Source organism: Lepeophtheirus salmonis, chromosome 2 (assembly GCF_016086655.4).
Source record: "Lepeophtheirus salmonis chromosome 2, UVic_Lsal_1.4, whole genome shotgun sequence".
NCBI lineage: Eukaryota > Metazoa > Arthropoda > Copepoda > Siphonostomatoida > Caligidae > Lepeophtheirus > Lepeophtheirus salmonis.
Genome location: NC_052132.2, coordinates 17,981,673 through 18,270,030, shown reverse-complemented (window position 1 = coordinate 18,270,030; position 288,358 = coordinate 17,981,673). Strand labels below are relative to the sequence as shown.

Below are 288,358 nucleotides of genomic sequence, written 5' to 3'. Positions count from 1 at the left end.
AGCTCTCTTAATATTTAATGTAGCCACCCTTAGCGGATAATAATGACAACCAGGAGCCGATGGAAGGCCTGACACTTGCAGCGGATGTAGTCCTCTGCCATAGCGTACCTGTAGTGGGGTAAACATTGTGGCCTTGAGGGTCTTAATGTTTGGATGACAGACTCTGGAGGCCTTCCCCTGGACATGCAATCAAAATATGTAGTCTATGACGTTGGCCTCAGGGCTATAGAGGGGCCAAAAGAGTTCAAAATAACTAGAAAGACTAATTCAAATCTCATTTTGAGGAGGAGGACTTTAATTTTCAAAATATAAATTTAACCCTGCGGGCACCCCTTTCGGATCTTATTTTCTACGACTCAATGTATGAATTATATATATTATGTTTTGTTTTGGAATTAAATGGATATTAATCACAACATTTAAGTCATGTTAAAATAAAGAAACTAAAAATCAACATTGTAACCCAGATAATGTGAAGATTGCTTTAGAGGAGAGTGGCTTCGCTGTCATGACGTTCCATTTGATCAGTTACAAGCGGCTGAGAGGAGGGGACATGGAAATGTCAACGACATAGGCAAAAATTACTCCTATGTATGTAATCTTGTACAAAAAAAATATTTTTTATTCCTTGTTGTATTTTCTACGAAACAAGGCTTCACTAAAGGCTACAAGGGGGTGACTATGTAGATTTGGGAATTGAACTTGAGTCCTTGCTCGAGAAAAATCAGAGGAAGTCTCTTCCATTTAGATGAAATTGCTGCACAGACGATGACAAATGGAGGCTTACACGTTTTGTTATTATTTTCTATTTTATTAAACCTTAGATATACCTTTGGCTAGGATTCTATGTACTTGATCATTTTTAGTAGTCTCCAGAGTGAAAAGCATTTCGTCACATAAAAAAAAAAAAAAGCCTACATCGCGTGACTTTTTTAATGAGGTTTGGAACTCCTTCTCTTCTGGAATCGTCAGAAAGTTGATGTCAGTGTCTGGGTTTGTAGCAATTCATCTTAGGATCCTTCAGCAAAATTTTCACATACTTTTATAAATAATTCACATTGAATGAATACAGTTTCGATAAATTCTCATTCTTACGGATTTAACAACTTGAGGGGACATTACAAGACAAATTTTCTTTTTATAAGGCTTTGGTTGAGCACTTCCAGTGCCCCAAAAACCCTCTTTATGCATTTAAGTCTCTCTAAGATCCAAAAAAATTTAGATAGCTTATTTCTTTCTTGGAAAGGAAATGACAGTTTCCCTTTTATGACCAATTAAAATTGACAAAGTACACTTAACGATCATTTTTTTGGAATTTAAAGTTTTGGCGCCCACTGAAGATTTACCATCTATTTAAAACAGTTTAAAATAGTTTAATTTCTAAAAAAATGTGTTAACATTATTTTTTATAAAAAAACTTAAAATAATATCATGTAAAAAAATGTGAAATATTAAAAAAAAGAATTAGTCTAAGGAGAATGGCTTTATCAAAATTTTAAATTGGCTAATAGAGGGGTAAAACAGTTAAGAACCACTGATATACAGGGTAGGACCGCAAAACGTGAAATGTTTATTTTCTCATAACTATGAAAAGGTTTAATGATTAAGCAAAAAGTCAGCGTATCTCGGACATCTTAGATGCTGGAGTTGATGTAATAAGATTATGGGCATTGTTAAATGCTCTATGAACCTGGTTTTTAAGTTGGTCAAGATAAAAAAAAAAGACCTCTCCAGGATGTCAGGAAGTGGAGAGCATAATTGAAAGAGGGATACAAAGTTCTTGTTAAGTTTGGAGAAAGATATAAGGGAGGATCCAACTAATTCAATGAATCGCCTCGCCAACTACTTATTTGTGGCTCTTAGAATCATCAGGAGGGCTATGAAATACAACTTGAGATTAGTTTCTTTAACAAGGATCCCACACCAGGTTCTGACGGAGGACATGAAAGCCAGGAGGCTCGAGAGGTGCAAGAAAATCCTAACAAATGGGTCAATTTTGAAAAATTTCTTCAACAAGAAGATTTTCACAGTTGATCTATTCCACAACCACTGCCTTACGAAAAAAGAACAAGTTACAAGGGGTTTTCCACATCAAATATCCAGCCCAAACAATGATCCTCGGTGATGTGGCCTCCGATGGAAAGCAGATGCTTCCATTATTTTTCAATGCTGGACAGAAAATCGGCCAGGAGGCCAACTGTAAGGTGCTTAGGGAGACTATCTTGCCATGGCCGAACATCACCTACCCGTAGGGTTACTACATGTGTACTCAGGACAGCACCTCCTCTCACACGTCTGCCAAGTGACAAAAGTTATGTACAGATTAGATGGCTCGATTCTGGTTCAAAGATGAATGCCCCATTTCTCACAAGGTTTGAACCCACTGGACTTTTTTATATGGGACACTTTGGAGAAGGAACCCACCAGAGCTCACACCAAAATATGGACTCAGAATAACAATGAAAAGTCCCTGGCTTGACAAATAGATGACAAATTACTTTTTCCCAAACCTATCATTTGCTGTTTCTATTTGTGCCATATAAAATGTTACTTTCTTACCTTAAATATACGTAAAAAAATTTCATTTTCAATATATCAGGATGGTTTTTTCCCCATACAAAAAGCAAAATGATCCTGGGAGACAATCTCTAATCCAGCTATTAATATGGATGGTTATTAGTACTATTTGTGAAAATCGTTTTGTTTGAGTCATGTAACAAAACTAAATAGTAAGTTTGGAGTTTTATTCACCCAAAGGTAAGAAAATATCGTTTGTTAAAGTGTTGGTAATATATAAAAACAAAGTCATTAATCAAATCTTATCATCATTATTGAATAAAAAGTAACATGTATAACAACATACTATAAGCTTTTTGTAGTTGCTACCTGAATATATATATTTTTTGATTTTCTAAAGCTATTCTCATTATTATTTCATACTTGAGGAAAGAACATACAGGGTGGTTCAAGTGAATCCGGACCAACTTTAGCTGATCAATAAAGGAAGTAAGTAGACGTTTGAATTTTTATATACAAGTTCTAATAATAAAAGGAAAAAAAATCATTCAACGTTCGATACGAGGCCTAAAATACCTTCCAGGCCGTTACCCCCTCTGCAGAGGATACTTTTCCCTAGGAGGAGTCAATGCTGTTGTGTGAATTGATAGATACCTTCTTCTCTAACTCTCTCTAAAAGAAGAAATCCATGGGATTCATATCAGGGGTAGTTGGAGGTCAGATCTGAGGGTACCATTCTTTTATTTTAACAAGTTTTCGACTTTCAAGCCTAGTGAAATAGGGACGAGTCTTGTTAAAACAGTAGGTTGTCACCATTGGTCTCAGCTTTCAACCAAGGTATTACTTGGTCAGACAGGAGTTCACAGTACCTGTCGGCTCACAACCTATCTTTTGGCTCAAAGAAAATTGGGTACATGACACTACCGTTGCTTCCAATGAACTCAAGGATCATGATGGTGGCCGGAAACTTGACTTTAATAACGTGGGAAATACTAGCTATCTCTGTGGCTAAACATTTGACGTTCTTGATGTTGAGGAATCTGTCAACAGTCTATTGTTTCTCATCCGAATAAAAGATGATTCGATTACCATAGGACTTCAAATTGTTCAGCAATTTTCTTACGTGGGCAGCTTGGATGGCTTGCCTTTTGCCATGAGGGCATATGTCTTATCTAGAGGCGGTATGACTTCATCCCCAGGTCAGTGTTTATAGTCCTGGTGACTGCTGCACGGCTTACTGGGTGCTTTTTAGGAAAGAACGTTAATCGGAGTCCCAAAAGGTGACTTCACCGACCTTTTCAGACCTACGAAGAATATTTTTTATGACTCTGGGGTTTGTTTGTGGGCTTTTCTCCTATATGCTCCCTCCTCCATCATCAGCTGTAGACGTCGTAGACTGTCCTCTACGGATACCCTGAATCTTCTTGTGTACCGGACTGTAGGAGGAAGCCAATTCCATGAAGTTGTTGTTACGGGTCTTCTCCATTATAAATATATTTTTTAAATTAAAATCTGTGCAGCTAACTCAAAGTAACTCTCAACCTCTCCCTTTGAAATTGAAATAACTGATTTTTTATGTTTTCCTTTTTGTTAACGATGTTGAGCAAGATGGTTCACATTTTCGAGGAGTACCTATGACACTCTCAAGGAGAAGGCACAAAACCTTCTGTCCGTCAACCCCCTGAAGTTGGTTTTCAAGAAAAAAAACAGATTCCTCAATTGCTGACATGGCCAGAAAAATGAAAATGTCCCCATCAGTGGGGTCCAGGACTCTAAAAAAAAAAAAAGCAGGAGGTAAGTCTCTGTTGTGTATTTCGTGACCTCTGTTGACAGAACAGCAGAGAAAAGTGGAGCGTGCAAAAAAGTTCCTGAACTACCTCAACGGAACTTGTGCACTACTTGTTATCCCTTCTAATGAGAAGACCTGTCGACCCTTTCTTCAAAAGGTAGAACGATGGAGTAGTAACATTTGGGGACGTAGCAGAGGAGGAACGTTATGTATCCACCACCAAACACGCTGCTTCAGTGATGATGTTAGACCTGGTTGCATCTAATGGGAGGGACATTAATCATGTGTGATTCCCTTTAGGATACAAGGTTAAGGCGAATAAGTTTATCAAAACTCCGTACATCAAAGTTCTTCATGGATCAAATCGATCGTTGGCAAATCTCCATAGGTGTTCCAGCAAGATGAAGCATCTGCCCGCACTGCAAGGTAAACCCAAAAGTGGTTTCAGGCCAACATTCACTCCCGGAAAAAAACACTTATGGCCACTGCAGAGCTCAGACCTCAACCCCTTAGACTATTCCATCTAGGTGCACGTGGAGTCCAAGGTCTGCAGGAGACGCCACATACGTCCCCTGACTACCTCTGTCTACAAGGCCAGGAGTAGTCCATGACTGCTGAGTACATTCAGAGGGTTTGCCTGGATCTCACCTTCAATTCTGAGGGCGGATACATTGATTAAAACATGTACTTTGTGTTTCAATTAATAATTAATAGTTTATCAACTTGTTTCATGATTCACCCATAATCCTGCCATGGAATTCAATACTTTGTTTATTAAAATGGATAAATGATGACGGTTGGCTGTGTATATCATGTAAATGTTAGTACATCTAGGAGGAAGAATTGATGAAATGCTCTTGGTACATGGCTAATACAACTTATTTTGGTCAATAAACCATCATTGTGTGGATCAAAATTCCAAGGACTGAAAGTCCTAAGGACTGCACTAAGAATGGCATGGACAGAATAAATAAGGTGTGAGACAACTCTACTTGAGAGGCAGCAAACTTTGCTAAAGTCACCTATTTGATTATCCTCATCAGAAAAGGTATTTTGTAGAGGGGAGTAAAATATCCACCCGAAGACGGGACTGTCTAACGTACATTGAATGAACGAACAATATATTTTTGGAAGACTTGTAAGGACAAAAAAAAAAGAAAGGCTTTTATAACACAAAAGAAAACATGTTATGTTTAAAAAGGAAACAAATAAACACACAAATAGTCATACAAAAGTATAAATATTGTATTTATTTGTGTCCCTTAATTTGCAGAAAATATAAGATAAAAACATATCACATGTTCACAAAATAAAGTAATAACTGCTATTATTCATTTTCTTATGGTGTAAAAGCTAAAAAGTCACATATTGCATTTTTTGACAAAAAAGGGTGATTATTTTTTTGTACGATAGCTTGTTTAAACTTGTACTAGTTGGAAAATAATGGATCAATTGACGAATTCGTGGGTCGAAATATTTCGAAAAGGCACAGACTTTTCCTTGGAGTCTACACCAGGATTCACAATATAATAAGACTGAATTTGGCTGAAGATTGAGGGAATTTGAGGCCTGTAATGGGGATTTTAATGCCAAAACAATAAAGGCTTCAACGGTTGAAGTTGCTTTGTCTGTACGCCGGAATTCGTGGCCCGAATTCAACAAGTGACCCTGGAAAGTTGATTAGGGCAACTGCTCAAGAAGTTGGCTGGTCATTGTCATTGATCCCACTCTGCATTCCCGAAAACCTTTGTTATAACTCATATTATATGAAAAAGGGTCATATCTTGTTAACAAAGACCAAGGAATAGGGCTCCAAGCTCAAATGGCTTCAACAATTTTGACAACTTCATCTCTTCGTAGTTTTGGCCTCCAAACTCGCCAGATCTGAATCCGATGGATTAATTTAAGTGTCGTGCGATCCAAAAACAAACCAACCGAAACCCATACAACACCTAATACGTACTTTAGAAGGAAATTCCTTGATTTGTCAAGTGGGACAGGCCTGCTTGTGGTTTCGCCTCGCAGAAAGACTGTAGTTGAGGCTGGGAGTAATTTTATTTAATAAAATAAATCAAAATCCATTAAGCTTTCAGAATATGTGTTCATTTTTTATATCTGATGACTGATCACAGAGAAAATTGCATTAAAAAAATCATTTTCGCGTTACAGGTAGCTTGTACACTCTGTAGATACAATGGTATATGTAAGAATATTTGCATGAATTTATTGATAGATATTTTACATTGTTGTTAAATAAAAACATAGGAATGAAAGCAATTTTTAAGTAGGATTTCAAGATTGTAGTCTATGACAGAGGAACTGGGGACATTTGTAAGTTGCTACACGCAGCAAGAATACATTTTTTCCAATATCAAACAAACTAAGGCTATAAAATTTACATCACAATCTAAATTATTAAAAAAGGGATATATGTTATGCCATATAGGAAATAAAAAATAAGTTAATGATGTTGAATGAAAATAAATCATGTTCATCTTTTTGATCTAAGATGAATGAAATATCACAGGCGTTTTGCACTCACCATTGAGCTTGTATACAGAGTGCACTATATATAGTGTACCCTGGTGTATATCATATACAAGGTGTGTTCAATCTCTAAGGTGATTTTGTATTTTTAGGAAAAAAGTTTATTTATTCATGAATATTTATGTTGTCCCCTTGAAAGCACTTCTCATATATACTTTTGAGCTCTTCCACTGATGCAGTCCTTATTTCCTCAATCGTTTCAAATCACCGTCTCTCCAGTTATGGGAACAAGAAAAGTCAAATTGGGGCAAATCCGGTGAATATGATGGCTGAGGCATGATTGTAGTGTGGTTTTTGGCTCAAAACTAAGCAGTTTCGGAACAAACAATGCGGACACTCTTCTTATGGTCAAAACATTCAAATTCTTTTTTTGGCACAAGGCAACCGATATGTTAATATCCTCATTTCTTCACTACTTCAATGTTTTCATCTGTTGTTGACGGGCTTGGGCGTCTAGAGCTAGGCTTGTCAATGGCATCTTCCCGGCCATCTTGGAATTTTTTTTTGTACCAATTGTAAACATTTCTTTTTGACTCAGACCAGTTTCACCGTATGCCACTGTCAATATTTGTAATGTTTTCGAAAACTAAATGTCATTTTTTACGCAAACTTTGATGCAAATTCTTTGATCCACGTTTTTTGATATCAAAAGATTGCCAAACACACAAAATATTTATAACTTTTATGTTTCTCAAAAACAAAATAAACACATAATATAGCTGAAACAGTGCTTATATGTTACTGGCAAGTGTAATAATATAAACAAATAAAAAAATTGAGCATACCGAATATATGTTTCCCGTGAAATTTGAAAAGTCAACTTACTTTTTGAGCATACTTGGTGCATATTTTCGGTATAATAAATAACAATGTTGTCTTATTAATGACATATTGCAAGAGTTTTGCGTGTAACATTGAGCTTGTACACGGGGTGCACTGTATATAGTGTTCCCTGATGTATATTACATACACATTTTGGATATAATAAATAACAATGTAGTCATATTTGTGAAATTTGGCAGGCATTTTGCACATAACATCGAGTGTGGTAAGCTAAGGGTTGGCCAGGTAGAGAAATATAGTTTAAAGTACTCCTTAGGCCATCAGTAACAACGTCTTCATATTATTCTCATGTTAAGACATCATTATTGTTCTTTCATTATTGAGAAAAAAGCATATATCCTCTTTGTATTAAGTAACTATGCGTGTATGTACACATAAATACCGCAAAGTTACACCGATGCTTTCTGGGATCTTCTATATTTTTAAGCCTAGTTTTGTCTGTTCAGAGGCGTCTTATAACTGGGAGAAATTCTTGTTATTACAACAAGTATATGATATAAGTATTAAGTAACTACATATGAGTGTGTTCATGAATAATAGAGAGTACCACAAACGATTGATTGGGTAGTATTCTTCGATATTGTTAAAACACAATTTGTATATTTTAGCTTGTGCGTTTTTTTGGAGCAGGCAATCTGAAGAATGAATTTTCTTTTCCTCAACTTTTGTCAATAATATTTAATTTCAGAAGAGCAAACGCCCTTCTCTACTACATTCATATATGTTCAAAACCTGGTTGAATATTCGTATGTGCTCATAAAAGACAGAGAGTAACCCTGAGGATTTCTTGCAGAGTTTTAGTTGTAATTCCTTGTTAAGCTCCAAATAGAATTGAGATTCTACAATGTCACCTTATTTTAAACTATTTTAATCTACATGTGCTAATTCTATACTCCAATTAGAATATTAAGAAAAAAACAAAAAAAAACAACATTCGTATTTACAATTGGGGGCGGGTGGGGGGGGGATTCCGAGAGCAACGATTAAGGTTAAAAGAAAAAGGATATCCGACTTACTCGAGCCCATACCAAGGTGGCAGAAATTGTCAGGATCGTCAGCTTCTTCGAGAGGCTCGTCTTCAAGGTGGAGAAGCTGAAAAAGGATGGTCTAATCCTTGCACAGAGTCTTGACAGCGGTAGTCTCAACAAATTTTGATCTGCAGCCTTTTTGGAGTCGGTGAAGGAGACTAAAGACAAGAGTCCGATGAAGAGTATGAGAAAGATGGGCAATTTTTGATATTAAAAAATTAAAAATTACAATCCTGTGGATGCCCTTGAAGGGATTCTTGTCAAAAGATTTTTGATCAGCATCAAGCCCAGACCTACACCCCAGACTATATGGTGTGGGGCACCATTAAGTGGAAGGTTTGTGCGAGCTTTCAACCCAATGTGGAGTCCCTCAAGGCTGCAGTGGACAAGAAGTGGGAGGACATGAACAATGACTTTTTGAGGAAGACGTGCTTGGTCTTCTGCCTCAGGACCAAGGCCATACGGGTGGCCAAAGGAAGACCATTTTTAGAAATGTTATAGCTAACAACATCCCCATTAGCCACTAAAAATTTCAATTCCCTGTCTCATTTATTTTCGAAAATCTGGGAAAAATTGTACAAGGGAATCAATTACTGCACAATTCGCTGCCGCAAACGGTATATTGGAGAAATTTCTACCATTGTCCCTGTTTATTTCCTGCTCGCCCTCCTCTGTCTATGTTAATTTTGGTTTCCTTTTTTTTAGCATGGCCAAAATGCTACGGATTAAAATCACTAGTTATAATTGTAACTCCTTATTCGACTGAGAGTACAATTGAGGATCGATTTCGTAGAAATGTTTACCAGTGTCCATGTTTATTTCCTTCTTCTCCCTTGTCACAGCTGATTATAGCTGATCTAATGAAACGTCATAATCTGCAATCTTCCAAAACATACTTAAAATCTTCAGTGCGTCCATGTTGATTTTCGGTTTCTTTTTTTTTTTTTTACATGCACAAAATACAGACGATTTTTATTCCTATTTCTATAACTCCTTCATATCTTTCTCTCTCTACGGTCTTTCTGTGTCCTTGTTCTATTCAAGACAAAACCAAATAAATAGTTAATTCCCTTTTGCCCATTACGCCACTCAAACACATGCTCATACTTTGTGGCGAAAGTCATTCAATTGTAATACAATTGTATGCATTTAAGTCTAGGACATTAAAACAAATTATATTATAAATATATTATTACAATAGTATGTAAGTAATAAAATACAATTGTTATCACAAATAACAGTAGCAGTGAACATAAATAATGATAGCTTAAAATTATGTTGTAGCATAGATCTACTTTGTGCTAAAAAATATACTTTACCAATAGGATTAAAATGAAAACAACAAAAATTTAATGTGATTATTCATAGTAAGTCTCCTTATAAATTGCAGGGAGCAGGGATCAAATTGTCGCCTAATTTAAACCCCGATAACTTGAAGACAAAATTATCAAATAAAAAACCGGTTACCAAATAGGAAAGTACTTCTCGTCAGCTAACGATACGTAGTTCAGTTAGCATCATGGCGTCATCATATGAGGAGATAGAGAGCTATAAGTGGAACGAAGAGCTTTCGAGGTCCGCCGTAGTCATGGCATTGGTTAATAATGGAGGTGAAATCTCCAATTCAACGATTGCTTCAACCTTAGGAGTGAATTTACGGACTGTTCAGTGTATCCGTAAGAATCTAGAGGACACCTGGGATGTTGAGGTCACCATAAAGAGGGCACATAAAGAGGAGGGCGCCGACAGGAAGGTCAGGGACACCGACTTTGTCGACAAGATGCGGAAGATGGTTGAGGATGACCCTACCAGGTCCATGAAGGCCGGAGACAGGCCCTGGGTGTGGCAACAGGACTCAGCACCCTACCATGTGTCCAAAATCTCCATGCAGTGGTTAACCGAGAACTGTTATGACGTCATAACTAAGGATTTGTGGCCTCCTAACTCTCCTGACCTTAATCCTTTGGACTATTTTGTCTGGGGATGTCTATGTCGAGAGACATACCAACAGACATCCCCATATCACCAAGGCCAGCCTGATGGACTCCATCAAGGGGGTATTTGGCAACATGGACAATGAGATGGTCAGAAGAGCCTGCGGCCGGTTCAGAGGCCGTATTGAGGCTGTTATTTATGACAACAGTGATTATATCGAATGAATGGCTACTCTATACCTATATGCTCGTCATAGTTTTGATTTTCAATAAAAAAGTTAAAAAATGTATATTTTGTGTTGTTTTTTGTAGATAAATATTTTGGCGACAATTTGATCCCCCTCCCTTTATGTTTGTAATGTACATTATCAGACGGAGCCTGTTCTTGATTAATAAAAGATACCAAGTGCTCCATTACATCCTGAACACTTTATTTTGTAAACTTGAACAAGTTATAATTTATACATTAACAATAGAACTCTTAATCATTTATGTAGCCGCCCCTAGCGGCATTGACGTATTCCAGGCGGTGGAAGGCAGGGCACACCCAGCGGATGTATTTCTCTGTCATAGCGTCCCAGTGACGGTTGACAATGGTTTTGAGAACCTCGGTGTTTGGATGACAGACACTGCAGGCCTTCCCTACAATATGCTTACAAAAGTTGTAGTCAAAGGGTTAGTATCAGGGCTGTTAGGGGCCCAAAAGTGTAAAAAAAAATCAAATGAGCTTTCATTGCTGGTATCAAAAGTGACCTCTCAGCCCTCACTAGGACCTCCCCCCCCCCTTTTTGATAGCTCTCTGGACCGACTGCTATGAAACCCCGAGATTTCTTTCATAGACCCTCATGGATTTAGGTAGATTCGCCTGGGCTGTTTTCTTTAACTCCTCTGGTTCCAGCTTGTCCTTTTTGAGAGAGCCCTTCTTCCTCTCCAACGTTTCGGACTTGGTGACGGTGGTCCTGGAGATGCCTCACTGCTTGGAGTGCACGATCACGTTCAAGTGTCATTTTCTTGACTTATACGTTCGCTAGAAGGCTTAGGTTCGTTTCGTTTTGTAACTAATTGTTTATACTTTACTATATCGAAAAATGAATTCCTTTCAATCTCTCAAACTTGTAAGCGTTCAGATTTCAATGGACGACCCGCTATAGTAAACAGAAACCCATTATTTTTGCAATAGATGGACTTAGTAATCGGTATCTTGTGTTGTATAAGTTCGATAGGTTGACGTTGGATGGTATTAGAAAGATAAGATTTCCGTTTAATTTTTTAAAAAAGACCTTTGTACTTGTTAGAGTCAGTATTGAATGATCCGTCGTCAAAAAACTAACTCCATTTGAAGGAAAAGTAACATATTTCACAGTGAAAAAAAAATCAAATTAGGTGAAAACATAAGCCAGGCATCTAAAAATGTGAATAGTGCTTATGGGCCTGATGCTTTACCTGCCGATCCAGCTGTCTTTTGATTTCGTCGATTCCGTTCCAATCTTTTTTATGTCAAATATTTATCATGCTTTGGAAGGGCAATTTGTGGAAAATGTAGATAAAATCATGGGAATCATCGGGACCGACCGTCATCGAAGCACTGTTTTCATTACCAAAAAAAAAAACATTCATGGGAAAAACAATGAAAATTTGTGAAAAAATCTCAAAAATCTATCGTTAAAAATAATGCATTTCTTTTTACTATAACATATGTTTTGTACTTTCCCTGTAGGAAGACTTTTTCTGCTGGTTATAATCAAAAAACTGACTTTGTCAAAGTTTGAAGCCTATCCGGCCATTTTTGTTGTGAAAAAATTGTTATTTTGTACCTTGTTTTAATAATTTAAGGGGTCGTGCTCAATTAATTTTGGATCCCCTATTTTATGAAAGATGATGCTCCTCCTTTGCGTTCAACAACTATCACTTCAAGTAAAGTTAAGTTTTGATATGTTTGATTTGGTAAAACAGGGAAACTTTCCAGTCAGTTTTTTTTATTGTTCGAAACATCAAAGGCTTATTTGTGCACTTGAAAAAATATTAACCCCAAAAAGAAGACAGTATAATACGTTATACACGAAAATTTTATAAATGGATACTTTTTTTTAATGTTCCTTTAATTTATCCGATGGAAATGCACCAATTAGATATAAGTAGTACTATATGGCTTAAAAGTCAAAAATACTAAAGCCCTATCAGTACGATGCTCATAAAATTTGTCAGTCCTAGGGTCGGTCTTTATGTTTCCTATAGCAATTACATCATCTAAAAGGACGCAGTTTCTAACTATGTCCCTTCAGCTGTTCAACCGGCACTCCCAAAGGGTATGGGCTCTTGCGCCTGAGATAAAAATTCGCCCCTTGTCAAATATTTATTAAGATACAAAAATAAAAGTTCTTTCAAGAGACAATATGTCTGAATTTTAAAGTAGTAGGTGTTTGGCTACAACTAATTATTACACATTCTAGCTATCATTTATTATTTTCATGGTTTTAATGTAATTTAATCATAGCTATGAATGAAGAATAGGCATAAATAAAGTTAAGACTTAAGGACTGAGGTATCAGTCCTTAAGACCGTTGGATGGTGAAAAAGAATGTACCAATAAAGACTGATTAGGCATTCAGATCCAACACTAAGAAAAAGTAAACATCATAGTATTACAAACTGTCAAGTTTCCAGAATCCATTTTTATTTTTTTAAATCTGATAAACGTGTTGGAAAGAAAATTGCTTTTGAAAAAAAAAATAATAGCATTTTGCGGTACAGACAGCTTTTGCATCGTATATACCCTTCTCTGGGAGTGACTGTGAAAGAAACATTGGGTTGAACAGAATCTACACTGAGCTACGTCACTCAATTACATTTTAATCGCCTATTCAAGGATTAACTCATTAAATATAACAAAACAAAATTAACGTACCCTATTGGTTGAATAATAGTTGCTCTAGGAAAAAAAAATAAGAGAAACATTTCTTTTTTGATATAATAGATAATTATCATATCCTTCAACACATCTTAGATCCCGTAAATGACTAAAACGCTATATTTTATCCTCATCAATCTTTTACGAAAAAATAAAAAAAAGTAACATTTTGGACCCATATCATCTCGTATTTGTGACGGGGGTATAAAAGGTCTGAAAATGTCCCATTTATATAGAAATAAGTACATTGTATAGGTTTGCCCCCACTTTATATTTTCTATCTCTATCTCGAAATCATAGATAGTGACAGCAGATATTTGAAATTCAATTATCGTAACTTTTTAATAAATAGGAAAATACTTGCAAAAGGAAAAATTTATGTCTGGATTAGAAGGAGAGTAATATAGACTTAAACAATCCCAATTGCTTAAATAGTTTTCAATGTAGAATGAGACAGTTGTTGGAGTTTGTAGGGTAAATTTATAGTAATTTTCTGTTTCAAGAATTAATGGATTTGATGACATAGAAGTTCCTCTACCTATTACGTTCATCCTGTTGCTATAATGTAATGGTTCATGTTAGATATAAGAAACAGTCGTAACTACATTAATTCTTAGGATGTGATCTCCTGGCTCATCCCTCAGTCCACGGATCAACTCCAAGTCCCCCTCCCCCTAATACTTCATAAGAGACAAACTCACAATCTCTTCTACATAATGAGACCTTCCATTTATTTTAATTATCACCTAAAGTGCTAATTATTCGAATCTCTCAAAAAAAGCCTCTTTTCCTAATCCAAAAATATATTCTTTACTAAGGGAAGTTATTTTTTATTAATATTAAAAGATTGCCAAATTCGAATTTAAGATATCCTCGGTTTCTGTCCCCATTTTGGAGATTGAAAGATAAAGTAGGACGTAGGGGCAAATTTATACAATGCACCCCCCAAAAATCCAATTGTTCCTGTACCATAGCAAAAATGAGATGAAAAGCTTCAAACTTTGACCAAGTCCTTTTTTTGATTGTCCACTGTAGAAAACAATCTATGAGCAGAATGAAAAAAATATCAACTCGACCACGGAGCAGTCTAATATATGTTGGGCAATGTATGCATATAATATTAACTATTAAAAAACAACAGTATAAAGAGGTAATCATCTTTGTCTTATGCTCTAGATAAATATTCTCTATTTATTCTAAAAAGTCTTGCAGGATAATTTATTATAATTATTCATCCTTAACTCCATTAGTAAAGTGCACAAATATTAAAAACAGAATAATGACTTATTTGGAATGCAAAGGAAGACATTATAAGAAAATTGAGGCCCATAAATCAATTTACTTTAATTTCAAGATCTTTTTAATAACAACGGAGCAATGTCAGCGACACCTTTTGAAACAATAAATAATTAGATCTATATTAGGGTGGAGCTCATTTTAGTCCATAGATATCATTGGCTAACATTGAAGTATTTTGAAGAATATTTAGAGGTCACTCAACGAACATAAATATATGGGTTTTTTTTGAAAAAGATGTGTCTTTGTAATGATAGCATCTATAAAAGAGTTTGGGGGTAACCTTTTTAAGCATTACCCAAAATAATTTGTAGTAAAATTAATTTGAAAAAAAAAATCAAAATACATTTTTTGTGGGAAAAAAATTGAGAAATCCACATTTGTTTACAAAAAATCAAACTTTTAGGATTTCTAATCCCCTTCACCCCAAAGTTTACAAAATTATCCAATTTGGTGTAATTTAACCCCGTTCCCTGACCATTGATCTATAGAATACACATTACAGCTTTCTGTTTAAAATAATAATTTTAGATAAACAAACATTATATTAACAATAATTCATAATTTCTTATAAAAATTCCGTTAAGTATAGAATGTATATATTTACTATATATATACGACTTCTCTGGTCAAGTAAGGCCGAGAGTAAAGACGAGTTAAATATTTTATATAATTTTACTATTACTCACTACAAAAATGCAAGGGAGATACATACAAAATATTTAATAATCAAAGCAACTGTTGGGAGTGTGTTTGTTCCAAATATCGATGGTTTATTAAGCCAAATAAGATATATGAAATATTGTATTAAGATTATTGTACACATATTTTGCACAAAATATTATTTTCTTTCATTGTAATATAACATAATACGAACATAATATATTATTACTAAGTTATATAATTTATTCTTTTTTTTAATGGAATAATTTAAAAATAGAAGAACACCCTCATTGACGTCACGAGGAATCGATTTTCCTTCTTTAAGGACCAATAAGTGTGATTGGATGGGACCAGACTGGACTGGAATGCGGTCCTTGATACTAAATTAGGAACAAAGATGATTGACATACATGTTTCACAATGGGACCATGTTCTATCAAAAATGCATTCCATATCATTATGAAAATAAATGAATCCATTCTACTTTCTTATACATATTTAAATACATACATACCGGTAGTTGCATAAATACGCGGACTAATTTTTCAACTCTTATATCTCGAGGTTCCGTGAGCAGAAATAAAAAATTCCAGCAAAAGTAACTCGGTAAATCTTTTGGCTTTGTTTTTGTTTTTGTTACTCGCATCAAACAAAGTCGTTTGCGATGAATGACGAGGCCAAACGTCATATGGTTGCCACTCTCCTCCACGCCGGTAGGTCTGTCAAGGAGATAATCAAGGACACTGGACTATCCAGGACTACTGTGTTCAAGGTCCAGAAGTTTGTCAAGGAGGGAAAAGATCTGAAAGACCTGCCCATACTTCTGGAATGACTCAGGATTGGCTCGCTTCCAACATGCCATTTTGGAACAAAAACATTTTGCCACCTCAATCACCTGATTTGAATCCCCTTGACTACAGTGTGTGGTGGCAAATTGAGAAGAAGGCCTGTGCTACCCACCACCCGAATTTGGACTCATTGAAGGCCAGCGACAATGAGCAATGGGCAGCTATAGAAGACCATTAATACATCAATATGTGCAAGGCCTTCCGCGGGCGCTTGGAGGGTGCTATAGCAGCTGATGGCGGTTATATTCAGTAATTATATTAAATTTAATAGCAGAATAAATTCTCTAGTATATAATTCTCAAAAAAATACATCATACGAATTTTATTACACATTTAATTATTTGCCACAAATAGTCCGCGTATTTATGCAACTACCGGTATATCCAAAGCATAATGAAAAATGAAGCACATTATGAGGCATATATATTCAAGCCCTATGCATGGTTTAACTCTTTATATAAACGCAAATGATTGTTGAAGGCTTTTCCAGGAGTTGTGTTGCTTCTTCCATTTATATTAATGTGGTAAATATAATAATGTAGATAAGTAGTCTACATTATATACTTAGAATACTTTCAAACAATGATAAATGACATCAAAACTACATCTTGGTTAGGTATGGGTACAGTGTAGGGAGTACATAATTTTTGGATGATTAAATCACTATTAAAAGAAGATATAAAGTTGAGTGACGTCATCAAGGACTGAACTTTATAAGTTTTAAGTCTGATATGCAGGACCAGACAGGGCGGCTACATTAATGATTCAGAGAATTCTTACACACATCTATTTACTGTATTTATTTTTTGTGGAAATTTTATTTTGAATGAATAAATTATATCTTTTTGAAGTTTAAAATTCATAGTGTTCAGATTTTACAGGACGACTCCGCATAGTTTACTCTAGAACTGCATAAAATGAAGTCCATTGAGTCACGTTAATAAATTAGAAACAAAAAAAAATATATAAAAAACTCATTCCAAATTATAATGGATTATATAATCACTTACTGCAATCGCTACAATACTTAAAACTGTTGATGAGTTTTAGTATTAAAAACCTTTAGTTTCCTGCAGAACTGTGTTGACTTAAGTTAATTGAATCAAGTTAATAAATTATAAAATAAAAAAAGAAGGAAAAATGTTGAAATCCTCATCGGAAACTATTAGAAAATAACTTTGTCCAAGAGCCACAAAACTAAAACCGTTGATGAGGTTTAGTAATAAAAGTGAAGCCGACTCGATAAAATGTGAAGTAGGACCTTTTTTTCCATTTTAAAAATGTACTCACTATTTGAATTGAATCACACAGAATCGATAATTAGAGTGTACACAACTCTAGTTTCCTCCTTGATAATTCTTTCACCAAGAGTACCTCTGTTTTTTAGCTATAACATAATGATAAAGTAAATTTAAATCCTTGGACAGCATCATAAGTGTTGAATAATTGCTTTCTAAGGAAATTAATCGTTATTCGATGGCTTATTATGTATTATACATTATACGAAACATTGTAATACTTTCACGCTACAGATATATCCAACCTCCAAAAAATGGTTTAAAACATAACACAACACATTGCCATTAAAACCTATCCTAACTAGTAAAGTGTTCGCTATTTTTTAGAGTTGACAGAATTCAAAATTATCATGGATCATGAGATGTGCTTAGGTGTTGGTAGGTGTGGCTATGTTCCCCCATGATGAAAGCTAGCAACAGCCCTGAGTATAACTTAAAAGCTTTTTGGGAATAACTTACTTGTATGCCTAAAAACATAGATAAAACATGCCTACTTAGACTTAGAATGTAAAAAAATACATTGTTGATACAATTGCTACTCGATTTTCTTAATTGAGTACTTACGTTAAGTGAGTGAAAATGAGATAATTAATCATATATAGTTTATGTATATACAAAATCTTTATTTATGATTCATACCTAGTGTAAATATATCTATAAATCTTATGGACGTCTGTATCCAACTAGCACTACATACATATCACCATGTGAATAATAACAAAGCTAATCATAGTTTTATCTCCCATAGTTTTTAAAGACCGATTGGTTAGGGATGTTGTCCCCTTCCTATAAAAACTTAAGCAAAATCGAATTAATCATTTCAAAAGTCCTACTTTCCATCCATATGTTGAAATAAGCACATGAATCCTACAGCAGGATTTGATAAGCTGTTATTTATGTTTAAACGTATGTCAATTTAAAAGTGTTGAAGTAAATTATAATTGATTGAAATACAAAAAAAAAAAAAAATATTACGAGATACGACAATGATACTCCTTTTTCAAAAGGACAGGAAGACAATTTTTTGTTGATCCCTTGGCATATAAATATATATACTAGAGAAGGTTATCCGGAGTTGCTCGGGCGTGCGTTAGGGTATTTTGACAAACATTATATATAGCAGGATTATATTATGCAAAATGTATTATTATGACTTTGGAGAAAAAAATAAAAGGTTTTATATACCTCTAATATCATACCAACATATATTCTTTAAAAAAAATGTTTGGATGGGAAGATCAACTTTTATTTTTCTCAAAAAAATTTCAGATCGAAATGTGGCAGAAGAAAATTGCAAAAAACTGTTTGATACTAATTTAAGTATATCATATTTTATTTGCATTATAAAGAGAAACACTAACCTACCAGAGTTTTTTTTCATTAAAATAAAACAAAACTCCAATTTTTATAGATTTCTTTTTTTTTGCAATTTTTTTTTTTTTTTTGATTTTTGAATAAATTTAGAAACCATTCTTATTCATATAATTGGTTTTTTTTAGATCTCTGTCATTTTTTAATTTATATATTTACCCCCTAACTAGTCTCCTTGAGCTATTTCGATATCATTCACAAATACAAACTACAGATACGCTTTTAACAAATATTTATAAACAATATTAATATACACTATCGAATAAAATTCTATGAAGAATTTTAATAATATGAAATATATATCTATATATATATGTAATTCATTGTGTATAAATAATATGCTAACTATAGTTTGCATGTACACAAGAGATAAATATTAGTTGGTATGATTGACGTATATGACTAACTACCATATGATCTTGGGCTTTTTTTGTTTCTTTTAAGAGGAAAGGTCGCGTTATACAATAAAGGTATCTATTTGTCTAGGGTATTTATATTAACATAAACTCTTGCTTCCGTCAGTCTAGAACAATGTTCTAAAAAGTGAAATATAGATATAAGTAATAGAGTAATATTCAAATATACTTAATGTCTCAAGAGTCCATTGAAACTACCACTAATTGCCGAATGGTCCATTGAAATCTAAACACTTAAAAATTCAATGTTTATTGAAGGTTGGGGGATTGAAGTTAATGGATATTTCGATATATTAAAGCATTAGTTACAAAAAAAAAAACCTGAGTTCTCTAGCTTAAGTACAAGTTGAATAAAATGACACTTCAACGTGATTGACTAATATCCATTAGTGCAGTTCAAGCAGTTGGATGTCTCCAGAACCTCCATCTACGCCGTCAGCATTACCGAAGGGTTGAAAAGGAAGAAGGGCTCCGTCAAAAAGGACAAACTGGACCTAGAGGAGTTCAAGAAAACAGCCCAGCCAATCCCTCAAGTTCCTTGATAGCCCATGGAAGAGATCTCGGGGTTTCATACTAGACTGTCCTGAGAGCTATCAAAAAAGTGGGTGGAAAGAGATTTGTGAGGATGGAAAGGCCATTTTTGACACCAGCAATGAAAAAAAAAACCATCTCCTCAGTTGCAAGACTCTTTGAATGAGTCTTTTGAGTTCGTTTGATCTCTTTTTTAACACTTTTTCCCCCTCCCCTACTGGCCTACCTCCTCGACTATTCTATTTGGGTGCATATAAAGGGAAGGCCTGCAGTATCCTTCATCCTAGCACTGAGGCCCTTAAACCTACTGGCAAGCAGAACTGGGACGCCATGACCGATAATTACATCCCCAGCAGATTCCAGGCCTTCTACTGTCACCTGGAAACCATCATTGGCGTTAAAAGCGACTACATTAATTATTAAGAGAGCTCAGACAAGCATCTATTAATTGTGTTAATTTTGTAGGAATTCTATTGTTAATTAATAAATTATATCTTGTTGAAGTCTAAAATTCAAATTGTTCAGATTTTAGTGGACCACTCGGTAACTCCAGATAATCCTGGTACTATAACTAATAAATAAATAAACTTAATTATATCCCATTTTATCAACATATACAGATTATTTGATAATAGTATTGATGAAAGTTATTATTTAGGAGGTATAAACATCCATACGGCCCTTTTGGGGGGCGGTTAAGGGCAATCCATGTTAGTCCACATTAGAAGAAGGGTCAGAATTATAGGGGAAAAGAACCATTCAGTTTATAAATGTCTCTTGAAAGGCAATTTAAAGTCAATCTCCCGTTTAACATAATGATTAGTGAGTATTGTATAAATTATCCTTCAAGATAGCCTAGTCAAATAATTAACAAATGCATTATACTAAAAATTTATTGATTTGATTTTAGCTTAATAAATTATTTTTTTTGTAGAATTAACTTTAGTGTACATTTAGATTGTTTTAGATTTATATCATAATAAAGTATTTTAGATACATTTTTATCATTATATGAAACACTATAATAGAAATGTGATGAAATAAATCCTTAAATAAATGAACATTTAAACCATGAATAGTTATATAATCAATTATAATGTAACAAATCTGATATATACATTAATAAGATTTTGGAATTGAAATAAAATCAATTTGATATGTTTTGTTCTCGTGATGAGGCTGAAGTCATTATATATTTGAACTACTAGGAAACATATAACTTCACTTGGGGGTATCAAGGGTGATCTACGGCCCTGTTTGTATCTAATGTCATTTCCTGGGCCCGAAGTTTCGAGCGATCTCCCTTGTTTTAAGTGCCTGTTACCAAATTGAGCATTTATTAAAATAAAATAAAAACGAGAGCGAAGATCGAACCCGTTGAGTTGAAATGAAAGAACCGATACCGGGACCGATACAACCGCTGAACCGGGCACAACCTTGCTATTAAATACCTTAGCTTGGATGCCTTTAATTATCGTACTTCAGCTTAAAATGATATCATAACTATTATTACTTCAATACATTTCCTAGATCCTAGGATATAAGTACACACAATCAAAGCATTTTCTTTAAGTCATGTAACTTCTCAGTTGGTATTTGAGAGCTACAATTTCAAGAATAATTATTTATTACTTTTTTAAAGGTCAATAAGACCACTTTTATTTATAATTCTGACAAATACAAACATTCTAACTTAAAATAATACAATCCCTAAACACCAACCAACTTTTTGTCTTTTGAAATTTCAATTTTAACTGGTGAATAAGTGGGGATGTGAAAATTGTCCAAATCCTTGTTAGCAAGCATTTAAAAAAAAAACCTATGCGGGTAATCTGCAAGATATTAGTTATTTTATTAATTATTTATCCCAATAATATCTAAGTAAGAGAGAATGAGAAACGCTGCAAAACCTCCTACCTACAATCTACTTCATCGCATGAAAAAGGAAGATATAAAATGATTTAGTACTTTTTTTGTCAAAACAGTTTGTGTGATAAACTTTAGTCATCAAATTAAATACTTCTAAGACATTTAAGATGGTTTGTATGGATCTTTTTCGTAGAACATCCGGATATATGGATTTGATTCAACTCATAGTTCCATTGAACTCATACGTGTATATAACATTGAGATATCCATCATGGTTAGGGATCTCATCTCTTTAGCAAAGAGTCCTGCGCCTTACTCGATGAATATCTTCATATTTAATGGAAGTATCAGTCATTGTGCCAATGTCCTTTAGCGTCCAAATCTGTTACTTCATTATCCATTGGTTCAAATACACATCCGTTCCTCTATATTTTGTATGGAAGCATTGTATACTTCTATAAAAACGAATGATATATTGGAAAATATGAACTTTGTTTAACATATTTTAAAAGTTAGTAATTCGGGAGTCATTTTCTGAATTACTAAATCCCTTGTCATTATATTTAATTTTATTTAAATACCACTTGAGCGTGAGGATTTAGGATCTCTTAATCAATATTCAATAAATAAATTACAGATTACTATAAATGCTTAGGATGGAACAAAGCTGTATATAAGAACGATTATTTCATTATACATTGTCACTAAATAATAGATTATGTTCCTTGACAGTTGTAAAGCCTATTAAATTGACATTAATAAATTAAAATTATTTTCTTATTTATCAATGGTAAATAATTGTGTATTGCAGATATGTATTTATTTATGTCTTTCATCGATTTAAGTTAACATTTTTAATCTGTCTTAATTATTTAGCATTATAATATATTTGATAATGCATTAATTATCTATGATTTATGCTTATTACAATTATATACAACAAAAAATTCTTAAATTTTGATGGACAACCCTTTAACATTTTTATATACTGTCTAGTGTCTATGGAGCTAATACAGACATCTGTGAAATTTAATTAAAATACATGAATTTCAAGTATTTAACTTGAGCACAAAGGCGATTAAATCTCGGAAAAATTCAAAAAATAACAACTATACGATAAACTTTTTTGAGTTTTTAAATAAGTTTTATAATATTTTTTTTTTTGGCTTAATATGTATTATATATGTTAGATTAAAAGTAGAAGGATTACAAAAAATATATATATATTTTTGTCGAAAAATTATCCCTTTATCCAATAATTGTAATAGTATTTACTTCCGGGCCGTCCGACATTATTTACCCATCTCTATTATACAAATTTTGAGAGGTTAAGAGTATTTTTTTTTATAAATTTTCTATGATCAATGTTGTGGAACACATAATTAGCTGACGATTGCTAAGAAAAACATTGTCCTAGTCGCCACCATGAGCACACAGTACGAGAAGAAGATTGAGATAGCAGAACGTCTCCGCTCGGGATTTCCCCTAAAGGTAATCGTGGAGTAGACCGGGACATCGAATAAGACGATTTAAAATGTCAAAATTCATAGAAGACATTGTAAATCCCCTATGAAGGAAAGGGGGGGGGGGTATCCATATTTACTTCAATGGCTGTTGGCAATACAGAGCTCCAAGATTAAATATCTACCCTCTCTTGTGTTACAAAAAACAACAAGAAATCTGTAGTTTTTTATATTTTATTTCATATCAAAGTCTTTGTAGATCTTATATCTTGAAGATTACTTGATATAATTGCCCTTAGTCTTTATCACAGCCTCGATACGGCTTCTGAAGATGGAGCAGACCTTGATGACAAGGTTCCTGGACATGGAGGCAAAGTGCTCATTGATGGAGGCCACCCGACTTCCCATTGTTTTGTGGAATGTCTGTTAATATGTGCCTCAAGAGGCCCCAGACCAAAATAATTAATTGGATTAAGTTCGTCTGTTCTTGATCACAAGGTCGTAAAAGTTATCCTTAATCTAGGCAAGATACTTGTTGGACTCAGGGCTTGGTGCAGAGTCCTGCATCCTGCAAATTCCTTTCTAATTGAGACCAAGGATTCCTTCGGGCACCGGTGATTGATGGTGCATACCTTACCGACGAACTCCGCGTCCTTGACCTTCCTGGAGTCGTCCTGTGACCTCCACGACCTCGAAATAGTCCCTGTGGTTTTACAGAGGTCACGTACATGAGGGTACCTCTGGACAGTGCCGTATGTCAGGAAGATTTTTCGGTCCGCTTTACAAGGGTGAACGGTTGATTTTCAGTGGTGAACGGGGGATATTTAAACAGGGCAAATGCTACAGCATAGATTAAATCTTGCAAGAATATCGTCCAACTTCAGGCAAACATTGGGAAAAATAAAATGAAAAGGAAAAACTCTAGACAGAAAGTCAATGCCGACCTATTCATAAAGGAAGGAGTATAAAATGCACGGTGCAAAAATGAGAGAAAATTTTTGAACTATATAATTAAGTCAAACAATTTAAACCTCCTTAAATATTTTTAAAATAATAACGGATGAAGATAATGAACGAGATTATAATATACCATGAAACGGTTACATCGACAGAAAATAAATTATGTTCACAAGTCTTGATGTTCTTAACTCGCATGTATACGAGGTGATGTGTTTGAAAAAAATGAAGAAAAAAATGCATGTGTTCTTTATCATGATTAGAAGAAGAAGTTTTTCCTCTCTTTCCTTGACGCAAAGGTGTCAATCAAACTGTCCATGTCTTCATGGAGCACCTTGCCCACCATCACCCTGTCCATGTTCAAGAGGGTGAGGGAGGAGAGCCTCTCCTGGTCCATGGTGGTCCTCATGTGGTTCTTGAGCCTTCTGAGACAGGAGAATGACCGCTCCGCCTCACAGCTGCTGATGGGCATTGAGGCCAGGATAAAGATCACCTTGTATAGCTCCGGCATCAGGCGGAACACTCCCGAGCTTATTAACTCCGCAGCAATTTGTGACGAAACCATGTCTTCTGTGTCAATATCTGCCTAGAGAAACATAAATTTTAAACATATAATGCAAAATGAAACATTATAATATTAACCTTGAATTGCTGGAAGATTGTATGGTCTGACTGGACCTGCTCGAGTTCAAGTCTGTAGTGCTTGGCGACACGCACAATGACAAAGGTCTCCACTTCACTGTCATTGACGATTGCAATTAGATCCATTGTGATGTTTGTATTATCGGTGGCAAATCTGCTCTCAAACTCTAATACAATCTTATTGATTGCAACATCAAAATGTGTTTCACGGAAGTAGGATTCAGTTGTTCCTTTCCAGTTTATTCTCCTTGGAATCTTCGCTTCCTTGAATTCCAAATCAATTGAGTCCTCCTGGTCAAATACTGATTTCATCTCAGACGACTTCAACTTAGCAAGTTTCCAGATTGATTCAAAGATTTTCTCATTCTTAAGATCTTCAAGAGTCCTAATCACTAGGTTGACGTGTTTCCGGGCCTTTGTTAGGTCAACCTTTCTGCCTTGAAGTTCATCTGACAAGCTAGATGTGTGTCTGAGGAGTGTCTTCAACAGTTCAATGCCGAAAACAAATTCGTGACTAAAGATGCTGTTGAGCAGAGAAGTTGCTGTTGAACTCGACAATGTATCTTTATCTTTTCTCATTATTATGAGGGTTTTCATGATTCTGACCATCCCTAGAGATACAGCGTGTGCAGCATCGTAGCGGAGACTCCAGCGGGTAGCAGACTGGTTCTTCAGGGTCATCACCTTGGCATGGTTCTCATCTTTACTTGTTATCTTCACCGACTTCTATATTGCTGACCTCTTTGGTGACCCTTCAATGAAGTTGTATAAAATTTGTACTGTCCCCATTGTATTTCTCAACAGGGTTATATCTGAGAGAAGATCCTTGACTACAAGATTGAGGACATGGGCGTAGCAGTGGGCACACATAAGGCTGCTTCCTTCCACCTGGTGGCAAGACCCTTCTTGATGCCGGATATGTTGGAGGCACTGTCCGCAGCCAGGGAGACAGTGCGGGCGGGGTTAAGGCCAAGATCCTTGACAGCCTCGTGAAGCTTCTCAAACAAATATTTGCCGTCAGTATGGGTAACTTTTACAAACTTGAGGAAGCTCTCTTTCTTGATGCCTTCACTCGTTAGATATCCCAGTGACAGACTGAACTGCTCCGTGTCTCATCAACAATCACAGAGAACATTTAGTCATCATCTCCGGCACAAGTCTTGACATCTTCAATTATATTTTCCGTCACTTTGGATGCTATAATCTCTATCAGCTCATTTTGGATGTTAGGTGAAGTCCATTTGGCAAAACCTGCCCCAGCTGAACCAAATTTTTTGACTTCGGCCTCCAGTTTATCTTTGAGAATATGATTGTCGTGTGAACGCAGGGACAAAAGCTCCAAGAAGTTTCCTCGATTGTTTTCATTAGATTCCGTCAACTTTTCTCTTGTTTCGGAATCCCCCTAAAAGCCAATCCTTGCTTTGCGAGGAACCCAACAGTTTGGAAAAGATACCTCAAATAAGCTCGCCACTTCACGACTTCCTCAGCATGTTGAGACTGAACATGGCCGAGAACCAAGGTATTCTTTCTCTTTGATGTGAGGAAATTGATCTACTTTTCCATCGACAGTTTGTGTTTTTTGTTGTTAGAATGAACTTTCAGCGAGGAACTTTTTTCCATGTTTTGAACTCAAATTTCCCAAGGTTGGAAATGGAAAATTTGGAACAGGCGAAACACTTGGCTGACTTTTCAACCTCGTCATATTCTAGCCACGGGAACTTACGGAACCAATCATATGGAAAGTCTCTGGAGTATTTGTCATCTATCTGAGGACTGTATGTTTGTAACTTGGGCTGTAGAGGATGATCTCTCTCGACTTTAGGCACAGTTTCCCGCTCAGTCTCCACTCTGGTTCTGGTCTGGATGTCATTCCGCTTTGGCTCCCGCCCGGTAAATATCGGGGCACTCAGCTGGCACGTGAAGACGACAGGGTACTCTGGGCCTCCGTCCACAAACTCCATCTCCTCAGTCATGCTCTTCTCACCTCCCTGGACAATTATAATCCTGAATCCAATTATAATTTTGATAATTAATAAATTAGTGTAACAATCCACTCTAAAAAGTACATAACTATTATTTATGTCCCTTTTAAGCAGTAATAATTTAATTTATCTTGTATTCAATGAAACAAATTCTCACGCTCTTAAATATTTCAAGAATACTCCATACGAAAAATGTTGTGTGCGTCTTTTTTTTTTTTTTTTGGCTGTAAAGTACTTCACATTTGCAACCAGTAACGTTAAACGTAATATCTAACTCAAATATCCACTCAATGTGAAGTACTTTAAATCCATACGAAAAATGTTGTGTGCGTCTTGGTTTTTTATTTTTGGCTGTAAAGTACTCTTGAAATAATTGCAGTAATTTATTAATTATCAGAAATGTATCACGGGAAGTAGAAACCGCGTTTTATATTCAAAGGTTCAATCATTTATATTTATAAAATGACAGGCAATATTTGAAAAAGATATTACGGTAAATTACAGGATTTGAATTCAAATTTCTGCGATGAATTGAGATACCCAAGAGTGTTAACTGTAGTTTAAAACCTCCATTTTATCTATCTGACTTAATTTGGCCCCAATATTGTCTTAGAGATATAATTTATTAATTTACTAATTCTATAAATGTGCCGGTGAATTTTGGCTACTTTAAGTACAATTTGTGGTGCCTCCAAAGGATAAATAAGAATCATTTTTTCATTTAAATGAACTATGAATTGTTGGAAAATGTATACCACGCTCAATTTTGAGAAAAATGATCTAGCTTCCTTTTGGGTGGACGTGCTACAAATATGTAATTTTATTATAATGACTCAGTACTATTATGAGTTGGTCATAAGTTACATATATATAATATATTTTAATAATTAGTTATGACTTAGTTCATCTATATTTACATACCTATATGATTGCTGGACGGTTGAGTAAGGTTTTTTTTTTTTTTTTGGTCCGCTGAAGCGAACAAAGCGCAATACTGACGTACGGCCCTGCCTCTGGATCCTTAAATCCAACCACCCGATTCCTCCAATACATCAAAGAACCCCTTTTAATACCAAAAAATAAATTAAGCCCTCGGATTGCAAATTGAAATTTGTTATTTAACCATACTTGAAGAGGCCCTGAGCTATATATATTTCAATATCTAATACAATATATTTAGATATTTGTCATAAATAAAATTAAGTGAGTCTAAAATGCACTATTATTCATTTTGTTTTTTGATCAAAATACAGGCAGTTTTCGACCGTTCAATTTTTCTAACTGACAAATTTACTCCATTGCAATTTTCGTCAGGGCAATTTTCTATTGGCAATTTTCCACATGGCGGTTTTTCTTGCATGATTTAAAGTATGAGTAGGTTAAAGTTCTTACCGAAAATAGGGGAAATAAATTTTGAGGCTTGGAAGTCATTTCTTATGTTTTTGAATAGTATTTTTTTTTTGTAAATATGTCATTTTCTTATAAATCATGAGTTAAAACTCTTACCCTTAAAAGTGTTTTTATGTAAAAAAAAAAAAAAAAAAGAAAAAGAAATCCGTTTAGTCTTAATGAAGTTATGGCTTGCTGAGACTTGTAGGTCATTCAAAGGGAGGGGGAAACTCTGAGGGACTCCCAAAATGGCCCTCCACTAGTCTAAAATTTCACTCATGGACTTTCTTTGTTAGTATAAACACTCTGACTAAAATTTATCAACATCGGTGATTCCCAAGTCAAAAATTTCCCAAAAGTGTGTACTCTTGACCCGTACATCATAAAATTTACAGAACCAATAAATGTTAAACTTATATGTATATGAACAAAGTCAGGTTGCCTCACTCTCATCTTAATATATATATATGGGTGTATACATTATAATACTTAAATTGATAACTAGAGTCATTAACTGACGAAAATTCAATAAACATAACAATTTATTTAATTCACTCCTCTTGTTATGTTGTATCTTAACTCAATAACAAGATGAGAAAATAATAAAACTTTGTTTACGTGATGAAGTTTAATTCAATGTTTATTGGGCTTAAGTGATTGAAAGTCATTCAGGGGAAAAAAAAGTATACATGATAACTCATCATATATATATATATAAGGAAAAGAGAAGCTTTTCAGTTGGTATGTCAGAAAATTTCGCGACTTACTTCTAAATTATAAATAATCTTTGGTATTTTTATATTCTTGTAATGGATAAATGGTTTTTTTTTGTAAGAGCACAAGGAAAAAGCAGGAGCAAGACATATGCATCACTTCAAATTAAACCCTTGTAAATCTCAGCTGTCTGATTTATGATTTTGGAAGAAGAAAATGAATTACAGCTATAAATAGAAGAATATATTATATTTAAAATATATAATATATTCATTTTTCTTATGCATTTTAAAATCAATTTACATCAAAGATTGAAGATCATTCCTCTTTTAGAGAAAGATGTTTACTCCTCCCTCCCAAGACGTATTAAATAATAAACAATAAAGAAGAAAAAGCGCACACATTTACCATTTTTCCTTTTCTAATCTCAAATCATTTATTTATCGAAACGTGATGCCCAGATTTAATTATTTTACAACCTAGACTGGCATTATCAGTTAATAGGATATAATGATTAATAATTATATGATTATGTTTGATTAAACGAATACATAGGTCGAAAATGTATGTGGTAATAGTTCTTATATATCTCTTAATTATTATAATTACTAAGCAGTCCAAACTAACCCTATTTATTAGTTTATAAAACATGATAATTAAAAAAAAAAACATAATAATTAAGTATATAAAAAAACATGAATATAAAATAACAGACAAAAAACTTACTTGATTATTTCACTTTTTAGTTTTACTGTCCTCCCATACACAATTCCTTAGTAATAGGTTATTACTGTATTCTTTACTACCACAAAACTGAGCTAGCATCATCAAAATAAAGCTTATTGTTATTATCACATGTCTTTTATATAATTTTTGTGGTAGTAAAGGAATTAATGCCATAAAAATGAGAATTTTCTACATTTAAAATAGTATTAGTGCATCGAAAATATTATAATTATATTTAAATTCATATATAGTTATTTTATTTTCAATTTTTCAAACAATTTACACCAAGCTTACTTAAGAGTGAACAATTAACACTACGACGAAGGATTAAATAACTAACAAGAAAGAAGAAGGATCAAACGCAACAACCGTTTTTCATTTTCTAATCCCAAAACTTAGTTTCTTCTTTTCCCATTTTCCTTCTTTGATCGTGAGTGGATATTGTAGTTGTATAAGAGCACGAGTAAAAGGCAAGAGCGAGACCATTTGTATTCCTGAATTAAGATCATAGTTAATATCAGCTACCTACTGTATGATTTTTACCCAAAATTGTTAAAATTTTATTTCAAGTTGGTCTTCCAGAGAGTTTAAAACTAAGTTTGAATATGTTTTTTTTCAGCAATGACCATAGGTTTATCTTGATTACTAAATTATTTTTTAGTCACGAAAAGTATTTGTAACATTTAGTTTCTAAGTGGAGCTTACTTTCAAAAGGAATGTTAATCCCAAACATAGTTTCCATACCATAGCCAAGGAGTTTTATATTTCATTCATTTAAATGTATTGATAGATCAGTAAAAAATATTAATTTACTACGCCAGACATCCTCATTTTACTTGTAAAATACATTAATGTTTTTTATGAATAGAAACATCTGTATTTCTTTTAATCATTTGATAAATTAGTTTACAATCTATTATTATAGGTTAATTCTACTTCGATTAGCAGTAAGCTAAATTTACGTGTGTGCAATGATAATGCACATAAACAAATTCACTAACGATTGATGACACATAATTGCGTTCTTTTAAACCAACTTCAGCACAGGGCACTTTTTGGTGTGAGTGTAAGGAAACAGTGACAAATAATTGTCCAACTAATTATGTGAAAAACTTTAAAAATTCAATATTACGGTCAATCATATTTGAAACACCATTTGTTGTTAACAATAAAATTTTAGATATATCTACATATGTTTCTTTCATTTGGCATATTGACGAGAGTATTCCATATATTTTTCCTTGTTGTATTTGAACACAAAGTTTCTGAATGAAGCAATCATTAATACAATGAAGGACGACGAGATTTTCTGGCAAATATTCCAATAGCCTAACAGACTATTTGATATCAGTAGTTCCATCAAGAAAAATTGAATATAAATTAATACCAGACAAGTCTTTTCCTAATTTACTTACTAAATTAGGTAATTAGTAAATGTTTATTTTCATATTTTGTAGCTTAAATAACGATATTATATGTGGGTTTCAAAAGGGCATAATTGTTTTTTGTTGCATATTATACCTTACTTTTATCTCTGCCCATGCAAATGGTACCACGTCAATAACAAAAATTATCAGCTTTCATACGATGTTTTGTTTCTTACGATACGTCAACAAATAACGACAATAGAGGTAAAAAAGCAACGGATTACAGGTTTTCTTCACGCCACTTACTTAGCAAGGAGGTTGCCTACATCATGAATTATTCGGTGTAACTTGTCAGTAATGTAAGAAGGCTTCATAACAACGGCAAGAGCCTCTCAAAGAAGACAGCAAGTAGAGGATATAACAAGGTTGTCACTAAACACTTTTTGACTGGTGTGGGCTTCCGATTGAGTACAAGGATTACAATGAGGTGATGAAAGATGTTGTGAAGCTCTGATTAAATGCCCAGGGGATTACTGTGTGCAAGAGGACTCAGTTTTTATGGTCATAATGCCATAACAACTCAAGCATAGTGCGAGGAAAACCTCACCAATTTCTGACCTCCGAACTTGTGGTTCCCTTCATTACTGAACTTATCGCAACTGGACTATGGAATATGGGTGTAAGTGGAGAAAACAGCTAGAAAAGTCCCCCATCACAACGTTGATTCCCTACAGGATTCCATTGAGAAGGAATCAGATGGTGTGTCCAATGAAAACATATAAAAAATCAACTCAATTCAGATTTGGCATGTTTGGAGGCCAAAAGTACGGCAAGATGTAGTCGTCAAAATTGTCTTGGAGCCATTTGAGACATTTCTACGGGGTATAACAAGGAAGGCAAGTCATCCTGCTATATGTAAAGCCTCCTATTGGAAACCAAGTCGATCCAGGGCTTCACTTTGGTCTCTAGCACGCCCATGTAGATATCAATGTTGACACTTAGAACTTGGGGGAACACATGAGGAGGAATGACATGGCCTTCCACCTCAGTCCGCATCAAAATGATCATTAGAGCCTCTAATTCATTCTTAATATTGCCAATTATCGTCTCACTTATTTCCTGAGTTCGAGCAATGGTTTTGTTTTAGCTTCTGGTGCGGATTCCAAGGAGGACTTTCTGCCTTTTCTAAATATTTGGGACAAGGGATTTGTCAATCGATTCCATTTTTTACAACAACACAAAAAAGTACCAACATTTACTTAACAGGTCGTGCCAAAGTGATGGCCTATAAATCTGGCACCGTTACACATTTTGCTCTGGATAAAGTTGATTTAAAACTTACTATCAAAAACGGTATGATATACTTATGCACTCTGTATAATTAGTCAATCCTTAGAATCAAGAAATACATAAATCAATCCTTTACCATGTATGCACTATTAATCTGAATTAGCTCCACCAACATATCGCATATTTTGACGTCAACCTACATACCACACATCAAACTTTTATTTTATAGAACAATATGTATGTCTACTGACAAAAAGTATGCCAAACTAATATTTCAAAAATATTCTCGTCAGAAAATATACAATGTCTGTAAATTTTAAATGCAATAACATGATCAATGAATAAAGTTGAAAAAAAAAAATACTTTACCATTATATAAAGAATCTAAAAAAAGCAACAACATGGATTTGAAGAATAACAGTTTTGATGCTATAATGTTATATTAGATTAGTATCGAGAAGATAATATAGACAGGAAATAGACATGAACCCCGCCCCGTATCTAGTAAAGACATACAGTGTGCAAGCTGTCTATGCTGCCACTTTTGAACAGTCTCTTAGGAATCTGTTTTTTGTTTGTTAGATAGCTTGTTAAAACCTGCACCAGTTGGAGACAAATGGAATCAATTGACGAATTCGCTGTTCCTAGTGTTTCGAAAAGGTAGAGAGCCCTCCTTGGAATCCGGCCCGTGAGCAAAAAACATAACAATTGCTCGAATTCTGGGACTCAATTAAGGACTCGTTTGCAAGATCAGGAGGCATAAAATGTGTTAGTACGACTCTACTCCCTGATACACCTAAAAAAATGTATCACATGGCTCCAAGACAATTTTGACGACTTCAAACTCGCTGGATCTGAATCCAATGATTTTTTTATGTGGTGCATGATTGAACGACAAATCAACCGACCCCCTGCAACCCCTAGGAAAGAATTCTAGGATTTGCCTAGGGACTTTAAGGAGAAGGCCCTTTTGGTATTACAAAGACTGTAATTGAGGCCTGAGGTGGGTTTATTCAATAAGATAAATTAGAGTCCATCAAGCTTTCCAATCTGATTTTTTTTTTTAATCTGATAATCAGTTGGAAACAAATTTAAATTTAAAAAATAAAAATCATTTTCGCAGAAGTGATTGCTTGCATTCTAGGAAAGAATGACTACAATGGCGATCCTCGTTTCTACTCCCAGTTCAACAAAGACTTACATTTTAAAGCATGGAACTTTAGATACCTGGAATAAAGACAACATTTCTCCTTTTCCAATATAAGTATTTTTTTTTCCAATATATTAGAGTAAAATAAGAATCAAATGTACTCTTTTTAACATTTCAAGAAATATCAAACTGCCAATTTCAACAACGTGGTGTCTTTTTTAAACTTTTTTTAATTTCAAATTTTAACCTTAGCAATTATTTTTGAGAAAAATATTAATTTATCATTTCTAAAATTTTCAATAAAAATCTCATTACTGACCACTGTTATTGTTGTATTTGGTTATAGCCAAAGAATTACCAACGAAAAATGATGGACTATCAGGGTATAACGTATTTATTATAATTAGATTTGTAAAGGGAAAAAAAGAGTGGGAAGATAAAACAGGAGCAAGACAAAAGGTACAGCTGGATTAAGACCTTTGTTATATGATTGTTTTTTTTTGTTTGGGGTAGGGGTTGTAGAAAATGAACAACTGCCATGAAAAGGAGGACACTCTATATTTAAATAGCAATAGTGGGGGAAAATATTATAATTGTATACATATTCATTTGATTATACAGTTTTAAAACAATTGACACCAAAGGTATGCAAGAATGCTTACTTCAGAGAGAGAAGTTAACACCACAACGACCGATTAAATCATGAACAAAAAAGAAAAAAGAGCACACGCAAAAACCCCTCATTTTTTTCTATTTTTGAAATGTATTTTTTTCATTATTCACTACTAAACTCTAATTATAAAAAGAAAGATCTATGGTGCATTTGGAAAAAAGGGGAAACAAAAGGACTTTGATAGACTTCCATGCATCTGGAACTCCATTTTCTTTTCTTAAATCCTCAATGTTGTCTTTCTTAAGGACACGCAAATATGATTACTTTATAATACGAGAGTGGTCTAAAAAGTTTTCGACCTCGACGTGAAGTAAATCAAAGCAATATAGAACCGAGTTGACAGTTACTCATCAAAATTTCCGCCATTTTGGACGCGCAGTTATTTTATAATAGTCGATTGAGTGAGTAGATGTGAGTGTTGTTCTGAAAATGGAAGAAATCCAGATTCGAGCTGTCAGTAATTTGTTTTTAAAAGTGTAGTCATTCAATAGATTAAAACAATAGCAAACATGTAATGTTTTGTTTTGTTAAAATTTGAAGCGTCTGAATTATTCCAACTCGTAGTATTGAAGACAAAAATAAAAAGTGTCTCTTGAACAGTTATTGGCAATCACAAAAAAAAAAAAAAAAATTTACAGGTCTATCAATGGGGGGTACAAGCAAACTTTAAAACTGGAGCCACTGTACGTAGCTCAAGTAATAAACAAATAAGCATATAAGCTACGTATATAAACAAAAAACCCTTTTTATTGTTATGTTTTTTGTTTCAAACTCTTAGCTCTAAGACTGCGCCACTATTTTTGGCTATTTAGCAAACAACTATTAATAATCCAACACTCATGTTAATTTGGAAGACAAATATGCACACACATTTCATGTCGCAAAGTAATTTCTTCAAGCATGCATACCTCCCTGAATATTCAACATAACCCGAAGAACTAATTATTTCCTTTGTGCTAATTAGGAATTAAATACAGAATACAAAAGTAATTATGAATAATGATAGCAAAGGAATTAATAATCCCGATTCACATGATTATTTACCTATTATAACGAACGTACTACTTAGTTTGGTATTATGACTTGGTAGGATACTAGTTTTTCCCAGGCCAGAAATAAGGGTGTTTTTCTATTTAGACTAATTTATACACCTACCCCTGGATGCACGATTACCCTTCGTCTTTCATTTCCCTCCCTGACTCATCTAACTCCTGACTCTTGTATCCCCATTCTTTTTATTATCATTATTGAGAAGGACAGCTAGTACATGGTTGAGGGCCAAAGTCTTGAATAAACCTTAGGGTTGTTAGGAACGGCTTGAATCCTTGTGTCTTGGGGGATCACTCTTTTATGAAGGTATCTGCAAATATAAATAGTGGGTATTTGTACCCAATTAAATCATCAACGGCCAATGTTTATGATGAGTGCAATCAAATCTTCACTAACTATTAGCTGATAATTTATAAAAAGTGAAATAATATTTGGATAGCTTTCAGGATAGCCTAAAAATCTCCGAGTTACAGTAACATCCCCGGATACGAGTTTTTCCGTGCTAAAATAGATTTAAAAAAAAAAACTTTTGAAGAAAATTTATTGCTTATAGCAGGAACGGGATTAGAGGCCTTCTGGATTCCAGATAAAATAATAATAACGTTTGAATATATTGCAATGACGAGTGATGACGGTACGAGAAGTCATATATATTATTAATATCTACGTCATTAAGTTTAAGGAATAACTACGTCTGTATGGTTGTTAGAGGAATGAAAGTTTGGTTGTAAGGATCCATATTTATTGTCATATAATGCTGGAAGTTAGACAGTTCAGGGGGCGAACAGCTGAGTAAATGATGGAGAGAGAGGGGATCAGGGATCTATAACCAATTCATGGTTTTCAAATTTTGGACTGAGTTTTTTGGTCTTACTGCACAGGGTTGCCTAAATAAATCCAGACAAAATTCAATTGATAATAATACTAGCATCCTTGTACTGAGATCACATCTGACTATCTCAATAAAGAGTTTGCAGTTTAGTGTATAGTATCATCTGTTGACTGAGAAACAGAAGGAGGTAAGGTGGCCCACTGCAAGACTCTATACTCTAGGCTCAAGACGTCCAATTCAAGTCACTCTATCATTTTCTCCGATGATAAAATATTCACTATTGAACGCAAAAGAAACTCTCCCAATGACAAATGACTCTCCACGTCCAGGGACAATGCCCCCTATGTGTACAAGTCCAAGAACTCCATCTCCTCGGGCGTCATCACCAGCACAGGGAAGGTCATGGCACCATTTTTCTTCAAGAAGGGAGAAAAGGTCAATTCTATTGTGTATCTGGAGTGATTGAGGTTTAATATGCTTCCATGGGTGCAGGCAAACGGCCCTCACCCATACGTGTGGCAAAAGGACTCTGCCCCCTAGCTCACGTCCAAGATCAGCCAAGAGTTCATCAGGACCAACTTCTACGAGATTTTTCGCAAAAAGACATGGCCCACCAACTCTCCCGAATGCACTCCCTTGGAGAGGGAGGTCTGCTCAAAGCACCACAACAGCGTGGATAGCCTGAAGGTAACCATGAAAAAGGAGTGGGCATATAACATCAAAATATATTTCTTCACATATATCTTTATATTAATTTTATATCCGACCGTAAATAAATAATTAAATATAACACGGCGTTTCCTTGCTAACAAAAATACATTATGTCAATTCACTCGTATCACTTGATACGTCATGGCTATTTCATAGTTTATTATGTTTGATAAACAAACGAAGTAATCAGTTATATTATAATTATGCTCCGTTTCCAAAAAGGTCATGGATACATTTTCTTGTAGATCCCTCGTCGTTAATAAATATATTTATATATATATTTTGGCCATCTTATTATTCAAATAATTTTTTTTGGCTAATACATATAAATAAAAATGTATTTATGTATATTTTTAATTTGACATTATTATGTAACATTATAATACGATATAGGATTTTAGTATTATGTACCTATGTAAATTAAGTTCAATGTGTGTGTGTGGGTCTTTTATTGTGAGGTTAAGAAGGGGGTGGGGATTTTCAGGGAATCATATAAGCGGGGGAGGGGGGGAGGAGGCTTACTCTATACCCAAAAATAAAAATGTTTTTTTGTGACCTCAAGGAAAAATTACAGGGAGTTGAGTTAACCATCAAAAAAGTGACTTGCGTCTTAAAAATAATTATATAAGAAGGAACATTTTTTAAATTTATTCAAAATCAAAAAAGTTATAGGCTAAATAAGATGGAAAAAACTGATGGAATATTGGATTGATAGATGAATAAAGTTTGTTAAACCATAACAATTATGGTTTTTTCAAGTATGATTTTTTTTTGTTAGGTTTGTGTAATTTCTGCAATGTCGATCCCAATTCTACTCTGAGTCTAATGAGGACTTACAATTATAAGTCCGCTACAAATCCTCCGGTTTATATTCCACCTTTGATAATCCCACACAAACATCAAATCGGGTTTTAAATATCATTGAATCTATTTAGGAAAGGAATTAAATAATAATGAAAACTGCTAAGGAAAAGAAAATTCATTCCTCAGATTAAAAATTAAAAAACAAAACAAAAAAACCACGGAGCAGCTAAAAACAACATTGGATTTACAAAATAATACTAGCCTTACATTGTAATACATTTAAAAATCCCCTAACTCTCGCCGCCTGAGTAACGCCGGGTAACCTTTTACTAGTTAAATATATTTATGTGATTCATTGTCAAAATTTTGTTATCAAATATATTACAAAAAAATGAAAAATAGATATTTAAATAATATCAGTGTTCATTTTTGTAGTTGAATATTTGATATTAAATTTCTTTATGTATTTTAAATACATTTTGTTAAATATAATTTTTCATCATATCCATGACCAAATCTGGAACAATTGAAATACATATTATTTAAGGGAATACTAAAGAGTTACTTTTAAAGATTTAACTTCTTTCAAATGTTAAAACTTGAATGTGAATGATTTAGCTTAATATGTTATTTTTTTTAGATAACTTGAAGTTTCAAAAATATGAATTTGTACATGTTTATAATGATTAATATTGTTTTAGAAATAGAAAAAAAAATTATTACCAAGTAGAATTTATACACGTCGTATAAAAAGCATATTGAGTTGTGGGAATCTATAAAATGAGTTTTTAAATATTGAACATTCCTTGACTCTTTATATCCATGATAGATTCATTGCCAAAATGACAAATCTGTATTTCATCAAATAATTAAGGACGTGAATTTTAAATCCGGAATAAGTTTACACCTCAATATCTTGGCAATCCTGAGACCCATGTTAAGGAAAGTGTCTTTATCAGGTTTAGCTAAAAGCAACTGTATAAGAAAAAAATACAAAAATCATTGAGACGTACTCCAAATACGAACGTCATGCAGCCATTTGTGTGTGCTTGTGTTGCAAATGTTGTTTAATTGCGACATATAACCGTGTTATAAAAATTAAAAACTACTGCAAGTTTTGGTTCCCAACTTTGTATTCGGAGCGTAAATATTAGTGCTAAAAGCCACCCAGTCGCTATCCTCAGAAATTGACCCCTTACATGTGGTTATAACAATTATAGGTGCAGTGTGTCTCTGATATTCTACGCCTGGCTTACATATCTGATAATTATCCCTCAAAGTAATATAAAAGTAAACAAATTTTAGCAAGGATAATTAATAGTAATAATTATTTATTAACTCAAAAGTACTATGCTGAGTATTGCTCCCGACCTTACAAAATGCCCATCACTACTGATAATATGATGAATGATTTATATAAGTATTTTTGTGTTTTATTTATAATCTGGCATTTTTATGAAAGCAGCAAGACAGAGAAAGGATCATTATTTGCTGACGGTAATTTAAATAATTGTTTATATTACTAGCTAATCTACATTTTACTGCATTTAAAACATCAAAAAATTATGATATTTCAAATTATACTTAAAATATTTTTATCAGAAGAAAATTGAAGAATATTTTAGTACAATGATAATATTGTAATTTATCTTTAGGAAAATTTGATTTTGAATAGAATTTTTTCCCTCTAATAAATTTATAACACATGGGTTCATATATACAAAAAAAAAGATTCTTAACATTAACCATTAAATCTATATATAATGTGGTGATTTTTAGTCTTTAACAAGCCTAAGAACTCAATATATTGGTAACCACAGGATATATGTTAAGTAAACTGTGCTCATCAGATTCAGTTGATAACACTTTCAAAGGAAAAAATGCAAAATCTTTGAGATGTCTTCTGAATACAAACACTTTGTGGTCAATATTGTATACTTCCTAGCCGGATGCAAGCACAAAGACGCAATTAACTCCATTGATAATCATGATAGAAAGCTTACATTGATGTTAACAGATCCAGTATAGTGCTAGAATTTGATATTGGTGCAATTTGTCCCAATCGGGTAATTGAAACCGGATTTATTTTGGAAACGCCAACATTTTTAAGACCTTTATATTTCGGGCAAAGGAAATGTGGCTTCTAGTTCGGCGGATCTGAACCTCTTTGACTAGTCTGAGTCCTAACATGTAAGAGCAAAATATTACTGAATTCCTGAATTAGTTTTGGTAAATATATTATTATATACATTGTCCTTATATTTTCCAGATATGAGAATCCCCACCCTTTAGATACTAAGTAAAAAATAAATGAAGTTAAATTATCATTTAAAAGATCAGCAACAGATCGGTAAAGAGGTTTAATAGATATAAAATCGTATAGAAAATTATCACTACACTTATCCTCCGTGCGGCAAAAACAACACTTGCGATAATCATTGGAATTTTAATTTTTTTTCAGATGATTAAGTGTGGTGGAGAGTAAGCAATATTTGAACTTTTTTTTTTTGGAGAAGGACCCTATAACTTTTTTATAGCTTAAATAATATAAGCTGTTGGAAAGATTCAAGTTTCTACAGTTTAAATAATTGATGAAAGGATGCAATGTTGGATTTAGGATAGCTTTCTCAAGACCCAAGTCAAAATTGCTGCCAATAACATTCAAAAGGGAGTTATATTCCTTCTAACAAGCTTATATTGTCCAAAAATACTTTTGCAATACACAAAAACCATCTTGTTAATGAAAAACATTAAATGAACAGTTTTAGAAACAAAATATAATCCAATTGTTTGAAATTTTGGTAACCCAATAGAATTGTTGGTAGAAAATTCCCAAATCAAGGTCTTTTCGAAACGTTGAATAATGTTAAACAAATAGCCATAATAGGATCTTATAAAATAATTGCTGTATTATATTCAATAAGCAAAGAATATTGTAAGATGGTCAATTAAATTGTCGATGCTTTTGCTGAATTTTCATTTTTGTTTCTAATAAGGGAATTGGTCACAGGGAACTTAAAAAGACGGATAAACACCTCACTATCCCATAACTAGGCTATAATTTTTGGGGGCCGTCAAAAAGTAAGATTTTATCTTTGATAAAAGCAAAAATAATCAGGTTAGGCATTCAGAATTCCAAGTCTTACATTGCAAAAAGTTGATATTAAATGAACCAATGGATATTATACAGTTAAGAGGTATAATTCAGTGACTGCTTAAGGATATAGTGTATTCCATTTGAAAATTCCTAAGGACGTTCGATATGGCGGTGAAAATTATTCGGTATATTCCAGAGAACTCTATATGGTACATCAACATAGAAATCGTATTATCAGGGTCTTCCATAAGAATTAAAATAACCCAAAATCCTAGGTGCCCGCTTGTATATTTCTGATTTTTTGGATGTTTATTTTTTATTAGTCTTATGGACAGATTATTTTTAATTGGGGAGTTATTTTTAATGGGTGAGTTATTTTTAATGTTTATTTATTGCATAGTGTACTTTTGTAAACAAAAGGGGTTTTTGTCTTTGGGGACTAATTTTAACAATTATTCTTATTTATATTTCATATAAAATGTGATTACCCAAATTATTATAGTTTATCGCTATTTTTACATATTATTAAATAAATAACTTTATTTTATAATATAACAGGTAGCTTTTTTAAACGTTCGCAACTTTCTCTAGACTCATCCCATCTTCCTTGAAACTGGTTTTAATATAAACACACTACTAATAGAAAGTAAGTCTGGTACAAGTGTCATGCTACCACGTCAATTGCTCATTATGCTTATTTACGACAACATATTCCCGCCTTCTTTTAATCAAGAACAAAAGAGTAGTGTAGTTTCCTATATTTTATACAAATTAAATGGTAAAATAGTCATCGCATTTTTGGATAAAGCGGTTCGGTGAAGTGCTCAACTCGTCCAAATATTCAGGATATGTGACAAACAGGATAGACCAACTATCTATGATCTCTCGGAAGCATTGTGACCTTGAATCACTCAAAACCGTCGAAAGTCCTACTTTGTTGAAGAAAACAAACAAAAATTGAGAAAAATCCAGAACAATCGATGAAGGCAATCTCTGACAACATCAACATAGCTTATGGCTGAAATAATTATTCTTACATGCAATCAACTTTTATAAGAAATAAAAAAAATCAATTGCTTGTCAGAATAATTATTGCAACCATAAGCTATGCTCGTCAAATCTAAAATAAATTCTAATTATTAGTTTTAAGCCAGCCATCAGAGTTATACTAATACTAGCAGAGGTCTAAGATTTCTAAAAAAACTTTTGCCCATAAACTTATGTACAACTGTCAATCGTATCATCAATGAAATCTTACTGTACCACAGCTGTACACGTTGCCATCAAGGACATTTGAAATTGTATTTAATGATACCAATATTATTTTGTATAACAGATCATTTAATAAATTTCTGAATTTGTTTTGATAAGATATGATCAATCTTCTGATCATATCAAAATCTTAAGATCCAAAGACATAAGTCTTCAGTCGATGGAATAATTCGGTTAGATTTAGAGAAACAATTACTTTTACAATTCTGTTTGCATTAATTGAGAGGGTCACTGGGTCTAAAATATCTAGAATATCTCAAGGATTTATTGTTTTAAAATCAAGATACAGTTCGTTCATTTTAAGTACTAATTATCTTATCAAACATTTGTGGATGTTACTAAACGTAGCAAAGATTATATTAAATATACGTTGATTAACACATATCACTATTTGATAAATTTAGAGAAAAACAACTCTCGTATGACAATGCCACCAAAAACTAATTTGGTAAACCCTTTAAAATGATCAAATAAACAGATTCATAACACCATCCTACATATCTTTTATATTGCAGGCTGAAACCCACCTTTATTATTGTTATTTAAGCCGTAGAACAAGAAAGTGACTTGTGAACTTTCAACCTTTGCATATTTGGCCTTTTTAAAAAAAATCAAGTTTTTAGGGTATAATTACAATTCAGTGTCATAGTTCGACAAGAGAGAACTATAAAAATGAAAATCAAAGTAAATAACGATTTTATACAAACTTTTCAGCATTTGAAAATGAATTATTTATTATTTTATCTAGATGACACTAAATACAAAAATTAACCACCAAAAAAATGAAATGAAGTAATTTACTTGGATGCTAATATCTTTTTTATTTTTCTTCAAAGGCTTTATATACTACTTAAAGTTATAGACTAGACCTCATATTTCAATTTAAAAAAAAATTATTCGTATAAAGGCCGATTTTGATTAATTTTTGATCACTTTAGTTTTGAATAATTATTAAAAAATTTAATAAAATAAGCCGGTTAGATTGCATACATATATATTACAATAATATTTTCGGGGAAATTGAATCTCTCATGATTTTATAACTATCAATTAATTCAAATATGAACCATCTATGTATAAACTTATTTTAATCACCTTACATCTTAATTATTAATTATTTATTAGTAGTTTTAAATACATATTATTGACGTACGTATTTAATTAATTCAATATTTTGAAATGTTCACAGGTTGAAAATAATATGATTTCATCAATAATTAATAAACAAAATTGGTGTTTAACAACCGATCATAACTTTTTTTTTTTTTTTTTTTTTGTGCCACAGGTCTTGGTCCACATTTAATCTAATTTTTCTATGTATCCAATTAGGTCAAACTTGATAAAAGAACAGTATTGGTTCTAGTATTTTCAGACCGAAATCTTACGCTACTACTTTTGTTCAATCTCGAGAGTCTTGTTATTGGAAAAAAAAATATTCTTGGAATGTACTTATGTAAGAATAAAAAGGGCCTCTTTTTTTTTTTTTTTTTTTTTTGCTAATATGCATGCACAAATTGAATGATACATGTTATGATGGCAACGTCATATGTTGATTGATTTAATATTTGGCTATTATTTTTTGCAAGATTATACAAAAGGTTATCTTTGAGTGTAATCAAGGGATCAAATTTGCATTTTATATATTTATATGTACTCCTATAAATCTTCTCATTTCATGCACTAGTTTTCAAAATGAAAATACAATGATATTCAGGCCAAGGAGATATTCATTGTATCAGTAGAGAAATTAATACAAAGAGAGGACAAAGGGAGTTCGAATGGGAGTTAGATATAGGTAGGCTGTAATAGATATAATTCTTTAGCATACTACAATTAATATCAAATTTGGTCAAAGGATACAGAGATACAATTAAGTCATGAGGTACGAGTGTTGGCTACGAAACGCAAAGGTCGCTTCAAGGCAGATTATTTCTTTCGAATCAATTAACACAAATTCCCGCGAAATGGAGGCCTTCAAAATTAGGATGAAGTGTCGTACAAGCTCTGCTCTTGACAACGCTCCAAAAATAATAATCCAGAAGATTTAATTCTGGTGGTTATGGAGCCAATTTCTCCTTATCCCAAAATCTGTTTTTTTCAAAAAACTTCCAAACAGTAACTCTAGGTAGTATTACATTATTAATTATTTTCGGGAGATGTCTTCTGAAATTGAATTATTGTCTCATGTACTCCAAGTTCTCGGTACAGTGCCCGTATGGGAACTGTTGAATCAAAATCTACTCATTTTGCGTTAATTTAATCTATATCATCCCTGGTATGGCCTCGATTTCCCAAACGAGCACGTTAAATAAGTATATACTCCCCTTTTCCAGCCTTCAAATCCCGTTTGTTACGAAAAATTGTTCTTTCCGGGAAGGTGTCTCCTTCATTGTCTTAAAATTGGCATCCACGCAGAGTAAATCAAGGACTCTTTGTCCATGATGTAGTTGTTTGGGCTACTTTACACCCATTGAAGCGTGTCACACCTCTATGGAAAGCTTTATAAAATACACTTTGATTACTGTGATCTTTTTTTTTGTATGTGTGAACAATAAATAATCTATAATTAATTTTATAAATTTACTGTCATCTTATGAGCCACACCCAGCAATATTTCAACGTCATTTAAAGGAAATAAGCTTATTGCTTAACTTTTTAAGATCCTTTTAGTTAGTCAGAGTTAAAAATTATTTCTTTAGTTGAAATTTCAGATAATTTGGCAAATGATCCTTTGTTCGACCTGAAGTCTTTGTATTTATTTATCGATGACTACACCCCTCTATCCTTTTCTTCAAAAAGAAAAAGATACAATATCTATATGTTAGATAGTACTTAGAGATATTAACTGATTAGTAACTGATGCTCATTTACTACCATGAGTAATTTGACTTCCTTCAATTAGTTGTTGTTAAGCCACTAATTAGGTGAAAGACCATTAAAGAAAGGAAAACAACTATATAAAATAAATAATATCTTTTTACATTAAAAAGGTACATTTATAGGAAATATTTATTTAATCAATAAGACAACTTAAGTCCCTAGTTTAATGTATCAAAACATACGACAAAAGTAAATCTATTTTGGTATTGCATATCTTTATTTGTACATTAATGTACATGGTTTGCAAAATCCCTCATCCTGTCGTCCTGGAAAAATTTGCTTTTTCAACGAGCTACTAAAGCTTTACTCACCCTTACCCACAGCAACCTAAAAATACACCCGATATCTTGACTGACTAAGAATGAAAGGAGGCGGCATTGTCCTTCTGTGTGTTACGTACGCATCAATGTACTCCCTCTCCTGCTCCCTCACTATTTTGTTCTGAGATTACAATTAATCATCTGGAATATTTTTTGCATGTTCACAACAAAAATAAAAACAACAACTGTAGATCAATGTGAACACCCTTATGTTGCTTTAAATGGTTAGATGGAGTAGTACTGATTGAGTATAAGTAAACATTATAGTATTACATATACTCTATTGGATCTAGGAATCTTCTTTGAAGTCCATATACATGACGTATATTTCTTTCTTTAGGAATCACCTGGGCATGAGCATACACATTGTATTCAAGAGAATAACTTCTCCCGAGCGCCTTCCATAAGATAATTTGGAGAATGCTTCGAAGAGAACAGTAGATATACTACAAGCAGCTGTAACGAGGGGGAGAAGAAAATAAAAAAGGACATAGACAAGAAATACTCTGATCTCGGTTCTCAATTCCACTCTGTGTCCAGCAAGGACTTGCAATTATAATTCTGCAACCAATTCTCTCGGTAGTAAGTCTTTTATGAGCACAAACAAATGTTTAATCAAGCTCTGATTACATATGTGATATGTTTTCTGCAGGAGAAAGGAAGTGTACTACTCAGGAGTTCAATAATAATGACACCAGCTTAGAAAAAGAAAAAAAATTGTCAAAAAAAAAAAAAAACAATAAAAACAGATGAGCTACAAATGCACCCCATTTGTATCACTAAATATTGTTCACAAAAAGGAAAAGCAGAGAGGACGAGACTATGACACAAGAATATGCGAAATGTCGGAAGATGCTGAGACGGTCTGCCAGAATTTGCCAGAATAAGCAATTATCGTGTGATTGTTCTAAGTTAATAAAAGGTCCAAAAATATTAATAAGAAGGTTAATTGTAATGTTGTGTCATTCGGGTCATAGGGCCTGTCTTATCAGTCCATGGCACGGGTCCTTAAGACTGGATCTAGACTGAACTGGACCGGACGAAACTCTTGAATCGTAAATAACGATCAAAATAACAACAATTAGTTTATCAATCACTTTCATTAAAACATTAAGAACAAAAATGGGTCAACTCATTTCATTTAGGCGTACCAAAACCTGAAAAGTGTGAGTCTGAAGAGTTACAAGGGATATGGAGATTTTGTGGGTACTGATATAGGTTGGCGATGAGTGGATATTCTAATCTGTCATTGCATTTAAAAAATGTTCAACTCTGAGAAGAGGGATTCTACTTTACCCTATAACATTCCATAGTTTCATCTGTGTTCAGTATTTAGTGATTTCTTGAAATTAAAATCTTTGTTTACTTATAATTAGAAAAAGGATATGTTTATTTGAAAATTGGTATAAGCCAATGGTTTATGAGTTGATGGTTAAAAACTGAAAACTTTTTTATTTCATCTAACTAAGTGACTAATTTTGCTTACTTTTATAAAAGAAAAATATATATCTGCTGTACTTGGCATTGCCCAGAGTTATTTGGGGCCGAGTACATACAAATTTTGCTATAATAGAATGAAAGATAACTCCTCAACAAATCCTTCGTGTTAGTCTTCGTTTTCATGTGCACACTTCCGCGTAGCTACTCCCTGAATACTTATATGTTCTCTCCTCAAGAATAAAAAAAGAATAATATCAGCTTAATAAATAAAATTTAATATGAATTGATGAACAAGGGAGCACTTTAGTTATTTTATAAACCTCATCTAAAGTATGCTTTAAAAAAATTATATAAAGTGCTATAATATACTCCCTTTTTTTTCTTCTTTTTAATGAATTAGTATATGATATACATCAGGGTGCACCCTGTCCCTATCTTCATATATAAGTATATAAGTACGAAGATTATACGTATATAGTCACAATAAGAGGCCATTAAATTTTGAGAGATCAAGGTCTTAGGTCAAACATTCATTTTGGAACACAATGAGTTACATAACATAGTTTAATTTTAGACGGAGGTTTTGCATTCTACCGAGAGTCCCTTCTAGTTACAATTGTATCCATGGATTCTCAAGTCCATAAATATAAAAGTCAATTCCCGAATATGATTAGTATGGCGTTACATTGATAAAGTAAATTTTGATCTTTATTTTGATGAAATTTATTTTGAAAAAATGGTTACGTATATTTCTCTTTATTTCAATGACTATCAATGGCTGATAAAAAGTTTTACACTAGTACGATATAAGCCAAGTATGCCCCATTCCCTTCAATAACTTGTTGCCAATGAGAACCAAACTTCAAAAATTCCCTTTACGTAGAAGCCCTTGTCCCTATTGGCAAAAAACTCGGACCACCAATTTTCACAGACCTTTATTGTCGACAAATTCATAGCCACAAGCACATTGACCATAGACAGAAAAAGTTGGTAGTCACTTGGTTCCAAGTCCGGACTACTAGGACAATGCATAAGAACTTTCCATCCAAGCTCCAGAAGATTCTGGTGTGTCACCGAAGATGCGTGCAGCCTGGCGTTGTCTTGATGAAACCCAATTCCTCCCGAGTTTCTTTTTGTATCCAGACTTCTGTAAATAATTAAAATGTTTATATGATCGATGTTCAGCTCCTGGGAGATGCTGCGACTGCTAACAATTACGGTCCATATTAATATTTTTGCATGATTTTAAACTTTCGAGAACAGGCCTGCTAGTGCGTGACGCATCATCAACTCCATTACACCGGAACAAAATTTCTTGAACCACAGTTGTACAATACGAACCAAAAGAGTATAGGCCTCGTATAGATTACAAATTTCCTTGGTCGTTTTCGACGCGTTATTCTTTATCTACAGTGTCTGGATGACATGGACTCGAAGGAATTGGCCTGAACTGTTTTTTTAAACTCCTCCGGGGCTAGTTTGGCCTTATTAACAGAGGCTTACTTCCTCTCCAATGTTTTGGACTTGCTGACGGCGTAGACAGTAGTTCTGAAGATGCCAAACGGAAGTTTGTAGATCACGTTTAATTTCCATTTTCTCGACTTGAGGGTATGCTAGAGAACATAGGTTTGTTTTGCTTTATAACAAATTGTTTATGCTTTAATACTGCGAAATATGAATTAATTTTATTAACTCAACCTTCATTAATTATTAAATTAGTGAGTGTTTATTATTTCAATGGACCTCCCGGTTTTATAATGCGGTTGTAAAATTAATATAATAAATTATAAATACAAGATCTAAAAGGAAAATCTATCAAAAATACAGGGGTTCAAAGGTGAAGCTATAATCGCATTTATTGCATTTCGTTGAGTTTAATTTATAGGGTGGTCGTGGGAAAGAATAAATCATAACAGTCTATATTTAATTCAAAATATATTACATCATATTTCATATTTGTTAAAAAAAAATATATTATGATACATTTAAGACATCACCAAATTCCTTGTATTTTTTGTCAGTTTACCATTTTCTTCTTGTCTTACCTCTCCTAAAAAATCAAGAATATATTGTCTTTATTTCGATGTCTTAAAGACTTTATATTGTCTTGGTCTCGATCCAAGAAATTATTGGGTTTGTCTCGGTCTTGGTGTCAAGATCAAAACCAATGCAACTAGATTAAAAAATTTATTTTCTGAAAAGACAAAGAATAACTTTTTTAATACTTTGGATCCCTAAAAGCCTTGATATCGTCTTGATCTCAATCCCTTAAGGTCTTGGTATTGACCAACGTAATATCTCCATAATTAACTCCAATTAGCTATTGTTATGCTGGGAATAATGATATCCCATTAAATGAAGAATAATTAAATAGTTGAATTTTTTTTTTCAAAGTTTTATCTATTAATTTTTGGGCCTTTACCCTCTTTCCTTTTTTGAAATAGAGGCTGTGAGCTACAATAACGACGTATTAAGCTCACGATCTGTCTCATTAATTGCATATTATTTGAAAAAGAACGGTAAAAAAATATTAATAATAGACGTATCTTTGCTGAATGGATATACTTTGGATTTGAGCTGTTTTAAAAGTTTATGCAAGGATTGATGAGATTTTTCCAAATAACTTGCAATGACATTTTTTGAAATAATGGTCATAACTTTTAATATTTTTTTTTGCAATATATTATATTAAAAAAGATCAGTCTGTAATTTCAACATTTTGAACAAGAAATGTTTTTTCCAAGAATATGATCAAAGGCCAAAATGTATCTAAAGAAATACTGCTTTTTCCCTGTACAAAAGACGACTTCCGCAGGAAAGGAGACGAATCTCCTTCCTCAACTTGATTGTCTAAACTCCATTAATCCTCCTCAACGACTTCCTGGTTAATTTTAGAATGAAACTCTTTTAAAATAGGGAAATATCTGCTCCACTTGAACGACAAGTTGTAGATCTGTCATGCAGAGCATTCTCGGAAGACTCTGATGTATTAATATTTAATAATTCATCTTACTACAGGATATTATTTATCCCTCCAGTAACTCAGCTCTAGTTATATATTTATGAATACACGAATATATTCCAGTTTGTTGCTAGTAGCAACAGTTGATTTTTTCGTAAAGGTAGAAGTAATAGCCAAATACTCTCTCCAAATACTCTCTCCAGTGGAAAAAAAGTAAATTTTGACCAAGTCATTTTTCAGCTGTAGTGACTTTTTGCCAAAGTCTGTAAATTGTTGGGGTTTCCAGAATAAATCCAATTCCAAAAGCCGATTTGGACATATCTAGAATCCTTAGTTTAGTTTTTATAACTATTTCGTGAAAACATATTTTGGCATTATTTATTCGGACGGGAAACGCACGTTCCTCATTACTTCGTCACACGATAGTGACTGTCTGTATTAACAATAAAACATTAAAATTTCACAATTAGATTGATTTTTTTTTCGGAAATTGATAAATTGTTTTTGATAAAAAGTTGATAGGTCCTATTGAAAAAGATTATGCTAAATTTCATTTCGGGAAATTTAATTTTGCTAAAATGTTGACTTTTTTTATATCAGAAAATAGTTGAAACATAAAGATATATTTTTATGAATGATTACAAATCATATTCATAATTAGACTTCATTAGAATATTATTGATTTGAGTAACAAATAGAATCGAGAGCAATAAAGGTTATTTGTCCGAATTGACCCAAGAACGAATATTTTTTGACTTCATATGATCTAGTAATACCAGTATTTGTTTCGACAAGAAGCATTTGAGTGTTTTTTCAACAACAGTTACTACACCCAGTGCTAGTTTTAAGGGAGGTATTGGTTAATTTACAGACCCAGAAGAGATACTTTACCATTTGGGAACATTTATAGAAACACTCTGGAAGAGAGACATTGTTTTACTGTTAAGTTGAAAAAGAGGTACCCCAGAAAAATTATAATACAAGAATAAAAAATTATGAAAGTTAAGAAGCCTGGCTTCTTTAGGAATCTTGACGCTCTAAAGAATTTAGAGGAAGGAGCCCTGGAAAGAAATATTTTTACCTTCATGACGTAAAGGCGCAACCCCTCTCTTGTAATCGTAGTTATCACTTCCCTTTCAAAAAAGAGCAACAAAAAAATTTCATTGTTCCTATACCCTGGCATCTTAAAATACCTTTTATTAATCCAACAGACCAAGCCCAATATATCTGTGACTACTATTTAATTTTGTTAGGACTTCGAGAAAATCGGAGAAAAAGAATTTTATCTTCCCTTATGTATCTTTTGTATGGTAGAAAATTTACTGCTCAATTTCAGATCTCTGCTAATTACTGCATGCTTTGGGGGATTGCAGGGCTGTCAAAATTCTTCAAAGCTTCGACGTCATCAACCTCAAGGGATTGGAAGTTGAACCTTTGAATGTAATCTAAGCTTCTATTCTCTTTGGATTATTTTAAAGGAAGAAACAGTCTCCAGAGAAGTCTTAAGCTTTGCTTTATTAAATTGTAAGGCATTAATTGCTAGAAAGCTTACATCCTATGAGCCAATATATCTTTACAAACTTAGATGGCAAAAGAAGTGAAATTATATCCATCAGTATCATTCAAAAATAAAAAGGTACTAAAGTCAATCTTCAGAAGTTTTAATATTTATTTTGGTTTCAATTATTTGTGTTTTATTAATGATGTTTTTTATTATTATTATTGATGCATTTTTTATTTGTCTTCTTTGATAGTAATTTTTGAAAGCACTTATATGAAGCAATATCTTTCAACTATAGTGTTAATTTATGGAGATTCATTTACGTAATTGCTTTGTACATATAAAAGAACGGCGAATAACAAATATATATTGTATAATTAAAAAAGATTACGAAGAATAAAGTTGTACCTAGGTACGAAAGGCCAGAAATTGTTTATCAAATTAAGGTTTTGTAATGGGTGCTTCAGTCACATCTACTTTGGTCCAGTCAAGAATTTGATAATATTGACTACAATTAAAATTTAACATAGGTATTTTAAACAAGCCATGGGAGAATTGTGAAGGACAAATTCGTCCATTATCTCTCATTCATTTTTTCAAATCTCACTTTATTCTTCACAAATTATTTTGAGGAGAATATTTTTATGTTGAAAAATATAGGGATGTTCTTCTATAACTGGTAGAATAGTTTTTATTGTTTTAATATTCATATAATTCGTCAGATGGAGTAGCACTGATTAATTAAAAGGAAACATTAGAGTATTACAATTATTCCATCTCGGATAGGAATTGTCTTTGAAATACATTACCAGTAGGTATAATTTCTTCTCAAAGAACGACTCAGATTCCAACCTACAAACATTGTGTCCAAGAGAATAATTGCGCCCGTGCGCATTATCCATTGAGCTATGTCGTAGGTACACCAATTTTTTGAACTATATTTTTTTCCTATTCCAAAATGTATACTTGGAATATATACTTTGATACATCTTTTACATATGAAATCTACTTTATAGTGAAGCACATAAGGATATAGACGCACACTACCAAATTTAACAACGAAATAGTGTATAATCGGTCTAAAAAACTGAAAAGATTGCAAACCTATCAGTCCGGTCCGGTAAAATTTGCCAGTCACAGTTTCAGTCCTTGACTGTCTTTTATGATAACCACAAGAGCTGAAATGACGTAACTATGAGTGAAGAATAATTATAACGACATCTAGGACTGAAGGACCGAGTCATTGGTCCTTAGAACTGTTTTTAAAAATATCGGACCCATAAAAAAATGAGTAAAATGGTGGAGAAAAGACTGATTAGGCAATCGGTCTTGGAAGTGATCCTAGACCCATAGAGTTATTGAAAAGGATTTACTTCAAAAACAAATGACGTAATGTTTTATAGGCAGTAATAAGGAATCTGACATGATTTATACATTCTGAATTTTTAAAAGCAAATAGCATAATGAATTTGATACAAATATTGAAGGTTTGTGGTCAATTATTTATTTATACTTTCCTCGGAAATTTACAATATATATTCATTTTACTTGATCTGTACCTGGGTATACTTGGAGGGATATACCTATTTATAAATAGACTATAACTCTAAGTATATCAAATATATTTAAAGGCAACATAAGAATATAAAATAATTTATAAGTGAAGTTAGTATAGTCTTATTTCAACTATACTTTTTCTCTCTTTCTTTATTTTTGGGTTTATAAAAATACCACAAAACAAGTTATTCTCAAATGGGAGTACGTGTAAATTACCTGGGCGTAGGTAAAATTTACTAAATATATATTTATTTACGTGTACGGAAAATTGCCCTCGAGAAAATTGTCCGTAAAAATCATTGCCATTGCAAAAATTTCCTGTCATTTTTTCCAAAATCAGAAAACCACGCCCAAAAACTTGTAAAGCCCAATGGAAGGGCCAACAAGCAGATTAACAGCAACTACCACTGCTTGAAGGCATTCAGGCCCCTCTTAATTAATTAATTAATCCATGGGTCATGTGTTGGTTAAGGTTTAGGGTAAAAATACCTAGCAGGTTAAAAAACAACACCACCGCTTCACTAAGCATATAGGCCCCTTCCAAATCCTCAAAAATGAACCCCCATTTAACTACAAAGTTAACAAAGAAAAAAACTTCTTTATGTATCATGGTATTTTTAAATGCGACAGTCATGGTAAAAACAGGACGTTTGGTCAACCTACCATAAACCATATCAAAATTAACACATCTATAATATTAGTGGGCCCATAATCTTATTAGCTGTACTTTGAGGTGGAGTATATGCATCGTGAAGTGGCGGCAGTGGTTTTTAATATTTTTAGTGTCCTTACCGTAGCATCAATCAACCCTTGGATCCAGGATTTATTTTGGAGGATTCGAAAGGATATGGTTAGGTAAGGGGTGGTTTTGGGGTTTAACCTGTTTTTTGTCTTTGACGTAGCCTCAATTGATCCATGGGGCAAGGTTTCATTTAAAATTATTTGGAGGAAGCCTATATACTTTGTGTAGCGGTAGCAGTGGTTGTTAACATGTTTGCTGGGCCTGCTATTGCATAAAACTAGTTTGGTCCGAGATATTGTGATTTTGTTAGTAAATGACGGGAAATTTTCCCAATGGTATTTTTTACAAGGGCAGTTTTCCTCAATGGCAATTTTCCATTGGTAATTTTCTGCAAACAAAAAAATTTCTAGAATTTTTTATTGACTATCAAAAATATTTTGCACTATGTAGGGAATATGTGGCTGAAAATATATATATTAAAGGGGTTATGTCAATGAAAAAGGAATACCAAGAGAAACGAATGTCCAAGAAAAAAAAGTACCAAGGCAACGACAAAAAAGAGTGAATATTTATTCACTCTCAAAGTCAATCTTTATGAATTATAATGCAATGTTAACAAAATAATATAAGATATTAATATTTAAAATCCCTGTCCCCAGTTAGAAACATTGTCCTATCCATCGGATATACGGTATGTATGACTATTTTTACCATTAACATTCAAATGTAACTCTATTTTCAAACTTTTGGGCTTTTGGGCCCCTCTAGTGCCCATTAAAATCTTCAACAAATTTAGCCTTTAGAGTTTATTTTTTAAAATAACGTTTTTATAGTACAAATACGGTTCAGATAAATATTTTCATATGAAAAATGAAAACTTTCAGTTAATATCAATTGATAAAAACATTAAAAGATTTTTGATTTATTAGGTTATCATAATTACAATTTGTAAAAAATGTTTTTCATCATAAAAAGATCAACTAAAACAATGGATATTATTTGGATACTTCGAACACCACCAACAGACGGAAGTAACGGACCGGAGTAAAGCCAATAAGAAGACCTTTTGATTGGGGGTACACTCATACTAAAAGATGTCATGAGCTAAAAGTATATAAAAAGCAATACATAACAGATACTAATATTTTTTTCATTTCCTTTATTATAGCTAAAACCAAATAATAAACCTTATATTTCAACTTTAAAAGATTGGCTGTCATAAAAAGGTTGATTTTATCGATTATTTCAATTTAATTTTGTATGGACTATTTAGAAGATAGGTATTGCAAGATTGCAGGCAAGGTATTTAGAAATTTTGAAAAATGAAATCGATTATTTGTATATAGAAATTAATATATTAGAGGAAAAAGATTCCCTTTAATTTAAATATGTGTAATACCCATAATATTCGATTAGTATATATAATAGATTTAGTCATGCATTAAATGATCTGTTTATATATATAATTTTTGAACTTTTTCAGCTGAACATGCCCATTCTACAGTGGATTTTCATCCCTTTTGATGCACTTTACTTTTTTTATTGTCTAATTAATTTTATGTTATATGTATGTTATACACACGAGTGCTAGCTTTATTGTGTGTTTTTTTTTTCAAGTATTTTACTTTAAAGTTAAAAATGTAATGATGTATTAAATTAATATCATGTTTCCACTTTTAAATAAATGAAAATGGTTCTATTTTTACTTTATAATTGATATTTTATAAAAATGGATTTGTATCAAGTTACTGTAATAATTAAATAAATTGTAGTCAATAATAATAATAAAAAAAAATTTAGAAAAAAAATTTAAATCGACCTTTTTTACGCTGAAATATTTCTTTGCATCGAATTTATTCTCTAAAAAAGAGATTTTTATTAAAAAACTTGGGTTTATTGAATGTTTTAAGGGTTATTTTCATGTTTTACGGAATAAATAAGACCACAATTTGAACAAATTTTTTTGGAGAGGGTAGCTTAGTAGTCATGACGTTTCATTAAATCAGCTGAAAGCAGCTATGAGATGAAGCAAAGAAACACAAAGGCTACTCTATATCTAGCAATATTATGTGCAGGAACTACTTCAATGTTTATCGTCCATTCTACTCCGAGTCCAAGAAGAACTTAGACTTAAAACTCCTTGGTGTTACTCTCTGTCATTCTGTTGTCTCTATAATTCTTACAAATTATCAAAATGCTCTTGGGGAATCCCTTTAGAAACTGATAAAAAATTAAAAAACGTTTCAAAGAGATTGAAGTTCAATCGACAAGTTTTAGGGATCACTAATTTAACTATGTGCTACCTTTTTAACCTCACAAGGACAAATGTATGTGCATTAAATCTTATTCATTTGCAAACATTTGCTCTGATCGTTTAATTAGTGGAGTACTCCTGCAAGTAATTTCCCGAAACGACAAGAGGTTCAGGCTAATGACCAAAAAACCTAACTCCTTTGAAGAAGGTAGAATATTTATAATCTACCATGAATCTTCACAGAATGACACATCTTTCGCTGTTATATTGTCCAACAAAAAAACACACACATAGGGTAAGACATACGTTTTTTGATAAAATAGAGCCTAAATCAGAAAATAAATGCACCATATGTTTCAAAAGAGGACATTCAATTTTTAGTCTCACCCAAACCTACAAATGAAGTATCAATACGAGTGAAAGCAACAAACCTCAGATAATAAAATGGAGTGCTAATACTAGAACAGTTTAAATCGTAATGGGTTAGGACACTTAAAAAGATTCTGGCAAAGTAAATAAATTTTAACTTCATTTCCACAAATTGAACCCTTACATCCTACAATTCTCAAAGTTGTAAAATAGTCTCTCTATAGATGGATAATTTGAGTTCAAAGATCAACAATTTGTTACTCATCCTTCTGAAATTAGAAAAATATTTAAGATCCTCCACTTCAGTTATCAAAGTATAGTAAAAAAACGTGGAGCTCATGAATCAGTCTGTTGGCCAGGATGTAACAATGATATTTGTGAAACTGTTTTGTCCTGTCCTGAATGCGCCTCTTGGGACTTTTCAAAGATTCTGAGCCAGTCATACTCCAGTCATCAAGGTCAAAATATTTTTATAAGAGTGACTTATTAATTGCATTAATTAATCGTAGTTCAGTAACACATGTCAACGCTTAAACAAATGTAAAATCGATCCTCCGTGTCGTAAATGAGAGTCTAGTTTTCTTTTTAATTATTCCGTATTATAATTTATCATCTAATAAATAATTTACCTAATTCATTATAAAAAGTGTCCGTGCCATAACGATTATAATGCAAACATGAATATTTTTGCAAGATATATGCAGTGTCCTGAATAAATACAGGGATTGAAGACAAAATTGGTGCAAAATTTAATCTGGATTATCTCCTTCAATAGTAAAATACGTAATAAAAATATTGTTAATATTAGATTTTTAACAGGATAACGATATTTTGTACCTGGTATATAAATGACTAACATAATTTGAGTTCTATCAATAAGAAAACATATCCCCGGTCATGATTTGGAGAACGCAAGGCAAAGTATTCAACAACGACATAACAAATTGTCCATTAAAATTTGAAAACTTTGAGTTTTAAACTTCAACAAGATATAGTTTATAGGCTAAGTAGAGAATTTCAACAAAATTATTACTGCAAATAGATGTGTGTCTGAGCTCGCATAATCATTAACGGAGCCACTCATTTCGGCAATGATGGTTTCCTGACGGCGGCATTAGGCCTGGTACCCACTACGGATGTAGGCCTCCGAGATAGTGTCCCAGTGCTGTCTGACAGTGGCTATGAGGGCCTCAGTGTTTAGATGACAGACACTTCAGGCCTTCCCTCGACACCTAATCAAAAGATGTAGTTGAGGCTGTTGGCATCAGGGCTGAGGGGGGACCAAAAGTGTCAAAAAAAGAGTTCAAAAGAACTCAAAATACTCATTTAGTAGAGTCTTGCAACAGAGGAGATGGGGTTCTTTCATTGCTTGTGTCAAAAGTAGCCTCTGCACCCTCACAAGGTACTTTCACCCCACGTTTTTCATAGCTCTCTGGACAGTCTAGTGTAAAACCCCAAGATCTCTTGCATGGACCCTCATTGACTTGAGGGGATTAGCCTTGGCTGTTTTCTTTAACTCTTACAGATTCAGTTTAGCCTTTTCTGACAAAGTCATCCTTCCTCTTCAACGTTTTGGACTTTCTGACGGCGTAGACGGTTGTCTTGGATAAGTCAGGCGTCAAGGAGTACACGAATGCAAATTCGTCAATCACGTTCAAGTGATCAGGTTTCTTTTGCTTTTAACAAATTTTTTATGCTTAAATATATCGTTATAGGAATTAATTTCACTTACTCAATCTTTATTAATTATATAATTTGTTAGTGTTTCTTTTCCATAGACGACCTGATATCTGAGGTAACATATGTACCCTTGAGTACCGCATAGAAACTGAGAAAGACGTTGGAGGTCATAAAAGATTCTCCTTAAGGCGTAATCAATAGAGAGGCAAAGTTAAGGAGGGTAAAGAGATATGAACACAAAGTAGTTCTGATCTTAATCATAGAGACTATTTTTTTGTGAGGATATCTTGAATTATATACGAATAAACGTACTCATAACTCAAAAGTATCTTTTGTAAGCCCCTTCTATGAGGAGATAGAGAGGAGCCTCATGAAGTAGGCCTGTATTTACTTCAGAAGCAGGATTGAGAAGTTTATGGGGCAGAAGAAAATAATATTAACTGAGTGGAGACAGGACATCATTGGCTGACTATTATTTTGTTTTTTTGGTACAAAAATAACGGCTCTAATTTTTGATTTTTGTCGCATGGTTTTTCTCACCAATTTCGTAGCTTCTTTAAAGAACCGATAGAACCAGTCTTATAACACTCATTTTCCTCTTAAAAATCCTTCTGCTTTTTAATGAGCAAGGAGAAATATGCTGACCGAAATCAAACTTAATTGGATTTGCAATTTTTTTTTGTTATGTTATCATTATATTATGTTTTTAATTAAAAACACATCTCAGTACTACTAATTGACAAAATCTTAATAAATATATCAATGTATTTTGCAACCGAGAATAATCGTTTTTCGTATTAATTAATACCATAATCTCCACTCAATAAACAAACCCTTAGCAATGTATTTGAGCCTTTTAACAGAAATCAATATGCGTATGAATAGACAAGTTGTTTTTTATAGCATTATTTATTATTGAAGCAATTTATCTTAATGACATTATCCCGGGTTTTTTCAACAAATAATATTAAAATGCATTTGAAAAGTACATAAATCGTTATCATTATTTTATGTATGCAAAGGCCAGGGGTAAATTGATTACATGCTTATCTTACAGCAAAATGCTCTCCAAAGAAATATATATATAGATAGCTACCTCGATAGATGGCTTTTTGTAATAAAACTTTTTTACTTACATTTTGAATAGGAAAAACAAACATATTGTTTAAAATATAGCATTAAGAAATATATATTTTTATACCTATAGACAGTGGGATCAATAGCACATTTGGGGGGGGTATGGGGTATATTTTTTTTCGCAAAAATTTAACCTTGTCCCCACCACCTAGCCGTAGCCCCCTTGTGGGAGAGCTTTAACCCCCTTCCCCCTCCCAAAGAATTTTTTTTTTGCCATATCTTTTAAAGAGTGGGTCACCTAAAAGATTACAAGCCCAGAAAAAAAAGTAAAACGCTTTTCTGACTTTATTTCTGAACCAATTTAATATACATTTTCACATAAATTTGGCGTTCAATAAATAAAATATATTTTAACTCAGACCACACGTTAACAACGTCGACGAAAACATCCCACATCCTTCTTTACCGTCCAACTGGGTAAAGTCAGAATACCCTCCTTATTCCGTCTCTCAGGGATCTTGCTGTCCTAGCGGACTTTCGTAACCTGTTCAACGTTACTCCGGACAAAATAGTCTAAAGACTTCACTTCTGACGAGGCAGAAGGCCATGAACTTGGCGAGACGTAGAACACTTTCTCAGAATCAAGAAATTCGAACGTTCCTTTGCTGGTGTGACAGGGTGACCTGTCCTCCTACCAGTTCAAAGATCCGTCTTTTATGATGCTGTTGATCCAGAAAAAGGTTTTGGTGTGCAGAACACAGATGAAGATCTAGGTGTTGACCTTCATACCCTACTTGAAGATGATAGGTACCATAACGTGACCTTCTCTGGTAACAACTCCAATAACTCTAACATGCTTGAGTTATTTGGCCTTAAATTAGATGGGAGGAGCTAGTGCATGAAGGAAATAAACATAAATCCACTTCCGTATTTTGCAATGATATAGGGAGGATTTACAGCAATATCGATCCTCAATTCTACTCCGAGTCCAACAAGAATAACATTTATCTATAATTTATATATCAATCATGGAAAAATTATCTAAATACACGTGAGTATAAATATAAGAAAAAGTACATGTTGGCAAATTTAATAAACTATACATCTACTGAAAAATATCACTTAATAAAGTATAAGGATGCTTACTCGCTAATATGTTTGAATTTTCAAAATAGAGAGAAGTAATTAATAAGAGCATTAATATCCAGTATAGAATGGGAAATTTAAATAAAAAGAAACCGAAAATCAACATGGTAACCCTAACAATTTAAAAATTGTATTGGAGGAGAGAAAGAAAAAGCTGAAACATAAATGAATCATTTTTGTTTTATGTCAAGCCTCTAAGTATAAAACTGTCGGAGCATCAGCAAAAAAGACAACACATCTGCAATCTCATCTGTGTCAGTGTCGAGAAGGCGGAAAAGACCGTTGGCATCTACATCCAAACTGCTAAATCATTAAGAAGTTCATTATATAAAATTATACTGCAACAATATGGCTGACCTATGTCTTCATGTTACCCTTCTCAAGTCCTCTGGACTTTGTAGTTTAGGGTGTCTTGAAGAGTAATGCCCATTGATCTTCTCATACTAATATTGAATTCAATCTGAGCTGCCATAATTACAGCGCAATACGCCCTGGAAAAGGTCTTCATCGTCCAGGGGTATAAATCTGTTTGCCGGCATGTCCAGGTTCTTTTGAAAGTGGACGTATTCAATAAAAAATATAGCTAAATATAGTATTAAAACATATGGTTTTGAGTTGTATTTACTTGATTCTTCTACAAATAAATATTCAACGATTAAGAGATGATGTATTATTTCAGAAAGTTAATATAACTTATTGGAATCTTATTATTAATTAATAGAAAAAGTTTTTTTCTTCAATCAATTTAAGTATGAATATGTAAAAAATAAATGCTACTTTTTTTACAAATAATTAATAGGCATTCATATTAATAAGCGATAGTGCCATTAAAATTGTATGAGTTATAACCCGACTACATTAAAATATTAATGTTTTAATTATATAAATTGTTGAATTAAGCTTATGACTACGATTCAAATAAGTTATGCAAAGTTTTAAATTACTCTGTTGTACATAAGTTAGAAAGAAAATAATTAGATGACAGGTTTTCAATAATTCTTTTGAGAACATGATTTTTTGAGTGACGTGTTTGTTAGCGAGCAAAAAGTGTTGTGATGAGTAGCGAGTATAGCTTGCAATTCATCGAGTATTTTTTTCTTAGAAACTCAAAAATATACAAGCAGCGAAATTCAACTCTCGGTACATCACTATTTATTACAGAGTTATATAATTTATATATAGTTACATTTGTTAATAAAATATGACATTTATAAATACAATAGACTTATAAAATTTCTATTATTTAATGATATAAACAGCCCATATATCGGATAATAAGGAAAACATACAAAAATCTCAAACTAAGGTGGTTTGAAAAGCTTCTAACCTCAACGTAAAGATGCTCTCGTAAGTAAACGCTAGTCACATCTATCTAGCATCTCTTGACAGTTACTCACCAAAGTTTTAGCAATTTTGGTCGCGCAGTAGTTATGTAACAGTAATCTGAGTAAGTTGATTTGAGTGTTTTTGTGAAAATGAAACTAATTTTGGACCTTTTCTTCTTCTTCTCGGATGAGAGGTTGCAAGGTACAACTAGGTAACGTCGTGTCCAATTTTATTCTAACTAAAATTCAAAAAATAACTAATAACTAAATTATAGTAGTATAATATTGGGTTATTTCTTGTTTCGACATCAGTAATCACTAAATTTATATTTGTGTAAAATTCGAACCAAGCATCCATCTATTTTTGTGTTTTTTGAAATGCAAATAATGTTATTTGCATGTAATGTAGTATTGGAGGAGTTCATTGGATGTATTGGCGGTAGTTTTTAGCAATCCAATACTACCCCCAGGTATATCCGAGGGCAGAGGGTATTCAACCATATTTTAAGAAACCTAAGCTATTTATCCCCCTCTCCTTACAAATCCTCTTGATCAATTTCTTAGAAGATTGGATTGAATAAAAAATATTGCAAGGAAATTGTATTGCAATAATATTACTCACACTTGAAGGTTCTCCCTTTGGGATGGAACAAACCAATTTTTTTTAGATATTTGACATAAATTAAACGAAGCGAATTTATATTGTGTTATTATTCGTCATGAAGTTTGAACAAAATACGGGCAATATTCTCCCACACAATTTTCCCCTGGCCAGTTTTCCTAGTACTTTATCTTCTTATCAGTTCTGGTAGCAAATTAGGCACAGTAAATTTTTATAAGTAGATCGCGGCACCTGGTTTAAAAAAAAAATTATATTCCTCATTGCTTTTTTCAACAGAAGGTGGCCATAATGTTTATCGTATATTAACTCCCTCTACAAGACCCATCTTTTTTCTTCTTCTTCTTTTTTCATCAGTATCAAGTGAGCGTCAAAATGTATTGCTTTAAGTCTTCCTTTGTTTTTAAAAATTATATTTTGAGCGTCGTTTTTATGTTTTTAAAAGGCCTTATATATTCATTTTCACATTTTTCTACAAATTTTTGATATATAGTTTGTCACATTGAATCAATAGTTCAATTAAGGAATTAATATTTGATTTAATACTTTAATTCTATCTATTAGGTTAAATTTTTATTATCCGTTTTTGAAGAGCATTTCTCATTTTTTATCAAGATTGTATGAATCAGTAAATGTTTAAATTAAAGGAAAATGATCCAGTCCTGGATCACTTGTATTCTAAAATGGGAATGTTCTCAATAAGTTCATGGAAATAGTTGACGATATGGGCGCTTGCTATTTCAATATTAAATTTCCATGTCCTCTAAATATTGAACTCATATTAACTTCTTCATAACAAAATTGTTTTTCCTAAGAATCGTATTCACTATTATGTAGGGCGTCAAAGAACAATTACATCGTCATCATCAAGATTCCGAAAAAAAAACCAAATTGTTTTAATGTATAATTGTGATGGATATTACCGATGTTTAATTAAAAATTAAATAAGAATGATGTGCAATTTAAAAATAAGAACTTATGTAAATTTTAAAGCTGTAGTTTTCCTTAATGCAAGATAAAATAAAATTAATATTTCCATTTGTATAAAATGTAATGCGTATATTATAGGTTGTTTAATTTTTTTAAGTGTATACTTTGCAAATAACAAGAAGAAATAAATATAACAATTATACTTTACTTTTTTAAGATTAAATTTCATTATATAATTGAATAACAAAAATTATTTATTGTAATTCCTTTTTTGCCGATAATGAAGGAAAAAAAGTCTAGGTTTATTGGAAGGCTTCCAGATTTTTGTCATGTGGCCTTTCTGGTTTTGGGATCATAAGCCTTTAGAAAATTTGAATTTCAATAGTATAAGAAAAGCTGTATTCACGATCATAAGTTGAATTTTTATTCAAAAAATAAAAATTGAATAAAGCCCTGATGTTTTTAATTTTATGTCGGATATGAAGAAGATGCATGTTTCCTTGAATGATCTCACTCCATATTGATAGTCATTCAAATCTTGTAACAATGATGGAACTTTGTACTGGTCATAGCATTCTTTTTCACAACGCAATTACAATGTAAATATATTACCAAAGGAAAGTACTGTTGTCAAAGATTAAGAAAGAGCTTTTAGCAAATGAAAATCTTCCTGCCTTAGACGAAACTACGATCCATGACTGTTGATAGGTTGCCCATATTTAATAACTGGGATAAATGTTCAGAAGCATGACGATAGAACAATTACAAGCATTGAAGTCAAAAGTATTAACAACGTTTTAGGTTCCAATTTCATTGGCGACAAACCAAAAAGTTTTCATTATCGATAGTAAAGCTTATTTTTGATAAAGGCCGTCATAAACATTATTAAATATTTACAATGATGTTCCATGTCACACTTTGTCCTTATGACTTCAAAAGTACAACAACTTTTATCCCCAAATATTATATTTTTTTAAATTCTAATGATCGAAAACGATTGAACTGTACGCCAAGAACTTCAACTTAGTTTTAATGGTATGTATGAAAACAGTGATGCAAATCTATAAATCAACATTGATAATTTTATCCATTCATGACATATGAGACATTTGATTGTGGGAAATTTGTCCACATAACTTAAATGTGTACTGTTGAATGAGGCCGCTACACATTTTTATATTATAAAATTGTCATCAATCATAATTACATAGTACATTCATTATAAAAAACCAATTATTATGATATTATTCTTGTATCTGCGTTTATTCATAATTCTCATTAATTATTTTGTATCTTGATTATAGATCCTCTTCATATTTCATAAATAATTACTCTTTCTCAATAATGAACCAAAGAGTAAAGATCCATTAAATCCAATAGTCAGTCCACTTTTTCAGTGTTTAGGTCAAGTCCGGAACCTCATCCTTTCCCACAAGTTCTTTGTTAATCTTTGACAAAACTACTTTACTTTAGGATTAATTGGCTTTGTGAGAATAAAAAATAATAATGATGACAGCTTTGGTAAACAAAAACATATATACAGACAAGGAGCAGTCTCCTTCATACAGTTGACAACTGAAAAAAGTCGATTTCACTTTTATGATAGCATTTTTTGCATCTCTGTCTGATACACAAAGGAACAAATAGAGATGGAAATTTTGTACAAATGAATTCAAACGATTAATCGATTTTATCTTTGTGTGGAAAATCCAAAGCAAATACTTGTTTTTCTCTCATTGGTCAGAAGTCTTGTAATAATGAGATACAATTCCCTCAAACGGCATACTTGGTATAACATTGAGTAGGGGGCATTCCAGCTTGTGACGGTGCAATCAAATTGCAAATGAAGCATCACTCTCGGGCCTTCTTTACGTCGACTGTGATGTTGGTGGTAAAAAACTATAATAGCAGTATGGGCCATCATCCTTGACGTCACACTGAAGCTCAAAGTGTAGGGTAGATAGAGCCTTACTTCTCAATACTTGCAGGATGATGATTCTGTTGTTGTACAATGTACATTATCCCGCCCTGCAATACGTCCAGGCATTCAATATATTGCTAAAATGCTCGTAGGTTCTCTATCAGTTCCCTTTTGATAGTAGGCTTGTTGTCTATGAGCGTGCCCTTGAGGTCTAACAATATTTTGTCAGATTTTGTAGCTTCTATTAAGTCTTCTGAAGTAATGTTCTCCAACTCTGGGTCATTTTTCATCATCAAAAACATGGATTCGTTCTTCTCCACTTCAATCTTGCCAAGAGACGTTCAGGTCGGGTTCTGAGATACGGCATCTACAGCTGAGTGGTTTTTACGATGTAAATAATCGATTTTAAACTTCCAAAGGAGTGTCCTCTGTTTAAGGAGGAAAAGTTGCATATTTGGCACCTCCTCCAAGGTACGATCGCTAAGAAGTCTGACAAGTGGTTTATGATAATTGCGTATGACTAGATCATCGCAGCCTTGAGTGAAGTACCTCATTTTCTCCAGAGCCCATGCTACACCAAGTATTTTATACTGCACGTGTGCGTAACGGCTATCTACTTGTGATAAAAATCTTGAACTGACGAGTGTAGCCCACCCGGCCTCACAACAATCCAGTAGATGGGATGTCCATTTACAATATTTTTGATTGAGGTAGTATCCAATCCCTGCTTTGGACCAATCGCTTCTTTTTTCGGTCTCGAATATTTGTTCTCCATCTTTGATACTATCTATGATGAGTTCCTTTGAATTTATGAACCGAGATTCTAACTCGTCGTTCTAATAACATTATTTGGACTGAGCATTGGTTTTAAATGAGCCATCATGTCTCCTAGTTGGTCGTATTGTGCTACCTGATTTACGAGGCCAAACCATGATCTTATGTCCGTTACCGATTTGAGGATAAAAAGCGACCTTATGGTCTCCAAGTATTTAGGCAAGGATTCCACTTTTAACGTCGATATTTTGAATTCAGCGAAATCCGTGACCCTTTCATATAATTGACCCCTGATTTGCCCATAAGCTCCAGGAAGTCTACGGCCCTGCACCAGTGATCTTCCCTTGATTTGTCCTAGATAAGAGTTTCATCGAAGCTCCGCATACACCTTTGGATATCAGACATTATCTCGTCCAGGTGCATGTTGTAGTCGTCACTGCTAAACAACAATCCCTGAGGTGCCCTTGTATATTTTTACTTTCCAAGAGCCGTGATGAAGTTTATCATTTTTCTGTCTTCTATGGCTATAGGTATCACGAAAGTAGACCACCCTCACAGACTCCCCGTGGGACTGCCTCATTGTAAATAGATCCGTTTCTTTGACACATGGCATTTCTGGAATGACAGCCAATGTCTTAATGTCTTGATCTCCACCAAAAGGTGCTCATCACTTTTACCAAGGACTCTTGATTCGAGTGTTAGGACGTTGTTTCAGAGCTCTATTTCGCAGTATTTAAAAAAATTGTTCGGTTTGTTTGAGACTGCGATATTTGCAACCCACTTGAATCATTCCCATCGAGTAATGAAGCTTCCCCGTTCCTCTTCAGTTCTCTCAAAATCGATCCTAGACCTCTCATAGGGCGGATACCTGTGAACAGTTCTTCCACAGGATGAACCTTGTTCGACTTTCGTTGATATAGCTTGTGGGTGCGACACACTATGGATTTTGAAGAGGGCTAAGGGCATTTCTTCGGACTCGTGCTCGTTGACAGTTTGGCATTCCGGGAAGTTGTTACCTATCAGGGTACTCATTTTGAGCCCCATGCTAATTAATATTATCATGGATAAAAACCCTCTTATATTGAAGATTATAATATTCTATAAAGATAAACACAATGAAATTTGACAATTTTATTTATACATATAAACATTAATTAATTTGCTTACAATTACACGCCGAAGGCTCTGTCATCTCGTCTCAGTATAAACTAATATAAGCAACACCACACGTCATTCCCCCCTCCCACAACACAAGGGGCGTGGGGTTTTTGGAGAATCCTCTTGAGAGACTAATATCGTTCAGTGACATTTTTTACCCTTAAGACAATAAACAAATTAAAAGTAAGATTAAAAAAACTTATGTAAAGTGTTTTTTATGATTATAAATGTGTTGTTATCGATATTGTATCTTGTACTGAACTTGATATATTTCCTTTTTTATGGTGAAAATGATGAAAAACGACACTTTTCTTTAGATTCTTATAAATTACTCCTGATTCATGCTGATAAGTAATATCATAATTTATGTTATATAAAAATATTCAATTTTTTATTTAAAACAGATATATTTAAAAAGATTTTTATAATTTTAAGAAATCTTATTTTTTTATGATGTCATAACATCATCAGTTTAATATATTGTTAATTATATTTCCAATATTAAAATTATCTACTCATCGTGAATGAATCTCTTTATTGATTTGATCCTGGTATGCAGGGTGTTCACGATAAATTGGAACTACTTTAAACTTCATCCAGATCCATAATGTGGATATTAGGGGTTAAATCATACTAATATAAAAGATTGCGTTAACAATACACTATAACTTCCACCACGATTGTTTTGACAACAAACAATAGTCATCATGGAACAAGCAAGGAGAGACGCCATCCTCGAATTGACTCGCGCAGGACACAAGCCCTCTGTTATCTACAAGCTTCTTAACTACCCCAAGAGCACGGTGTACCGGGTTTTCAATGCCTGGGAGGTTGAGGGGAAGGTCTGCTGCAAGGTCCACAACATGAGAAGTGACCGAATCCGCACTCCCCGATTCCTTGAAGGCCTCCGGAAGTCCATCAAGGCTTCGCCAGGGACTTCCTTGTCCAGGTTGGCCAAGAACCATGGAGTGAGCAAGCAGCTGGTCTCCAAGGCTGTGAATGAGGATCTCGGGTACAGGTCATACCGAATGGCAAAACAAAACATCCTCACGGCATCCATGAAGGCCACCAGGCCCACCAACGGTAAGCGTGTCCTCAATGACCTGAAGAGCCATGGAGGAAGAATCATTTTCTTCTCCGACGAGAAGAACTGGACTGTCGACAGAAGCTACAACGTCCAGAATGACAGGTGGCTTGCCAAGAAGAGAGAAGAGGTCCCTGCAGTCTTCACCACAAAGTTCCCGGCCTCCATTGCGAGGGAGTGGAATGCTGTCGATTCCGCGGAAGTAATCAGGGCATGCAAATCCTTTAGGGGCAGGATGGAGAAGACGGTGGCTGCTGAGGGAGGACATGTTGAATAAATTTATTGTTTAATATCATGTTTAACTTTTTCATATTAACAAAACACTCCCCATTCCATTTTTATCAAGCAGGTTGAATTTTAAGATAGTTCCAATTTATCGTAGACAACCCTGTATCATGCCCACAGAAAAAATCCATTCAACTACCTTTTGAAATTTGGTTGTTTTCCTTACATAAATGTTCGTCCAATCGTCCTTTGTGGGATTCGGAATCCGAATTTGATCATCTCTAGAGATGGATGATCTACTTAGAAATATTTGCCTTTGATTCCGTCAATGATCCTTCGGTCCTAACTCTTGGGGAACATAAAAGTCCACATCTTTCCGTCTTAATGATTGAAGAATAATTTGACATCTTAGCAACTTTCAAATTAAAAGCACATCCAAATAACTTATTTGTTTATCTTTGAATGATTGAATTGTTGAAATATGTCGTATTTTATAAATTTTCGTTTTATTTGAATAACTTCAAATTATTGTAGTATTTATTTGGTATCAACATATCTTATTTTTATCTATCTTATTTTTACTTACATAACCTGAGCATTTTATCTTACTCTTAGTCTCTATTTATAATGCTTCCAGATCTCAACCTCTACTACTTTTACCAAAGAGGTCATACGAGAGCAAAAGTAGAAGAAGCTGAAGGAAGTCTCAATTTAAAGGCCCACAAAAATGGCATGCCTGCTACATAAGAATATATTTGGCCTTGTTGATTGTTGATAAAGTAGCCAAGCTAAAATAATAATTTTTTTTTTTTTGCATTGCTCTATAAATTTTTAGGCTATTATAATTTAATAATTTCATGGTTTTTGGAATTTTTTTGAAAAAAATCCACAACTTCAAATTTTTTAAAAAGTAAGTTCAAAAATATATAGCTATTCACAAGAAATTTCAAAAATTAAATTTCATGAAAATAAGTTTAATTTTTGAAATTAAAAATATTAAATTTTTTGACAAAAAATGATAATTTACAGGTGTTTACATTTGATATTTATAAAATTAAATTTATAAAAAAATTTAAATATTTGAATTTGTAGAAAAAAATTACAAAAAGCTTATAAACAAAAAATTAAATTTTTGGTTCACAAATTTCAAATATTTTTTTTTCCGGAAAAATTTAAAAATTCAAAGCTATTTACACAAGGGTTAAATTTCTTTAAAAAAAAATTCAAATGTTTGATTAATAAAAAAAAATCTTTCAAATAACTATATTTATTCAAATAGAATTAAATTTTTCTGGAAAAAAAATTAATATTTGAAATTTATAACATTTCATTTACAAATAAAATTCAAATATTTTAATTTGTAGAAAAAAATTTCAAAAGGCTTATTACCAAAAAATTAAACTCTTGGGATAAAAATTTCAAATATTTTTGTTTTTCAAAAAAATTTAAAGTTTCATGGCTATTTACAAGAGGTTAAATTTCTTTAAAAAAGTTCAAATATTTAGATAATTAAAAAAACCTTTCAAAAAAACTATTGCTATTAAAATAAAATTTAACATTTTATATTTATAAAATTAAATTTCTAAAAATAATTCAAATATTTTTTTTATCCGAAAAAATGTAAAAATTCATAGCTATTTACTATAGGTTAAATTGAAAAAAAAAATTCAAAAAAACTAGAGTTATTCAAATAAAATTAAATGTTTTGGAAAAAAAAATCAAAAATCCACGACTGCTCACAAAAAATTTCAAATATAATTTTTTTTTATTGCCCCTATAATTTGCATGAATGAACTTTGATTTATTTAAAATTAAATCTTTAAAAAAAATGTATTCCTTGTTGTGTAAATTTTTTTCACCCTGACCAAAATTTTTTTTTGTAATGAGCAAGCAATCCTTTATTTTTTTAAATTTATTTGGAGGAGTTAGGGGGGGGCTACAACCCTTCTGGCCCATCCCTTACTTACTTTTTTAAACTCATCAGTACCCTGGTACCGAACAACACCAATATTTTATTATAATCCAGCGAGAGTATATTTTATTAATTAATTATCTGTAACAATAATATGCATTTAATTAAGTCAACAAGCTTGAAGCAAAAGTGTCTCCTTTGCTTCAGTATATATATTATTACATATATAAATATAGTTTACGAATGACGTCAATGTAGTTTATATTCATTTTTTTTTTTTTGCAAGTCATTGACTAAGTCAATAAAACACGAATAATAATTACAAACCAAAAAAAAAAAAAGTTATAGACAAAAACAAAGTTAAACATAGCAAAAATCGCAATTTTTTAGTTTAGTGTTGGATTGGATTTCAAATTATAGGTGTTCAAGTCAAAATAACGGACCCAAAATTTACTTTAAAGCTGTAATTAAGCCTGGAATACAATTGAATCGATTTTTTTTTTTTGCCTTTCAAATAAATATTGTTGTAGTTTTAGCGTATTTTTATATGATTTTCTTAGAAAATGTATTTGTCTATCTTTTAATTGGTGAGAAGCCATGCTGGGCTGAAGCCTAAGGGATTTAATAATGATTGAAGAATCAAATTGCGAAGAATAATATATAAAAAAAGATTTAATCTAAGTTCAAATGAGTTTGTTTGCTTAAAAAAAACTTTTTTGTGCAAAAATTTTCATCAAATCCATAGCAAATCTGGGTTATGTTTTGTTGTTTATGATGTTAATACCATCATCATCAAGTAAAAAAACATTTATTATTGAATAGAAAAATGTATTAATTATTATATATATATAACATATATAATTGTGTTCTGTTTGTTTAGATACGAAATAATGAAGGTCTACTAATCTAAGATTATGTCGGCATAGCTTCTTGCTTTAACACGTATTTTGCATCGGTCTATCAAGTACCAACTCGAATGGAATCTTTTGGAAATGAGTCCCCTTGAAAGGATTCCTGGCACACTGTTCCCCTCTGAGTGTTTCTTTTCTAATGTAGAATTTCGTAGTGTAGCTTTTAATTATCCTTTTCCAGGGGGTATCTGCAGGATTATATATATATTATTTTTTTTGGAAGGGGGGTGGGGGGGAGGAATCGAAATCTTTCTCTTTTTTTGCATAAAAATCCAAAAATTCGAAAAAAACTTTGAAGCTTAATGTTTTAGAAAAAAAATTTCCAAAATTAAATTTAAAATATTATTCTATTTTAAATTCACAATAAGTAATTTTTTTTTAAATAGTTTAAAAATTAAATTTCAAAATTTTAAATTTTCTAAAAAAAAATTTAAAATATTAAATTTTTCCTCTGCTGTATAATTTGCCTTAATATACTTTTCTTTAAGAAAATATATATTTCAAAACAAAACAAAAACCCTATTTCTGGATAACATTTTTAAAAAAAAATTAAAAAATTTACAGCCATTCTCAAAATATAAAACTTTAAGAAAATTCTTTTAACAAATAAAATTCAAATATTAAATATTTTGAAAAATAAATTCCAAAATTCACAGCTATTCACAAAATATTACCTAAATTGAATTTCAATATTAAATTTTCTAGTAAAAAAGCAAAAACTACTTAATTTGGGAAAAGTTCTGCCCCTCCAGCCCACCCCTTGTAGACGCCCCTGTTTCCTCTTTTTCTACTGGACAAGACATAATTTACACCTATTTTTTGAAGAGAAATATTAATAATGTTGTCTCTAACTATGCTTTTTAATCTATTTTTTCAATGTGGTTATTTGACAATGTAGTGGAAAATGACGAATGTAGTTCCCATCTTTAAGAAGGAAAATCCTCTTGATCCTTCCAATAACATACCTCTATCCCTTACTGGCCATATTAGGAAATGGAGCGGATCGTTAACCGGAAGCTACAATCATCCTTGAGAGTAATAAACTTATTATAGCAGGCAAAATTAATTATGTCCTAGTATGTCGTGTGACTCGAATCTAACTTGTTTCACGAATGCGTTTGGATAAACGTATTTTATCTTGACTGTGTTGTAACATATTATGATTTCAGTAAGGTATTCGATAAAGCCCCTCACAAGGATCTCATTTATACATTTTCAAACATGGGTATAAAGGGTGGGTTGTTACAGTGACTTAGTTCAAGGTTGAAAATAGGATAGAGTGTTAAGTGATCAATTCTACTGCCTCAGAGGATTGGGTTGTCTCTTCATCTATTCTGCAAGGCCCTATTTGACGTTTACCCGTAAGTATTTAGCAGATAATTATTCAGAGGAAATATTTTCATACGTCCATGATTCTTGATTCTTGAAGAGTGTTTTGGAGTAGATCAGCTACAATCAGCTGTGACGAGGGAAGAAGGCGAAAAGGACATAAACAAGGACATTGGAAAAAATTACTCCAATGTCAATCCCAATTCTACTACAAGTCCAAAAAGGACTACAATTATAACTCCCCAAAAATCCTCAATGTTTAGGCTATCTTCATTTAGGGGGCTGTAATTATAATTAGGTGTAGAGGCGATGTTTATTCATTTAGGTATTTAAAGGGGGCACGTCGTTACCTTTATTTTTATCACTCAACCTTTCCTCCAAAGAGAAACAGAAAAACGGCCCCAAATCATATGGTACTTAGCCAAATAAGTAAATCATACCAACTGCCATATATCTCTTATAAATTCCCAGACTATCAATGTCATATTTTTTCTTCACCATACATAAAATAAATTACATATTATTAAAATCTACTTAGTACTTTTTCGATACTATATTATAATATTTTTTAGTAATGTTTTATTGCAGAGTAGTTATTATATTATTTCTAGTAAGAAATAGCCAAAATTTATTCATATAAATAATAAAATGGCCAATATATATATGTATATATTATAAACGACGAGGGATCAACATGAAATTGTATTCCTGTCCTTTTGGAAACGGAACATGAGTATAGAATAAATTATTGCTTGGTTTATTTATCAAAAAAAATAAATTATGACATAGTCATGACGTATCAAGGAAGATGAGGGAATCAACAGCTCACAACAAAATACATAGGGTATTTTTGTGTTAGTGAGGTAACACCGTGGGGAAAAAAAACAACTTCAATCTGTTTAAATCTACAACTATTCACAAAAAATAATTTTTATTGAAAAAAATTTCGTAAATTAAATTTCTAATTTAAAAAAATACAGATTAATTCAGAGAAAGTAAAATTTTTTGTAAAAAATATTTGAAAAATTTAATATTAGTTAATTTTTTTTAATTTTCCTGTAAAATGCAAAAATTCCATAATTTGGGAGGGGCTATTTTTTTCCATTACCTAGAAAAGTATAAAAAAATTAAATACCTGTAATTAATAAGAATCAGAATCGCAAATTAAACATTATTTTCCCGATTTTGATTACCAAAAAACTCCAGATTCTCGATTCCAATTAATTGTCCATCCCTACAAATAATAATATTTTGTTTTTCGTTGTTCTAATTTTCAAACAACACTTATATTTGCATACTTCTTACAAAAGTACAAAGCAAAAGAATTGACCTTTAGTGGCTAAGCTAATAGTATCTATTAATTACCTACATATTTAGAATCTAATGATTATGTGTAATAAAGATTACAAAAGACATAACATAGAAAAACATAGAAACATAGAAAACAAATTAAAAATTAACTCAAAATTGCCCTGTATATTGTATGTTTCGACTAGGGGTGTCTTTATTTTAGATTGAAGACTGTAGTCCCGTTTGATCTCAGCCAGTCCCACTTCTCGGTCCTTAAAGAAGGTAAAATTGGATCCTCGTGACGTCTAATTTTCGAATCGACCTTACCTTACCTTAAAAAACATTTGAAGACACTATCTAACTTTATGAACAGAAAAACAATTTATTTTCGAATAATAAAATTTTCCCTCCAGAGGCCAGGAATATGGTCGGATCAGAATTAAATCTAGCGTTTAGTACCTATCTCAAAATTCTAAACAACTTTTATTTTATGAATAAAGCCCGTATTTGTCTCTGTTTTTGAAATAAATGCATTTTTTCTAAGCTGGGCGTTCATCACCCATACACACATAAATTATTTTAATACAATGTAAGATTGTATTATAATGAAAAATCAATATTTCTTACAAGATATTTACAATAAGCCCTGTCCCAATGACTGATAGTTCTTAAGACAAGTCCTAGGCCTTAATTAAGAGTGACACAGAACTAATTGCAACTAAGTTTAAAGCAACCAACTTAAATCACGCTGCCTCCCATGGTAAAAAACATCATTTTTGATGATAAATTCCTTTTGGAAAACTAATATGACCCTTGGAACAGATAAAAAACTATATTAATAGTTGCAGTTGTAGTTTTATATCAATATCACGTGCTACTTTTATCAACTTTTCTATTACGAGACATATTTGTCTCAGTCCAAAACTGTTCTTCAACAAAAAATAATAAACTCATGGATTATTCATAAATATAAATCAGAGTAGATATTTGTTGAAGGATTTAGTACAATAAATATTCATAATTCATTGATTATTTCAACTGATGAATTTGCCCTTCGAAAAACAATGTATCAACAACATCAGTTGGTGTTTCGACAAGATTATTAATAAAGTAAGTTACATAAAAATATTTAACTAATATGAAATATTAATATTGAAAGATTAAATTTTGTTACTATGTATATGTTCACAGGATTATATTTTTGGGGTGCTTGTAATTTTTTTTTTTAGAATTTCAAAAATCCATAATTATTGACAAAAAAAAATAATTTATTGGCAAAAAATTTAAGAAATTAAACTTTCAGGGAAAAATTTCAAAAATTCTTAGCTATTCACCAAAATTAATTTTTTGCACAAAAATCAAATTTCAAATATCAAATTTTTTGCCCAAATTAAATGTTAAAATCAAAATCAAAAGTTAAATTTGTTGGAAAACAATTTGAAAAATGCATTGTTATTCAAAGAAAATTAAATTTTAGTAAAATAATTTAATTGGGAAAATTGCAATTATAAATTATTTTTGAAAAAAATTTAAAAAATTCATTTTTACTAACAGAAAATTAAATTTTTAGAAAAAAAAATTTCATTATTGAATTTTTTTCGAAATTTTGTTTAGAAAATGTTTCTTAAAAAAATAAATTACCCCTATTTTGCATTAAAAAAACTTATACGGAAATGTTGGCCATATTTTTAGTGAGTATTTCCATTTTTTGGTTTATATCTATGTACAAAAGAATGTCTTAGAAATTGGATTGCGAGGAATAATTGTTTTAAAATTGATTAAAAAAATATCATTTCCACCAAATAAAGGCCCTATAATTATTTTTGATAGCTACTTTACTAGCATTTCTGTAATTGAATGACTATCATCTAAAGGATATTTAGCAACAGGCACATGTAGGGACAACCGTTCACAAAAATGTCCTTCAGCAAGAAAAGACTACATAAAAAAAAGGAAATAGGGACACATGATTTTTGTTAATAACATTTTGTTCATTTGTTGGAAAGACAACAAAGAGTTGAATGTTGCAAAAAATTTCGATGAGTTGTCCATAAAGAAATACCGAAAGAAAAAAATCTTTACCAGAATGTATCAAAAATTATAAACAGCATATGGGTATATTGATATAATGGATCCCGCAGTAGGAACATATCAAGTAAGAATCCGTAAAAAAAAAATGTAGCATCTACCATCAAAACAGACTGGCCTTTTAATATTTGACAGAAAATATCACTGGATAAGTAATAGAGCGAAAGCAAAACTTGGCAAAGAATGCAATTTCAGAGCTCCCTTTATGTGTGATAAATGTGAAGTTGGTCTGTGTCCAAAATGCTTTAAAAAATATCACATTCAATAGAAAAATTAAATAATATAACTTAAACTAATTATTCTTTATATTTGGTAAATTTAGTTAATGTATCTTTATTGGAATATAAAAGTTTAAACATTTTTTCTTTTAGAAGTGGGATTTTTTTTATGTCTTTACGGCCAATGCGTAGATAGACCTACAGTGCAATATTCAATTTCCCCCAAAATTTAGCATGAAATTCTTATAATCATTTAAAACAGTTTGTAAAATATTTGTTCATTTCAGACCATTTCTTAACTTACGGCCTTAATGGGTTCATTACGAATAACGTATGGTCAGATGATGTTATAATTTTATATTTATTGTGAAATTCTGAAAGGTGAACTTCTTATTTTAGGGATTAATAACTTAATTTGAATTCTTAGAGTCTGATTTGTGTAGTTTTTACAAGTTGGGCTTATAATATTAGAGATTCTGGCTTGGAGGACGGGGGTGGGGGGTCGGGATGATAGAAGGTGATTCTCTTCTTTCAGTCTCCCTTTCAATTGTTATCTGAATGATAGTCCAAATTGAAACTATATATAGGTAGACGAAAACCCGGGTATTTGCATTTTCAAAGAATAATACGGTTTTGTGTACAAACCACCTATAAAATACGGGGTATTGGCGAGTACGTATGTGGTTAATTGATAAATCTCCAGTGTGGTCATGAAATAAATTTTAAATTGATTTTTATTTGTGGAGTTATAGATTGACTTATAGTAGAATTAAAGTGAATTGACAACGGAGTAATTTTTGTATATGTCCTCACAAGATACGGAGTGGTATTTGTGTTTATTCTCGTCTTCTAATATGTACCAGCGGCCAAACATTTGACACCTAGGCTATTCTTACATCAAACATCAAATTAGTATGCCATTTTTGAGTTTTCTTTACTTCTGTATACCTGCAGGTCATATTTTAAACAACAACTTTATTGAAGAACCGTCTTGAATTAATTAATTATTAAATTTGTGCTCAAAATTATTTACTATTTCTAGCATTAGTATATTTTTGACAGCTAGTCTATTAAAAATGCAAGAAGTAGGAGCTTATATTTGTAGTGATAATAACAAATCATACTATACTTGGATGTACGTATATTATATATTGTATGATGCACATACTTAGATTACTCAAAGAAACTTGCAAATCCAAGGACGGACAAAGAAATACCTACTATAATATACTCTGGTTATGTGTGGTATGACAAAATGGTTGTAGAGAACATAGAACAAATTGTCATAAAACAATACAAATTAACGATTGACTTTTCAAATTTGTACCCCTTTTTTTGTTATTTCTAGCGGGCTTCAAGAAAAAACCATTCGTAAACCATTCTACGTCATCTCAGATTCGTCTATTGTATCAGTCAAAGTAAATCGTCTACTCTTTTTTTCAGTTATTCTAGGCTATTATTTGTCCCACGATACACGAGAGTAATATTTGTTAAATGGATGTAGTCCCTCTTCCCTACCAAAAGTATAATCCTGCAAACGCCCCTGGGTTGAGAGAGGGAAATATATCAAAAGGATAGAATAAGCTGAGAAATCAACAGCAATTGAAGGAGGGTTGAGGAGTGGCAAAACTTAAGAGGCCATATCCAGAGAGGTTGATATTGATCCATCACGAAAAATGCTTTTTTGAAACCACAAAACTTCAGTACATATTTTAAGGGGGAGGGGGGTAGACGCTGCCAAAATCAAATTTTGTAAAATAATCCCACGTACCTCAGTATTTTATATAGCTTTAGTGTAGGGAAAATTATGTAAATATTTTTTAACATATATTTATTAATTTTATTATGCTCTTTTAGAACAAGTTACAACAAAGATAGGCAATAATTCTATTTTAGAGGGAGATGTTAATACTAGTGATGATAAATGATCTAGCTTTTTGGGATTCCCGGAATAAATAATATTTTTAATAATTTAGAAAATTATCTTGAGTTATTGCAAGAATTATAGAAACAAATAAATGTTATATTTCAGTTTTTATATACTGAAAATTTACATTTGTACGTAATAATAGCAATATATGAAAGGTGGCATGTCCTTTTTGATTGCAAACCTTAGTAGAACGAATTGCAAGACTTGAAAAACTGCGTTTTGGTTCGATAGAAGTTGAGGGAATAGTTAAAAATCATCTTTTAAATGTGCAAGGACTTTATCTTCATTCAAATACCAAGTTTAGTCATACAAAGCAGTAGTTCTTGTATCTAGTTTATCATTGCAAAATGAATTATGATTTAGTTTAGCAACAGTTTTTTATTTACGAATTCCTTTAGTTAGTTCGATAAGCTACCACCTTTTGAAGTTGACGTTTGTTCTTGAACAAAAACAGTTTCAATTACTTTGAGATTACGAGACTTATTTTCACTTGAAAAAAATCTTCTCACCAACTCGATTACAAGACTGACAACTTTTGTTATATTAATGTAAGATCAAAATTATCCTTTTTCTTCGTGAAATATTCAAAATCACGAAAATACTTAAAGAGATGTATTAGTTCAGACCGACGTCTCTCAAGGGCTTTTCAAGAAAAGCATATCTCGATTTATGGATGATTGGCGTTTCTTGTTTAAAAATTTTCTTTGTACTATGAACAATCACCTGCTAAAATGTAAAGAGATTGGAATCTCTTTCAGAAAATTTTAACATAACTTCTTCCAATGGAACCAATGCTTCCTAAAGTTTTTTTATTTTTTTATTGGGCATTTATCAAAATTTAATACACCAATATGAAGATTGAAATAATAATAAAATACACCACGAGGGATTGCGATAAAATAAATCATAATAGCTAAAAATTAACCCCCTAGATCAAAGCCCAATCCTTCAGTATCAATAACTTATGTTTTTGACAGACTATATAAAAATATACTTACGTCTACCACAACAAAATATGAAAATGATAAAACTAAAACAGACAAACAAACACACCTATGTCTTCGATCTTCTTTTCCTCATCTTCAGATATCTTCTTACTAAACGATTAAGAGTTGAGTAGAACTTACATGCCCATTGTGGGGTAAATCGAACAATGCCTGCAGTGTAATTACATTCTCTATCCTCGTAACGGAGGATCCTTAAGGAAAAGGCTGCGTATCTTGCTGCAGATGCAATGAAAACTTTCCTCGGAGAGTAAAAGCTTATTGGACATCTGCAAGGATTTTCTTCAATTCCAGTAAGCGCCTCTTCATTGCCAAAGATGAATTTCGACATTTTTTTTTTGGAAAATAAAAATAAAATCTTGAGCTCCATTCCATTATTCAAAACTATTTGATTTTGTAAATTTTTTACTGGGCATTGGGGACAAGTTTGCAAATTTTTCTATTTTCATTCAAAACTGCCTTAGCATCTGATCGAAATTCAGTAATATCGGCGCATTTAAATTATGTTTTCGGTCTCAATATTTAACCGTTCATTCCCATCATCTTCTCCTTCATCCTTTTCATCCTCACAATCATATTTATTTCTTTTTTCATAATCTTTGGAAACCCCATCTTCTTAATTAGAATAACCAAGAAAAGGTTTGCATTTTTTTTTTTTTTTTTTTTTTTTTCAAAAAGGACTTTTGTAAAAGCCAAATGAGTTCCAAATCCTAGCAATTTTTTCAAGAATAACTTTTTTAGGGCTTTTTATTTGGTTGAAATATTTTTTAGTAACTTTTGTTTTCTTCTGATATTTTTGGTCTTCTTCTTTATTTATTTCATGTTTTCTCCTCACATGTCCACAAAGCTCAGTTTTATTTAACCCTATGGCCAATAAAATTTTGCCACAATAATTACCTCTATCCTGCTGGGCTTTTTCATTTAAGATAAAATGATCCCAATCTTTGTTACAATGGGTATTGCACCCATCCACAAAGCCCAACATTTTGTTCAGAAATTCAGCTACATCAACTTACTCTCATCATTTCATAAATAAAAAACTGGTAGTAGTTTTTGTCATTTGTGACATATATAATGGAACTTTCTATGTATATATCCTAATATTTATAAAATGACTCATAAACTCATGCCATTTTTAACCGTGTCGTTCATGCCAATAATAGACAACACTTCATGGACTATTTGTGCGAATTCATAAGGATCTTTCAACATTATCAGATATTAGACAATGGCCTAATGGCAGTATAACAATCAAGAAATTATCAGAAGATTAGCAAAAGCCAAATTTTTCTTCGATAAAGTCGAAAACGCTAGCCAGGCGGCTGCAAATCTAAATAGTTTCTATGGTCTTTATACTATAACACCAAATCTAGTGTATTTTCAGTTTTCTCAACTTATAGATGCACCACGGCCTGGAAGGCCTAATTGTCGCAAATGTAGAGAAAATAATGGAAACTGTCAAATCCAACTGTCATGTAAGTATTTATAAGTAATATGTAAGTATTTATTCGGTCTAGGCTTAGGACCAGTCCTATCAGTTTTTGGACTGCTACTTAAGACGGTCAGTCCTAGAACTGATTAAAAAAAGAAGGAATTAAGTTGAGTGACATTTTTATGGACCAAACTTTTTAAGATTTTAGGACTGGTATGCAGGACTGGATCGAAAGTCAACTGGACGTTACTTCAGTCCTAAATAAGCACTGACACAACACTACTTGTGTTCACTGTTTCGATAAGCTAAGGAGATACATATTAATGGAGAAAAAAAACTATTTGAATTGAATTATCAAAGTTAATAGATTTTTTTCCTGGATTGTGTAACTAATTGTAGGTAGGATTTATTGAATCAGTCCTTCAAATATGTTTGTGTACCTACCAAAATATTCTCCTTAAATATATCTATTTCTTCCTAAATGACCCTTTATCAAAAATCCAATAGTTATAGTCAATTATAGCAAATTAATTTTATTAGACTATCAAGCCATCAATAAAAGAAATTTATGACGTTTTTCATATTAATTCCCCAACATATTTAAGAGGTATCTTGAATGCATATGACATGGAATTTTGGATGATCAATTAATGTATAACTGATGGTATATACATTATCTTGTAATATATGTACAATATAATGACATATTATTAGGAGTGGGCGTAGAAGACTAGAACTACAATAAATTAAACATTTTGGAGTATACTTCATATGTTAAATTTGTTGGGAAAAAATGTATATATTAAATTTTTGGAAAATTTTTTTAATATTTAATTTTGTGAAGAAAAATTTCAAAAAACCATAGTTACTAACAGGAAATTAAATTTTTGGAAAAAAATTTGAAGAATTAAATTAAATTATAAATATATAATTTTCTAGTATAAAGAAAAAATTCCTTAATTTGGGGTACTACAATCAAATCCAGTCCACCTCTTGTAGACACTCCTGGTAAGACAGTGCCTGATGGACTCAGCATAATAATATTAACTCTCTTAAGTGATCCGATATCTCAGCAGCCAGGAATCTTGATCCCACGGAGTCAGCTAGTGCATGTTCCTCTTCAGGGGGCATTTGGAAAAAAAAAACTAGATAAATGTGTCTTGCCTAAATTCTATAATAAAATATAAATAACTTTTCTTCAAAAATAATAATATTAAATTTATAAGTTATTCTCTGAGGCTACATTAATGATTAATAAAGCTGAGACACTCACCTATTTATAGTATTTATTTTGTTAAGATGATATGGTTAATTAATAAATAATACTTCGATAAAGCTAAAAATACATGGTGTTAAGATTAATTTACCACTCGGTATACTTGTATACTTTTATTTTAGATTAACTCAATGACTCCTATGTTTAGAACAAAAATTAAGTTAAAGCTAGTTTTTTTACCTCCTAATGTGTATTTCAAAGACAATAACAAGTCAATTAATCATTCAGACAGGCTCTGAATATTAAAGTATTTCGTAATTGCGTCATTTCCATATTGTTACAGAAAAGGTGGAGACCCTTCCTTGCCGCTAACGCAATTTTCTTCCTTCCATCAACTATAATTATTTATCTAAAATCATTTTATGATAATATCGAATACATCAAGTGTTGGACATTAACCTATGGATTTTCTTATACCTGGAAGGAATATGTTTTTTTCATTGTTAATAGCAAAGTTTATAAATCTATCTGGATAAACAACAGTCACGGGCACACTGTATATAACTCTCCCTGACGGATAGCATATACATATTTTTGAAGTAATGCAGGCGTGTGTGTATAACATCGAATATATAGCATTGTTTCTGTTTATTTTTGCTCTCTTATGCATCTCATGATTCATATGCATTTCCAGTATCTGTTAAGATTTTCATAAAACATATATGCGGGTACGTAAAAATCAATAAACTGTCACAGGGATTTTGTATTAAGCTTACGGGTATCACTGTTCAATTTGTTTTTGTTAGTGAGTGTTCTTGAGCTTAAAGTACACATCAGTTATTCCCTCATATTTTTATTTTTTATCAAACTCTGATTATTATTTTTTCACTTTTTAGGAATGAAGGAATAGACAGCTCTGATTGGATAAAATTATTGAGTAATTACGGTTGAGTGGGCTCATGAAAAACAAAAAGTAACCATGAAGATTTGCTGTGGAATTATCTTATATATTATTACAGCAATTTTATCTTTTAGCTAGTGCCTTATTACTTCGGGCAATGGCGGGTATTACCGCGCTAGTATACAATAATATATCAGAGTAGAATAGGCTCTTAATGTGTTTAAATGTTAAACTACAAATTTCAACAAAGATTGGTCTTCCCCACATTTCTTTTATTACAAATTTTAATCTTAACAATCATTTTTGACAAAAAATTTAATTTCATAATTTAAGATAAAAAAAACTCAATATTTAACACGGATATCGTTGTAAAGAGTGGCCCACGAAACTTCTTCTCTTTGATATCGCTATAAAAAAAGACGTATGGATATTTCTCAATAATTTTTTTATATTTGAAGGCATCAACATTCCAGTAAATAATGGAACACCACTTTATTCATATGGCCGCCGTCGCTGGCCTTACAGTAGCCGATTCTGTATTTTTCAATACATTTTCGATTGTGTGAGCTTCAATAGCTGCAATGGCGACTCCAATTTCGTGTTTTAAACCGTCAATCGTCTCTGGATGGTTGGCGTAACATTTATCCTTGACGGTTCCCCACAAAAAATAGTCAAATCGCAGCTACGAGGTGGCCAGTTGACGTTGCCGTTTCGGCTTATGATGCGATTGTCGAAGACAGTGTGCAAAAGATCCACTGTAACGTTGGTTGTGTGGCACGTAGCGCCATCCTGTTTGAACCAAATGTCGTCGATGTCTTCCTTTTCCATTTGGGGAAACAAAAAATCCAAAGAATTACATACAAGAAATGTATAACGATACACATTATTCACTAAGAACAGTCAGAATATAAAGTCATGAAATACATGCAGCTATTAAGGTCAAATTTGTACCCCCCGGCGCGTTGACTTCCACAGTAAGGACTTCCACATGCAGCTAAGCTTGTTATTCTTTTTCTATTCATGAAGGATGGAGTAAAAATTAGGTTATCCCATTGGTGCCTTTTTTCAACCAATCATTCCTTTTATATTATCAATCATTTATGATGATTGATAATTTTATGTGTCTAGAGTTCCATGATAATATATATAACAGATTGGGAAAAAAGTATTTTGTATTTTTTGCTTGATTTCAATGGATTATAAGACGTGCTACAATAATTCGATTTATGCCAAGTATGTACCGTTCTGTTCGTTAACTTTTTGCCAAACAAGAATCCAACTTAATAATGCTCTTCTCCTAAAACCACTTGCCCTTATTGGCAAAAAAAAACTCGGACAACCAATTGTCACAGTCCTCTATTAATGTCAAATTTGTACCCCAAGCGCGTTGACTTCCACAGAAACAGGTGGTCGTCACTTTGTGTGAGGTACTTAATGTAGGGTTGATGCATCAGTATGATCCGATATGAACAATGATGAACCAGATATACTTAGTTTAAAAAAACGTGGGAATGTGAGAAATTATTTTTTTCCAAACCTAATATGCTACGGGCAATATGGAAAATTGGACATTTTGAACATTATCCCGGCATTATGGAAATTGCTGGAAGAGCGGACATCTCTGTATACTCGTTGAGGAAACATTCTAAATCTTCAAAATAAAATCCTGCATGAAATGATCAGGTCAACCACTCCCATATGTAAACACGTTAAAATGTCATTATAAATATCCAAAAATATCCCCTGAACCATGAACATTTCAGATATTGAGAAGGGTGTTTCGAACTTTTGAAATACAAAATATGTTTTTTGTTTTGTTTTTTTGTGCTTTATAACAAACAAAAAAAAGTGTACGGTAGGTACTTTGATCATGTTGGACGCCCCGCAGTTGGATTAATAACCTGTGGATTTGGTTGAATATGTTGCAAATTGTTTTTGATATTTTTTATCAAATTAAATTAAAAACTGTAACCGAATGGCAACAGTAATCCTCTGACTGTGAGACAACTGGTAAATACTGGGTGTTGGAGTTGTATTTCTTAATATGCAAATAAAATCGGCTTTGTATCTATTGTTAGTATTTAAAAGAGTATCAAAGTTTAAAACGTCTGTTTATGACAGACAATATAACTTAAAATATATTTCATTAGATGTCTAAATATCGCTAGAAGCAAATGCATGATTATAACTTGTCATTATTCTTATTAAAGCTTCAAGTAGTTACCTCTGTTGTATTTTGTAGCCTTTATTAAAACAAACACGAAAAAAAAGCACAAAATCAGTCAATAATCAGTCAGTTCTTTCCAAATATGAAGCAATTATTCAATAAATTGATTGTTAGAAAGTTCATAGTGTGACAAGAGACAATTCACATTCAACCAATCAACCTTCACTAATCTGGAGGTAAAATGTCGAAAAATGAACATTTGATAACTTAATGCAATTTAAATTTGTAAGTTAGTGAGATAAAAAAGTCGTTTAATTAAAGTATTTGTTATTATTATTCAATTTTTTATTATTATCTGTAAAAAAAATAATGCGTTTTTCTTCCTTAAGAAATAAATAGAAATAGACACCATTAGTATAAACTCAACATGGGGCGTCCTGATGGGGTGGGTTAGAAGGGCTGTAGACAACCAAAATTAGGAATTTTTGCTTAATACTAAATACTTTATTACCAGATTTTTTTGGTCATTTGGTTTTTTGATTTTTTTTTGTAACAAAATTCAATTTTCGGTGAATACTTATGAATTTATGAATTTTATTTTACAAAAATAATATTTGAGGTTTTGGTTAACGGTTGATATTTTTGAAATTTTCGTTTAAAAAAGATCTAATATTTGATTTTTCCCCAAAAAATCAATATATTTCAAATTAATTTTTTGAAATGTTTTTTATAAGCTATGGATTTTAGAGGTTTTTTTTTCTAAATTTCAAAAACCAAACCCTCACAAAAAAAAAAAATCGTATTTGGGCTTCCTTCAAAAAGCCAAAATGCAAAAATCGAGTAATAGAACATGCTATTACAAGTTGCAAAAGCTTGATTGCAAAAAAATTATCCAGTGAAGAGCCCATCAAAGCAGAAAATCTTAAAGCAACAATGATTGCTGCTGCTCCTTCGTCGACACTTCGAAACTTTAGAAAGCTTAAAAATGAATCGATTTCAAATACTTTGTTTGTTGTTGTTTGTTTTTGATTATGTTCGATAAATTAGCTTTTAGTGGCTTAAATTAATTTTCACAATGTTATTCATTTTGTGCATTTGAAATCATCTTTTTTAAATGATTTCAAAAAGTTTGGTGCCGTATATATATTTTACTCAAATTGTTTTATTAATATGTCTCAAATATCAAAATTGTTTTAATGGTGATAACTTTTTTTTTTCTGGAGACCTAATTGTAAACTAAAATATTTATTTATATATGAAATGTATGTAATTTCTCTAGAATTCATAAAGTTTAAAAAAAAAAAAAACATCTTGCGGACGCCCTTTTCAATATTACCGATAAATATTATATATATCTTATATAGAGAGAAGTCCTTTCTTAATCTAGTGAGGAGAAGGCGGAAGCCAGTTAAATATTGAATCTGAATTAAGACCCTTTTTAAAATCAGCTGTATTTTGTGATTTTGGGGCGAGAAAATTAATTACTACTAAACAGAGGAGAATATTCTCGATCTAAAATAGATTTAGTGTAGGCAAAATATTATAATTGTATTTAAATTTATATATATATTTATTTTGTGAAGCATTTTAAAATTATTTACACCGAATATAGGCGAGAATTCTTCTTTTAGTGAGAGATGTTAACACACACACACGATTATTAAATAATGAATAAAAAAGAAAGAGGACACGCATCAACCGTTTTACCTTTTCTAATCTCTACAATTAGCATTTTCTTTACACACATCCCTTCTTTATTTATATAATAAATAGAGTCCTTGAAATGATCTTTGTCCTTCGACCGCACGATTAACACTGCTTATATTTCAACTGGTAAGTATATTTCATCACAATAGTTCGATTTTCCCCCATAGTCCGAATTGTTTTTGTGTATTTTGTGGAGTATGATTTCATTCGTCTACTTTACCTGTTTGTCCAATAGTACAATAAATTCGATCCAAAGGATCAACGACATACAATACAAGCAATTGGAAAGAGCCCATAAGGCAATGAGGCATAGTTCTAGTTTGCCCACTGCTCCATCAAAAATGGACCTATAATCTATCAATCTTTTCTCCAGAAAGACAAAGAAAAAGGCTTGAAATTAACTTGTAGTTAACTGATTCTTCATTTAATAGTAGATCAATTTCCCACTCTTGACAATAGTTAATCCAATTTGAACCAATCAACGTTCTAACAATAACAAGCAGAAATAATGTTGACTTTTTACAGCTGATAAAAAAATTCCATAGAGTGAATGATGTATATGTGGGTTCTTGATAATTTTGCTGCCTAATTTTTGCCGCTGGTAATCTTCCCTAGAGGTTATTTTGCGGCATAATGCATTTGCTTTTTATGTTTTTCGATACTATCGGTTCGAACTTTACTGTTGCACCTCGAACATATTAATTGTATAGCTAGAAAAATAAAAAAAAAGGAAAATAATATTAATATCCATGTTACATTGATGAATGAATTTTATAATCCGCTTCATTTTGAATTGTTTATTATGTAGTCAATCTATCATTTTTTGGGATTTCAAATATTCCCCCTAAATGGAAGAGTTGCTTAAAATACCCCGGGATATTGATATAAGATTACAACTACGACAAATATTATATCTTTATCATTGTACTTAGTTAAAATTCTCATCAGAAATGATGTTTTTCACATCTACCGGTTGATTGATTGGAGCTTGTGATTATCCAGAATACAGAGTGCTATTTTAATAAGATATATAAATATATAGTCATAAGTGGAACATGCCGACTTTTGTAGCTTATTATTTTACCTTAAGAGTGGTACCTTTTTGCAAAATACCAGGACAATTCTTGCATAAATTGTATAGATTGTCACCCCCTGTAAGAAACGATTCAAGAAGCTGTAATGAAATTAAGAAGGAGAGTAAAGAATGGCCTAACAAGGAAAATGCATGTTTTTTTAGCTTATGTATTTAATATTCGGACTAATATATTATTTAGGTATATCAGGAATCTGAATATTTGTATCTTAGATAAAGATGATGTTTGATACTTTTTTGAATAATCCTTATTCAGCATCATTGATTTGGGTTATAGTCTTATAAAAATAGTAGACATGGACAAAGTCAACTGTATTTTAATATCATAGTTTACCAAAGTGTCTAAATAATATTTCATTTGGGAAAAGAGGATTCAAGGGAACAAACTTTGGAACATAGGTACATACCAATAAAATGTTTTCGTCAAATATTTCTTCGTTTGTTTTATAACTTTAACTATTTCGTCAAATCATCACTCTTTATATTTTATGCATATAATTAGAGCTCATTGAATCCTTCTTTTTTATTAATATTTCATCATTATTTTTCTAATATCTTCTTCTTCTTTTAACAATATATTTAATCTGATCAAGATACAACACTAAAGTGAAATCCAATAGCCATAAAAACATAAAAAGACAATAAAATCTCTGATACCGATCACGGTATTTGGGGATATCATTGTGTAGCAGATAGTTGAATATCAACAGGGTAGGGCAGCAATACGTGGACTCGAGAAAAAGGATTTAGAAATACAACAATAATTATATATTTTCAATAATAAGCAAAAAAAATAATGTTTATAAAACATATAGACAAAGTTTTTCTAAACTTTTTTTACTCAATATGACCACTATCAATCAAAGCCTTTGCACGTCGCCTGAAGGTCATGCAGGACTTGATGACAAACTCCTCTGATGCACTGTCCCATGCAGCCACTATGGAGGACTTCAGTGAGCCCACATTTGAGTGTGGCGTCCTGTTGGTTCCCTTGTCCAAAGTCCCACATATAGAAAAGTACAATGGGTTCAAATCTGGTGAAGAAGGGGGCCACATCTCTTTAGACCAGAATTGAGCCTTGTTATATGTGCAGAACTTTTGGCAACAGATGGATGTGTGAGGGGTGTGCCGTCCTAAGTACACACGTTATTATCCTCAGGGTAGTTTGTCTTCAGCTATGGTGAGATGGTATAATTAAACATCTTATTGTAGGCATCCTAGATGATTTTCTGTTCAGCCTTGGAAAAGAGCAGAGGTGTTTTCTTTCCATCAGAGGCCACAAATCCGAGGACCATTTTTTGGCCTGGATATTTGGTGTGGTATACCCCTTGGACCTTTTCTTTTGTTTCTGAAAGCCAGTGGTCATTCTGGTAGTTGTGGAATTGATCAACTGTGAAAATTTCGTTTTCCGACAAAATTTTCACAATTGACCCATTAGCTAATATTTATGTAAGGATTTTCTTGCACCTCTCATGCCTCCAGGCTTCCATGCCCTCTGTCATAAAATGGTGTAAGGTCCTTGTGAAAGAAGCTAATCCTAATTTGTGTTTTATAGTTCTCCTGAAGGTTCTAGGAGCCACAAAGAAGTCGTTGGCCATGCGATTCATAGACTTAGTGTGATCCTCCCTTATATTTTTTTCTCCAAACTTAACAAGAAATTCAAATCCCTTTTTAAATTACGCTCTCCACTTCCATCCTGAATATTCTTCTCCATTTTTTTTTCCATCTTGTTCAACTTAAAAAGTTTTGTTAACAACTTTAAAACCATGTTGCCTTCAGTTGAATCCCTTGAGAGGCCCCCTATATCAGAAAGAAGTTCGTGATAAAGCCTTAATCTTGTACTCCTTTTCATTCATGCTAAAGTTTACTCTATTTGTTCGTTATCAAAAAGTGCAATCCATGTTCATCCATTTTTGAGATACTTTCATGCTTATCTGGAGTGCTTTCATACCCCAAATATGCAATCTATAACCCTTTTTAATCCATAAATGACTCTCTTTCCAGCTCAGGTCCCCTTTCACTTCAGGAATGAGTATCTTTAACCCTTTCATTTCAAAATAGTAGGAAAGATACAACCTTTCACTATTCATAGCTACATGATGCGCAGCTATCTATACCGCCACTTTGGCGCACTCTCATTTAGTTAGCCGGTTCTTTTTTGCCTTTAGATAGTTTGTTCAAACCTGCACCAGTTAAAAAAATGGACTCAATTGACGAACTTGTTGTCTCAAATATTTGGAAGATGCACGGATCCTTCCTTGTAATCGGCGACAGGAGCCACAGTATCAAAATTGCTCCAACTTTGGGACTCAGTGAGACGTTCAACTCCAAGGTTTGGAGGGAATTTGAGGCCTTAAAGGTTATTGTGAGGCAAAATAAATGCAAAAACAAAATCTCAAAAGTCTTTTGACGACTCATCTTGTCGGAATTTTGGTATTCAAACTGAACGGATCTGAATCAGATACTGTTTTTTTTTGTATGTGTGTGTGGTACGATCAAACAAAAACCAAACGAATCCCCTGCAACAACAAAGACAAACTTACCAGTGGAATTCAAAAAGAACTCTAAGCTTTTCTAAGGGACTAAGTGGCAAAGGCCTGCTCACGCTGTCGGTCTCTTATAGAAATTGTAATTGAGGCTGTAGGTATTTTATGGAATAAAATAAATCAGGATCGATTAAGCTTTCACAATCGGGTTTTATTTTTTTAATTTGATAACTGGTTGCAGGGAAAATTGCGTTTAAATTTTTTTGTGTACTTTCATCAGGATATTACTTCTTTAACTCCAGGATTACAGAAGTTTCAATCCTTTTACTAAAGAGAATAATAAGGCTTTAACCCTTTCCTTCAGGAGAGTAATGCAACTTCTACAATACCTCAAGAACTTCGTACAATAACAAAATCCTTGACCCACCACCTTGTAAAGTAGTTTAAGTCTTGTCCTAAATAGGGTCAAAATGGAATATATTTGCAAGGTGGGGACAATATACGTGCGAATGCATATTTTTTTTTTGATTGGATGTAATAGTTTTACAATATGAATACTATGTACGTTGTAAATTTGTAGCATTGAAAGCCTAGTAACTAAAAAACATTTTAAATATTATTTTTGATAAAAGGATAAGTAGATACTATTGTATTTTTTTATCTAAAAAGGCCAATATGTTTAAAAAATAATGCACCAATTAAATTATATGTTGAACAATATTAAGTGCATAATATTAAGTAATCTACTTGAAAGAACTTGGCCAGAAACCATCAAACTAATATATTAACAATTTAATTTATCACTTATTTTAAATTTAATCACAGGAGCTGCATTTTAATTTCATTATTTAACTAACAGAACTTAAAGCAGGTAATGTTTTTCCAAAAGATTTTTTGCCTTGTAATATCAGATATACCTATCATATATATTATTATTAAGGCTAGTGCGGGGGTACGTTTTTTTCCTTGGTTCAGTAGGTATAAATGTATATATATAATCACATATTATAGTTGTATGGCCGCTGATAAAAAGCATAGGGTATTTTTTACCAAAAACAGTGATAAATACACACTATAATAATAAAAAAGTTGTTCATAATTCTGAGGTACCGGGCCGTGCAGAATTATTTACCGATTTTTGTTCAGAACATATCGCAGAACATAATGACATTTGAATGACTTGAGAAACAATTTATTCATACATTTTTAGAATAATAAAATAGTTTGTGATCAAATTTAATCAATGTAGCCACCATTTGACTCAATGACACTGGTCAGGCGACGTCTGAAGCTGCCACAGAATTGCTGGATGTAATCGGCGTGCCTGGAGGCCCAGGCCTTGTTGACAGCAACCTTTAAGGCATTTACGTTCTTGTGTCGTTTTTTGCAGGCCTTGGTCTCCACGTGCACCTAGATAGAGAAGTCTAGTGGGTTCAGATCTGGGCTCTGAGGGGCCCAGTAGTCCTTGGCCAAAAGTTGATGGTGTTCTTGAGCCACTCCTGAGCTTTCTTGGACTATGGATTTGATCCACGGAAGAACCTTGGACGCCAGAATCTTCACATAATCCTCCGCTGTTAGTCTGAGCCAGTGGGGAACCATATCGGCTTCATGGCCTTCCTGTTGGATCTCCAAATATCTCCAAAGCTCACAACACGGTCATTTTACCTTTTGAAAACAGGATCGACAGTAAAAGTTTTATCATCTGAAAAAATGTCCAGATGAGCTCTTGATATCATTCAAGATTTTCTTGGCACGCTCAAGTCTGACTTCTCGCTGACGTTCAGTTAGCAGAGGGCGTTCAGTACGCCTCAGGGACTTTCCTCCAGACCTTTTCAATGCCCTTGAAACAGTTGATCTCGATGTTCCCATCTTTCTGGCCATGTCGGCAATGTACCTATTAGGAGTCCTATTGAACACTGCCTTTACTTGCCTTGTAGAGACAGTGGGTTTCCTGCCAGCCCCAGGGGAATGCTTGAGATCACCCCCAGCCTCCAAGCGTTTGGAAACGTTGTAAATTGTCTTCAACGAGGCCCCAACCTGTTCCTTAATGTTGTTATGAGGCACTCCCGCTCGGAGGAGGGCTGCAATTTCGATCCTTTTTGTTTCCTGATTGGACATGGTCTCACGTGTGGAAGTTGTTATGCTCTCACAGGAAGGATTTTTGTTTATTTTAACAGTAAAAATACGAAACAATCAGATTGGTTGGCACAAAATCTCTTAAAAAGTATATTTACATCATCGGTAAATAATTTTGCACGGCCCGGTATGTACCTAAAGTCTCTAGAAGGGAAGTTTTTTTTTTCGCTAGTACGATGTTTTTTGTTTTTTTTTCATAAAAAAAAGATCAATTCCCCGTGTCTCCAAGTTTTTTTTAAAGATATGGGTAGTCTATTCGAAAATGCACCGAAAAAAATAAAAATAAAAACAACACGATTTTTTTGATTTTTTTATTGTACAACAGATAAACAATGACCGTACTTTCGTTATTTAAAGCATTAATAAAATAATTCAAATTAAAATATCTAATAAGTATTTTGATGATATAAATTTATGGTTATTTATTAACTTTTTTTAAATGAATAGATTTAGATAGTGAAGTAATATTTTAATATATAAGCATCCTTTTATAAAATAAATAATTGCTATATTTGTTTATAGCAAACAAAAAAAAAAAGATGATGTCTTACAAAATGAGAAAATACATCCAAGTTCACAAAAACCCAGTCGTATAGTGCAGGGAATATTTAAAATAAATTTTCCAATATTTTCAAGGTAACGTCATGAAACGTCACAACTCAAGATATATTTGTATCAAGTGGTATAATTTGTTCGACAGCCGGCCATATTGTGAGTGTTAATTGGTCTTATTTAACCTTTGTTTTTTAAAGAAGTTAAGTACATTGAGGAATAATTTATTTGTACAGAAAATAAATTATTAAAAATAAAATATCGAGAAAAACTTGAAAACTATATTCTTTTATTTAAAAAAAAACCCTCATTTTACTATTATAAAGTACCGACCCTCTACTATGAAGGGTGTAGTGCTGTTCGTAGAGAACCAGGGGTTTACACTTAACAACATTCATGTTTCAGAAAATCCTTAATTTTGTGTTATGTCAACAGTTTGTAATATAGATTCATACACAAATATCGAAGATCTTCTATTCAAATGGTTTTTTTTTGGATTTGATGATTCCAATACATTTATTCTATTCTATTTTTTTATTTATTGACAGTATAACACTTTTTTTCTTCTTATTTTAATATGAGTTGACCTAAACACCTGTGGTAATTTCATTCTTTTTTACGTACCGTTTTTTCATAAGTATATCCAAATACTCTTCTTTCTTTTTAAATCATGCACAGGCTTGTTTATTTGGTTAATTGTTAGAAATAGTATCTACACTCAAAAATGACTTACTTTCAACATGGAATCTTATTTTGCTTTATTAATATAAATTGACTGAGATCCACATCAACACAAAACAACAGCCATATGTACGAGGTTTGATTAAAATCCCCATTATTTCCTCATTTCTAATTAAATTCTCAATAGATTCTCAATTCTATCTTTGTATTATTTTGGAACACATGTCTGCAATGTATGTTAGCAATTAATTTTGCTTTTTTTTCTCTATTAACCTAGAAAAGTTGCATCATACATACATAAATAAACATTTTAGTTTAAAATTAATTTCCGAGAAAAAAAATAAAAACAAAATACTACAATGCATTCCAATACACGCTTTTAAAATGATGACTAACATAAGCCAAGATCAAGATTCTGAAAGTTCACAAGACAACCATAAAATTAACAAAAAATAAATAGAACCATGAAAAAAACAACAACAAGCAAACGGCTATTTCGAACTGATAGATATGATCAATTTAAAATTGCAAATAATCTTATGCAAAACCATCAAGTATCTAGCTGGGAATGAAGAATGAAATTTAATTAGATCTCCAGCAAATATCCAAAGTTGAGATGTTGTCATCTGAAATTTTTATCGTAAAAACAGTATGCGAGCAGCTACAGCAATGATAATCACTCTTAATTCCCCCACGTTTATAGGTTACAAAATTATCAGTTTTTCTCCGCGATGTGAGCTTTCCAATTATTTTTATTTTTTTTCAGACAAAAAAGTGAAAGGTCTTTTGGTTTGCTCCACGATTTTCTACTATTTACAAAAAATGGAAAGAAAAATCAATTGAGGAAAAAAACATTTATAAAGCTTTTGAAACATTATTTATTTTTCTAAAAAAAAACAAGATACTAAAATTTGAAAGAATAAACATTAGGGCTACCTCGTGGCACCTATTTCATAACCGCTGTATAGTTAAAATATAGTAAAATTAGACAAATGGGGTATTGAAGATTCCTCCAACGTTTGCGTCTCCATGGTGGAGTGACTTGTGATGATTAGAGATGATATTTGTCTAAAAGCGCGAGGAGAAGGCGGGAGCGAATCAATTGGTATTCCTGAATTAATACTTTTGTTAATATCAGCTGTCTGTTTTATGATTATTAGGGGGGTGAATTAGTAATTAAAGAAGAGAACTTTCTACATTTAAAATAGTATTAGTACATGGAAAATATTAAAATTTTATTTAAATTGATAAATAATTAGTTTTTTTCCTTACACGGATCCCTTCTTTAGTGATGACATCTCCTCTACAATGGTGCTATTTCAATATTTTATTTTGAGCAAAGTGCAATAATTAGTACTCGTTTTTGACACTCTCATCCATATAATTTATATCATCATTAAGTTTGTAGGATAAATTTTTGTCATTATATTAAACACTCGATAAGTAATGAGTTTATATAAATCCTTAAATAAATAAAAAAAACAATCCTTCACTTTTTTAAAATAGTAGAAAATCATAGAGCACACTAAAAGTGTCGAACTAGGGATAGGATGGTTTTTGGATCCGGATATAAAGTACCCGGTTACGCTATAAGTAAACTTGCATTATCCGAAAAGGTCTGGCTTCATGAACTTTTGACAAATCATAAAAAAGAATGGGTATTGCTTAATACTTCATCTTAGTCATAAAAAAGATAATAACAATAGCGAACATTGCAATTCTATTTATCAAAATGAGTGGAGCAAGATCTACATAGATAGTTGCATCGTGTAGTGATTTTACACAGCTTTACCTCATGCAAAACACAAAAATATACACTTTATTTGGTTGTCAGCTCTTCAAAGTTGTTTTTTTTTATCTTTTTTTGCCGGTCAAAGAAACATTTTTATGACCTGTGTATAATTGCCGATTACTAATTACTGAATCAACTAATTATCCACATATACATACATATAATAAGGTATTTTGCCCATTAAATTGTCCGTCTACTTTATAAAAAATAACAGTCCCTCTTAAACATTTAAATGGAAATAATTGAAGAAACATATAAATTAATAAGTAACCTGGTATTAAAATGCCAAAGTCCAGGTTCTTTGTCTATGGAAACAGGGGGACTTCACCTATATGACATGATTTTTAAAACTGTGTACATTAAAAATTGAATTGTTTACTATTATTATGATGCAAAAATAAAAAGTTTTGATTTACAGAACGAGGTACATTGAAATTTTCCGTATCATATTAACTATTATTTTTTGCGCTACTTAAGGTTTTAGGTGACATCTCAAGCAATATTCCGATACATGTGTTGTTATTCTTGCGCATTGTTTTGATTCGATCAAAATCGGACAAATTTGAATGGCAAAGGGTTTAGGATCATCTCGACGCGGATGTTTATCCAAAAAGAATTTCAGACATTCTGGGAATGACCATGAAGAGAGTCTGGAAAATCAGGAAGGCCAAGGAGAATGGGAAAGGAGTTGAAAGGGAGGCAAGAAGTGGAGGAAATGGTTTGAAGCAAGATGAAATATTTCTGAAGTCCCTGAAGGATAAGATGAAGAAAGATCAAACAGCATCAATGCACCACTTAACTGACGAGTTCAAGGTGGACGAGATCACACAGGAGGGAAGTTAATGATGACCTTGGCCTTAAGGGTTTTGTCAAGACTCCAAGATATCTTCTTACCGACAAGATGTAAACTTTTAGGCTTGAGACACGCAAAAAAGTCCTTAATAACTTGAAGGGTCATCCGTCGACTGTGAAGATCTTCTCAGACAAGAATATCTTCACAGTCGACCAGGTTTTCAACCGCAGAAATAATATATTTATAGCAACATCACCTAAGGAAATCCAGGGCACCTTCAGGACAAAAAATCTAGTCCAAACAATGTTGTTCGGAGTCGTGGCCTCTGATGGGAAGAAAACAGATCCCTTCCTCTACAAGCCCAATGAGATAATCGGGGCTGAAGCCTACAATAAAGTCCTGAGGTGGAAAACCTTGACCTATTTGCTATCCTGAGAACAACTATGTATGGACCCAAGATGTTACCCCAGCCATACGGCCTGGAAGACACAGAACTTCTGCAAGATGGACTTTGCTGACTTCTGGGACAAAACCTTCTGGCCCTCTTCCAGTCCAAATCTCAATCCTCTCGAATTCAGTGCGTGGAGTGTCTCAGAGATCGAAGTTGTGAAAACGTCAGGCAGGAATGTGCAGGAGCTCAATGCCATCATCAAAAAGCAATGGGCTAACATGTCTGCCGATTATATTCTGCCAATTTACAGAAAGTTCCGACCTTATGTGGAGGCTATAATAGAGGCTGGAGCTGTCCATATTGACTAATTATTGACAAGATTGATTGCTAAAAGTTTTTTCATAATACTTTTGTGATAAAAAGTGTCTAAGGTTTGGTTCTTACTTCTTAATAGTGGAAAATTTCCCTGTCTCACTCTGTTTCAAACATGTTTTATTACTTTTAAAAAAAAGGAAGTTATATTGCAGCACCCTGTATTTTTTAACCAAGAATAATACAACAATTAGGGGTGTTACTACCAGTTAATTTCTGTCCTTTATTCTTTCTCTTATTTTGTTGAGAGATACAAAAATAACTTTAGAATTTGGCACTTGGCTTCCCAAAATTTAATGAAATTTCTCCATCGAAAGATCAGAACCGATCCGAGGAAATGTAGTTCCGTCCTATTTTTACGTCTAATCTTTTGATTTGTCGAAAAAAACAATAACTAATAATGCAACTACTAACAATATAAAAAAATAATAAATTTAAGAATTGAATTTGGAATGACAAAATATGGATTTCTTTTTTATCAAAATAGAAGATACATACTTTTGAATTATTTATAATTCAAAAAGGAATTTTTGACAAAAAAAATTAAAAAAACTTTTTTTTTTTTCCGTTGTTTAATCCATGTGATAAGTTAATTCTAACTTATGAATAAGTTTTTCATTGTGTTACTGTTCTCCCAGAAAAAAAGTTTTTGTTGTGTCTCTCTAGGACTTTATTTATGCCTTTTCTTTCGTCTGAGTTAATTAAGATTCCAAACTTAATTTCGGGCTTTTATTTTTTTCCCTTCTACATATGAATTTAATGTCTTCTATTTTATTGTAATGTAATTAGATTGAAGTTAATTAAACATTCAAAGTATGTCGTTCACACAATAATTGAGTCAAAATGTCATGTTTATTTCTTGAGTAAGAGTCTGAAAAATTAGCTATTTTTAGGTGGAATTTGTTTTACTACATACCTAAATTTAGGATACATTCATTTATGAACCCTAACTCTATTATTTCCAAACTTTGGTGTTAGTTAAGCCTTGCGAATATTTGGATTTGGGATTTTTTTATAAACATATTTTTATTGAAATTTTTTAGCCTCAGGTAATTTCACCTCAAACCATTTCACCTTAGAACATTTTTGCCGCAAGAATATTTTCATTAAGATATAAATAAATAATATTGGTTTCTTCGGAATTCTTTAATCAAATTATAAAAATACTTCAATGTTTGTTTTTTGTTGGAAAAATGATGGAATTATATACCAACAAAACCGCACTATGTAAAGGATTCGAACCAGAGACAAAGTAGCTAATAAAATTAGAATAATAAGAAAAGAATATATAAAAACAACGCAACCATTTGAATAAAATAATTTCTCCTCACTTCTACGTTAGTTATAATCATTATACATGATGGATTGTTCATATTAGAAAAGACTCACGGATTGAAAAACAAGTATCATATGAGGTAAGAGCTTAATTCCATCATTATTCCAACAAAATACAAACATCTGATGGATTTATATGTAACCCAAAATAAACAATAACGACGTATAGAACGTATTTATTTATATATTCTTGAAGAATAATGACCTTTAAGCAAACTTTTTAATGGGAAATGTTTTGAAAGCAAGATGGTTGATAATTACCTCCTCCAAAGTAGTATATTTGTTTGTTTTTTAGTCACCTGGATTACGCCTAAAGTTACATGGTAACTAGGTACGAAAGTTATATATGGTCAAAGTAAGAGGCCATTAAATTTTGAGATGTCAAGGTTACACAAAGCGTAAAAGTTCATTATGGACCACAACTTTGGAAGAAATTGAGACAGATAACTCAATTTGTTTTTAGGGGGAGGTTTTGGGCTATTCCGTGTGCCTCTTCCCTTTTTTTCAATTTATTTATGTTGACATCATAACCAAATTAGATCTCAATTTCACCTTTATCATTGTTATAATTACCTTTGGGTTATCAAACTGTGTAATGAAGATACTTCTTAGTGCCTATTTCCGGCTGTATAGTATTGGAATCCAGAGCAGATTCATGTTTTATATAATAGGGCCATTTGATCTCGGGCTTTCTATGAAATTGAAACCGTACCAATGAGCTAAGACTTTCAGTCATTCGTGCTCCAAGTCATTTTGGAATTGCCATCCCTTGGACAAATAATCCTATGAACTGTCGTGTTCTTCAACTGTACTTTATGTATATAATTTTAATACAGTGTTGTGCCTGTCCTAATTTATGCAGTCCAGTCCAGTCATAGGACAGGTCCTGATAATCTTCTATAGAACTATCAGCCTTTGGGATCGGTCCTTGGGACTGGCTCTTCAATTTTTTTAATAGTGGATCCTTCAAATGCGATATATATATTAAAAGCTTTGCCCACGTCTTGCAAAAAAAAAAATATTAATCTTTTTATTATAATGGGAGAAAATAATAAAAAAAATATTTTTTTACTTAGTTTTATAATTTATTTTATTAAATAACGGAAGAATTTAAAAAAGTTCAATGACGTCACGAGGAATCAATTTAACATCCCTTAACAAAAAACTTCAATATTTTCGAAACTAATCACATATGTATGTATACAAAACAATATATTTAACTATTTTCAATGATTGGTGTCACTTAATCTAAGCTATCGATTCTCAAATTTTGTATCTAATCTTACATGGTCGTAATTGAAATTAACGATTTTCCGCATCAAATATAAATTGTTGCTTACTACTTTATTTTATCTTCCTACAGATGGAGTTACCTAGGTTGGACTCTAGTTATTAGACTTTCACTATAATGCAGCTCTGCCTATTAAAACCTTCAGCTAACCTTTAGCCTTCAAAATCTATTACATCTCTCTAATCAAATTACAGAGCAATACATGGTGTGGTCAGGGTGTTAAGACATGTTTCCAATCCCGAGGCAGTGGATAGAGTCCTATTATCGATAAAAAAAGTGGAAAAAAGACAGACTATGAAAAAATAATTCCTCAATCATTCGACTATGGTTAAAAATGAATCTGTCATAAGGAGTAACACCCATTAATTTTCTTTTCTTAATTCTTACGTTATAAGATGGTGTAACACTGTGTTACCAGGTATTGCCTGGCCAAGGAGGGAGCAGAAAATCACATAGACGATGATTAATGTAATTTATTTAATTTTTAGACCCTTTCAATGCAGGAGAACTTCCGCTCTTATGTCATATGCTTTGTACAAACTATTATGAATTAAATCACTAAATACATATATGATGTATCTGGAAAGAGCAATTTAAAAGATTTGACAAAATAATGTATTGGTATGTTTTTTTTGTGGGGAAGTGAGGTTAGACAACTTTTTTGGAAATTGGTAAATGGCTTTTGATAAGGACTGTTGAAAAACAGTGTGGAAAATGTATTCTATCAAAAATATTTTGAGACTCTTGAATGTTTTATTTTTGCTAAAATGCTCACTTTTATTGTCTAAGAAAATACTCTATACAATAACAATTTTTGTTTTATGGGTTATTGCTAAATATTTATCATACTCATAAGTAGATTTTTATTAAATATTATTTATTTTGTAACAAATATAATCAAGGGTGATAAAGGTTTTAAGTCCTAATTAATCGGATAACGAATATTTTTCTTACTTTAATTAGAAATATCCGTATTTGTTTTGAGAATAACGATTTTAGTGTGTTTTCTTACAGATAATTACTATAGCGCATGTTAGTTTACTGGAAATACTTGCCTTAGTTATCTGTTTTTACGTAAAACATAGGGGGCTCACATTTTAATTTTATTTTAGGTCCCAATCACAGTAGTAAAAACAGCACTGAAGATAGCCTTTTTTATGCAAGTCATTCATGTAGACCTAGTTTCCATACTATTTTTGAATATTAGATAGGAATAAGAATAGCTCTGTACTATAAGTGAGACTTTATTTTGAAGTTTCTTTAATTTCAATAACATATTCCGGGAGGGGATTTTAAATTCGGAAAAGTTAAGGATATTGAATATTTCCAAATATTTCTTAAAAATTCATTCATCAATTCAAAAATATTGTGCTCTTAGATTAAAGGGTTCATATTGAAGCCAATCACTCCAACCAACCACCTCTAGTTTTAGCCACTGCCTCCAACCTGGTACATACCTTGATGAGGAGCTCCTTGTCCATGGTGGCCACTGCCCTGAGAATCGAAGCTCCCATGGAGTCAATAATGTTTTGTGCACGTTTATTTGAATATCTTTGTTGAGGCACATGGTAGTCTCACCGAGCTCATAACCCGGCGAGGTATGAGTTCAAATTTTTGGGGATTTTGTATCTGAAACAAGATTATAGTTCAATATATTGGCAATTTTGAGATCCATGTTTATAAAAGTGTGCTTATCAGATTAAGCGAACAAAAAATAAAATATAATATCCGTGAGATGTCTTCTGAATAGGAAGGCCGTTAGGGTATTATTGTGTGCCTCCATGTAGAGGACACGCGTAAGGACGAAAATGACTATATATATAATTATGCTAGATATCTTTTATGTATGTATTATCCGGGATCATTCTAAAATTTTAAATTGGTGCTGGTAATTGAAACCAGATTCTGAAAAAAAAAAGACACACACATTTTTAAGACCTTTAGGCTTTGAAAACATGGTGTCCCAGTTCGCTGTACCTAAGCCCTCAATAATTTTTAAGTAAGAAGATTTTAATTTTAAGTAATATGGCCACAGTAAGAGGCCATTAAATTTTGAGAAGTCAATGTCGAAAGTAACACAAAACTAAAAAAAAAGCATAATCAACCATAACTTAAGAAGAAATTAAGTTACATAACTCAATCTGGTTATAGGCTGAGCTTTTGCCTGTTTGGAAACCATTTAAAAACTAATATTTACGAGGGTTATTTAAAAAGTCCAAGAGATGGCACTACTGACGCGTCCAGAAAAAAAAATATACTCATTTGGTGGATATTTGGTGTTTGTTCTTCCAAGAGATGATACTTACGAAACATGATCTCGATACGCGATAGTAGTTCCATCTCTCAGACTTTTCAAATGGCACTCATATGTTTTTTTTCTCTGATTGGTCAAATGGAGTTGCATTAATTACCTAGTGTGGAAAATTACCATTTGAAAAATTTCACGTTATATAAAAAAAATCAAAATACTTCTTCTCAAAACTACCAAAACACCAAGTAGGCGTCACTTCACAATGCATTTAAGCTTTTACCAAATGCTCCAAAATAAACCCCTATTCCATTGGTTGATTAAAACTACGGAGGGACACCAAGCAGATTATATACCACAACCAATACTTCAAAAATTATGTAGGGCCCTTCCAAATACTGCTACATAAAATCCAGGCCCCTATAAATTGTACAAACGTTAATATTTGTATAGTAGTAGGTTGACGAGACATCCCAGTTATACCTTGACTGCCCAATTTAAAATACCTTACTAAATAAATAATTATTCTTCATTGTTAGTTGGGCATATGTTTGATTCTATTTTTTGTTTTTTTGAACACGTGGGTATTCATTCTGAAATATTCATAGAGGGTATAAATGCTTTGTGAATTGGCGACTGTGGTTTTTAACCAGTTTGGTGGCCTGCCATTGCACAAAAATAGTTGTGGTCCAAGGTATTTTGAGTTTGATAATATATGAAGGGAAATTTTTCCGTTTGTAATTTTCCCTACTGGCAATTTTCCTCTCGGAATTTTCCGTGCACGCCTAGTATAATGTGATACTTTACAGGGCGAGGCTAAAAAATTAGAACAATTTTCGATTTCGATCATTTAATCCAGCTCAGGTCATGGTCCTTAGCGTTGTGGCTTCCGACAGCAGCAAGATGCCTCCCAACTTCTTCTTGGCCAACGAGTAAGTGAACACTGACATCTAATACAAGGTCTTCAGGTGTCATGTTTTGCCATAGTTGAAGAGCATGTTCCCTAGAGATAGCCATGTGTGTACCCAACATTTCACTCCAGTATACACCTTCAAGAAGGTACCGAATTTCTTCTGGCGTGCATACTTTTGGCTTTCGTCTTCTCACGACGTCAACTCCCAGGACACTAGACTTATCATCCGAATGTCGATGCCCTGAAGGCCGTGATCATGTAGGAGCGGAACAACTTGTCTTGGACTTCTAAAGGCGTGCTATGTTTCTGTTCGTCCTGATATTGAAGCCATCAGTCAGAATGGAGGGAGACATAATAAATAAAACGTATCGATAATTGATAAATTATCAACTTTTGATTCAAATGTTTGTCGTAGAAATGTCACAAAATAAAAATATGAAAAAGTCAAAACGGCTTTTAAACTTTTTGAGTCTGCCCCTGCATATCACGATAGGAACGACTTATATGTATGCTCTCTTCTATAACAGGATTATTGTTACAGTTGTATAAAATATGACCTTTCAATATGCTAAAAAAAAAACACTACAAATGACATAGAAACCATTACAATTTAAAAATTATTTTCGAGGAGGGTAGCATAACTTTCGTACAGCTATAAAAGGAATGAAATAAATACAAATCCTACTCAACATTTAGCAAGGACACGGGAAGGAATTACTTTTATGTCACTCCTCAATCCTAAACTGAGTTCAACAAGGACTTACGCTACCCCAAAAATCACCAAAGTTTCTTTTTATTATTCATGAGCACACCCACGATTTATTAATACCACTTAAGGTTTCTTTATTCAAGAATGAAAGATTAATGATTTTTCAACAAATAATAAATAATTAAATATGGGATTTCCAACTCAAATAACTTTCAAACAGTATAAATACAAATCAATCATTTATTTGTAGCCTTTGAAACATTCCTAACAGAAATTTCAACCTTCTTTTTTTTCTTTTTTTTTGTTAGTGCTTAAATTAATTTTACTTTAATGTATTTAAAAAAAAAATCATCTTTTAAATTCTATATATATGTTAAACTTGATTCGTACAACATTATTTTTGTTTAGACTAAATTACAGACTTTTGGAATGAAAACAAGATTCGCAACAAATAATTATTCAGATGTCAAATTGGATTACAAAATTATTTTTTTTTTGGAAGGAATTTATTTTCTAAAGAAGCCAAATTATAGATGAATATGAGAAGACTGACATCCTTTTTTTGGCATCCCTTCATACAGATTATTCAAAGTATCTGGAGAAATTTTTCCGAATAAAATTGTACGTTTTTTTTTACTCATCCTCTGAAATTGCTGGCGCATTTTCATTCAGTTCCCTCTGTACCAAGGCTCACAAATTTTCAATGGGAGACAAATCAGGACTGTTGGCAGGCCATGTGCATTTGCCCAGAAAGAATCCAAGTTGTCTGAACTTGGATTCCATACTTCTGGAAAATGGATCTTGATGTGTCAAACAACATTTTCCTCTTCAAAGGAGGTCCAGTTTCATCAGTACGAGACAATGCAGACATCAAAAACTTGCTGAGGATCTCCATTACGCAGTACTCGACTGTCACAGTTTCGTTTCGTGGAATCAGGTGAACTGTCACTGCCTGGTGGCTGATAACGGCCCAAACCTGAATTTTCAGAGGAAATTTCACAGTTGGAGTGGGTTCCACATCTCCCTTATCTCTTGCCCAAACCCAACCTGTTTGGGGATTGGGGCAACAAATAACTCAAATGGAGTTTTATCACAGAAGAAGATACATTTCCAGTCATCTGCAGTCCAGTGTTTCCACTCACGAAAGATTTGAAGCCGGCCTTCCTTTGGTTTTCTGAAATCTGGGATACAGACGAGGGTTGGTATGGCAAAGCATTCAATGAGTGCCTTAGGTAGATGTGGACAGATTATTTGGATATTGGATAGCCTTTTCAAGTCAATCTTGCTGCAAGTTTCGTTGTGGATTGCTCTTTTTGCTCAAAGATTTTGAAAACCAGTTTGGGAACTTTGCTAATTTTTTCTTCCTTCCACGACCCGTCTGATTTGCAAGGATATGTCCATCCTTCCTTTTCAATTCTCAATGGTCCTGAGATGAATCTGTAACCTTTCAGCAACGTCTCTCTGACTTGATTCACCTTCGACCTCGCCAACAGCCTTGGCCATGATCTCCAAAGAGTGCTCTCTCAACATTTCGGACATTGAATTTCAACTAACATCCTGTCATGCTGTGGTGTTTTCTGAGCCGTTTTATACTGATGTATGATGCAATCATGGAAAACTTATTGTATCAGAAAAATTCAATATTGCCTTATGATTGTATCCACCAAATTTCATCTTATTCCGACCAAAAAAAAAATTTTTTTAATTATAAAACGAATATTTTGAATACCCCCATCAATTTTTGGACATACTGTAATGTATAGTGATGCAAATCGTGTATAAAAGGGGGATGTGAAAGAAATATAAACCAAAAATCCGCACAAGGACAATTAGGAAATAAACGAAAACATTTGCAATAATTACTCCTAATAGGATGCCAATTGTGCTCTGAGTCCACTCTCCGTCTTTTATGTACACATATGAATGTTTAGTCAGGTGTTAAACATAATTGAGTCTATTTAGGAGAAGAAGTTTACAACTAAGGAGTTAAATAATAATGGCAACCCTTGAAGAAAAGAAAATTCATTCTTCAGATTACCAAATCCAAAAAATGTGGCAACTAAAAAATTTATACATTTTATATCACAAACAATGTATGTTTGCAATCTTATAATTTCCTTTTCTAACTCGACTCTAATGCATATAAAAAATTGACTCTCTCCCCTACGTATTACTAGAGGAGCACGCAAAAAATGTGCGCTTTTGCGGAATGAAAATAGTATGAGACTGTAGTTATTAGACATTTCAGTTTTAGACACAGAACAAGATGATAGCACAACACCCTTTCATTTTTTTAAAAGAGTCATGTTTAAACCAATATTACATACATAATTAAAACAAAACCCGATTATTTAAATGTATTATTAGCTATTTAATAATAATTGTACGTGTGAACATGTGTTGGACATTCAAATTGGATTAGACGTTCCTCACTAAAAAAATAAAGACATTTATACGACATTTCATTCCCTCAAAAAATCCTGTAAAAAAATCATCAAGAAGCAAGAACGGATCAAAGGTATGACTGATTAATTTTTAATCATAATTATTAAAAATGTGAAAACGGTTCAAATTATTGTTTCATTATTAAAAAAGTATAATTTTTCATAATCTGCAAGAAATCTGCGTAAAAATGATTCTTTCATCTTTTGAAAATTCAAACGTATTATTGAGCAAAGGGCATATCGTTTGTTTCTAAGATAGGGGATAGGTACAGAGACTTGCGGCTTGATTTCGACTCTTGTCCGCATTTTGAAGATTTACAATTCAACTTGATCACACAATCAAACACTAGAGATTTGACTTGGACTCAAAATGTAAAATTTCGGTCCTTGATTACGTCATTCAACTTTCTTCTTCATTATTTAATAAGTTCTGGTACTGACAGTTCTAAGACTGGACTGAGCTGGACCAAATGAATAAGCACCAACAAAACATCCCTTACGAGGGTGGTATATAAAATTTCCAACCTATGAGAGATAAAAGATATTTTTTCTGATTTTATTTTTTTCAACACAGTCTCCTTATAACTTTATGCGTCTCTGTAATCCGTCCAAGCAGTAATCACCGTTTTTATTCACAATATAATAATTTACGAGTCAATTTTTATTTTTGTCTCAATTACTCCGAATTGGATAGACTTAGACCCGTCAAATATTAACTCAACAAGCCTTTATATATATTTTATTGTATGAATCTATTTATAGGTTCAAAGACAAACATTTAATAACATGTCCATTTTCATAGAACCCCTCACATCAACTCAATAAAACGACTGTTACATCCCAACTGTGCCTCCAAAATGGCAGAAACGTTGGTGAGTAACTCTCAACAAGATAGATATGACTAACTTTTATTTACGAGTGCTGCCATATTAATATTAAGGTCAGAAACATTTCAGACCACCCTCGAAAATTAGCTTTTATTTTCTGAGAAATATTTAATTTATGAAGATATTTAAAGTCCTAGATTTGACTTGAACTTGTGGGCAAGGATTTGAGACTCGAGTTGGACTTGCCGTATAAGGACTTTCCCTACCCCTGGGGATCTCTGTCAGCAAATACATCTTCTCTCAAAGTTGCCGTCATATATTCTTTTTAATTTACACTCATGAAGATTTTGACACTTTTCACATATAATAATTATTATTATGTAATTTGTCAAAATAGGTCAAGCCTTAGAGGAATCAAATCAACATGAGATTATGTTATAATATTTTGTGAAAAAAAACCTTTTTCCTATTCTTTTATGAAGTATTTGGTAACATATCTTACATAAATACTTGTTTAATAAAAGACATTCTGAGTTTTTACCTTACTTATGAACAAATATGTGAACATTATTATATAATAATCTTTTTTCGAATAAGAATATATAAATATGCCAATAGATATATGTGTCCTATGTTACTATTGAAAAGGCCTCTTTAAATATACATTTATAACCCTTCCTTACTACCAACTCAATCAGAGTTTGGTTTCATAGCCAATTATTAACCCATTACATGGAATAATTATTTACGACAGTTACAAATAGTTCGGGCCTATATTTTATCTATTTATGAGTCAATTCAGGGAATTATCTATGGAAAAAAAAAATCGCAACAGATCCCTGGGATCCTTATATGAGCAGGTTGATTAACCTTATTTCCATTTTCAGCAGTATTTAGATATGATAAGAGGTATACTGGGTAGAGACTGGAAATTTCCACACTTTATTATATTTATTTGAGAGGTTCTGGTGAGAAAAATAGACCTGTCTGTTATTGTATAGGTAGCTATGTATCTCAATCACTTTCTACTCTTTGATTATTTAAAATTGGACTAGATATGTTATCGCAGCGAGTTTAAAGGCTTCTTCGTATGGTTCACACTCTGAGAGAGGTGGCCAGGCTGACGAGAATGGCTCGTAAGGCTATCTACAATATTAAGAAGAGGCTACACCACAACGAGACCATAGAGAAAAAGGAGGGGTCCGGAAATAATACGATTTGCCTTCAACAGTATTGCAATGCCACTGATGAGGTTCCTGGAGCTTAGCTGAATGGGCTAACAACATCACACCCGGGACAAGGGAATGTGGTTACTATCCAGTCCGGTATGTCAATACCCTCAACTTTCCTTACTGGCCTCACAACCAAACAAGGGATTCTATCATATTTCACTAGAACATTGAAGCCATGAAGACCTGCGTCCGCCAAAAGTGGGTTACCATGGACTCGAACTACATTGGCATACTTGCAACTTTTTTCGCATGAGGCCTGTCGCTCAATTGGACATTAGCTCCGTATCACAAAATGGTTCATACATATTTATTTAAAATGGTTATTAAAAATTGGCAGGCTGTTTTTTTTCTATCCAAGTGTGTGTAAGTTTTCAAGTTTCCACCCAGTATGATTTGTACACATATTTATTAGTAATTTGTGTATTATGTATTTACATGACCAAAATTGTAAGAAAAATATCATAATTGCTATTATTATTGACAATTATGGAAAAAGGTTAATTTTTTAACCTCCTAATTTAAAATGAAATAAAAGTGTCGAAAATGAATGGAAATGATTAAAAATAGATCTTGAGCAACATCTAGGATCAGAAAAATATTTGTAATTGAAATTTAATATCTACATCTTTTTTATCCTTTTTTTTAAAAATAATATTAAGTACAGTACTCAGGACGACAGATACATAAATTAATTAATAAATGTTGTTTGTAGATTGAAAAAATTCATACTTATATAAATTAATTAACATATAGATTGTAATGGGTTAATGTATAATGTATTAGCGTTGGATTTTAATTTGAAAACTCTTGACTGGTATAAGACTATTATCAATTAAGCTAATTGGGTTCAACTTTGGTATTTGGTTAAAATTGAGTAATTACAAAAAATGGCTGTCTTAGAAAAACAAAATTGTGTAGAAATATTTGTTTTCATTGATATATTGCACGAAAAAATATCCATTACCCCATTTGAATTATAGTTTTTTTTTCAACTTTAAATTTCAATAGTCAGTGAACAATTAAAGAAAATATTTGCATTTTCCTTGTCACAAGTTTTTTAATCAACATAGAACAGAGATTTTTTTTTTTTTTCATAAAAAAAATGTAATAAATATTTCTTTATTTTAAGTGATTTAAAAAAAATAGATTTCCTTGGTTTCGGTCTGGAAATCCCAGACAAGTCTCGTACTAAAATATGGCCCAACGTCATTTTTAAGAAAATAAATTTAAAGGACAATTATGACGTTTTATTTTACATGCAACATATTTTCAAAAAGGAATTATTTTTCTATGAAATAAACTTTATGTTCAGGTTTTAAATATCGGTTTAGAATATATTAAACCATAGTTAATTATTTGCTTAGTGATGAGAGTATTGCAATTAAGAATTGCAAAGTGTAGTGACCTTGTTACCACAGAAGTTTGAGTATTATTTTTTGATATTCAAAAGAGAACCAGACTTTTAATGTATTTTTCTTCCCCATTTTTCAACCCTTTTAAATGGATAGCTACAAAATATTTGAGAATATACATGGCAGGGCAGTCCACAAATACATGAAGTGTGTTTTTAATAGTCCTTGCAGAGCTTAACATATTTATTGCAATCTGTGGAGAGTTGTATCTGGACGGTAAACTTTTTATCACCATTTATCTACCACGGAGAAGACATTATCTTTCTATTCCAACTCATTTATTTTATTCAATTTTAATCATTTTTAACAGCATTTACTGGAGGCTTTTGCGGGTTGTAGTTTACCTTCGTCTGTACTAAACATAGGTATAACTAAAGAAAGGATCTGTGTTAAGAAAAAGCTAAGTATAGTGATTAGAATTGAAAGAATGCTTTATGCATGTTATTTTTCATCTTATTTGATCACTATTTAATATGTCGGGGGGAGGTATTAAAATATACTTTTAGAAGGAAGAATTATCGCCTATCTTTGGTGTAAATTGATAATAGTTATATCTCCCCTGATCTAAATGTATAGAGTATTTATTTCCAAAAACGGAGACATAAAATAAAAGGTGCTCACAATTTACATATGGCAATGTTTCATACTGATCAGATGAAATTTCTGGGGTTTGGGGCCACGTTTTGGTTTTTTCGATAACAGTATCTTTTTTTTTTTTAATAAAACAAGGTCCATTTCCCGCGTCTCAAAGTTTTTTAAGGAATGTGTTGTCAATTCGAAAATGCACCAAAAAAAATAAAATACCAAAAATAAATGATTTTTATAATGGAAAAGAGGGAACTTATATTGCATACAAATTAAAAAAGGGATTGAGTAAGCGGATTAGCAAGTTAGTCTCAGTATTTATCTTAATTATGGTTAAAAAAGTAACATATTTCTAATTATAATAGCCAAAGGTATGAAAGGACTTCAGATGTGGTCTATCAACAAGTTTTACTAAATTCTGTAGTTATTTAAAGCATTAATAATGCTTCGAAATAAAATATATAATATGGATAAGTCCAATAACAGTGGTTCTTATCCTGGGTTTGATCGTGCCCTAGGGGCTCTGTATGTCAGTCTCAGGGATTCATTGGAGGTCAAAGCACACATGATTTGTGATGACACGCTCCACTTGACCAATTAACAAGGGTTTGGTGAATATATGAAACTTTTGGGGTTTAGTACCTCTAACAAGATTAAAAACAAGTGTCCTATTATATTTTCCTTGCAAAAATGCTATTTTAAATTTAGAAGGTTCACCTCTTTACAGTAGTCATTTATTTTCTCCACTCAAATTCGTGTAACAGGGAACTAATACTAACAAGGGTCTTAATTCAGTATTACAAGTGTCTGTACTTATTTATTCAATCCAGTCCAGTACCGGTCTTTGGCACCGGTATTTAGACTGTCGGTCTTTGGCACCGGCTTTTAGACTGTCGGTCTTCCGGACTAATGAAAATGACTAATGACGTTTAGCGTCATCAAGGGCCCAATTTTAATCCTCCGTTATTAAACATACTTTTTTTTGACGTAGTGAATGAGCTTAGGCTCAACTTTAATTTAAAAACTAGACAAACTTTATTTCTTGACACAAATTTGATATAGTAGACTTATAATTACGCTAATAGTAACAACATTAGATTTGGGCATCAACAAGATATCATTTATGATTATTATAGTTAAAATATCGATAATTTCATGATCGATCAAAACTTATATGAAATATTAATTAATTTTAACGAACTTTTGGTACTAAAAATGTACTCTAAAAAAAATAACACTAAAAAGTGAACAAATTAATTAAAAAAATTGCAAAAAATAAGAATAGTTTTAAAAAAAAATACATTTGTGGAACAAACAAAAAAAGTTGCATCTATTCTAGAAGATGTTTTTGAAGCAAAGTGTTTAGATTAATATTTAGAACTAAACTAGATGGGACTGAAGTAATGTTTTAAGGTAAAGTACTTATTAAAGACCACATTCCGGTCCCATCAAGTCCAGTCCGACTTGTCGGTCCTAAAAGAAGATAAACTCGATCCCTTGTAAAAATCATCGAGTGCGTTTTTCCTTGTTTTCTCTTTCATGTTATATAATATAATAAATTATAGAATTAAGTAAAAATAATATATGTTCATAATGAAAAAAAAAATCTTTTTGCAAAATATGTGCAATAACCTTAATACATACTTATCTCATATTTGGCTGGATAAACAATCGATACTTCTAGGAAAAATTCCAAGGACTGATAGTCTTAAGAACCAGTTCTATGATAGACAGCTCTCAGGACTATTCTTAATGGTCCACTTTCGTAAGGTGGCACCAATCTTAAGTACGTATCCTAATAGTCTTAAGTATCGGTTCTAATGACTTAAGGTCTTAAAGACCAGTCCCAAAGCTCGGCAGTGCTAATGGCAAGGCTTGTGAACGGAACACAAAATTGAACAGCGTTCCATAGAACGTGCGTTGTTCTCGCTTTGTTGCTGTCCTAGGTACGAATTAAATAGGCTATACTTCATCTTGACAAGGAATGAGTCAATTTTAGTTAATTGTAGCATATTTGAACGCTAATATTCACCGAATTATTGTTTTAATAAATCTTTTAACCTAGTTCTCAAATGAGGCCTACCTGACACTATCAAAGTGGAAGTCGTGATTTTCAGTTGACCAGTTTATATATATTTATATATTTTATTTTTACCTTATGCTTGGAGCGCAGAATGGAACAGTAATAATGGCTGAACACTGAGAGGGAAAAAAGAAAAAATGAACTGAATGTAAAAATAGCGGAACATTTACAAGCCCGCGAAAGACAAGTAGGAACAGTATTAAGATTGAACTGGACTGGAACGAATAAATAAGAGCCTGCAAAGCACTATTTATGTGATTTTACGCAGCTTTAAATGTTTTTTACGACAAGCATTAGATGACTGCACAGAAAATGAATACATAAAAGCTTGCCTATGTATGAATTTGTTATGGGAAAGTTTGTACAGGGATTAATCCCACTGGAAAAATTCGTATAGGATAAAACTCATCGGCTGGAAGACTTCCCTTCTTTTATCTAATGTAAATAATAATCTCTATTATTTAATGACTAATGTGTTCGAACCAGAGACAAAATAAGTAATATTAATAAATATAAGATTAAAGAAAAATAAACAAACACGACAGCAATTCAAATGGAATTATCTGTTATCAATGAGCATTAGAAAGTTGACATGATTGATTATTCATATAGGAAAAGACTCATGTATGGACGTGCAGTGATGCCTTCTTGTTTATGAACGAGGATGTATCTGTAAAATAATTACTTAAAGCATTCGGAGAGTCACTCAAAGGTCGGGGCGTAGGAGAGAAGGAGGAAATGAGGGATGTAATATAGGAAAACTGTAATGCTCAGTTCATTTGGAGCAACCGAGAATTGGAAAAGAGGGAAGAGTACGATTTTCCTCGTCTCTTCATTAGTTTTCTTTCTTATTTGAAGAGTAAGAAGCAGGCTGCATTATGTACTGACTCAAGGGACTTGAATCCTCGGAGTTAAATATCTAAACCTGGGGATTCATTCTGCAAATGGATCTCAAACCAAGTTATGAGAACCTTAACAGGTTATTTTCATATTATGATAGAATGAAACTTTAATATGTACCTTCTTTCATATTGCACAACAATGTATTTTATATTCATTTGATTCTTATACATATAATACTCTCATTTTCATTCCAAAAATCAAAATTGTATAGTAAATATTTTAGACTATGTCAATGATTTATTTCCTTCTTTTTTCTTTTATTGACAATTTTAATTTCATTTTGTAACTTTTATCTTTCATTTTAGTTGATTCAGATTTTTATAAATATAATTTAATAATACAAAATTGCTTTTTTTATCACTATGTATGTATACTTATAAATATATAAAATCTCCTATTTTGCTCGAGGCACTCAACCTATTAAATTTAAGATTTCTGCATATTGTACATGTTATATGTGACTAGAATTCTCAACTTTAAAGCCTTTTAAAAATTCAAATAGTCACACATACTTACCGATGACTCAACAACTTTGATTCATAATATTAAGTATGTTTGAATAATAATCGTATATTTGGAATATTATGAGGTTCAGTTATTATATTCCATGTTTGACAACATATTACTAGTATAGATTAAAATCATATTATCCACTAGGTTGATAAAAAAACCGAAAATCAGCGTCGTCACCCTGACAATATGTAGAATGTTTAGGAAGAGAGGAGCATAGGTGTGATGACGTTTCATTTAATTTGCTGCAAGTAGCTATAACATCAAGTAAACTAGCATACACCCAAATATTTTAATGACGTTTCAAATAGTTAGCAATTTATTTTCATTTATGTCTTCTTGTCTGAGAAGAGCTTCACTGTCGACGTATAACTCTTAAAGTAATTACGGACTTTTTTCATCTCTCAACCCTTAAGGCCTTTAACCTGTCGATGATTACTCGACCAATATCAAAAGGCTGAGTTCATCATGAACATCCCTCTTGATGGTGATCTTTTCCACTTTGAACTTGTCAACCAAGTGGCGCATTGATGCTGTAGGATCTTCCTTGATCTTTGCTTCCAAGAACTTGAGAAATGTGTCATCTCCCTTCAAACCGTTTCTTTCAGTTCCAGCCCTCTTTTCGACTCCTTTCCCAGTCTCCTTGGCCTCAATGATGTTCCAAAATGACCGCACTGTCACCCCAACAATGTCTGAAATTATTTTTGTATCAACATGCCCGTCGAGAATATCCGAAACCCTTTGCCTTTTTTATTCATATTGACTCTTTTTTTCTCCTATTTTGAACAAATAAGAACAATGTGCAAGAAAAAAAACACATATATCGGAAGATTGTTTGAGATGTCATCTGAAATCTTAATTAGTATTTTTTTTTAAATTCAATGACGTGGAATTTTTTTCTGTAGCACTCTATATAAAATAAACCTACTTATGTTAGAGCGATTGTCTGATATTATGACTACAATACTAATAAGAAAATAATACCTATTTAAATAAGGCATCATAATGTCACTTATCTATTGAGTTCGTATCAGGATTTGTAGAACTTATTTCTAAAAAAGTATTATCAACATAGTATCAGGACAGTTTAAAATACACTGTCGTTAAAAGAAATAATATGTGCCTGAAGTTCGAAAAATTATCAAGAAATGACAATAATATTACGTTAAATAAAAAGTTCAGAGCGTTTTTCGCTAGTTGTGTTTATGAAGATTAATTCTTTGTATCAAAAATAGCATAGAGTATCCTTATCATATAAAAAAGTTCATTTACAGTTTTGTGTTTGGTGAAGCCAATTGTTCGTTACAGCCTTCCAAAATGGAAGTTAAAAAAAAAATCGATATATTCTTCAGTAACACAACGAGCAAGGTGAAAAGGCAAAGCAGGCGAACAATACAATTTGTGCTGTTGATGGACCAAATACAGTATCCAATACAACAGCAAAAGAGCAAAATTCCGTTCTGGAATTTTTGGACCCCCAAAAATGTATCTTATCATTTTTTTTTTAAACTTGTTACATATGTTAAATATCAGAAAGCAAATTGTATCTAAGGTAAACTTTCTACAAGGCAAGTTATCCCAGGGCAAAATTTCAAAATGTGTGATCCCTTTCTCAAGCGTGGTATTTACACTCGGAGCAATTTCGACAATATTTACATCCCTATGTATTCCTTGACTAGGGATGTGAACCTTGGAGATAAAAATTATATATTTCTGATTAGAAAATTAAAAACAGTTGGTAGTCATACTGTTGTTTTTATTGGAGCTTTTGTAGTTTTTTGAATACTTAGATAGTTGCGGTGAGAGCATCTACCTCTACAAGAAGAATTAAACATATGTAGGTTTTCCCTCTTAGACTCAAACTGTATTATTATTGCTTTATTATTTAAAAATTAAAATATATTATTTTTGCACTATGATTATTTTATATAATATGGATATTTATACACTCTAGAGGATTAAATGTGTATTTTTCCTTTTGACGATCGTGTTGGGGGAATGGAAAATATATTTCTAAAAATATGGTGTAATATGTTATTAAGGAGAAATAATCAACTTAATAGGCAAAGTAAATAATACGTGTACCAGGTGGTCCATTGAAATATGAACACTTACCAATTCAATAATTAATTATGGTTAAGTGATTGAAATGAATTCATGTTTCGATATATTAAAGAATAAAGAAATAATTGTAAAATAAAATAAACCTGAGCTTTTAAGCTTAGTACAAGTCGAGAAAATGACACTTGAACATGATGAATAAGTTTCCTTTCCCAAAACTTAAGCAGTTGGGTCTCTCCAGGACGACCAATGTTCACGTTCTCAGCAAGTCGGAAACGTGTGAGACGAAGAAGGGCTGTATAAAAAAAGAACAAAATGGACTCGGAGGAGTCAAAGAAAGTAATTCAAACCAATCCCCTCAAGTCCAAAAGGGCCCACGCAAGAGATCTCTTAGTTTCACACAAGAATTTCTAGGAAGGAAAGAGTCCTGTGAAGGTGAAGAGACCAATAGAAATGAAAGAAACCCATCTCCAACGCTGTAAAACTCTTTTGAATGAATCTTTGGACTCTTTTGGCCCCCCCTATAGCCCTGATGCGAACCCTCTCGCCTATAACTTTTGAGTGCATGTCGAGGGGAACACCTAAAGTGCCCGTCATCCAAAAGCCTAGGCCATGAAAGCCACTGTCAGCATGCACTTGGGCACAATGACAGCGGACCACAATCCGTAGCGGATGCCAGGCATTCTGACGACGCCTGGAAGCCATCACTGCCGCTAAGGGCGGCTATTTCATTATTTAGAGAGCTCAGACACACATCTATTTATAGGTAGATAAGAGTCTCTAAATATTGGAAGAGGAATGTGAAATAATGAAACATGAGAGAATCTTTATCATTTTTTAGCAAGATAAATCAACATTATCTATTTTGGAACTGATAATTTAAGAATTTGGGGATGTGAGAATCAGACAGATAAATCTGTTTATGTTTTGGAACTCTGTACCTTCGATTAGAAGAGTTTATAAGTGTTTTCAAAATTTTCGGATTGGTCATATTAGCACAAGTGCCCCTGAACGTTCTTGACGCCAGTTGAAGTTACAAGCCCGGAAATCAATTATAAAATTTTTAATATGGTTATGGACGATAAATGAGTGAAGTTGCAGGAGATTCCTAGTCATGTAAGCATCTCGAATTGAAACCCTATTTCCATTAATTTTGCTACCACAACAGCTGAGGTCTGAGCTGGGGCATTGTATTGATAGAAATCACTTTTTTGGGGGGGTCAATCGTGTGCATATTTCTTGCAGTTCGGTTTTGAAAAGGTCCAATAACGATGAATCATTTGCACCTGTAATAGTTTTACCCTTTTCCAGATAGTCGATGAAGATTATTCTTTGTGAATTTCAAAATGCAGTTCCCTTAATTTTTCCAGCCGACTCCTCGATTAAAACAAAGGCAAACAGAAATAAATCTACCCATCCGTATGAGAAATTTGGTGTTTGCTCTTCCAAGAGATACTACTAATTAAACATAACCTCGGTACGTCCCAGTAGTACCATCTTTCGGACTTTTCAAACGTCCTTCCCACATATATATGTATTTAAAGTATATCGAACGCCTACAAAAAGATTTACTTATTGATATCTACTTGACGTTGCTAAAAATAGAGCTCAGTAGTTTGAAGGTAAAAAACACCTTTAAAAATTAGAAACTTTCGAAATAAGGGCGATGTGTGTGCTTCTTGTTCTTTTTTTGTTCATAATTTCATCGGTTGGCATTATGTTAATTTCGCCCTCTAATGTATGTATTATTACTAAAGAAGGGATCCGTGTAAAGAAAAAAATAAGTATAGTGATTAGAAAAGAAAAAAAAAGAAGTTGCGTGTGCTCCTTACTCATTTTTTGTATATCATTTAATCGGGCGTGGAGTGGTTACTTTTGCCATCTATAGTATGCATTGTTGCTAAAGAAGGGACCACTGTAAAGAAAAAATTAAGTATAACGATTAGAATAGAAAAAACGATTAATCTGTGTGCTCCTTATTCGTTTTTGTTCATTATTTAATAAGTAGTGGGTTATTAACATCTTCCTTTATAAGAAGAATGATCACCCATCCTTGGTATTGATTTAAAAATGCATTATCTAATAAATATATATGAATTGAAATATAGTTAAAAAAAACAGGTGAAGTAAAAAAATTTGAGCGTAAGAACAAGGGCTTTAATTGAGGGTTACCATATGGTTTGCGCATTGATACGAATCCCACCTTTAATTTTTCCATATTTTATGGGTAAATTGTTTACAAAAATAATAATTCAGATAATTATAAATGAGTTTAAATTTATTTACAATATAAAAAAGGCCCAAAATTAGTTCATAATAATTACACAATTCTTCCCAAATATGAATTCAACAATTCTTGGTAATTGTTAAGAAGGGATAACTCACTTTCAACCAATCAACATACAGAATACTGACGAGGGAACAAGAAATAGAAAGATTGACGACAATATAAAATGTACATTTTTGTGTAGGTGACGTAAGGCAGTGTTGTGAATAAGTAATGTAAAAACAAACATTGGTTTTTGACCTTTTTCTACTTTTTGATGGAGAGGTTACAAGGTATTGTGTACGGCGAAAAAATATGTAGACTTTCAATCTAGAACTTTATAAGGATTTATTTCAGCAACCAGTTGTAATAGGGTATGTCAATAAAATAAAAATAACTTATATGATGTCTTGGCTACACTAATCATCGATATCCCAGTGCGGGTTGACGGTGTCCTTGAGGTTGTTGACAGACTGTGCAGTCCTTGGACTCAACATGTACCCAAAAAGTGAAGTCCAATGGGTTCGCATCTAGTGACTAGGGGGCCCCTTTTTCGGGAGGCAGAAAGGTAAGTTGTTCTACAACCACTTCTGGGCCTTTTTGGACGTGTCTGCAGACTCATCATCCTACTGGAACACTACGTTCATGTTGGAGATCCTCAACTGCTTTGTAATTTTTGTTGGTTTTTTTCCAGCGTCCAACAGTGCTTGGAACAAAGTTAGTTAGTCAAGTTCAGATGGTATTTTCTCGCCTTCTAAGGTAGTTAAAAATATCTTTTTTGTTTATTTTTAGTATTGGACCGGAACAATTTTACCACTTTTATTTATGAAGGAAAAAAGAAGTGAAAACATTTTTCAACCGCACCCGGTACAATAGCGAGAAATGTCGTGTACAAATCCTTCTTTTCAAAAGAAAAAGAAAAAAAAATCTTGTTTGTAAGTGGGGAAAAGCACTTCCAACTGTGGGACTCTCCCTTTGTCAATCAAAAAATAATTGAGTAAGAATCTCAATTAATTCCTTTAAATTGCATGCATGATGTTACATCTGCATGTATATTTAATGTGCATTAAAAGCAAGAACCTTTTTCTTCTGATGTTTAGTTATGTTACTCTTATTTTTATTCATCAAATAAAGGATAGATATTCTTTTAATCTACTTCAGTAAATATTTAAGAGTAAATGAGTATTACAGGGTGGTCTAGAAGGAAAACACTTTAACATTAAAGAATGAAAATATTATGTGTACGGTGTGCAAAGTAAAATTGTGAACTTTTGGATAACGAACAAAAAGGATATACTTTTGCAAAAATGAAAAGCAGTATAAGATGGAGGTTCTATCTCATACTTTTTATTAATATATATTTTTTTGTCTAAATGATTACCTTTGGCTGCAACCCTTACCTCTAAACTGGCCCTAAAGGCGTTGCAGTATTTCTTGATGAAGGCTCGGACATGGGGCCCATTGCAGCTTTTTCTTTGAGGTGTAGCACAACCTCTCTTCTCCACTAGACCACAAATGGCATTGTAGAAGGAAGAAGTCCGGGGAGAAGAGTGGCCAAACCGACCATTAAGCTTGACCAAGTCCATTATTTTGGACCTCTTTTGATCCAGTTGTCCTTGTTTACTGTGGAATACAGTTGCTGATGTTGTCGTACATAGGATGTCTTCCCAAATCCTTCACATACTTGCACACAATCCAATCACTGATATTGAGAGACTCGGCCAGACTTTCCGATGATTGCAGTGTCCACGTCATATATTATCCTGATTTTCCGGCGTTTAATTATGCCAGGGTACCTCTCAAGGATATGATCTGAAGCCTACATGATTTTAATCTTCCAATCGAGAATGCCGGAGCATCCTACGACCATCCATCATCCTCAACACTCACTTTGGGAGCCAAGCAAATCAGACAACCTTTGCCTGTTTGCTTCAATTCTGACAACTGTTAATTTTTTTTAAATGCAGACAAACGACAGCTGAAAAGAAAATTAAGTTGTTTTTATAAGATGTCTCTAAGTGGAAAAATATGGGGGAAATCACAAAAAAAAAAGGCAACGCGTGAGAAATCTCCTCTGTTCGGTGCGAAGAAGGCTGCAGAGAACGTTGGCCTATTCATTCAGACGCCTTGCAGGTAATCACATTTAGTCTGGCCAAGAAGAAACAACACCTCTTAGCAACAATATGGCTGACTTTTGGCCAGACTAAATGTAATTACCTGCAGTCCATCCCATGGACTTTGTTTGAGTGTCTTAGAGAAAGAATGTCTGCTACATCTCTGATTCAAATTTGGATTCACATCATGACAGCGTCCTACGCAATTGACAAGGTCTTCATCTTTAAGAGCTGCTAATGTGTTGTAGCAGTTATTCCAGTAAGAAGATGACATATTCCCTAACAAATATACCTAAATATGCTATTGAAACGTATCACAATTTTGATTTTGAGTTTTCCGTTCTTGATTCCATATAAATTACATTTATTCATGCTGCTACTAGTTTTGGGTTCCGACTCTTACAGTATTATGAAGCACGCTGTGCGACGTTATAGAGTTTCTTTACCATGTAAAGAAATAGGATTAATTATTCATTGAAATGTTAAATCCTTAAAAAAAAACAATGAAAAAACGAGCCTATGTAATATACATTGTAAATGCAGTTTCTCATAAAGACAGGATTAGTTTTTCTCTAAGAGGATATATCTATGTATGTAGTCATAATCTATACGCATGTTGTAAATATCTATGTACTACCTGAAAGGCTGAATTAGTTCGTATCATTAAATAGACTAATCTTCTTTGGATTAACTCTTACATTGTTCATCGTAAGCAGGACATTTTAGACTATTAACTGATCGGCAAGTGCTTGCAATGTGCATAACTGGAATGGAAGAGAGAAGGATAATTAATTAATACACCTCCTAAATCTGTCATATTGTTCCCTTGGAAGGAACATAAACATGCGTTATCACATAATACATATGTAAATCTACTTTTTATAAACTTACAGAAAAATAAAGAACACGGGGAATAATTAAGGGAGGGGGCGGGAATCTTGTAAAAATGAATTGAAAACCATAATTGAATTTATCTTTGAACCCAAAATCCACAACTATCCCTGTTTTTTTGTTTTTTTTTGTCAATCATTGGAGTTCTGAAATATTATATGTATTCGGGACTATTATCGTTCAGAGTCCTTTTTTTATCCTTAAAACAATCCCTAAATGTAATCTAGGACTAATAAAACTTATATAAATGTGTTTTTTGTGCCAAGTGCCACGCCTTCGTCCGCCTCCTGGAAGCCATCATAGTATTAAAATATTTTTATTAAAATAATATATCGATAATTAATCAATTAATTCATGTTGAAGTTTAAAAATCAAAGTGGACTTTACTTTTTCACAAGAAGTGCAATATCCAAAACCCTTACCATCAATGTTACGTGTACTAAAGATTGTAAACACTGATTTAAGAAAATTACTTTATCTAATTATTAGGGATGGCAAAAAAAATAGAGTTTTATGATTAGAAATGAAAGAAAACAGGATCAAAGACATGGGATGATATCAAACTTTGTATTTTGCAATAGTCGACTAAAAAATTTGAAGAATAATTAATTTGTCCCATTCTGTTCTTTTTTGGATTGCATCATGTGAAATATTGGAGCAAATATCTAAATTTGGATTTGCTCCAAACTACCATTATGCCAAAATAGTACGCCATGGAGACTTCCTTTATCGCCAAGAGCTGCCCATCTTTTCACAGGGATGTCGAGGTTGATATTGTTTGAGCATGAGGACATATTTAATCAAAAATAATCAATATAAAGGCTGGTTGATCTAAACTTTTGAAAGGCGAGAAAAATAGTACAAAGCTACTGTAACTAAATTTCTCAACTATTGTATATAAATTTTCACTCATATCAACATAAATTGGACATTCAAACAATAAATTCGCCGTTTACTTTGATCACACGTTCACAACGTCTCCAAAGACGTACAACTGCCTTCTTGATGGTCCTCCACTCAGTAAAGTCCTGAATACCCTCCTTATCCTAACTTTCAGAGATCTTGTGGTGCTGTGGGGATCTTCCTTGGAAATCCGTTCAACCTTGGCCCAGACAAAAAGTCTAAGGATTTAAATTCCGTCAAGTTAGGAGGTCAAGAACTCTGAAGGAAGTACATCACATTCTCATAACTAATATGTACCTTTTCAAGGGACTTAATCCAATAGTTTATGAACGGATTTTTATATTATGCTTGGAAGGACATAGAGTTTGTAAAGCTTCGCCATGATTGAATCATCTAGAAACATAAGAAAGATGGGAAAACTGCATTGAAACGAGAAGGAACCCTCTGCATTTAAAACCCTGCTTTTTCCAATTTGCTAATAGATTTTACATTGAAATGTATAGTCTATATATATTGTATACAGATTACGTAAATGTGTAAGATAAATAACTTTGATTAACATTCTATTTACCCATTAAAGGAGCTTCATTATTCCCTTTAATAAATTGTATTTGCAACAGATGTGTACTAAATCAAAAGATACTTCTTAATCGTCTACTTTTCCCTCTTTCATGATTTACACGAAAGGTACCATATCTCAAACAAATTTATGTTGGTTTTTAAACAGGCATTGTTTCTTGTCTATTGTTGTAGCTGAATATATTTTGCTATGTTCAAACTTCCATAGTGATATATTGAGTTTCATATATATACAAATCCACTTTGATAGTTTCACAGACGCCTCATTCGATAAAAACGACCAATATTTTTAACAGAATAATCTGATGATTATTAGCATTCAAATGGGCTAGGTTATATCATAGGGGATATGGAGGCAAAAAGGCAAAAGTATAGCAATCTTCCCGTAGAATAGCCGATAAACTTCAGGAACGACTGCTACCTCGCCTCCCGGTCGATAAGGTTCAGCCAATCAACCAGACTAAGTTCGCAGACCCTGTAATGGTGCTGGATATTATGGCATCAAACGGGAAGAGTATGATCCCGTATTGGTTCCTGAAAGGCCTGAAAATTGTTTCCAAGGAGTACCAGGACGTCCTCGAAGAGATGACCTTACCCTGGGCCAAAGTTTATGCACCAAAGGCAAACTATGTGTTCTAGCAGGACTCTGCCTCGAGGCACTAGATCAGTACCATGCAGCATTGGATCGGAGATAAATTTTTCGATTTCTGAAAACAAGATTTGTGGCTTCTCTCCTCGACCGATATGAATCTTCTCGAGTATTGGATATACCCCCCCCAGCCCCTTTCTGTATTATTGTCAAAAAATAGGTCTCCTAAGCCTTTGCCTTTGCTTCATCAGTCCTTTAAATCATATCTTAAGAAGTAAAAAAATATAAACACTAATTTCTTGAATTTTTTGGAATTACTATTGGAGCGAGACATTAAAATCTCATTTTTTACATTCAGCATTAAAAATTTCCATGAAACGTTGTTCAATTTTGCTTTCCGTTCACAAGTATGGTGATATATTGAGTACATATATATATTACGGAAATAAATTCAAATAGAGATGAATTCGAGTTAGTTCGAGTCCATATGGTTCCTAGTCTAGAGTATAGATAGGATTGATTCACTTTTTATTCATATCCTGGTTGGTTCTTATATTTAGAGTAAACAATGGAATAACTATTGGGGATCCCAATTTTTGGATCCAGATCTGAAACTAAATTAGACGGATATATGTGTAGAATTTTATGTGCATTTTACCCAATCTTCGGGCATTAATAAAAGTTGATTCAGATCAATTTTATATTTTTACTGATTACTGATACAGAAACAATGAATAAGCCAATGTTATTACTAATACTAAGCCCACTAATTATTATAAAACTTCGACCCCGATAGTTATAATAAGGAGAAATTTATATAGTACGGATCAAACAAAGCTATTGCAACTCAAATTTGTAATAGAATCAATCATTGTATATAGAAACTAGACTGTTGCTTGAATATAATGGATCGCTATCCAAGCATATGTTTGAAAAAAGACGGCATTACATCAAAGGGATTTACAAACGTACTTTTGATGACGTTTGATTGACTTTCCATTACTTTATAAACATTTTCAACAATTGCCCTTCCAGGGCTTGGTGGATAGTTGACATCAAATTTACCAGAACATAATACTCGAGTACAAGTACATCTCGATTGGCCGTTACAATATCAGAACTTTAAATCTTATTGACATTTTCAGCTGCATGGTTTTCCTTTTCTCCTTTATCGAAGAGTAACACGTAAAATATGGCGTATTATCTTTTTGTTGGTGTCCAAAAAAAGTCAAAAACTGTTTTTTTTTAATAAGCAATCTTATCTTTCTAACACCATTTAGCGTTAACTGATTGCATTTATTCAAGGCAAGATACACATTATTAAAGCCATCTGTTGGAAAATGAATGATTTTTTTTACTACATCTAGTTTAAAATTCTATTATATATCTTTAAATATTTGGTTATATTTATTTCCTTTTTACAAATTTCTGTACTAAAAATCAATAATTTTTTGATTATAATATGTTTACTCACTGATTTGAAGATTCTTTCTACCTTGACATGTAACTAAGCTGAAATAAGAGATGCTACATAATTCATTTAATAATATTTTAGAGGCATTTTCTGTCATTTCATCATTCACATACAATATCATCTTCGTATACTCATTTCATCGCCTTAAGGATCAACAAATCTTCTCATAGGTTCTCAGATGGGCAATATTTTGCAAATTCACTTAGTATTTAATGAATATACCAGTCAGTAGTGTTATTTTCCTTCAAAAATGAAATTGAAAACGCCCCCGTAGCTCCTGTAGGCGAAGATGATTGCAACACTTAAAAAATCAAATTTTATTTGGAATTAAAGAAAACATAACGAAATAATATTTCTTAATATAATATATTATCATATTTTTCCATTTTTTAAATAATTACTTTTGATGTTAATAAAAATGTGAATGGGAATGTTTGTAGAACACTTTCTAGAAGAAAATTTTTCTTTATGCAAAAACTTTTTTTTTCTCATTTAAAACTAGTTTGACATATTTTTTATATATTTTTAAACAACTGATATATATACCTCTACCATTATTCAAATCTATATAAAGATTGTCAATCAGAATATATTTATAGATTTGAACAATAGCTGATTTATTAGCTTGGGGAAAAAGTAATTTCGTATTTTTTCCTTAATTTGAATGCTTTATGAGAAGTGTTACAATTGTCCGATTTAAGCCAAGTATGCCCTGTTCTGTTCGATAACTTGTTGCCTACTATAATCCAATCTCATAATGCTCTTCTCGTTGTAGAAATTATCCCTATTGGCAAAAAAATAGGGCAACTAATTTTCATAGGCCTCTATTGAGGTCGTATTTGTACACCCAAGCGCGCTGACCATAAACAGGTACAAAGTAGTAGTCACTTGGACCCAGGTAGTGACTGTTGGGTAGATGCTTAAACTTCCCATCCGAGATCCATGAGCTTCTGGCACGTCATTAAATATGTGTGGGCCCTTGCGTTTTCTTAATGAAACACGACTTATCTCCTACTCACCAATGTAGAACGCCATCTGTACATAAAAAAATATGCTATTAAGAACAGTTTTGAGGCTTTTCATGAGCAAGCTGAATATATTGAATAAGTTAAAAATAATTCTTATTTAAATATATGTAATATACATAAAAATAATAAAATTTTAGAAAATAAAGATTTTCGACCTTTTTTTCAAGTAAATATTTAGTTTTAAATTTTTCTTCCAAAAAAAGTCATACTAAAAACTTTAATTTCCACCTTTTTGAAAAAATTTTGATTTTTTTTTGTCAATAGCTGTAGATTTTTGAACTTTATTTTTTTTAATTTGGAATTTTTTTTTCAAAAAAATTAATTATTTTGTAAATAGTTGTAAATTTTTGAATTTTTTCTAAATTACAAATAATTTTTGAAATTTTTTGTGAATCGCTGTAGATCTTATAAATTTTTCTCCAAAAATGTAATATTTGAAATTCATTTTTCCAATTTTTTGAAAAAATATGTTTTATTGTGAACAACTGTAGACTTTTGAAGGTTTGCATAAATAAAATGCGATTTTTTTTTTTTAATTATAATGTATGAAATTTTTTTCCAAATTTTTTTTTTTTTTTGTGAAAAGCAGTGAATATTTGAATTTTTTTTCTAATATTTAATATTTTGTGAAAAAAATATACTAATTCTTTTTCGAAAAAAAATTTTTTTTGATTTTTTTTCTCAAAAAAATTCTGAAACCTTGATCTCCTCAAAATCCCGAACGCTTATTAGTCAAATACTTAAAATACTAATTAATAACTTTTCTTTTAATAAGAATCAACCATTGGCAAAATGAAAAACATAAAAGGTATGTTTTGTTTTTTTCAAATTTGTCCTACCTTTTGATAGTCATATAGAGGGTGGATAAAAAAGCTAAACATTTGGGAAGCTGTTTTTGTTTGATTGAGATGCAAACTTAAAATTGAGGACAAGATTGGACGGCACTGATATATTTCTTTGCAATGGTTAATGACTGAAATTGCGAAGAATTGTCTTTCGCTGAGCAATCAGTTTGGAACATTCATTAGCGAAATTGTAAATGCATCAATTGTGTTATTTGGATCAATATGGTTCTAAATCTAATCTAAATTGTATCCATTTGACATACAAGGCTATCATATTTTGCCATCATTAAGTCCATGCAACAAAAATAAATGGTTTTTTATGGACATATTATTATGTAAAGGTAGTCGTTGGTCGCTTAACAATGGTTATTCCAATTGATTCCCGACCTTTTCTCCACTGAGATAAAACCACTATTTAAAAAAAATGGGTTTTTTATATATTGTTATGGCTTTATTTTGATTATATAAAGATAATGTTGCAATCTGTCTTATTGGATATTTATGGTTGTAATTTTGCATATCGTTGTGTACTATATTTGACAAAGAGGTAGATCGTAAAAAAGAAGGAATAGAATGTAATATACAACCATTGATTTTTTCAACTAACATATATATAAATAGCAGTTAAATTAAACATTTTTTTGCATAAATTATCTTCCTTTGATTGTATTTCTTTGGGCATAAAATTTAAATAAAGTAAAAATACCCATATATTTAATTATCTTCCATTTTGTAAAATATAATACATCGATATTTTTGAAATTTTCAAAATTCAATTATCTATGGATACTCATTTAGCTTATATTCGTGATAATGCATACTCATAAAATAAATACACTTTAATAATTTTACTGTCTGAATCTAATAATAGTTTAGCTCATTTATCAGTTATCAATCGTTTATAGCGATATAAAATACAAAACGTATAAAAACCAATAAAAAAGTTATTGCTAAATTTAATCAAAGTATCTAATAAAAAACTGCATAAAAATGAGGGTTATACAAATTGCATTGATTAGAAGTTGACGTCATTTCTACACGTCGTTATCTTTATTATATTACGCAATCTTTCATACGAAAAGAAATTAGGAAAAAGGGGCCAAAATCAGGTAATAATTGTTTGCTAATTCTTTTCAACTATGAAATTATCAGATTGGCAGTTCTGTATTCGAAGTACAACCTCCATATCGATACAAAATCATACTATAAAATATAAAAATAATTGTACGGAGATACGGTACCGACTAAAGTGAATTTAAGTCCGTATCAAATACACAACACGAGCAACTTATGTCAGTAGCTATATATAAAGAATAAAAATAGAATTATCGTAGCTCATAGACAATGTGCTCAGGAGAAATTTTCCTCTTGAATTCAATGTGCGTAAGTTCGTGCACAGGGAATTCATACGGAAAGAAATATACTTTATGTAAATAGATTTCACCAAAAGAGTCGTAGGTTAGATGGAGTAAATGTAATCTTATAATGTTTACTTACACTGAATCAGTGCAACTCCATTTAACCAATTGAAGCCACATTTTAAAAAAAATGGGGCATTTACTTATTCTTGCTGAAGAAGTGAATTTTTGGTCTTTCTTGGCTGAACGGACAGTAATTGACTTTTTGATGTTGTAGACAATCCATACAGAGATGCCAGCGGTCCTTGCAGCCTTCTTGACACTGACACTGCCGTGGAGGAGATTGCAAACGTGTTGCCTTTTTGTTGTTCCTTTGAAGTTTTTACACATACAGACGTGGCATAAAATCAAACCTGTTGATTTTTGTTTAAGTATCCGTTTGGTTGCGTAATGAAACATTGTAATCAAAATTAATGTGGATTTAAGCTTAATTTAATTTTTCTATAAGTTTTATGTCCCCACACTATATTCTAATAGTAGAAAAGATGCTCGTTCATAATTTATTGAGTATTTTTACTTGTCTGTTTGAGATTTAGCTTAGATATAGTTATAGGTAATTTCTTTTTTGAAAAGTTTTTACTAAAAAAATATTAACATTATACCATATTTAAAATTTAACTCAAATAAATGAAACAGGAAAAAAAGACAATTCAATCCAGCTTTTCTTTTTTATATTTCTTATATCGCCCAATAATCAGCCTAAGATTACTTTTATACAAAATTAATATCGAGGGAAAATATTTCATTAATTTGGCGGCCTTCTCAGGGTTCTAGCTGGAGTCGAGAACAAGTTAATCCTTAGACTTCTTCTGTCAATTACCCTATAGTTTTTGAGCTGTTGAGCAATAACAGCTTTACAATTCCTGACAGCCACCCCGATTGCTTTTACCTCATTAGACCTCAACTTCCTATTAGAAAGAATACCAAATAGTACAAACACCAACGTCTTGGCTAATAATCGACAATATACTTCAAATTAAAATAATATAATTTAAAATCTTTTATAATCCTCAGAACAGGAGAGCAAACAAAAGTGTGTTTGATTCCGTTATATATTCGTCCAGAGTCTTTAAAATATAGTGAAAAAATTAATCATACTAGTTTGTATCTGAAAATAGGATTTGAACTTCTGGCCATCATGGCTACCTTTCAAATAACACATAATCCTCTTCTCATGTGATTGAGGAAGATCTAAGCTCCTTTATTCATTTAGTGATAAGATTGTAACATTAGATTTCAAATCTTCTGAATTAAATTATGGATACCAAGGAGTGAGAGCAAGATGCTGCCTACGGATCTCTATAGAGAGTAGTAGAACCTTCCAGTATTAAGAATCGATTTGTGATCCATGTCATGAAGGGTAAAAAGCTCTCTCTCGGATGTTTTTGAAGGTTCTTAAAGAATGACTCTTTATTTGCATTTTGGAGAATGACATATATTGTACTATTGGAATTAAAGACAGGGGATTTGCTCCATTTAATTATTTGCACAACTTTCAAGTCCATGAAAGAAAATTGCTACTGCATTGTTGGAATAATCAGTACCGAATTGTGCTTTTGGGTTCTTCGAATCCAAGACAGAAATAAATCATTGGCATACATACTTTTGTAACTGTAAATTCAGGCTAGTTAATTATTTGTATTGATATGCCAACGGTCTCTGCAGCCCTTTTCGGCACTGGCACGGAAGAGTTCGCTCATTCATTGCCTTTTTCGGTGTTGCTACAAAATACTCTTTACTTTTTGCCGCATGGGTTTTTAAAATAAGTGTTTATTTTTGTTTTAGCTGTCGTTACGTTGCGTAATGAAGCCTGCTTACTAAAATAACGATGATAAAAGCGTAATTAAATGCCACTGCAACTTTTGGGTACCCACTCTGTATGGCACGAGGGAAAATAAAGTAGGTAATAATAAAGTAATACTATTTGTCATATCATAAAAAGCAAAATCTTAAGTGGGGATAAAATATTTTTTGTAGACAAGGATTCTAATGAAACTGAGATTATCGTTTAGAGCATTGATTGTTTTTCAGCCTGACCCCCCTGAAAATAGGCCCTGGACGGGGTTCTGAATCATAAGGTACATGTACAAAATATTATCAATGGTCACTTGATTTATAGATTTAAAGGCGATAAGATAAGATATATAAAATCTTACGAAAAGAGTAATTAATAATAGTACTTCTTTTAAGTTATTTTAAGGCATAATAAGTTTAATTTTATTCGTTCGTACTATTTCTATTTACTCATAACCTAGAATGGTTTCTGGTCTTTTAAAGAATAATAGTAGATTGATGAAAAAGTAAGGCGTATTTCCTTCCTTTTTAAAACTAAGTATATCTTGATCATTATTGGTCACATCGGATCATTCGATATAGCGTTGTAAAGTTGTGAGTGTATACTACAAAGTCTTTTCGAGTAGTATCCCACTTATCCGGTTCTGTTGTAAATTATTGTGCGTCGAGTATCGAGGTCTCAGAACGGGCCATACTTGGGTTGAATTAGATTATTTGTAATACTTTTTATAAAGTATTGAAAAGAAGAGGAAAATACGAAATTACTTTTTCCCTAATCTACTATATAGATATAAAGATGTCAAAAAAATATTATGTCTACCTATATTAATAAATTGTACTAAATTATAATTGAACGAATAAAGGAACTTTTTTCCTTTCCTTTAAATATTCAAACGGATCATTCAACCATTTAAATAAATTGGGTAGTATTTTAAATTTGGTTATATATGTACATATGTTGTTGGAATATTTGTAATGAAATTTTACTTTTAACAAAATGGATTTATTTCCTATGTTGTGTAAGAGTTGCAACTTGTATAAGCAAATGTTAAGAGTCATCTTAAACTGTACTATTTAATTAAAACATTGGTACTTCTAATTACCAACTTTACATTAATAATTTTATTTCATTTTGATCTATTCAACTGTATTTATTTATGAGAAATATAACTTTGAACAATGAAAACCTTATTATGAGCCCCAGAATAACTGTATTTCAGTAATTACTATTAAAATAGTCAAAGAAATATCGGTAAAACATGAAATATGCCATTATTGCAGTACCTTCATAGAAAGTACAGTAAAGAATAGTTCATCTAAACGATCGCAAATCGAGAAAAAAAAGTAAACCGCTGCTGCGACTCTATTTCTAAAGAGATTTTTTTTAATTTTCATAAAAATCAACAGTATAACACAAATTTGACAATCAATCAATAAAATCCCTGTTTTCTCTGACCACATATTTACAACGTCTCCCAAAATATACCACTACCTTCTTGACTGTCCAACAGGGTAAAGTACGGAATGATCTCCTTATCCCTGCTCTCAAGGATCATGATGTTCTGTGGAGACCTTTATTGGAAACTTCTATATATAAATAAAAGTCACTTCTCTCCTGTAACAAACCCCAATCAAGGCCCTGAATATAGACAAAATTTTGTGTCTACCATAAGGCCAACACAGGCTTAAACGGGTGCTCCTTATAACTAAATATATTAACTTTTATGTGTATTTATAGCTTTTGAAGGGCACATTACAGTTTTATGTATATGCTCACTGGATAAATTATTCTTTTTTATTATTTGTTATGGGTCTGTAAATGATCCAATGAATGAACAATCACAGTCTCTTACAATTAGCATGCAATATTCCATTAACATAAGTTTTTTTGCCTATAGATTCTAGGTTACATATCTGATTGGGATATTATTATCGCCCCCCCCTTTCCCCTAGTTTGACTACTATTCTTTCCCGTTGTTATATTTTCATTTTTATTCATTAATATAAGAACTTTATTATTCACTTTTTGTTAGGAGGTGAGGCTGTTCTCTTAACGGCTATACTAATGTATAGGCGGAGAAGCACAATTTAGCTGATGATGCTGTATTATTTAGAAAAGTTTCTGCTTGTCTATATTTGATATGATAGGTTACGTAAACAGTTTTTCGCGGGTTTTTTTCTTTATTTTCACAATAAAATTAAAATAGTCAGAATTATTTGATTTAGATGGTTCAAAAATGTCTTCTGGCAATCATCATTTCCAGAGAATTGGAATAAGTACTCAACTCCCGGTCCAACTCGACGATTTCCATTATTTTATCGAAATTTTCGGCGTCCATAATACCAAAATGGAATTGTTGGAACGACTTCTTTGATGTTGCATTCGATTCTGCATAGGATCCATACATAGCACAATTTTTTTTAGCTGATTGCTCCGCCTTTTCACCTTGGTCGTTGTAATATTGTAGAATGCATCGATTTTTGATTTTTTTTTCTATTTTGACACGCTGTAACACACAAGTGGTTTCAGCAAGGACAAACAGTTAAGGAACTTATATATAATTGTACGCTTTATCATTTAAGCTTTTTTTATAATAAAATATATTAATTGTGAGATAACTCATTAACGACACCTATCGAAAAAAACACGAACCAATTTACAAAACATAATAATATAATTTTAATGGGAAATTTACTTTTTTTTAGAAATTAAATTTCCGTCCTTTTATGGATAAAGTGGCCTTCAGAATATATATTTGATAGCTTTAAAAAAGGATTTATTAACCTTCCGTTAGGAAACTGGGATATTATACACCCCGAGATTCATAAAAATGCTTCGTACTCCTTTGAATCTACATTTTATCTTTAATATTTTTGAATGCACTCCTCCAACAATATATTAGAGTATATGCAGTTCTTTATATTTATTGATAATCCCTTGCTTAGGATTTATTAGTATATTTATTAATTCTTTAATCGAGGTTTAGTGATTTTAAGTAACTGTTTTGCTTACAAGTTGTTCCTATGTAATTCGTTTTGATCTCTTGGATTATTTTCTTTTGTTTTATGAAAGGAAATGTAAAATTGTAGCTGGGTCCATTCTATGTCAAATCGACGAGGATATGTCCCCCGACCCTCTCATATTTGGACGATTTTTGGCACACAAGCTCAAATTCATGAATAGATTAAGTTTGCCGAATTTTAGTACATAAATCTGAGTCATTTCTGAGATATAGATACTCATTTCAGACCAAATATTTTCAACGTCACTTTATTGTCAAACTGCTACATTTTCTTGTATATTTTTTTATCCTCAAAAGCTAACCTCTTCAAATTCGGTACTTGAATATTTTGAAGAGTGAGGATTCCAAAAATGAAGTCAAAAACAGAAAATTTAATTTTCTTATGACCTCAATTTTGATTTAAAAAGGAGAAATCTGAAATACACTAGTTATCTCAAAGTAAGTTAAGTTACTTTCCTCCCGAAATTTGGTCAATTTTACTTACCTTTTTATATCTTAAACTTATTTTATGACTTATATAGACCAAAAAAAACTGAACTACAGTAATTCATAATATTGATTAGAAGTTGACAAAAAATAACAAAAAGTAGTTTATAGTATATTAATTGTTTATAAAGTGGACATAACTTATAAATGGTTTATTGATTATTTTTGAGACTTGGAAATGTTATCTTTTCGCTCTTGTTGCAGCTGTTATCACATTGGCGTCGATAGCCCCTTTTTAAGGGTTTCAAGTGTTTCTAATTTAAGATTTAAATAAACAAAATTAAATTATCATGGAATAAAAATTTAACGGTTAAATTTCAAATTTTAAATTTTTTGGAAAAAAATTTCAAAAATCCATGGCTATTCACAAAAAAAATTAGTTTTTTTAAATAAAATTCTTTAAAACCAAAATCTTTTAAAAATATTATATTTTTTAATTTTTCTTACAACAAAAAAAAAAATATATATTAATTTTTTTGGAAAGAAATTTCAAAAATTTACAGCTATTCACAAAAAATTCAAAAATTAAATTTTTTGGAAAACTTTTAGAATAAATTTCAAAAACTAAACTATCTACGACACAATTTTTTTATTTTTTGGAAACAAAACTGAAAATAGTAAAAATTAAATTTCAAATATTTATTTTTTTAAACAAATTCAAATATTAATTATTCTAGTAAAAAGTACAGCCCTCCTGCCCGCCCCTCCTGCCGCCCCTGGGGACGCCCTTGGAATGTGTAATAATTTTATTTCCAAAATTATCATAAACTAATGAATATTTTATGGATATATTCATACTAAGAATAAAATTTAAAGTTTTTACAATAAGAATAACCAATAACCTTTGTTGAACACAAACTCATGTTGTTTAGATAGTTTTAAATTAAATATTAATTTTTATCGATCTCTCATGTTCATACAAGTATTTCTAAATTTTTATTTCATATTCAAAATGGATGGAACATTTAAAAAAGATAGTGAAAAATTATAACGATCGTACAATTGCATTATAATGTAATTAAATACGTTTAATTTTTTATCCACAAACCGCAGTAGTAAAAATAGTAGGATCATTAACAGAGGGTTAATATGATAATGGTTTTTTTTTTTTTTTTTAGTTTTGTTTTGTTAAAGGAGGGAGAAAATTAAGAATTTTTTTTTTTTTTTTTTTTTTTCATTTGCCTTATTTTTTTTTCCGAATTTTGCATTTTCTTTTATATTTGAAGCTCTTTAATAAATTCATCTTAGAGGGGGCACGGACCTTCACTATTGCATATGTCTTAAACCTCTCTAAAAAAAATTAATTTACGTTGAAAGGTAAAATGCAACAGAAGTTGGAATCAAAAATAGTACACATATGTGCACCTGATTGCATTAAAGATATAATTACACTATATTCTTATACATAAACGATATGTTTGTATAGGCCTACATACATATTAGTGATGAAGTTCTGTCATGAAATCATAGATCGGTCTGAGACTGCTCTAATTTTAACTAATTCGGGTTTACTTGGTTCTGTAGCTGTCTTGTTAAAAAATAAGACAATTTTTAGACAATATATTTGAGGAAAAAAAATGAGATTTGTAATTGAGCGACAATTTTTTTAATCCTAACCTGTTTTCGGGGAAAATAATAATACTTGAGTCTTTAGAATGGGAACAAAAAACTTGCAATAGTATGACTAAATTATGAAAAACGTGTTTTTTATTGAATCATGACAATACAACACAAAACCAACATAAATACAATAATAAGCTATATTATTAATTCAACATATCTTCGTTCAGAAGCAATAACTGCCTCGATATGACGGCGAACAGATTAGCTGCTTATGATGATGAAGGCTGTGAACATGGAGTACCACGCTGCCATAAAGGCAGCTCGGAATTAATCCAAATTTGGCTGAGAGTTGCGGCAGACATTTTTCTCGAAGAATCCAGTAAATACAAAGTACAGGAGGTTGAGGTCAGGGCCACATCAAGGCAGGCCATAATGTTATTACTATGTACTTTTTGATGGTGTAGTCCGGGAATGTCAAACCTTTCTACCTTGCAACCAAATCTAAAATGCAACTTGAAATAGTTTAATCCACATTTGAAACTAAATTTTATAAAAATATCTTCATAAAACAAAACTATTAAATACATATTAATTTCTAATTTAGGAACAATCTTATTTTTCAAAAACAAGCTGCATAAAAAAGGCCAATCTGGCAACCCTGTTCAGGAACGTCAGCATAATTTTTATTTTTTTATTTTTTGAAGAAATTAAAAAATTGCTTACACAGTGTAATTTGATCCTTAAAAAAAGTGTTTTCTTCGGTTTCGCAGATCGATAATTTTTCAAAAAAAAATTTTAAGAATTTTTGCTTTCTAATAGAAATTAAATATTTGAAATTTTTTTCGAAAAAATTATACTTTCGGTGAATAACTATAAAATTTGAAAATTTTTCACCAAAAAATGTATGATTAAAAATTTTTTTTAAGAATTTGAATATTTGAAATTTAATATTTCTTACGACAAATTTAGTTTTTTTTTAACAGCTGTTGTTTTTCTAAAACCTATAATATTACAATTTTTTTTGGTTTGTTATATGTAATATTTTAATTTTTTTTCTAAATAGTAGTGAATTTTTCAAATTTTTTTCAGAATTTTTTTAAATTTTTTGAATATTTTTAAAAACCAAGCCCCTCCCCCCCCCAATATAATCCAGCGGACTCCCCCGTGAATGTACATAAAAATTAAGCGGGACGCAGTGCGGCCTGCTGTCCTCGTGTTGGGCATCCTTCATGTAAACAGTCCAGATGGAGATGCAAATGGTCTCAGTAATGACACCGGCACTTACGAGTCATGGTTAATAACAAAGTTTGTTTAAAGTTTAGAGCGAATATTGATCCAGTTCAGTTAAGAAAAATCACTCGAAACCGAACTCCGACAAAGTTTAAACACTAATAAATATATAGATCGCAAAAATAATTCTATTCCTTTTTTTTGTGTCTTTTTCTATTTACATTGTACAAAAAATATACTTCTATGCCCACAACATAAATATTAAAATCACATTAAAAACTCTTAAAAATACTTTGAACTTATTTACAAAAATATAAATAAACATTTTCTTTATAACGAAAGATACCATCATACATATTTCATAACTCTAATTCATACGCACGTAAAAAAAAGCAAAAAAAATACTTTTCATTGTTACAAATATTGTTCTCTCCCTAGAAAAATCTTTTCTATGGTATCTACTCATATCCCCAAAATATACTGATACATACATATCTTAAAAGAAATACATTTTTTTGAATATATGACTTAAATAATAATTCTTTATCAAGCACAATAGGGCAATGGAGATAACGAGGTTGGAAGAAAAAAACAAATGTTAATAATAAGATATAACAATGATTTATAATGTTACTGATGACATTTAAAAAACACTTTTCTTTAACCATGAACCTTTGAAGATTACTTTCTGTTCAAATCAACAAATGGAAATAAAGTTTTTTGTTTTTTTTTTGTTAGAGGATTTAGCTTTCTCATAAAAGCCTTCCGTTAACAGAATTACATTAATACCTAAAAAAAACCTCTGAAACTTTTAAATATCATATAAGTAGTCATTTTGTTTAAATTTCGGTATTTTTGAAATAATAGGTGGTCATTTACATCTGAACACAATAATTAATGAAGGTAGAGTGATATAAATCAATTCATATTTCGCTATATTAAATTAAATGATTCTTTTGATCTCATTTTTGACACTTTTGCCCTCCCTTAAAGGTATGATGCCAACTACTCGACCACAACTTTTAGGTGCATCTCGAGAGGAATACCTGTACACTCCCCCTTCCAAACACCGAGGACCAACGCCACTGTCAGCCAGCACTGGGATCCAATGACGGAAGACTATATCGGTAGCAGATGATAAGACTTCCACCGCATCCTTGAAGCAATCATTGTCGCTAAGGGCAGCTACATTAATGATTTAGAGAGCATAAACACCCATCTAGTTATCGTATTAATTTTTTTGTATTGTTAATTAATTTATTATATCTTGTTGAAGTTTAAAGTTCAAAGTGTTTAGATTTTAATGAACCATTCGGTAATAGGCTTAGTAAAAAGAAATCCGTTATTTTTCCAATAGATGGCTTTAGTAATGTCGTTTTCGTATTGTATTAGTGTGATTCATTTACCGTAGGTAGTGTTAGAAGTAAAATATAAGCCATGCAGCTGAAAAAATGTTCATGGTTTGATGTTGTAACAACCAATCCCGCGCAGTTTTGGTTTTGTCCTTTCTATTCTTGTTATTTTCATGTCACAGAGACAAAGCCAAAGTCGAAAATATGGATAAAATGATGGAACTTCGAACCCCATGTAAGAACTGTTTTGAATGAAAAGACGATTAACATTCATAAATTTTTTAATTCTAAATGCAACAACTGTATTTCTGAATAAGTGATATATCTCTTATTTAAACACATTTTGATCCTCCATTATACAAAAATGTGATTGACTTCTGAATATTAGAAGCTTTGTTCGTTTGATGATATAACATACCCCACAGTTTTAATTTATATAGCTATGATTGAAATATGACGGGTCGTGGAAACCGGAGTACTCAGGTACGGTATGAGTAACCTCGTATAATCCGAAAATATTCGAAAACCGAATTGGCTTTGGATACTAAAACTATTACGAATCTTAAAAACAGATTCAAGGTATTTTTTGGATCTTAAAAAAAATAAAATAGCTCTGAATGATTTCAGAGGCCGAAAAAATATCAGAGGAACAAGATTGGTTATTTTATACGTCTACGAGATAACTTTCAGAGTGATCACTTTTACCATTTCGGATTCCATGGCTGATAACCCCGAAAAATGATTTAAATACAGCTAAAATAAAATAAAAATAAAAACTTCAGAAACCTTAAAAGGGTCTCAATCTCCTAAAAAGGGCACTGATGTTCACCATTTCAATCTCAAGATATGAATGACAGGTTAAAGAAATTACTCATAACAGAAATGGTATTTGGTATAATTTGATTGAAGTAATATGTATATATTAAAATATTTTTCGTGTTTTTTAGACACTCGCATTTGAGAATTATTTTTGTGCAATGTGTATTATCACAAAAGTAGTTACTGTGAGAGAAGAACCTGCCACATTTAGATAGCGTTAGTCCAGGAAAAATATTTCATTTATATTAATTTTATAATGCGTTGTTAAATCAACTTATAATAAGATAGGCGATCATTCTTCTTTTAGGGGAAGATTTTTACACCTCCACGACTAATTAAATAATGATCAAAAATGAAAAATAAACACACTCAATAACCGTTTTTCCTTTTCAACCCGCTATATTTATTTGTTTCTTTAATTATTAATTTATAGAGAATAGTTTTTTTAATCAATTTTTCTTCTTTAAGTTTGAATACATAAATGATACAGGTTAGCCGTTTAAAACGTTTATTTTTCTACATATTATTCATATGCATTCATTTTGATATTCATCAGTGTCATTAAAAATATATTGGTTATAACCCGTCTACAATATAAAAAAATTGATGTGTTGATTATATTAATTGTTAAATGACGCTGATCACTCCGATTCAAATAAGTTAATTATATTTGTAGACTAATCTGCAGAATATTAATTATTAAAAATAATTTTTGAAAGACAAGTTTTCAAAACTTCTTTAAAAAATATGCTTATTTGACTAGGAAGTTTGTTTGTGAGCAAAAGGTGTTTATGAGTAATGAGTATTCAGGTGACTAAGTAGTATAGCTCGTTATTACTCGAGTTATATATATATGTATATAAATTTGAAAATATTTGAGCTTCAAAATTCAGCTCGCGGTACATTAGAACTAAGGATCATAATATATTTACTACTCCTAATCAATCTAGCCAATTGTTTGAAGATCCTGCGGACAATAATATAGCCTTTCTGTGAGTCATTGGAGTCTATTGAATATAAATTTATATATATTAGTTATAAGTAGTAAATAATTGTGCTATGTATAAAGAAAATATTTGGAATAAAAGAGAGTTAAATAGATGAACAGAAAATGAAATAGTTCAAAATCTAACTATTGCTAATAAATTCATAAGTTTTTGAAAATAATTTATGTACTCCTAAACGAGGAACGACAAAACACACAATATCTCACTCCAATGTTACACTGTTCTCTGATCCCATTGACTATTCACAAGTCTAATTAATGAACTAACACGTCTAGTGGCTATGTTCTACTCCACATAATAACTTCGACTTTAAAAAGTGTTGGGGAATTGTGATTGGATGGACTATTAAGCATGTTGGAAATTTGTTAAGCTAACAAAAAAATATACACTCAGGAACTCGTGTTTGAAAGGTTTACTGAATAAAAAGCTCAACAAAATGTTTTTTCCATAAGTGTAAGAATCAAAACCAGAGAGACGTATGTTGACTTTGATTGACGCAGACTTAACCATTTAATTATTTTTACTCCACATATGCAACATACAAAAAAAAACACCTTGTTATATAAAATTCAAAAAAAAAAAATATCTGAATTAGAACCTTTTTTTATATATGAAACAAGCCTGAGGTTGAGTGTCATCTGATATTTGTATAATTATATTATATTATAAAGCATGATTTTCCATTAGCAAACACGCCTAGTATGTAATTATTAATTAGATGAATAAATAATCCAAAAATCTTTTTTTCACCTACCATTACTTCTATGAAATTTTTTTCGCGTGCTAAAATCATTTTCGAAGCAAAGAATCTCATTAGCATTTTTGTAAGTTAAGCATCTCCAATATTGTAAATGATCTGTAGGACCATTTATCGACTAAAAAATATTAATGAAGAAGGAAAACACATCCACCAAAAACCCAGATTCAGCGTAAAGTCAAAAATCGATACTGGAATGCTGAAAAGGGATGTTGGGACTAGTCCAACCCTGTTGATGCTAAAAAATGCAACAAGATGTATCTTTCATAGTCATAAGGTATGTTAAAAAGAAGAGTAGGAAGCCCTTATGAGGCACTTTTGCGCCCTACAATAAAGAATACCCATTTCTGACATTGTCAAGGACTGCTAAAGAACCTCAAGTCATTATCTGATCGAATAGTTAGCCTGTCTGATGATAAGACCTGTACAGTCGACTTAGTCTGACACCAAAGGACTTATAGGTACTTGTCTATGATGAAGGATAAAAATGATCAATTCTGGAAACTCACAACCATCAAAAATCCATGCCCTCCATATAATCTACTTCCCCAAGCTGATTACTTTAAAATTAATGGAGGATGAGGCTAAAAAATATCAGGTTTCGGTCTAAGTCGGGCAACGAGGTGTGGGGATTTGGGTAAGGTTATGGGCCAAAATATGATAATCTATCGAATAAAAGTATTCCAATTTATATTCATGAGAGCTAAATATATTTAAAGCATCACAATGTAATAACTAGTTGCTAAAGTGGAATATCACACAATAGGGCGTGTGCAGGATTATATACATTTTATTTTTCCTTGGGGGGCTGGATGTCAAATCAAAAGTTACTTCATTGATTTGTTGTAAATGAATTATTTTACATTACAAATAAATGTAAGGTTGGAAGGTTCGGCCACAAGCTTATTGTGCTCGATAAAATGAGGTTTGGACTCGAGCCTATACTAAATCCACCTCTATTCAAATTTGAGGATTATAAGGAAAGATTAAAATCGAAATTCCTACGATGGGTGAATCCGATTTTTCAAGATGGAAACAATTTCTTACAATAAAACATGTTTTAGAGAACTTTTATTAATGGCCTCAAGTTTTGGCCATACAAAAGAAATAGCACAGGGCATTTTCACTAATATTTAAATTCATGTCGTGATCGGTTTGGGGTTTGGTTTGCTTTAGGATGGTTTCATAAGACTCAGTCTTTCATAATATATATTTGGTTGAGGAAAAAGAAGTTTAGCATTCCTTTTTTTTTTTACATAGTTTTTTTTTTTTTTTTTTTAACAAGTATATATTATACATTACATTATGGAAAAAAATGAAGATGTTTGAGCTCCCGCAGGCTGAAATCCACATTTTTAATTCTTATTTAAGCCGCAGAACACGAACATGACATTCAGGTATGGAGTTCTCAAAAGAAAAAAAAATCGCAATATTTTTCATTTTTACTCCTTGAAATCGAGAAAAATGTATTATTTGTGATGGAGATTTTGACTGGCAATTAAAAATGGATAACTTACATCAATGTCACAGCGACAGAAATAAAGGTCAAGGGTTGACAAGCGCTCCAGACAGAGGCCTAGCCAGGAATGACTGCCAGGAAGGTGTTGCCCTGTACAGGGTGCCCACGATAAATTGGAACTATTTTAAACTTCATCCAGATCCATAATGTGGATATTTGCGGTTAAATCATACTAATATAAAAGGTTGTGTGAACAATACACTATAACTTCCACCACAATTGTTTTGACAACAAATAATAGTCATCATGGAACAAGCAAGGAGAGACGCCATCCTCGAAATATCTCGCGCGGAACACAAGCCCTTTGCTATCTACAAGCTTCTTAACTACCACAAGACCACAAGATGCCTCGGAGGTTGAGGGGTAGGTCTGCCGTAAGGCCCACAACATGAGAAGTGACTCCCCGCTTCCTTGAAGGCCTCCGGAAGTCCATCAAGGCTTCGACAGGGACTTCCATGTCCAGGTTGGCCAAGAACCGTGGAGTGAGCAAGCAGCTGGTCTCCAAAGCTGTGAATGAGGAGCTCGGGTACAGGTCATACCGAATGGCCAAATAACACATCCTCACGGCATCCATGAAGACCACCAGGCTCATCAACGGTAAGCGTCTCCTCAATGACCTGAAGAACCATGGAGGAAGAATCATCTTCTTCTCCGACGAGAAGAACTGGACTGTCGACAGAAGCTACAACGTCCAGAATGACAGGTGGCACTCCAGGGAGAGAGAAAAGGCCCCTGCGGTCTTCACCACAAAGTTCCCAGCCTCCGTGATGACCCTGGATGTCATCTGGGGCCCCGGTGAGGTAATGTCTCCTTTCTTCTTCAATCCCAAGGAAAGACGTAACGCAATAAGGTACTGCAAAGTCACAGAGGAGTTCGTCATCCCCTGGATGAAGGATACGGCCGCTGGGAGGGAGTTAATATTCCAACAAGACTCAACGCCCGCACACATCGCCATGAGGACCTCTTTAACGCCCACGGCATCACTTTCTGGGATAGCAACACCAGGACCTCCAACTCACCCGACCTCAATCCGTGTGATTACTACTGGTAGGGGAAGTTGTAGAGGGAGGTTTGCAAGGTTAGCCACAAGAGCATCGCGGCTCTGAAGGGCTCCATTACGAGGGAGTGCAATGATGTGATTCTGTGGGAGTCATCAGGGCATGCAATTCCTTTCGGGGCAGGATGGAGAAGATGGTGGCTGCCTAGGAAGGACATGTTGAATAAATTTTTTGTTTAATATCATGTCTAACTTTTTCATATTTACAAATACACTCCAAATTCCATTTTTATGAAGCAGGTTGAATTTTAAGATAGTTCCAATTTATCTTGGACACACTGTATTTGGTAGGATTGGTAGAGAAAATCCTCTTTGAGTTCCTCCCCCTATGGATAAACGCTTGAAGTTTGCAATTGAACAGAAACGGCCAGCATTGGTGAATAAGATATGAATCGTGATTCATCCCAGCTGCGAGCTCAGATGGGATGTTCCTAAGCATCCACCCTTAAGTCCGGCCTTAGCACTAAGTCACTACTACCTGTTCCTGTATATGGCCAACACGTTTGTTGTACAACTTGCTCTCAATAGAGTCCTAAAAATATTGGTTGCCCGATTTTTTTTCCAATAAGGGAAAAAACTTCAACGAGAAGGGTATTATATAGATGGATTATCGTGGCCAACAAGTTACGGAACAGAACAGGGCATAAAATCGAATATTTATAAGACTTCTTATAAATAATTCAAATGAAGCCAAAAGTACGAAATTACTTTTTATCCAGCCTATTATCAGGTCGAACAAAATCGATTGATAGATTGAGACCCTAAAAATTCGTTCCATAAAGTGAGACGGAAAAAGAATCATTCCATATAGTGAGACTGAAGAAGGTTAGGTCCATTAAGTGATACAGAAAAATATCGGTCCTTAAACTGAGGCCGAAAAGTATCAATTCACTATGTAAGACAACCGTCTGGAACGAAAAATCGTTTAAGAAAAAATGATTTAAGTTCAAACTGGAAAAAAAAAATCAATGCTAGACTGGTATTGTTAAGAGCATAATTAAAGCCAATTTAAATTTAACGAATCATCGTTTAAACATTAATAAGAGAAGGAAAAAACAGAAAAATTAATGTTTGACAACCAAATACATATTCTAAAACTACTATCGAAAAAGCGTTTGTAGTATACTTTCATACCTTTACAGCCATTTATCATTTGATCCGATGTGACCAATAATGTACAAGATATACTTAGCTTAAATGAAGGGCTGGAAATAAGAATTTACTTTTTTCCCCAACATAATGTGTAGATATTCAACCAATTTTAATTTCATTATTTTAATCGTAAAACGACATGTCCATTGCCAATTTTACATTTTCTTTAATTACAATAAAACCTTAGTTAATTTAAGATGCATTTGAATGCGAATATTATCTTTTTCTACTTGCTTTTGTCATTTAGTCAAAGAAGAATACATATTATGTAGAACTCAAACAGATAAAGCCTTGAGACCCACATATATTTTTTTCCTCTTTATGTTAAAACATAATTAACTTTTTTTAAACAATATGAGAGCTCAATTGGTTGTGCATATTTTGAGAGTCATCAGTGATGGACTTGGTTTATAATTTCTTTTATTTTCGTTTGTGTTATTATGATCTTGTTCTTGGCCCTAGGAATGTAGGTTATGGTTGTAGGGTGGTTTGCGACAGAAATTTTATACCCTGGGAAGTTTTACTTTCCTATATACATACATTAAGGCAAAAAATATGTCTTCTTATTCATAATTTAAAGCTTAGAGTGGTTCTCCCTCCACTTGAAGTCATTTGTAATACATTTTTGCATTCATTCTCGAATATATATCATTTCTAGCAAAAGGAAAGAACTTCTTATTATTCGACCGTATGCAATTCGATTAGGAGTGTATATTATATTAAATTACAAGCATTAAGTTTGCAATGGAACTTTATAATACTACGCAAGCATATATTATCAGTTTTTTACAATAAGTGCAGTTATAACACACTTAATTTTGCGTTAATTCCATCTGATTCGCAGAAGAAATAAAATTGCATTTTTCTAGTGTTAAAGATAATAAATGAAGCTCTGGAACTGGAATCCTTAGTGAAGGTCCTATCGAATTCATTTAACAAAATTTCCCATGTACAAATATGAATTATTAAGGTCTTAAAGTGAAGGAAGACCCATTTCAAGGGTGAATATACATTTATGTTATAATATATAGATATATATAAAGGCCTAAGTTCCTGGGGTGAATCTTCAGGTCATCTAATTAATTGCTGAGACATTCCCATTTCAAGAAGGGAAGGGCAGTGAAGTTAATTGCCCCAGCCTTGCGCGTGATTATAACAAATCGTAGCTCACAAAGAGTAAATTTGTTTTAGGTGGATTAATCAATATTTTTTTTCAAAAAGTAATTTGAAGACAAAATAAACATAACTACATATTTTTTAACGAGGATTTATAAGGATTTTCTTAGAAAAGAAGGCTAGAAATATAATATAGTAAAAAAAATAATAAACCGAAAAAAAGCTCCTCACATTTACCTTTCCTCCAGGCCTCACTCACCGGTCCTGGACTAAAATGCACATATTGTGAATATGGACAAAAATTTAGTCAAGCCCACATCTGAGAGAGCATAATCGAAATATGATAACTTTAAGAGACTATATACCGGTGTGCCATTGAAATCTGACCACTTATTTATTCAATAATTAATTAAAGTTGATTGATTGAAATTAATTTATATTTGGATATATTAAAGTATACACAATTAGTTACAAAACACATTGGTTCATTGTAACACCCTTGCGGTACAAGGAAAGGCGGAAAATTAAGTGGCTAATCTCCAAAGTGGAAGGTATAATGTTTGCTGCAAAGAACAGGGAACTAACTCCCTTCTGGGCTGCTTAGTGATTACGTCTCTGAATCAGCAATATTAATTCTCTGCTCGCTCTCCATCGAAGGGAAATACAAAGACATAATAAGAAAGGGAAGCTTATTACGGGGTTTCCTTTAATTGTTTACAGAAATAATTGTCAATGAGTCGAGTTAAACAGTTGAATAATATCTGAAGTGATTGAAGAAAAAATGCGTACACTCGTCTAGACCTTGAAATATTGAGAATTCCTCTTCTTTTTTATTCAGCGTTCTTCTTCTCTTCTATTTTTTTTATAATAACTAAATGATCTGCTTTATATAGGGGTAAAAAAGAATGAAAAAAGAAGAGGGGGAAAACCTGAGCTCTCTATGTTACGTACAATTCGAGAAAATGAAATTTAAACATGATTGACAAATTTCTATTCGCGCACTCCAAACATTTGAGCATCTCCAGGACCACAATCTACTCTGTCAGCATGTCCAAAACGTTGGAAAGGAAGAAAAGCTCTGTCAAAAAGACCAAACTGGACCCGGATGCTTTAAAGAAAACAGCCCTGGCCAACTACCCTCAAGTCCTTAAAGGTCCATTCTAGAGCTCTTAGGGTGGTTTCACACACGACTGTTCAAATTGTTGAGTTTTTAATAGACCACTTGGGATCTTCTGACAGAGATTCATATAAACTAGGAATTATCACCATATAGCCCATGGACCAAGTAGACTTGGCCCATTAGTAATTTATTTAATAACAAAATAAAAATGAATACATTTGTCTTTGTTGTTAATCAAATGAAGTATGAAAATTACAGAACTTATAAACAAATACAATAAACAAGTTTATCACAATATTTCTTAAATCCCAAATGGTTATCAAAAATGATACTTTCATTCTTCTAGCGTTTAACTATAGTACTACTAACTCCCTGATATGCTATAATTTTTGAAATATTTAGGAATCATTAATAAGAAAATTCCTATTTAGTGATGAGAGTCCTGAGTATAGTGGGCATGCTTAAAAAAAGAAGTAAAAATCAACATGGTAACCGTGACAATTTGAAGAATGTATTTGAGGATATCATCTACAATTAGCTGTCAAAAAGGGGAGAAGGTTGGGAAGGAAATAAAAAAGAAACAAAGAATTCATAAAAAAAAACAGCCCAGCTAAAAAAATCATACAAGTTACATCACTATTTATGTCCTTCCTCTTAACAACATATTTATGATATATATATATACATATATTTTAAACATTTATGCTTACTAAAATTTAGCTAATATTCACATCCCCAAATATAAACAAACTTTGAATGCTTAGGTAGACAATTAACCTCTGGAATCTATAGTTTAGATGCAGTTTGGGTAGGCCTGTATATTTACACAAGCTCAATTTGAAAAACATTACATCATAGGTAAAAAAAAATTAAGTTTTTTTTATTATGAGGAATTTTTTTCATCAAAATTTTAAATTTCAGATTAATTACATTTAATCAAAAAGTACTTTGGTAGATTTTGAAATAATTAAAGCTTCTATTTTTATGTCAAATTTTCTATACAACAGTCAAAATAGATCAAATATTATGGTCCAAAATTGTAGGACCTGCAGTGTCTTAATAAGACAACTCGTGCAACTTGTATTTTTTTTGTAAGTTTTATGAGCTTAAAAAAAACAATAATGATTATTATTATTTTTTGACAGCTTTAGGTAGGATTAACATTAGTATGTAATTATATAACTTTATTTACAAAGTCATATTGTGCGTGAGAGTATGTTTTACATAATATAATCATCTCTTGACAACAACAAAAATAATATATGTATATGGGTGTATTCAAGATGAAAAGATTGAAGAGAAAATAAGTAAATCTTAGTTAGTATATTTTAAACTTTTTTGTAGCTAAGGGATTTTGTATAAAATATTTATTCTTCAGACCGGAATATGATGATCATTTGAATTTTATTCCAATTTATAATTTAAGCAACAATGTTTTTTTTTATGTTTGTAGACGTAGGCTGATACATCGAATACAAATTGGAAAGTCCATTGATCGAGCAACATATACAATATCTAGAGATGTGTTTTTTTAAGAGCGCAATGAAAAGGCGGGAGCCGGATATATATTACACCTGAACTAAAATCCTTGTTAATATCAGCTGCCAAGAGCACTCCAGAGCCAAGGAATATATAGGCTGAACAGAATCAAGGATAGCTCTCGGTAAGTAATTCAGAATTTTGCACAACTTTTATTTAATATCTGACTCTGTTTTTTGAACTATTCACATTTTAAATAAATGACATAATTTTTATTATAATCAAGAGATAGATTGTAATTTTTTTTATATGCTACTTCAAGTCTCCCATACAAAAAAAATATTTGTTTTTATTCATCATATTGCTGAGTCGTTACAATTTAGAAGTGTCTAAATTATTGTATTCATGTTTGTATAACGTAAAAACATAGTCAGTATGTACTTCAAAAATCATTATTTTTGGTGCTAAATAAGGATTCAATATCGTCAATATTACAGCACTAGACACATACACATTTTTTAAGATAATTTAAATGTAATTATATCAATTTTACACCTTTAAAAAAAGACTTCATCTACAAAATGTAAAATAAAATATATCTGTACAGCCAAACCTAGAAGTGTTATATATTGTCCAACATGTTGAAGATGTTTTGGTGTATATTTACAATGGTATTTTTCATACTGTTAAATTTTAAGAAAATATGGGAACAAATTTATACCACTTGAATTAAACTTGGCTTTTTATAGTAATTGTCTCTAGATTATTAATTGATATATAATTAAAATTTATTTATCATACTTTTAATGCATTTTATGTAATATAGTTTATCTTAAACTTAAAATATATGCGGTGTTTTTAAAGTAGATATTTATTTTTGACCCGCAAGGCTCTATGGTTCTGTATTAGGAAATTAGAACTGTATGTAACTGTAAAGGTAGCCATGTATCTAAAACACCTGCTTCTTTTTGAATTTTTTAAATCAGAAAAGAAATGTCATCGCAGCAGGACTCAAGGCTGAGGATCAACTCTTCTTCGTGCACGTGGCGAGACTTACAACCACGGCCCGTAAGACAAAGAACAATCTTTAAAAGAGGCTAGACCACAACGATACCACGGAAAGAAGGAGGGCTCTGGGAAAAAGCCATTCTTAATGCAGATGCCCTCAAGGACGCCCTGATCTTGTTCCAAGAGGGTTATAGGCTCTAGGCAGGTAAGTACATAGACTTTTTCCTATTCTCCTGGTTCCAGCGAATTTCTCCAACGGTAACGGCGCCTTTTAGCAAATAGGGCGCCCCGCTCACACTCCGAAAATAACTTAAACATTCTTAGCTAACTACTTCGCTTTCTGGGACCAGAGAATGTTGTCACTTTAGAGTATGGATGTCAATCCCATGGACTAGTTTTTCTGACCTTACATCGAGAGAAGGACCTTTAGCATCTCTAACCCGAACGTTGAAACCATGAAGGGCACTGTCAATGGGGAGTGGGCTACCATGCACCCAAACTTCATTTACCATATTTCCAACTCTTTTTTTTGCAAAAGGATTGCCCCCCATCTCTGATACCAATGGCGGTCAAATAGAATAAACCAATTTGACATTGCCTCAGAAAAAGATGAAAAAAGATTTTCGTTAGATGTATAATTAAAGAATGGCAGGCAATTTTCTTTTTTCTTTCAAAGTTTCCACCCAGTATGATAAATGAACTACTATAAATAGCGTTGCATTTAACTTGCAAAATACATAAAATGTTTTCACAATAATGGAGTATTAAACGAACTTATTTTATTTTTATAAAGTTATTAAATTTCCTGGGGTGAGAACCAAACTTTTGTAAATTGAAAATTAACTTTACAGAAAGAAGCTTAGAAGCCCCATCATTTTAATTCCAATCATGATGCTTTTAAAATTAATAAATAAAAATGAATCTGAGGAATTCATTGCAACAGTCTCAATTTCTTTGCTTTGAAGTACTAACATGAAATCTTAGACTTTTAGAATGTAAATTCGTAATTTTGAGTTACGACAATCCAGCTGCCACTCTCAGTTTGTTACATTATACAGGGTTCGGAAGCAAAACTTATACTGTTAATAAATGCTAATTATGTAATTAAAATAGAAAGTTTTTGTGATTTTTTCCTGCATATTCTGAATTTCCTGTCCTTTCTGCATAAGTAAACATTTATCAAATCTTTCATCATGAGGGAGCAAGAAGCAAAAAGGCAGAGGATCTCAGACCGTCTGGATGCCAAAATTGTGTTGGCAGAGAGAATGGACATTGTGAAGTGCTCCAGGAGCCTCATTTTCAGGGTAACCCAGATAAAAAGGATGGAAAATACCTTTCAAGGAAAGAAGGAAGTGGGGGACACAACTTGAAAATTGATTCGGAGTTTCTGGAGGACCTGAAGAAGAAGATCAAGGAGGACCCCAAAAAAACCATGAATCGCCTTTCTAACGAGTTTGACGTGGACGAGGGGACAATCAGGAGGGCTGTGAAGGAGCACTGGGAGTTGTTGTCTTCTTACACAAGAACCCCACGCTAACTGTTGACAGACACTCTGAAGGAAAGGAGACTGCAGAGGTGCAAAAAAGTTCGTGCGTGGATCAAGGGAAATGGATACACAGTATAAAAGTTATCTGACGAAAAGATTTTCATCGTGGACCATGTTTAAAACCGTCGGAACTACCGTTGGCTTTGGGGATCAATAGAGGAGGTAAAGGGGGCATTCAGTACCAAACATCCGGCCCAAACAATGAGGTTCACCATACTGTCATGTAAAAATGTACACTCTATTTGTTTGTTAGCTTTGGAAGTTTTTTCTTCTTTTCCTCTAATCAGTGTTCTTAACTGATTGGTTGGATACAAATTAGTTATTCTTAGCATGTGAACAGTTATCAATTGTTATTCAATAATGATTCAGTAGTTGGAGAATTCACCATCTACCAACTGATTTATCTTTAGTTTATGAGGAGAGGTTGTGAGATACAATAAAGGTAATTGCATTGAATGAAGACCGATACAACACTAATGAAAACCCACACACACATATTGATTAAATATCTTGTTTCAAAATTAAATCTAGTTTATTACTCATAAAAAAAAGACAAATTGGCCATTATATTTAATGGTCATTTTGAAATAATACTTCATTAAATACAAAAAGATTGAAAAATCAGTCAAATAAATATTTTAAAAAGGCAGAGTGTATCAAAATACTATGTAGAACATTTATTCGTTTGATATTAGAAATCTTCAAATAAAATATAAACTGTCAGGCAAATATTTTATTGTTGTTTTTGCTGCATGTAACATTCATGTATGTATGTATATAAACATATCATTCTTGTAAATACCAAAAAAGTATTTCTATATCATCATAAGAAAAAAAGGAGCAAATAATTTGCTAAAATGATATAAGATTTATATCGAATACAATTGTTACTAAATTCAATGGTTTTTTTATTTGTTTAAATACTTCATTTGACATCAACGACTTTTAATTACTCACTCCTTGGAAGAAATGTGTTAGTACATACGAGAGTGTTCTGAAAAGTCTCAGATCAAAGATACCAGGCATATCATACTTGTGACTCTAAACACTTCGATGCTCCCATCCCTGTAACCTGTTCAAATAGTACTCGGCGTTCTTCTCTGCAATATAATTAATCAAGAAACATTTTTTTGTTATTGGTTCAATTACTCCGAGTTGGATAGACTTAGATGCGTAAATTTTAACTCAACAGTCCCTTATATTTCAGCTTTTGTTATGAATCTATTTAAAAGTTACACTCTCAACAAAATATATTCAATGGCAGCTACATACCCAATGTTATCATATTAACCCAAACACTTTTTACTTAAGCCCAGGTATCGGTCCTTGAAAAAAGTTGTAAATGTTAAAGCGATCTCTATTAGACATATTTTTAGTAATATTATAGTTTAGTAACTGAATTCATCAATTGATTTATTATTTGCCAGGATATGCAGTTTGGGAGTGCATTATAAATCAATTAAAAGGGAACGACGTAGCTCAATGGACAACGCACTCAGACGAAATATTCACTATTACTGAATGTGTGTAGGTTCGCACCCCGGCGTTCTTAGTGAAGGAAATATACTTTAAGTATGGATATAGACTTCAAAGAAGATTCTTATGTCAGATGAAGTAAATTTAATACTATAATGTTTACTTATACTTAATCAGAGCAACTTCATCAAACCAATTAAAAAATATACATAAAAAAAAATTAAAGTTATTCATTTTAAGTTAATTGTTCTTGCAACTCAAATAAAATTTCGAATTTAATTTACAAATAATAAATATATTAAATAATGTTATGATTCAGGGAATTGTATAATTTTGATTCTCGAACAGCATGTAAACAAAGTTCCCCACATTAGTTAGGTAAAACTTTAATTATCTTTCATGCATGATAATAGTTTGCTGTTATTCTTAATTGAAGCGTAATTTTAATACAAATCAGTGTAGACTGATTGAAAATGACGTCACTGGCTTGATTACTTAGATCCCCTCATGTAACAAAGATGGTTCCATGGGACGATGTTAATGTTTAGGGAAGGATGCATTGATGAATTTTACAATTTCTTAAAGATAGAAAATATCAGAATGGTAAAAACTTTTTTTGAGAAAAAGTTGAATTTTGGATATATCATTTCTACAAGTAATATGTAAAAAGAGATAAGTGCTTAAACTCTCTCCTATTATCCTTTGAATCCAAATATTAATTAAAATGTATTAGTAGAGGTTTTGTAGGATAAAAATATAAGGCTCTGGGATAAATGTTTTTGATTTTCCGGACCTTTAAAAAAAAAACAAAGTACATCTTGTTAATTATTTGTCACATTGAACATACGATAAGGGTTATAAAGCTGTAAGCATTTACTACAAACTCTGAATGGACAGTACATTGATCGGTTCAGTTGTGAATTATTATCGTGCGTTGGTTATGGAGGTCTCAAAGGAAGCCATTTACCATATTTTCCATTTGTTCCATCTGAAAGGGAAAAAACGTCGAAAGCAATTTAAATTTTTTTGTCTTGTTCGAGGCCTGTAAAATTGTCTGTCCAAGTTTTTATCCAATATGGACAAGGGCTTATACCAAAAAGGTAATATGAAGTTGGATTCTCTTTGGCAACAAATTATCAAATAGAAAAGGACATATTTGGCTTAAATATGATGACTGTAACCGTTTTTATGAAGTATTGAAATAAAGTGAAAATACCAAATTATTTTTTCCACCAACTATTTTATTAGACTCTATAATTTTTTTAAACATACCAAAAGGAGTAAAAAGTACTAACAATGCAGATCCATGTAGAGGAGAAACCCCAAGTGAAGTTTAAGTTTAAGAATACTTTCATTAATTACAGTTCAAATCCTTGCATACTTCCATCCATTAAAATTCAAATCCTTCAAACCTGTCATGGAATACAATTCATGTACTTGAATATTTTTATCGACTCACGTTTGAGTCCTTAGATACCTTTTTGATCTCATTTCAAATTCGTATTTATAATATAGGGTCCACAATAAAATAGTTCTCGAGTCAAAGTCGAGTCACTAGTCTTCAAAATATGAATTCGCGTCCAACTTGAGTCACAGATCACGAGTCCAAGCCCTCAGCTCTTCTTCATAGCCTGTGTTTTTGTTTCGTTTTTTTTTGTGAGCACATTCTAATTAATTTTTTCCCCCATAATCAAACTCCAACAAACAATTAAAAAACAAAGTATTTGAAAATATTATACAAAATGTAAAGATATCACTTGGAATTTTTCATAATTTAAATATTGAGATAAAAAAACAATTGAAATTAAGGTATTTAACAAAAAAAAAATTGAATACTTTTCATTCAATCAAAAATTAACTAAACATTTAATGAAAAATACCTTTCTGGGAAAATATTAAAAAGGTCTTATTATTTTTGTAAATTCATTTATTATCATAGTCGGAAATTTTTATAAATTAAATTAGAAAACACGTCTAAGGAATCTTCAAATAGAGTAGAAGATATTTAGGGGTATAACCAGAATGAAGAGCGAAAATTGCAGTAGTACATCTAAATTATGAAAAACGTTATTTTTATGGAATTAAGAAAAGACATATAATCAAATATTTTATTTTATGTTCAAGATTCTTTATTTGGTTTATATATTATAAAGAACATACATATATAAATAAACCAGAACAATTGCATAAAAAGTAAATAAATAAACATTATAGTTTATACTTAATACTCCGGCGTAGAATTTCAGCTACTATTCTAAAAATCAATCCTTTAAAAAAAAAAAACATAAACATGCAAATTTACAATCACGGTAAATATTTGTTAAAATATCATAATATCCTTTTTAAAATACTTCTATGATTCCGTAAAGTCAATGGAAGGTACAGATAATATTTTGCTATGTTTTTTATTCAATATATCTTCCTTTACAAGCATCAACAGCCTCGACACGCGGGTGAGCAGATTGGCAGCTCTTGAAAGTTAAGGCCTATGTTGTACCACACTGTCATGATGCGAATCCAAGTTTGGATAATAGGTATGTTAAGCATTAGTCCAGAGGGTTGAGGTCAGTGATGTACGAGGTCCATATGAAGGCAGGCTCGAAGTCAGCCATATTTTATCTGTAGAAGTTTTGGCTTTTCTTGGTAGTATGGGGCTTTACTTCTTGATGTTGAGATGCCTACGGTCTCTGCAGCCTTTTGTGCACTTACACCATTGCGGAGGATTTTTTTATTATTGTTGATTGGGCTTATATGCAAGAATAAATGAAGCAAGTATTCATAATAATGTTATATAACATCTTTGTACTTAATTTATCAGTGTTCTCTGACCAATAATCTTTAAGTAATTAAAAAAAAAAACACTTTATTTTCTTGGAGTATTTTATATTTATTGGAAAAAATAGATTATGGATTGATATACTAATCAGAGAAGCGAGATTGAGAACAAATATTTATAATCACGCATATATTTAGATATATATATATACAAGATCAACTCATCCGTTCAGATCTTTTTACTGATTTAAAAAGAAAGGAAAAAAATAGAGAATTGAGTAAATATTGGATTTCCCTTAAGAACAAAAATATAAGTAAATGAATTTGTATTCTTAAAAAAAAGTGACAATAATTTATTATATTACAGTTGGATAGAAAGAAGAGGGTAATTTATGCTTAAAAAGTTCAATTCAATTGCCTTCCCTTTCTTTCTTTCTCCCTCTATACCTTATATCCAGTCTGTTCATGTCATATTATACTTAAATATTATGTCTATATATAAAAATCATTTCAATCGCAATTTTCCACGAAAAATGTATTCAATTTTGCACAATTATTATTAAATATTTTTTAATAGGAAAAAAATGATGGGCTTGTAAGACGCACGCACAAAGTGAACTCTTTCTACATTTTAATCAATTATACTTACCAAGAGAAAGCAAGATAATCATAATGATAAAGGCTATATATCAAAAACAAAGGAAAAACTAACAAAACTATTATAAGAATATTTTTCCTTCAAAAAAAGACTCAAAATTATTGAAAATCCGGAAGATAACATAACAGTGATAATTAATTTTTTTCACAATAATTAACATTATAATTATAGAGTTGCAATGTAATTGTTTTAAGAGTTTTTGATGTACAAGAAAAAAAGCCTGTTTCAACAGACCCCAGTGTCTCCTCCTACACTTTTTGATACCAAATTAAATTTTAAAAATCAAGTATTCTTGTTAAACGAAAGATTTCTTAATCCAGGGGGTGTGGGCTACAGCCCCTCCCCCCGTGTACGGCCCTGAACACTCAGAACTTAATAACCATTTATTAAATTACTTCGCAATTCAATGTCTGACTCTACATACAGGATTTTAAGATAAAATCGGCGCTTGCATACACCGGCAATTAATTACAATGTAGGGGGTCTGAAGGCGTTTTTTTTGGTGGGTGAAACTTTGTTTTACCAACAAAATTTAGTTAAGTTTTGGGCATCATGACGAAAGCTGCTCCAAAAATAAAGAAGATTGAATTTACTAAGGAGGAACGGTATTGAATCGTGACGATGATTTTTGTCCAACACATGAAGAGATTTCAAAACTGGAGGTCTCAAAATCGCTGCCTTGGATCTAGAAAATTGATGGAGATCGGTCTTGGGTCTAGTAGGTAGACTCAGCACATTGTCACGTCTCAGACAGGTCGCTCAAGTGCCTGAGTGAGCACTGATATAACTTCATTGGGAAATAAATATGGTCTCAGCATTTTGTATCTTAATCCGATGGAGTATTTTGTTTAAGTCTTCATTGAATCTAATAAAAATTGAACATTTCATGCCATGAACGACTCTCTGTTTGCCTCCACCAAGAAGACAATGACCCACATACCAAGGAACTACCTTGCCGACGCCTCCTCTACCTTCCAGGCACAGATCCAAGCCGTTATTGATGCTCTAGTCAAATACATCAAATAACTCTTTTTCAACATTTGTAAATATAATTAAGGCAATTTTCAAGTAGATATGCCGAAAAATATGGCCTCAGCGAGAACTTAAAGTTTTTAGAAAAATTAACAGATTTGATTAGAACACCTTTTATATGAGTGATTGGATGATTCAGAAACCGGAGAATACGTTTTTTTAATCGACATCAGAAAAATAATGTTTAATTTGCAATTCCGATTCTTATTTTTTATTGGTATTTCACACTAATTATTACTTCTTTAAGTTATAAAAAAAAAATAGCCTCCCCCCCCAAAAAAAATTAAATAAATTTTGCTTTGTACTAGAAAATTTAATACTTTTTTTTTTATTATTTGATATTTGATTTTTTTTTTTTTTTTGAGAACGGCTGTGGGTTTTGGAAATATTTCCTAAGTAGTAGTGGGTTTTGGAAACTCTTTTCGAAATAATTTGATTCTTAACGAACATATGTGGAGCTTTGCAAAAATTTTCTCAAAAAGTTTAATTTTTTGAAAATAGTTGTGAACTTTTGAAGTAATTTTGTATAAAAAATTGTATATTGGAATTTTTTTTTTTAAAGTTTTAATATTTGAAATTAAATTTTGAATTGTTTTTGTTTGGTAACAACTGTAAAACATGTCCTTTTTATTTGACGCTATTCAAACATAATATCATATCATGATCGTTTTTTTGTTTTTTTGAAAGTAGGATAAAAAAGAAAGGAACTGAGAGATTTTTATCCTTGTTCCCATAGTAACTTTGATCCGTATCAAAATATTAAGATATGACTTTCAAGTAAACATCATGAAGGAAATTAGACTAATTCATCAACATGTAATTGCGAAAATGGAGAATATAACTTCCAACATTTAAATAAATATACAGAGAGGCTTTAATAAACATATTTAGCATGCATAAATTTGTATATATTTGAAAGCTTTTTACTGATGTTGTTCCTATGCATGGGAAGATATATTTTCATAAAATCAAAAGATTTTAATCCAAGGGTTGTAAAATGTGAATAACTTGTCAAATATTTCCAGATATCATAAAAATGATAAAGTTATTTGTATACTTTTTAATTTGAAAAAATAAAGTGGGAGCGCTAAAAAAGAAGGTCATTTTTGGTGACCTTTAGATTTTTTACCAAATGGTCCTTGAAAATCAGAACACTTTGAATTTTAAACTTCAACAAGATTTAATTTATTCGTTAACAAAATTAATACTATAAATATAAAATTATAATTTTTAATAAGTAAATTTATTTAAAAATGAAAAAAAAGGTGGTGGTACTTGATTAAGGAGTAGGACCATAATTAAGGTTATTATTAACTGAAGTATATACCTACAAAAATAATAATAGGGAATGTTAAATGTAGATTGACAGTAACTAACGAGTGGTCTATCCAAATCATAACACTTTGAATTTAAAACTTCTACAACATATAATTTATTCATATACAATAGAATTTCATCAAAATTAATACTTGCCTTCCTTTTTGACATGCACCCAAAAGGTGTTGTCGAGACTTATTCAAAAGAGTAACCCGTGTATACAGGGTGTCCATGATAAATTGGAACTACTTTAAACTTCATCCAGATCCATAATGTGGAAATTTGGGGTTAAATCATACTAATATAAAAGGTTGCAAGAACAATACACCATAACTTCCACCACAATTGTTTTGACAACAAGCAATAGTCATCATGGAACAAGCAAGGAGAGACGCCATCCTCGAATTATCTTGCGCGGGACACAAGCCCTCTGCTATCTACAAGCTTCTTAACTACCTCAAGACCACGGTGTACCGGGTCTTCAATGCCTGGGAGGTTGAGGGGAAGGTCTGCCACAAGGCCCACAACATGAGAAGTGACCGAATCGGCACTCTCCTTGAAAGCCTCCGGAAGTCCATCAAGGCTTCGCCAGGGACTTCCTTGTCCAGGTTGGCCAAGAACTGTGGAGTGAGCAAGTATCTGGTCTCCAAGGCTGTGAATGAGGACCTCGGATACAGGTCATACCGAATGGCCAAACAACGCATCCTCACGGCATCCATGAAGGTCACCAGGCTCACCAACGGTAAGTGTCTCCTCAATGACCTGAAGAGCCATGGAAGAAGAATCATCTTCTTCTCCAAGGAGAAGAACTGGACTGTCGACAGAAGCTAGAACGTCCAGAATGACAGGTGGCTTGCCAAGGAGAGAGAAGAGGTCCCTGCGGTCTTCACCACAAAGTTCCCGGGCTCCATTACGAGGGAGTGGAATGCTGTCGATTCCGTGGAAGTCATCAGGGCATGCAAATCTTTAGGGGCAGGATGGAGAAGATGGTGGCTGTTGAGGGAGGATATGTTGAATAAATTTATTGTTTAATATCATGTCTAACTTTTTCATATTAACAAATACACTCCAAATTCCATTTTTATCAAGCAAGTTGAATTTTAAGATAGTTCAATTTCTCGTGGACACCCTTTACTTAATATGAACCTTTGTTTTTTATTGAAGTTAAGAATTTATTAGCCTTTTAATTTGAGAAAAAATGTATTGTGATATTTAACTTTTACAGATTGTATTATGATGGCCATTAACCCCTGTTAGTGAACTGGGACATTTTAGAGCGCCATATTTGTTCAAATCGACATTTTATCGCTAATACTTTTCATTTTGCTTTTAAAACTAAAAACCTGATTATATTCAATGTTCATTTTATTCAGGTATAGGATTTATATATATATTTTACCATTTTTAATCGAGGTTGAGCGAATTCAATTATCTGTTTTGCTTACAATTTGTTCTTTTTTTCTTTGTTTTTTGTTTTTTTTTTCAATTTTCTTCTGAAAATATTTTTACAATAAGAATAACAAATTATATCTTTTTAAAACTCCAAGTATCTAATATTTTTATATTTCATGCACCTATTCAAAAAGGATGTGTACTAATTTGATTTCACAAATTTGCATAAACTAATGAATATTTCTTTGAAATATTCCTTCTAAGAATAAAAAAATAACGTTGATACTACAGGGTTGTTTTTATAAAATGGTACACATTTTATTATTTCCCATTTTTCAAGAGTAGAATTTAAACAAGAAGCCTTCTGTGAACATTTATCTTACAAAACCATCTGAAAATAATATCAATAGGAAGCCTAGGAACCCTTGCAAACCTTGACTATCTAGTCATACTTGATCTTGGTCCAATCCTTCTCGATGGAAGCCTCTAGAGGCTGGAAATCCTGTGAGGAGTAGTAGGACAAATGATCTCCTCTAGAAGTATCTAGATAAAGTAGTCATAAGTGTTTGCGTCTGGAGAGGAGGGCTTCTACATGCTGAGGTCCCAAAAGTCCGGACAGTTGGCTCTCAGGAAGGCCAGGGTCTTGGGAGGTGATGACACAGAGCTCCGTCTTGACTTGCCTGAATTCTTGTGACCCTTGTCTTTGGTGTTACAGGGGATTGGGTAGGTTTGTCATTCGATTCCTCCCTACACAAAAACAACAACATCAGATTCAGATCTGACGAATTAGGATGCCAAAAGTTCGGCGAGATGAAGTTGTTCAAATTGTCTCGGAGCCATTTAAGACTTTTTTTCGAGGTAAGGCAGTAGAGCTCAGCTCCCTCCCACATCTTTGTAATGCATCCCATTGTCAAACATGTCGATGCTGTGCTTCACCTCACTCCCGGCGCAGATTCCACGGAAGGATCCGTTCCTTTTCCAAGTATTTGGAACAACAAAACTCGTCAATTGATTCCATTTTTATCCATCTGGTATAATTTTGAACAAGTTATCTAATAAAAATAAAATCAGCTGCCTAAGTATCCGTGTTGGCCCAAAAGAGCACGCCAAAGTGGTGGCTTGTGCTCCATTTATATATTCTTTATGTGTTTATGTGTGCTTCAAAAAAATATTACCCACATACATATTACAAGAGTATGTATGTGTTTGAAGTAGATAAATACCCCAGGAAAGTTAAGGAGGGTAAAAAAATAAAAACTGCAAATACTTTTGTTACACACATTTAAAAGAAATATATAACGGCTTATTTTAAAATTTCACTCGTTTCCGAAGATCTGTCCTATTAATTATTATGTAATGGACAATTGTCATTTCTCAAGTTAAAATATATATTATTTATGACTAATATTACAAGGAAAACAAAAAATACATTTGTGTTGTTTAAGCTCTTTTCTTATAAATTATGCTTGACAAATGTTCATGAGTGTATGTATGTTAGAATAGGGTGTAGCTTATTTTGTAAATATTCGAAATATGAAGTCCTTACGATCTCAAAATGTTCCTTTTAGTCTATGAAAATCCTTGGATAAACTTACAGCTTTTGGTGATAAATAACACATTTTGATACACAAATTTTAAATCAATATTATCTTATAAATTAATATGAGAATTCCATATTTAAATAACTAAATTTTATAAGATCCATAAGAAATTTTTGTGAAATCAAAAAGATCAAAAAGAATAATGTAGATAGAAATTTTATCAGTCTATTTTTTTTATTTCTCAAGAAAAGCTGTAATGTGTACCCAATAGATGATATCTGAACAAAAACATATTTTTTTATAAAAAGTTAGAAACGTTTCAAAACTTTAGGCTTGTTGAGCACCCTCTAAATACTTTCTAAAATGATTCAAAGTTGCCCAATGGGATTTAAAGACTTAAAGGGAATATTTTTCCACCCTTAAGAATTGAATATTTTGAACATTACAAAAACAAGCTTCACCCTATTTTTCAATTGTACCTAGTGAAACAAAGGAAGTCGGAAGTACATAATCATAGGACAGCTTACCTTGACAAAATACAGACCAACGTTATGAAATTTTTTTATTTTAGAGGACAAGACATATATACAGGGTGGTGATTTTAAGACCGGAAAATGGAAGGATAATATATTTAGGTGGCTCCCGCCTTTTCATTGCGCTCTTACAAAAACACATCCTCAGATATTGTATATTTTGCCCGACCAATAGACTTTCCAATTTGTGGCTGATGTATCAGCCTACGTCTACAAACATAAAAAAAACATTGTTGCTTAAATTATAAATTGGAATAAAATTCAAATGTTCATCATAATATTTGGCGACAATTTGATCCCCGCTCCCTGTATATTACAAAAAAATCCCAAAATTAATTCAGCAATTAACCAATCTGATACTCTTACATGTAGGGTCATAGTGAAGAAGTACTCAAACTACCTACAACTAATATAGCTACAGCCTCACACCAGGTTCTGAACATGCCACATGCCTTGATGTGTAACTCCTTATCCATGGTGGTCACTACATGCTAGTACGGAAGACTATTATAGGTCAACAGTGCTATGTGTACGTTTATTGGACTCTCTCTCAAATACACGGCAATTAAAGAAGTGCAAGGAATTCAGATCGAGTGAGCTCGGAGCCTACATTTCCTTTGCCAAAAGAATAAAGGTATTAAAATTGTATGTTCTGCTGCAATCAATCCGGTTCCAAACTGCACCAATTTAAAATTCTAGCATGACACCGGATCTGTAAACATCAATTTAAGTTCTCTATTATAATTATCAATGAAAATATGTGTGTCATTGGACGTGCATCCGGCAGGGAAGCACACAATAATGGCCAAACAGCGTTCGCATTGCAGATTATCGGACATTTATATAACGCAGTTCATCGAAAATGTAATTTCTAAAAAAATAAAACGCAAATATTAGGACAAAATTAGTTGCTACTCGTACCACTGAAAAAAATACAATTAGGCTCTCCACAATGATAAAAAGATAGGGAATCACGGATATAATACATCATTCAATTGATTGATTCTACATTATTTCAAGGCTAAGGATCAAAATATATTTGCAACTTCTAATCAATGTATCCAATTGTTTGAGGATCACGTGCAAAAAAAAAAGCCATAGTTATTAATTATTCGTTTTGATTCATATCAGTAATTAGTAATTTTTAAGAATAAAAGCATTTCTTATTATTAATTGGACTTATGTATATTTGACTAACTATCAATATTTGTATAGTTAATTAAACTTCTCATAATATATTTTTAATCTACATACAATTGTATAAGGAATAAAATGTTAATAATTTATGCGAAAATATGTTAATAAATGCAAAAATCTTATTTTAAAATGAAAAAAGTTTCAATTTTTTCAAAAAAAAGGAAGAAGAAGAAACTTTTTATTAAAAGTAATTTATTTTTAATTTAAGGCATAACAACCCATTTCCTTTACTCAGGTGCATTGAGAGTAATTTACTCAATAATAGAATGTTATTTCCAAATGTTTTGAAATTTTTAGATAGACATTGCAAATTATATTAAATAATTTGTTATTAGCAAATATTCACTGTAAGAGGTTGGAGTGTTTAAAATGCTTGGAAACATATACGAGGGTGGTCCTAAAAGTTTAGGACCTCAACGTGAATATGGTAACAGTCGTATATAAAAGTTAGTCCCATCTATCTAACTTCTGATAATCTGATGATCTGATTCTGACTTCATAATATATGGTCATGTAAATCTTGTGTATTTTTTAGCTGACCCTCTTTTTTGGAATTGATAATCTGAAGAATGATTTATTTTTTCTATGCGGAAACATCAGAGTAATTCGTGTCAATGTTCTTGCTTATATCCTTCTCCCCACTCCTCCCTTGTAACAGCTGATCTAATGAAATGATAAAGCTGCTCTTCTTCCCTAAATGTTATTCAAATTGTTAGGGTTTTCATGTAGAATTTAGCTTTCTTTTTTTCATACGCCCAAAATACAGACGATTTTCATCACTAGAACGGTACTCTTTTTTTATTGAAGTTCAAATAATGACGTCATATAAGTAAATTCAATGCTTTAAATTGAAGCTTTAGCAGCTCATATTCTACCCATTTCAAAAAATAAATAAGTTTTTAATAGAAACTTTACCGTTAAACAACTATCATTTCAATAAGTTAGATAATGTACTATGTAGCTTCAGTAGAAAAACATTTTTATTATGAAATACATATATTATTTGCAATTTACACTTGAACACTCCAGACAAAATAGAGCTAATTAATAATTTAATCAACAACAACAAAAATTGTTCGTTAGTTTTTGATCACTTCTCCTTTTTTCATTTGCGTCAAGTTGACTGTTTGCTGGAGAAACCAAAATTTTAGATTAGATGTTGAAGAATTTAATTACATAGACTTTGTGTTTAAAAACACACCAGACCTGAACCCATTCGATTTCTATCTCTGGGAAAGGGTCGAGGGTGAGGCCTGTGCTAAGTATAATTTTTTTTTGTAGAGGCAAGAAGTCCATGGCAAAGTTGCATCTGCACGAGGTCGCCCACGCCTACAAAATCTTCAGGCGCTGTGTTGATGAAGTTATTACACCCCCGCCGAAAAACAAAAACATATTTTAGAGGTAACAATATGCTAGATGCAATGCAGTATAAATCTATTGAGTGTAAGACAATGCTTTGTGATTTTAACAATCTAATCTGCAATGCAGTGTTGCGTTCCTTCAAAGAAATTGTGCTTATTCTATAAGGATTCGTAGCTGCAGTCCTGTGGAATCTATATTATTCGGGTGGGGAAAAAGTAATTTCGTTTTTACTTCCCCCTTTTTTTTTTTAAACTATCCATATCTTGATCTTTATTTTGTCACATAGGAACATATTATTTAGTCTTTTAAGGTTGTAAGTGTATACTACAATATCTTTTCTGGCAGTATTGCATTTGGCCATTTCAGTCGTGAATTATTGTTCAACGAGTATCGAGGTCTCAAAGCTAGAAATTCGCCATATTTTACTAAAAGGGAAATAACGTCGAAAGCGACCCAGAAAATTTTCAATGCATAAAAAAGTAGTAAATTTTTACCATGTCAATTCTTCAATATTTTAATAATAGTTAAGAAATACCATTTTATCTACATGGGCGTCCACAGGCTTATATTTCATTTGGGGGGCTTGGATTTTGGAAAAATATCTTCTATTTGGTAAAAAAGTTCCATAATCTACAGCTGCTAATCCCCAAAAAAAATTTAAAATCCACAGCTGTTCACAAAAAATATAAAATACTACATTTTTTGATAAAAATTATAATAAATTATAATTTAATTTATGTGTATTTATTATTTATAAGTACTTATTTATTTATGTATTGATAAAAAAAAGTTTTCGAACAACTCAATCAAATCTCAGACATGATGATGTGCGTTCGAAGTGTGCGAATTTTGTAATGAATTTAACGTATCTTTGTTCAACTGTACACTGAATAAAGCATAGTATTATGGGAGAAGATGATCTTTGTGCCTGTTTATACAAATAAAATTACTCAGAAATTGCCCTCCATCCTTCCCTGACCCCTTAATTATCTGGTGTAATAAGGCCAGAGTATGTGTTGAACGTTTACTAAATTTGAGTCTCGCCAAAGAACGAATAACTTGGGAAAGTACAAAACTTTAGCAGTAAGCATATATTAGTACATTTATAAGGTGAGGTGTAAGTTCCTAACAGAAAACGTTTAAGAGATACAAATCAAAAAATTTAACTTAATCGAAAGTGTTTCAAAATTAGATGGACACACAGTAATTCTTTGGAAAAAGAATATACAACATTAAAAGTTGTATTTTGACGAAGAACAGTGGATTATTTGTGTAATTTAATTTGTATAGAGTGATTGACTGACAGTAAGAGTTAGGATGATATCAAATTATATATTATTTGAATTAATCATGCTCCACTGATCCTCTTCTCAAAAATGATTAATAAAACTATTTTTCCATGACAGAATATAGTCATTTTTAGGATCCCCCCCCCCTTCATTTTACGTATCACATCTCATAAAAAATAACATTTCAATACTACTGAAACAGGAAAATGTATTTTGTCAATCATATTTATAATTTTGAGAAATCCATCAAAAACATAGTCAGTAATATTTAAAATATATTTGTCTTTGAAACAAGCTACACAATACACATACATACAGGGTGACAACTAATAATGTAAACAGTTTGCATATTATTCTTGACTGCTTTATATACTTAAAAGTTAAACTAGATATCTGTGCCGCAAAAAAAATACTTTTAATGCAGTTTGATAGACACTTAATTATTTTATTCCATAAAATCAACTCCAAGCTCAATTACAGCCTCTATACGAGTCTGAAAGAGCGAGCCGCCCTTCTCCACTTGGTCCTTTTGCAAATCCTGAAATTCCTTCTTCATCCAACTGATAAGTTATAATAATACAATGTAAGGGGTTCGGTTTGTTTGGTGTTCGATCGCACCCTGCACAAAAAAATACATTGGATTCAGTTCTAGCGAGTTTAGAAGCCAAGAGTACGCAAAATTCATTCGCCAAAATTGCCATGGAGATATTTGTTTGAGGAGTGGCAGGGAGCCGAGTCCTCCTGCCACATGACTCATTGGTAGCCACATCGATCCAGGGCTTCATCTTAGTCTTTGCGACGTCCATGTAGAGAGCAGATTTCAAGGAGAGATTCGTGCCTTATGCAAACATTTAGGAGTATGAATTGGTCAATTACTTCCATTATTTTCCAACTGGCAAAGGTTTGAACAAGCTATCTAACAAAAAAATCTGCCTAGGTTGCCACGTTTGGCCAAGAAAGTGTGGCAAAGTAGGGGCATAGATTGCTGACGTACCTTGAATTAGTCTGTTTTTGGTGTTGTCAAACATGTAATTCAAAACGGACGAACAGATCAGTCTGAAATTTAGGAAGTAGATATATAAAGTAAACCAAGAATGTGTGCTATGATATTTTATTGGGCATTCGAGGTCATTAAAAGGGTATTTCTTCTACCCTCATTCTCTGTTGTTATTCCTTTTTATTCAGCCTGTAACACGGATACTCTATGCTAGTAATATACATTATAGAAATATTGTTTTAAACAAAACTTTCAACTCCAAACCTTTAAACTATTGGTCTATTCAATTCTCTCCCCATCTGGTGTTACTATGGCATTAATCGGTAAGAGACCCTGAACGTAGCCCCGGATATGTTTCAATCCAGGCCTGGTTAACAGTTGTCTTTATCGACTCCACAATTTCATGACGTTCTCTACATACAGGCCTTTTATCTTAACATACGGCCAGAAGAAATAATTAAATGGTAAGTATTTTGGCTATAGAGTGTGAGCCGCTTTGACTTCTACCATTTTAGAATGGCTATGTGTACAAGAGCTCTATATTGCTGGTAGTTATTTAATATAATAAAAACAATCTTGCTGGTATTTCCAATTAGCTTTGAAATATCAGGTGGAGTGTAATCAATTTTTGTGATCCACATACTTGAATCCCAATTTTGATGTCTTTTTAGCGTAGTTAAAGAATAATAAATGTTTGCTGACAGCTGAACTGAAGAAATTAGTGACATACAATCACAGAATTTTGATTTATAAATTGTCCTGATGTAACTGTCAATTGTAACTTTCGTCTTAGAACTGTCGATCTATAATTTCAAGAATATACACAGGAGTTTTGAAATGATTGAAAGGAACCAGAAATGAATGGATTCTTTATGGAAGGGTCACTTCCATGACTCTTGTTCCTAAATTCCAACAACAAAAAATCAACAACAAACTTTTCGGTGACAATGCGTTGTAAGAACCGTAATATAGAAGACGAAGAAATCAACCCAATAATAATTCATACCATCCCCTTTACTTCGTGGTCACAGAAGTGGTTTTGCGGTACTTTTTTTGTTTTAATTATTTCTATGATAGCTTGAAGTAACATTACAATAAACTTAAAAACTACGGATAGTTATAACTTCAACTGAATCTATTAACAAATTAAAAATGTTACTAATAAGGGAGTTTTTATAATACGTAAATATTCTATAATCGGTCGCAATTTCATCATACCATTTTATATTATTTGAAACCTACATTTAATGACATTCAATTATTTATCATGAAATACTGCTTTCTGGATAGCCACGACTACACAGCACTGGAAACTTTGGCAGGTCCAGGTGACCTCATCCAGATCCAGCATTGGCATTGCTGGGTTTGCACTTTCAATTTACATTCCCCAGATGGATGGAGTACCCCAAGGAAGTGAGTACAACTTCCAACAAGAGAGTGGACCGGCCCAAAAAAGTCCAGGATGCCTTGGTCAAACAATGTTCTCACTTTTGGAGATGGATTTTTGACCTCTAAAGAGCCAAACTCTGAAACCATGTGATTAAATTATTGCATTATCATAAACACAAATAGACTCTAACTTCTTCATCTCATTTTTAGTTTATAAGTTTTACAAGAAAAGTTGCAACAAAATTAATAAGATGAAGTATTTTAAATGTAGTTGAAAGGTCTTAATATGAAGATATCGACATGATTGAATATTCCTTGGGTAGTCCAAATATCAATGATTTAATTTTTTCAACATTGATTAAAATTACTCATTGATAGGGCATATTATGTGGCACGTTATAAAGTTAAAATACCCATGGGGAAATAAATCGATCATAAATGAGTAGTTTTAATAGATCCAAATGAACTGATTATAGCATGAATTAGTAGTTACTAATCAAGGGACTGGTGTTTAATTAAAGAAGGGATTTTCATACGAAGAAATTGTAACTTATACAATATCCTTTAAGAATAAAATTGTTTTTAAATTGCGACTTGCACAGAGTATTTCCATTATATTTCAACAAATGCCCATGCTTAAATTATGTTAAAAAATATTTAAAAATGACATGTATTCAGTTAGAAAAACACATACAAAAAAATAATTTTAAAATCAGCCAACCGGTTAGCAAGATTTTTAAAATATTAACCACTGGGTTGTGCTCACATATTGAATAACTTTAATCACTGATTTTAGAGGTCATACTTGCAATAGAAGTATGATTTCGATAAAAAATTATCTTTTTTTGGCGTGAGGAGCTTGAATTTGAACGTATAACCAGTGTTAAACAAAACTAAAGCAATGATTTTTTAATGTTCTTATGTTTCGAGCTGAAGGAAGTAACTAACATAAATACTTTTTTTGATTGGAATATGGAACTCTTGAAGAAAATATATATATTTTTTTTTCAAAATTTCGTATAATTCTTCATCCTCAAAATGGGCCCTAGAGATATGCCTCTCAAAACAAAATACAAAAGAAAATCATTTTGGGAAATAAATTTTAAAACTTTAATTATAAATATTAAATTTCCAATATATAATATTTTATTTAAAATTTTTTCAAAACTCCATATCTATTCACAAAAAAAGTAATTTTTTGGGAAAAAAACTCTATGGCTATTCTAAAAAAATTAAACTTTTTGTAAAAGAATTTCCAAAATCTTCACATGTTTACAAAAAATAAAATTCCAAAACTCAAGTAACGAACTCACATGGTTGCTTTATATATCTTGACAGATATATTAATTATTTTTTTTCAAAACTTGAAAAAGTAATAAATAGTTCACCTGTACTTCAATACCTGTAACAAAAAAGATTCGGAATTGGAAGCTAAACATTATTTTCCAATGCCGATTTAAAAAAAACATCCGATTCTCTTATTCCGATTAATTGTCCTATCACTAATTGTTTTTATCTCTCATAATATTTTCTTCCTTGTGCTTTTATCTATTCACAATTTTAGGGGTGGTATTGAAATTTTTATCATAAATAGATATTTAGTATAAAATTTTTGAGGTACTTTCAAAACCTTGAAAGTTATATTTGTATGGTATTTGTAATTTTCCATAGATGTTATCGTCTTTGTGCTCAAAGTAAATATTATATTTCAATGAAATTCCATAAATGTGTTGCATATGAGGATATATGGTCGATTTTTTAAAAACATATTTAGACACAGCTTGGGAATGAACTCTACCCTCATTAAAAAACATATATTATACATACATGTATAACGTCTTGATCTATAAGTTGTATTTGATTTATGGAAATAGTAAAAATATATAGAAATATTAATTGGCATTTAACTCTCAAATCAAGTAATTTGATTTTTATTGAAGTAATTTCACTATATTAATTTATTCATAATTATGTCAAAAACAATTTAAACTCATTTATTAATTAATGAAAGTTGCAAAATCATTCCCTAGTACTAAATGATTAGTACTTAACAATGGTGTGTAAATGAGGCTTTAGTTCAAATTAACTTGACTAATTAATTTTACTTGTAGAGGTACACTAATTAGGCCCAGTCCAAATAGCTGTTTTTCATGTATTCGGATGCAAACATTTCGCTTGCATCCCAGTAATAAATCCGCTTAATCCGTATCTGTTAAGTATATTGATAAATGGTCTATCTGTTGTGAATAAGTTTCAAACAAAAAATTAGATGAATAATTTTTAATGAAGGATTTATAGGACTTGGAATGAGAATATTCCATGGTTTATTTATATATTAATGCTGTAATTTTTTACTATTTTAATAAAAATATTAAAACATAATTATTCTGTGTTACAAAATAAAGTTTAAAAGCTCAAACTTATAATAACTACATATGTAATTTTAATAGATAAAAATTTATTGATAGTTTGAATAAATAATGTTGGTATGATATAATGTATTATCAAGACGAAGAAATTGATAATAGTACAATCTATTTATACAATTTGCAACTGGTACAGACATTTCAACTTTTACATAACATTTTTTATAATAAATAAATTTTGTACATATAGTACAATGTTTGAAATGTATATATATGAAGGGGAATAATTTTGAAGCAACTGCACATTTTCATACGTGAAACTGATTTACTTATGTGGATAGAAAGTAATAATTATAAATGAATAAATTGTAAAATTGGTATTGTTTTTAAATTTTCACTCTGTTTATTATTTACATATAAATATGAGGGAAATATCACTAATCTAAATTGGGCAGCAATGTATGACAAATCATATTTGCATATACAGTATATGTTCCAAAGCTGCCAAACTGTATAGGCTATGAGGAAAATACAAGAGTGATGTAATATAATTAGCCTCAAGATATTTTTCTAGTTTAAATATAATATTATATAGTTCCATATATATGTTCATAAATAGATAAAACGATTTATATTCAAATTTATAAAAAGATGAGTAGAAAGATTTTGGTTTTTTATTATTTTTTTCATTCTCATTAATTCGTTATTTGATTAGAAAATGGGGAGTTAGGCGAGGAAAATGTTTTTATCTTGACAAAAAGTATGATTACCTTACATATTAATAAATTGGAATTCTTTTTTATTTTAGACATTGTACTTTTTTAACACGGTGGGGACACAAATCTTGCAATGTCATTTTATTAAAAGTTTGTGAATATTATTTCTGATTACGCTGTTTCATTGTGCAACGAAACAGAAATTGAAACTAAAGCAAATAAAGCAAGTACTTCCATCTGGATTTCTCATTAGATCAAGAAGTTTGTTACATGCTCATAAAGACAAACAGAACCAAATCTTCTGCAATAACAATAAGGCTGATTTCCAGCCTGCCTGGATGTTGCCTTCCTCCAGTCCTGACCTCAACGTCGTCTAGCTTGCAGGAGCAAGGAAATGGGTGTGCTATCTCCTCCGTACCTATGTCAGTTTGAGAAGACTGAAGCGACCGTTGGTATCGCCATCCATACTGCCTACAACATCAAGAAGTAAAGACGAGAAAAACCAAAATTTCTGCAGTAAAAATATGGCTGACATTTGGTCTGCTTCATGTGGGCCTCCTGTAGTCCTGATATCAACTCCTTATACTTTGAAATTTAGTATGTCTTGGAGAAGAATGTCTTCCGCACCTCTCATCCAAATTTTGATTCCCTCCGATCAGCAATCATGTCAGGGTGGAACGGTATGGGCACGGTCTTCATCGTCTAGAGTTGCCAATCAATTCCCTGGCGTGTCGAGGCTGGTATTGCTTGTGAAGGAGGACATCCAAGATAGAACTAAATATAGTATTTGAACATATATCAAAAATTGTCATGGTGTATCTTTCCTTGATCCATAAGAATCGTGTTTTTGTAATTCATTTAGTTGACCATTTGACATAATAAAATTAGATTGATTTATTTTTGCTTAATAATGTAAGTAACGTAGTATGCACAGATATCGGTGGAATCCGCATTATTGAGCCTCTTCCGATACGTCTAAAAAGACCGATTCTTGCCGATTCCGATGCACCACTAAATATAAAGTCTCCTTTTTTTAACAATTCATAAAATGCAATTTGTTTCTGTTTAAGCACGGATTTTAGGTCAAGAGCCCTGAATAATCTACTAAAACCGGTATTAAAACTAAAGTATTGTTAAAAAGTAAGATAAATAAAGATATTGGTATGACTAAGGTTTCCTTTGCGTGATTTGTTGGAGTTTTGGAGAGGGAAAAACATGGTTTCAAGGAAATATTGCATTCAATCATGTCATAATTTAACCTAAGATTATTTAATGCATTACATGAAAAGTTAGATAATACTTTGTACCCCAGGGGTGTGCATATATGTAACATTGCAAATAATGTGCAACTTACATCAAAATGAAACTATGATGAAAAAATATACATCTACATATATACAATTTATAGATGAAGTAAAAAGTTCCAAGAGTTTTTTGGGTTTGTTTTGACAATCAAATTAACATACTTAAGATTTTCCGATTCGTATGGTTCCAAACGGTTTTCTGGACCATCTACAGTTCCTGGCAAATAGAATAAGTGCTCACATGTCTGTTCAACTCGACAATTTTCATTATTTTATCTATATTTTCGACGTCCATATTTGCAGAACGAAATCGTTGAAACCACCACTTTCCATAAAAAGTACAATTTTTTTGCCCACCTGGTCTGCCTTTTCACCTTGGTTGTAGTAAACTGAAGAATGTATCGACTTTTTTATTGTCTTACTTCCATTTTGGAACGCTGTAAAATACAACTGGCTTCACCACACACAAAACTTTATATGAACTTTTTTTTAAGTATACGCTTAACTTAGTTCAACTTTAAGTTTTTTCTGATGCAATGTATAAATTGTGAGATACAGCTTACTTAAGACATCTAGCGAAAAACGCTCAGAACTTTTTACTTGACCTTAAACATATATGTATGCATATTTAATTATAAGTTAACTATCCAACGAATGCAACATTGATAAATTTTGGATCTTTCACTATAAAAAAATTAGTTAAAGTTTAAAATTTTCTTTTTAAAACATAGAACAAATTAATTAAATTTCATTGTATTCATTATTTATCATCGACCTACGAAATTTTCTTGCTTCATAAATTTATAAAAATTGATTCTCGAAGTTTCTCTGAAGGAGCATTTCTCCAAAAATGATGAACTAAATTGGTGCTATGTCATATATTTTATTAAGACTGATATGTTGTAGTAAATACGAATTGCAAATGTAATCCTATGGCCTTTAGCATATAGGATCCTGAGTGGGTTTGTTCTCATCATTGATATCTAACTTAAAATCCATATTGGTCATAATTACAAAAACACATAATTTGGCCATAAAAATGTACATTAGGATGGAACAATAGAAATAGGTTAGGGAAAAAGTAACTTCCTATATTTTGCTTTATTTCAATGCTCCATTACAAGTCTTATGATCATCCTATTTAATCAAAAATATCTTATGTTTTGTTCCATATCTTGTTGCCAATGAGAATCGAACTTCATATTGGCCTCTTTCTAAAAATCCTTGGCCCTATTTGCTAAATAGTTGGATAACTAATTTTCTCAGGTGATCATTAAGGCCGAATTTTCACCTCCAAGCACATTGCCCATATACATGTTCAAGTGGTATTCAATTGGTGTCAGGTCTAGAGTATTGGGTGGATGCATAAGAACTTCCCATCCGAGCTCCGGGAGCTTCTGGCGCGCCCTTAAAGAGGCGTCCGGCCTGATGTTGCCTTGATAAACACGATTCCTCTCCTATTCACCAATTCTGGCCGCTTCTGTTCGATCGCAGTCAATCCTGGCTACACAAGTTAGCCAACTCATTCCTCAACATTTAATATGTCATGTGATTATTGCCCTGTCTTCCATCAATAAGAAGTTATTCATGCTTAAATGCCCTACATGGGAGAGAGGGCATTCTTCCGAATTATATTTGAGTATGTATTGCAATATGGGCAATCTGCCTAACATTATAATGTAAAATAATTGTAAAATCCAAAAATAATCCAGTTCCACTACAAATTATACGTATATATATTAGGCGTTTTTCCAATTTAAGGGAAAAATATTGTGAGACTACAGTAGGATAATTTTATGGTTTCAACAAGAAAAGTCCCGAAAAAAGGAACCCCAAATGTACAGACTAGGGACCCAAAACTTACAGTAGAATTTAATTAAGATGTTATTCTCATTATTTTTGATTATAAGGCTTCATGAGGAAAGCAAACAAGAGCTGAAACAAAACTCGTAGAGTTTTGTTAATCCCATGTCTCTAAGTTTAAAAAACAAAGAAGACAACGTGCGTGCCTTCTCCACTGTACTGATGTCAGTGCCGAGAAGGCTCTGGAGACTATTGGCTTCTCCACCTGGAATGCCTACAGCATCTAAAGTTCAATTACAGTCTGTTATAGCCAGGAAGAACCAACACATATGTAGCAACAATATGACTGACTTCTGGCTTGCAATTCATGAAGCCCTCCTCCAGTCATTGACTCAACCCCTGTACTTTTCAGTTTGGGGCATCTTGGAAAAGAATGTCTACCATACCTTTTATTCAAATTTTGATTCGATCAGAGCTGGGAACGTAGTATGCCATGGACATAACCTTCATCGTCAAAAGCTGCCAAACTGTTTGCTGGCGTGTTGAGGGCGTTATGAGAAAGAATATATTGAATAAGAAATATAGCTACATATATTATTCAAAGATACCACAAATTGGGTTTGAGTTATCTTTCCGTAACAGAGTCGAGAATGTTAAATATTTTAGAAAAAAACTTCAAAATCTACAGCTATTTACAAAAAAATAAAATTCTAGGTCATTTTTGTTAACAAAAAATTAAATTTTTCAAAAAATAATTCGAGAATCCAGAACCGTTTACAACAAAATTCGATCTTTTGAAAAAATAATTTAAAAAATCAAAGTTTAAAATAAAATAATTTTTGAAAAATATAATTTCAAATAGTCAATTTTTTGTAAAATAATTTTAAAAAGAAAGTTACATTTTCTGTAAAAGAAATATTAAAAATTAGATTTTTGACAAAAAAAAATTGAAAAATTATAATTTTTTTGAAAAAAAAATATAAGTTTTAAACTTTCTAGAAAACAGCAAAAAAATCTTTAATTGGGGGGCTAAAGCCCCTCCAAGATACTTCTTGTGAACGCCCTGTTATATTTTAAAGTCATTTATCATATAAGAAGCAATAATGTAGCGACAATTATGTGTAGCTGATGTTTAATGTCTCATATTTAAATAAAACAATTATTGAGAAATATATACATATATATTAAAAAAGCCGTTAATAAAATGTCAGCGAGTACATAGGTAGAGATATTTAAGTCTATATTGAAAAATACTAAAGATGTGTGACTATTGAAAAGGTATTAAAAAATTCTTTCTTAAACTATTAAACATCGTGTTAAATATTTGTTTCAAAGTTCTTTTTTTTAAATCTTTTTCACTTATTTGAAAATATGATAATTAGTCTCTTTTTTAAATGTCTACATAGTCGTTACAATATTCTATTTGCCAAGAAGTTATTTGTAAGTATACGATAAACTTGTTAAATGGACGTTTTTATTTAATTACGCTACATAACAATGAAGTTGAACTGTATTTACTTGTTTTGTTCAATTCAAGTACATGTTTGATGATGACAAGGTCACAGACTTGAACTGTTGATAATTACAAACATAATATACCAAAACTAACAATTAACTCATTTATTTTACAGACACATGAATCAAAATCTCCAAGTGCAATGATTAACAATACTTTCTCAGAGGCTCTCAACAGCACAATTGACTTCCCTGATGAGCCCGCCTACTTCTTTCCAAGGAATGAGACTCTCATTGCCCTGGAAAAAGAGAAAATAGAGGCCTGCGGAGAAAGAATTAACGTGAGTTCATCTTTGATCACGGATTTTAAATTCTATGGTTGTGGCGTAACGATATCCATTCTTGCAACAGCTGGCACTATAGGTAAGTTTCACTCAGTTCATCTTTTACGATAGAAGACATAATGTAAAAATGAGATTATTTTGTTAAAGACTTGTCATTATTACCGGGGATTAATTATGTAATAATGACAAATTTTGACGACCCGTGACCAACATGATATTTTGTTATTTGACAATGCGATTAAAAAAAAACAAATTGAGCCCGCTCAAAGAGTAATAGAAAAGATGAGAGCGCACCTAAATAGCAAATATACAAACTCGAACCTGTAAGTTAAAAAAAAGGAGGCGGAGAATCAGTTAAGTCGCCTGGCCATAAAAATAAATCTATCATTTTTTACAACATAATTTTAAATTTAACACAATTTCATGGACTAACAATGCTGGCGTACACCACGTAATTTTAAATACAAGTGTAGATCAAAACAAACCACAAGTTTCAATTGAATAAATATTCGTAATACAAATTGTTGCCAACAAAGAATTCAAAGAATGTGCTGAATTTATACTACGAAATACGACGGTGGTTTGAAAATTATGTTTAATGGACAAGAAATGTCCCTACTGGCAAGTATCGGGATTATTTTTGGTTAGTAGCATCTCTTGGATGAACACAACCGAACCATCTTTTGGATTTGGATGGACTTTTCAAACGAGCCTCGTATTATTATTAAATTGTTAATCATGTTTCTCCAAGAAAAATGGACTAAATTCACTGTCATAAATAATAGATATATGACCATTCGGAGTGTTGTGTCATTCTACTCCAGGAAGAAATGTATGATGCCGGTCTGAGCGAAAGGCAAGGAGTAAAGTTTAATATGTTCAATTCGTCTTGTGAGTAATTTATATAACGGTATAATTAAAAAGAGGAGAAACACCCTCAATAACGTCACATGGGATCGATTTTACCTTCTTTAAGGACCGACAATTATGAATATTTACACTTGAGTATTTTCTTATCTGTAGATTTTTTTTTGTAAGTGTTATACGGTAGTAGAAAGAAATACAGAAATCTTCTGCGATTCTGTTCCGATAATTTTGATGTCAAAGATACACCACTCTCTTGAAGGTCAACTCTCAAAAAGGTAGATAAAATAATGGGAAATTTTTGACATTTCAACTGTCATGTAAGAAATGTTTTGATTGCCAAGGTGATGATTGTTAATTTAAAAAAATTAAAAACTACAAAATAATAAATTTATTTTTACTACAACTTACATTTTGAACGTGAAGCGATTGCATAATGAATGAGAAAACGTATTATCCACAAGTTGGCGCCACTTTACTTAGCCATAATAGTACACAAATAAGTAAACAAGCTACCAATAGTAGCTCATTTGACAAAGCGATCGGAAAAAATAATTATCTTGAATCAATGTTCGTAGGTTCGTACCCCAGTCGTTCCTAGAGAAGTAAATATACTTTATGTACATAGACTTCAAAGAAGATTCCTAGTTTAAATAGAGTAAATGTAATACTATAATTTGTACATATACTTAATCAGAGCAACTCCAACTGACCAATTAAAGGAACATTTAAAAAATCTAGTAATAAATAGAAATCACTTATATAATAAATGCATACATTGTTTCAACTTCTTAACCGCTAGATAGTACCTTCATTTTTGGCTTCTTAAACAAAATGATATTCATTAGCAGCGTTCCCATGTCCCGCTTTTTGAAATAAATAAATGCACCGTTTACATTCCTTTCAGTCTATTAAATTTTATGAGTCGATCACTGTATAATTTAAAACAGCTGACTCTACCTATTATGAACTCAAAATGTTTGTTTTTATATTATTGTAAAGATGTGTTAACCTACAATTTTGGTAATCAAAATTATATTTTTACATGTGCGTACTTATATAAATATTCATAGACAAATAAACATTATTTATTAATGATAATATCTAAATAATTTACCTACTATAGTAATTAACAGTTGTCAATAAGATAAATAAAAAAGATTACCTCCTATATGTTTTTTTCTTATAATTTGTCCTTTCTCTCTTATTGGCAGTCGAGGTTGCGAAAGTTTAAAAAAACGTGGCATATCAGGTCCCATCGAAATTCACCCTGTTTAGCTGTGAACTATTTCTAATATACAGACAAATTATGGAAAATTATCACAGTAGGGAAAAATTGGCTAACTAACATTATACTTATTGATTTCATACCATTTTGTATTTTTTTCTTTTTGGAGGAAAATACTCCAAGTTAGAATAAAAGTAACATTGTTGTTGCCTTACAAGCATAAACATGATATGTTTATAAGAATAATAAATATCTTAATTGGTCAATAACTAAGGATAATGACAATACTAACTTGATTGATAACACTAATAATAGTCAAAAAAATGTGTTTTGATTAAAAGAAGAATGTCAAAGTTCAAGGTTTTTTACTTACTCCTTGTGCTCCATTCTAATTGGAACACTTATTTTGAATTTTAAATTTGAGCAAAATATAATTTATTAATTAACATTAGAATTTCAACAAACTTAATAATAAAAATAGATGTGTGTCTGAGATCTTTTAATCATTAATGTAACCACTCTTAGCGGCAATAATGGTTTCCTGGCAGCGAGGGAAGGCCTGATACCCACATGTAGTTCTCTGTCTTGGCGTCACCTCTGGATGACAGCGATTTTGATGACGTATGCAGGCCCTCTCTTCGACAGGTACTAAAAAAAAAGTAGTCGACGGCATCAGGGCTATATGGGGCCAAAAGTGTCATAAAAGAGTTTAAAAGACTCACTCAAAAGAGCCTGCAAGCATAGGAAATGGGTTTAATTCATTGTTGGCGTCAAAAGTGACCTCTCCATTCTCAGAAGGCTCTTTCCCCTACCCTTTTATATAGTTATCTGGGTAGTTTGGTGGTAAACATAGAGATCTCTTGCATGGGACGTTATGGACTTGAGAGGATTTGCCGGAGCTGTTTTTTAACTCCTCTATGCCCAGTTTGGCCTTTTGGAAAGAGCGCTTCTTCTTCTCTAACGTTTAGAGTTACTAAAGGCGTAGATTGTGGTCCTGAAGACACTCAACTTCTTAGAGTTTGCGAATAGAAATTCGTTGATCACGTTCAAGTGGCATTTCCTCGACTTGTATGTAAGTTAGAGAGCTCAAATTGTTTTTTGTAAGTAATTATTTGTGCTTTCATATATCGAAATATGAATTGAATTCAATCAATCAACCATTATCAATTATGGAGTTAGTAAATGTTCAGATTTCTATGGATCCCCATGTTCTGTATTTTGCAAATTAAACTTTGAATTTACAAACTTCGACAGAGAATGATTTTTATTTTCTATTTCAAAATCAGTTTTGTGGATTCAATTAAAAGGGTAAATTCATAGAGAAAAATAGTTATATACAAAGAAATACATGGTAACTTCAGTAGACATAAACGTATGATCGAAAATTTTGGACAAAAAATTGATGACGGGGTCTTTTTTAAACGAATTGGTTTAAAAAACTTACGTAAAGAACGAAGCAATGCGGACTGCACAGGTTAGGTAGACGGGGTAAGGTTGTGTCAGTTCTTAATTGATCCATCAAGTCCAATCTTAGGACAGGTTTTATCAATCCCTAGGAACGGTCCATAAGAATGGCATTCCTTTGGACTGTCATAATACGAACTGATTAAAAATATATATATACTAAAGTTGAGGGTTAGATATAAGTTATTATATACCAAGGGAGTCATACATTTATGACGTTCACTCGATTGTATTGAATATTATAAAGTCCAATACATTGAGAACTGATAATTGTTTCACTGACCATCAAAACCTTTTCCAATATGAAGTCTGCAAATGGTATTGAAGATAACCCATATATTTTATTGAGACACTCATACTACTCACATAAATATAACACACTGTTCTAAGTGGGAACCCCAGGTGCATTAAATCTTTGATAGCTCAAGATTGAAGGATTCACAGGTTATTTTTTACGTTATATAACAATTGTACGTATACTCCTCCAAATCAGATTCAATTTCGAAAAAGTATCATAAAGAAGCACAGTATGAAAGATGGATCTAATTGTACAATCAAGCTTATCATCATTTAATGATGCAAAAATGTTAAAAAGATCTTGTGAAGGAAAGGAACTGAGTGAAAGGGTCTTTCGTGGAGTACCAGAACATTATTCAATCATTCGAGGCCAGGGCTGGAAGAATAAAATTCATTTTATTAAATTGATAGTTAATTAATTATAAAAATAATAAACCAATTTACGTAAATGTAATATCACACATTAACAAGGGGGGAGGCTAAAAATTTAAGGCATCCAATCCCAGAACTTCTTTTTGGACGTCATAAATGGATGATCCCCTATTAAAAGTTATACTGTAATTCAAAATGGCGTTTTGTAACGTTTACCAAGGAACGATAGTGATATCAGAAAAGCATATCTATTCCCAAAGTATAAAATGTTTAAATACCACATGAATTGAAAAGACTTTTCTTTACCTCTATTAAAACAAAAACATATGGTAGAAATATCATTTGAAAAAGTCAAAAATGCTGTGTTTTTTGTTGTTACTAAACAATATGCAACTTACATATTAACCAGTGGGTTCAAAAAGTTTTCATAATGAAAAAAGATTGAACTTTTTGACATTATTTTTAAAACAATCTGCTCTTAATTACTAAAAAAAAAAAATAGTGAACGTCTGTTACTAAAAAGTATGAGAAACGTACTTTTGTCAGTTTATGAGTAAACACAAAAACAATCTTGAAAAAAAATCAAGTAAAATGGACTTGACCAATTTTTAATTTTATTTTAAATCGTATATTTTATAACTTATTATCTATTGTGTACAAGTTGAAATTCAAAAATGAGAAGAAACAATTTAATTGATTATTTTGAGTACGTGTGTGTGGAATAATGCAATAATAGATGACTCATTAAATATTCAATTGTCAGATTATGTATTTACTTTGTTTATAATTGTTATTCAGTTACAATTGAAAAGGCTCCCAAGAGGGAGTAAACATTTTTTTCATGTACCTGAAATAATTGTGTTTCTTTTTTCTCCTAAGTCCAATTAGGAGAATTGTTGGTCTTCTTACTCCAAAACTAATCTTCGGTATAAATAAAAGGCCAAGAAATAAGTAAGAAAAAATATAACAATCAAGCAGGAGGGCTCAATATGTCAAAGATTTACGATTATGGATTTAATCAAATTTATATATTAATATGTGGGCGTCTTACGTACACCAAATGTGACTCAAAGTAATCACATACATATTAAATATTCGATATGGTTAAACCAAATATATTTTTATCATCCAATAAATGTAATTTGGTATATAAAATTATGTGCATACATTTATGTAAATTGTGCATGTCACATTGTAGAGAGTCAATTCAAAGAATTTAACTGGTCGATTATAGTAAATTGTTTTAAAAAGAGTCCATTTATAAGTGCTTTTGTGGTAGGACATGCAGTTTTTTTTTAAATATGACTTCTAATAGATACAGAAGATAGCCACATCAATCCTATAAAAAGCGGAGGAACAATGGCCACATAATTATTTATTGTCCACATTTAGTTAACTACGAGGATACTTATTTTTTAATTGTTCCTTTAATTTAGATATGTCTAACCTGTGGGCTACGAGCGGCACTGTGGTCCACTTAATCTTCGGCCCACTACTTATTCTCACATAAAGTTTTTAGCAAAATTAACACAGTATCTTCAAAACACCAAAAAAGTGCATAATACAAACAAACATACATAGAAAAATACTCGACGTCATCTTGTATTTCCAAGACTCTAACAGCAGGTGCAGAATTTTTTTCTTATAAATAAGACCCTCCCCCCTTATAATGCTGCTGACGCTTCTGAACAGATTGGGTTTTTTTTAAAGCATTGTGGCTGTAATTTGAAATAAATATATATTTAATAATTTAAATTTATGAAACAATTTTTCATTCATTTTAATTCCCAAGAGAAGGAAATATATTCATGTATATAGACTTCAAAGAAGATTCCGAGGTCAGATGGAGTAAATACTATAATGTTTACTTATACTTATTTTATGCAACTTTATCTGACAAATTAAAGGAATATTAAAAATGATAAATAGGTTTTAAGTGGCAATGCAATATTTAATATTAAAAGGATGGACATCCCTGCTTCCATTGGTCAAATGGACTTGCTCTGATTAAGTCTATGTCAATATTACAATGACTCCATTTGGCATAAGAATTGTCTTCAAAGTTCAACTATATAATTAGTGATCAAAATTGGGTATATTTTCCAGCTCGCCCCTTGTTGTTTTTTTGGAGTTGGTAAACTGAAGATTTTTTTTTATTTTCCTATACTGTTGTCATTAATATTTAATTTCCTTTTCTACCACATTCAACATATCATTGATGTGAGGTCATAAAGTAACCCCGAGGATTTGTTGCAGAGTTATAAATTTAAGTCCTAGTTGGACTCAGAGTAGAATTGATAATCGAAATGGGAATAATTACTGCCAATGTCTTCCCCAAATGCTTCCGAGTAGCATCTCCGTACGTCATCTATGTTTTCTTATCTTGGAACGACAGAGTATTGAAACTACGCACGTTGAGTTCAAGATAATAATTTCTATAGGTCGCATTGTCCATTGAGCTAAGTTGCTACACTTTTTTCTCCCTAGGTAGCAATGGCTATGTAGCCGTGGGAAATTCCTAATCCATGACCATAGGTTTAGGAGACAGAATAGAGCAGTTGCTTTCTAATTCTGGGAGAGCAATTCAAATTCATATTATATTCAGCAATGTTGGACTTTATTTATTTTATTTTAGAAATTACGTCATCCAATGCTTTTGCTAAAAAAGGGTCAAGAAAAACTGATTAAAAAAATGCTGGTCAGTAATATTATGGTAAATTTCAATTACCTATTTCTCCCCCCCTAAAAAAACTTCTCCTTTAAACCTTTGACTATGACAGAGATTCTAATTGTGTTTCTTTTCTCCTGATGAGCTTTGAAACCCTGGAAATGCCAAAGGATGATTAATTAAACTAAAAAATATATATATGCAGAGGATCAAAATTCCCTTTTTTTTAAATTTATATTATTCAAGATTCTGATAATTATTGTTAAAAATGTGAAAAATAGCAAAACTCCCTTGATTTAGAAAATAAATATGGTAAACTTGTTAATAGTGTTTGAATTTTGTGGAGTAACTATTTGATTATGGATGTACTTATAACAGATGAGAAGAAAAAATAACCCTAATAAAAAAAGATTGTACATGTTTTGAACTTTCTTTTAAATATAAGAATTTATGCTTGCCGGGAGTTGCTCTTTTTCGCGTCTCTACGTCAAGTTTAAGGCCTTTTATAAATTTTTGCTTAATTTTTTTCCTCAATTACTCAATATATGTATCCCTTGTGATGAAAATCATTTGTATTCTTTAGCTTGCTTTACTTTTTTTTGGAGTTGGGAAAATGAAGAATATTTTTTTTAATTCTCAGTTGTTGTCATTATTATTTAACTTACGGATAAGTGAACTTCCTTTTCTAATACAATATTACATACATCATATCATTGATGTATACGAAACTGAATGGTCCAATGGCGCATGAAGGACTAAGGGTAATCCAGAGAGTTCGTTGCAAGTTATAATTGTAAATACGAAGAGTAGAATTGTTCATCAACGTCGGAGTAATTATTGCGTGTTGAGATAAAATACTGAGCAAACCCAAAGGAAATTCTTTGACGTCACAACAACAGAGGAGAAATAATAAATAGTTGACAAAAATAATCGAAAATATGTAGAGTATTTCCAGTTCTATTTAAGCTCCAAGAGTCTTATACTATTAGTATGGCACTTGCAAAAAAAGATCCGTTTTAAGAAAACATTTCAATTTATTAATGATCATGTCTTTGATTCATCTCCTGGCTCAACCCCCAACATTCAGACTAATTAAGTATATTTCGATATGTTACTCCGGCATAAAATTATATCATTTGGAAAAACGTGAAAGTGAGTGGATTCAAGAGACCAAAGTTTGGAGCATACTCATTCATCTTATTCAATTTCTTAAATAATAATGATCGATTATTCAACTGAATTATTGTCTGAATAATCTCCCAAATCCATTTTTATGGATTTTGAAAGGTTAAATAAAATTATATTTAAACTTTGAAATTGGATTAAAATTTAATGTTTACTTCATAAAATAACCTGTTTAAAAATTATTTTATTAATCTATTGACCTCTCTTAATGTATTTAATTATTTAATAAATTATAACTTTTACAATAAATGTTGTGAAAAATAAACATGCCGAATGTGATGGTAAAGTATTTCTTCTTTTTTGACGGTATCAACTACTTTTTCAGATCACCACACTATGTTTCTGAGTGATATCCATGTATATTTACTTTTACTCCTCTTCCTTAGTCACAGCTGATTGTAGCTCATCCAATGAAAAATAATGAAAGCTAAGTTACTCTCTCCAATATATTCTTCTTCAAATTTTCTGGGTGACCATGTTGATTTTCGGAATTATTTAATTTTACTCTTGACCAATAATACGTGAAGTAAAAAGTTCTCAGCGTTTTTTTGTTGTTTTTTATTGCTTTATTTTGATAATAAAATGAAAACATTGTTAAGATTATCCGATTTAGATGGTTCCAAACGATTTTCTGCCCAATTTTCAGTTCCTGGACGACAGAATAAGTGCTCACATACAGGTCCAACTCCAGGACTTCCATTAATGTATGGATAATTTCGCCGTCCATATTACCAGAAGAGAATCGTTGGAGCCATCGCTTTACTTTTGCTTTTGATACTGTATTGGGTACATAAACAACACAATTTTTTTGGTCGTCGTGATATTGATGAATGTATCGAATTTCCTCTTTTTTCCCCTTCCATTTTGAAACGCTGTATCATGCAACTGGCTTCATCAAACACAAAACTTTAAAAGATATTTTTTAAGAGTACGCTTAACCTTTAAGCATACTTTAAGCTATATATATATATATATATACAATGTATCAATCGGGAGATATAGCTCTCTAAAGACATCTAGCGGAAAACACTCAGAAATCTTTACTTAAAGTATGACTGCTACTTAAATGATCATTATCCATCCTCTCTCAATTAAGAATCCCCATAAAAAAGGAACATAATTTCTAAAACAAACAATACTTCTATCAAGTGTTTTTTTAATACTTAATCATAACATTTTATGTGTTTCAGTACAATAGATACATCCTTAGGGATACAACTTTATTCAAAATACCTTTATGTAGAGAGCATATGATTATTTTATATGTACATATATTTATGTGATTTATAATAATTCAAATATGCATTTTTAATCAAATTTGCAACAGAGGAAGAAGAATACTTTAATTACTCTTTGACCAATAGAGTCAAAGAGATGTTTCCACATCAACGATCAAAAATGAGTCTATATCATTTCAAAAACGTTTTTTCTTTTTAGGATATAATAAATTTTGAATTTTTTATGAAGAAAAGTTGCATGTAGAAGGATATTATGGGCGTTGTATAAACATGAACTAAAACTCAGCTAAGATTTTTTACATTTGGCAATTTAAATTATGTTTATTTATCCGTTAAAGTTGTTATTATTTAATGCAAAGCTGTAAACATTTTTTTTTTTAATGTTCATTGCTCAAAAAGGAATTGCATTTAAACTATATTATAAATAAACGTTTTATTACTATAATTTATATTTCCCAAATCTCTTAACATTTTTATTTTATCCTTGAAGAGAGAACATCAAAGTTGGATTTGTAATGGAATACTATGATTGATGTTAAAGTATTTCCTTGTTGAATCATTGCTAGGTAGGGAGTTGGGTTTGTGATTAGTTCCTTCATACTAGCAGCTAATCTACTTTAAACGTCATGACAGCTAAGCTGTCTACTTCCAATCATTCTTCAAATGGTGATAGTGACAACGCATTAACAGTTTCCTTTTATTTATCATAGCAGTAGGAAAAATTTGTTACGACTATAGAATGGGTATCACAAAATGGCTGTTACATTTAATTACAATTTTATACCCCTGATTTTTAATTATAAGGTTTCAATACACCACCAAACGACAGCTGAAGAAAAAAACAAGTTTTTTATATCCCATATCTCTAAGTTGTAAAATGTTTGAGCACGGCAACGCATATTCCTTGCCGGAGTCAGTGCCAAAAAGAATACAAAGACTGATAGCATATAATACGTATTACATAGAACATCAAAGCCATTAAAGCAAGATAAGGGCCATCAATACAAACATAAGTTGGTATATTTTTCTCAAAAGTGACTAGATTACATTTTAATTTTCAATTAAAATGTAATGCATTTCTATTGATACAGAAATGTCGTAAATATTCATTGAACAGTTAGAGGATTAGGATATGATTGATTATACTTGAAACCCCATATCCTACCTAAACAAAGTATATTTCGTACTTTTCACTTTATTTTAATGTTTTATAAGAAGTGTTGGAATCATACCCTTTAAGCCAAGTATGCACCCGTTCTGGTCGATAACTTGTTGCCCTAAAAAAATCTAACTTCATCATGCCCTTTTTGTTGAAGTCCTTGTCCTTTTTGGCAAATTACTCGGACAACAAATTTCCACAGACCTTTATTGAGTCAAATCTGCGTTTGGCATAGACAAGAACAATTGGTAGTCACTTGTTGCCAATTCCAGACTTTAGTGTGGATGCATAAGAACTTCCCAGCCGAGCCCCTGGAGCTTCTGACGCGTCATCATCGAAATGTACAGTCTGGTGTTGTCTTGATGATCTCTTGTTGTCTCCTATTCACCAATTCTGGCCGCTGACCAAAAATGCTTCCGATAATAGAATAATGACAAATTGATTCTTGAATTTGAAAGGCCATATTAAGGTCTTAAATACTCCCAGCTCCAGTTTTGATCGAATTATTTTAACAAAAGCGAGGTATTCTAGTTATCCTTTGATTTTTTTTTTTACTTCTAAATATTGAATGTATCTTCAAAGACGACAAAATGGAAGTCAAAATAATTCTCGCTCTGGAAAAGAGTGTGATCCATAAGATCCTAACTGAGATTGCCAATGATCTCAGGATCCGTCAGATGACCATTTATAGCATTTGAGAAGCCTTTTGAAACGCAAGGAGCAGTCTCAAGAAAGTTAGACCAGGTTGTAAACGAACAGTAAGAACAAAGTCTATGATTAAATGTTTCAAAAACCACCTTGATAGAAATCCAGTGAGGAAGATTTGTTGTATAGCCAAGAAGATGAATATGAGCTAGATTACACTTCTTAGGATAAATAAAGATGACTTGGGAGCAAAATCAGGAGGAATGTGGAAGAAACATCTCATTAAGACAGACACAAAGGAGAAGACGTGTGTCTGAGCTCTCTTACTCATTAGTTTAACCGCCTTTAGCGGCAATTATGGCTGACAGGCGACGGTGGAATCCCTAAAACTAGCAGCAATGACGTCCAAGTGCTGCCTGACAGTGGCTTTGAGGGCATCGGAGTCTGGATGATCTGAGGTTAGTATCGTAGCTGAAGGGAATCCAAAAGAGTTCAAAAGAATAATTCAAAATAGTCTTGCAACGGAGGAGATGGATTTATTGTATTGCTGGTGTCAAAAGTGGCTTTTCCACCCAACCAAAGCTCTTTCAACCCACTTTTTTGATAGCTCTCTGGACAGTCTGATGTGAAAACCAGAGATATCTTGTATGGTCTCTCATAGACTTGAGGGGATTAGCCTGGGTTGTTTTCTTTAACTCCCCTGGGTCCAGTTTGGCCTTTTTGACAGTGCAATTATTCTTGTCCAACGTTTCCGACTTGCCTGACGGCGTAGATAGCGATCCTGGAGACGCCCAACTGTTTGGAGTGAGGAAATAGAAATTCGTCAACCACGAATATATTCCTTTCAACTTATTGTTTATGTTCTAATATTTCAAAATATGAATTAATTCCAATTGCCGATCCTTCATTAATTATATTAAATAAGTAAGTGTTCAGATTTCAATGGACCACTCCGTACATATAATCATTATGTTAAGCAAGAATATTGTACTTATGTATTTTTAAAAGTACGAACATAGGAATTAAGTGAAGCACTTTTGACGTAAGTCTGTGAATGACAGATGAAATAAGTAAAAAGAAAAAGAAACTTCATTTAAATAAAGAAAATAAGTGTCTAAAAAGTTAGATGATTTTTATTCGAAAAAAAAAAGAGATTTCAAGAGTAATATTATGATCGCATTAAAATAAAACGTATTTCCCTACGTCCAAATGATATTTCTAATCATCATAGGAGTTCAAAATATGTATCGATTGGTCAATAGAAATCTGAACACTCATTAATTCAATAGTTAATGAAGGTTGAGTGATTGAAATTTATAATGTTTTCGATATATTAAAGAAGGAACAATTAGATACAAAACAAAACAACCTTGAGCTCGCTAGTATATGTACAACTCGAGAAAATGACACAGGAACTTGATCCACGAATTTCAATTAGCCCACTCTAGGCAGTTGGCCGTCTCAAGTACCAACGTCTACTCCATCAGTAAGTCCAAAACGTTGGAGAGGAATAAGGGTTTTGTCAAAGAGGCCAAACTGGAACCGGAGGAGTTAAAGAAAACAGTCCCTGCCAATCACCTCATGTCCATGTGGGCTGATGCAAGAGATCTCGGAATTTCAAACCAGACTGTCAAGGGAGCATTGCTAGATACGGAGAGGGATTTGTGATTATTTTTATCATGTTAGCAATTAATTTAATGATACGCTATGACAACTAAGCTGTTCTTCTCTCAAACATTTTTCAAATACTCAGGGGGATCACTTTGGCATTATCTTTTTTTTTAACATACTCCAAACATTTCAAGTGTACACAATAAGAAAAAAAGTACACAAAAGTTTTAATTTTATTTCAATATAAATATTTTTTATATCTTACATAGAGAAATCCCATATATTTACTACTTACAAGCTTAATAGTGTATTTTACTGAAGTCATAATTAAGAAAACGTCATCTCGGGGCTCAAAGTTAATATTCTTACAGCATAAAATGCACACATTTTCCAATTGACCTTAATAAAACTATGTCGAATGGGGTTACGAATAAATAAATAAATTAACATCGCCATTAAATACTTTTAAATACAAATGATACACAGTAATATTTGAATTAAATCAAAGTGATATGTACAGAAAATTCCTAAAATGGCTATATTGGTATTTTGTTAACATTTTAATACCTTTTAGTTTTATATATATATATATATAGTATATAGCAAGGCAATTAAACCATAAAAATTTTATAGACTGTAAGGTCTCCGTCTTTCTATTTTTTGGTCCAATTTTAACATCCAATAGTTCACTATTTTCCTTAATAATTAAGAAAAAATAGTTTACATTTTTTCAAAACATGGTTGTTTAGGTACCCAAAATGGCCGATATCAAAATTGTGAAGTCACGTGAGAACGCTCAACAAGGAGTATTTTAGAGTCCTCTCTTCTTTCTATTTAATGAAAAAAAAAATTAAAAGAATTCCAATTTGTTTAAATCTTTTACGCACGCCGGTATTCCGTACATTTTTACATTTCTTCTAACATTATTATATATGCTCTTTTAAATGGTCATATGGGGTTGCATTGATTAACTATAAGTAAACATTTTATTATTATATTTACTCACTCTGACATAAGAACAATTATATACGTAGGATAGAGGCTATATAATATTGAATGACGACATTTGAGACCTTCCCTCAATGACATCATCAAATTTTTACATCCTTATGCTTAATGATATACATGTAAGCACCGTCTATTACGTTATTGCAGTAGAGTGAAAATAAATATATAATTGGAAACTGTTCATACAGTCATACGGAGAATAGAGTACATCCCTTGTAACATACATAAAATAACAAATTATAAGGTCTTGTTTATTGTCTTAATTATTGTTGACGACATTTTCTAATAACTTTTCTTTTGAAACTTTTTATTATTGTCAGCCATCTCCCTCATATCTATAACATTCTTCATAGACATTGAGTAATGGGAATTTATAAAAACTTTTGAGACTTCGGGGAACTATTAAATATCAAAATAATGCACACATGAAACATTTGGTATTTGTAAAATAAAAAATATCTTGGGGACAAAAGATGCACCCTAGTGTAAATTATACACGTATGTGTAATGGCTGTAGAACAATTGACCGGGAAAAAATTCCAAAAGACAATTTTCAGAATGACATGTCGCTGAAGGACAATTTGCCATATGTGCATTTTGTACAATGATCAATATTTTAAACAGAACAGAGTATAATGTGTATTGTAGTTCAAACCTTTACCGTTGTAGTACTTTAAATCAGGGATGTATAACCCGTGAGCTGTGGGCCGTGTTAAGGCCCAATAATCATTATCACTTCAATTAGTATTTTTTAGCAAAATTTAGCAATATCATCAAAACACATACAATCTGCATAATACGTAAAACAAAAAATTTGTGAAAAATGCGGAAAATTTTTTACTGAGAACCCTGAGAAAAAAAAAATTAAGGATTTATTTTCTAAAAAAGGTCATTGTATCAAATCATTCGGCGGAGCAAATTAATTTAATTAAAAAAATTGATTACATGAACAAAACAAGTGTTTGGATAAAGAAAAATGTAAGTATATACCCAAGAATACCATTTACATTCCCCACTGTAAGGCATTGGGATGGGAACATCTACTGAAAAATTGATCTTTTTTTATTCGATACTGTAATATAAAATAGCTCACTAATATTTTATTAAAAGTGAATTTAGTATTCATTATATTCATTAGTATTTGTATATCATAGCCAAAATTTACCTATGCAAATAATAAGATGGTTACTATAGACCTATTATATAAACGACAAGGGATTAACAAGAAACTGTATACCTGTTCTTTTGGAAACGGACCATACCTACAATATAAGTTATTAATTCGTTTATTTAAGAAAAAGACTAAATTATGAAATATAAAAATACTTGTGTTAGCAAGATAACGCCGTTGTCTGGATCTAACGGTTTTCTTTTTTTTCCTCCTTGTAGTTAAATTAAATTTTTCTGTTGATTTAGAAAATGTATTATCCAGAATTAAGATATACCTTTGCGCCTTATAAAAAGTATAGGAAATATGAGTTAGGATTTATTTGCAACGCCCTGTACTTTTTCCAATCCTCATATCCCATTGGGTATAATTACGGAATATAAACAAGGGGGTTAAAAAGGGTCTAATTTCCTGTCTGTATCCATACATAATACACATAGATTAAGGAAGGCTTTAGAATGAATTCCTATATCTTACATATTATGTAAATACTTATGTATTGTACACCCATATCTGTTCAACAACGTCTTTGTGTCCATTTGGATTAGCAATTACATTGTATCTATGTAAGGCATAATACTTACATTTGTACTTTGCTAAACTGTATAGCTTTTACATACATACTCACATGATATCCATAAACTCAAATGCAGATTGGAAAAGTATTAAAATATTTAAAGCATTTACTTAAATACATGCAAACATAGTAATCTTACCTTCCCTTGTTGAATTGTTTTCAATCCTTTATACAATATAAAAACACATGTTCTACAGTGTGAGAGGGGTAAAATCGTGGACTTGACTTAAAATCAATCATGATTACTTTAGGGTGAATATTTCAAATACTAGGTTGAATTATTAAAATTAAGGACTATTCCACTTAATAAACTTTAAAAAACAAGCCTTCAAAAAGTAATATTTGTCAGTGTGCAAGCGAAAAAGCAAAAGGGTCTCGGATTTGCTCCACATCCAAATGAGTGACGAAGATATTATGAGGGTCGTAGGGTGCTCCTGGAGTCTTTTTTACAAGATTAAAAGAATGGTGGATTCAGTTAAGAAGCTTGAGAGATCCATTGGCAGCGGTAGACGCCGTAAAATCGGAATCGTGGAGGACGTGGGCACTGCAATCATCATAAGTCTATCCTAGCCATTAAGACAGCATGTCAAGGCTGCTAAGGCAGTGATTGGACTCTGAGGAGGTATGTGAAGGTTTCGGAAAGGCCTCTTATGTACGACGACATCAGCAACTGCTTTTAACAGAAACCAAGGCCACCTTTGTCAAGAGAGGCCATAAATTGTTGACCTAGTTAAAGCATAATGCGTAAATTTGGCCACCCTCCTACCCCTAACTCAAATATGGATGACATCAAGACCTCCATGGAGCAACAAAGGGCAGAGCCATGTCTAAGGCATTCATGAAGTGCCGCGTCGTGGAGAAGGTTTTGATGAACTTCAGGTAACTATGGTTACTATTTAACAATCCCTTCACGTCTTCTCGATAAAAATGGCCCGGACGTAAGTTTGGAAGAAAGTAATCGTTTACAAGAAAAATGTTAGTCTAAAAGATTCGTCCCTGAGATAAAATTTGAGATACCTAGCTTTAAAAATTGTGATCTTCATTAGAATATTATTGGGTTTTTTTAGTAGTGATTCACAGTAAAAGAGAGCAAGATTTTATCCTAAAACTGTATTTCGTCACTACTGTTTTGTTTTTTTGTTTTATTTTTTTTCTGACCAATCGCCATGTGGTGATTAATATCAATATTTTTAACACAATTTCTTATAATATAATGCTTTATCATTCATAAAGTTGTATGATAACTAAAACAGGGCCAATTAAAAAACTACGTTTAAAAATTAAAAAAAGGATAAAAGATTTTGCGTGTGCTGTCTTTTGTTAATTATTTAATAGGTAGTTGTGATGTCAAATTTTTCTCTTGAAGTAAGCATTCTTACCTATCTTTTGTATAAATCACTTTAAAAATTCATAATAAAATTAATTTACTCTCATATGAATTAAAAAATAATGATAGTATGTCCTCTGTATCAATGCTATTTTAAATCTAAAAAGGTTCCCCTCTATAAAACAGTAAACAAGCGCTCTTACAAAAATCCCATCTCTTATAATAACTGAATATAAATAAAAATTACCCAATATTAATTAGTAAAGTTAAAAAACAATCAAACAAAATGACAAAATTATTCTTTTATTAGCTATATTAATAAAACAAAGTTTGCCTGTTTGTTTATTTGTCTGAAGAACACTCATTATTAACGTCATACTAAAAAATAATCATAAAAAATCCTGCTCAGTTAGACGTTGGATTACACAGGGGAACATTTAAGTTAAGAGGGGAATTTTTCGCAAATAAATTGGACACAATAATCAAAATCATCTTTAGGTGCAGAATTCAAAACTGATCTAGCTGTTTTTTTCTCCGTCATCTGAATGTCCAAATATCTGAGATCATAGTAATTCGGAACTATTGCCGTTCAGAGTCATTTTTTACCCTTAAAACAATCCCCAAATAAAAAGTAGGATAAATAAAACTTGTATAAAAGTGTTATGATTCAAAACTGTTTTTTTTTTTTATTCTCTATCTTGTTCTGAACTGTATATATTTTTATTTTAAGGTGAAAAAGGATGAAAAACGACACTCTTCTCTAGACTCCTATAACTTATTCATAATATATAGGGATGAGGAATATTATGGGTTATAGTATAGAAAAATATTAACTGTATAATTTTTTTAAAAATATGCAACTCCAAGGATTTTTGTTGCATTTTGTATTTTTTAAGAGATCCATTTTGAAATATTAAAAATTTAAAATAAGGCGATCCATCCACGATGAGTAGAGAATTTCAATATTTCAGTAGGAGATCACTTTTTTAAATTATAAATTGACTATTTTTCTATAATATATTACTCATCAATATGTTATTAGTTATATTTTGGATATTAAAAGGATTCTTTGATGATCAAGGAAGTGGGGGGTGGAAGAATTTAACATGCCTTAGGCACCAGAAACCCACAAACCGTGAGCGGGGATTTATGATAGCATATTAGAAGGGGTTATTGGGGCATAAAAATGCAGGAGGCGTACAGTTTAAACTCCCTTGAAGTACAAGTACTTAACCTGTACATCTGAGACCTGATTTATTGATGCTTCGGGAAGCAGTGGCAGAGAAGTTTAACTTGACTCAGTCCAAGTAGGCCACCTGCACAACCCTGGGGTGCACTATAGCATATTAGAAGGATTCCTTGGGGCCTAAAAACGCGGTGGTAGTAGAATTTTAACTGTATTTTGGCCCCGTACTTCACCTGGATAACATGAGAGTCGGGTGTAGTTTGGGATATTATGAGGTTTACTTGATGCTCAGGGAAGCAGCTGTGCTACTGAGAGTTTGGCGTCTTGCCCAGAATAAACAAACTACTTCCACATTGTGTGGAAGAAGAGTTAATGTCTAGGGCAACTCCGGCAACTTTAGTCTATATATTAAATGTGGATATCTGTATGTGTTAATCCGGAAATCACGCCCAAAATAATAATCTATTATGCTGAAATTTTTCATGTAGGTTCATCAGGCTCAAAAAATGGTTCGGGTCGCAATTTTTTGGCCTTCAAGACTATAGCGGCTTTTAAATAGCATTTTCTACAAATCATTTTTTGACTAACAAACGCTTATTTCACAAAAAAACAAAAATAAAGAATATAGAGTTTTCAGAATTATTCTTTGTGGATGTTGGTATGCATCTTTGCACACTTTCTGAAAAGGAGATTATAAGATCCAGAGAAGAAAAAAAGAGAGACCAAGACAAAGAATTGTTGACAATAATATGAAAATTGAAAGGGGAGCAAACGAGCGTTCAACTTGAATATTTTTCGTCTCTAAAGTTTATCGATATCTTTAAAAAAACGCAGAAGAGTAATTTATTAATATCCCGGACAACATCTCATAGAAAAAAGGATGCAAAAATACATAGCAACACAAACATGGAATGAGAATAATTCTTAAAATTTTACAACCTTTATTTCTTGTTATATATTAATCAAAAGAATAATTTATTAATTTTAATTTCTTAATGTTCTGCGTGGCAACGCAGGGAAACCTACTCGTTTTTCATTTATATTTCGAATGCGCATAAAAGGGAACTTTAAAAGTAGTTAATTATTTTTCTTCATTCTTTCTTTACAGGAAACATTCTTAGCTTCATAACAATAGCTACACTACCAAAACGAAATCTCTTCAATAAGTTACTCCTAACCCTTACAGTTTTTGACACACTATTCATCGTAAATGGAGGGATATTCATGGTGCAACAGGCCTTCCAATTTAACAACTCCATCTATAACATGTTCTTTCCATGGTTTATTTATCCAATTGCAGGCATTGCAATGACAGGTGAGTACCCTATAAGCATTTTCTTTGGACATAAAATACAATCATAACCTACTGCCCAATTACTTCTATTCAAAACGGTCTATGTTTGAACATATAAAAAATATAGCAAATTATATCAAATAGAATCATACGCTAAGTAATCTCCCTTTTCAAGAGTGATGCATTTCTTTAAATAGATTTACATAATAATATTATTCAAATAAAAATTCTTTTGTGAAATTGGATTTTTTTTTTACTCAAAGGGGAGCCAATTTTAGTCATAAAAGTCACAATATTGCATATTTATATAGACTTTCAATTTGATTTTCTTTTGTACAAAAAATAATACTGATTTTTTTTTCTGTTCAACTCAAAAGTACATAATATATGTAGATTTAAAAAATAATAATACATATTTTAGAATAGGTGAATGCCAAAAATAGACATTGCTTCTAAGATATCTTTTTTTCTCTAATCCGTTTCTAAGGAATGATAAAGTTATCAACCTTTCCTTCTGCAAAACATAAAGAAAAGAAAACCCCATGTCCGTTAATCGTTCTTACGTTTTTCATTTAGTAATAGCTAAATTTATTAACAGCCCAAAGGGAAATAGTTGTAGTTTAACCCATCAAGTTCGGCTTTTGGATACTGCAGCTTATGTGGCCGTAGTTGGTCCCAAACGTAATTGGACCAAAAAAAATCTATCAAATAACTAAAATGAAGACATTTCTTAAACAGAAAACTTCATCAAATGACTTTAAATATTTGAAAAAAAGACCACATATTTATAAGGAATCTTAATTCATGTCGAGTACAAATAGTGATATTTGAATGAGATCAAACTGCTATATACTAATAATCCCTATTAAATGGGCAGAATTGTACAATTTAGTTTTGTATTGGATGGATAAGTAGAGTAATTGGAAATAAATATCTTATCTATGTAAATGTAATAAATATGTATTAAAATTGTCAACATATAGGTAAAATAAAATAAAAAAGCTACATCAACCTACTTTAAATACATAATGCAATCTGATATATAGTAAGGTTCAGAGGGCCCCACCACCCCAAATTAATTAATTTTTAGGTATTTTACTAGAATTTTTGTTTTTGTCATTTGACCAAACATTGCAGCAAAGGCAAAAATTTAATATTTGAAATTTATAACCTAAAAATTTTATTTTTTGTCAATTCCAAAATATCTAACTTTTTGTGAATGGGTATAGATTTTTAATTTTTTTTTCCCAAAATTATTATTCAAAATTTAATATTTGAAATTATTTTCCAATAAATTTAATGTTTTGTAAATAGATGAGAATTTTTGAAGTTTTGGTAGACTTAATATTTGAAATCTCCTTTCTTACAAATTTAATTAAGTTTTTTTTTTTTTAATTAAAAAAAATTTCAAATTTTTTACCTAAAATTTGTTTTAAATAAATTTAATTTTTTGTAAAAAAAAATTCGATGTTTGAAATTAAAGTTTCAGATTTTGTTTTAGTTAGTGGTTATAGATCTTTGAATTTTATTTTTTTTTTAAATTATTTTTTGGTGAATAGCTATGGATTTTGAATTTTTTCTTTACAAAAAAAAAAGTTTGAATTTTTTTTTAAATTTAATTTTTGCAAATTTTCATCCATGTATTTTTTTCAAAACTTCCCAAAAACCAACCACTATCCAAAATATAATCCTACGTACACCCTGAGGTTATATGTTAGGATTTTTGATAGGCAGTGAAATTATAAGTACTTTGGTTTTTCATTCACATTTTGACATAAAAATGCAACAAAGTAAGTTATATATTTTTATTTCAAAGCATAGTAATCAATAGAAGCGTTCATACCTTAGAACAGTTATTTTTAAACTAGTCACGTTTCTAGCCGAGACGAACAGTTTGTCTTTGACAATGTCAATAGCATAATCCCAGGAATTAAGACATTTGTATTTTCAAAGAAAAAACAGCAAAACAGCTGTTAAAGACAAAGCTATTGCTCTCAAGTTGTCTGTTAGAATTGGTTCTCCACCTTTTAACTTATTGGCCATAATGTTTCCCTTTCCTTTGTCAGCAAGCCAAACAAAATGATTGCCTTGAAAGGTGTTAACATTTCCCCCCTCTACATTAGCTAAAGCGCATTCAGTTTGTTGATGGATTCAGGTCATGAAAAGTAACTATATGGTCATTTACACCTTCCATTTCTAAATTCCTAGGATTGTCTACAGCTTTGAAAAACTATCTATTGGATTCATTTTGTATCAGGATACGTACTGAAGTAATTCCCCTTTTTCTGAATCTGAATGAAAACCGGCTTTAAATTCCGATAAAATTTGACTGTGTTTCCCCATGCCCCACAAGATGGCCGACATTTGTGATGCTCATTCAATTGAAAATGTTTTATGAAATTGCAAGATAATAGAGGATATTTATATCAGCTTTTTTCTTACCAAGAATAATTTGAAATGACAATTCCAAAAAGCAAAAGGAATGGTGGTGCTTTATGAAAAAGCAAATATTACAATAACCTTGGATATTTCTTTTCAAATCCTCTAAATAATAATAAAAGGATTTCATCATTAATTTATAAGAAAAAGTTTAAATTCTCAATGGAAAAGTAAAATAAAAATAAAAACTTATTTTTTCATTTAACTTCAATATAAACTCTTTTTCATTTGGTCTTGAAAAAAGTAAAACAACATTATTTGTTGATAAAAAAAAATGTATTGTTATAAAGAATTATTAGAGATATCAAAATCATAATTTGTTTCAAATGTACAACAAAAACGAAAACTTCCTTGTCAAAAAACCATTTGAATCCCGTCTTTTTCAAAGCATCTACCAGACTAATCATGGAAGTAATTATTTTAATAACTTGGCGAATTTAAATAAATTGTTTTTCTTCCTTGAAAAACTGTCCATTAAGGGAATAATATGCATAAACACATAAATTACTTTGGCAATACAGTCAATCACGTCATTTATGTGGATAAGTTTTTGAATCATAGCAAAACTTTATGAGTACTTACTAGTTATCAGAGGTGTCCAATGACATCATTAGATAAAGGCGCTCGATATGTGATTTATAAAGATTCTTGATGACTCAGAATTCCTCCAATGTCGATCCCCAAATCTACTCTGAGTCCAACAAGGACTTAAAATGATAAATCCGCATTAAATCCTCAGGTTTCAACAAATCCATTAATGACAGAACATTATTTTAATGATTGGATATCAAATATGATACCCACGCCTGTCTAAGTAATGTTAACAATATAAACCAAACCATTACTAATTTTAATATTTGGTTTTTATAGTTAATAACATGAATTAGGAGAATTCCAGAAATTTTGAACAAATATAATTCAGAAGTTTCTTATAATATTTTATTGAATCCCAAATGGGTATCAAAAATGGTACCCTGTCGTTTTAGTGTTAATGATTTACAAAAAAAATTAAATTAAATCTAAACTAATTAAACTAGAGAAAAGTGAATAAACACTATTATTTTTTTTCCGGGCATTCATGAAATTTCTATTTGCATGGCGTCCTGGACGGTTGCACATATCAGAACCACCCGTGGCTTGCATACATAAAATAATACACAGCATTTTGTTGAAAACTGTTGTAAGCTGTTTCTTATCCCTTATTAGTATTGTGAGCGTTGATGGGTTGACATTGAATTACCTTATGTTAAGTTCTGAATAATTCCCAATCATAATTATTCAATAATAATTCAAAAGTTAAGAAAAAATGGCTAACCACCAATTTGGGGTATTTTCTGTTTATTTTTGTAAGAAAGTTGTGAGTTTCAGTCAAGATTTTCAGCACTATGAGAATAAAATAAGAAAATATTGGTGAAATATTTTGACACTCTATTTAATAGTCACAAACCCCATCTATAATCAAAAGAAACAGTATTTCCTAGTACTCAAATAATATTCAACCCTTTTAAATAATTAGCTTTAGTTGACTCTAATGTTTTTTTAGCAACAATAATCATACTTTTCAGTGTGATCTGAAAATTGAAAATACACATAGAATCATCTGAGAAGAGAGTAACTCCATTTTAAATCACACTCCTTGTGAACTAAGTACAGGGTGGTTCCTTGAAATCTGAAAACTTATTAATTCAATAATGAACAAAGGCTGAGTGATTGAAATTAATTCATATTTCGATGTATGAATTCATAAACAATTACTTACAAAACAAAATAGAGTTGAACTCTTTAGCTTACGTATAAGTTGAAAAAATAACACTTGAACGTGATCGACGAATTTCCATTCGACCCCGTGAGGAACATGCAGAATGACAGATACTCAACCTTTGGAGATATTGATGAATACATGAGGACACTTATGTCCTTAGGATATGTGGTCTATGACGTGAAGTCAGCCCTTTGATGTGGTCCCCGGTCGGGTAGAGCCTCACGGGATCCGACTATGTGATTCTTACTCTGATGGAAATATAGTATTCCTGTAAAAGGATGCACTTAAACAGACCTGGAAAAATGATGAGGAATGGTTGGCCAACAGCATTTCCTTCTGCTCCAAATACTTTTGTCACCCCTACATCCTTGATGCCAACCCCCATAACTCCTACTTTTGGGTGCTTGTCGAGGGTATTCCCTGCAGTGCCTGTCATCCAAAACCCGAAGCCTTCAAAACCACGGGAAGACATCATTGCCGCTAAGGATGGCTACATTAATTATTTAGAAAGCTCACAAACACATCTATTTAGTGTATTAATTTTGTTGAAATTCTATTATATCTTGTTGAAGTTTAAAATTCAAAATGAACAGATTTTAATAGACCCCCTACTGTCTTTGATTTTGGTAATGATCCTTTTGTGTTTGTAGAATTGATTTTATGAGGAAGGAAAATTTTAAATGTTTTACTTAGTTAGGCTTGGAGTCATACCAATATCTGACAGTATCCTTATTTCATCCGTTTTAATGCTAAATTAAGAAATAAACATTAAAACATCACAACACTAACTCAAATGCAATTGTGTAAATTATATTTTCAATTAAATGCCTTTATTTTTCTAAATAATATAAAAAAACATACCCAAGGGTCAAAGAGTCAAATTTAAAAAATATTTGACATTGAAAAACAACATACAAAATCCGTCAAAGCACATTTTTGCAACATGCTAATAATTCAAACTGTCTATAGGATTAACAAAAAGTATATTCATTTTGGACATAAACATTTAAAGCAACATTTAGTAATGAAAAGTTAACAAAAAAAAAAAAGGGGGCAATTAATGTGTGTACCAACAAGATTACAAAAATAAAAAATAATGCATTTAATGATGATATAGTCATTAATTTTTTGTAATATAAAGATTTTCATCACATTAATTATCTCTCTCTCTCTAAAGAAAAGAATTATAGCCTTTGCCTTAAGTTATGTTCTCCCCCTAACAAAGTTATTTATCAAGCAGCTCATGAAAATCTACTGTAGAATGAGGATGTTCACAAAAGAAAGAAACTGAACATCAACATGGTAACCCTGACAATTCGAAGAATGTTTTGGAGGAGAGAAAAAATACTCATGCTATTTCATTAGATCAGCTACAATCAGCTGATACAAGAGAGGAAGGAGAGAAGGATATAAACAAGGACATTTACTAGAATTTCTCTGATGTTGATCACCAATTAAACTCTGAATCCATTGAATCATAAGGGTTACACTTTGTTTTAATATTGACACGAATGTTCAATCAAGTTTTGAATATCAATGAATCTATTTAGGAAAGGATGTTTACTACTCAGGAATTAAATTATAATGAACACTGGTAAATAAAAGAAAATGCATTCTTCAGATTGCCATCATAAAAAAAGGGCAATATACAATATTCCTAAGGTTGTGAGGCACAATATGAATAAATATTTTTTAAAAAAGACTTCTTCTTAATTTATTTTTTCTTTCACCCCAAATATAATTTGAATTAAAAATACTAAATACTATTATTATTGAGGGAGTTTTGTTTTACAACACCACTCGGGATCGTTTTGTAAATCTATATTAATAAAGCAATGTATGTCCGAAAAAGTAATTAATTACGGATTTTCGGCTTTATTTTCTTGCTTTATAAGAAATATTTCTGGTTCTGCTCAATAACTTGTTGCCAATGAGAATCCAACTTCATAATTACCTTCTTGTAGAAGCCTTTGTCTTTATTGATAAAAAAACTCGGTCAATCAATCTTCACAGACCTCTACTGAAGGCAAATTTGTACTCCCAAGCGTGTTGGCCATAGACAGGAACGGTAGTCCTGTCTATACGGTGAATGCATAAGAATTCCTCAACCGAGCTCCCCAAGGATCTGGCGTGAAATCAAAGATTTGTGGGCCAGGCGTTGTCTTGATGAAACACAGTTCTCTCCTATTAGAGTTTTGTTTTGTTTTGTTTTGTTTTTTTAATCCAGCCTTCTGAAAATGGTTTGAAATGGTTTTTTGATCACTGTCAACACCTGGGAGATACAACAACTGCTAGCATGACGTTTTACCTCGATTTGTCCACGATTTTATGGACATTTTCGTCGACAGGCCTACCAGTGCATGGTGCATTATTCACCTCCCTTATAGCCGAACAAAAGCACTCGAACGACTGGGGCACAACAAGAACCAAAAGAATATGGGCCACATATTCATTACTAATTTTCTGGGCCGCTTTCGATGCGTTTGCCCCTTTCAAATAGTAAAAATGTAAATTATGACTTATTTATTCCTTTGAGACCTCCATACTCGACGCACAGTAATTCACGACTGAACTTATAAATACTGCCCTAAAAGCGTTTATAGTATACACTCTCACCTTTACAATACTTCATCGTAGGATCCGATTTGAGCAATAATAAACAAGATATACTTTGTGAAATAAAATGAAATGACTATTTCCCCAACCTATTATTGAAAACCTGTAAGGTAAGGGTCAATCTACAAATACGTCCATGAAGGACCATTTTTTGGTCGTTTGCTGGTTATTTTCATGTTAAAAGGAATAATATGTATAAATAAATATCTGGCGATACCAACTTCACAACTTTCTTCATACCCTTGAATCGTGGATTGTCAGCTTACATCAAAGATAGGTAACAATTCTTATTACAGAAAGAGATACTAATACCAAGACGACCTATAAAATAATTAACAAAATTGAAAGAGGAGCACACGAACAAGCTGGTTTTTCTTCTTTACCATCTCAAAACTGTGTTTTTCTCTTGTAAAAGTAGTGAAGTCTGTTAATATGAACCTAATAGAATATTATTACTCAATCTATTAATTGACAAATCTATGTATACTAATCTTTTCAAAGATACATTTTCAACAATATAAAGCCATCATTGAAATGAATTTTGTTCATTTTTAAGGAGACAAAGGGTTTGGAATTTAAATCGATCAAAATTGTAGTTTTTTGGGTTTTTATTTAGTTCAGATTTTTTTTTATGCTTCGCTAAAGAGAAAATATTTTTATTCACAATAGCTGTTGATGTTTAGGTGTGTTTTTTGATGGGAAAAATATAATTTTTGAATTTTCAATGTTTCTGTACTTTTGGAATGGGGAAAATATAATTTTTGATGTATTGAAGCATTTTTTGGGAGTTTTCATATTTTCGTTTAATTTCTTTTTGACATTTAATCGCGTGTTTCATCTATATTTTCTGTCCAAAATCTACCAAAATCATACAAAAATACCATTTTTTTCAACATTTAAGGCCGATAATGCAGGATATAGGTAGAAAATATTTATATCAATAAAATAAAAGATTTTGAGCTTTTTTATAATTAACCAGTATCCCATCCTCATCAAACCAATATTGATGAAAGTAATAACAATACAATCGAACGTGCGTGTCATATGAAAAAATCAAAAAAAGAAAGTATTTGTATAGAATGGAATAAAGACGGTATGTAAAAATGAATTTAATCTTGCAGGCGTTTAGGTCAAATCGTATTAAAAAGAAAAAAATATGGATAGTTCTTTATATATTGGAATAAATGAATGTGACTTTAGATGATGTTGAGCAACGACCCCGTCTCATTAAGTCATTAATATTTTTTCTCAATCTATTTTTATTATTGTTGAGGAGATACTATCTAAGTATTGGAGTAAATAAAAAGGAATAATATAGATGCCTTGTTGGAGGATGTCGTATATCCTATCACTGTGAATAAGATGAACATTCACTACATCGCAACCGAGCATCCAGAGAATGTTTCAGCTTCAGTGAGACATCTCTTCAGAACAAAAATCCAATGGCCGGTTCCCATTTTTGTGGAGAGGAAGGAGTGGTTCAATGAAAATACTTACATTGATCTTCTGAATAAGAAAGTGCTACCTTGGGCCAGAACAAAATTCGGGGACAATATTATTTCCACTCAAAACAAAACTCGTTGTCATTGCGCCGCTAAGCCCCGGGCCTACCTGAGAAACAATTTTCTGGGCTTTTGGGGAATAAAAACTGGTATATCAATAAAAACAAACAATTCGTACGAAAAATGTGTCTTCATCTGACCCAGGAAATTGAGATAGAGGCCAAAAGAAATCGTGTGTTAGCGCTTCTTGACGTAGGAGTGAGTTTTATGCAAGAAAAGAAAAGTTTTTGAACTTTGATAAAATTAATTTTAGATAATTATTGGGATGTAATAAATGCAATTATGAAGAAAAATAAGTTTTTGGCTATTGATTTCTTGAGAAATAAGATGGTACCATATGGTAACACTAGGATAATATGGATACATATATACAAAGTATTATTTTTTCTTAATATCCTCTACAACCAAATAAATTAATTGTAATATTAACGAATATGATATTTTTGAAAGCATAAAATATATAAATCAACATTACATGTGTATCATTGTGAATTGCACATCTCTCCTTGACATCTTTTTCTTTCTCCGTTGGGAGTGAATTGAACAAAATGAGCCGTTTGTTCGTTTGTTATCATTTTCACCCGGCTTTGATGCTGTGATGACTTGGGTTCATGTTGGAAGCGTAAAAGGTAAGACATTCCTATGTCTCTATGGAATTTTAATTGATTCATAGTTTTTCCTTTACGTACATATTGCAAGATTCCATCCATTTTGAATGCTTACACCAATTAACCACGTGAAAAGAGGCCATCCCCACTTTTTACTTTCAATTTTAATTCTAATGGGATTTATATTTTCATCCATTCTATCAGTACCACCCATATTTTGGTTTTATACATCAATAACATAGGGTGCATGTGTGCGCGTCTAAAACTGAATACTCTAAAAATAGTTAAATAATTCTTTAATTTTTAAAGTGGTCGACAAATTAATTTATTTAGCATGAAAGATGAGAGTCTTAGACACATGTCTATTCAATATGGCCGCCCATGTTCTCCACTACCAACTCCAGCCTGGACCGGAACTTGCTGCATGACTTGGTGATGAAGCTCTGGTCGAGGTTGGCTCAGGCATTCTTGAGGACAGACTTCAGCTGGTTCTTGGGCTTGTATTGGACTCCTGACATCATCCTTTTTTAAACGCCCAAACACTGCAAAGTCAATCGGCGAACTATCAGGCGAGTGAGGCGGTTTTCTTAAGCTTGTTGAGAAGAATCTTCGAACTTACGAGGCGTTTTTCCTTGTCTACAGGCTTGAGGGATTGACGAAGGGTTCTCTTGTAGAGCTTAAGGCCAAGATCTTTTTTAACTAGCTGGTCCATGGTCCTTCTGCTGACGTTGAACTCCCTGGAGAGGCCGCTGACGGTAACCTTGCCTCTCTTGTCCTCGACATACTTTTTCACGGCAGCAACCATTTCGTCCGACCTTCGAGGCCTTGACTTAGATCTTGTGGTGGCCTCAGGAGTCCCTTTGGCTACCACGCTACGTTGGTGCAACTGCAGTTCAGAACCTTGGTAATTTCAGTGGGAGTTTTTCCCGCACGGAGATTCCAAAAGTGCGACTCGACGTCTCTCCATATTATCGGCTGTTGTTTCACTGTTGCTATTTAAATTTTGCTGGAGTTTTGTTTCTAACTAGTCAAGACCCTTGCCTTGAAGTATTCACCACTTTCAACTCAATAAAATCACGAATATGTACATGGCGTAAAATTTAAAGGAGAGTTCAGTTTTAAACGCGCACATCTATATGTTCCCATAAATATGTTTTTGAGTTGTCTGACCAACGCATTGTTTTTCCAATTGGATGTTTACGAACTAAGGTCGATACAATGGTAACAACAGTATTATCTTTCCATTGAGTAACATGACTCGTCCCAGATTTCTGCGATAGCATCCAAAGATCCTCTTTCCATTTTATTCTTGGACAGGACAGATTTTAAAGTACAAGGGTTTTAAGATAATTCGATCCTAACGTACCAGAACTATCCTGAAACTCTTTCAACAAGGAAAACGTTGTTAAAAGATTATCAAAAATAAGATAATATGGTAAAGCCTGCTTTTCATTACAATAAAATGCCAATAACTCAAAGATAGTCGGATGATATTTTCCTTGTTTTTGTTTTTTTAATTCTGTTTTTTCTTGATAAGAATTGCCTTCATAAAAGTTAAAAGTATTGTGTATCCGTCAGAAATCTCCAGATTGTTTTATTGAAATGTATGTATTTTTTAATAGTGTTAAATCTGTCTCACCTCATGGCATGAGAAGCAGCTTGATTAAAAAACTTTATAGACTTAGACCTGAACATATGGGTTCTTGGAAGAGGATTATAGCCGCTCAGTCTCAATATACTAATAAAAACTTTCAGTTGAGAAATTTTAAATAGTACGTCCGGCTTCATCGTATCTTGATTGAGTATTTACTCATTTCAATTTTCATATGTTCGAGAATATTTCTACTGAATTACAACTCAAACAATTTCCCAGGATATAAATTTAAAAAATGAGAGTAATTGCCTATAGGTTTTTTTTTAAATTAGTAACAGTGGAGGTTTGGTTGATGTGAATTGCTTATTTATTCGTATATTAGTAGTTGGAGTCTTTCTTAGGGCAAGCCTAAAATCTCATTCCCAGAGAAAAATATTTTTTTGTCAAAGATCAAAAAATTTACATCAAATTATATATAACACTGTATTCAATCAAAATATCAATTTAAAAAAAAAAAAGTAAAAATAAGTGATTATTTTAACTTACTTTTTATGTGTCGACATAATGAAACTAATTATTTTTTTCGTACCTCGTAATTAAATATAAACTGTATAGCTTTGCGTGAGACAATGAGGTTAGAACTAACATACATAGAAGCTGAAAGTACTTTTAATATAATCAATAAGTTCAAACTAATTTCAAATAGTAGATTAATACTTATTAACTGTTAATCATCGACAGTTGAGGTGATACTATATATTACCACCAGGATAAAACGGGTTAAGATGACATCCCCTGTATTGTCCCCTGCTCCAGTGGTATCATTATCAAGATTAAAAAGCTGAAGGATCAAATTTCTGACCAGGGTCAATAGCCTCCATCCTCGCCAGACTGTATTCCTCTTGACTATGGGATCTGGAGCACCACTGTAGGTGAATATTGATGCACTCACGACTGTCGTGGAGAAAAAGTTGTTTGACATGTCGGAAGAATGAATGAAGAAGACTTGCAAGGCCTTCAGGTCAAGGAGTGAGACTATGGTTTAGGTTAAATGTAGCCACTTTAAGATTTAATTATTTATACCTATCAGGAAAAATAAATATTTAACGTTGCATTGTCTCAATACTTGTACTTTTTGAGAATCTGGATAAGTTTGAGCCTTGGAAAATTGGCTCACCATTCGCGGGGTAAACTGTAGGAAAGACAGTACTTGTTATGTGTTGCAAATTTCCCGGGCCTTTCTTAGATCAATAAATGCATTAGATATTAATAAAATATGAAAAGGCAATGAGTATGAGTGGAATTGTCAATGACTTATAAATTATATGGCAAGGGTCATAAAGGAATACAATGATTAATAGACTAATTTGCAATATTCATGATTTATGTATTTGTTTTTAGTTCTATTTTGACAATAAATTAATCATTTTGTTTACATTTTTTTGTACTGTTCCTATTCTTTTGAATGAACAATTCTGAATCTGATGTAAAATTAATAATAGCCTTTACAATTACGTCTTCAATTGCATCATAATTGAAGGCAACACCAATATAAGGCTCATAGTTAATATTTTACTAAATAAAATGAGGAAAATTTTCATGAATCCAGTTCGAGTCAATGAATGCTCGATTGAGCACAGTTCGAGTCCTTATATTGTATTTGAATTCATTACAAATTCATAATTATAGTAATGTGCTAGGGAAAAAGTAATATTGTATTTTTCTCTTCATTTTAATGATTTATAAGAAGTGTTACAATCATCCAATTTAATCCAAGTATTTCAGCCAAACAGAACAGGGGTTCTGTTTGATAGGCTGTTGCCAACACCTTTCTCGTGAAAAACCTTGTCCCTATTAGCAAAAATCACAGACAACCAATTTTCACATGTATCTATTAAGGCTAAATTTGTACATCCATGTCCGTCAGCCATAGACTGGAAGAGGTGGTAGTCAAAAAAACTTTCTTTCCGAGCTCCCGGAGCTTTTGGTGCGACATTAAAGATATATGCGGCCTTTTGTTGCCTTGATTAAATAGGATCGCCAGCTCCAAAAGGCCGAGTTGTTCACAGTAAAGAGCAGAATTGAGGAGGAAAAAAACCTGACCGAACCACTGTTGTACAACATCATTCGAAAGAGTATTTTCCCCGATGCATAACAAATTTTCTTGATTGCTTTCGATGCCTTTTCCCCGTTTAGGTAGTAAAAATGTAAAATATGCCGAATTTCTTTTATTTAAAACCTCTTTACTCGAAGCACGATAACTCACGACTGAGCTCATCAAGTGCAATATTGTTCAAAAAATGTTTTGTAGAACACACTCACAACTTTACAATACCTTATCGTATGATCCGATGTGACTTTTAATTAACAAGATATGATTAGTTTTAAAAAAAGGCGGGAAATACAAAATTACTTGTTCTACTACAATATTTAAGTACGATTATGTCTTTTCCCTGCCTCTAAGTCTATTATTATGATAAGACATCTGTTATATATACATATATATGTATATGGTAATGTTGTACTTATAAACAATCATGTCAATAACGTGTCATACATTTAATAAGTATCCTCCACACCTTCTCTCTGATTTGTCTTCTTTATATATTAAATGTAATGTCTAGTGATGGAAATTGTGGGTATAATGGGCATGTAAAAAAAAACGAAAATTAACATGGTAACGCTGGTAATCTGAAGAATGTTATGAATAAGAGAACAAATAATGATCATGACGTTTCATTCGATGAGCTACAATTAGCTGTGACAAGAGAGGAAGGAAATAAACAAGAACATTTTAATTTAAATTTTCAAATTTACTCACCATGTTTTATGAGCACACACGAAAGTTCAGTCAGGTTCGGAATATAATTCAATTGGTAGAAAAAGAACTTTACTACTCAGGAATTAAATAATAATGACAAAAATTAAGAATTACCAATTCTACCAATACGGGCCTCCTAAAAAACATAAGCACGATTTACAGGGCTAGTTATGCCACTCATTCTTGTCACGTCACAGCATTTGGCTAAGAGTTTCATGGGATCAAACCCATTAACCTCCCTGATTTGGGATTGTGGGTACTGTGTTACTGTATGTAGTTCGTCCCACTTCGCAGAGAGAAAGAATTATTTTTGTTTGAGTGGAAATGGTTGTTGAGTCCAGCTAGAACTCGTAGAGGGTGAAGCTGTTGTTGAGTTGGTTCCCTGCTATGGGACAACTTTATATTTTTGGATCCACCTCTGTCCTTCCTTCCTTGTGGTTGGAAAAGAAAACATACTTGCATGCTCCCGATCCCTTTATGGATAAACATATTCCAGGAATGGGAGGCTATGTCCTTCACATCGCAATGAGCAAGTCCTGCGGTTCGCACCGTTATGTTTTGGATTCGTGTACTTATGAAAAGTTCCTAAGGATACCAATCATAAAAGTAGGATAATAAGATAAAAATGTGATATTCATTCGATAGTATGTAATAGTTAATTTATTGTCTATAATATGCAAATAAGATTATGTAACATCGTAATATAATATTTTTAATATATAAATATATTAGGACAGGTGTCGAGAACGTATGGAGTGCCAGGTGCTGCATTTTGAGGATCTTATCTAGCGTGAAGATAGAAGATAACATAATATTTAGTGTTGAAAATTGGTTGTATTTCATAGCTCATAAAGACCTTGGGGATTGGTTGCAGAGTTATAATTTGTAAGTCCTTTTTGGACTCAGAGTAGAATTGAGGAACAACATCAGAGTAATTGTTGCCTGTGTCCTTGTTGATCTCCTTCTCCCCCTTCTCACATTTCCTTGTAGCTGATGTTATGAGACGTCATGATATCTTAGCTGCTCTCCACCAAAACATTCTTTAAATTGATTGGATGAGCATGTTGATGTTCTTTTAAGACCTAAACACAAGTGATTTTCATCCATAATTCTTTTTTTTTTCCTCTTCCTGGATGTTCCACCACACATGTCTGCTGTGGGCTACGTTTGTGTGCAGGATGGCTGCCATGTCCAGAATATTTGTTGACGGCATAGTTTCATAAGAGCCCATGTGTAAAAAATATGTTTTTCTTCTCATCTCAATTAGGAGATAGGCTCATATTGGGATATATCATGATAAATCAAACACGGGGGGAAATTTTGTACAAATGAATTGAGGACAATCATCTAATTTATTTATGAGTGCAGAATCCAAAACGGATCTCACCTTTGCTCTCAGTCATTTGAATTCTGAAATATCTGGGATTATATTAAATCTGGATTATTATTGTTCAGAGTCATTTTTTAACCTTAAAATAATGCCCAAATTAAAGTTAGGATGAATACAAATTATGTTAATGTGTTTTTTTATGATTTATTTACTCTGTATCTTGTTTTGAACACGATATATTTCCATTTCGAGTCTCTCTTTTGTAGTGACTCCATTTTGTATGGAAGTGTACTTGTAAATAGTTAGCATTATCATCATATGTTTTCATATTCCAATGCCAATTTCATGACGTCATGCCTCGTTCAAGAAAAATTGAGGGAATCAAAGGAAGATACTTCTAACTTGATCATCCATCCCAAGAGATTTTCAAATTCGAGTTCCAAATTCCAAAAAGGGACAACAGGGGAGAATTAATCCCGGGAAAACTGAAACAATAAAGGGATCCATTCACAATGAGTAGAAAATTTCAACATTTCAAAATGGGATCACTTAAAAATTAAAAAATTGAAGAAAAATCCTAGGAGATGCAAATTTTTTTAATATTTTTTTTTTTTAATTTACATTGAATATTTTTCTATAATATAAGCTACAATATTTCTCATTACTATTATAAGGAATAAGTAATGAGAGTCTACAGAAAAGTATCATTTTTCAACATTTTTTCTTAAAAATGTTTATATATCGTGTTCAGAACAAGATACAGGCTCAATAAAAACCCTTTTTAATGATAAAAGTACTTTAACATAAGTTTTCTTAATCTTATTTTTAATTTGGAGATGTTTGAAGGGTAAAAAATGACTTAAAACAATAATAGTCCATAATGACTAAATTACAGTCATTTCAGAATTCAGACGACTAAGAGAAAAACCAAGATTAGTTTTTGGATTCTGCATTCAAAGATGAATTCCTTTTTTGGCTTGAATTCAATTGTACAAAATGAATGTTCCCGTGTTTTATTGATATAACAAGTTTTTTTTTAAATTATAAAAGGTTCATTTTTGTTGGATAATGAAAGCTTTGAAAGTCATATCAGATGATTTTTTGCTAGTTTAATACTTTGTGATTTTTTTTTATTTTTTTAAATAACTTTTCATACAGATCTTTTAGAGGGATGACATTTTTTTTTACAAAAATATATATTAAATTTAACTGTAAACACAATTAACACAAATTTTTTTATTCATATATTTTTTTTATTATGCACTTTTAAAACCATTTACACCATAGATAAGCGATAATTCTCCGTTCGGAAATAGATACTAACATCACAACTACCTATTAAATAATAAATAAAAGAAAAAGGAGGACACGCACAAAAGTTTTTTTTTATTACAAAAATGCGTTTTTCTATCCAACAATCCCCGAAAAAAATATTTTCCAGGCATTACCTATAGATCACAGTTTATTTTATAGTTGTTGATTACTAATTTATGAAATAATTGATGATTGGCAATTCTGCAAGGGTCTTCAAATTGTTGGTTTCTCCGAAATAAATCCGTTTCTAATTAACCAATTTGAACAAACTGCACCAATTACGAATTCTTGCATAAACCCAAATTTGATGACCTCCCCAGCATAAGTATCGTTTGATATTTAGGCGCTGAAAGGACTCGTCGAATTTCAAATTATGAAAATAAATAGACAAAATCACATTTTTTCTGTTAAAAATTGAAACAATTAACAGATTTTCATAAATCGCCCTAATATAAGCTTTTAACTAATTTCCATTTATGTTCTGTCAACCAATTTATCTTCTTCAACAAACGCATGTTCCTCACTTCTCCAATGCATGATAGCAACAAACTGTAGTTCTAAAAAAAAACACTTTAGAATATCACCTTTATAACAGTACCACGCCCACCCCGCTACTACTTCTACAGTCCGATTGACACGCACTATAAATAAGGAAATTATGTTTATAATAGAACTACTCTATACCTGGAAAGATTTTGATAGGGAGTAAAGTTGAAGCACTTGCATTTGACATATACTGACATCTCAAAAAACAACCATAGTTTTTCATTTTCCTGAATATATATATATATATATAAAAGGTTTTATTGCAATAAAACTTGGTGTTTTAGAACTGCAAAATCGCCGATATAAACAACGCTGATGTTAAGCATTTTGTTTTGAATGGATTGAAAGGAAGGATTGATATCAATTAGAGCATGGATGGATAGGTAATTCGTTAGCATTTTATAAATAATAATATTTTTTTGTAATATGAAAGTTATTATGATCTTATTTCGTCGCTAGTGAGTTGGGTAGGAACCATGTTTTGTTTTTTTATATTGATAGTTTATTACTATTAAACAACCAAGAAAATAAGTTAATGACATTAGAATTGTATAATGAGTGAACAAAAAATATAATTTATAATTGAATGTACCAGTTTGTTTTGAATTGTTTTCGTTTGCAAGTGTGTTATTGTTGCTATGACTTGAATTGAGTAGTCAAATGATGATTAAATGACTCATCCGAAGATAAAATAAAGAGAGTGATTCCTAGCTTTGTTTTTCACTAGGTTGAAGAAATTTATTTAATTACCAGAGATACCAGGTTTTTTTGTAAGAGGGCGAGGAGAAGGCGGGAGCGAGATATTGGGTAAATCTGGATTAAGGCCTTTGTTAGTGTCAGCTGCCTGTTTTATTACTTTATTTACAATAGAAATAGAGAAGGGGAAATATTATAGTTATATTATTCAAATTTCATTGAATATTTATTTTATTATGCATTTTTAAAATTGATTAACAACAAAAAATGCACATCTGATGGGGATTTGTTCATCTTCCTGGACACGTCACCAAATGATTACTTCAGCAATTTCTTAAGAACCGACTTCAGGATGGTGTTGGTGCGTACGGAGGGTTTCCTTATTGTCCTGGATAGTGTCTGATGTTTTGCCTTCAACCACATTGAGACATTCTAGATCGTCTTTTTCGACGATCCAGTCTGCTCTGAGATGGCCTTTTAGGACAATCCCTTGTGGATGAGCGCAGCGATCTCCATTCTCTTCTCATACTGTGTGCTCATGGTGGTGACTACGACAATGTTTTTCGTAGCAAGCGATATCTAATTTTGTGTTCTACTACAATGCTTATCAGAACATTGTAAAAAAATGTCTCTTAACATCTCAAAATTTGGATAATAGAGATGAGTAAATAATAATAATTGGCCCAGTATGTGATTTGTTATCGTTTTATCTAAATAAAGTAATTAAGTTTTGCAAATAATATACTAACGTAAGTAATGAAGACGAAATAACCAGAAAAAAAATTCCGGAACTACATAGATGTGATGCGATAAGTCAGCATTTTTGATCTTTTAACATCAGATATACAATTTATTCAATATAGATTGACATTTTTGATTCACAGCAAATATTATATAATTATAATGAATACTCTTAATTAGTGTTGAGTCATTCCTTACTTATTCGGTCGAATCTACTCTTAAAACCTACCCTGGAACTGATTAAAAGAAGTAGAAATAAAGTTGAGTAAGGTAATCAAGTACGGAAACTCTATAAGTGATATGTAGGACTGAACTGGACCAACAGTGAACTGAACTGCAGTTTTCAGTCCTAGATAAAGACGGACACAACACTACTCTTGATGATATTCTTGTTTGATAGTATCCTTAACTTTTGGTATGACAAATGTTTGTCAAATAAAAAACATAAAAAACCAGTTGGTCCATTCAAATCTGAACACTTACTAATTAAATTATTTATAAATGTTGGAAGATGGAAATTAACACATATTTCGATATATTAAAGCATAAATAATTAGTTACAATACAAAACAAACTTGAGCTCTCTTGTTTATGTACAAGTCTAGAAAATGACACTAGAACAGGATCAATAAATTTCCATTCGCGCACTTCAAGTAGTTGGGCGTCTCCTGGGCCACTATCTACAGTTACATTAATGATAAAGAAAGCTCAGTCGCGCATACATCTATTTATATTATTAATTTGTTCAAATTCTAATGTTAAATAATGAATCATATCTTGTTGAAAATAAAATTCAAAGTGATCATATTGCAATATTATGTGATTTTTTCTTTTTGGATTTGATGATTCAAATGATTGCCAGCAAAACAATATTTATAATTTTTTAATCTTTTTTTACAAATATATATAACAAATACTGTATAAGACAGATGATTTATTTGCTTCTTTTGTATATTTATTCATATCCAGAGAAATTCACCAATTTTGTGTAGTCCGTTCCTTTTTATTAAATATCAAATTGATCCCTTCTATTCCTTCAATTTAGGTTCAACATACACCTGTATTGCTATAGCCTTTGAACGATTTCTTGGGATATGCTACGCCCATTCAGATATTCCTCGACATTCGAGATATTACATAATTGCAATCACCTGCATTTCTCTCATTATTGATTTTCCGCGTTTCTTTGAAATCGGATCTACCAGGGTGGGAGAGGATGGAAAAGTCAGATTCACATACTCCGAGCTTCGAAAGAATGAATTGTACTTAACGTTTTATATCCTTTGGTTCAGGTTGTTCTCAACTGCTGCCGTCCCATTTGTACTCATGTTATTTTTCAACTATAAAATATTAAAGCACTATCGTAGAAATAGGTAAGTAGAAAGTCTCTATCCCTCGGGATCTTCTTATAAATATATTTTCAATTACAGTTTCATCAATAACCAAAATTCGAATAGCTTCAACAATAGCAACCACGAAAAGAGTTTATACATCACTTTTTTCTGTCTCACAACAACGTTTTTGATTTGTCATTTACCCAGAGTTCTCCTCAACATCCATGAACTGAACAAAAACCATTTACAAAACTACTGTAAAAAGGTTTATGACACCAACTATAATCCACCCGAATGGACCTATTTATCCACCTTTGTGGAGAAAATCCTTTTAATATTCAACTCTTCAGTCAACTTTATATTCTATTGCCTCGTGGGAAAAAGATTTCGACGACATCTTCTTTGTTTGCTCCTGCCTAAATGCTGTATTTCCCGCTTCTTTCCATCCATTTCCTCTGTCATGGAAAGAGAATCTTTCATGGACTCCATGCGGAACTATCCTCTTAATCATAGGCATTCAAGTACACGAAGAGGAACAATGGATTATGTCATTTCACATCCTAGAGGGAAGCAAAGGACCATTATCGTGGATTCTATCGGTGATGAAGAGGATGAACGTATCATTATGGAGGAAGAAGAGGAGGAGGAAGAAGAAGAGGAACCCGGCTACCGATCCAAAAAAAAGGTTGAAATTGTTTGTGAGGGGAACGACGAGGATGCAGAAAGGCTTTTGGATATTCGAATACAAGAAAAACCAGAGGAGTTGGGAGATAAGAATATTCGAAGCAAGTCCGAACTGTTCCTCTACCATGACAGTAATAACTGTACTAACAACAACAATAGTAGTTGTTCATCCTCATTAATAAACAATGACTGCAGTCAGAGTCTAACTTCCATTACGAAAGCATCGGTGGATAATGAGCTTCTTGGGATCTATGATATACGAATCACAATTCATCGAAAACAGCTGGGAGCTGCTATTTAGAGCATTTAATTTTTTTGTATTGGCTTTGGTTTCCTGCTTTTTATTGAATTTTTTTTTTTTTTTTTTTGATTGATTGATTGAATTTACGATGATTTGCCAATTTATTATTTCAATTTATCTTTGGTAACGATCTATATGCATATATTTTTAGTCTTTTCGTATTTTTATTTGATTAAATACTTGGCTTATATTTTGTGTCTGTTTTAATGTTTCTTTAAATTACAAAAAATGAGCATTAATTAATTATGTAATTCAATAAAAAATACAATTGATTAAAAATATAAAACATTGTACAGACCATGTCTTTCAACCCCTGTAAAACGTTGAATCTACGAAAGTATTTACAAAAAAAAAAATCATAGCAGGGATAGTCTTGTGCAATTTATCAATATCTCATACACTTTTATTTATAAATGGTTTATAGGTACTTGTTTGTATATGCCTATAAGTATGTATGTACACTTAATTATGCTTCTTTATTTTGCAAGTTCAAATATACTATTAGATCAATATTTTGTTTTGCCTCCTGTTTTAACCCACGTGATGTAAATAAATATAGAATCTACATATATATAAAAAATATGGAATTGGTATCTAATAATATGTTGTCCGTGAAAAAACGTCAAAATATATGTATTCTAACAATGATACACGTTGTATTTTTTCTTAGTTGTTGCTTTTTTGAAAATAAGCCCTAGATGAATTTCAGATAGACTGAAAAGTCCAGACTTGTTTCAAAACTTTTAGATTGCACTATTTTTTTTTTAATAACTTCATTTTGAGTTTGTACCAACCTTCGAAAAACAGCTGTCTAAAGTTCATAACAATATGGTCTTTAGTTTGTGAGTATTTGTACTAAGTTATAACTTTTGTTATTTTCAAAACTACGGATTAAATGTTTTAATTTCAGGATCATACATTTATGACGTCCTGTTGGCCGAGGGGGAGGGATCGATTTAAAGATTTTTTAGGTTGAGAGGGAGGAGGGGTGTGGCATATTTTGGAGTCAAGTACATTGAGAACTAATAACTATTACACTTATGAACAAAACCTTTTCAATATAAAGCATATCAGCAAAGGCGTCTGCAAGGGGAGAGGGGGTAATTCTAGCACCTACTAAACAAAGGATTTCTCCTTTTATAGTAAAAAAAAATATGACAAAATAGGGGTAAAAAATTTAAAAAAACATATATATGTATATATAAACCTACGGACGCTTCTGATGAGTGGTCTTCACAATAACCAATATATTTTGACACAAACACATAAAGAGGTGTATCTAAAAATCAAGTACGTCCAATTGGAGTGGGGGGGGGGGTATCAAGTTTTGGAGAAACACAGACTGTGGAAGTAGGTCGAAACTTATATTTTTTTCCTAACGTCATAAATGTATTACCCCTTACACTACTTCGTGATGGAAAAAATACCGTTCAAGCGAAGCAATGGCAACCAAAAATCTCATGGTAATCCACTCCATAAAGCGAATCTAAAAAACGAAACAATTTATTTAACGAAAAGATTCAACCTTCAAAAAAGAGTTGACTTTTATAACAATTTGGCAATACCTTTTATTTTATATAAGGCTACAGCAAGACCGCAACTATCTGAAAACGCTATTTTAGAGGAAGACAAATGGCTTAATGGTTTGTTTTACAATAATTATATCGAAGCCTTGAAAAGACGTAAATCCCATATAGGTGGTGGAGTAGCCCAACTATCTTGTATTGTCCCGAAAATTCACTCCAAAACTTTTGGGGATATTTCAAGAAATCCAGCAGTAGAATGCAGAAGAAGTATAATGTACCAGTATATTTGGTTTATAATGGCGACTAATCTGACCAACAAAATTACATCTTTGATCTGTCCTGTTTGGGACTCAGCTCAAAGAATCATTTGGATGCTCACCCCTGAATTTAAAGATGACTCAATAATGACATAATTCGACAAAATAAAAAGTTATTTTTTAGAAATTTAAAGGAGCCCTCAATTTTAGTAGAACACGCAATCACAAGAGATATTTTAACGCTCATTAATTTAAATTCAGAAGAATTGCTCAACGATGGTAGAATAAGATTTCCACTTGTTAATTCTTCAAATTATTATTCACGTTAAGATGGTCCTCCTAAACTTTGATGCGGCAGTGAATGGACTTTGGGTGCTGCATAGTAAGCGTTTGGGCCTCCCTATGGGTTGGAAAAGAAAAATAGTGTATTTTCTGAGGGGAATAAATTATGATAAAAAGTTTACCGTGCATTGTCCCTGAAGAAGTACAATGGCAATGCTATATCCGCACAAAGTCGATTGGGCCTGCCAAAGATTCTGGTGCCGTGTTGCCGAAATTATCAAGAGAGGTGGATCTCATTATAAATAATTTAATGTTATTTTATTTTTATTTTTTTTATTCACAGTTCTTTAATATGTTGATGCATAAAACCGAAAATAAAGTCATAAAGTTTAAATTTTTAGCTACGGGGTTGAACTTAGATCACAATTCAGGGGTTTGGACATTTAATAGTAATGTTTGGATAAAAATACGAAGTAAATTATTTTTCAAAAATAAAATTCACATCACATTGTATAATTAAAATTTTTGCTACACATTAAAAAAAATAACCAACCAATCAAAAATATTTAACGGACTAAATGGGCTTGTTATTTTTTTTTAACAGTTTTCTTATAATCTTATTGTATTGGAAAGAGAGAGTTGTGAAGTGTTGTATCTCTATCCCAGCCATCGTCCAAGAATCGTCGTTTCTTAGGAAATATATTTTCACGGATAAAACTTGTTGTAGTTGCCAGTAAAATACTCCTCAATTTGTACGATGTCATTTTCAGTGTCATAAGATCCTTTGTATTGAAAATGGCGACCTCTATTACTTTAGCATCTGAGTTAGTCATGCGGCCTCCGAGTCCAAAAAAGATCATGCCCTCCTAAGCCTTCGACGTGCACTTTAAGATGACTTTCAGATTAAACGTTATAAAACGCTTTAAAATGCTGCCTGCTTGGCTTTCCACAAACGTATGGACTGTTGAGTTGAAGACTGTATCATAGGCTTTACACCGTCTTTTGAATCTGATAAAGTCCGCAGATATCTGTAGTTGGGCCGTAAACTTCATTCTGTAACTGATTTTTGCTAAGGACCCAAGGATCTTTTTTTTTCAATTTTGAGGGAGACTAAGTAATATTTTGTATTTTGTCCATATCCTATCAACTTCGAAACTGTTGTAGAGCCACGGCTTTGGCAACTTAGGATCTTTCAGAGTTCTTAATAGAGGGTATCTGAATCTACCATCAAGAAAAGGTACAGGTTGTTCAAAATCGTGTAAGGTAAAAACTTTTTTTCCTGATAGCAATATCTTCTACATATTTTGAATTTGGTAACTTTTTCCCAAGATTTTTTTAATCACATCAATCCTGGTATCGCTTTTATAAACTGGAACAAAATTCTTAATGATTCCTTGCCCTGCACCACAAACTTGGGATATCCTGGACGTTGTATTGTTCGTCAAGTCCGACCCAAACATGATCCACCAATAGACCTCACTATAACTCATAATTTGGCGCTATTCAGTGCCAGGGTTTCTTGTTAGATTTATTAAAATTCCAATATACATTTTAGGAATGACAAAGGAAAGTCTTGTAATGCCACCGCCAAGTTAACTCTGTGGTCTTTCAATCACAGGAATGAAACTTATATGCAATAGAGTGCTGAACCATCTTTCTTCTTCAATAATTGTTCTTTCATCTATAAAAGGGCAAGATTTGGCTTTGTATAGAATCCTAGGTTCCACAAATGTGTTGTACAGATCTATTCGTTCCTGAAGATTAAAGGATCTACATTTACATAATCTTAGAGGAACAACTGAGCAAATGTTCCTCCAGTTTTTTTTCCTCCTCGCCGTTTCTATTCCAAACGACACCCAATATCTCAATCTGCATTTTTATTTCAAAGAAGGTGACTCTTTCACCTTGAGAAGGGTCCCACAGTCCAATGGGTAAGGTGGCAGTTTTTTTTCCTCTGTTGATGGAAAGACCTAAAACCTTCTCAAATCTCTCAATAAAATTTAGTAAGACTCCAAATATTTTCACAACTTGTGGTTCATAATTACCCTCTATTGTTAGAGGGGTATCGTCAGGGTAGAGATCTATCACGCGACTCGATCCTGCTAGGTTTATACCATTTTAGGGAAAAAAATCAAAAATCAATAGCTATTCCCAAAAAAAAAAAAATTCTGGGAAAATTTCAAAAACCCACCGCTATTCACAAAAAAAAAATCAATACTTAAATTTCAAATATTACATTTTTTGGGGAAAAATTTCAAAATCCATAGCTATTGACAGCAAATAAATTTTTTGAAAACAAAATTGAAAACAAAATTGAAATGTTAAAAATCAATCCCCGTGCAGACGTCCCAAAAACGTCTTTAGGTATCTAAAAAATCATTTGTGGAGTTATTTGCTTTTAAATAATTCTGCAAATATCAAATTAAGAAAATGAATTTAAAAATCGTTTATTGTATATGAGAAATTGAATCAATTAAATGATTTTTAAAAATCTCACTAAGAAAAACTTAGGAGATACAATGAAATTGTATAATTTCATAGCAAATAAATTGTCAATCCAAATAGGCAATATATATTTTCGACGGCAAACACCCGTTCCATACTACTCCAACGCATGATAGTGACTGACTGTATTTGCAAGAAAACTTTAGAATCTTGACTGTAGAGTCAAACAACACCCGTTCCCTACTACTTTTATAATCTGATTGCCACATATGATAAAAAAGGAAGCTATATTGCTGCCCACAGTTGTTTGCACTATTCTTCCATTAGGCCTGATCAGAGTATTGATCATTATTTTAAAAATGTATAATGCCTCATCGATGGTCACGTCATTAGCTTATATCAATAATGACGTCATTCATAAAATACTGTTCTGTGGGATAACTTTTGTTTCCGATTTGGACGCGCTCTTAAAAATTTTAAGACCGCACCGAACGAGATCTCAATATTTAAGGGATGTGGGAAATAAATAAAGAAAAGAATCAAATCTATAATAAAAAATTGTAATGGAATAGCATATTTTCTAAATCTGTAGTCTGTAATATTTAAATATGACCGCCCTATGAAAATCAAGCCAGACATTGTATTGTGTACACTATACACTATTATGGCGACCTCTAGTTAGTGTTGAATTGGTCCTTAATTAAGACAGAGAACTACAGTCCAGTAAGGTCTCATGCAGTCCAGCCCCACTTAAAGAAGGTAACATCAATCCCTTGCGACGTCATTGAGGGTGTTTTTCCTAATATTATTAAATCCGTTCTATAATCAAATAAATTAACAAAGTAAAAATACAACATGTGCATATTTATTATCTTGTATTATAATGAAAATAAAGAATATATTTTGTAAAATATGTGGATTGATCAAAAAATAAATATTTTATAAAAATAAAACAAACCTGAACTCTTGAGCTTACGTACAAGTCGTGAAAAATACACTTGAGCATGATCGACAAATTTCAAATTTCCATCAGATGGGCGTCTCACGGACGACCATCTACCCCATTAGCAAGTACAAAACGTTGGAGATGAAGAAGAGCTCAGTCAAAAAGGCCAAACTGGATCCGGAAGAGTTAAAGAAAACACCCTAGGTCCATCAGGTTTGAAATCATTTATATTCATTAAATCATTGTTATGTCAGATATATACATATGTATATCATTAGTAAATGATATTTTGTATTGTATTTGGGACAACAAATTCGTCCATGGATTGATTCCCATGAAAAGTTCACAAACTTAGGATTATACAAAATATCTACTCTTTTGTACGGAATGCAAGGATTAGTCTGGATAGAACATAGTTATATATCTTATTTATCAGAGTCAATGTAATCCATAATTATGATTAAGAAATATCTTTATGACGCCTAAAATTATCAATTCATTTGAAAAGCCAACAGGGTTGTTTGATATTTTTGCGGGGAGAAATTTAAATATTTTTGGAAAAATCTGATTAAATAAAATCGATATTATAATAAAATCTTTAAATGTATCATGTGCATCAGGAAAATAGTTGTAAGAAAGGGGAGTTAATATCAAATGCTATTATCATTTTCTGTCTTTTTTTTCGACGTATAGATACTAGGGCTGGTACGGTACAGTGTTGTATAAACCGAGGGATTATAGTATACGTTCATAATCTTTTGATGAAGAAATAGACAGCATATGAATGCCATTGATTCTTTGCAACGGACCCTAGAAGTTGTATTCCGTGATTTTTTTCCAATGACTTGCAACGTATAAAGATTTGGGATTATCAAACTTGTTTACCTTTTTGTTTCAAATTTATCAAAGCTGGAATACAACTGTACAAATTCCAGTACCAAGCCTATATGACTAAGAAGAAGTACAATTCTTTTATTATTATCAAAGGCAGAAAAGTCTCAAGGTGACAACCTTGTAAGGCGAAATAGTACAATGCCAAAATGGCAGAAGGATAAAATATCCCAAGGCAAAAGCGTTACAAAGCGAAAACGTATCCAGCCGAAAACTTCACAAGCAAAGCTTGAGTGAGTACCGCTCAAAATTCTTGAGCGGGAGTGCGCTGATTCTTTTGAATAACGAGCGTGAGCAGGAGTGCACTCGCCAATTTGGAACAACGTGAAATTGCTCTAATTTTTGCTCATTTTGATTACTTTTTTCGTTTCTATCTCTTACGATAACATCAAAAAGATCAAGAATTAAAGAATAATTTTAAAGTTTGCTAGAAAAGGCAATTGAAGTTATGTCTCAAGAGAAACTGTAAAAATTGTATTAATCATTTTATGGAGTTTTTTTATTTAAATATAATTATAGATCTTTAAGTTGTATGTGGTCTTGTACCTTATTTCTCTCCTATACAAGCAAAAAAATGAGAGCTCATTTTAAATTGAGGGGGAGTGCACTCACAAAATTTGAAACTAAGCTGAGGATTTCTTGAGTGGACTAATGCTCTGGTCATAAGCCAGAAACGTTCAAGGCAAATCCTCCTTACACGAGCTTCTACACCCTGTACACAATGTCTAGGAGCCATTGTGAATGGAACAATCGCAGATTGAGTTCAAGTGAATCCATTTACCTCGAACTTGTTTCCCACTGAGCTACGTTCCTCTATCCCCCCTCTCTGAAAACTCTCATGAATAGTCTTTTTTTTAGGGGTATCTATTTTCATACAGCAAATTATATAAGCATGTATATGTGTTCTGGCTCATCCTGGCTTTTGGCCCCCGTTGTTTGGATTACGGGCACCTGCAGGCCTTCTCCTTGACATGTACACAAAAGGTGTAGTCGAGGGAATTGGCAACAGGGCAGTAACGTATCCATCCTCACAAGACTCTTTCCATCCACTTTTTTGATAGCTTTCTGGACATTCTGGTGCAAACCCCTGAGATCTCTTGCATGAGCCTTCATGGAATTGAGGGGATTGGCCTGGGCTGTTTTCTTTAACTCATTGGGCTCTGGTTTGACCTTATTGACAGAGGCCTTCTTCCTCTCCAACGTTTCGGACTTGCTGACTGTGTAGACGGTGGTCGTGGAGACGCCCAACTGCTTGGAGTGCGCGAATGGAAATTCGCCGATCACGTTCAAAAGTAATTTTCTCGATTTGTAAATTAGCTAGAGGGCTCAAATTTGTTTTTTTATAATTCATTGTTTATGCTTTAATAAACCGCAATATGAATCTACCTGCATTGATTATTGAATAACTATGTGTTGAGATTTCAATGAACCAACTGGTAACTTGTCTCTATGTATCTTGTTAAGCATAACATCTTTTTTGATCATACAACCTCCACAGCTGGCATTAAGAGATCCATGATAAGCCTGGAAACTTCATTGGGCACTCCCTTGACCACAGCCTACATTACAAAGCCAAGCTGTTTCAGATCAGCTGAAGAGGGAGGGCAAATGCTTTTTCACAAAAAGTACTCGAAATTGTATTTGCATCATTCTTGCACTTAATTTATTGTGTTTCATTCTACAGTTGCAATGTGTTTGACTTGGGTAACAAAGTCGTTACAAGCAATACTCCTAATTTAATGACATTAAAGTAAATTCTTCACTTTAGTAAAGGACCATTCTATTCATTTCATGGGAAAACATATAAACCATTAAGAAATACTAAATATTGTGTGAAACTTTGTCAAAAAGTACAAAGTTTTGACAAAAAACATTTACGGATAACAATCAATGCAATTTCCCATGATACTTACATGCATTTGGCATCCCTGTCAGAATATATAAAAAGTTAATATAGTGGAGAAAATAACATCAAAATAAAATTCATATTTTCATTTTAAATGTTTAAATATTGATGGATGCTAATATATGTTTAATATTATTGCATGTATGCACGGAATATCCATAAAGAATGCAGAACATTTAATAAGGCATGTTTTAATTAATTAAAGATTGTTTGGAGATTTAAATAATTAATTTTTTTTATGTTATAACACAGCTTCGACGTTAGAGTAGAATTTATGTATTTCGTGTAGTAATGAAAATCGTGTGTATTTTGTGTATGTTAAAAAACATGAAAACAAACATAAACACGGTGACCCTAATAATTTAAAGCATGTTTTGGTGAAAGGAGAGCTGCTTAGTTGTTGTTTTTTCAATCAGCTACCATCAGTTGTAACAAGTAGTGATGGGAATTCGGGCTATCCCCCAAATTTTCGAAAAAAATTAATTTTAGGATTTTTTTTCAAATAAATTTTAAAAAACAATCCCCTCCCACCTCCAAAAAAAAGTATATATATAATACTCTGGATACCCCTGCCGCAGTATAATATTTAAAAAAAGTTATCTTTCTGCATAATTTTCCCGAATACCTTTTTTTTTTTAAATAGAAATCCTTAATAAGAAATTCCTCCTGTTTTGCTTCAAATTTACTTCACCTTGACACAAACATTCCTTCATTTGGGGTACGGAGTCGTCTTCCGTCGTTTACTTCAAAGAGTTGGCTCATAGATAATCATAATAATAATAAGGCGCAAGTAACAATTTCACATGGTCGTTATCTTTAGTACAAAAAAATTTCATAACTTAGTAAAGTAGTAAATAGTTTGATACCTGTAGTAAATAATAATACATAATAATCGGAATCTGAAATTAAACATTATTTGCCCGATGCGGATTCCATAAAAGACGCCCGTTACTCCAATTTCCACTTCTGATTCAGCTTAATCGTTCTATCACTAATTATTATTTTACTCAAATATATTTTTCGTATTTTTTAATCTGAATACATATCTTTTAAACTATATTTCCCTTAATAAACCATCTACATTTTCAAAAAAATCCAAGGACCGACAATCCCAAAGATTGACAGTCTTCAGGACCGATAGAACCGATCCTAAGTCTAACAACACAAATCTAATTATACAAAAATCTTCAAGGGTTTTTTTTATGTATCTAATTGTTAGTGATGTAAATCGTATGTATTTTTTAGCTGGACCGCTTTTTCGAATTAACTTTATTTTCTTACGCTGTTGTCGTTATTATTTAACTCCATAGTATTAAACTTCCTTTCCTACTACGTTCCATTATTTTAAAAACCTGATTGAACATTCGTGTGTGCTCATAACAATTTTCAGATTTTGTTGTATGTCAGTTTCAGCTAGAATGGGTTAAAAAGTATTTTAAAAAACACTCAGTTATTTGTTAAATTTATACTTATGCCATATTATGTCGTATTTCAAATTGGGCTTTTTTTGTTTATGTACCTGGTGCTTTGTTAAAGAATGAACTACCTCAATAATTAAAGAAGGTTAAATTATTGAAATTAATTTTATCTCCGATATATTTTATTATAACCATTTAGTTACAAAAAAAACAAATTTGAGATCGATAGCTTACGTACAAGTCGAGAGAATGACACTCGAACGTGATCGGCAAATTTTCATTCACGCATTCCAAGCAACTGGGCGTCTCCAGCATACCCATCTACGTCGTCAGCAAGTCCTAAAAGTTGGAGGGGAAGAAGGGCTCTGTCAAAAAGGTCCAACTTGACCTAGATAATTTAAAGAAAACAACCCAGGCCAATCCCCTGAAGTACATGAGGGGTCATACAAGAGATCACCAGACTGTCCAGAAATTATCAAAAATGTTGGTGGAAAGAGCCTTCACACAAGCAATGAAAGAAACACATCTCTTCCATTACAAGGCCCTTTTTTGCCCACACGTCGACTACACCTTATGGGTATATGTAGAGTAGAAGGCCTGCAGTGTCCAACATTCAAACACTGAGGCCCTCAAATCTACTGTCAGACAACACTGGGACGCCATGACATAGGCCTACATCCACAGCGGGTACCAGGCCTTCCGCCAACGCAGGTCATAAAGATTCACGGTAAAAATGTCAGGTTGAAATTTATGAAATTTGCATCGACAGATTGGTGAGAAACTAAACAAGATACCCGGTTAATAGAAATACCAGGTAAATACAACCATAACCTGTGTACGACTGCTGTTTGATTTCCACCACGCTTTTAATAGTGACGTCATATTGTAGTTGTGTGTTTTGTTTACATTTTCTTTCCTATAAAAAAAGAAAGAATCTACATTCTTTACTCTACAATTTGACAAAGTCTTCATATTATTAAAAAATATTCAAACCCATTGTGGATCTCTTCCACGTCGTTGCGAAGCATATGAAACTAAGCCTCAGTTTCTACAGAGGATCACTTTCCCATATTGGACTACAGCGAGGAACGAAGAAGATTATCGGATTTCACTCAAATCCATTAGGAAAATAAAATTAAAGGCTTATTAGTTGTTCCGCGTTAACTCTTCAGCCATGTCATCATCAATTATATTTTTCAATCCAAGAATAATATATTCAATCCATATATATTATACTTACTTATAAAGTTATTTGTATTGACTGCCATTTATTAGGATGGCTATAAATTATCATAAGCATTCTTCCTCAAATAGTAGATACTAGATGAAGACTCCTTGGAGAATATGTGGAGTTCAATATAACAAAAGATAGCATAACTTCGTCATTCCCGCCATTAAAGAGTAGGTCATTGTGATAAAGTGCAACATAATAAAATATACTAGGAGGAAAAAATGATAATATGAACTGTTTTGTAATGATTTAATTAAACTTGTACATCTTAAAACGAATACTTTATTGAAATAGAACTGAGTAATCCACAGTCAAACAGTTCCCATATTGACTCTTTCTGGATTTGAAACAAAAAGAAAACTTCGCTCCCAATAGCATTACAGTTATGTTAAAGAAGAACTCTTTTACTTGGAAAAAAATGTTGGCCATCCCATTTCGGAGGAATTGCTTGACACGGTTTTTAGACTTAGCTAGAACACAGGCACTCACATTTCGAAAGTTTATTGTTTAAAATTAAATCATGAGCCTCAAAAAAAAATAATATATCATTTCTCTCTCTATTTTTTAAATAATGAAATGAACAGTTTTTCGCACGTTACTTGCTATTTTTCTTTTTATGCAACTGTTGTTTACAATATTGATATACTTCAGTCTAATGAATATACAAGTACGAATAAAATAAAAATTTAACTTCATTTTCTTCCTTAGAATACTTTTCCACAATTGTGCTGATGAGTCAATCCATCAAATATGGCTCGGTATCAAAAAAATTCCTATGAAACTTAATGAAATACTTCTCTATTTTTGTGCAAAGTTCCAAAAAAGATTCCGATGTTTGAAGCAGTCTCCCTCTTGACAATGTTTTAAGTCATGGACTTGGAGAAACTTGGATGCTGGAAGTATTACACTCCAGAGTGGGAAATTTTTGATGTAACAATTTGGCCACATATCCAGCAACATAAATAAATCCTTTATCTTCACAGATTTTAGGAAGATGTAAATCATTGGATGGTTGTTCTATTGTATTTTCAGCATAATTTATATCTTCCTAAATCTCACCTTCAATCATTAGAGGTTAAATTATATGATCAAAATCTTGATAAAATTCTATGTTATCTTCTGAATCTATTTTGCTCAAAATAGGACCTAAAAGGAGATGCAGGATTAGTGTATATACATTAGTGCATTGGTGATACAACAGCCTGTAATTTGTTGAAACATAAAAACAAAATATTGGTATCCTTCAGATCTGACGGGAGCATTCTCAAAAACCATTTTTTCTGAGCCACTTATTAAGAGTATCCGAAATCGATCCATGGCCTCTACCACATTAAGGTGACAGTGGGCTCGTCCATATATATCTTATTCTTGAAAAAAAGTTTTAAGACAATCTTAATTTAAACGAGATGTCAATATATATTGAAAGTAAATTTCATTATTTATGGATTGATAAAATGATATCAACATTTTGAAGAAATACTTATGCCCTTTTGGTAAGGCTTCGAAGTAAATGGCTTAGGCAATTTAACGAAGTAACGCATCGAGACTAAAAAATTCAAAAATGATTTTTTTTGGATAAAAATTTCAAGTTTTAAATTATTAAAAAAAAAAGAAAATAGAAAATCCACACCTCTTCACAAACAATAAAATTTTATAGAAAGAAAAAAAAATCCACAGCGGCTCACAAAAAGCTAAATAGAAAAAAAAAATCAAATATTAAATTCCTTGGAATTATTTTTTGAAAATCCACACCTGTTCACAAACAATTAAATTTTTAATATAAAAATTTAAAAAATCTACAATTATTTAATGGTTATTAAATTTTTGGAAAAAAATTTGAAAAATCAATTTTTTTGTAAACATTTGAAGAGTGTAATTTCATTTTTAAAATAATTAAATTTTTAATTTTCTAGTATAAGCAAAATATCCTTAATTTTGGGGCGGAGCAGCACCTTCAGCCCACCCCCTGTGGACTCCCCTGCTATAGACTTCTTCTATTTATGTAATAAGTATACAGCATTTCTATGGGGGTCCCAAAAACACTTATAAACTTCCCTACACGCACCCCGCCACTTTTTCGCAACGTAAATAAGCATTTTGTAGCATATCCAAACATTTGTTGAAAAAAATTATTTATAATTATAAATCAATGATTGTTTATTTGTCAAACCTTCAAATTTGAGCGTGCGGTTAATCTCTTAGAACTGCATGAAAGGAGCGCGTGTAGCTAAAGCTCAGCGTATCATTCTAAAAAAGAAAACGGTAGTATATAATTTCTATGTTATTAAAACAAACTTTGTATGTGTGTCAACTCCTAATTACTCTGAGTCATAACGGGTACTCCGGGTAGTCATTGATAAAACACAAAAGCTGCAAATCATTTAGTACAAGAAGCTGTAGCCATGGTTCATTTTATTCCATTTTTTTTCTTTCCAATTAAAATACCCTGGGGAACTTTAAAATTTCCTTAAGTAAGTTTTTTAATCATCCTAGGAGAAAGCTCTTTGAGGAGGGAGAAAAAAATATTATAAAGTGTGCGACAAGGAAACTTTCCGCATCATTAATTTTTTTTTTTTGTGGTAATACAGGTATAGGAGATATTTCAAGCAATATTCTGATACATGAGTTTTGTTATTTCCCATTGTTATGTTTTGATCAAAATCGGACAAAAAAGTAGTCAACAAAATAAAATAGGGAAAGAGTTTTGGATCTTCTGGACGCAGATATTGATCCAAAAAGAATTTCAGACATTTTTGTAGTGACCGCAAGGACAGTCTAGAACATAGGGGTCCCCAAAGAGAATGGGAAAGGGGTCAAAAGGAAGGCATGAAGTGGAAGAAATGGATTTAAGCTAGATGGAATACCTGGAACCCAAGATCAAGGAAGATTCAACAGCATCAATTCATGGCTTAGCTAACAAGTTCAATGTTGACAAGATCACCATCAGGAGGGCAGTTTATGATGACCTTAGCCTTAAGAACTTTATCAGGACTCAAAGACATCTCCTAAACGACAGCATGAAGGCTTTAAGGCTTGAGAGATACAAAAAAGTCCGTAATTACTTGAAGGGACATCTGTTCAAAGTAAAAACAAGTTTTGAACCGCAGAAACCACAAATTTATAGCATCATCATCTGAGGAAGTCCAGGGCACCTTCAGGAAAAAATATCTTGTCTCTGATTGGAAGAAAATGGATCCCTTCTTCTTCGAACCCAATCAGAAAATGGGGGCTGAGGCCAATTATAAGATCCTGAGGCGGAAAATCTTGACCTGGTTGAAGACTAACTATCCTGAGAACAACTATATGTGACCCAAGACGGTGCCCCAGCAAAATTGCCTTTAAGACGCAGAACTTCTTAAAAGAACACATTGCTGACGTTTGAGACAATAACTTTTGGACCTCTTCCAGTCCTGATCTCAATCCCTTCGACGTTAGTGTGCGGAGTGTCTTAGAGAGCAAGGTTGCGTACAAAAACGTTGGGGTAATATCGATGTGTGGTAATATTGTTGTGTACATTATCATTCGGAGACAAAAACGTTGCGGGTAATATTGTGATTCTGAGTAATTGTATTGCAAGACAATATTATCGTCTGCAATTTCGTTGCAATTTATATTATATTTGTAAGGTATAACTATTGAATTGTAACTAACATGTTTGCCGTGCTACATACTTGCCGCTCAGTACTTTTGCCGTCAAAAGTTATAAAATATATCTTATGTAGTAAATAGTCTGGTTCGTCAAATAGATACAAAATTCACATCACTAGTATGAATCTTAAAACTATACACGTTTGTTTGCGACGTATCTTCCAGTTATTCAGTATATGATGAAAATTGAGTCCATTCGAACCTCTTACAGAAAATGGTTCAATTAATCGACGGTACTCTTGGAGGCCAAAAATTATGTGACAACTTGTACTACATTTATCGAATTGACAAGAAATGTGGACAAAAACTTACTGGAAGTGCAATATCAAGAACTACAATGCAAGAATGCACACACTTTTAAACGATTGAGAATTGTTCGTTACGAAAACATGGCGTGATCATTATCATCCTTCTGAACCAGGAAACCCAAAGACCTTAAAAAATTTCTGAAATTAAGTCATTATATTCTCATAAGTCTTAATAGCCAAATGCCATCTCGTGCAATAATAGTAGAAGCAACGTCTGGCTTTTATAAAAGAATACTCCGTCAATTATTCAATTATAATCCTGTAGATTAGAAAGCCTTTCTCAAAAGAATTGTTAACAATTTACATACTTTTCAATAAAACATTAGTATTGGTTATTCAAATTTAAAAATGTGTATAAACATATTTATATCAAATATTTTCTTATATAATTTTATGTCTTTTCCCTATAATAAATAAACTGTGTCATTTCCATTGATTAAATTATTGTTTAGTCCTCAAAGTTGGAGACATAAGACGGAATCAGGAAATACTTCCTGTTTCGGGTACCAGGGATGCTCATAAGTTCCCACCTCAATCAGGATCGAACAGTTTGTGTAGATTAGATAACTGGTCATTTGACTCCCCTTCCCTAAAAAAAAAAGTTTTGTGGCTCCAGCTCGTGAACGATAAAAACCTATCAATATGTCAGATGGGCAGTAATTTAAAATTAACCATAAAATCATTTGTTAAAGGGATTTAATTTTTAAATAAGTGCAAACAGATGATGAAATCGACTTAGGTTGAGTGAGATCCAGAAAATAAAAATGACTCACTTTTTCAGTGCAGCTAAAGCAGATGGATCTGAAGTTGCTACATTTTCTGAATTGAAAGTATCTTAAACAAGGAAAGCAGTCAAAGTAATCTACAAGCGTTTAATGAAGTTTAAAAGGCCAGCAAGGATAACTGAGCCACTCAAAGTTTATACAACAAAAGTCCGGGAATATTTTTCGATAAAGGTTAAACTCTAAGTTTGTAAGACATTTGTAAAGTATTAGTGAAGTTTTTCATAATCTTGTGGATGAGTAAGACATGCCACATTATGTATTAGAATCCAAATGAGATACTATTTTCAGTATTTATCAGTAACTATATTAACACGTGAGATATATTACCCTACAAGATCTACAAAGGGTGTGCATAATAAGAACAACGCTATACATAAATAGGTTCATTGGCATCAAATCCAAATCAACCGAGGCTCTCAGCTTTGAAGTTGAATTGTGTGCTATTCCAAACTCAAACAAAGTCCTTTGAAGCCTAAAGAAATCCTTCAAGGATAGGAGATGGGCTTGCTTCATCACAGATGGTCTTAGGTTAACCACCTTACATACACAGTATACAAAGTATTCTATTAGCACTGAGATTGCCCATTATGTCTTGGATATCTTCGTTCTTGACGGTCCAACTACGCCGTTTGTAATCATAACCCTTACTATCAAAGAAAAATCCGTTCATGGATCAAAGAAGGTAACACCTTGTGTGAGTAAAAGAAAGAAGAATTAAAGCCAAGCCTAGAGATCACCCTAAGACATTCTTGAAATCTGATTGTTGATTCCTCTGGTATCTCCTCTCTCTCAGTCGTTCACTTCCTTCTTAAGATTTGAGATAGTGATTATCATATCTTCACTGATTCTGTAGAGATCCTCAGAGATTTTATCCTTCTCCTCTACCGTTCGCTTTTATAAGAGAACTTGTCTTCTACCAGTCGCTAGGCAGAGTTCATCGAAACTCCGTTCCTTTGGAGGCAGGTAAACATGTTGGACAAAAACCATCCTTGTATGTACTCTGTAATTAATTCCATCAAATACTTGATCATTGGATTCGTATCTACAGGGAGCAGGGATCAAATTGTCGCCTACTTTAAACCTTGGTAGCTTGAAAACAACATTATCAAATAAAAATCGGTTACCAAATAGGAAAGCTATTCTCGTCAGCTGACGATAAGTAGTTGAGTTAGCCTCCTGCCGTCATCATATGAGGAGATAAATAGCTATAAGTGGAATGAGGAGCTTTCGAGGTCCGCCGTAGTCATGGCATTGGTTAATAATGGAGGTGAAATCTCCAATTCAACGATTGCTTCAACCTTAGGAGTGAATTTACGGACTATTCAGCGTATCCGTAAGAAGCTAGAGAACACCTGGGATGTTGATGCCACCATAAAGAGGGCACCCAAGGAGGAGGGCGCCGACAGGAAGGTCAGGGGCACTGACTTTGTCGACAAGGTGAAGAAGAAGGTTGAGGATGACCCTACCAGGTCCATGAAGGCCGGAGACAGGCCCTGGGTGTGGCAAAAGGACTCAGCACCCTGCCATGTGTCCAAAATCTACATGCAGTGGTTAACCGAGAACTGTTATGACGTCGTAACCAAGGATTGGTGGCCGCCTAACTCTCCCGACCTTAATCCTTTGGACTATTTTGTCTGGGCCTATGTCGAGAGACATACCAACAGACATCCCCATAGCACCAAGGCCAGCCTGGTGGACTCCATCAAGGAGGTATTCGGCAACATGGACAATGAGATGGTCAGAAGAGCCTGCAGCCGGTTCAGAGACCGTATTGAGGCCGTGATTGATGCCAACGGTGGTTATATCGAATGAATGGCTACTCTATACCTATATGCTCGTCATAGTTTTGATTTTCAATAAAAAAGTTAAAAAATGTATATTTTGTGTTGTTTTTTGTAGAAAAATATTTTGGTGACAATTTGATCCCCGCTTCCTGTACAATCAATTAATAAATTGACGGTTGATCAAGAAAAAATGGTTTCTCATTATATATAAAAACCGAAAAAAAATCGTTCCACAGTCTTAGGACGCGGTTTGGGCCGAAAAATCGGTCTAAATCAGTATAGAAAGAATCTCTTAAGACCGAACCGAAAAAAAAAATCGGTGCTGGACCAAGTGTTAACACTAATTAATATATATTTAAGGTTGTCCTCGTTTGTATGTTTAATGTAAATAAATTAGTTTGCTGAACCGTTGTAAATTATATTCAAATATTTATATATGTACATAATACCTATTATTCATTTTGCAAAATTTAACAAATATATTCCATGCCTCTTTTCTTTCATTCTTGTTCTTGAAGAAAAGACATAAATTACATAAAGGCTTTACTTTCTTCCCTTTGTTTGTTTAAGCATGTAAATTAGACCAGTTTGATTTTCAACTTTTTTCGAATTAGGGTTTTAGTCATTGCAGAAAAGTTGTCATTTAGTATGAAAATAACCATTGCTAAATTACATTTTTCTACGATGTCATCTTTAGATAGGTCATCTTTTTCAAAATTTGAAATGAATGAATTTCTTAATTTTGACAATTAGGATTAAAATACTGGATGAATTATTATTTTACAGTGTTTAATTATGATAGATATTATTCCAACCTATAAAAAACATATAAAAAGTTTTTTTCTAAAGCTATCCTCTGATGCAAAAATAGAGAATAACATTTTTTTTCTTATTTTTTCCTTTTTGAAAATGTGAAACAAAAGAATCCGCACATACGCGGATCATCAAATTTTCCTAACTTTTTTCTTGTTCCATCGGATTATTTAGAAAAAAACTTTTTCTACACTTTTTCTTGGGTTAAAAAAATGTTTTTCAAATTATTTTTAAACAACATAAATAAGAATTTAAGACTTTTTCTTGAGTTAAAAAAATGTTTTTCAAATTCCTTTGTAACAACATAACTAAAAATTTCCTCTAAGTATCTACATATATTGACTTAGTAAAGAGGCTTGTTTCATTATTTGATAGGGATATCCATCTTATAGATTTTCCTAATGGCAATGCCCGAAATTAATTGGCCGTAACGGGTGGTTCATATAAACGTTACCAAGTCAAAAAAAAAGTGAAATCCGGTTCTGACTTTATCGTTACCCATTTTAAAAAAATCAACATTATATGTAACATAAATTTGACATTCAATCAATAAAATCGCCGTTAGTTCGGACCACAAGTTCAAAACATTCGTCTGCCTTCTGGACCATCCCACTGGATTCAGTCCTGAATACCCTCCCTGTCACATTGTTTAAGGATCATTCTGTGCTGTGGGAACCTAAGTAGTCTAAAGAGTTCAATTTTAGTGAGTTAGAAGGCCAAAAACATATCACATTCTCAGAATCAATAAAATCGAGTGTTCATTGCTGGTGTATCATGGTGCCCGTCTTCCTGCTAGATCCAAGATTTATCTTACATAATGCTGCAAATCCAGGGAAAGTCTTTGGTGAGCAAAACACTAATTTAGATCTTAATGTTGACCTTCAGGCCCTGCTTGAAGATGAAGGGTGACATTGCGTGAACATCGCTGCTAATAACCCCAACAACTATAACTTTTTGTGAGTACTTTACTTTCATCATCCTTCGGACGTTATAAGGACGTTTTGCCAACCATATATTATTCCTCGAGCTATAATTCTGGGTACAATAGAAATAATTTAATCTGAGAAGAGCCAGACAAGATTTTTCTCGGGAGGGTTATGTTTTAGCTTAATAAAAGCCTTGGTTAGGGTGACCCCTATCTCTCTATTTGATGGAGGTTAGAAGCTGTCCCATGCGACTCGCATAGCTGTAGTACAGAAGGTATTCATTGATGACACGAAATAAATTTGAACAAGACGCTACAGGGATGCTGTCAGCGATCACATTCATCGATTGGGCAGGATTCTTTTCAATTTTTGTGTTTATTTTCCTTAACATAGCAGGAGTTTGGAACGATTTTGCACACTTCCAGGTAACGAGGCTTTTGAAATAATAGAATAGTGCATCCGACCACTTTACTCAAAACCCCTTTCGTCTAGTTAAGCATTTAAATTGTACAAAATATACAAAAGTGCAATATGTTTTTGTTCTTGATGAAAGGAAGGCGGGAATATATTGGAGAAAGAAAGCATAATGTTGTTTGAATGTTACTCTACAATTGACGTGGTAGAGTAACATTCAAACAGAGCTTACTCTCCATTAGTGTGCGTTTGTACTCAAACCAGTTTGTAGAGTGGATGGAATGTGGCCATAGAAAATTGCAAACGTTTAAAAGAACGTTGTATGCGGGATTTTTTCATACGAAAACCCGTAAATGGGATAAATTATTTTTCAAAGTCCACTATTTACTATTTTTACTTTGATTATTTTAATTGGGTTCGGACAATAAAAATATTTTATTCATCATAAAATGGTGTATGCGAGACAAGATACTTGTAAAATAAATAAATCTTAATTGGGATTTTACTTGATTTTTGATCTGGTCATTAAAACAGTGTAAAATTTAAATAATCAAAACTTAACCCATTTAATTCTTAATCAAAAGTTTTTAGTTTAGCTCTATCAAATTAAACACTTACAGGACATACACCCTTCCTCCTATGCAAAATTATACACTTCTATTGTATGAATATATCTTTTAGGACTGGGACGGGGTGGGGGATAAACCTACAGTTTAGTTCGATTTGTATAAGTATATACATATATTATTTCTTATATAAAAGGATAGTTATGGAGTAAAACCGTATCTCGCTATCTAAATCTATTTATTTTAAAAAAATATATAAAATAACCAAAATTTTATATTTTCAAAAATGCAATTATATGTATACCTACTGCACCAAAGGTTAGAACCTACAGACCCGAATTGCGGTACAACCTACCAACGATATTATGGGAATGCCCCAACTAGCCAGGGATTCAAAATAATTCCAAAGAACTTTTACGAAATCTACAAAAACTGGTTACTGCAGAACCTCCTATAGTAAATTATTATAATTCAACAATTGTTGGTAATTATTCAGATATTAATTAAAAATTAACCAGTCCTCCTCCAATACAGTGATCAGGAAAAAAGTAGCGGAAAAATGGACCAAATACAGAAAACTACCAAACACAGTGTAAACTTTACAGCCATACTCTGTACTAGTGTTGGGACTCGGTTCAAGACATTTTTTCCCCTTTAAATTCGGTATTTTTTCCTTGAATCATTTGGACCGATACATAGTGGGGACCCAAAACTTACAGTAACATTTAACTGCGAGGTTCCATTATGCCACCAAACGACAGCTCAAACAAAAATAACCAAGTTTTTTTTGTTTTATATATATAACAATTCGCTTCTTGAATTGTTAACCAACCTTATTTCTTTTCTTTTTTTTAAATCAGGATTCTCAACAAGTAAGTGTATTTGTTTTTTCAAAGAAAAACAACATGTTTTTAATGTTTTCATTTGAAATGATGAGAAAAACAAATAAATTAAATTCATGTTGGTATTATTTAACTTATTATTAATATCATATACAATTATTAAATAAATAAATAAAAAAACCCAAAAAAATAGGACAAAACGAAAGGACAAAAAATGAATGGCGGAAATAAAAACTGGAAATCCCGTCTAGATATCTCAATTTACTATTTAAGTGTACATAATCAAGAAGAAAGGATCTCCAGACAATTCTGATAAATAATTGTTTGCAAATATTATAGTATAAAACGGGTAAATACAACAGCTGAAAGGACGTAGTTACTAAATACGTCCTTTGAATAATACTAACAAATACTATTATTTATTGATAATCACTGATGTGTCAACATATTCTATTGATGTGGCAAGTTAGAGGGAAAGTACTCGGAACTATATTCAGAAATTGGTGCCAAAAATTTTATATTATTTTAAACTTTGCAACAATAACTCAGCTCTCAACATCACTTTAACAAGTTGAGGTATATGCAAAAAGATAAAAGGGGACAAACTAGCCTTGCAGTCCCTTGCATAATTTATGTGAAGTTTAAGATGAATAATTAGCGTGGCGACTTTTGTTGAGATGAGTGAGCACGCCCGTCATTTATACTTGGTACTTTTGTTTCCATCTAAACAAGAATCATAGATATACAAATACATAAAGGGAAGATACTGAGCAAAAGCAGACAGTTGATAGTTGACCAAAACATTCGAAAACATAGTATTTCCTGCTAGAAAATCCAACGTTATTTTTCATATTAAAGGCATAATTTGCATATCAATAGGCATCACATCACTTTAACCTACACATTATTACTAAAGCTGTAGGTTTTTTATTTTAATATATCGACTTGTGTGGCCTATAATTGTACCTACAGAGAGGCAACTTTTGCAAAATCCTCCAAATACGGGAATATTTCTTAGATCAATTATGAAGATTGTGACTCCGAGCAAGAAAATGATTCAAGAAGTTCGTAATGAAATTAAGAAGGTGCATGAGGAAAGTCCAAAAAAGGAAAATATGCTTTTTTGTGTACGTATTTTAATATTAAGGCTAATTTATTATATAGGCCTATCATGAATATGAATATTTGTTTTCATAGTTATTAGAAGATCTTTAATACTTTTTTGAATGGTCCTTATGAAGGATAATTAATTTGCGTTAGAGTCTGATATAAATAGAAGACATGGACAAAGTCTACTGTTTTAATCTCAGATTTTGTTGAAAGCGTATAAATTATATATCATTTGGGAAAACATGAAAGTGATTAGAATTCAGGGACCAAAGTTTGGAGAGCATACTCACTAATCTTATTCAATTTCAGACTCAATCATTATTAAAGTATAGTCTGAATAATCTTCCAACTCCATAATTATTATTTTGAAAGTCTAAATAAAATTATATTATAATTAAAAAGTTATAATGAAATATTAAGATAAAATTTATCCACAAACTGCCTGGAAGGCGCTTTATTTCGACCGACGCAATTTTCTTGCAGTTTCGTTTGAAGACTCTCCATTTTGGAAGTAAGTCTTCCGTATTTTCCCAATTTTTTTCGGGCGTAAACTTAACCATTTCGTAAATCGGAGACCTTTTACAAAATATTAGACACAATGAGAATGTTACTACAGCTGTCAAACGTCAAAAAAGTGGTAGTTTAAAATGCAACCGCTAGATGGGCCACCCTTTACATACTTCATAAAATAATCTTTTCAAAAATATTTCGTTAACTAATCTACATCTCTAAATTCATGTATAATAATTATCGTACTGACTTGTTATTATTACAATAAACATTTTAAAAAATAAAGATATTTGAAGAGCCCCCTATTTTTTAACATACTTAACTATTATAGTGTTTTGGTCAACTACTTCTTCAAATAGCCACTCTATGTATTTTATCTTTGAGATAATAATAGATATAACTGATAATTATTCTCTTACCAATAGTTTCTTAGCTTTATTTCCCACAGCTTCACTTTTTCTCAACAAATGTGCAACGCTAATAATAATATATACAGAATACTGAAAATCCATTGTGGAATGGGATCTGCTTTCCTTTAGCTGACGTTGATATCTTGTTGACTACCTCCATCTTTCCAAAGGCTCTAAGGCATTCATAAAGGCCTCTTTTTCAAAGAAATATTACTATTTTAAAAAAAGAAACCGAAAATCAACATGGTAACCCTCATAATTTGAAGCATGTTTTGGAGGAGAGAAATAATAATGCTCATGACGTTTCATTAGATCAGTTAATGAAACTGTGACTTGGCGCGTCTACATGCTTGGCTTTTGGATTTCTGTTGCAAAAAAAAAATTGAAAAAAAAAAAAATTATATATTAAATTTTGTAAAGAAAAATTTCAAATATTAAATATTCTCAAAAGATTAGTTTTTTAAAAGAAAATGTCAATACTCTACAGCTGCTCATAATAAATTAAATTTTTAAATAACATTTTAAAAATTATATTTGAAATATGAAATATTTTTGAAAAGAAAATTCAAAAATTAAATTTTCTTGTAAAAGCTAAAATTCCTCAATTTTGGAGGGCTACAACACCTCTAGCAAACTCCTTGTGAACGCCCCTGAAATGATAGAAACAAGGATATTGGCTAGAATTTCTCCGATGTCGATCTCCAATTCTTCTCGGAGTACAGGAAGGACTACAATTATAACTCTGCAACATATCCTCAGTCTGTTATGTGCACACACGACTGCTCAATCAGGTTGTGAATATAATGGAATCAATTTATTCACTCCTTCGGAATGAAAAATAATGACAACTTCTAAGTGAAAGAAAATTAACTCTTCAGAATATCAATTCCAAAAAATCCTGGTCACCTAAAAAATACACCTGATTTTCAACACTGGATATAAATCATTCTTTTGTAGTCCCGTCTTGCCCACATAAGGAGGGCATTCCAGCTCCTTTAAGTGTTCCCTGGCTTCATTGTTCTCCTTCTAAATATTATTCAAATTGTCAGAAGTACAATAAATTTGTTTCGGGCTTTTGTTGTGCATACCGAAAATATTGAAGAAATCCTCAGAATATTATAATGAAATTCATTAGAAGGCACACTCAATATTCAAAAAAACATCTCAATTTCTCAGGATTCATTTGATCGGGCAAAACTTGTTCGTGAAAAGCCTGCATACTTAATATTTTAGTGATATCAGTAAATAATTCGTCATGAAATATTTAAGCCAAGCAAAAAAGTTATCCATTTTGTTTTTGCCTCTCATTGTTTCTCTAAGCTACAACAGAACTGTTCAATAGATATCACATGTTCATACATGCTCTAAATTTAGAATTCTCTATCGTATTTTAAGAATTATGTTTAGAAATAAATACACATTTGACATTTACAATAAAGAAGTAGATACATAAGTTTAGTATTAATATTATCCGCCCCCCACATAATTAGCCAAGAGACTCTATTTTTACCTTTCTTTTTTTGATCGAGTAAAGGCTATTTTTCTATTGCCAATAGAGTTACCAAATGACAAAGGGAATTGAATTAATACAATACTCTATAATGAATGTCTTTATGAGTTAAAATATTTTTTGATTGATGTACAGTACCGGGACAATAAGATGCACATACTTTATTGAATATAAATTGAAGTCTTCCAAAAAATGTATATTTAATTTTTTTAATTCATTATATAATTGTAAATAAAAAATATTATTAACTTATTCAATATATATCTTTTGAAGTTTGATTTGATCAAGTTGATCACTTCTTCTTATTATTTGTCTAGAGTATAATTCACATTAAATAATTTACATGAGTGACCCCGACGTTATTCGAAAAATGCCCCGAAAGTAAACTTCACCAAAAATGTCTCCCCAAAAAACAAGCATGGCTGTTTAAAACGGAAGAAACGAATTTAGTAATGGCCGTTGTGGAACTCCACCTTCCTAAGTTATGTTCTTCGGATGTTGAGAACTGGCTCCGGAACTTGATTGAGCGTTGAGGGGCATTTGTCGTACCAAAGTTAGATACCGCCTGATGGCGTCAGCATTGCCAGGTGAGGTTTTCAATATTATTGCTATTAGTGAGGAGAATCTCACTTATGAGGGAGGGAAAATATCCATATTAGTCCGATATGGGCTATCATCTTCCGCAAGGATAAAAATAATAGTCGACATGATGATTGATACTTCCGGACTCTGGAGCATGGAGGTTAAAGATGAGGTTGAACGTCTTTTGGATGAGGAATACCTAAAGGATTTAGGTGAAAGTTTGAATAAAGAGGCACTAATAAGGAATGCTCCAAAGGAACACCAGGGATATTTGATAGCATAATCAACACTTACGACTAAGAATTTAGAAGATATGTGTATGGCTACGAAGGAAGTAATATATAATATATATATAATAAAGTAAGCATTGCATGCCCACAAACCAAGCCTTTTAGAACATCCAATCCCACTGGCTCTTTTGATCCACCACCAGCGAGACTTCCTTTCATCCACATTGATATAATTGCCCAGTTCACACTCGTCAAAGGACAGCAAGAAGCACTGACTATAATGGATCGGTATACGATGTGGCCAGAAGTGATCTCAATCCCAAATATCACCTTTAGTATAGTGGCTGTAGATTTCTTGAACGTTTGGATATCAATATTGGAGTACCTGAGATCATTGTGTCAGGCAGGGGGACGCCATTCACAAGTGCTATTTGGGCGTGTGTTTGCAGGGCACTTGGAATCACGAATAGGACGGCCACATCATATTATCTTGAATCAACCGGGCTTATTGAACGGTTCCACAGATCCCTAAAAACTGGGCTAGTTGCACAACTACAAGAAAAGAAAGAAAATTGGGTGAATTTATATCTTTGCCAAAAATAATTGCTTAGAGTAAAATTTTTAATAAAAATGTGTGAAGAAGACGAATCTTTACTAAAATTGGTAGTTCGACATGTTAAAAAAATATATTAGGACCGTATTGTATGTATAACATTTAAAAATTGACTCATTTGGGAAAAGAAAAATTCCATCATTGTTCAAAGTATCAAGGAATCCATGCATCAAAGAGCGAGTAACTCAGTATTGAACAAAACTTGAGCTAGGCTATATTATTAAGGTCTGCTAATCACTTCAAGCCGTTGTCGAGACCAATGGCTTCACATCTATTAAAATGTAAGTTTTATGTTCTTTCTAAGATCAATATGTCAAGATATAGCCTGTTTAATAATAAATATTTAAGGAAAAAGTAATAAAATGTTTCATTAATCTTAAGTATGCCATCTATAAATCTTCGCCAATTTTTATAAGAATAATAAATATGTACTTTAATTAGACCGAAATTAATTAACATTAATGCCAAACAATTTATTCGTAAAAAAAAGATAATTAAAGTTTGACTAAATAACTTTATTAAGTAAACAATGGAGCGACGTAACTCAATGGACAGCCCTTTCGGGAGAAATGCTTATTTTGAATTCAATGTACATAAGTTCGATACTCAGTCTCTCCTGGACAAGAAAATATACAGGGTTGGTGTGCAAAAACTGGACTGGAGAGGTTCCACGATCGTGGAAAAGGCAGAGTGCCATTGTTGGCATCCACACCGCACAAGACAATGAAGAGACTGCAAACTTCTCAAGCCTGGAGAGATCCTTTGTCTCGAGAGTCAGGAATGAACTGAAAAAGTATGAAGGTGATTATGAATCAGCAGCAGAACCTGCTGATGACAAGATTAGATCAGACTGTCAGGTATATGTTGTGGTTTTTTTACTTTCTTGAACCCAGTGTTTGGCCTCCAAGTTCATTAAACATCAACCCTATGCCCTTTTTTTTTGTTTGGCACAGTTGAGTGACACGTCAACAGATCCTTCTGCAGCATAAAATCCAAGCTGATGTTCAGAATCTGGGGATCATTTCAGAAACTGTTAATTGGAGACTATCATCAAGACATGCTCCCGTTTACAAGGTGGAGTTGAGACCGATATTTACGCCAAAAACCATTATACTGAATAAATATAAATCTTTTTTTGATTTAACTTACATTTGAGATAGGTTTTTATAAAAATTGTATAATTAGTTGAGGAGAAAATACATGTTTAAAAAAAATGTGATCGTTCTTAAATATTGGTCACACCTTGTATATATGATAAAATTTTGGGGGTGGTGTAGCAACGCCAATGGTCTAAAATGTGGGAAAGAGTGCATTGTCTATTCTAGCTATCTACAAATAAATGGATGAAAAAGAACGGTACAAGTATTTGTAGACTATGAGTGGAGGAAGAGGAGGATGATATTTATTTATTCATGAAGTGTCCTTATCCACAGAATGGAAGTATAAGAATTAGACAATATTGAGGAATTGTTGATGAGGGGGATATTACTTATCCTCAGACTTAATGGAAGCTAGTATTATTACATAGAAATTTGTGTCTACAGTTTATAGACTATTATCGATTGAAAAGAAACCAAACGCTCTGGTTGGAAGTTTTATTGATTATGAATGGTCTATTTGAAATGATAAACTAGTTTTAGATATCTAAATTATTTTATATAGGCATTTTATAATTTATGTTATATTAAATATCTGTATGTTGGTTATTTTGAGTGTTTGTTTGTTTTAAAGGTAGTTATGTTGCTGCTACTTTTGTGTTTACTTTGAGGCCAATAAACCACCCTAACTCTGGCCCTAGAAAAAATAAAGTATTATGAGTATTACAATGAGAAGGAGAAGCCAATACCTGGTAAGACTTGTTCTATTCGATCTTAGGGCCTTGTTTCATCTAAGAGATCTCGAAATCTTGATGTCACCAAATTCTGACGCACCCTTGGTCATAATGTGCTCCCAGTACCTTGATTAACACTCCAGCAAGGGAAATACAAAGTCACTTAAGTCGGTGCCCCTCCCACACGTCCAACACCACTCAGGCGTAAATCAGCAAAAAGTCAGCGTCTAGCCAATTGTGGAAGAAGAAGACCCACCGCCCCCCATATTCTCACCTTTACCTCTCGACTAATAACTATGGACGCAAATTGAACAGAAGTCTTGTAAGAACAGACGGAGAATTATTTGTATCTGTTAATGAGGTATGAGCCAAGATAGAGAAATCTTGCAAGGTTTTTTGCCAAGGAGTGGAGGCTTGCATAGAGACGGGCCAAAGTAGAAGTCATTGAAAAATAAAATGTAAAGTATATTCCAATTAATAATGTTATGAAAGTTCATAGTGCTCAACGAGCAACGATACACTCTAATTCAGACTCTTTTTTGAGATTGGGGCACCTCTTTTTTTGCTCTTCTTTGTATTTACATTCAACATTTATATCCATTGGTGGTTGTCCCGTGAACAAAATTATTCTCGATTTCATGGTGAGACAGAATATATAGTAGGATCGCCAAACATTTATCTACCCACCTACTCCATTCTTTATTTTTACTTACGACAATTACCTCGAAAACAATAAAGGACGCATTGAAGATGGCAAAAGCTCAGGGGTTGGACATTGGTAGACTGGGGATCTTAGGTTCTAAGAAAGATCCTTAAATGGTATTGGGGAACACTTTTACTTACAGGGAGCGGGAATCAGATTGTCACCTACTTTAAACCTTGATAAGTTGAAGACGACATTATCAAATAAAAAACCGGTTACTAAATAGGAAAGCTATTCTTGTCAGCTAGCGATACGTAGTTCAGTTAGCATCATGCCATCATCATATGAGGAGATAAAGAGCTATAAGTGGAACGAGGAGCTTTCGAGGTCCGCCGTAGTCATGGCATTGGTTAATAATGGAGGTGAAATCTCCAATTCAACGATTGCTTCAACCTTAGGAGTGAATTTACGGACTGTTCAGCGTATCCGTAAGAAGCTAGAAGACACCTGGGATGTTGATGCTACCATAAAGAGGGCAGCCAAGGAGGAGGGCGCCGACAGGAAGGTCAGGGACACCGACTTTGTCGACATGGTGAAGAAGATAGTTGAGGATGACCCTACCAGGTCCAAGGAGTGGCCGGAGACAGGCCCTGGGTGAGGCAACAAGACTCAGCACCTTGCCATGTGTCCAAAATCTCCATACAGTGGTTAACAGAGAACTGTTAGGACGTCGTAACCAAGGATTTGTGGCCTCCTAACTCTCCCGACCTTAATCCTTTGGACTATTTTGTCTAGAACTATGTCGAGGGACATACCAACAGACATCCCCATAGCACCAAGGCCAGCCTGATGGACTCCATCAAGGAGGTATTTGGCAACATGGACAATGAGATGGTCAGAAGAGTATGCGGCCGGTTCAGAGGCCGTATTGAGGCCGTTATTGATGCCAACGGTGATTATATCAAATGAATGGCTACTCTATACCTATATGCTCGTTATAGTTTTGAGTTTCAATAAAAAAGTTAAAAAATGTATATTTTGTGTTGTTTTTTGTAGAAAAATATTTTGGCGACAATTTGATCCCCGCTCCCTGTACTTCTTATAAACAAAAGTTGCTCCGATGAATTCATCACTCTAAACTAACAAATCAGATTGGAAAGTAAGATCGGTCTGTCTGTGCATTAGCAATTGAAAAATTCAGAGCACCTCTTCTTCCTATGTCCGTCCATGCTGTAATTTATTGACGCATGCAGAAGATGGATAAGAAACAATGTATTTTGTTTCAACTCTGCAAGCTTCTGTGGAAAAATTAATTTTACAAAACTTATTGAGTGGGATGGAATTCAAGCAATTTGTTCCTAAGGTACTTCTGGAGTATGACCTTCAAAAAATGATTAGTATTCTCGGATAATTTTTGTTGTCCAATGTTATGTAAACCTTTGATTCATAAGCCACTTTTGACTTTCAAAACTATATTTATTTTGTTCTTTTAAGGAGAAGGCTTCACAAGATTTTGGACGAATCTTTTTGGTGTTTTTTTTAGGTTCCGCATTCTTAAAGATCAAAATAATCTATAGAAAGTCCCTATAGTCCATAACAACTCTTGGTTTACTATATGAAAATGTGCTGAAATGAAAGACGCTGAAAGAATAAATAAATACTTGCTCAAAAGAATGTTGCAAAAATTACACTCCCTCAAATTAATGTTAATAAAATGAATGTACGGCAAAATTTGTTTCAATAATGATTTTATTGGGAGAATTATTAAGTATAGTTGAATGATCTGGCATTATTGATAGATAATTAAAGTACTGCTTTTAATTTAGAAAGTTTATTTTACATTCAAAAAATTATGTTTGAAAAAAATAACACATTTTTATCCAAAAAGTATGTGTATTAAAATGCTACAAAATAAACTTGTACCCTACTGAATAAAACCAATATATTGTTGGAAACGTATCAAACTCTGGTCCAAGAGCTTTACTAATACAAATATGTATTATGTATGTTGTAAACATTAGGCCTACATATAATTTTTTATATTGTTCATATTAAATACAATTTTTAATAGTCATATCGAAAAATTAATTAAATGTCGAAAAATATATATACGTTTTATTGACTGACAAGTTTTTGTTTAGATTGTACAGAATGTACGTACATAAGAATAATAATACTTTGGCTTGAAGTTTAAATTTTTTACAGGGTGAGACCTTATTTAACAACCAATTCAATTTATCTTCTAAAATAGAGTTTCTTTTAAGCTAATCATCCGATTTTAATATAAACCATTGGCAAATAAAAATAAAAGTTGAATAAAAAGTTAAATAATCTAATTTCATCGCATTTAGCGTCAATGACGGCCTCAACTCAAACTCAAAACGAGATAAGGCTCAGATGAATGTCTCATTTGGCTAGATCCGGAATGTTTTCCCTATTCTGGAAATCAGCTCGGATTATGTATTGGAGGAGGATTTATAGATGTGTTTCCTCAACTCGTACCTTGTACAAAGACGTTCATAAGGGTGAGGTTCGGTGATCTCGAAAGTGAAAACTGGAATACTGAACGCCGTCCAGCGTAAAACGGTTACACTTATAGAATACGAGATACACATTAATAAAACTATTTATTTCAAAAATAATGGATTTCTTTGTACTGTACTGTATATATTATTTTGAACGAACCTTTCTGAATATTTTAGAAAAAAAAAAGAAGCACACTATACCCAAATCATCACAATTTCCACGTCATTCTCTATTACTTCTCAATATGGTCACATTAAAAGTTACTTTTTTTTAATATTACTAGCAGATGTTTCCGGCCATTGTTTCATTTGTTAAATTATAACGCAAGGTTTTTATACTCAATTTGAAATATTTACTTTTTTTTATGAACCAGCGAAGTAAGTTTTGATGAACACCAATATAATCCATTCATTTCTTTTAGGAGAAAATTGACCCATTACCATATGGATGCATCATCCATTTTTACTAATAAATCTATGTAAGATGAAAAGAAACTTTTGTTGGCTCGGCAAAATAGAAGTACTAAAAAATTTTCAGAAAATCATAGACATTTCAATTAAACATCAATTGTTATGCGTTAAATTTATATGCAAACTAATCTCTGCGCAAATTTTGACAAACTTTATTTTATCTACAAATATTTACAATATTCCATTGGAAATCCATTTTTTTGCATCTAAAAAAACCAAAACTGCAATTTTCACCAATTTATTTTTTTACCCGTAACTTTCTTTGTTTTAGAAAAATGTAGAAAATGTTCTTATTTGTATAGTTGTATTTTGAGACGCTAGTCACTTTTGATGTATAACTTAACCCCTTATCTAGTCTTCTTGACCCACAAAAAACTATTTTTGTATTTTGGGTATAGAATAAGCCTGATCAGATTCAAAAGAGGCACCCCTGCAAAGTGTCTACCTCATAAGTCTAGCGGTGTGGCATTGTTTGTATTAAAAGTATGGCGGATATTCTTCTCCAAGATTCCCGTAACGGAAAGTCCAGGGGATTGAGATCAAGGCTCGAGGAGGGTCACATGGAGGAAGCCCAGAAGTCCGCCATATTGTTGCTGTAGAAGTTTTGGCTCTTCTTGATGTTGTAAGCAGTACAGATGGAGATGACAACGGTCTTTACAGCCCTCTCAGTCCTTACACCAGCGCCGAGGATATTGAACACATGTCTTTTTGCTCTGACATTTCACCATTTAAAATCATGGCATCAATACAAAACTTATTTATTTGGTTTCAACTGTCATTTGGTTGCGTAATGAAACCTCGTAATTAAAAAGCTATCCATGTTTTGAGTCCTCACTTTGTAAATGTACTAAGCTCTTGTAATCAATAAGTATACAAACTACTAAAAGAAGAAATGTGCCCCATTAATCTCGGTTATGTAAGCAAACTACATATAAGTAAATAACGTTCATGCCGAATTAAACAAAGAGTACTTCAATGTGACCTAAATTACGAATAATGACAAACTATTATCATGCAAGAAAGATACTTAAAGTTTGTTTATACTAATTCAATTGGTTAACTGAAGCATATTTTAGTATAAAATTAGTATTGATGATAACTTTTAAATAACGCTCTAAAAAATTTGAGTCTTTGACAATAGGTGAAAACAGAAACGTTGGGGATTAAGCCCCGATCAAAACACAGCTAATGAGTAAAACTGAAAGGAATAATAATTAATTAATTAATTGTGTATAATTTATGAAACTCGTCTTTTTTTAATATTCTCATATTAAGAATAACTGAGGAAATGCATGGCATTAAATAATATATGATTAACAATGTTGATTTATTTCTTTTATACAGAGGGATTACTTTCCGCTTTGTGAGTGACTTCAAAAATTATAATCTATGGAGTTGCAAAAATATGCCTTTTAACGAGAGCGATACCTTTTTTAATTGTAGCTTCAGCACTGTTCATTATTTTTCGATGTTATTATCTATATAATTTTATTATTAAAGAGAGAACATCCAGTTCTAAGTAATAATAGTACAATTAATCGGAATCGGAGAATCGGGTGTTTTTCTGGAGTCAGGATCAGCATTGGTAAAATAATGTTTAATTTGCAATTCCTATTCTTATTTATTACTGGTGTTTAACTATTAATTACTTTTCAAAGTTAGGAAAAAATAATAATCCCACCCCCAAATGAATGAACTTTTGCTTCTACTAGAAAATTTAACGTTTGAAATTTAGTTTAATTTTCCAAATTTTTTTGAGAATAGCTGACAAAAATAAATTTAACAATAGCAAATTGTATATTTGAAATTAAATTTAAGAAGAAATGAGGATTTTGAAATTTTTTCCAAAAAATTTATTTTTTGTGAGCATTTGTGTGTTTTTCCAAAAAATATAGTCTTTTGAGAATTACCATGTGTTTTTTATATTTTTTTCCAAAAAATATAATTTTTTGTGTATAAGTGTGGATTTAAAAAAAAATTTAAATACGATATTGTAGTGTTGAAATTTAATTTTAGACTTTTTTTTCCAAAAATTTAATTTTATAAAATTTGTTTCCAAAAAAATTCTAATTTTTGGTACTTTTTTGGGGAAAAAATAAAATCTAAAGCAACCTTAATGTCAAGAAGTGTATTAAATTAGCTGCTAACATCTATGAGAACAAGAAAATAAACACAATCCAACTCTGTATCTAGCTAGAACATTGGCAGGAATTACCTTATATTGATCCTCAGTTCTACTTTGAGTCTAACAAAGACTTGAACTTATAACCTGTGATTTAGAACATATTTCCAGCCAATATATATAAATAAATAACCGTAAATTAAGTTGGTAATCTTGTCAATCTGAAGAATTTTTGGGAGGAGTGCAGCTTGGCTGACCAAATCTTTTATTACATTAGAAGCAAGCAGCCGTAAAAGATAAGAAAATAAGCATAAGTTCCATATACCGGGATGGAAAGTTTAAATTTGCAGACATGGAAAGAAATATATCTTGTATCCTGTCATTCTTTAGTTATAAATTTAAAAAAAGTGTCATTCCATGTCAAATCCCGTATATTTGGATGATTTTTTGGCACACATACTCAAATTCATAATTAAATTAAGTGTTCTAAATTTCAGCACATAATTTTGAGTAGTTTATGAAATATAGATACTCGTCAACTTCTAATCAATATTATGAACTACTGTTGTATAGTTTTCTATTATCCGTCTATATAAATCATAAAACAAGTTTAAGCTATAAACACGTACTTGAAATAGGGAAAAAAATCGGTGAAAATTGACATAACTTTGATATCACCCAGGGAGCTATGATAAAAAAACCATCACGATTTTTAGGCCTTATATATGCAAAAAATATTGCTAAAGTTTCATATTCATAAGAGTTGGGCAATTTTTTTTATTATTGATCAAGTAAGTACAAGTGTATTTCAGATTTTTTCTTTTTAAATAAAAATTGAGGTCAATAGAAATTTAAGTTTTCTATTTTTGACTTCATTTTTGGTATCCTTACACTTCAAAATATTTAAGTTTAAAATATCATTAGCTCTTCTGAATCAAAAAATTTAGATGAAAAAGTAGCGTCCGGTAATAAGTCAGCGAACTTATTACGACATTTGAAAATTTTGGTGAGGGACGAGTATATGTATATATCTCATGAACAACTCAGAATTATGTACTGAAATTTAGCACACTTAATCTACTCATTAATTTAAGCTTTTGTTCCAAAAAACATGCAAATTTGAGAAGGTCAGTTGATATGCCCTCGTTCATTTGACATGGAATGACCCAAAAATCTTATTCTCATACATAGCCAATGTCAATTTGATTTATTCTACTCGGCCTCCATTGGCTTAACAGATGGCAACAATCTTCTAGCGAAAAAAAATATTGTGAATAAACTTGGGGCCAATGGTAGCCCACTCCTCGACGACGGAGGCCTTCACGGCTCCAACGTTAAAGTGACGGATGCTACAGGTCCTCTTCTCAATGAGTGATAAAAATAAAAGTGGAGAGATAGACATACCGGGCTGTGCAAAATTATTTACCGATGATGTAAATATACTTTTTAAGAGGTTTTGTGGCAACCAATCTGATTGTTTCGTATTATTACTGTTAAAATAAACAAAAATCCTTCTTGTGAGAGCGTAACAACATCCACACGTGAGACCATGTCCAATCAGGAAACAATGAGGATCGAAATTGCAGCCCTCCTCTGAGCGGGAGTGCCTCATAACAACATTAAGGAACAGGTTGTGGCCTCGTTGAAGACAATTTACAACGTTTCCAAGCGCTTGGAGGCTGGGAGTGATGTCAAGCATTCCCCTGGGGCTGGCAGGAAGCCCACTGTCTCAACAAGGCAAGTAAAGGCAGTGTTCAAGAGGAATCCCAACAGGTCCATTGCCGACATGGCCAGAAAGATGGGAACGTCGAGATCAACTGTTTCAAAGGCATTGAAAAGGGCTGGGGGAAAGTCCCTGAGGTGTACTGAACGCCCTCTGCTAACTGAACGTCAGCGAGAACTCAGACTTGAGCGTGCCAAGAAAATCTTAAATCATATCAAGAGCTCATGTGGACGCATCATCATTTTTTCAGATGAGAAAACTTTTACGGTCGATCCTGTTTTCAACAGGCAAAATGACCGTGTTGTGAGCTTTGGAGATGTGCAAGATAAGCACCGCTATGTGGTAACAACAAAGCACTCTGCTTCGGTGATTATGTTGGGTCTCGTGGCCTCCAACGGGAAGGCCATGAAGCCGGTATGGTTCCCCACTGGCTACAGATTAACAGCGGAGGATTATGTGAAGATTCTGCCGTCCAAGGTTCTTCCGTGGATCAAATCCATAGTCGGCAACTCTCCTTGGGGTTTTCAACAAGATGGAGCACCCACCCACGCTTCCAAGAAAGCTCAGGAGTGGCTCAAGGACAACATGAACTTTTGGCCCAAGGACTACAAGCCCCCTCAGAGCCCAGATCTGAACCCACTAGACTTCTCTATCTAGGCGCACGTGGAGACCAAGGCCTGCAAAAAACGACACAAGAACATAAATGCCTTAAAGGCTGCTATCAACAAGGCCTGGGCCTCCATGGACGCCGATTACATCCAGCAAGTCTGTTGCAGCTTCAGACGTCGCCTGACCAGTGTCATTGAGTCAAATGGTGACTACATTGATTAAATCTGATCAGAAACTATTTTATTATTCTAAAAATGTATGAATAAATTGTTTCTCAAGTCATTCGAAATGTCATTATTGCCCGCGATATGTTCTGAACAAAAATCGGCAAATAATTCTGCATGGCCTGGTACAGACTGTGTGGTGGCCAAATTATCTTGTCCCAGTAAGGGATATTGTTAGCTGAGAAGGTCTGAGTAAAGTCTGGCAACGTTGGGGATGGGTCATCTTCACATTGGCTATAAGGAGGGGCCTCTCCAACCACACCAAAAGACTTTCCTCCCTATTTTTCCAACACGGCCGTGTGACTAACGTTGAGATTCATGGCATTGACGTCCAGAGACTAGGTTGGGTTCTTTTTGATGGCACCCTTGAGGGTATTCCTATTAACCATGGGGTTTTTTTCCGGAGCCCTCCTTCCTATCTTTGGTCTTGTTGTGGTTTACCCGCTTCTTAATATTGTAAATGGTCTTGCAAACCAGTCCGTTAGCCTGGCCCCTCTGTTGGAGTGTGAACCACACGAATAAGCCTTGAATGTCCCTGTGATGACATTACTAGTCCGATTTATAAAAATAGAAAAGCAGCATGTGATTGAGATACATGGTTACCTATACAGCTACAAACAGTTCGAATTTCTTATATAAAACCTCTCAAATCAATATAATACTAGTGCGTAAGTCTCCAATTTCCACCTGGTATAGCAAGAACGTATAGGCTGAAATTACTCCTCAATTCTACTCCAAACCCACCAAGTACATTGAATTATAACTCTTGAAAAGCAAATCCTCGGTGTTACCATATGTAATTCATGAGCACATGCGCTTGTGATTACTTTATACTTAGATATTTTGTTTTCAAGAATTAAATAATAATGAAAAAAGCTTTGGAAAATGAAAAAGCCTCTTCAGATTGCCGACTAGAAGAAGCTGTTCCCGCATTTAAGGACATGTTTTATACACTTTGAGTGTAAGTCTTTTTTGGATTGAGAGTGGTAAAAAAATCTTGCAAACAACGAAAACCTATAGCAGTCCATGGAAAAGAAGGAAGAAAACAGATTATTCACGCCGTTAAAGCAAAGATAAGGTAAAATCTTGCAATGAGAAAGCTTTCTTGTATTAAGTGAGCATAGCCCAATGATGAGTTTCATAAGAAATGAACAGAGATACAAGCCCTTCAACTACAAAAATAAGTAACACCTAATTCAAAGACTGAAAAGAATCAAATAAGAAAAGGCTCTCAAAGTTTGTATGCAAAGAATCAGGAGTTGATTTTGATTTTTGTGGCAAAAATCTTCTGGAAGCTTCGAAAAAATTGATTATTCAAAAAGGTAAGATAGTCCAAGGATGTCTCAACAATTTTTGCAGAGGTCAGAAACATACAAGGTGGTCTTATCCAGAGGTAGATCTAATATAAATTTTAATTAATGGGAAATTTATTCCTCGATTGTCTTCAAACACGATGAAGGATAGGTTTTGTAACTCACGATTCCTAATGTAAAGTTTCAACTCAATTTAAAACAAAACAAAAGAGAGGGAGTAATGTGGAGCAGCAAAGGAGTGAAATATTGAAACTTCTCTCATGCGGCATGTCTCCCATGCCCATTATCAAGGAACACGGGTGCATCTTCACTGCGCCTTATCCTGAAAACAATAAAATCGAGCCCGTACAATGTGTTCTTGGATATTGTGGCCAACACAGCCGAAGTCGTCCCTCCCATTTTTGTGGATAGGAAGGTGTGGCTCAATGCAGATTCTTACATGGAACTTCTAGATAAGAAAGTGCTACCTTTTGCCAGAGTAAAGCTCAAAGACAACTTTGTTTTCAATCAGGATGGAGCTTCGTGTCATTCTGCCTGTAAAACAAACCCAGTCCTTCTTGTGATAAAACTTTCAGAACATTTGGGACCTCAATATGTGGCCTCCCTCCTCTTCAGATGCGAAGCCCTTGGACTACTATATCTAGGCACGTCTGGAGGAGAGGTTGTGTGCTACTCATCACAGAAGTGACCAGTCTCTAGTGACTTCCTACAAGAAGGAGTGTACCAAGATCAAGTCTGACCACAAAGTCAAGGCCTTTAAGGGATTTAAACCTCGTATTGAGGCAATTATTAAAGTTGAGGCCTCGCATATTGGGTAAAAGTTGTGCCAAGTACTATTTCTAGATTATATTGTTAAATAAATGTCCTCATTCAACCTCTCGTTTGAATTTTACTCTTGAAAAATTGAAAAAACTAAAAGTTATACCCCTAGATAGGATCAGCCTTGTATATAAAACCCTGAAAACTAAATCTGTGATAACTTTGGGAGTCGAGCTTCTAATAGAAAGAAATCACCTCTTTTAAGGTTTCCATATGGCCCAAAAAATATACTTACTAGTATTAGATTTACTCCATCGGATCTATGAATCTTCTTTGAAGTCCATATACATATAATATATTTCCTTCTCTAGGAAAAATCTGGAACAAACTTACACACATTGAGTTAAAGAGAATCATTTCTCCCGAGCGTATATCCATTGAACTACGTCGTTCTATAAATCTATTGAAAGTTCTCATAGACAAAAGTTCTTGTCTAGATCAATATCACCCTTCCATAGGATCCAAATCTGCTTTCAGTAGAACAAGGCCCAGGCTCATGGTTCCAAACTGGTGTAAAAAGCTTCGAGTACTTCTGGGACAAGACATATTGGCCTCCCTCCGCACATGATTTAACCAACTCTATCTCTAGACCAACCAAAGACGCACTGATAGCAGTTACTGAAGTATCACGGAGAAAATCCTTGAATAAATAGTTTGTAAAAGCTGCGACTCTTGAAGGAAGGGACTTGAGACTATAATTAAGTGCAGAAAAAGGCAATTTCAATAAAATTTTGTTAATATATAGGATTAATATTATCCTTTAAAAAGTAGATAAAAAATATTTTGCAAAACTTTTATATTTGTTTATAGAGTCTCGTTTTTAATCCGACTAAATATGAATATGTACCACTCTGTAAATAAAAAAAGATTTTCTTAATTAAAACTTTACATACAAATTGAAACTTTCAAAAGTAAAGTCAGCTATATTTACTTCATTTATAAGCAAACATATCATTAAAATAGCTTAAAACTAATAAGGTTATGTTTATTTCCCCCAAGAGCTTAAATGATTTAGTCGAAAAATCTCAATCTTGGCAGATTTTGTTCACGGGAGATGGGATTATTCAAGTGCCATTTTGGAGTTATCATTGTCATATCTATAAAGTATGCCTTCATGAATATATAACATTTTTAGTTTTATGAACGAAACAATTCAATGCAATAATAATTATGAAACTTAAACGTTATTTATGGATAATAGAAAAGATTCTAATATTGCTGAACTTCAAAAAATATTTTTGTTAGGAGGAAAAGTTATTACATAATAGTACTGGTTTTTTTTTTTTGAAATTGTGGATTTTTTTTTTTTTTTTTCAATACCAGACCGTCAAAAATATTTTGAATACCTTTTATAACAAGTCTCTAGAATAAATATTAACAAAAATGGAGCAAAGAAGGCAAGAAGTGGCTCGTTTAGTACGCAACGGATTTAATCATTCTGATAATTTAAAGACCTTTAATATCTGCAAAACTACCATCTGGAGGGACAAGGTTAAGTTCAACAATGGTGAAAACATCAGTGATTGTCATAGAATCAGAAGAACGAACAAATTAAACCCTGAAAGGATATAATTTGAATAGGACCTGAGGTTACACAGAAAACGAATTATGTTCATCTCAGATGAGAAGACATTTACAGTGGATCTCGTGTACAATAAAAAAAATTAGCGTGTCCCAAAATTATGTTCTCTAATAACTAATATATTATCTAGCATTTCATTTTAAACCGCTGGGTGGCAATAATTGTTCAACATTCATTATGACCCATGACTTTTGACGACCGGTAAGAAGATTTTCTTTTTTCTTTTTTTCAGATTTTTATTCAAAACAAGCAAAAGATGAGTTGTTTCTTATTGGAAACATTGATGGAATCATTTCAAGGAAGAAGATGTCAAAAAAAAAATGGAATTATTTTGGACTGATGTTGTTAAGTATAAATCACTGTATTATAAAAAATCTAAAATCTAAACACTTTGTAAAATAATTAGAGAATATCCCTAAAAAAGAGGTGGCTACCAATATTAACAATTGAAGACGAATCACAGTGCTCAATGAGAAATATTGCATGCCTTTTGGGTGTTCTTGCCAATAAAATAAAAGCAATTTTAAACTCAAAACTCTGAGGTTCAATTAACTAAACGAATTGTGGTAATATGAAATGAGGTCTGGTTTGAAGCTCAACTATAAAAAACTAGTTGATCTTCCTATAGGTAAATGCAGTCCTAGTAAAGATATTGAAAGTGTCAGCTGTTCAATAAAGAACACTGCTGTAATATTGGGAATTACATATAAAGGATACAAAAGGTGCCTCTAATTCAACATGGACATTCCTAAAAAAGTATGTGAGTTCTTCCATTTACCAATGGAGAAGTTTCAATCTTCAAAAGAGGGTTGACCTCTATAATTTCCTAATCGTTCCTAAGATACCCTTAGAAGGCAACAGCTATTCCCTGGATCATCTCTTCTTTTAAGAATATTGCTCAAAATCTATTAAAAAAAATATAATTAACCTTTCAAAAATTCCAGGGTCTGAGAGGCGAGTTACAATACAGGGTGTAGAAAAAAATGTTTATTTATATATGTAACTTCTTTAAACGAAAAAAGGATTTTTGCGGATTAAAAAAAATCAAAGGGAATATCAACTTCTACAAAAATAAACAATAACAATGTATAAACCTTATTTAGTTATATAGGAAGACAAAATATCCTTGAGGCAAAATGACTTTAAGGTGAAATGGTTTGAGCAAAATGACTTTAAGGTGAAATGGTTTGAGCAAAATAATTGAAGACAAAATACCTCGCACTCTAATATCCATTAAAATCTTGGGAATTTGTTAAATAACATATATATATATATTAATTAATCACCATTACTTCTTATCACTGGAATAAGTTCATAGGAAGATAACAGATTGTTCTACTAATTTCAACTTTTATCTGCTTTTCCTCAAAATTATAAAAGATCTCCATGACTACAAACACAAAAACATCTCATGCAAAATACTTCAAAACATAATTTCTAGAACTGTGTTAGTTCATTATCAATCTATATAAGTATCAACTGTCATTTTTTAGTTTATTTTCCCCTTATCGTTGTCGTGAACGTTGATTCATTAAATTAATATTAACTCTTGTTAAAATGTGAACGTCTCAACAAATAATTAAAGAATAATACTTCCATATTTGGAAGTATTAGCTAAAAAGGATTTCTTTCTTAGAGAAAAGTTGTAAGGTACAATAAAGGTTAAAAAAATAGATCGAAAATTAATTCCATCCGACATGGATGATTTTCAATCCATAGACCATATATACCTCAAGAATATAAAGAAAAATAATCAGAAAGAGTTATGAAGTATTGGGATATTAAAAGAAAATTTGTCTTCCTGAAAATCATCTGGATGAATATATGTTACATATATATCAATGTTCCTTTAATTGGTCAAATGGAGTTGTACTGATTAAGTACAAATAAATATTAAAGTATTAAACTTACTTCATTTAACCTAGAAATCTTCTTTGAAGTCCATATATGTAGATAATGTAAATTTCCTTCTATAGGAATGACCGAGGCACAAACTTACGCACATTGAGTTCAAAAGAACAATTTTTCTGCTAAGTATTTCAATTAGGATATTTGCCTAGTGCCATAACAACACGAGGCATTATAGGACCAAGCTCTCCCAAACGATGATTGTGGTCACAGCTAAAATATAAGCATGATTTGTTTATATTAAATATGAAAACAGCAGAATTGTTTCCACATTTTAAATGATTTTGCTTAACAATCGTTTATATTTAATGTGCCACCTAGAGATGTGACAACTGAGAGGTATAATAACAACAAAAGTATTAAACAAATTGTATTTTCAAAAATACACTAAGTTGGGAAAAATTAATTTCGTATTTCCTGGTCTTACTATAATAACTAAACATATCTTGTTCATTAATGGTCACATCAGATTATATGTACGACAAGACATTATAAAGGTGTGAGTATATACTATAAACGCTTTTCGGACAGTATTGCGCTTGTCTTCTTCAGTCGGGAATTATCGTGCGTCGACTATGGAGCTCTCAAAGGAAATAAATTAGCCAATTTTACATTTTTCCTACCTGAAAAGGAAAAATGCGTCGAACGCGACCAAGAAAATTTGCGATGTATACTGGGCCAATACTCTTTTAGTTCGTGTTGCACAAAAGTGGTACAAGCAATATTTCCCCCGGTCAATTCTGCACTCAAATGGGAGCAAATCGACCATCTGAAGCTGCCAATCGAACAGAATCGGCCAGCATTCGTGAATAGGAGTCAATAAAGTATCACCAGGATAATACGAGGCTACATACATGTTTGATCACCTCCAGAAGCTTAAGGAGCTCGTATAGCAAATTCTTATGCATCTACCCTACAGTCTAGAACTGGCACCAAGTACTTGTCTATGGTACATGGGTTTGGGGTACAAATTTGACCGAAATAGAAAACTGTGAAAATTGGTTGTCAGAGTTTTTTTACAAATAGGTACAAGGGCTTATACAAGAACAGCATTATGAAGTTAGTTTCTTGTTGGAAACCAGTTATGGAACAGGGGCAAACCGGCCCGTGCAGAACTATTTACCGATTTTTGTTCAGAACATATCGCGGACAATAATGACATTTCGAATTACTTGAGAAAAAATTTATTCATATATCTTTAGAATAATAAAATAGTTTCTTATCAGATTTAATCAATGTAGCCACCATTTGACTCAATGACACTGGTCAGGCGACGTCTGAAGCTGTCACAGACTTGCTGGATGTAATCGGGGTCCATGGAGGCCCAGGCCTTGTTGACAGCAGCCTTTAAGGCATTTATGTTCTTGTGTCGTTTTTTGCAGGCCTTGGTCTCCACGTGCGCCTAGATAGAGAAGTCTTGTGGGTTCAGATCTGGACTCTGGGGGGCCAGTAGTCCTTGGGCCAAAAGTTCATGTTGTCCTTGAGCCACTCCTGAGCTTTCTTGGAAGCGTGGGCGGATGTTCCATCTTGTTGAAAACCCCAAGGAGAGTTGCCGACTATGGATTTGATCCACGGAAGAACCTTGGACGCCAGAATCTTCACATAATCCTCCGCTGTTAATCTGTAGCCAGTGGGGAACCATACCGGTTTCATGGCCTTCCCGTTGGAGGCCACGAGACCCAACATCATCACCGAAGCAGGGTGCTTTGTTGTTGCCACATAGTGGTGCTTATCTTGCACATCTCCAAAGCTCACAACACGGTCATTTTGCCTGTTGAAAACAGGATCGACTGTAAAAGTTTTCTCATCTGAAAAAATGATGATGTGTCCAGATGAGCTCTTGATATCATTCAAGATTTTCTTGGCACACTCAAGTCTGACTTCTCGCTGACGTTCAGTTAGCAGAGGGCGTTCAGTACGCCTCAGGGACTTTCCCCCAGACCTTTTCAATGCCCTTGAAACAGTTGATCTCGACGTTCCCATCTTTCTGGCTATGTCGGCAATGGACCTGTTGGGATTCCTCTTGAGCATTGTCTTTACTTGCCTTGTTGAGACAGTGGGATTCCTTCCAGCCCCAGGGGAATGCTTGAGATCACCCACAGCCTCCAAGCGCTTGGAAACGTTGTAAATTGTCTTCAATGAGGCCCCAACCTGTTCCTTAATGTTGTTATGAGGCACTCCAGATCGGAGAAGGGCTGCAATTTCGATCCTCTTTGTTTCCTGATTGGACATGGTCTCACGTGTGGAAGTTGTTACGCTCTCACAGGAAGGATTTTTGTTTATTTTAACAGTAAAAATACGAAACCATCAGATTGGTTGCCACAAAACCTCTTAAAAAGTATATTTATATCATATTTAAATAATTTTGCACGGCCCGGTACTTGGCTTAAATCGGGTAATTGTAACTCTTCTTATAAAGCATGAAATAAAGCGCAAAATACAAAAATATTATTTCCCCAACCTAATATTTGTATAATTGTATCTTCTTATAAAAACCAAGCTCATAACAAATTAAGAGTTAATTTATATGAATGCCATACCATGCTAGTCAACTAGGCAAGAAAAAACAATAATCCTAGAATTGGGAGAACCCCTCTTTGAATATATGTCTGGTTACAAGATTTTATTTGCATATAGGTGGCTGATGGAAAATTATAATATGTTTAGACTTGTAAAATTTTACTACTTAAGGTAAGGTTAGAGATGAAAATGAGTTCACGTACAGACGATGGAGATTGGTAATATCACTTATTAATTTACTATTACATATATTTTTTAAAGTTACATATAAAATTTACTTTAGGGGTATATATAAGATACTTTTATTCAAGGTGTTCTGCATATTGGTCAAGGACTTTTTCCACACACCCCTGAAAATGAAAACTCCCTAGCTACCTCTACAAGATTAACATTCTTGGCTACTGAGGTGATGGATTGTTCTATAGAGATAATATTGTAATGCTGAGCCCTGCAGGCACTGTCTTTCAACCTTCTTTGAAGATAGTAATCACATAGATTTAAATCTGGGGAGTTGGGTGACCATACCTCTGATGCCCAAAAGTGATTTACATATATTTGTCTTCAACCATTCAAATTTTTTTTCGGGGATTGTGGGCTTGCACAATGTCTTGCTGGAATGCCATCTTGAGTAACGTTGGTTTGTAGGACATCCATCTAAACATTTTGGTTGATTCTGAGCCCAGCACTAAAAAAGTAAGGATCCATAGCATGGCCTTCACTGTGGATGAGACCCAATGTCATAATAGCAGCCATATTTTTGCTTCTGAATACAGCAGGGACTTTGTGAGCATCTATGTAGATCCACCTATAATTTTGCCTGTTAAATGATCGATCTAAAGTGAAGAGCTTTTTATCAGAAAAGAAACAAAAGTAACCACCAGTGGACTTTAGAGAGGAAGTAAGTCTCTTTCCATAGATCCTTCTGTCGGTCTTCATTGGATCATTGAACAGAGTGCGATGCTTTACGTGATGATAGGAAAGGCTAAGGGCATTAGTAATAACTCGGAAGATGTTTTGGTTGCTCATGTGGTAATTTTTTATCAGCTGACTCATTGGAGAACCTGGGGATGGTGTTACCGACCGTTTGAGTTACGCCAATAATCGTGGAGTGCGTTTCTTATCTGTCTGAGCCTTATATTTCTTCATGTTAGCATTGCCAGATTGTTTAAATCTGTCTATAATACGATGGGCAGTTCGATTGTAGAAATTTAGGGGCTTTTCAATGTCCATTGTTTCGTGGTCCTAGTGGTAGAGTATATTTTTTGCTCTATGTCATATTTATGAATTATTTTTAAAAAACCCACATTAAGATCAAATTGTAAACATCGGATAATCAATCTTATAATATTTGTGAGTTTGAGTCATGATTAAGATTTTAAATGGTGATTTAGGAGGAGGACAATTTATCTGAAATGCACTGTTTGTTAGTTATCAACGTCAGATGAAGCCATGAAAGTCCATAAAGGAAATTATAAGCCCCATTGTGTTTCAAAAACAATCCAAAAATTTGTCAATGTCATCTTGGTATAAGAATTGGTCTCATAATTTTTTTTTTTTTTTTGCTTTTACCTTGCTCTTATGATTTAATCTTTCTTTCTTGAAAGATAATCTTATTTTTTAACATTACACATATTCAGTTTGACTCTGTTACATAACGTATTTTTAAGTGAGGCCTATTCTCACAGGATGAATGGGGAGAGAAATGTAGCTGATTATACGATGACAATTTTCTTCAATATACATATACATATATTGGGCTGGAGAAAAGTAAATACGTATTTCTGCCCTATTTTTTAAACTGAGTATGTCTTGTTCATTTTTAATCACATCGGATCATCCGATATAGTGTTGTAAAAGGTATGAGTATATACTAAAAAATAAACTTCAGACAGTATTGTGCTTGGACGATACAGTCGTCAATTCTCGTGCGTCGAGTATGAAGGTCTCAACTGAATTCGCAATATATTACATTTTTACTACCTGAAAGGAGAAAAATGCGTCGAAAGTGAGCAAGAACATTTGCAATGTATACGGAGCCGAGACTCTTTCGGTTCGTCTTGTACAACAGTGGGTTGAGATATTGACTGCCATTTTACAGCGAGGAAAGTGTTACTGTGGGTTTGGTGGTATTGGCAGTGAATGATCTACCATGAGCTGCTCCCCTGAAGCCAAACGCTCAATTTTGCCCTCTACTATGAACAACACGACCGTTTAGACATGGCAATCGAACAAAAGCACCCAGCATTAGTGAATAGGAGAGAAATCGGGTTTTATCAAGACAAGAGCAGGCTGCACGCATATTTGATAACGCGCCAGACGCTCCAGGAGCTCAGCTGGGAAGTTATTATGTATCCACCCTAAAGTCCGGAGCCGGCATCAAGTGATTTCCACCTGTTCATGTATGCGATCAACACTCTTGGAGGTACAAATTGGGCCTAACTAGAGACAAAAAATTGGAAAATTGGGCGTCCGATTTTGACACGGTCTTTCATGAGAAGTGCATTATTTAGTTTGATTCTCATTAGCAACAAGTTATCAAACAGAACAGAGCATACATGGATTAAATCCGATTATTGTAACACTTCTTATAAAGAATTGAAATAATGTGAAAAATACGAAATTACTTTTTCTCCAACCTGTTACATTTGTACAAAAAACGCATCAAAAGTTGTAATCAAGTCTTTGCAATTTTGTTTTCTTATTATAAGTAGAAAATATGGAATGATATCACCATTACCTTCTTATTGATTGGTATCTAGATTGGATAATAACATATCCTTATATGTACATATAAGCCCAAATATGGTCATTGGGCAACCACTCCCAGTAACATTTTTATCACATATGTTAAAGTTTCTAGTAACCATGATTTATGAGAGTATTTTTGATCGAATCTGTCTAGCTGACGTCTCATTACTCAAATTAAAGATATGTGATTTATATTCAGTAAACTCTCATTTTAGTCTGCAGAACTTGTGCATTGGTTTACAAAATTATTTGAAACACAAATATCTTCAAAAATAATGATGTGATCAGAATTGGTAGTGTACAAAGTTTCTTAATTTGTAAAAATCGAGTAATTGGAGCCTGATTTATTTTGGAAGACCTGTATTTTTTTTAGATATTTGCAGAATTATCAATCATTAATTATTCACAACTATATTATAAGGCATGCTTCCAATTTAGTTTTGCATCTTTTTGTGTTATAAGTATCCCTCTAAAAACTTTTAATGAAAGATTATTTAAAAAGAAATTAAAAATTAAAAAATCACCGGCTATTAAAATAGAGAAGTTCCGTTCATTCCGTTTCTGTATCATTGGGAATTTTTTTTGAAGAATGATACTTATTGTGTGGCCTTTTGGAAAAAGGAAGTTATAACACTACACCCTGTATAAAATATCAAAAAAAAAATCACATGGGAATCGAAAAACCGATTTTTTTTTGTACTACTCTTTATTGAGTATATTATCGAGCAAAAATATCGTCAAGAGTAGTGATATTTGACCTCAGTAAAAGAAGGCGATTTCTATGTCCGGTGACCTTTTCCAACGGCGACTAATCCCACGGCAAATTTTCCATCTGGTCGTTTTTTGTATCTTGACGGATATAAATATATATATTTTTTTTTATAACTTGGAAAAGTAATTGATATTTATATACGAGTAATAAATAACAATACATCAGAATCTAAATCGAAAATGTTTTCCGGATGACAATTCCAGAAAAGCATCCGATTCCCGATTAATCATCCAATCACTAATTAAAAGTACTCATTGCAATAATACTAGTAGTACAAACCAGCACTCATAACTTTGTTAAAATAAAATGGAAGATAACTGCCCAAGAAATCCCTGTGTGTTTTTCTCCTTTATTCATGCGAACATATAATTACTTAATACTTTTAACTTCTCTCCTCAAGAATAAATTAATATTAGTAACAGCTTGAGAAGATACATTGGCCATAACTTCCTTAATATTGAAACTAGAGATATGTTTTTTGGAGCACTATTTACAATTCACTCTGTATACAGATTTGATGCTATATGTACACGTCTACAATATGTCATTAATACGACTACATTGCTATTTCTTAGATCAAAATAAGTTTATGATATACATCAAGAAGCACTTTATACAGTGCACCCGCTGACTTGTTGCCAAATAACCATACAGACAAACAAACAAACTGTGCTTTATTAATATACATCTAGATTTAGTATTTTTCAACATTATTATGTGGAACACAATAAATTTTTTAGATAAAAATATATAACAATACACATGGAGGATATTGATGCCTATCTCTTATTAAAAACATTGAAAAAGTTAATTATTTACAAGCCTTTTATAGCTGTAAGGTTACTACTTACATTGTAATAATGATGCAAAAAATTTCTACCCAATGAAAAAGTAATCTTGCGCGCGCACCACTTTATTTATTCTCCTTTAATATATAGATATATTTATTAAAATATAAGACTATTAAGCTTTTACAGACATGCAATTGATTAAATCGACTATTTTCATTCGGTTCAAAGAACTTTTTTAATGAGACCCTTATTTTATTTATAACATGATAATGAATCACTTGTTTTGACATTATTTAGAAGATCACATTAGATAAAATGAATATATATATAAAACCTGCGTGGGTTGATGTGATGAATTTATTCTTACCATTGCTAATATATTTTACGTAGAAACATATGTATTTTTGGATAGATATAACTATTAATCTTTGTTTCGTTTGAAACAATCAAAGAATTCAATATTGTTTGTATGTGTAATTTGAATACTGATTGATAGATATTGTTAGTATGCATTAATTAATTATCCTCCATTCATCAGAATGATACAAAGAATTGGGGTAATTAAAAATCCATTTTTAATGAGAAAAGTCAAAAGTGAATAGGGTACAAATAAAGGACGTCATCATACAAGGAATATCTTATAAGTGGAGAGTTATAAAAATCGCGTGTGTTTGGGGAATATTTGTAAAAAGAAACCAAGTATCAACATGTAACCCTGATAATTGGAATAATGTTTTGAAAGAGAGCAACTTAGCTGTCAAAACGTTTCATTAGATCCAAGGTTACACCATTATGTAATTGGGCTTGCTATAATTTTATACTTGATGTATCGTACCTACTGCTGGTCCAGATAGACAGATTTAGACCAAACACGCAACCAATCATACTCTATGACGTCACTTAACATGGCGGAATAAATATAAATCGCAAGATCGAGGCGTCAAATCAACTTTTCCATTTCTCGAAAGAACGCTCTCACCAAATTTTCTTTGCAAAAATCGATGTTAATGTTACCTGTTTGACAAGTTGCACCATATTGATGAAACCATATGTTGTTGGCAAGTCCATTCTTTGCAATTGGGGCACAAAAACCAATCTCATGGTTTGATAGTAATTTCCTTTAACAGTAACGTAGTGGCTATCATCATCAACGAAAAAGTATGGCCCAATGAGCCCTCCAGCATGAAGTCCACACCAAAAAGTATTTTTTTCGGGATGTAATTAAGTCTTGTGAAGCCCTTGTGGATTTCTGCCTGATCAATAACGCATATTTTGCTTATGAACAAAGTCATTGAGGGTCATTCCAAATCAAATCAAGGAAAATAAATAAAAATGTCAGCCGACCCTCTCAGATTGGGATGATTTTTGGCACACAAGCTCAAATGCATGAGTAAATTAAGTGTACCAAATTTCAGCACATAATTCAGATTCGTTTCGGAGATATAAGTACTTATCTCAGACCAAATTTTCAAAGACCCTTCAATGTCTTTTTACCAGACGCTACTTTTTCTTGTATATTTTTTTTATCCAAAAGAGCTAACCTCTTGAAATTAAGTACCTAACTATTTTGAAGTGTGATGATTCCAAAAATGATGGGAAAAAAAAAAATCTTATAATACCAATTTTGATTTTTTTTTAAATCTGAAATACACTAGCAAGTACTTGATCAAGAATAAAAAAACGCTTATGAATATGAAACTCTCGCAAAATGTTTTACATAAATAAGGGTATAACTGTGCCAAAAATCTTGTTGGTTTTTATATCATAGCTCACAGAGTCGGATCTCAAAGTTAGGCTACTTTTTCTACGGAATTTTGATCAATTTTACTTTTATATCTTAAACTTATTTGATGATTTATATAGACTAAAAAAACACTCTAGTTACATGTAGAACATGTGCCCAAAGTTTCATACTCATAAGAATTGGACAATTTTTTTTATTGTTCATCAAGAATTAAAATGAATTGCTAAAATTTGGCACACTTAATTTACTCATGTATTTGAACTTCTGTGCCAAAAATCATTCAAATATGAGAGGGTTGGGTGGCATGCCCTCGATGATTTGAAATAAAATTGAGCCCTTGAGCCAGAAATGAGCTTGATCACTGAAGATGATTTAATGATCTTCAAGTTGCGACAATCAAACGGTTATTTTGATATTAAAATTTGAATAACTCATTATCGCTCTTCAAGTGTATATTGCTTCATGATGAAATATATACTAATGAAGTTTCTAAATGTCAAATAAAGAAAAGAAACATAGGGTCATTTTTTCCCCTAATAGAAAAATTAAAGCGTTCCTAATGAAAAACCATTACTAATAAGTATATTAGTTCATTTATTTGCCGAAGTTTAGTTTTCTATGGGATGTATGGGAATATAATGGACTTCTTGATGTTGTGGGTAGTCCGAATGGAATGCCAAGAGTCTCTACAGTCTTATTGGTACTGACATGGGGGTGGAGGAGATAGCAGACGCGTTGCTCCAACATTTGGACACATTGAGACATGAGATAAAAACAAAGCTTGTTTATTTTTGTTTCAGCTGAACTTTGTTTGCTTAATGAAACCTCGTAAATAAAAATAATGGGGTTGAAATAAATAATTAAATCCTACTGTAGGCATAGGGCCCCCATTCTCCACTCTATTTTAGGGCAAAACCTTTTGTAAATGGTGAGTACTAATTTTAAATAGGGATTATTCATCGTTTAATAAATTATAAAAATGTAATTTGTTAACCATAAGTTAACTTCATTCTTCAATCCGAAAAAAATTCAATTATTGAAAAAGGAAAAGCCACGGTTTCGATTATATATTTCCCAAGATTTCATTTAAAATTTGAATAAACGTGATTAAATGGCAGAACATGTAACTGTTTCTATGTATAAATTAATTTATGATGGCAATGTCCCCCAAATAAAAAAAAATCGAATTAAAAAAATTCCACATCGATACACATTTTAAAAACAAAAGCATAAAATACTCTCAGATTAAATACTATATAATATATTTATACAAATATACTTAACCTCACATCTCAAGTATGTTTCCAATCAAATAAATCTCTATTGTTTATACGGTCAAATCTGGATACAGGAAACTGTTTTTGCTTTTTTTTTCAGATGAAAAATTGACTATATCCGGATTTTTTTTATATCCAAAGTATGAATACAGGATGGTTCAGATAAATTGGGAAAATATTTAAAGGCTTATAACGTTTCCCGTATGGGATAGAACCATATTTGAAAGCTACATTTAATCATTTAAAATTAGATCTACCTCACTTGATAACTTCGGCCATACGGAGCCGAAAGCTTTGGTAGGCCTAGACGACCTTGTGCGGATCTACCTTTCCCTTCGTACGGGTAATGGACTTCTTCAGCGGCTCCACAGACGAAGTATACTTGGCACATGCATTATGCTTGCCCCTTACCCAGAGATAGAAATTGCATGGGTTTAGGTCCGGGCTATTTGCAGGCCAAAAAATTCTAGCTCCAAACGTGAGGACATACTGTAGCCAAGACATACTGTACTTTTTTGACCTTATGGGCCAGTGCACTGGTTTGTTGGCAACTGTCATTTCTTTCTTGGACTACTCCATCCATCCAAGGAATGTAAATTAAAAGTACACAAACAGAACCAGTAGAATGGCAATGCTGGATCCGCAAGAGGTTATTAGCTTTGAAAGATTTTCCCAACTTAACTGACCCACTCTGTATACAAATCCGAAATTTTTGAATGCTTCATTTAAGGTTAGAAATACAACTCAATTTAATACATAATTGATGTACTTATAAATACCAAAACCTAGTAAAAACTGGAAAATACAACAAAATTATTTTGTGGAATATCAAACAAAAAATAAAATTGTAAATTTAAATAAAAAAACAATCATTTTGAGGTACCTATAAGGAAACATTAGAAATGTTTTAATTAATACAATCAATCAACTGTCAAAAATGACAGTCCTTGTAAACCTTATCAATAATTCCACATATTAGCATTATTTAAACAACTGACTGAGTAACTCTAAATAAGAACTTTTGATGCCAAAAAATATTGACATGGCCTTGTCATTATTCTATTTAATAATAGCATCATACTATTCTACAGAGAATAAGTAATTTTTTCCGCTAGCGGTTATTTAGGGTCTCTTTTAAGAAGAAGCAATTTTTAGTTTTTAATAATCTATATATATGTAAAATAAAGTTGTGTGTGAGAATTTAAAAAACAAAAATTGATTTTTAATTAGAGTATGTGTCATACTCTAAATATTTGGTCCATTTTTTTCATCAAACATCAATTTTTAAGAAGAAATTCTACAAAACGATGGTATTTTGGACATAAAATTTAATACCAAATATTACATCAAAATGGTATTTTCCATTTCCCGGAACATTTCAATAGATAATATTTGCAATAAAAGTTTTGTAAATACGAAAATAATCCTTGTAGGTTTGGGTTTCTCTTTACTGTTTCAATAAATGTTATTAGCTACGTAATGTATTAAAGTAGAACGTATCATAGCTCGTCGCTGATTTATGATTAAATAAAGAGCCATAGTGGAGTAAGTAGAAGTAGGGTTCATTCTCAAGACAAAAGCAATTCTGTACTAAAAGATAAAATAATTACATATCTATAAAAAAGTTATAATAATACTATGTATATTTATAAAAACAAGAAAAATCTGAAGCCGTTATAATCTAATCAGGTTAACATAAATAAAGTACATGACAAATTAATTTGTTTTGCAAAATACATTTTTGCAATTTTCTTCGTGAATTTCAATTTCACATTTTTTACAAAAATAAAAGATGGACTTCTCATCTAGACAAGTTTTTTATGCATATATGTGCTATGTTTTTTTAAGTTTATGGTACATTTTTTTTCTTTACTTCATAATAATACATTTCGTTTAATGTACAGGCGCTATATTAATAAGCTCGCTGACACCGAAGGGGTCTAAGCTTTAAGAAGAAATGACATTGCCAATTGTCAATATGATTTTCAACTCCCCCTTTGACCCTACCAACGCCAGGTAACCCTCTGTCAGTTAAGGATAAAAGAAACTTATGTAGATACACTCGAATCTTAAGCAATGATCCAGGATTCTTATTATTACAACAGATCTGTTTAGACTGAATATGCACAGGGAGCGGGGATCAAATTGTCGCCAAAATATTTTTCTACAAAAACAACACAAAATATACATTTTTTAACTTTTTTATTGAAAATCAAAACTATGCCGAGCATATAGGTATAAAGTAGCTATTCATTCGATATAATCACTGTTGGCATCAATAATGGCCTCAATTCGGCCTCTGAACCGGCCGCAGGCTCTTCTGACTATCTCATTGTCCATGTTGCCAAATACCTCCTTGATGGAGCGCATCAGGCTGGCCTTGGTGCTATGGGGATGTCTGTTGGTATGTCTCTCGACATAGTCCCAGACAAAATAGTCCAAAGGATTAAGGTCGGGAGAGTTAGGAGGCCACAAATCCTTGGTTACGACGTCCTAAGAGTTCTCGGTTAACCACTGCATGGAGATTTTGGACACATGGGAGGGTGCTGAGTCCTGTTGCCACACCCGGGGCCTATCTCCGGCCACCCCTTCACCTGGTAGGGTCATCCTCAACCATCGTCTTCACCTTGTCGACAAAGTCGGTGTCCCTGACCTTCCTGTCGGGGTCCTCCTCCTTGGGTGCCCTCTTTATGGTGGCATCAACATCCCAGGTGTCCTCTAGCTTCTTACGGATACGCTGAACAGTCCGTAAATTCACTCCTAAGGTTGAAGCAATCGTTGAATTGGAGATTTCACCTCCATTATTAACCAATGTCATGACTACGGCGGACCTCGAAAGCTCCTCGTTCCACATATAGCTCTTTATATCCTCATATGATAACGCATGATGCTAACTGAACTACGTATCGTCGGCTTACGAGAATAGCTTTCCTATCTGGTAACCAGTGTTTTATTTGATAATGTCGTCTTCAAGTTATCAAGGTTTAAAGTAGGCAACAATTTGATCCCCGCTCCGCTCTGTACAGCTAACCAGAATTGATATTTCCGCAACAGGCGGCTATTTAGGGGCTTCTTTAACACGAAGATATTTTTAATTATTAAGGATAAAAGAAACTATTAATAGAAGTTAGATACGCTCAAATCTTGAGCAATGATCATGGATTTCCATTATTACAATAGATCTTAAACTGAAAATAAGGAATATTCTACAGTGGGTGATGTAAAATCGTGGTCTTAACTTTAAATCAAACTGGATTACTTTAAGTGAAAATATAATTATACTAGCTTGCGTTATTAAAAGTAAGTAATATTCCATTTAATAAATAATTGTACAGCATGGAGCCGAAAAGCCAAAGGGTGTCTGATTTGCTCTACGCTCAAGTGAGTGTTGAGAATTATGAAGGTCCTAGGGTGCTCCAAAATTCTTATTTATGCTTTATGGCTTCAAGATAGAGCCTTGTGAGGTCCCCTGGCAGCATTAGACTCCGTAAAATTGGGATCATGGAGGAGGGGAACAACGAGATCATCATTAGTCCGACCAAGTCGACGATGCAGCATGCCAAGGCTATCAATCTAAGTGATTAGACTGTGAGGAGGTATGTGAAGGATTTGGGGAAGGTCTCTAAAGTACAGCATCATTGACAACTTCTTTCAACAGCATCCAAGGTCAATCGGGTCAAGAGAAGTCAGAATTTGTTGACTTGGATTAAGCATAATGGATAAACAGGTCATCGTCCTCTCCAGATTGTCCACCCCTTTGCCAATGCCATTTCGTGTGTTGTCATAAATACTCCGATTTTCACCGAAATTTGGAATATTTCAAGGCCTCCTTGGAAAAGCAGTGGGTGGCCATGTCCGACACCTTCATTAGGAAGTCCTGCGTCGCTTTTAGCCCCAGGTTGGAGACCTTGGAGGGAGTCAGAGAAAATCATTTTGAAAAATAGAAAAATATATTAATAAATAAGTCCTTCATAAGGCCTCAATGTTGAACTCTTTTTCATTCTTGCAAAAGGGGACCCAATTTCTTCCTTATCTACACCTAAAAAAAATTATATTAACTGTCAGTTTCTCCGTTCAGCACTCCAATATGTAACAATTGTATTGACTCAATTAGTATAACTATCAAAATACCACAAAATAAAAATATACATGAGTACATCTATATTTTTAATAGAAGATTTTAGGTCTAGACCCATAAAACTTGATATTATCGATAATCGATAATATCATCGAATTAAGATATTTCTTTTTGAATATTTAGTCATATGTAGATGCATCTACATAGGAGGGTCGTTGAAATAGGGACATTTGTTTTTCCAATATGTCTGGTATGCCCTCTTTTTAACGTCTAAAATCATTTTGTAGGTTATAAACAGTCCTGAGATTATAATTTGAATATATTTGCTTTATCCCCCCATTTTTCTTCATTTATCATAACTTGAAAGAACAGATCCTAAAATTAAATCGATGTTAGTTTATTATTCTATGCATATTACTCTACAATTTCTATTTCATAAATATTTTAACCAACCCTTGGTAGAGTGCACAAAACACTGATATGCAGCGATAAATACCGTATGTTTAAAATTCGAGATGTAGAAGTAATTACCTAGAAATAGTTTTCCAATGGCAAATTATTAAAAGTCCCGTTCCATAAGAAAAAAAACCATACTATGTATATTAATTATATCCAGAGGTGATCATTGTATTTCGTACATATAAATCTTTTGGAGGATTTTTTAAAATATTTTTTTTTGTAATGTTTACAAGTTGCACATTTTTTTATCTCCTTAACAAAGAATTAACTTGCAAATAACACCCTTCTCATGAAAAAAACATCTTCTTTATTTTTCCATGTGACTTAAACACACGAGTTTCATATTTATGTGAGTCCTTGTTTTGGAGTAAAATGGGTTGATAAGCAACTTGTACAATCAAAATAGCATACTGAGTCTGATAATAGGAAGGGGTGGATTAGAGATTAATGAAATTAAACAACTAATGTTCAGTAATACCTTATAATAAATTTGCCAATAATGTTGAAGGAATATCTTTTCTCAAATAATTAGATGGTAAGGATAAAATTGATGAAGAATCTTGGGATAAAGAGACTGATGTAGGAGAAGAAGTGAACGTAGAGAAGAAATCGTTATGTTAAGGAACAAATAATATTTATTAATTCTATGTTGGAGAAGTTTGTTTCATTTTTTATAGATTTTAAAAAATGTTGTTTGTTTTCCTTACAAGAAAGTAAGGAAGGACATTCTTCAGAAGATATTCTATTCTTTCCTCCGATAAGTTTTTTTCTTCTTCTTGATAATTATACTCTTCAGGGATCGAGAGAGGCAATTCAGTGGACAAATTCCATTTTTTAATAAGTTCACAGAAAGAGTTTGTGAACTATCAGACCATTATTTTACGTGTACAGCCCAGGAGAATAGATTTGAAGGTGAATATGTTTTATTTCTTTATTCATTTTAGACACAAAAATACTTGTCTAAGAATTTCAATTATATCACTGTACTTGTGGGCATCTACTCTTCTAAGAGGAGAAAACACAAAATTTAGTAGATGAATTGACGACAACTTTTTGTAAATATTCCACACATTCAATTTTTTGTTGATTATAACAAGATTTGGAAATTACGCCGACGCTGCGGACAAATGCAGGACAAATAACCATGTATGCTACAAAAGCCATAATGATACAATTTTTATTCTGTCCTCGGTAAAGTAAATTAATTGTTAAAAGTAGAAGAACTTCCATCTTATCCTAACTTTCTTCAACACAATTATCACATTGAATTTCAAGGCGCACAACACCATTTATACGCTGAAATTCATGATGTTACACAATTTGAGCATTTCGGAATAGTTTTCCAAAATTATTTTAGAACAAAATTTTAAAAAAAACAGTAAAAATTAAATAAAAATGTACCTGGTCAGCTTCATCAAAAATATATATATTGTATATTCCTTTTTTTTATTATTTATTTTTTATACAAAAAACTTCAACTTTATATACAGAAATCAAATGTGTCTTTCCTATTTGAATTGACGAATACGGAATTAGTTTAGCTTAAAATAAGTCCATAGTTAATAACGTAACAGATTCTTTATGACTTTTGCCGTATACAACCCTCCTATCGTAATATCGTAATGCGTTCACTTTGGACATGGTGCATGTGTTCCTTAATACTGTATTTAATATTTAATGTCTCATTGAGCAAAGAATTTTTTTATCCATAGATTCTCTGAATAATGAGGTCAATTCCGGAGAATCATCATAACAAATGTGGACAAGATCGCTTCGCTGTCCCATAATACCCAATTCGGGACACACAGTCTTCCAATGACGAAGCATTACACTTTTTAAAAATGCATTCAAATTATATTAGAAATTCTAAGCAATACGGTTTTTTTTGCAGTTTTTGTAACTTATACATATCTTAAAGTCGTCAAATTCCTTGTTACAAGAATATTTTTTTTTTTATGAATCAAAAATAACTAGAAATAGAAACCTCCGTTTTTCTCCTTTTCACATAATTTTTTAGGAGTTAATTTCTTAGGATGGTCTCACATTTTCTTCATTAAGCAATATGATTTATTAATATTGATCAATACGAATGTCTTGTTCAAAAATACAGAAACTCATTAACTGGTTTACAAATGGCAATTTGGTTAATGAGAAGAAAATGGGTAGAATTTATGCATATGTTTTTCTTCGAGAGAGGCAAGAAATAATGCCAGATCTCTATTAGACTTTATTTCGAAATGAAATAATCTCATTAAAATAGAATTTCATAATTATATACATACTTAAAACTAATAAATATGTTAAAGAAGACTTTAACTAGGAGGGGGGGGGGCATTAATTCTAATATCGTTTGAGGCGTCCTCCAAAATATCGAGACAGTGCATCTGAGTCCAAAAATACTTTAAATGTAATGTATCCACCTAGACTAATCCCCCTATACATACCCTCTGAAGTTTTCATAACACATTTATCCTAGTCTAATTATTTCAACCTAATAGGTACGTTTACTTTTCTACAAATATGAGTATATCCATAATTATTGACGGACATTCAGAAAACATTTTAGGTTAAAGCACGAAAACTTTATGTGTAAAAGTGCTGGAAGGTCTATAATTTGAAAGATTATTAGATCAGTAATGCATTTATGTAACTATTATCTCTCTAACTGGCTTAGGTGGATTGATATAGTCGATTACAGCCATTAGAAATGTAACAATAGAGAAATGCTCAGATTTGACCATCCATCAAAATTTTAATTAAATTCTGTGTCTTGATTTGAGTTATTCACAATTTCTTTTTCGAGATTATTTTTGGGATGTTTCTGCCTAGAGCAGTTAGTTGAACAAGCATTCAAATTGTAATGGTCATCCTCAACAGCCAATTAAAAATGTTAGTGACAGGACATGGGATATATTAGGGATGTACATTTGTGAAAATTCAATTGAAAGTTAAGTAAAGAGGAATATCTATGTACTGTCAACTTGCAACTACAAGATTGTGGATAATATTGATAAATTTAATATGTTTTAGGCGTACATAAATTGAAATTTTTTTAAATATAATATAATGTTTGTTTACAAGAATTCTAGGTCAGGCCCGCTTAATCCAATTAACCAACCATCTACAGCAGAAAAATAATATTACTTCAAAACCTCACTAAAAATCTCGAATTACTCTAATCAAATACTCCCAAAGTCTGATCAAAACAATACTGCCCGCCCTGTTTTAGAGACGACATGGGCAACACTTTAGCAATGAAATAATTTTCAATCCACGATGCATCGTTTTGCTTAATCACAAAAACTGTTTTACTTGGTTTTACTCTCTTGAGAGATTTTACTTCCATCTCCATTTCATTTGTAGCGTCTTGTACAAACACTAAATGATGAGCCTCGGCTCTATGCTTCAGAATTATTGCACTGGTCAAATACATATATTCTATTTAAGGTAGAGTATTAGAAACTTTCATGTTCGATAAGAAGTAGCCCTGTCCCCCACCCTGTCTGTGCAACTTCCACAAAATAGGTCTTCCAAGCCTTCGTCTTTACTTTATCAGCCATTCCAATCATATTTTTAAAAAGTAAAAAAAAACAAAGAACTTTTGATTTCGGTAATTTTTTTGATGTACTATTGGAACAGAACGGTGAAATCTTATTTTTAGTGCTCAACTTAAAAAAAATTCGTTCCGTTCGCAAGCCTGGTTTTATTAGAAGTAAGGCAGCAGACTAGAAAAACAAAGGCACATAGAGTGCGTCTCGGCCTGTCACTAAGAACGTCCGTCAGTAAGGCTATAACTCGATAATAAAATGTTCCTATTGTTCAATTCTTACATATTCTACAGACATTAAAATGTTGATTGAGAATTTAAAATATCAATACTATACAACCTTTAGTTTTGGAGTAGCATAAACTTATTCATGCATTTTCTTAATGACGGAACATATAGGGAACGTCACTTTGCACTACTCTAGAAGTGGTGATAATGGAGATAATCCTGTCAAATTTATATGATAGATTCATTATAAGAGGATCTATCAAATAATTATTAGCTACCGCCACCGATTCCTTGAGAATTAAGGATCCCTTCTAATATTATACAATACACCTCACCTACGGGTTGTGTAGCTGAACCGCTTGTCCTCAAGGTGGGGCATTAGTCACCGCCACCGATTCCTTGAGAATTAAGGACGGTCCAAAACCGGGGTCAAAATCCACCGCTTAAAAAATTAGTAGTAATGATATTTAGGAGAATAAGTTAAAAATTATAATATAGCGATGAAATCATTCATCTAAAATAACATCTAAAGATTGACTAAAAACTTCTTAAGGGATATTAGCATTTTAATTAAAGCTACTGAAAAACATTTACAAATTTACTTCATACGTATTCAGGGGTAGTTTCCTGTGGTTTCTCATAAAATGGAAAAGATCACCTGACTTTGGCATTCAGGGTGATGTATATGGGGAATAGTGGACTTCAAGCTAGAGATGGTGTAGTGTTATACCCCTCCCCCCTCCCCCATCTATGTCAGCTCGGAGATATTCGTGTATTTTAACACCCGTAGTAAATAGTTCAACTATTTTTAATTTATTTATCCTACGAGCCACGGTAATATTGGCAATTTCTTTATCAAGCATTCTTTGTTTTTTAAGTTTGTTTCCTTTCAAATCCCATGCGAGCATAATTTCCGGTATTCACCCGCTAATCAGTTGATTAGCTTCTCTACTATAAAGTGCATAGGTGATTAAGGATATGCTGGGTTCTGCACTCAAACTGTGTATGGGGGATTATTCTAAATTTTGAAAGTTCATATGAATGACTGAGTGCTAAGCAAACTCATCATATTCACCAAATTCTATGTCGATAAAGTATCTTACAATATAAACTAGCTGATTAGTAGCATCTTCATACTTAAGGAGAAAAGATGCAATATCTTCCAAATAGAATAGAGCAAAAGTACCAACACACATGCAGGTGTCAAACAATTTAATCGTTCATCCTTGAGACTGATTTACAAATTTAATTTTGGTGAAGTGTGGATATTAAATTCACAAACTTTCTGATCAAAATCATGGTTCATTAAGCAAGTCAAACAGTCATAGGCATGTACACTGACGCTTGAGGTTCTTACATTGAATTTTAAATAGGAATATATTTTACCAAGTGTTCTTTCTACTTTTGACCATTGCCTTCTGATAACACGATTAAGAATAAAAGTCGGTTGAACATTGTAGAAAAGATGGACAGGGATATGTTCAGAGTTTAAACAATAGGCTACCAATTCAGCCATATTGAAGCTGTGAGCTGTTTAATCTGTTAAGACAAATTCAACTTTCTCAAACAGAATAAACACACTTGAGAGAAATATTTATATATATATATTATGTATAAGTGATAAATCTATTATACAATATGTAATACTTATATGTTTAGTACATTAAATCACAGATTTAAAAAAAATAAACTTTCTCAAACAGTAATTTGATTCATCCCATATAATAGATAAATGCACATAAGAGGTTGTAGGGGCGTCCTCAGGGAGTGGATTGGAGGGGCTGTAGACACCTCACCCCAACAAATATAATTATGCCGACGCCCCTGAGTAATGAGAGGGAAATATATAACGTTTTATTGGATCAGTTGCAAGTAGTCGTAAGTTTGAAAGGTAATACAAACAAATCCCACTCTGTATATAGCTAGAGGCCATGTAGGCTGGAATTACGAATTACTTACACTTATAAGTCCTGAACAAACCCTCATTGTTACTCTCATGTGCAAACGCTTTGCAAGTTTTATGTACAGTGATGAAAATCCGGAGTGTTTTTTACCTGGCCTGTTTTTCGGGAATTGTTAATATGAAGAATAAATTTTGTTTTCCTTGGCAGTTGTCTTTACTATTTAATTCCTGAGTAGTGAGCATTCTCTCCTAAATAGATTCATCTATATTCAAAACCTGATTAAACAGTCGTGTGTGTTTATAAAATACGTAGCGTAACCCTCAGGATTTGCTGCAGAGTTATATTTGTAAGTCCTTGTTGGACTCAGAGTAGAATTGGGGATCGACATTGGAGTAATTATAGCAAAGGTCCTTTGTATCCTTTTCTCCTTCCTCCTTTGTCACAGCTGATTGTAGCTGATCTAATGAAATATCATGAGTATTATTTTTTTCTCTCTTTCAAAAAAAATTTCATATTGTCAGTATGTCGATTTTTGGGTTTTTTTACATGCCAATTCTATGCTGGATTTACATCATTAATTATGCAAATAATAGCAGCTTCGGAAAATAAAAAATAAAAGTTGATTAGGTTGCCAACGAGAAAATTGCCTCTAGTGTATGGCACAAATGATTACTTTTATTATATAAAACGTGAGCTTTTTAGGCAGAATTGAAGTTGCTATCATCGTATAAATAATTGGTTCCTTATATGCAAAAATGCAAAAGTGGACGGAAATTTAATCAGGGAAAAGCTGGAAAATATAACAATTTAGAGTTTTCCCCCATAGGAACACGTCACTCAGTAGCTCTGCTAAATGAACTCTCATTAGAAATCTAACTAGACCGTCTTATTAATTACAAATTATAATTTGGCACAAAATAGTGTTGTCCGAAACCAATATTTTTGTTCCAGGTCCGCGACCAAAATAGAAAATGTTATTTCCGTACTTTTCAGCTAAAAATATATAACAAAAATGTATTTAAAGGCACTTACTGTGGAGTCCATAGAATTATGGTGGTTGGCTCAGAAATTGGAAAAAATTTATAGAAAAAAACTTTTTAATTATTACTTTTCATATAATTTTTTATTTTTTAGGGTCAGAAATTTGAGGGAGCACATCGCTGTTATTATGACGTAAGGGTGTTGCAAGTAGCGATTTCAATAACAGTTTAGTGTCCTACTTTTTGGAACACATCTGTACCCCAGTACCTTTATATTACGAGGTATACCAAACTACACTGCCACAAACAACAAATAGAGACTATTTGCATAATAAAATATATATAATTATTATATTTTCCCTGCATTTATTTTATTTTAAATGGTGAAGATTCTCCTTTTTATTGGAGTAACTCATTTTCTCTCTCCTTCAAAGTATAACAGGGAACTGATAATAACAAAAGTATTCATAAAGGGACGGACCCCACACTCACCTTCACCTTGCACTCTTACAAATAAGTATAATTCATTTCCCCTTTAAGAATTCCGCTAGTAATTCCGTATTTGATGATAATATAAGTCAAAAATTGTACTTTTTACCGGTCCTTTCAGAAAGTCTTGGAGCATAATGAACGTTCAACATTAATTATACCTAGCGGCTGTAAATGAAGTTATAAAAAAAATATCGGAAATTGTTAATTACTCATTAAAAAACATTATTTATGAATTTGAGCACCTTCATCCTCAATAACACGCTCCACACCATCCCAGAACGCCTTGCACACGGTAACAAATCAGTGCTTCGATATTGATCTCAACTCTTTCTCAACCGATTATAATAAGGACTCTATACTGCTGTGACGTTGTCTATAGGCCTTGCTTTCAATTTACCACCAATCGCTGTAATCAAGGGGATTCAGGTGGAGCTCTGCAGGAGCCAGAAGTCATTCTGCCAGAACTTTATTTTTTTTACCATCCAATCATGCACGATTTTTGTCGTAAGTGCAGGAGCCCCATCCTCTTGAAAGTAATATCGCCTTTCTTTGATTGCTTTGTGATCTTGCTAACCTAGAGAAGCTTTTTTGTTTGCAAAATGATCGAGTAATCCTTGCTAGTCAATCTGTATCCCACGGGAAACCAAATTGGCTTCATTTTTTGACCTTCAGATGAAACAATGCGAAGCATTATTACTGCAGCCGGATGTTTGGTGGTGGACACTTCACGGAGGATGCAATTGACTTCTGTAAATCATACAACCCGATCATTTTTCCTATTCTACACAGGATCCATAGGAAATGTCTTCTCGTACGAGAAGAACAAAATTTACTTTCCGTGATGTCTCAGAGCATCGCAAAGATTTTTGCACAAATCAAATCGTAATTATTGTTGTTTTTGAGTGAGCAAGGGTCGTTCAAAATGTCGGAGAGACTTCCAACCTGCTTTTTTACCACATTTGATACCCTGGAACTGCTCACCGACAGCTTCTTTGCCCAAAAGACTGATGTCTTCACCATTGTTGACCTTAATCCAGACCCACTAGACGGTGGTCCTGTAGAGATTAAGGGTATTTACAATATCATAATTGTTAAACTCGGTGCGGACTAAACAAGCCACTTCTTGACTTTATTTGGTCCATTTTCTTCAACTTTTATATCAGAGACTTGGTAAATAAGGCGTTCAAAAGGTAAACAATCAGTAGTTATTTTTTGTGAACTCAATTTTTTGCATAAAATTAACCTATATCTCTCAAAACGAAATTAAAGTCATGTTCCAAAACTTTTTGACGGGTTGGTAGAGGTAGATCGGTCTAGAAAATAGTGAGCTAGGGGGTCAGTCTGGCTACAAGTTGTCGGATTTTGGTCAGCCCACGAGCATCTGCGACAAATTATAAGAATCTCTACAATAAACGTAATCCAATTGATAAAAATTATAGCTAAATATATATAAAACATCATTATGTAATAACTATTTTTGTCGCGGTGGTGATGTGGGTTCACTCATATTTTGATCTCCAGTCATTTCCATGGAATTCGCCGAGTTTATAATATTATAAAAAAATTCCTTGATAGCTTGTGTCGTCCAGAAGAGAAGTAGAGTCCTCAATTTCCAATGTCTTATAATTTAAAGATGAAAGTACAGCGTTACCGTTTTCTGTCTTCATAATTTTTCATCATAATGTTACATTCATTTTATAAGTATAACACTTATATATAAAACCATACAACAGCATTTTGGACCGTAGGCTGAAACCTACATTCATTAATGTTATTTAAGCCGTAGAACACATTTTACTCTATTTTTTTGTGCTTATATACATTTTTCATTAATTTTAATTAAGATAAAATAATTAATAAGACATTTTCAAATGCTGAAATGTTTGTATTAATTCGTTATTTTCTTTGATTTTCATCTATATAGTTCTGAATCGTAGTTATACCCTATAAACGTGAATTTAAAAAAAAAAAAAAACTGTCAGAATACTTAAATAGCTCTTATCATTGAACATAGAAATGACAATCCACAACATAGGGGAAATCAAAGCGTTAATTTTGTGCTGCATTCATCCAGAAAATCGTCACAGGAAAGTCAAGCCATGTATTTTGCTTTGTTAAGTACCAAGGCTCTCATTGCATTAAAGCTAACTAAGCGTGAAAATATTAGCTGGTTAAATTTAAGATCAATTATTATATCTGCCTCCGCGAGATATTCTGCTTTTTATCTCAAAATCCCAAACTTGGATGGTAGCTCCTGGGTCTACGCCCTCGAAGTGATTCAGTATCGTATTCTGATTCCCTCCGATACTACTTAAAAGGATCGTTCGACTGTATGAACATTATATGAAGAGATCAACATTTTAAATGGAGGATTTTTTCACCATTTTTACATTATTTTATCTTTGTTATTATTAATTAGTTAGTGAATACTTATATTATTGTTAGGTCTTGCTTCGGTAGTCTGATTTTAAGCTATAATTCTGATTTATGTTTTTTTTTTTTTAGTAACGCAATTCTTCTTAACGTTTTATATTACTTTAATTCTGTATTTACATTATGAACAATATAAATAAATACCTTGTTGCATCATGTAATCAATAACGTCATCGTCAGTGTATTTTCATAAGGTATCAAATCGAGGATTACGTCATCGGTTAGTTATATAGTAATTATTTTACATTAAAAATATATATCGGGCTGGTAGGTTCGGGCCACATGCTATTTGGACTTGGCAAAATTAGGTTCGGATGGCGGGCTTTTGGGCTCGGGTCTAAACAGAATTCACATCTATATTTTATGTCGAAAGATCCAAACCGATCCAGATCCGAGAAAATGGTGATCCTTCCTTTCTTTATTCATGTGTAGAAAATATTGCACAAATTGTTTTTAATAATTGAAGGGATCTAAGATGTCTTGAATGATTACCTATTTCCCTGTTTCATCAGACATAACATTGCAAAATGTAACCCTAGTAGTTGAAATGATAGTTCTTGAGCCCCAAAAAAAGGAATATTATCCAACGATGAAAAACAAGACGTCCAATATTTTTAACTGATCAACGAAATACTTAAATATATAACTTTTGATTCACAATTTTTTCAAATTAAAATAGCCTTTAGTTCTAAGCACACGCCTTTTGTGACGTAGTAAGTAAGCAACGTCATTTTAGCTATTATCAAAGCCGTTATATAATTCCAGGATCGTTCAGGTAACCCCGTACTACCTTTAACTGCATCCTGATTCACAAGGGAAGCAAGTTAAGGCTTGAAATTTTATTTACGAGTTCTAATAATACAAAATAAAAATTAGCCCAATGTGTTCGCCATCTTCGTCAATCATTCGCTCTATACGAGCCCTAAAAGGATTTGTAGGCCTTCACCACGTCATGGGGGACACTTTGTTCCAGACTTAATGATGGGGGCCTTCAAGAAGTCGATATGCCCAACCATCTGTCGTTGTGATGTTGTGGAATTTGTCGACTGTATATCGTTTCTCATCCGAATAAAAGATGAATTGGTTATCATGAGACTTCAAATGGGTCAGCAATTTTCTAACGTGGGCAGCTTGGGTTGCCTTCATTTTGTCTGAAAGGATATGTCTTTTCTAGAAGTGGTATGACTTCATCCTTAGGGCAGTGCTAATAGCCCAGGAGACCGTTGCACGGCTTACTCGATGCTTTTTGGAAAGAACGTTAATCGGACACCCAGGAGATGACATCAAGGACCGTTTCAGACCTACAAGAAAACTGGGGGTGCCTTTTGTATCACTTTGGGACTTGTGGTTTTTCTCTTATATACCCCCTCCTTCTTCATCTGTTGTAGACGTCGTAGACTGTGCTGTTTGCTTAGCCCAGCCTCTTCTTGATGTACGCTGGGCTGTGTCCCGTGCAAGCTAATTCGATGATGGTGTACCTCCGGGTCTCCTCCATCATAAATAATTGTTTTGAATTAAAAGTTGTAGAACTAACTTAAGGCTCAACCCCTCACTTTAAAATTGAAATAACCGAATTAAAAGTTTTTCTTATTGCTCAGGTTGTAGTTAACGGTGATCTGGATTTACCTGAACGACCCTGTACTTATATGTATTGCAGGGCTGAATATAGATAAAATAGAAACAAGGAATGAAGGTAGAAGAAAAGAGAAAGAGATGAAGAGAGAGGGAAGAGACATAGAGAAAGAGAAGGAAAAGGAGGTTTTATTTTCGTCAAAAACACCTTATTAATGAACTCGGAAGTGAAAAGAAATATCGTTGAAAAATGCATGATTATTTTATACGTATATTTGCTACATTTCAGACTTATCTGTTCGACCATTTTGGATCCCAAAAGAAGACTTATAAATATATATATATATAGAATATCATAAAAGTTTGTTTTGATATGACTGTGCAGTCTTTTTAGACCGATCCAACACTAATATAATCAGTAAAAAGTAAAGAAAAATTTATAAATGTAATTGGTTAAAAAGTATTTTTTAATACAATATGTCTATTATACAAGGAGATGAGGTATACATATATGTACATGCATACACATTAAACTGACAACGCCCAAAAGGTTTTTCATAAATGATGAACATGTGTGTTCATTAAAAAGAGTTCAATTTTCTATACTAAATATATAAAAAAAACTTTATATATATATATTTTTTTTTTTTTTTTTTCTTTAATGAGATCAATAATAATTTTATCTTCTTCAAGCAAATAGAGTGTGCAACGTGCCTGTATAATAAAACCAATATATCAACACTCAGACTAAAATGCAACACTTTTTTAAATGGTGCCCCTACTTTTTATATATCGATGTTTAACCCTAATAAGTTATTCTAAACGACTGTCTAAAGAAACTGTAAACAAAAAATAAGCAAATTCAACCGAGAGCCAAAAAAATGGATGGAACAACGTAGCTCATTGGACAAAGCGCTCGAGAGAAATTATTCTCTTGAAATCAGTGTGCGTAGGTTCGTGCCCGGGTCATTCCTAGACAAAGAAATATACTTTATATATATGGATTTCACACAAGATTCCTTGGTCAGTAAATGTTTACTTATACTTAATCAGTGCAACTCCATCTGACCAAGGTTATCATGTAATCGGGCTTGCTAGAATTTTCAATCTGATGTACTGTACCGACTGCTGGGTAAGATATGCAGATTTTGACAAAACACGCAACCACTCATAACCTATGACGTCAATATTAAAAGCAGGGTAGAAGTCGTACACGGGTTATGGTATAACATAGTATTAACCTTGATTATGACCAATTAAATTAATTATATAAAGCAACGCAGAGCTACAATTCTAGAGCTATTGACACTTAGAAAATCACCATCATTATAAATTTTGTGCATGGCTCTAACCGCTTTACTGTGTACCGGGTGACTGGGAGAGGTACACCAAAATCTTTCTAAAGTACAGATCAAGGCCAAAGAGTCTTAAAGAATTGGTTGAGGTAGTTAACGGCAATATTGAAGGCAGAAAAGGCAAGGTGACTGTCAATGGTCTTTCTCGTGAATCAGCCAGACCACCATGCACCGCTGGGAAAACAAGGAATGTAAGTATAACCTGCTACAAAATCCTCATCAACCAGCTTGAAAAGCAAGACTCTTGCCTCCCTATAATCCCAACTGTTCCCTCCTGGACTTTCGTATTTTTGGCACCTCAAGGGGAAGCTTTCAGGAGTCTGATACACAACAAGGGATTAACGCAAGGCCGCCATCATCACTGCATGAGCCAACTTAAAGTCGAACTTTTTAAAGAACTGCTTAAAGTTCCGCACGAGGCTGGAACAGGTCATGAATGCAAAAGGCGGCTATATTTATTGAGAATGTAAGTAATGTATCGCTCGATTATATTTTGTAAGTAAATTTTCCAAATTTGATTATATTTTTTGAAATATAATAATTTTTGTAATTTCCAAAAAGTGATGCATTTTAGGCGGAGGAGCCTGTATAAGATTCTTCCTTGAAGAATTTTCAAAAGGAAAGGGATTTGACTAAAATTTAGTATGTTGTATTATTGACAGTAATCAGAATAAAATTTTAGATCTGGAACTCGATCCAACTTTGATTTTTAATGCATTTCAAGATAAAGAAATTTGTATTTCGATAAATATTTGATTACGGATATCTCGTAAGCCAAAGCAATGAGAGACATGTTATATTATTATTTTTTTTTTTTTTTGTCATGAAAGGAAACTCTATTTTTTTTTTCATTTAACATATAAAGGTTCTACCTTTATATTTTTAAAACTTTATCTTGCAAATATTTCCAAGATTCTCTATAATTTTTAGAGTAATGATTTTGGTATTGTTAAGATAATTACAATTTATTCAATTAAAATGATAAGGTTCTCATACAGGGTCGAAACTTGAAATTTGCACACTTGTATTATATTGATCTGAGAGGTTCTGTGTAAGAAAATTAGAGCTGCCTGTAATTGTATAGGTATTTATCCCGAGCACCTGCTGCTTTTTGATTTTTTTTTTAAATTAGAAATGTCATCGCAGCGAAATTCAATACTTTAGGCATCAACTCTTCTTCGTGTGGGTCACACTTCAACAGAGGTTGCCAAACTGACGGGGAAAAAAGAACTTATCTACAATGTTAAAAAGAAGCTAGACCACAAAGAGACCTTAGAGAGGAAGGAGGGCTCCATAAAATGCTCATAATTAATGTGGACGCCCTCAAGGACGCTCCTGATCTTGTTACCAGGGGGGTTAAAGGCTCATAGTAGCCATCTATAAATCGACGTTTTCAAAGCCAGAGGAGGACTTGTAGCATCCATCACCCAAAAGTTTAAGCTATGAATGCCTCCGTCGTGGAAAAGTGGCTGGCAAGGATCCAAACTTCATTCTCAATACTTCCAACTCATTTTGCAAGATGTTTGTCACTATCTGTGAGGTCAATGGTGGCTGAATAGAATTAATGTAGAATAATGTATCAGATCCAGTGGAGTAATTGTAATACTAAAGTGCTTAATTATTCTTAACTCCATCTGACCAATTAAAAGAGCTTTTAAAATAATGATGGACGGTAATTTATGGGGACCCTATAAAAAATATGACTACATTCATTATCCATCCAACTCAATCAAAAATATAGAAAATCCATATTCAAATACAAAAAAAAAAATGAAAATTCTTCAAAATGAAGCATTGATTGAATCCATTTATACTTAATTGTGTCTAGTCATTCAAAATATCCATTTAAATTAGGGTCATGTTTTTTACCTGCACGGAACGGCTAGCTTATTGATTTATTTTAATATATTAGGACAAAATCTTTTTTTTACATCATATTGAAGTAGGGAAAACATCTGTTGCTCAATTCTCTAGACTGCATTTCCAATGTAGCGTGTAAATATATAGGCAATCAATTATATAATTGCAAAATACAATAATAAGTCTTTTACCGACAAAGTTATATCAAACATTTAATTTTAAGTTAAACAACGCATGTCAATGACGATTTATTCTGTTCAAATAATTTAATACAAAGTGTATTCTAAATTAAATTATAGAATAATTTATTTGAAATATTTTATATACAAGTCTCTAGACTAGTGATTTTCAAAATATTTAGTATTTTTACCCACTGGTATCTTTATAGTATTTAAAATGACCTGAAAACACATTTATACGAAATAAAAATAATATGATGTAATATGCAACCCTTTTTTTAATGTCGGCCTTTCGTCCACTTTCTATATTTCGATGTTTAAGCCTAGTACATTATTGTAAATAGTTGTACCAAAAAAAACTTAAACAAAAAATGAGCAAAGTCAATTGAGAAATAAAAGCGTCATAACCCAAAATATATTAGCTTCTTGCACTCTTAAATTATAATTGAGTGATTTGATTCTAATAAATATTCGCACTATAGAAAAAAAACCTTTTTCTATGAATATGTTTATTTAATTTTGAGTTAAATATGAGCCAAATGTGAGGAATACAATTGGGTCACGATTCAGATCAATATGAAAATGACGAAAATCATCATAAAAAAGCTGACAGTAGTTTTTAAAAAAATATTCTGGGACCAATGAACCACCCTTTGACAGATGCATTAACCAGGGGAGAAAACAATGCTTATTTACGATGCACTTGCAAGGAAACGGTACAGAGTGCTGGATATTTGTCATTAAATTATCTTGCAATGTACCAGCCACATAACTCAGTCCTTGAACATTGCAATCTCACTTTGCATTAACAGAAAATTCGAATTATTTTGATACCAGACATTCCTTTATAAGTTCTTAATAATTTGAAATTTCCTCAACGATATATTCATTGATGGACTCTGGTGTTACCCCCAGCACCTTTGAAGAACTATTTTCATTTTCTTCTGCTATCTTTACTGAAACATCTTACAACTGCGCATTTTTCCCATGAAATAAAATTATGATCCTAGATTGAGCTTCGACTTGTCCTGCATGGGAATTATCACTGGATATACCACAAATTCTGATAAATATTAAGCCTACATTATTACTTATTACTAGTATTAAAAATACAATTTTGGTTATTTACCAACAAAATAATAATTAATTATATAGAAAAAAACTAAGTAACTTAAGAAATATTTTACTTTAAGTATGTACTTGTTATAGTAAATTCGTCTTAAATTACTAACTTAAGATATTCTCGACCCAATCTTGATTTAATCTGGCAGTCAAATATAATTAAGAGGACAATTTTCAAATAAGTCAGTGTATAAGGGTTTTAAAGATTTAATTCACATTAGTATGACTTTTTGGCAAGGAAGATAACTCCATATCCATCACCTGACTTATTGATAAGTTTTATAGACTAAATAAGATTTTCCATTTTGTCTGACAAGTGTCGTTGCTCTTCCCAATGTATTCCAAACACACGTGGCATATCCTTTTTATCGAATGTTGTACGTGAATTTAAAGCATCAAACCAGGAATCCAAAGTATAATGAATTCTTCTTATATGCTTGAGTCATCTTTATCAATTTTGGTATAATCTAAAAGAGATGGCTTCAGCGATTGTTCTTGACAGAAATTGAGCTGCATTTGAAAAGTACTGTCCAGCATTTAGATTGTAGTTTAAATGAATGTCACTTATTTGATGTCCTATATTTATAAAAAATCCAAAAGAGTTTCAGTTGGAGTTCCAAAAAGTTCATTCCGCAAGTTTCTATTGAAAGACAAAGGATCAAAATGAAGACCACCAATTCTAGCTTCATCAGTTTTGAATTTGTCTATTGTTCTACAAACCAAAATCCAAGCATTCCTTTTTACAAAGTGTCTCGGAACTTGATTGTATGAAACGCCTTTGTGGTTTGTTATTTTTGAATAGTCACTGCACAGACTCTTTTAATTTTAGTTCCCTAAAATAGGCCTCTTGCTATTGCTCAAAATCATCGCTCATTGTATTTCATGACTATGATCAACCGAGTGAATAAAAAAGTATGCAATGACATGGCAGGAACATCAAATAACAAAGAAGAAATTAAATGTCTCTAGAATAAATAGTAGGTTGCCAACTGAAAGACTTTTTATTATTTTACGCCAACCTATATTCAGTATCTTTATATAGCTTTAGTAACGAAGAAATATAAATGATGCATTGACCACACAGTTCTACAATGGTCTTTAAAAAAAACTAATCATACTGATTATTAATCAGTTAAAGATGGTTTTAAGACTCTAATCAACCCACTCTAATCCACTAATACTATAAAATTGTTGGGGCTTAATTATTGAGGGAAATACTATGTTTTCGTTTAGTTTAGATATCCCTCTTTCTATTTCTGGCAACGTCATTGGGACGAGCCTTCGTTATCAATACAACCTAAATTTAAACATTAAAAGACAATGAATAGAGAAACGTACTCATTGACGTATCCCCAGAAAATGATGATCAACTACGATTCATTAAGACTCGAAATAAGACTCCAGCTATTTCTTTCTTGTCGGAAAACGAGTTTCGAAATACAATTGAGATCTGTTCTGATGCACGTACTTTTGCAACAGATTTGAGCCTTCGAATAGCAGAGGATGGAGGAGTGAGGCTCATAATTGACTATGGACATAATGGGGACAAGGAATTGACGTTGAAAGTCTTTAAAAAACATACTTTGTTAGAGAATGCTCTTCAACTCCCAAGTTTAGCTGATGTAACTGCAGATGTCGACTTTAGTCAGTTAAATGAGTATTGTTGTAATAATTTTTTTTTGTGTACCAGTCAGGCAATCTGAGATTCTAGAAGCTTCAGGGATATGGATTGGAATGGAGAAACTGGCTTTATCTTCGAATGAAAAGGCTGCATCAATTATAGAGGAGAATCATAAAGCTCTAACTGATTGAGACAAAATGAGAGATAAATTCAAATGAATAATTGACAACTTATTAATTTATATATATATATATATTCTATGGAATATTAACAAAAAAAAACACAACTTTTAATATATAAAATGCAAAATAGAATAATACTTTAACGAAAAAAAAAAAATGTGACGACTACTAATGAAGCCAGAATTTGTGTTCATCATTTTGATCCTTTGTGTTTGATAATTTATAAAATTTACAAACTTACTTTTGGCATTATGTTTAGTAAAATATGACTTAAAAAATATAAAGTAACCCATTGCCTGATAATTATATCATTTATTTAAATTTTAAACTTTTAAATTTATGTAGTATCAATAACTAAAATTCGTCCCAATGACGTCAACAGAAATAAAGAGAGAGAGAGGTATAATTTATAAATATATTGTGCTTGCACACCCATTCCCTTTTTCTAATAACAATGACATTAACCACTTTTTTTTTTCTCGTCTACTGTTGCAACGTCTCAGAATTTATCTTCTTATTCCTTAGTATTATAATTCAATATATTTCATCTCTATGGTATGAGGTGATAAAAAACTAAGCAATGATATGGCAGGAACAGCAAATAACAAAAAAGAAAACAGAAAATAAATTATCTAGAATAAACAATAGGTTGCCAACTGAAATGTTTAATATTAATTTACGCCAACCTATATTCAATATCTTAACGAGTATATAGCTTTACTAATGAGGAATTATAAATGAACACTTTTTCCAATTTTCTTAAACAAATAAGCAATTAATTATTTGAGGATGAATCAATTAAAGATGGATTTAAGACTCCAATCAACCCACTCCATATGAAATGTACAGCATATTTTGTATATTGCCTCAGGTTATGATGAAGAACTGAAAAAACGATAGGATTTTTGTTTTGTTTTTGCCTGAGTCTATCCAATCAATACTGAAACAACTGGAAGAAGTGTATCTTAAAATCGCGCTCACTTTTTTCACACGAGGAGGCCGAAAAATTCTTCCTTTGTTTTATAAATTATAACGAAGGAAAAAGTGGTTCACAAAATCTAATTTATTCATTTTGTTATTACTTAATTAATAATGGTGAACAAGTGTTCTGCTCGTGGCTGCAAGTAGGGCTATCACGGCATTACTAAGGATCCTG

General features: G+C 32.4%; 2 protein-coding genes across 4 annotated transcripts; both read left to right on the top strand.

Moving 5' to 3' along the window:
* The first annotated feature begins 74,298 nt into the window (after nt 1-74,298).
* LOC121132345 (FMRFamide receptor) lies at nt 74,299-214,263 on the top strand. 3 transcript variants are annotated; one of them, XM_071886657.1, is made up of 6 exons: nt 74,299-74,493; nt 146,451-146,660; nt 173,809-174,055; nt 193,082-193,288; nt 212,342-212,669; nt 212,727-214,263. In XM_071886657.1, exons 3-6 carry the CDS (start codon nt 173,836-173,838, stop codon nt 213,613-213,615), a joined length of 1,644 nt encoding a protein of 547 aa, XP_071742758.1. In that variant the 5' UTR covers nt 74,299-74,493; nt 146,451-146,660; nt 173,809-173,835; the 3' UTR covers nt 213,616-214,263. The 3 variants fall into 3 exon arrangements, with proteins under 3 accessions (XP_071742758.1, XP_040583670.1, XP_040583671.1); XM_040727736.2 differs by lacking the exon at nt 74,299-74,493 and adding an exon at nt 105,067-105,356; XM_040727737.2 differs by lacking the exons at nt 74,299-74,493; nt 146,451-146,660 and adding an exon at nt 105,080-105,356.
* Nucleotides 214,264-258,827: 44,564 nt separating this feature from the next.
* On the top strand, nt 258,828-287,211 carry LOC121113861 (protein arginine methyltransferase NDUFAF7, mitochondrial-like). The gene is made up of 3 exons (XM_071894148.1): nt 258,828-258,887; nt 286,728-287,043; nt 287,090-287,211. The coding sequence occupies exons 1-3, from the start codon at nt 258,828-258,830 to the stop codon at nt 287,209-287,211; spliced, it is 498 nt and encodes a 165-aa protein (XP_071750249.1).
* Nucleotides 287,212-288,358: the final 1,147 nt, after the last annotated feature.

Excerpts from the sequence above, each read along its gene's own strand:
- LOC121132345 (XM_071886657.1), top strand. The coding sequence starts at position 173,836 with ATGATTAACAATACTTTCTCAGAGGCTCTCAACAGCACAATTGACTTC. Across the intron at positions 174,056-193,081 it reads TGCAACAGCTGGCACTATAG|GAAACATTCTTAGCTTCATA; the intron begins GTAAGTTTCACT and ends CTTTCTTTACAG. Across the intron at positions 212,670-212,726 it reads AAGCACTATCGTAGAAATAG|TTTCATCAATAACCAAAATT; the intron begins GTAAGTAGAAAG and ends TTTCAATTACAG.
- LOC121113861 (XM_071894148.1), top strand. The coding sequence starts at position 258,828 with ATGATAGGAAAGGCTAAGGGCATTAGTAATAACTCGGAAGATGTTTTG. Across the intron at positions 258,888-286,727 it reads ATGTTTTGGTTGCTCATGTG|AGAAACGTACTCATTGACGT; the intron begins GTAATTTTTTAT and ends GACAATGAATAG. Across the intron at positions 287,044-287,089 it reads AACTGCAGATGTCGACTTTA|TCAGGCAATCTGAGATTCTA; the intron begins GTCAGTTAAATG and ends TTTGTGTACCAG.